At 42.3% G+C, this 288,358-nt stretch overlaps 3 protein-coding genes and 1 pseudogene across 4 annotated transcripts; 1 reads left to right on the top strand and 3 right to left on the bottom strand.

Moving 5' to 3' along the window:
- Nucleotides 1–16,918: 16,918 nt before the first annotated feature.
- LOC117724124 (CDKN2AIP N-terminal-like protein pseudogene) lies at nt 16,919–17,239 on the bottom strand (annotated as a pseudogene).
- A 49,718-nt stretch (nt 17,240–66,957) lies between these two features.
- Nucleotides 66,958–142,512, top strand: Edar (ectodysplasin A receptor). The gene is made up of 12 exons (XM_034524577.2): nt 66,958–67,123; nt 111,325–111,393; nt 112,193–112,315; nt 112,986–113,167; nt 120,498–120,583; nt 130,971–131,057; nt 132,587–132,712; nt 132,811–132,885; nt 133,139–133,211; nt 135,760–135,919; nt 137,190–137,250; nt 140,123–142,512. The coding sequence occupies exons 2-12, from the start codon at nt 111,343–111,345 to the stop codon at nt 140,443–140,445; spliced, it is 1,347 nt and encodes a 448-aa protein (XP_034380468.1). The 5' UTR covers nt 66,958–67,123; nt 111,325–111,342; the 3' UTR covers nt 140,446–142,512.
- A 17,409-nt stretch (nt 142,513–159,921) lies between these two features.
- Nucleotides 159,922–223,928, bottom strand: Ccdc138 (coiled-coil domain containing 138). The gene is made up of 16 exons (XM_034524504.2): nt 223,798–223,928; nt 222,651–222,695; nt 222,439–222,496; nt 218,791–218,902; nt 216,780–216,907; nt 214,143–214,324; nt 204,771–204,929; nt 201,868–201,987; nt 200,917–200,994; nt 200,100–200,207; nt 191,759–191,920; nt 188,723–188,839; nt 185,329–185,521; nt 167,906–168,082; nt 162,418–162,556; nt 159,922–160,494 (listed from the first exon to the last, which is right to left on the bottom strand). The coding sequence occupies exons 1-16, from the start codon at nt 223,888–223,890 to the stop codon at nt 160,329–160,331; spliced, it is 2,037 nt and encodes a 678-aa protein (XP_034380395.1). The 5' UTR covers nt 223,891–223,928; the 3' UTR covers nt 159,922–160,328.
- A 2,809-nt stretch (nt 223,929–226,737) lies between these two features.
- On the bottom strand, nt 226,738–275,049 carry LOC117724149 (E3 SUMO-protein ligase RanBP2). 2 transcript variants are annotated; one of them, XM_076916443.1, is made up of 30 exons: nt 274,871–275,049; nt 268,902–268,969; nt 267,551–267,662; nt 266,224–266,376; nt 265,500–265,730; nt 264,978–265,123; nt 262,959–263,151; nt 260,228–260,315; nt 258,825–259,034; nt 256,841–257,022; nt 256,582–256,757; nt 256,301–256,424; nt 255,598–255,759; nt 255,245–255,382; nt 255,022–255,168; nt 253,683–253,862; nt 253,504–253,587; nt 250,503–250,638; nt 247,419–247,513; nt 241,577–246,356; nt 240,962–241,039; nt 239,150–239,320; nt 238,381–238,467; nt 237,743–237,921; nt 233,859–234,057; nt 231,917–232,018; nt 229,952–230,097; nt 228,221–228,494; nt 227,757–228,091; nt 226,828–227,243 (listed from the first exon to the last, which is right to left on the bottom strand). In XM_076916443.1, the coding sequence occupies exons 1-30, from the start codon at nt 274,940–274,942 to the stop codon at nt 226,938–226,940; spliced, it is 9,354 nt and encodes a 3,117-aa protein (XP_076772558.1). In that variant the 5' UTR covers nt 274,943–275,049; the 3' UTR covers nt 226,828–226,937. The 2 variants fall into 2 exon arrangements, with proteins under 2 accessions (XP_034379650.1, XP_076772558.1); XM_034523759.2 differs by lacking the exon at nt 240,962–241,039 and having other exon boundaries at nt 226,738–227,243.
- Between the last annotated feature and the right edge of the window lie 13,309 nt (nt 275,050–288,358).

Below are 288,358 nucleotides of genomic sequence, written 5' to 3'. Positions count from 1 at the left end.
TGATATAGCTGTCTCTTGAGAGGCTCTGCCAGAGTCTTACATATACAGAGGCAGATGCTTGCAGGCAACCATTGACATGATCATGGGGTCCCCAATGGAGGAGTTATAGAGAGAACTGAAGGAGCTGAAGGGGTTTTTATCCCAATGGGAAGAGCAACAATACCAACCAACCAGAGTTCTCAGGGTATAAACAACCAGCCTGGGAAAACACATGGAGAGATCCATGGCTCCAGTCTTATATGTAGGGGAGGATGGCCTTGTTGGGCATCGGTGGGAGAGGAGGCCCTTGGTTCTGTGAATGCTGGATGCCCCAGTGTGGGGGAATGCCAGAGCAGGGAGGCAGAAGTAGGTTGGTAGGTAGGGGCACACTCTCATAGAAGCAGGAGGAGGGGGATGGGATGGGGGGTTTCAGGGGGAAAATGGGGAAAGGGGATAATGTATGAAATGTAAATAAATAAAATATCCAAGTTTTAGAAAAAGAAATGCTGAAAAATCAAGCTTTTAATGTGTATACTGATAGCCAATATACAGCTCATGTTCACAATTACTTGAAACTGTTCCTTTTTTAGATCCTGTTAATTCTCCAATTGTGCAATTACTTATGCGAATATAGCTCATTTAAGAGAATGTACTGCTTCTTAACTTTATAGGACATTTAAGAGCCCATACTGAATTGCTTGGACCCCTTAGAGCAATACCACAGCAGATTTGTATGCTGGGCAGATTATAGGCCTTACACAGGAACAGTTAGACAAACAATCTCATACTTCACATCATCAAAATAGTAGTAGCTTGAGACAACAATTTGGTATTTCTAGAGAATGTTCACATCAAATCGTAAAGACTTGTCCTGAGTGTCCTCAGTTTCTACCTGTACCACATGATGGTGTTAATCCTCGAGGACTCATACCTAATCAATTATAGTGAATGGATGTTACTCATATTTCCTATGTTGGACAATTAAAATATGTACATATGACTACTAACACCCTCTCAGGCTTTCTAGTTGCAACTGCTTTAACAGGAGAAGTTGTCAGGCACTGCTCTGCCAAATGTTGGAACCCTCACTGTCAAAAGCTTGGGGGCCAACATTGTTAGAGCCCGCACTGCCCCAAGCTTTGGGGGCTAGATTGTCCTGGCTCGTACTGCTGCTCTGGTCCTTGGGTCAGTGTTCAGCAAGAGAGAGAGTGAGGGCGGACTCAAAGAATGGAGACCAGACAGAGTGTGATTCAGTCCTGTTTATTCTCAAGTCTCTCTTCCTAGTTCAAGTCCCAAGTGTCAAGTTCCTAATCCCTAGTTTCTAGTCCCTAGTGCCTCCAAGTTCCAAGTTTCCAGTCCCTTCTGTCTGCCTCTCGCCTTTTATAAGTCTCTTAAGTCTTTTATAAGTTTCTTAAGTCACGCCTTTAAGTCATGCCTTTAAGTCTCATCTCTAAGTCACACCTTTAAGTCACACCTTTAAGTCACACCTTTAAATCTTGTCTCTAAGTTACACCTTTAAGTCACACACCTTTAAGTCTCACACACCCAAGGGAAAATTTTGGGTATATAAAACAAGATGTTATCAGAGTGTGCTCAGCTGTTGTAGGCTCAAAATGGCTGCAAGGATGATAGCCGCCTTCTGTCGGCTCCCCACAAGAAGCAACTAAAAATGAAATTAGTTATTGCCTGCATTGTTTTTCTATGTTGGCTGTTCTAAATCAGCTTAAAACAGATAATAGAACTCGATATTCCAGTCAAACATTTGAGACTTATCGTTGGCTATACAGAGAAACCCTGTCTCAAACAACAAACAAACAAACAAACAAAAAACAGAGAGCTATTGTACCTATTGTCAACAATGTAATATTACCCATATTACTGGGATTCCTTATAATCCTCAAGGACAAGGTATTGTGGAAGGGGCCCATGGAACTTTAAAACGATATCTTCATAAAATAAAAAAAGGGGGAGTATATCTCCATACACCACAGATTTATTTAAGTCATGTTCTTTTTATTTTAAAATTTAAAAAATGGATGCCAAGGAGCTTTCTGCTGAGTGTCTATGACACTCTACAACTAGGCATACTTATGCCTAGGTGAAAAAGAAGGATCCACTTACTGGCCTATGGCATGATCCTGATCAGGTATTTAATATGGGGAAGAGGGCATGTTTGCGTTTTTTTTTCTGCAGGATGCTGAAGAAGTATGGTGGCGGCCAGAGTGATTGGCGAGACATGCTGATGCTGGGACAAAGAATGATGCTGACCTGTGTGCTTGCTGAGTGCCCTGACAATGGTGACTAGGAAGCAGCATTGGACATATGTTCCTGACCCACCTTTGCTTGCCTATACCTCAGATGAGACAAGCTGCCTTGACTCAAGTTTTTAGACCTTGTGGGTCTAGAAGTCAATCCAATATTGGAAATAACAGTCTTCATTTGGAAGACTGGTTCTAGTCATTTTCAGAGACATATTTGGGAGTTAGCTGCAGTTTTCTATGATGTTATGAAAGCAAAAGATAAAGTTGGGACAGGATCTGGATTTCAAACAAGTGTTAGTGTGTGGGGAACCGACAGAAGGCAGCTATCATCCTTGCAGCCATCTTGAGCCATGTACCCTGACAAGAGATTTGATTACATTAGCCTACAACCACTGAGCACACTCTGATAACATCTTGTTTTTAGATACCTAGGATCTTCCCTTGGGTATGTGAGGAGGTTGGGGAGGAAAGGGTTTATTCAGCTTATACTTCCACAGTGCTGTTCATCACCAAAGGAAGTCAGGACTGGAACTCAAGCAGGGCAGGAAGCAGGAGCTGATGCAGAGGCCATGGAAAGATATTACTTACTGGCTTGCTTCCCCTGGCTTGTTCAGTTTGCTTCCTTATAGAACCCAGGACTACCAGCCCAGGGATGGCACCACCCACAATGGGCCCTCACACCATTGATCACTAATTGAGAAAATGCCTTACGGCTGGATCTCATGGAGGCATTTCCTCAAGGGAGGCTCCTTTCTCTGTGATAACTCCAGCTTGTGTCAAGTTGACACACAACCAGCCAGCACACTGAGCAACTACTAGATCCTTGGACTTCCATTCACAGTTGACCATTGTTGGGGTAGTTCTACTACAGACTGTAAGCCATTACAACAAATTCCCTTAATATAGAGAGACATTCTGTAAGTTCTATGACTCTAGAGAACCCTGACTAACACATTGTGTGTCTGTTTGTGTATCTGTATGTCTTTGTATCTGTGTGTGTCATGTCTCTGTGTGTGTATCTGTGTTTGTATGTCTGTGTGTGTATCTGTGTTTTATGTCAATATGTGTGTGTGTCTGTGTGTCTGTGTGTCTGCATGCTCAGGCACACATGAAAGTTCAAGCTGATTGTTCTTAAGCCAATTTTGTAACTAGCTATTGGGCAAGATCTCTCAGGATTTTTCTTCTTTGCACATAAGGAGGTAGAGTGCAGCAGGTGTTTCTGACTGCCTAGCTGTGATGTGGGGGCCTCTGCCATCATGCCACACCTTCTGTGAACTAGTTTCCTAAGCTGAAGAAGACGTCTTGCTGGTTGGAGTAGCAGCCACAGCAAAAGCAGGCACCACTGGTGTGACCCATCTTGTTAAGAGGTCTGGGGGACTCTGAGAAGGGAAAGGAAAACCCAGGAACAGTGCAAGTGGTGAGGGCTAAAGTCAGGAAATACTCAAAGTCTGACCTGTAATCTGAAGCCAGATCAAAAGCTCTGGAGTGGGTGGCTCACACCAGTCTTCCCAGCCCCTGGGGACATACAAGCCCAGTTGGAAGACCTCCAGGTCTCCCTCGGAGCCTGAGGACCTGCAGGCACAAGTCAGAGGGGAGAATTGTGGGAGCCCAGCCTCAAGAGAAATGGTTGGCATAAGGCGGGGGCAACACACTCCAGCAGGTGGACACAGGGAGGAGAGGCTGCCAGGAAGGGAGAGGATGAGAGGAAAGGGGCGGGTCTCCCCCCTCCAGGCCACTCAGCAGTCTCCCTGTGCCCAGTGTGTGCCCTGGCACCCAAGCAGTGTGGGTGGGTGGGCTGTCTGCGGTTGGCAGCAGCTACGCCTGCACAGGTGGTCGCCCTGAGGCACACAAAGGCAGGAGGCTGCCAACAGCCTCCACCCCCGCGCCACCCCGGTTCCTTCTAGAGAGAAGTTTTTACTCCCTTTGTATGAGAGGGGGCGATGTAAGGAAAGCTTTGCTGTGAGAGAGCAGGAGGTTAGAGAGGAGCGCAACTTTTTCTCCAAGCTTCGGCCTCCTCATCTACACCTGGGAAAATCCTTCCAGTCGAACAGAGGTTGTGGATGCAGAAGTTGGGGTGTCAGGAGCTCCCTAGGATAGGGAAACCTTTGGTTTTGATCTAAGTGATAAGGGGTACACGCATGAGCAAACTGCACCAACTGTTATGTGAGGCTAAGTACTTTATCATATGTGGACAAGGCCAATCAGAGAAATGGCTGATCCCATTCCCCAGGCCCATCCAGTGGGGACTGGCTGACAGACTCAGGGCTGGTTACTTACTAAACACATCAGTTGCACCCTGTTTCTTCTCTTGTCAATACTGGAGGTTGGATTGGGGTTCTAGCTCAGACTCCAATTGGGATAAAAGGAGTAATTCTTTCCCTGTCTACTATGAACCCCAAAGTCTCATTGGAGAAAGAGCTAGACAGAGACAGAGAGACAGAGAGACAGAGACAGAGAGACAGAAAAGACAGAGAGAGAGAGAAACACATTCCCTGATAATAAACTCCCTATCAGACAGTGAGCAGGAGGCACTCTGTGACTAACACAGAGATGAAATATAGACAAGGCTCCCCACCTGGACTTGATCGTTCCACCTCCCTGATAATCCAGGCATCCTGGCCATGAGAGTGGCAGCAGAGCTGAATATTCAGGGTGCTTGAGGAAAGAGAAGCAGGCTCAGCGATGGTGGGCATTGACCCTGACAGTCTGCAATCAGCTGCCCCCTAATGCTAGGACTGTATCCAGCTGTAATTTGGTTCTACCCAGGGAGAACAAAACCTCTGTCAGCATCAATAAGAGGAAAAGTAAGTCTGTATATCCCACAAACCTGCTTGTAATTAGATCCCCACAAGATCCCCACAATCAGAATTTGTAGAAGCACCTTGGGAGAAAATTCATAACGCTCTAATCCCATGAACGAACTGAGAGATGTTTGAAAGTCACTGCACTGTGTTGCATTGAGCCCCGAGAAGCTCCACACTTTGTGTGAGTGCAAGCAGGGGTTTCTAGCCAAGGCTTATAGAAAATGCTAGAGTCCTCAGCCTGAACCTCCCACACCACCACCCCCGACCCCAGTGTCCTGCAGGACCAGGAGCTCACTGTACAATTAGGTTGCCCATAAGCCCAGCAAACAAGCAAACCCTGTAGAAGTGAGCAAGGCCCTTAGTAGGCAAAATCAAGCAACAGAATAGGACTATAAGGTAACTGGCCCATGTTTGAAAGTCACTTGGCTTTCCTTGCACTTATACCCATGAATGAATTGAAAATTTCCCAGACATGTTGGTTCAAAGGGAATGCACCTTATAACTTGGAATTGGGGTGTGTGTGAGTGTGAATATACACACTCACAAAAAAATAAAAAATAAAAAAATAAAAAAATAAAAAAACTTGCATTGCATATCTCCAAGCTGGGATATATACATAGCCTAGACTACCACCTCACTAGGCCTTTGTGTCCTTATCTTGGCCATGAAACCATAGCTCACTGTCTCTAAGATCACCAGTGACAGTGCTCTGCTGTGACTGCCTTACAATAAAGAGAACTTCAGTGAAACCACCAAAGCTACAAGAAAACTACAAAAGGATGTTTTCACAAAGCATGTGAAAACATCCGACAATGCCCTGCGTCCAGTTCCATCCTCTTAGTTTAGGTTCCAAGGCTATGACTGACTGAGGCTGCTAAGACTTTGGGATAACCAACAAAGAACTGAGCCCGGGGAGGCTGATGGAGCAAACAGGCTTCCAGATGTCTGTGAGGGCCTGATTGTGTAATGATTGTGTAATCAATCACCATCTATGCCACAGCAAGACACGATGATTGCCTTGAAACCGGGAAGATATCTCTCTCTCTCTCTCTCTCTCTCTCTCTCTCTCTCTCTCTCTCTCTGTGTGTGTGTGTGTGTGTGTGTGTGTGTGTGTGTGCGCACGCACCCATACATGTATGTGATTTCCTCCCATAGAAACCTTCAGGATATTAAACAGAGATAAGAAAGACAACAGGATATCTTAAGACAGGATGCTAAAGAGGAGATGAAATAGCAGGATGTTCTAAGGGGAGGTGACGGGTGCCTGTCCTGCAGGGATGTTCTCTAAAGACAGGATGTAAACAACTCAACAGCTTCAGGAAGTTCCCCAAACTGACCAGATTCACTACCTACCTGCGGTGGATTAAGTGACAATGGCCCCATAGTCTGCTGAGGAGGACCATGGCCTGGTTGGAGTAGGAGTATATCCTTTGGAGGAGATGAGTCACTGGAGGCAGGTTTGGAGGTTTCAGAAGCTCAAGCCGGGTCTGGTGGCTCACTGTCTCTTCCTGCTGCCTGTGGGTCCCAGTGTAGAACTCTCAGCTTCTCCTCTAGCACTGTGTTGGCCTGGACGCTGCCATGCTTCTCACCATGTGATAATGCACTAAGCTTCTGAACTGTAAGCCAGCCCCAATTAAATGGAAAGAACTTTTTTCAACCTTTTGAGCTACCCATAGCATGTGCAGCATGCCCTAGGTTTTCCAGCCATCATGAGCTGTCACTCATACTGAGGTGGGCTTTTGAGTGATGCAGCTTGGAGTCATTAACTCCAGTAAAACACACTGGCTCACCAGGATAACTTCTGTGGTATCCTTCCTTTGATGTCTTGTCGAGTCAATATCTGAAGTGCATAGACTAGTCAAAGTATCATATAACAGTGTGCATGTGTGTGTGTGTGTTTGTATATTTGCTTGTGTGTGTACATGTGTGTCTATGAGTGTGTGTGTGGTATGTATGCATTTGGTGTGCCCCTGTTTGGCGTATCTGTGTATTTGTATTGTGCGTTTATTTGTAATATGTGTGTGTATGTAGTATGTGTGTATTTCTCATGCATTTTGTATGTGTTTGTGCATGTGTGTGTATCTGCATGTAGCAGCTCCTATCTGAGCAGTAGGCAAGCTAGTTTTTTTAATTTAAATTATTTTATTTATTTACATTCCAGTCATTGCCTCCCCTCAGCCCCCCCTCCCACAGATCCTCATCCCATTCCTCCTCCACCTTGCCTCTGAAAAGGTGTCCCCACCCCCAGGCCTTTTCCTTCCCTGGTGCCTCAGGTCTCTCCAGAATTAAGTGCATCTTCTCCCACTGAGGCTAGACCAGGGAGACCTCTGCTACATATGTGCCAGGGGCCTTGGACCAACCCATGTATGCTCCTGGTTGGTGGCTCAGTGTTTGGGAGCTCCTAAGGGTCTAGGTTAGTTGCCACTGCTGGTCTTCCTATGGGATTGCCCACCTCTCCAGCTTCTTCAATCCTTCTCCTAATTCCTCAATAGAGGTCCTCAACTTCAGTCCAGTGGTTGGGTATAAGTATCTGAATCTGTCTCAGTCATCTGCTGGTAGGGCCTCTCAGAGGACAGCCTAGCATGGCTCCTCTCTGTAAGCACATCATAGCATCAGTAATAGTGTCCGGCCTTGGTGCCCCCCCCCCCCCAGTGAAATGGATTCCTAGTTGTCCAGTCTTTGGACCTCCTTTCCTTCAGTCTCTTCTCCATTTTCATCCCTGCATTTCTTTTAGACAGGAACAATTCTGGGATAGAAAATTTGACTGTGAGTTAGTAACCCTGTCCCTCCACTTGGGGCCTTGCCTATCTACTGGAGGTTGACTCTTTGAGTTCCCTCTCCCACACTGTTGGGCATTTTGGCTATGGTCACCCCAATGAGTCCTGAGAGTGTCTCACCTCCTGGGTCTCTGGCACTCTCTAGAGGGTCCCCCACCTCCCACTCCTGGAGGCTGCTTATTTCCATTCATTCTCTTGGCCTTCTCAGCTTCTCTCCCCCCACCCCCATATTTGACCTTGTTCCCCCTTTACCCTCCCCCTCCTCTCTCCCACCCAGGTCCCTCCCTCCCTCTGCCTCCTGTGATTATTTCCTGCTCCTTTCTAAATGGAATTGAAGCCTCCTCACGTGGGCCTTTCAGCTTGTTACACTTCTTGTGGTCTGAAGCTTGTATCCTAAGCATTCTGTACTTTTTGGCTAATATCCACGTATTAGTGATACCATGCATGTCCTTTAGGGTCTGAATTAACTCACTCAAAATGATTTTTTCTAGTTCCATCCATTTGCCTCCCAAATTCATGATGTCCTCATTTTTAGTAGCTAAGTAGTATTCCATTGTGTAAATGAACCACATTTTCTGTATCCATTCTTCAGTTGAGGGACAGCTGGGTTGTTTCCAGTTTCTGGCTATTACAAATAAAGCTACTAGGAACATGGTAGAGCACATGTTCTTGTGGTATGGTGGGGCATCTTTGGGGTATATGCCCACGAGTGGCATAGCTGGGTCTTCAGGTAGATCTATTTCCAATTTTCTGAGGAACCTCCAGATTGATTTCCAGAGTAGCTGCACCAGTTTGCAGTCCTACCAGCAATGGAGAAGTGTTCCTGTTTCTCCACATCCTCACCAGCATGTGCTGTCACTTGAGGTTTTTTTTTTTTTTTTTAATCTTAGCCTTTCTGATTGGTGACTCTCAGGGTCATTTTGATTGCATTTCTCTGATGATGAAGGACTTTGAACATTTCTTTAAGTGCTTCTCGGCCATTCAAGTGTGTTCTGTTGTGAATTCTCTGTTTAGTTCTGTACCCTATTTTTAAACTGAGTTATTTGGGTTTTTTTTTTTTTTCAGGTTAACTTCTTGAGTTCTTTATATATTTTAGATATTAGCCCTCTATCAGATGTAAGGTTAGTGAAGTTTTATTCCCAATCTGTAGGTTGCTTATTTGTCTTATTGACAGTATCTTTTGCCTTACAGAAGCTTTTCAGTTTCATGAGGTCCCATTTATCAATTGTTGATCTTAGAGCCTGAGCCATTGGAGTTCCATTCAGGAAATTTCTGCCTGTGCCAATGAGTTCGAGGCTCTTTCCCACTTTCTCTTCTATTAGATTCAGTGTTTCTGGCTTTATTTGAGGTCCTTGATCCACTTGGACTTGAGCTTTGTGCAAGGTGATAAATATAAATCTATTTTCATTTTTCTACAGACAGACTGCCAGTTAGACCAGCACCATTTATTGAAGATGCTTTCCTTTTTCCACTGTATGTTTTTGGCTTCTTTGTCAAAGATCAAGGTGGCCATAGGTGTATAGATTTACTTCTGGGTCTTCGATTCTATTTCATTGATTGACCTGGTCTGTTTCTGTACCAACATCATGCTGTTTTTTAACAGTATTGTTTGGTAGTACAGCTTGAGGTCAGGGATGGTAATTCCCCTGGAAGTTCTTCTATTATTGAGAATTGTTTTGGCTAACCTGGATTTTTTGTTTTTCCATATGAAGATGAGAATTGCTCTTTCCATGTCTGTGAAGAACTGTGTTGGAATCGTGATGGGGATTGCATTGGATCTGTAGGTTGCTTTTGGTATGGTGGCCATTTTCACTATGTGAATCCATAATCATGGGAAATCTTTTGATCTTCTGAAGTCTTCTTTGATTTCTTATATTCAGACTTGAAGTTCTTGTCATACAGATCTTTCACTTGCTTGGTAAGAGTTACAACAAGAGATTTTATACTATTTATGGCTATTGTGAAGGGTGTTGTTTCCCTAATTTCTTTCTCAGCCTACTTATCATTTACATAAAAGAAGGCTACTGGTTTGTTCCAGTTAATTTTATATCCAGCCATTTTGCTGAAGTTGTTTATCAGCTGTAGTAGTTCTCCGGTGGAAATTTGGGGGTCACATATATACTATCATATCATCTGCAAATAGTGATGCCTTGGCTTCTTCCTTTCCATTTTGTGTCTCCTTGATATTCTTTTGTTGTCTAATTGCCCTAGCTAGAACTTTGAGCACTTCCCTTAAAGCTTTTAATATTCTTTCTTTGTTCTGTGCATTTAGTGTTTTGATTATTATGTGATTCTCTGGTCAAATCTATTTGGTGTTCTGTAGGCTTCTTGTACCTTTGTGGCCATCTCTCTCTTTAGGTTAGGGATATTTTCTTCTATAATTTTGTTGAAGATGTTTACTGGACCGTTGAGCTGGGATTCTACACCTTCCTCTATTTCTATTATTCTTAGGTTTGATCATTTCATTGTGTCACAAATTTCCTGGATATTTTGAGTTAGTAGCTTTTTATACTTTGTAATTTCTTTAACTGATGTGTCAATATCTTCTATGGTATTTTCTACACCTGAGATTCTCTCTTCTAACTCTTGTAGTTTGTTGTTGATGCTCGCATCTGTAGCTCCTGATCTCTTTCCTAAGTTGTCCACCTTCAGGGTTGCCTCTCTTTGTGTGTTCTTTATTGTTTCTATTTCCATTTTTAGTTCTTGGAGTGTTTGTTTTTTCCACTCCTTTACCTGTCTGTTTGTATTTTTCTGTATTTCTTTAAGGGAATTGTTTATATCTTCTTTAAAGGCCTCTATCATCTTCATGAGACAGGATTTTAGGTCATTATTTTGCTTGTCAGGTGTGTTAGGGTATCCAGGGCTTGCTGTGGTGGGAGAACTAGGTTCTGATGGTGCTGAATTACATTAGATTCTGTCACTTATGATCTTGCGCTTGCCTCTGGCCATCTGGCTCTCTCTGGTGTTAACTGACCTGAGTATCTCTGACTGGAACTGGCCTTCTTGGAGGCAGGTAGAGCTCTGTTACCTGAGTTAGAGCTGGTCCCCTTAGAGGCAGGCAGTGTTATCTCTGGTTAGTGTGGGCCTCCTATGTCCCTGTTACTGAGGACCTCCTGTGCCCTTGTTTATTGCAGACCTCCTGGGAAGCATGCAGGCTGCAATATTTGGGCAGGTATCCACAAGCTGGTTTCTTTACATTTTTTTCTCCATTAAATGGAGAAAATTTGAATAACTGTTACTAGAAGAACACTATATATATATATATATATATATATATATATATATATATATATGCTAAAAGTAAATATCTATACTGATTTTGGGGGGCACATTGGGATTGAAAGTGATTTTTGTCTTTTTTTTCCTTTTTCTAGTTTTTTTGTTTTTTTGTTTTAATTGATGAGCATGTGAATTCTGGCCACAGAACATTGCATTTACTGATGTATATATTACATTTACAATACAATTTTAATCTTGGAGCTAGTCCCAAAATCTGAGATTGTTAAGGGTCCAAGGACAAAACCATCACTAGATGGACCTGGAGAAATCGAGGCCCAGGGTGACTGACTGAAGTCATTCTGGGTTGCACCCACCTCGTGCTGCACATTTACTCGGTGATGAGTCGTCCACTAAGAGAGCAGCCTACACTTCAGACAGGAAGTCAAGGCCAGTATGAAGGTGGAATCTGCTAGAACTTTACGGTGTACAGTATACACTTCAGACAGGAGGTCAAGGCCAGTATGAAGGTGGAATCTGCTAGAACTTTACAGTATAGAAAATTTCATATGATCTATTACAGGGTCTCAAAAGTCTGCAAAGGCATAAAAAGGGTGAGAGTTGGGGGAGAAAGGCCACTCCATGGCTTCCAATTCTCTCTCCTCGATTTGAGATAGAAAACTGCAGCTCACGGCCTAAGACCTGTCAACCTGCAGTTAGTTGCCTTGTTTGTTTATCCAAAAGTGTTTGAAGCCAGCCTTGGCTACATAGCAAGTTTAAGGCTGGCCTAGGCTATCTCTCTCAGATTGAGAGAGAGATAGACAGAGACAGAGAGAAAAGAAAGGCAGAGACAGAAAGAAAGACACAGAAAGATTGAAAAACAGAGACAGATGCAGAGAGACAGAGATAAAGAGAAAGACAGGGACAGAGAGAGACAAAGAGACAGACAGACAGAGAAGGGGGGAGAAATTCTATGGGGCTAGGCTATACCAAGGAGTAGCCAGACAGTCTCAGACAGGAAAGAACATACATGAAATACCAACCCAATGCTAGCATGTAGGCAAGTGTCCATTCCCCAGCCTAGGTTGGGTAAAGGAAGAATTGAAGTGGTTTTCTCCCCACACTGACTCGGGCTCCTCAGGGGCATCCCTCCCACTGAGAGCGATAACAGCTCATAGATGGCTCTAAAAGGAAAAGGTCTGATGTCAGCTCAATGCCTTCCACATCTGACTGGTTATATTGTCGCAGAAGGGCCCGGGCCCCACTCTCCATAGAAACAGCACCCCACAGGAATCTGAAGATGGCTTTGCCCTTCACCTCCACAATCTGCTCACTGCTCGTGAGTACATAATATTTATTAGATGGCGGTTATCCTACTGTAAATGTCAGAGTCAAGGACAGAGCTGCCATCCATCACGGAGACCCATTAGAAATAATTTGCGGTATTATACTATCATTTACATCACCGAGAATGTGGAATGTTAATGTCTCTTTACATTATTCACGTGGCACCAGAAATCAAATTAATCAACATGCTGATTCCTTTCCTGGCAAACCAATGGTGGTAGGTCATAGCATGAGACACTGGATTTATGAGAGGCACTGGAGAAGATTAATTAGCTATCGTTATCATAATGACGTTCTCTCAAGTGAGGTCTGTAGGAACAAAATGGACATCTGCAAATGCCTTGCCTCGAACCTCAGAAAACCCAAATAATAATTTTAAAAATCATTTTAATTGATAACTGGGCAAAATTAAACACGCTGGAGGAAGCAGTTGGTTTCTAACGGGAAGATAAGGAATAGATTCAACCCAGCAGATGGAAAAAGAGAAGCATGGCAGTTTTATTTCCTTTTCAGTCTTCCTCCCCCAGCAACTTCACGGTCAGTCCTGAGTTGTTAACCACGTTACAGACAGGGAAGAAGAACCAAGTCATCCTCTGCCCTTGGGAGGACACCACGAAGTACTCCAGCAACACTCACTGTCTCTCGTTTTACCAATGGGTGTCTATCCAGCCATGTGCTAGGCACCGGGCACAGCATGATGGGGGAGAGTAGAGGAGGTCACACATGGGTGTGTGATCTGTCTAAACTTGCCTCCCTTGATTCTTGATATCTGTGTGATTTATTATATGAGTTAGAAAACATACACAGGCCTAGGCTGCCCCGGGAAGGAGAGAGCTAGAGTCTCCCTGCTTTTGAGACCTAAGTTGGGCAAATTGTCTTAATTAGTCTCAGAGGCTGAAAAGAAGGAGAGGGTCTCCTTTAAGGTATTTGCCTATGGGGTCCTAGACACTCCAGACTCTGAGGGGAGAAGTTAGCTTGGGTTATCCCGCAGGTTTGATCATTGGGAACAAGGCTAAAATGAGGCCACTCAGGCTGGGGGTGCTGGGACTCTTACCCACAAACTTATGTTATAAAGCCACACAGGAAGTTGGCCTTGACTTTGGCCCAGCTACAAGGTCCTCTGACAGTTTCAAAGAACCAAGCTTTCTCCTGGAACTAGGCATGGAGCTTGAGTTGCCTCTGGACTGCACTGGCCATAAGGTTGGGACCTATGACTAGACTCAATGCAGATGGGCAATGCTACGAAAGGTGACCAGAGCAGGGAGAGGTAGGAGAGAATCACACTCTTCTGGCTGTAAGCTAAGAAAAGGAGCCCTCTGGGATGCTCTTCCATACCTTCTAAAGCAGCACCTGGTTATCTATCCAAGCTAGAAAGACAAAGTTCCTTGCCTGTGACAAGCTTCATAGAGAAGATTAACGCCAACAAGGCAGGTTAATGCTGACACAGAGTTGGTAAGGGAAACAGAATGAAAAACATTCTGTCCCTTAGGTCCTGTGACAGAGCTTAGGCTTTCCCTCTGTTGTTCTGTATGTTCCTTTTGCTGACATTTATTCTATTTATTCTATTTATTGTTGAGAATGACAAGGCAGAAGAGAGAAGAACTGGGTTCTTCCCAGACACTTGGGGAACTGTCTTCCACAAGTCTCCTGTGGTGGAATCCTGACGAGTTGCTCCTCCCATCCCCAAAGTTTCTCTTTCTTGATTCTGGAGGCTTTAATGTAATTGGAGAGGTTTTAGCACATACAAGGGGGAAACCACGAAAGACACTTATTGTGAAGGGGAAACAGCAAGGGATGACACCCGTGTGAGGTATGGTTTGAGGAGATGATGGGACTGGAATTCTTTTAACTTTTTAAAAATTTTCTATGGATGGGTGTTTTGCTTCCATGTACATTTGTACACCATATGTGCAGTTCCCACAAAGGCCAGAAGATAGCATCAGTTCCCCTGAAACTGGAGCTGTGAACTGTCATATGGATGCTTGAAATCAACCATGGGTCCTCTGAAAGAGCAAGCAGTGATTTGAGCAGCTGAGCCATCTCTCCAGCCCCCAAGGATGGTTGAAAAACATATTCTTTTACTTTCATCAAAATCCTAAGACAAAATCTTTGTTTGCGGACCTCATGAAGTGATAGTGAAACAAGTGTCTAGAGAAGGGGCCTCAAATTAGACGACACCAGTGAGGAGAGGAGTTGAAGTTCAGGGCTTGAGAGAGAGAGAGAGTCTGAAAAGGTCTCCTTTGAGCAGATCTAATAGAGCCATAGAGTGTCCCAAGGAGCGGAGCCAACCAAGCGGGGGAAATATAACTCTGAGTCTGAGGGTATAGTACTGCTCCACTTTGGGAAAGAACAAATCCTGGTGAGAAATACTGCATAGGAATGGGGAAAGAGACTAAAGAGGGGGAAGGAGGTCCCTAGTACTCCTTGGCTGTCAGTCAGACTAGGTATGGTAGATACCACTGGATGATTCTGACCCAAGAACTGACCAGAGCTGAGGGCCCTTGTGACAAGCTTCTACCCATCTTTACAGGTACCCATGGGAGGATCCTGGTTGTGTTACACCCTGGTCTGTCTACTTGTCTACTGTGTCCCAAATGTGACACGGGAGTAAAAGAACCATGACACCTACACTGCAGGAAAGCTGGCCAGAGCCTAAATCTGGGAGCTCAGAGTGAACCAGGCAGAGAAGTGCTGGCACCTGCCCATCACAGTCCTTACCAAGGTGAAGGCAGTGATGGAGGCCGTGACAGGAAAGGATATTGTGGTGTTTCCTTCCTATATGGTGTGTCTGCTGAGTGTGTTTGCTTTTATGGAAACAAAGAGTGACTGGAGAATTCTTGGGGACACCAAGGACACCAGTGCTAGTGATTGCTGTCAATCAAAAAGTGAGTCTTCTCTGGCCAGGAAGAAATAATCCACTTTAGAAGTGGATTGCATCAGTAAATTTCAGTCATGGATAAGAAAAATCACAGATGTTGTATTGAACAAATATAAGAAAAGCAAAGAACCATCTTATCTAGTTGGATGCCCTTTTTCTTTTCTTTTCTTTTCTTTTTCATTCAATGGAAAAGCTGTTTTATTGGGGGGGTTGTAGACAGAAAATAAAATCAACAATCTGTGGAAAGTGCATTTTGTTTTTAAGCCTCACAAATCTGCACAGATGATTAGAGTGGGCGAAGCCCTTCTGCATCTGGGAAGATGAGGCTTCAGCTCAGTGAGCACAGAGCTCCACCCTCCAACAGTCACCACCTTGACATTACCCTCTGTGACAGGCGGTCTTTCATTGCCCAGAGAAGCTTGTCCAAGGGATCAAATCAATGGTCACTGGGGACTGGAGCTGAAGCCACATAAAGATGTGGCCTTTATCTCAAGCCACAAACAAGAATGTGTCCCACTGCTCTGATGCCAAACACCAGTGGTCCCAGCTTCTGGGTGTCCAATTTCCTGTATCCAGTAGATGAAGCTAAGGCAGACCCCACTGTCTTTCTGGCCATCATGGGCCCGCCATTGATGAGTCCTGCTGTGGTACACTGCTCCACAGTGCCTGCAGCTCAGTTATCTAATGGTAACTAAATACAGGGAACTAGAATGGGGCTCAGAACACATACGTCAGCTGTCAGGTGGAATGTCAATGCCACCATCTCAGAGCAAAGCAGGGACTGCACTGCAATCCAGAGGTGACATGCAAGGCAGTTAGTTCTTCAAGTGTGAAAGCCTTCTAGAAACAAAAATGAAGGCACATAGGCATCTAGTGCCTAGAAATCATCTGGTTGGCTGAACAAAGCCATATATACTTCCAGCAATTTTAAACCTAACTAGCTATTTTTTTTTCTCTCTCTTTGAAATACTAGGGATCAAACCCAGGCCCTCAAGCATGCTACACAAGGACTCTACCAAGCTACGTCTCTAGTCCTCAGTGAGTTTTAAATTGAGGCTAGATGCTTTTTTGTTCAATGCCTCCTACCTGTGAGCTAGCGCTGCTACTTCAGGCCTGCAACATGATTCCCACTTTCTACACAAAGGTTCCTGAGCCTAGCGGTGAGGATGCTCCAGTGACACAGTTGGTTAGTGCACAGTCCTTTGGTGGCCATCAGCTGTGCGGTACAGAGTATTCAGGTAGTAATAAGGACACAGAGGATCTGCCTTGCCTCAGGACAAAAATGGGTGGGGGTACAGCAAAAACAAGAATCATATTTACAGACACTGGGCTAAAAAAAAAAATCAAATTATAAAATTTATCACCTGTCACTGTTATACCAACATAAAAGGCATTTCAAACAAAGTTTGGCTTTGATAATCCTGATGTAATTTCTGAAGGCCGGCCATGTATGAATACATAAATATGCGCGTCTATTTTTACAGCAGTCTCGGAAGAAGGAAGACTTCTTTGAAGCCCTTGGACCCCGGTCCCCTTCCGTTCCAGCTGCCTCTATGCTGCAAATACCAGGAATCCCAAGAGATGCCTATGTTCAGTCACCTTCACCCTGGCCCCCTTTCTAAGTTTGTCCCCAGGGTGAAAATGTGGAGATCTGTGTTAGCTTTGATGGTTTTTCATTAGTTCACTTCTGCTTGTAAACTGTGACAAGTCTTCCACTTCAGTCCCATCAGACATTTCCATCACCTGTCCAGAAGGTCTTTATTGTAACTGCAACCCAGGAAGCGGTGCAGCTGGTCCAGGCGGCCGCTGTCAGTGGGTCTCCGTAGCCAGGCAGATGTGGCAGGATGAATTCCATGCACACTTTCCATTGCTTCTCACTCTCGGAGCAGAAAATGCTCTGCGAAGTTGGCAGCCTGCTGCCTGCTGCACGCCGGAAACTAGCTTTTTCACTTCGGAGGTGGCATCACCACCCACCATGGCTCCTGCTGCTGTAGCCACTGCCGACACCAAGGTACCATTTTTCCTTTTTAACTTAAAAAATATACACATTTGATAGGGAGCTTGAAACAGGGTCTCACCGTGACTTTCTCCTCGCCCCCACTTTGACTTTTTGGAGATAAGAGTTCTACAGAGTCCAGGCTGTCCTTGAACTCACTATGTAACTGAGGCTAGCCTTGAACTCTTGATCCTCCTGCCTCTATATTCCATTGTTGTTGCCCTAGACCCAGTGCGGGGATGGGTGGGGGTGGGTGGGTGCTGGGGTTGCTCTTCCCTGGCTCTTACATTGGCTGTCTCTCTGTCCTTTACTTCTCAGGCGTGGCCGCTACTGCAGCTCCTCCTTCTGTGGCATGGTGGCTAACTCCTTTCTCCTTCTCAGTCCCTTCCCCAGGAATCCTAAAAGTCCCACCTCTCTCTCCCTGCACAGTCATTAGCCGATGGCAACTTTATTTACCAATCAAAACCAACTAGGGGCAGAGTCTCTCAACATCTTATGTGTGGATTCCCATGTAATTTGGGGGACTGAATTAACTTAAGTATCATTGAACCAAATCCACAACAGATTCTTTTAAAGGAAAATGGTAAATGGTCCAAAAAAAAAAAACAAAACAAAAAAGCAGAAAGACCTCATACCAATCTGCTCATGGGAATTGTAAGACTGAAGAAGCAGAAAGCTCATTTTTGTCAGGTTCATTACTCGTCTTGTAGCTCCATGGTCTAGCTGCAGAAATATATAATCATGAGATGCACCACTTTTTCCTGTTCTAAAAAATGTCAATTTCTTTATTCAGTCTCCAACCCAGTCAATGGAAAGGTTGAGGACTGGTGTTAACTGGTGGCCAGGAGTTGCAGGGTAACCGTAGCAAGCAGAACAGCGACCCCTAGAGACTAACATTCCAAAAATAAAAATGATTGATTTTGTTTTTACAATAATTAAAAAGAAATGGAAAGGGAAATATGAATGCTCTCAAAATCAGATACTGAAGAATAATTTTTGGAGGCTTCCTGTGAGTTTCTTACAATTCAATTATGATGGAGTGGCAGGCCAGGATGCATTAATATTGTGCCCGGGGGAGGGCCAGTTGGCTGCAGCAGGCCCGGGGCACCCACTTTGTCAGATACAATGTAGCTAAAGACTTTGGACTCTGTGTTCTCACAACTGTTGCAACTAATTTTCCAGGACAGTGCCAAATAATTGCCAAGGATGATTAAATTTAATATCCCCTTGGCATTCTAAGTTATGTCTTTGGGAAGAGAATCGATTTAATATTTAATACTCAAGATATGATTAAACCCTGGAAAGTAAATAAATAAATCATGACAGGAAAGAAAAAGCAGATATATTCCACTGTAGTTATTAGATTTTGGAAAATTAGATTATGAAGAACTTCCAAGTTTCTTCATCAAATTGTTTTTTTTTTTTCCCCATGCAAATTTTCCAACTCCGTTGCACTTCAATGGGTATTCACTGCTGACTTGGATGATGGTAATGTGTCCTTAGACATACTGGCAGGAGAGGTACGCACCATTGGCTCTCTCCAGCCCCCACCCGGACTAGATCTCAGGATTTGGGTTAGACAACCTCTGAGACCAGCATGGCTGGCTGAAAAGCCCTGGAAGAACCAGGATCCAGCTCCAGCCCTGCCAGGTCACTGCAAGGACTTTATTTGGTTCTTTCAGTTCTTGGAGCTGGTTGTTTGTATCCCAGAGATGGGTGGTCCATAGATCTCTTCTGCATGTGGGAGGCTTTTGCATCTAGGTTCTAGTGGCCCCCAAGGGCCTTGACTTAGGGCACATGGAGAGATCTGCTATAAGTTGGTTTTGTGCATCAGTCTGGCTTCAGAAGTGCAGGACCCAGGGCAGTGGTGGAGGCTGTTCAGGCAGGGTAGATGTCTGCATGATAGAGGCCCCTGGGAGTGTGGGGAGCCAACATAAAGCGGCTATCATCCTTGCAGCCATCTTGAGCCATATACCCTGACAAAAGACTTGATTACATCAGCCTATAACAGTCGAGCACACTCTGATAACATCTTGCTTTAGATACCCAGGATTTTCCCTTGGGTGTATGACTTAAAGGTGTGTGACTTAAGGGTGTGACTTAGAGATCAGATTTAGAGACAAGACCTAAGGGCATGATTAAAGGTGTGACTTAGAGGCGTGGCTTAGAAGTGAGACATATAAAAGGCAAGAGGCAGACAGGAGAGTTCAGAACAATTTGGAGTAACAGAGATTCAGACACTAGGAGTAGTTGGTAGACATTAGACACTCGGAAGAGAACAACTTAGAGAACAATTTGGATCAGAGAATCAGACACTTCAGAGAGTACAATTAGGAGTAGGAATTAGGCATTGAGGAAGAAAAATTATTAGGTATTAGGCACTTGGCACTTGGAGAAAAAACTTAGAATTAGTCATTAGGCACTTAGCACTTGGAAGAAATAACTTGGAATTTCGAGGCACTAGGGACTAGGAACTCAAGACTTGGGACTTGAAGAGAAGAAGAGAGACTGAAGAATAAACAGGATTGAATCACACTCTGTCTGGTCTCCATTCCTCTAGTCTGTCCTCACTCTCTCTCTCTTGCTGAACCCCGACCCGCAAACTGAGCAGCTTGGGGCAGTGCAGGCTCTAACAGTTTAGCCCCCAAGGCTTTTGGCAGTGCAGGTCCCAACATTGACAGAACGGTCCGAGACATTTCCGGCCCCCAAGTGTGGGGCAGCTCGGGCCGCAACATGGGAGGGCAGCTCACTCCCTGTGTCCCGAGGCTTCCGTTTGGCAAGTGGGAGCCCCATCACTTCCAGTAAGGGATATGCCTCACAGCTTGCTCTATTTTAAATAGTAGAAAGCTATTCTGCTCTTCATACAACACTTTCACCTAATTAAATACTAATTAAACAAAGAAAAAGAGCAAAGAACTCATCCATGAGCTCAACATCCAGAACAAAAGTCAGTTTGGTCTTTGTTTCCATATACATGGATTCAGAAACATCCTCTTGAGGTCCATGAGACACTGTTGCACTCCAAATAGTAGCATCTTGTCTGCTTTTCCAGGCCTGCTAAAGGAAGGTCAGAGCAGAATTTCCATTATAGGGAGCGTGCTTAATTTGGGTAAAGGGTCTGTGCTGGCTAGTCTCCATCAACGTGACACGCAAACTAGAGTCATCTGAAGGAAGGAATTCTTAATTGAGAAAATGTCTCCCTGGTTCGGCTGTAAGGCATTTTCTTAATTAGTGATTGATGGGGGAGGGCCCAGCCCATTGTGGGTGGTACCGTCCCTGGGTGGGTGGTCCTGGGTTCTATGAGAAAGCAGGCTGAGCTAACCAGGGGAAAGCAAGCCAGTAAGTAGTACCCCTCTGCAACCCTCCTCCAGGTTCCTGCCCTGTCTGAGTTCCTGTTCTGATTTTCTTCGATGACGAACAGTGTTTTAGAAGTATAAGCCAAATAAACCCTTTGCTCTCCGACTTGCTTTTTGGTCATAGTGTTTTTAACTAGCAATAGAAATCCAAACTAAGTTATGGTCCCTGTGTGGACAACTCGGCATCTTTATATATTGTAGTGTATCCACTGAAGGGTAAAACAGAACTTTAATGAGCACAGAAGACTGGTGGGGGCCACCCTGAGTTCCTGGTACAGCACTCCAGACTTGCATTAAGTACAGTCAGCAAAGGTGCTTGGCTCAAGAAGGAGCCCACGGTACCCACCTCACACCTGACCTGTCTCCTCATGCTCCCTTCTAGGGTGGCTCCTCCTGCCCTAACCCTCATAGACAGAGTTAAAGAGGGACACTAAGAAATGTGTGTTTACATATCTAACAGTATTACATTCATAATCAATTTGTAAAATTTATTACTTAATATTTATAAGAAAACAAATGTGTTAACCATGAAGACAAACTGGTAAGCTTTAGTTTGTTTTTTGTTTTGTTTTGTTTTGTTTTTATATAATATACAGTTGTCCCTAGGTCTTTCCAGCAGATGTTTCCAAAACTTCTCAAATACAAAACTTCCTGGAGGCTGTATAAATGTATAAATGTATAAACGGCGTTTGCATAACATCTATGACCATCTTTCAGAATAGCTTAATTAGCCTCCAGACTTCTTATACGATCGAGCACTACTTAAGTACTAGGTCAGTAATTGTTACACTCTATAGTTCAGGAAGCAATTACAAGAAAATGCCTCTGCACTCAGCACGGATGTATCTTTTTTTCTTCAAATTCAGAACCCTGGACCGGAAAGGTCAACTGTCCCCAGACTCATGCCTGGGACTGAGAACCACTGAGTTAGACAATCTCTTTGCAGGCCTCTGGCAGAGCCATTCGAGCAAACTGTCTACGAATTTACCTCTGTAGCGGCTGTCTAGCAGGGCACTGTGAGCCTTCAAAGCCTAAGAGAGATCTCTCAGTAGAAAAAGTCTTATATGGGTATGCATGGAGGTCCGAGAGAGAAAACTCAGGTCATCAGGTTCAATGGATAACAGATTTCTTCTGGACACTAGATCTGTTGGTGGAATTGTGAAAATATGGTTGGTTTTGTTGCTGGGTTTATTCATGATTATTGTTTCTCAGCCATACTTACTTGCGGACCAAAGACAGGGCAGTTCTGAGCCACTCCTGAGTCTGTTCCTGTCTCAAGCACTTGGATAAAAACTAATGTTGCCTCAGTCCTCAAGAGAATGAGATAGTAAGGTTTGAGTTCCAGGTTATCCTATGCTACATGGTAAAACACTGCTGATTTTTTAAAGCCGTCCTTCCTTTATAAAAACTACTTTATTATTTGAGAATTTCATACAATGTATTTTGTTCAAATTTACTCCCGACTCTTCCCCCTAATTCCTCCCAGGTCCAGCCCTACATCCTCCCCCCCCCCCCCCCAATTTTGTGTCTTTTTTCTTTTAATAACCCTTTGAGGCTAGCCTTGAACTGGTGCGCCTCTTCCTGACTCTTTAGCGTCTCCTGCTGGTAGGCACCAGCACAGCAGGCTTAACACTTCTTCCGTGTGTCTTAATTAGGGTTTGTATTACTGTGATAAAACACCATGACCACAAGCAACTTGCATGAGGAAAGGGGTTTATTTTATCTTATACTTCCACATCACTCTTCGAGAAGGATCAAAGGAAGTCAGAACAGGAACCTGGAGTCAAGAACTGAAGCAGGGGACGTGGAGAAACCTGGTTTGCTAGCTTGCTCTTCCTGTCATGATCACCTGCTCCCTTTTACGCCTCAGGACCCCCTGGCCCAGAAGTAGCACTGCACACAGTGCGCTGGGCCCTCCCATCATTAATGAGGACGATGTTCCACAGGCTTGCCTACTGGCTGGTCTTATAGAGGAAGCTCTCAAGTGTGCTTCCTTCTTCTCAGATATATCTACGTTTGTGTCAACTTGACAAAAATCAACCAGCATAATTGACCCCTATCAACTTGATACACAAATACATCATTTCTTTTCTTTTAATATTTCTCGTTTTTTCCTTATATTGAAAATAGATTTTTTTCCTCACATAAGATATCCAGATTATAGTTTCCCCTCCTACTTCTCTAAGTTCCTCGCACCTCCCTTCCCGTCTAGACCCACCTTTCTGTCTCTCATTAGAAAACAAACAGGCTTCTAAGGGATTGAAATAAAAACAAACCAAAACACTAACACATCAGAATAGGACAAAACAAACAGAAGGAAAAGATCTGACCTGAAAGCTTCCTTTCTGTGGTGGTTTCAATATGTTTGGCCCATGGGAAGTGGCACTATTAGGCGGTGTGGCATTGTTGGAGGAAGTGTGTCACTGTGTAGGTTGGCTCTGAGGTCTTCTATGCTCAGGCACCAGTGCAGAAGAGAGTCTCTCCTCCCAGCTGTCTTCAAATCAAGATATAGAATTCTTGGCTCCTCCAGCACCATGTCTGCCTGCATGCTGCCATACTTTCTGCCATGATGATAATAGACAGAACCTCTGAAACTGTAGTCCAGCTCAAATTAAATGTTCTCCTTTATGAGAGTTGCCTTGGTTATAGTGTCTCTTCACAGCAATGGAAACCATCATACCAGAAGGCACCATGCAAGCTTCCTAAGAGAGGAAGCAAACAACAATCCCACCCTTCTACAGTGACCATGAAACCACAAGAGTGACCAGCATGACACGATAACTCTAAGGGTGAAGTACATACCTTGATAGTAACCAACAGCTCTCTCCTTGGACTTAGACCTACTCAACAAGAGAAAAATCATGCTTGGTACTGGAAACCTAGCCAACTACCCAAGGCTAGTGAAGTCATGGATCTTGGCAGGGAATCTATAATAGCCACTTTACTAAGCCAATATAATCCCTAACTACATTCTAAATATTTTTTCTTATACCTACAGATAATGTTTGGCTGTGGGTCTGTGCATCTCTTTCCATTGGCTACTGAGTAGAGCCTCTCAGAGGACAGTTATGCTAGGTTCCTGACTGCAAGCATAACAGAGTGTCATTAATAGTGTTGGGTCAGGGGTTGGGTCTTGCCTATGAGATAAGTCTCAATTTTGGGCAGTCATTGATTGGCCATTCCCTCCGTCTCTGTTTTATCTTTGCCCCTGTGCATCTTGTAGGCAGGACATATATTGGGTCAAAGGCTCTGTAGGTGGGTAGACTGGGAGTCCTACAGGAAGTGGCAACTTTAGGATCCAATTACCATGGTGGGTTTTTTTTTTTTTAACACTACAGCTCTATAACACAACTTGAAACTGGGGATGTTGGATAATAAAAGTACCTTAGGCAGCTCTGTTATTATTCAGGAGTGTCTTAACTATGCTCAGTTTTTATGTTTCCATATGAAATTGAGGGTTATTTTATTCAACTTCTCTGAAGAGTTGTGTTGAAATTTTGGTGGGTATTGCATACTGGAGTTCAGAAATCATCTCACAAACCACATGAACACCGGAGTCAGATAGAGATAATTTATTGAGCACACAACCAAAATACTGATTGATCAGGGTCACAGCATAAACTTAGAAACTAAGACTGGACTTCAAACATTCCTCAGGGCCAGCTTATAAGGGAGAAGACCACAATGAGTTCATCCACATTGTGGCATCGTGGTTGGCCCTGACTCAAGTCTTTTAGTAGTTAGGACATAACAATTCAAGCCTCCCCACCCCACCCCCCATCTCAGCTCTGAGTGAAGGCTAGAGTTGGGGAATTTCAAAGAAGAATGAGGGAGAGGAGGAAAAGGAAGAGGAGGAGAAGGACAATGATAAGGAGGAAGAAAGAGGAGGAGGAGGAAGAACAAGAACTATTTTTCCTGTGTCTACAGCAAGATGCTTTTGTGTCATCAATATGAATTGGCTGACAGGCATGAAACAAGAGTTACAGCCAAGCTAGGGTTATTTTAAGTTAGGGAGCAGGCTTGACCATGGGACCAGGCTTCAACATTGCACAGAATCTATAGATTGCTTTTAATAAGAAGGGCATTTTCACAATATTAATCCTGCAGATTCATGATCGTGGGAGATATTTCCATTTGCTGATGTCTTCTTTAATGTCTTCACATTTTTATTACATGTCTCTCACCTGCTTGGTTAGAGTATCCCAAGATATGTTATTTTTGAGGCTACCCTGTTTCCCTGTGTTTTTCTAAATTGATTTGCCATTTTTATATTGGAAGGCTACTGGTGTTTGTGTGTGTGTTAATTTTGTATCCTGCTACTTTTCTAAAAAGTGTTTATAAAATGTATACATTTCCTGGCGGAATCTTCTTTTTCAGGGGTGGGGGTCCTGGTGGAATCTTAAGGGTCATTTGTGTATAAAATCATATTATCTACAAATAGATACTTTGACTTTTCTTTTTCCTATTTGTATCCCCTTGGATCCCCTTCAGTTGTCTAATTGCTCTAGCTAAGACTTCAAATACTATCATGAAAGTTATGTAGACAGTGGGATCCTTGTCTTGTTCCCAATGTTAGCAGAAATTATTTGAGTTTCTCTCTGCTTATGTTAATGTTGGTTATGGGCTTGTTATAAATCATCTTTATTATGTTGAATATGTCCTTGGTATCCATAGACTCTCCAGGACTTTTATGATGAAATGATGTTGGATTTTGTCAAAGGCCTTCTCTACGTCTAATGAGACGACCTTGTGGTTTTTGTCTTTCAGGCTGTAGATGTAGTGAGTTACATTTATCTATCTGCTTCAAACCATTCCTACATCTCTAAGATGATGCCAGCTTGATGGTGGTGGATAATCTTTTTTATGTGTTCTTAAATTTTGGGTTGCAAGTATTTCACTGATAATCTTTGCATCTATGTTCATACAGGGTATTGGCCAGCAATGTCTTGTTGTGTTTTTGTGGTTTTGACACCAGGGTAATAGTAGCTTCATGAAAAGAATTAGGAATTGTTTCTTCAGCTTTTATTTTCTACAATACCTTGAAGAGTATTGGTATTAATTCTTCTATGAAGGTCTTGTAGAATTGTGCACTGAATCCTTCTGTGCCCAGGCACTTTTTGGTTGGGAGGTTTTTTAGTATCTATCTCACTGGGCATATGACTTTGTTTAGATGGTTACTTGATCCTTATTTAACTTTAGTAGGTCATATGTAGTAAGAAATTCATCCACTTCTCTTAGCTTTTCCAGTTTGGTAGAATAGAGATTCTGAATGATTCTCTGAGTTGCCTCAGTATCCACTGAATTGTCTTTCTTTACATTTCTAATTTTATTACTTTGTGTCTTCTCTTCCCATCTTTTAGTTAATTTGGCTAAGGGTTCACCTTATTTTTCCTCTAGAAAACAAACCCTTAATTTTGTTGATTTGTTATATTTTGTTTCTGCTACTTTTATTTCAGCCATGAGTTCAACTATTTCTTCTCATACTCTTTTGAGGTTTCATTTTCTTCTTGTTTTTCAAGAGATTTCAAGTGTGACACTGTGTTATTAACATAGAATTTCTCTTGTGTTTTTTGTTTGTTTAGGCATTTAGTGCTATGTACTTGTCTTTTAAAATAGTCTTCATTATGAACCTTATGGATATGTTGTGTTTTCATTTACATTCCATTCTAAAAGGTCTTTATATGTAGGAAGCCGTGGTCAGCAGTGATACATTCGCCATTCCAAGATGGCTCGGACATCATGTCCTTCCCACTAGTAAACAATGGACTGCGCAGGTGCAAAAAGGCAAAAGCGCGCCAAAAGTCACTGCCCATCCCGGGGCGTATTATGGGTAATGAGTGAACAGCCAAATCAGAAGTGAATACGTCACTCTAGGGTGTATTTAAGCTGTGCCTCTTCCTGTCTTTGCCCCTTCCGAGGTCTTTCCACTTCTGCTGTTACAAGTAAAGCCTCGTTTGTAGTAATACCCGATCACTGCCTCCGTGTCCTTTTTCACGGGCGAAGGGGACACGAGAGGCGCGTGGAACATTTATATTTTTTTCTTTATTTAATCTCTGTCTTGTGGTGATTTGAATTAAATGTTGCCTGTAGGTTCCTACATTTGAATATTTAGTTCCCAGTTGGTGGAACTATTCAGAAAGGATTATGAGGTAAGTCACTGGGGGTGGGCTTTAAGGTTTCAAAAGCCCATTTTATTCCCTGTTATTTTCTGCTCTGCCTCATGCTTGTGGATTCAGATACAGACTCTCAGCTACTGCTCCAACATCATGCCTTCTGCCTGCCTGCCTGCCTGCCTGCTGCCTTCTGCCTGCTGCCTGCCTGCTGTCTGTCTGCTGCCTGTCTGCCTGCCTGCTGTCTGCCTGCTGCCTGCCCGCCTGCCTGCTGTCTGTCTGCTGCCTGTCTGCCTGCCTGCTGCCTGCCTGCCTGCCTGCCTGCCTGCCTGCCTGCCTGCTGTCTGTCTGCCTGCCTGCCTGCCTGCCTGCCTGCCTGCCTGCCTGCCTGCCTGCCTGCCTGCCTGTCTGTTGCCATGTTTCCAGTCATGGACTCTCATCCTCAGAAAATGTAAGCCTCTGACAAACTGTTTTTTCTTTGTCTTGGTCATAATTTCTTATCACAGAAATGGAAGCTTCCTTCAGTAGTGAGTTAATCAGCTTCCATGAGTGTGTATACTTTCTGCCATTTCTATTGTTGACACCCAACTTTATTGTGGTCAGATAAGATGCAGGACAAAAGGTGTTATTTCATTTGTCTTTTAATTTTTGAGACTTGCTTTAAGTCTAAATATGTGGTCAGTTTTGGAGAAAGTTCCATGGTCTGCTAAGATGAAAGTATATTCTTCAGTGTTTGAGTAAAATGTTCTGTAGACGTCTGCTAAGCCCATTTAAATTATGGTGTTATTTAATTCCAATGTTTCTCTGTTTAGTTTTTGTCTGGATAACTTGTCTATTGCCAGGAGTAGGGTATTTAGGTCACCCACTACCCCTGTATTAGGGTCAATATGATTTTAGCTGTAATAGTGTTTCTTTAATAAATTTGAGTGCCCTTGTGTTTGGTGCACAACTGTTTATAATTGTAACTGGATTTTCCCTTTAATGAGATTGTGGTCTCTTCCCATATCTCTTCTAATTAGTTTTGAAGTCTATTTTGTCAGACATTAAAATAGCTACCCTTGCTTTCTTCTTGATTCGATTTTATTGTAACATTTTTTTTTCCATCCTTTGCCCTAGGGTAATATCTATCCTTGGTGGTGAGGTGTGTTTCTTGTATGTAGAATAAAAATGGATCTTGTTTTCCAATTCAGTTCGGTAATCTATGTCTTTTTATGGGGAAATTTAGACCATTAGTATTGAGAGTTATTAGTGTTTATTACTTCTTACTATTTTGTTACTGTAGTGTGCCCCCACCCCTTGACTAGCTGTTTTGGAATTATTTATTCCTTATATCTTTTTAGATGTAGTTAATATTTTCCTTCTAGTGGGTTATGTAGAAATGGATCAATGAACAGAAACTACATAAATTTGTTTTCATCATGAAAAGTTTTTCTTTCTCTGTCAATTTTAATTGACAGTTTTGTTGGGTATAATAGTTGAGGTTGACATCTGTGATCTCTCAGAACTCCATGCATGCCCCTCTGACTTTTAGAATCTCCATTGAAAAGTCAGCTGTTATTCCAATGGGCTTGCCTTTATGTTTCTTGGTCTTTTCCCCTTACAGCTTTTAATACTCTTTCTTTGTACTGAATATTTAGTGTTTTAATTATTATATGTCATGGGGAATTTTTCTTCTGGTCCTATCTATTTGGTGTTCTGCATGCCTCTTATATCTTGATAGGCATCTTTCTTTTTGAAGGGACTCTGGCCAGCTCAAGTGTAGTGAGCATGGCTCTGACAGGTCTTGCCATTCTCTCAGATTCCCTCTGCCTTCCTAAAAAAACAACAAACAAACAAACAAAATTAAATTCATTCCTAAAGATAGCCACCAAGGTCTATTCCCTTATTTGGCCACTTCCTCCACCCAGAGCTGACCACCAAGGTCCAGCTATCAAAGTATTGAAGTACAGAAATTTTTGTGCGTGTGTGCGTCATGTTATCATATTTTTTCTTTTATTGGATATTTTTATTTATATTTCAAATGTTATCTCCTTTCCAGGTCTCCCCTCTAGAAACCCTCTATCCTATTCCCCTCCTCCTGCCTCTATGAGTGTGTTCTCCCACCCACCTATCTTCCTGCCCTGGCATTCCCCTACACTGGGGCATCGAACACACTCAGGCCCAAGGACTTCTCCCCCCACTGATGCCAACAAGGCCACCCTCTGCCACATACATGGCCAGAGCCATGGGTCCCTCCATGTGTACTCTTTGATTGGTGGTCCAGTTCCCAGGAGCTCCCGGGGATCTGGCCAGTTAACACTGTTGCTTCCTCCATGGGGCTGCAAACCCCCTCAGCTCCTTTAGTCCCATCTCCAACTCCTCCATTGGAGACCCCGTGCTGATTCCAGTGCTTGGCTGTGAGCATCTGCCTCTGTATTTGTCAGAGTCTGGCAGAGCCTCTCAGGAGACAGCCATATCAGGCTCTAGTCAGCACTTCCAGGCATCCACAGTAGCCTCTGGGTTTGGTATCTGTATATGGGATGGATCCCCAGGTGGGGCAGTCTCTGGATGGCCTTTACTTCAGTCTCTGCTCCACACATATTTCCTCCTGTGAGTATTTTGTTCTTCCTACTAAGAAGCACTGAAGCATCCACACTTTGGTATTCTTTCTTCTTGAGCTTCATATGGTCTGTGAATTGTATCTTGGGTATTCCGAACTTTTGGGCTAATATCCACTTATCAGTGAGTGCATGCCATGTGGGTTCTTTTGTGACTGGGTTACCTCACTCAAGATGATATTTTCTAGTTCCATCCATTTGCCTGAGAATTTCTTGAAGTCGTTTTTAAAAAGCTGAGTAGTACTTCATTGTGTAAATATACCACATTTTCTGTATCCATTCCTCTGTGGAGGGACATCTGGGTTGTTTCCAGCTTCTGGCTATTATAAACATGGCTGCTATGAACATAGTGGAGCACGTGCCCTTATTACATGAAATCCAGAAATTAAAAGTCCCCTGTGGCTCACTTAAGTAACATGTGCAATTAAAACACCTCATCCTAACACAGGAGTTCCCCCTGTACCTTTATAAACCACCATTTTCTTATGTACCACCTCTGTCTCCTCTATCCAGAGGCAATACTTTGTCCTCCTGGACAAATAATCCCCTCCTCCCTCTCCTTTGCCCCTTTTCTCCCCTCTCCTTTGTTCCTCTTCTCTACCTGTATCTCCTGTCTTTGTCCCTTATCCCAGCCCTCTGTCCCTCTGGAGCAAATAAATTTCCTTTGTGATGAGAGCTTGGTCTGAGAACTTGGTCTAGGTGGTCCTGAGCCAATACTTTCCCTTTTGCTTTTGATTGGAGAAACTTCCTTTTTGATTTTAATTTTCTGTGCCTTTGACCTGGGTTTCTTCTCCTTCCTCAACACTTATCATTCATAGGTTTGGTCTTTTCATGGTGTCCCAGATTTTCAGGATGATTCGTGCCTAGTTTTTGTTTGTTTATTTATTTGTTTGTTTGTTTTTAGATTTAATATTTCTTTGACCTAGCTGTTTTTTCTTCCTTGTCTTCAAGACTTGAAATTCTTTTTTTTTTTTTTTTTTTTTTTTTAAAATTGGTTTGGTTTGGTTTGGTTGGGTTTGGTTTTGTTTGGGTTTGGGTGAGGCTTACTTACTTCTGATGCTTTTGTTTGACATCCTGAGTTTTCCTTCCCAATTTTATTTCAATTGGGATTTTCTTTTAGTGATTCTATTTCTTTGTTAAAATCTACTTTTGTCTCTTTTTTTTTTTTTTTTTTCATTATTTCATTGAAAAGATGGTGATTTCACCATCTTTATTGAGGCGTTTTTCATATTCTCTTTATGGTCCTCAAACATATTCGGGATTACTATTTTGAAGCCCTTATCTTGTGTTTCGGCTGAATTGCTTTTCTCAAGGCTATTAGAGGAAGTCTGTTGACTTCGTTGTTCATATTTGTGTATTTGTGCTGGGATCCAGGCATCTGAAGTTATACTGTGTGAGGTGTTTGTTGGTATAGGCATAACTTCATCTTTGTTAGGTGGGTGTTCTGTTGTGGACCATTCTGGGTTCTAGCTAAGTGTTTCAGCTATGGAATCCCTGATAGCCAAGTGGTTCTCACAGACTACTCCATCAGGAAGCCTCTGCTTGGTACCTCATTGCAGAGCTGCTATACAGCAAAGAGAGATTCAGAAATCAGAAAAAATCAAAGCACTAGTGACATTCAAAATGAAAATGGACTGGTCCCACACCTAGCCTGGGGGATCATGTTCTTCCATCTTAGGGAAGCTGCGGCCCCTCCAGAAAGCATCTTCTTGATAATTTCCAAACATGTGAAGTCACATTTACTGTAGGAACTCTGAAACTTGATGATCAAAGGAAATATATTTCCTGGAGCCAATATCATAAGGCTCAGTCTCCAGAAGCAGGGAGTTGGGGGTGGGGTCTCACACTGCACCTTTCTGCTGCATGGGTTAAACCAGGAAGACTCCATGAGCATCCAGGGGAAAGAAGCTCCAGATCTCCTGTGGTGCAATTACTCCTCTGACACCTTTAAGCCCAAAGAATTAGCATGCCCTGCCAGGGAGTCTGCTGACTGCTCATTAGCGATTGCACTTGCAACTTTAGAGGAATTAATTTTCCATTTTGACCTGTGAGTTCCAATCAGTGTTAGCATTAATCAAATGCTGGGTGAATTACAGACACGCTATCATTTATGCCACCTGCCTGCCGCAGAGGTGAGAGGTGGCCCAAGTGTGATAGCCAAAAGACAGATTCCATTTGCCAAGACCTCTGGTCTCAGCTGGAGGAGCACCACACAGTAAAAGGAAACTTTGTTAATAACGTGGGCTGGGGAACCAAAAGAGATATAAAAGTCAGCAACCAGAGAAGCCTCACATACATTCCTCTGATTTCATCACAACAAAGCTTAACAAGACACTGGAGCCACCGAAGCAGCCGGTGTACAGGCAGGACTCTGGGAAGGATCAAGGTAGAGTTCAAGAGATTAATCCTTTCTTCTGTCCTGTTTCACCTCCCTGTAAACGGAAGGGGAGGTGGGGCGGAAACAGAGCTTCTTTGGCTGCAGAAGCTGCCTCCGGAAAATGCCTTGAAACAGAATCAACAAGATTGATGTGCCGGCAGGCAGGTAATAGCTTTGAAAGAGAAAGAAGTATCAGAAGATCTACACCGTTGTTGATTTTTTTTTTTTTTAACAAAATGGGGAAGGTGGGGAACAGTCAAAGAGGATCGGTGATAATTACTCAGAGAGGAAGTCCCCAATGATCCCAAAACAAAGCTCTGAAGCAAACGAAAGAAGAGAAATTCAAAGTACTGTTTATGTAACCTTAGGGGTTGAACACAGAGGACTCGCACAGCCTGAACCCAGGCAAGGAAGGAAGAGGGGGGCTGGCTGAACATGAAGAGGGTTTGGCAGAGGGTCAAAGAAAGTGAACGGATGTGGGGGAACGAGGGAGTGAACCAGAGTGGGCAAAGCTTTCAAGTTAAAAGAAATGTAACAAAACTAAAAGCCTGAAGAGACTCGGAGTGGGTGGAGGGCTGGGGGCAGAGGGTTGGCAAGGTAATACTGCCTTATCCTATCATGCGTCCCAGACAGAGTTTGTACTGCCAATCTGGGGCCCCGAGGTCTGCAGCCTAGGCATGAAGCCAGCATTACTGTGCCAATCCTATTGCCACTTACCTGATGCCACTAGGCTGAGGTAGAAGTGAGTCTACTACAGAAAACACCCCAAACCAGACTGTGTATCCCTTCCACGTGTTCTGAGTGCCACACTGCCAAAACTGCCAGGGAACCTTCCTGGAGTATTCCATGTGACTGAGGAAGGAGTCCTAGACTGCTCCGGTCTCCCCCAGAATCATTAGTTGAAACTCAATCCTTTGGACAGTAGCTACAGGGTCTTTAGCAAATGCTCAAGTAACAAGGGCACAAAAGAACCCATTTTCCACCTTTCACTTTCAGTAGGTGAAGCCTGGCATTCCTGTCTCCTGCCATAGGAAAGCTCTACAAAGAGCCACTACAAAGAGAAAGAACAACCCCCAGATGTGGAACAGTACTTTCTGAAGCATCGAGTCTAGGATGCCATGATGCGCCATTATAGGCATGAAATAAATGCTGGCTGAACAGATGAGGGGATACGCCAGTCATTCAAGAGAATAAGAGGCTATCCCAGAAGGCTGAGCCCACTCAGCTAGAGGGGACACCACATACCCACTGGAGCCAACAAAGCACCCCGCTGTGTGATGACTGGACCATTGGAGCCTAAACTGAAACTGAAAGGCCTGCGCTGATGACGAATGTGATCTGGCTGGAGCATCTCATAGTTGTCCATGTAGGAAAGGAGAAGCAACATGGAAGACGTTCCAGGTCAGGTGGTTGTAGTGCAGCTATGGTGGGGCTTGTTCAGGCATTACTTCCGGGGCCTGATGATGTCAAGTGGACCCTCAGGTCGGGCCCGTACAAACTTTCATCTACTGCTTAAAAAAAGTTTTACCCTTGACAGGGGTTGAGAGTCACCACTGGAAGGCTTGCTCCATGAGGTGCTCACAGCCATGTTAGTCACCCTTTGAGAAAGCAGGGACACACACTGAGAGGTTTTGGTGTTAGTCATATACAGGCATCTTCCTGCTCTGCATGAAACTGCTCCAGCAACTTGATAGAAGGCACTTTGAGGAGCAGAAAGGCAGAAAGCAGAAAGGTGGTTCACATAAGGTCCCTAGGACCCGTGTTTCTGGGATAGAGGACAGAATAAGAACCAAGGAGTTGGGGCTGAAGAGATGGCTCAGCTGTTACGAGCTCTAATTGCCCTTCCAGGGGACCTGAGTTCAATTCCCAGCAACCAGATTGTTAGCATTTTGTCTAAGCTCCACCCCACAGTTACCTGGCAACAGCCAGGATACCTGACTCACTAAGAAGGGGCAGGTTGCCCCCTCCTCTGTCTCTTGCTCTTGCCTTACTGATCAGGCCTTCCGCCTTCTCTCCCCATTCCCTTACCCCTTCTCTGAGTGCTCATGGCCAGCCTCTACCTCCCCTCCTCTCCTCTCCCCTCCCCTCCCCTCTCCTTCTCTCCCCTCTGCCTTTCTCTGCCTCTACTACCCTCTTAACTCCCTTCCCCATGCCTTTAATAAACTCTATTCTATACTATACCTTCATGTGGCTGGTCCCTCGGAGGGGGGTGGTGGTAAGGGATACCTCCGCATGGACCCGCTGAGGCACCCCCTTCCCCACACCTCATCACACATCCACCAAAACGTATTTCCTCTCTCTTTATCTTTTTATAAAGCACAACACACATGGTGGCTCATAACCATCTGATACCCTCTTCCGGTGTGTCTGAAGAGAGTGACAATGTACTCACATACATAAAATAAATAAATCTTTTTTAAGAAAGAGAAAGGAAAAAAAGAACACAATCACCTGCCTTAGCCACTCCACCTGGAAGGAGGGAAGGCCTAAACAAATCATTGTAATTAAAATCAAGGTAATCAAATTTATACACTTATTTTCTGCTAGCCATGACCCCCAAGGGCTAGATGTGGGTGCCATGTGTCTGGGAAGTAGAAGTGATGGCTAATGGATTCTTTTAATGGCTACCTGAATGCTTACATCATTTAGAGCATCATCCTTACCCCATCTTAGTCTGTTCTGAGATGCCATGCCAGAACTCCTAAGCTTGGTTTACAAAGAACAGCAATTCGTTCCTTACGGTATTGGAAGCTCAAGTAGAAGGCACTGGCATCTAGTGTCACTCCGTGACAGAAGGCAGAAAGGCAGGAGACTGGTTGAGAGCTAGAAGAGCTGATGTCACTTTGCAAACTAACCTATGCTTGCAAAATGGACACTGAGGACAGATTCCAGTCTGACCACCTCTTAACAGCCACTAGGAATGTCACCCCTCCATGGAAAAGGGGTATTGCCACTCAATATCACAGAGGGGTAAGTAAGCATCCAGGGCATAAACTTGGGGTGGGGCAGCACATTGAAATCACAGTACACTCCCCAACCTCAAGGATAGATGCTTAAGGGGCATTTAAAGTGGGGATAACTGAACTCAAAATGTATGAGGTGGGACTGGAGAGATTGCTCAGAGGTTATGAACAGCTTTTGGAGAGGAACTAGTTTATTCCCAATACCCACATCCAACCACCACAACTCCAATTCCAGGCAATCTGAAACCCTCTTCTGGACTCTATGTACATGAATGTGATGCACATATGTACATGAAAGCAAAACACCCATCACATAAACTTTTAAAAAAAATTAAAACAACAAAAATAGTGAAAACTACATACACCATAAAAAGTACATGAGAAGAACTGGCTACATGTTGTTTTCACGATATCATCCTGGGTGGAGTGGCAAGTGACTCTTTGCAGGAGGAGATGGTCAGCCCCCAGTGGGGAAAGCCAGAGGCAGGTGGACAGGAGCACAGCATTTCAGTGCAGTGATGAGTACCAAGCTACCTGCCAGGGCTCTGCTCTGGCCTTGTGCTTCCCATTAGCAAAGCAGCTCAGGTGTTAAACTGGGGCCTATCAATCAAAACCCAGCAGTACACTTTCAAACACTGTTGGGAAAGTCTTCAGCTCTCCCTCTCCTTGGTGCATAGGAATTTGATCTCGGGGCAGAGTCCAGTTATCCTATTGATGATGAGCCTACAAATGAAAAGCTCTGGAAAAGACAGGAGATGTGGAGCCAGGGAGTATGCAAATGTGTTCCTGCAGACATGAGTGCGCACAGAAGGGGCTAGCCACTCCTACTGCCTCCCTTGGAGTCCAACCCTCAGTACAGGGCTTATTTCTTAGTGCCCACAGCAATACCAACACTAGCAGATTCCACTCTCCTACCCATCCACATCAATGCCCTGTATCTTAGAAAGTGTATCACCACCAACAGTAAGGAAAACAAAACCCTGGGTGTCATAACCAGGAGCATATGGCAGGCTAGGCACCCCTATTTCTTGATTTGCGATCCCATAGGTTTCTTTAATATATGGTTCCATTAAGGAAGGAAATTACTTTTGTCTTCAAAATCCTTTCTTTCCTTGTGGCTTTATCGGTTTCTGCTTCCAGGCCCCTGCCGTGTATCTGGGCTCTGGTCTGAGACAGGAGTGCCTACCACACTTCCAGCGTGAGGAAACTTCACCTGTGGGCAGGCAACATGACTAAGACACTTTTGATACCCAGCATCTTACAGTGATATTCACAGTATAGTGATGGAACCGAACATTGTGCAGCCATGTAAACTTAAATCCTCGACGCGTGGAAAACCTACTCAAAAGCGGTTTCAAGTGTGGGAAGTACACACATTGGCATAGACACGGAAGCAGAAGTGGTGGGGGATGATGTTAGGGAGAGGTGGAGCCGCAGGCCTAAACTGTTTGCCCTCCCATCATGCTGGGAAATGCTTTAAAGTAGTTGGCAACCCCAAATGGACGAACTGCTAAAATACGATCCTGAGATGAGCTGAGTCCAGACAGATGAGTTGACTATCCCACCCCACCCAAGCCCCTCCCCAGAGATGCCAAGTGTAGGCATCTTAAGATTGTAGGGCCGGGCAGTGGTGGTGCATGCCTATAATCCCAGCACTTGGGAGGCAGAGGCAGGCAGATTTCTGAGTTCAAGGCCAGCCTGGTCTACAGAGTGAGTTCCAGGACAGCCAGGGCTACACAGAGAAACCCTGTCTCGAAAAACCAAAAAAAAAAAAAAAAAAAAAAAAAAAAAAAAAAAAGATTGTAGGAAGCAATCTTGAGGATGCTTTTTTAAAACAAATGTATCTGAGCCCTTGGCCTGGGGTCTCAACACATTTTCTTAAGATGTATTTATTTTACGCATGTGTGCTCTGTCTGCCTATACAGCTGCATGCCAGAAGAGGGCATCAGATCTCATTGTAGATGGTTGGGAGCTACCATGTGGTTGCTGGGGATTGAACTCAGGACCTCTGAAAGAACAGACAGTGCTCTTATCTGCTGAGCCATCTCTCCCACCCACAGGATGCTTTTTATTCTATAAAAACGTAAGCAAATTACGAACTCACAGTAACATCTGTCTTATCTTCTTGAAATCAACACCACCATTTTAGAAGTAAAAACCAGACTTGCAAAACAGAAACACATTACCTTGAAGACCAGAAGGGAAGCAGAAAGTAGAAATGAAATGACATTATTAACAACTGTTCCCAGTGACAATTATTGTGACAGTGTCAGCTCACAGCAGAACATCACTTGACACCTCAGTCCAGCAATTTCATTTTCTCCTTCTCCTTGGTACACACCAACCTTCCACAATTAACATGGATTGTAATGGGAAAGAAATACCTTTGTTATCTAAGGTTCTCTTTATTCATTTGTATTTCTGGAACTGCCACTTGGAACTCTTCCCCATGAGGACATCAGTTCCATAAGCTCCCAGGGTGCACTGTGTAAAGCAGCACAGTTATTGGGGTGAGAAGGACAGTCCCTGAGTCACCAGCAGTTAAACTGTGTTGTGTGGCATCTGCTCAGCAAAGTGCAGAAGCATTCCATTCATATACTAACAGTTATTTGGGAAACACTTGCTTATAATCAACAGGTCCTTGGGTTCTAATCACTGCACAACTCCAAATAAACAAAAGAAAACACACACACACACACACACACACACACACACACACACACACGTAGTATTTCAGGGTTTTTACAGTGAAAACGGAAAACCTTTCATGACCCAGAAAATTCCCTTTTTTTTTTAAGTCACTGTACTCTCCAGTGACTCCCAACAGCCTAGCATTACTGATCACATGAGTTTATTGATGCCTGAGTACATCTCCTGGGTAAAGGATGGTAGACAGACTTGCTACCAGCGCATACCGCAGAGAGGCACCCATGGGCGCGTCTGCTTTATGTTGGGCAAAAAAGCAGCTGCTGCCTTGGATGGCTAGGCCACCCAAACCCCGCCTGCCAGCCTTCCCCTCACTATGGGGCAAAGTTCCTGCCCTCTGCCGCTGCTGAGCCAAGCAGGACTGAACTGCCAGGCAGAGAGGCAATGGTACACAGAGCGCCCGCCATGAGAGCCTGGGTACCCTGAGGCACAGAGCCTTACAGAGTCCATTAGCTGCCAGACACAACAAACTAGCTTGGACTCACTCTGGGGCATATTTTCCAGAAATCTTTTGAATTGTGTAAGCTCCTGAGGAGGCCAAAGGGACTTTGTGTAAGAGCCCCATGCCAGGATGGTTGTCGAAAGCTGCCTCCCTCTTGGCCCCAGGGTCCATTTCAACAATCAGAGCACTGCTCCATCCTGGCTGAGGTTACGATCCTGTCATTACAGTCTCACCTTTGTAAGAAGGAAAGAGCCATTAAAGCGACTTTGAACTTCTATACATTTACTTGTCTGCTCCTGCCAGGTCCTGTTTAATGGACCTTGCTGATGTCCTAAGGTAACGGCAAGCTTGGGTCATGTGACCCAAGCAGTAGTAACATAAGAGGTTCCATAATATCCTCAGCAATAGTAACATAAGACGCTACATGATAGAACAGCCGCCCTCATCTCTGCTCTATCTGCCGTCTAACACAACCTGTCTCTCCACCCAGGTCTCCTCCACACTTTGTTTCAGCTCTTGCAAAGATCTATTCGGATCCAGGACCCATCCTGTAGGTAAAGTCCTCCTAACCACACAGAGATGCCCTGGAGACCTCCCAGCACCATCGTCTGAGGACATGTGTCCTAAGAGCTGTAACACTGCCAGGGAAGAGAACTGCTCTCTTTTGTACTCCAGCCAGCCTTCTGCCTCTCAGCCCAGCTCAGATCAGCACAACCCGCCATCTCACTATCTCGGAGGCCACAGAGGCAATTCCCCCTCCCCTGCTCACGTCTTTCCCCCTTCCCTTGAAACATCCTCCCAAGCCAGGTCAGAGATCTCCATGGGGATAGCTTCCGGTACACAGGCCTACACAGGGACACCTCAATGGCTGATAACAGATACACCAATTGTACGGTCTTCCTGGGGTTCAGATCCTCTGCATGGTTCCAATTCAAGGCAGAGTTTAGAGATAAGATTGTGGCCTAGGAGAAAGCCTTGTCAAAATGAGTGACTGGTTGTGATTAGGGATACAAAGGGAAAAGAAATAATTTACCACTCAGCTGCCTCTCTGGTCCCTAACAAGTCACTTGATTAGTGCCACACAAACCTGCTGCCATTGAATCCAGGAACTTCCTCTACCCTCTATGAGGACTTGTTACTGTGTCTGCAACCAACCCAATGTCTATTGCAGCTGCAGGATCCAGAAGATGCCAGCGGTTGACTATAAAGCAGGCTAACATTACTCTCCCAGGCAATCTATAAATGCCACACTGATGGGGACACTGTGGAAGGGGTGCCTAGCCACTGCAGCTGTTACTGCCATCATTGCCCAACTGGTAACAGCAAAACTGAAAACTAAGCATAAAATCTAAATAGTGCTTTGGGCACCTCTGCCGCTGGCTCTAAAGGACCATAACCATAACAGCTGGGAAGCTTATCTCCACTATGCCTAGTTCACAGAACAGAGCCAAACATCTTGAAGAGAGAAGCTCCACACAGGAATGAACATGGAGCCCACAAGAAACCAGAACTGATATAAAAATCAACATGGAATACAGCCAAGTGCAAAACCAGGAAGACAAAACCGCTGATCTGCAAAGGAGGAGAAAAACAACATCCAGGCCAGCAACACCATTGTGTGACATCTCCACCCACCTCTCATTCCCACCTACAGCTATTCTGCATCCATGTAAGCACCTGTCAACAGTGCAAGCCATAAGTCTGGGAGTGGTGGCTCACAACTTCGATCTTAGCACTCAGGATGAAGAGTTGGATTCAAGAGTTGGGTTCAAGGCCAGCATGGACTATAGAGTAAGTTTCAGGACAGCCAGCACTACACAGAGGAACCCTGTCTCAAAAAATCAAAACAAAACAAAAACAATAACAACATCAAAAATAAAAATAATGCAAGCTAGTGCTGTCCTCTACAACTCACACCTTTTACCATTCTCTCTCTTCCCCCTTTCCCTTTCTCTCTCTCCCTTCTCCCTCTCTCTCTCTCTATATATATATATAAAGATTTATTTATATACAAATGTATATAAATTATATAAATATAAATTATATATATAATTTATATAAAAATATATTATATATTATGTATTATATATTTATTATATATTATATAGTATATATAAATATATACTATATATTTATATATAAATTATAATATATATTCGATGAATGTATTTTAAAAAACAGGACACGTGTGTCTGTTGTCTACAAGAAACTCACCTCAGCTTTACAGATGGGCACAGCCTACCCTACCAACTGAATTCAGTAAAGAATAAAAACACTGAAGAGAACACAAGCTGAAATGAAGATGGATTTAAAAAACTCAAGAGAAAGCTAACAAGTAGAAGAGATCAAGCAGAAGACAGAAAAGGACCCAAAGATAAAAGTTGAAAATTTAGACAAAATAAGCAAAGAAAATGGAAACAAAATGTTATGCACAGGATAGGTATATTTAGAAAATGTGGGATATCACCAAAGACAAAAACTTCAAATTATAGGCATAGAAGAGGGAAAATAATTTTATGTTAATGGCATAGATCGAATCTTCAACAAGATCATAGAAAAATCTGCCCCCAACTAAGGAAAGACATACCCCTACAGATACACAAAAAAAGAATCACATAAAACCCCAACTAGACAAGACTAAATATGAAACACCACAGCATATCATAGGCAAAACAGTAAGAAATGATATGGAAAGCTGTAAGAGAAAACACAAGTCATGTATAAAGGAAAGCCAATCAGAATAATACTTGATTTCTTAATGGAAACTCTAAAAGTCAAGAAATCCTGGAGTAATATATGCCAAGTGCTAAAAGACCACAACCACCAACCTAGACTACTATACCCAACAAAACTATCCACCATAGTTGAAGGAGAAAGATTTTCCATGATTCAAATAACCTTTTTAAAAAATGATATCAAACAACAACAATAAAATCATTAAACATTAAATCATAGAAGCAGTACTATGAACTGTAGAGAAGAATATGCATAGATAGACTCTAGAAAGAAAACAAATTAATGTGTAATTGAATTTAAACCATAATTAAGACTACAAACCAGCAAAAAAACATAAAAATGAATAAAATCTACAGTCACTGAAAATAGATTTGCTGGTTTTCAAATGGCAGAGGGTTGAGGGAAAGAAGAAAGGAAACAGAAAATCACCTAAGAAAAGTGAAAAAATGAATTCAATAATAATTCAATGTTAATGGTCTACACTCTCCAAATCAAAAGACACAGAAGCTGAATAGATATAAAAAACCAGAACACATGTATCTGTTGTCTCTAAAAACTTCACCTCAGCTTTAAAGGTAGGCACAGCCCATCCTATTAAATCCAGCTAAACCACCTCTCAGAGCCACACACCCCACAGTTGTCCTTCTAGATGTATCATCTCAAGATTTCCTACTTCTTTTTTTTAAGATTTATTTATTTATTTCACGTATGTGACTATACTGTTGCTGTCTTCAGACACACCAGAAGAGGTGGATTAGATAAGTACATCAATCCAAGTTATGAAAATTAAATTCAGTTAAGAGAGAATCACTGAAGAAAAGACAAAGTGAAATGATTCTGAAAATTAAAAACCCAATACGCCAAATAGGAACTTCAGTGGAAAGCCTCTCCAACAGCATGGACCATTTGGAAAGCAAAGTCAGGGCTCCATGACAAGGTAAAGGAATTGGATTGCTCTGTAGAGCTCAATGAGAATTTTTTTTTAATATATGAAAAGAACACGGGGGAGCTTTGGAACACCGTGAAGACCTAACCTACAAATTATAGGCATAGTTGAGAAGAAGAATACTACAATGAAGGTATGGAGAAATTTTTCAACACAATCAAAAAAGAAAATTTCTCAAACCTAGAGAATAGAATGCCTATCTGGGTTCAAGTGGCCTACTGAACTCCAAATAGATGGGACCAGAAAAGAAACTCCCCACGACATATTATAGTTAAAACATTAAAACATAGAATAGAAAGGTCATTAAATGTTGTTAGAGAGAAAGGTCAAGTAACTTCTAAAGGCAGGTCTGTCAGAATAACACCTGACTTTTTTTGACAGAAACTTGAAAACCCAGAATGGCCTGAAAAAAAAAAAATGTTTTCTAACTTCTAAAAGACCACAGTGGTTGATGCAGTACAATACCATTAAAACTGAAGGAGAAATAAAATTTTTCTGTGATTAAAAACAAGTTAAAGTAATGCATGACCACTAAGCCATCTCAACAGAAGATATTGGTAGGAATACTTCAGTCTGAGGGAAAGGATAAACACACCTGAGAAATAAATAATTCATAAGAAATAAATAATCAATGCAGGCTAGTTAATCAAAGGAAGTCTAAAAACACAAAAGAACAAAATTATAGAAAGTAAACCATTTTTAATAATAATCCCTAATATTTTTGGATTTAATTCACATTTAAAAGATACAGACTAAGCTATGTTTGGTAGAAAACAACTTTAATTCCAGCACTCAGAGGTAGATCTCTGTGAGTCTGAAGCCAGCCTAATCTACAAAGAGAGTCCAGACCAGCCAGAGCTATATGAGATCTTGTCTCAAAATAAAGACACAGATTAGCAGATTGGATTTGCTGCTGCCAAACAACATATATCACTATCAGTGATAAAAACTATCAATGGTAAACAGATGAAAAAAGTATTCCAAGAAAATATAACTAACAAAGGCATAGCTATTCTAATTTCAGACAAAGTAGACTTCAAGCCGGAAGTAATCAGAAGAGATAAATACGTTTCATCAATGGTTTGAATAGGAATAGCCCACATAGACTCGTGTGTTTGAATGCATGGCCCTTAGGGAGTGGCATTATTAGAAGGTATGACCTTGCTGGAGTAGGTATGGCCTTGTTGGAAGAAGTGTGTCTGTAGGAGCGAGCTTTGAGGTCTTAGTTAGGGTTTTCATTGCTTCAACAAAACACTACGACCAAAAAGCAAGTTGAGGAAGAAAGGGTTTATTCAGCTTACATTTATACATTGCTGATCATCAGTGAAGTAAGTCAGGGCAGGAACTCAAATGGGGCAGGATCCTGGAGGCAGGGGTGATGCAGAGGCCACAGAGGAGTGCTGCTTACTGTCTTGCTCACATGGCTTGATCATCCTGCTTTCTTATAGAACCCTGAACCACTAGCCACCTACAATGGTCTGGTCCCTTCCCACTTATCACTAATTGAGAAAATTCCATTTATTCAACTGAGGCTCCTTTCTCTCTGATGACTCTAGCTTGTGTCAAGTTGACACACAAAAGCAGCCAGTACAAAGTCATATGTGTTTGAGCTATGTCCAGTGTGGTATACAGTCTCCTTCTTGCTACCAGTGGATCAAGATGTAGAACTCTCAGCTCCTCCAGAACCACGTCTGCTTGAATGCTGCCATGCTCCCACCATGATGAAAATGAACTAAAACTCAAAGTGTAAGCCAGCCCCAATTAACTGTTGTCCTTTATAAGAGTTACCTTGGTCAGGGTGTCTCTTCACAGCAATGAAACCCTAAGACAACTTCATACTTGAATACACAAATAAATCTTAACACAGTGATTGTAGATGACTTCAATATCTTTGGGAAGACCATCTAGACAAGAACTAAACAGAGAAACATGTTAAGTGGCATCATGAATCAAATCAACATATACAGAACCTCTAGCCCTAACACAAAGAACACACATTCTCAGAAACCCATGGAACTTTTTCCAAAATTGATCACATATTAGGACTTAAAGCAAATCTCAACACACACACACACACACACACAAACCAAAAATAAAAAACTGATATAACATCATCCATTCTATCAGACCTCAAAGGAATAAAGCTAGAGATCAAAACAAGAGAAACTCCAGAAAGCACACAAACTTAAGGAACTGAAACAACACCACTGAATGATAACTGGGTCACAGAAGAAATCAAGAAGTAAGTTTAAAAACTCTTAGAATTGAATGAAAATAAAAGATATATACCAAAAATCTGTGGAGTAAAGACAGTTCTAAGAGGAAAGTTTATAGTACTAAGTGCCTACATAAAAAAAAATTGAGATTTCTCAAATTAATAACTTAATGATGCACTTGAATGTCTTAGAAAACAAGAACAGTAAATAGGAAGAAATATAATCAGAGATGAAATGGAAGCAAAAAAATAATGGTGCAATGAATCAATGAACATCTGGTTCTTTGAAAAGATTAACAATACTGACAAAACTTTAACCAAATTAACCCAAAGTAAAGAAAGACAACCTAAATTAACAAAATTAGCCATAAAAGGGAAGACATCACAATGGGCAATGAAGAAGTGCATCAAATTATAAGGGCATACGTTCTATCAGACTGGAAAATCTAAAGAAAAAAAAAAAGGAGTGAATTTCTAGATACATATGACCTACCCATATAAAACCAAATGAAGTAAATAATTTAAACAGAAACATAGCAACCAATGAAGTAAAAATAGTAATTAAAAATCTTCAAATGAATAAAAGCCCAGGATCACATGAATTAGTGCAGAATACTAACAGGTTTACAAAAACAAAAAACAAAAAACAAACTAATCCTAATACTCCTCAAATTACTCCATAATTATAAAGAAAGAACACAACAAAGGCCAAGCAAACAAAAAGAGAATTTTGAGGCAATCTCTCTAATGAATGTGAGAAAATTCTCAATAAAACACTTGCAAATTGTATTTGAGTACATATCAAAAATATTATCCATCACAATCAATAAATGTAACCCATCACATAAGAACTCAGGACAGAAACTACATGATCACTTACTAAATACAGAAAAGACCTTTGACAAAATTCAATATTCCTTCATAATAATAGTTCTAGAGAATCTATGGGGTGTTGTAGTAATTATTTAAAAATGGCCACAGATCAGTCGACTGTCTAGGCTGCAGCATCTCTGCCTAGATCAGACGCCATGTTCCGAGGCCATGAGGCCACGTGCACACCACAGCTAGAAACGGCCAGCTAGAGACACCAGCCTTGCCACCCACAAGACGCCAGCGTGGGAGATGGCTCATGCTGTCTCTGCAAGGCTGGGCAAGGCTGGGCAAGGCTGGGCAGTGCCCAGACCATCCTGCCGCCAACCACACGGGCTCGGTACAGATGAGACTCTAATGCTTCGATTATCCAAAGGCTTATATATTTAGTAATGATCAATAACAAGATACCCTTACAATCAGAGGTGTAACCCAATACCCAACCTAGATATACCAACTACCTTTGACTGCTACAGACAAGAGAACATTAGCCTCCATGTCCCCTCTCTCGTTCTCCATCTCTCTTTAAGCTCCTCCTCTTCCTCTCCTTCCTCCTCCTCTTCCTCTTTTTACTCCTCCCACCTTAGCTCGTCCTACAATGGGGAACACATCAAATACAATGCAAATATAATAAAAGCAACATACAATAAACTCACAGCCAATACCATCCTAAATGGAGAAAAATTCAAAGTATTTCCACTAAGATCAGGAACAAAACAAGGATGTTCGCTTGCCTGAGTCTTGTTCAATAAAGTGTTTGAAGTCTTTTCAAGAGCAATAAGACAAGAGAAGTAGATAAAGGGCACACAGGTAGGAAAGGAAGACCAAGTTTAAAGATGATATAAAATTACAGCACAGAAATCTTTGCCCTTCCCACATCCCAACAACAAACATTGAAAATGTGGAAATGATTTCACTCACCATAGCCTCAGTAAAACACATACTCAATTCCACGTGGACTGAGGACCTCAAGAAAAGACCTGGTATCCTGAGTCTGAAAGAGGAAAACATTGGGAATACACTTATTGGCACAGTAAAAGACTTCCTGAAAAGGACTCTGGTAGTGTAAGCATTAAAACTTACAAATGGGATGTCGTGGACTAAGAAGCTTCTGTATAGCAAAGGACACCGTCATTATTTGAGTGCAGAAGCCCTGTAGAATGACAGCAGTCCTTCCTAGGGACTTTTACATCTGACATCTGACAGGGATTAGTGTCTGGAACATACAAAGAATTAAAAAAAAACACACAAATAAATACATGAAAGTAAACAGAATTCTCAAAAGAAATACAAATGGCAGAGAAATACTTTTTTTTTTAAATGTTCAATGTCCTTAGCCATCAGGGGAAGGAAGTGTGGTTGGGGGCAGGGAGATACAGACAGAGGAGAGAGTGACAAGAATGGCTCATCAGGAAAATATGAAAAGGCCCTGTGGAATCCTACTATTTTGTAAATCTATTGAAGAAAATGAGTTTTAAGTCTGAGTGGAAACACTCTGAGTGGATAATAGTCCTCCCAAAGCCAAATGTTATTAAATGAAAATCCCAGTTCCAAGTATGGAATATTTGTCTATGATCTATTATTGGTCAACAAGGCCCCAGAGGGCCCCAAAAAGTAGAGGCTATTGCCAATGTCCTTGGATGTCCACCTATCAGTAAGGCCCTGTTGCTGAAGAAGCCACACCCTCAAGGTGTATGACATTGAGGTGGGAGGCCTGACCTGAGCTGGAAATTTGCCCTCCTGCTGGGTGTATGGCTTGGTGCCATGCAGGCTGCTGGAGAACAGAATCATCAGCGGTCCGCAGTCATCTGAGAGGAAAGTGTCAGCTGAGAACCTGCCTTGATCATATTGTCCTCGTTGGTGGGGACTATCCTGATTATTAATTGATGGGGGAGGGGCCATGCCACTCTTGACGGTCTTGACATTCCTAGGCAGGTGACTCTGCATTTATAAAAGAGCTAAGTGTGAACCAGAGAGTGATCCAGGTAAGTGATGTGCTTCTGTGGTCTCTACTTCGGGCTCCTGCAGGGGTTCCTGGCTTGACTTCCCTCAAAGATGGAGTGTGACTTGGAAGTCTTACCAAATAAATCTTTTTGCTTTCAGTCATGGTGTTTTATTACAGTAACAGAAAGGAAACTGAAACAAAAGTGATATTAACTATCCTATGGCCAATAAGGTTCTAGGTAGACACTCTGGGAAAATAGTGTGTAATTAGGATACAGGGACAGTAAGAGCCAAGACCTTAAACCTAAACCTTAATGGGGTCGAGGAAAAATTTAGTTCCCTGGGCAACATAAAGCCTTTAAGGAAGTAAGTCAGGTAGGAAACGGGAAGAGAGTAGATCCCATCTGCCCTGGGGAAAGGCGCTTCTGGCTGCAGAATGGAGCAGGGACTGTGGATGAGGGTGGGGGCAGCAGCAACAGAGGTTGCTGAACAATTCAGTAAGACATCATTGAAGTGATTCTTTAGACGTCTCTGTTCCCGATTGCCTACATCCTGCACCTTAAGTAATGGGCTCTATTTGCAAATAAAAGTTGCCTTGGTGTTCAGAATAAGGCTAATACCCTATCAGCTGTCTCACAGAAAGCTCTACACAGCAACACTTTGATGCCAGCCATCATTGATAGATGAGAAGCATCTTGGCAACAGTAACTCTGAGACAGTGGACCAGCTGTAAGAAAACAGTTACTAGCACAAAGCCCTTTTCTGAACAGCATCCTGGCCATCGCTTTACTAGTGAGGTAGCTACACAATCTAGAGGCGAAGGTTTTCTATTTCCCGCACAAATTAAAAGGTTCTTTCCTTCAGCTGTCTCAGTGCCTCAGACAAAAACCCTGGTGTTTTATTTCCAAGGTAAAAACAAGAAACAGTGATAAGAGGAACCGCCATACTCACGCTAAGTGTCAACAGGGGCTTTAGACAAGGTAAGGATGGGGTGGGGGTGACGCTCGTGCAGGTCTGTTCCCTAGCCCACACAGAGGGAGGATGTGTGGCTGGGGTGCTGTCACTGAGTCTCTGAAGGACTCAATAGTCACAGATGGCACAAGGACGCACACAACTATCCACTGGCCTAACGTGCCAGCTCTGCCCAATGAAGTGAGTAAATCACCACAGAAAAGGGCCACGGGATGTTCAAGAGCAGCCTCACCCAAGCTGGGAAAGGTGGCTTTCCTTTTCAATGATTTCCTTTATTTCAAACAAGGCTTTACCTAAACCTGTCCTAAAGAAGCAGAAGAAATTGGCCAGATCTGATCCTGCCATCATGAGATTTCTTTCATGGTCCCCTGGTGTGCCCACACTCACTTACCCCCTGGTGTTCCTCTCTTATTTTGAAAGCTGCCAGTGGAGACAGAGCTGGTCATGTGACTCATAGCTGCAACATCCTCTAGAACTAAACATAGGGGCAATATTTCCAGGATCTGAATTTCAGTGTATCGTTGGCAGTCACGGCCTCTGACAACACAAGGAAAGCAGGAACAAGACCAGGATGCCCACTTCCAATGGAGACCCAAGGCTTAGCTTGAACAGCAAGACAGCTGAAGGAGATAAAATAGAGAGAGAGAATGTGAAAGTATCCTTATTTGTAGATGATATAATTTCATGTATAAAAGACCCTGAAGACTGTACTGCAAAACGTCTACAGCTGATAAACACTTTTATCAAAGTAGCAGGATACAAAATTAACACACAAAACTTAGTAGCCTTCCTAATCACAAATGACAAACATTGAAAAGGAAATCAGGGAAATAGTACCTTTTGCAATAGATAGATAGATAGATAGATAGATAGATATATGTATATATCCTATAAATATATATACATATAAATACATATATGTGTGTATATATCTTTTACATATACATATTTATGTATTTATAGGATATATCCATACATATATACACCCACATACACACAAATATATATATATATATATATATATATATATATATATATATATATATATATACCAAGCAACTGGGACTGTATAATAAAACCTTTAAGACATTAAGAAGCAAACTGAAGAAGATACTAGAAGATGAAAGCATCTCCCATGCTAATGAATCACTAAAGTTAATATTATAAAAATAACCATCCTAATTAAAATCAATCTACAGATTCAATATAATATCATCAATATTCTTCATAGAAATTTAAAAAAAAACAACATTTAATGTCGTGAAAATACAAAAAGCCTAGGATAGCTAAAAAGCAGTCCTGAATAATAAGAGCACTGTTGAAGGTGTTACCATCCATGACTCCAAGTTGTACTGCAAAACTATAGTGATGAAAAATAACAGCACAGTATTAGCATAGGATTAGTACTTAAAAGATTCACTGATTAGTGGAATCAAATTGGAGACCTATACATAATTCCACAAACACAATTTTTGGCAAAGAAGCCAGAAATATACAGTGGGGAAAAAAATACCATTGGTGCCAATCATGTAGAAACTGGATTGCTGCACATAGAAAAATGAAAATAGATCTATATCTATCACCCTGCACAAAATTCAATTGCAGGTGGATCAAGGCCAGATACTCTGAATCTGACAGAAGAGAAAATGGGGGGGGGGGGGGTAAGTTTGAACTCATTAACACAGGAAAGGACTTTCTGGGCAGGATGCCTTTAGCATAGGCATTATGACCTACAGTTAATGAATGGGACCTCATGAAGCTGAACAGCTTCTGCATAGCAAAGAACATCACCATTCAGGCAAAGCAGCAGCCCACCGAATGAAGAAATACCATTACCAATGGTACATCTGACTGAAGGTTATACCTACAAATATACAAAGAACTAAAAAACTGAACATCAAAACAAACAAACAAACAACATAATTTTAAAATGAGGTACAAAACGAAGCAGAGAGATCTTGAAAGATGAAACACAAATGGCCAAGAATTACTTTTAAAAATGGTCACCATGCTTAGCCATAAGGCAAATGCAAATTAGAACTACTCTGAGATTTCATTTTGCTCCAGTCAGAGTGGCAAAGATCACTAAAGCAAATTGCACAAGGATTGTGTAGTAAGAAGAACATTTTTCCTTTGCAGTCGAGAGTGCAAATTTGCACAGCCACTATGACATCAGTGTGGAGTTTCCACACAGAAAGCTGAAAATCAATCTACTTCAAGACCCAGCTATACCACTCTGGGATACATAGCAAAGAACTCTACACCCCACCGCTTGCTCATCCTTGTCCATCACTGCTCTATTCAGAATAGCCAGATTGGAAACAGCTCAGAGGCCATCAGTGATACATGCAGAATAAAAACGTGGTACATTTGCACGACGGAATATTGTTCAGCAGTTAAGAAAAATGAGATATGCAAGTAAATGGATAGAACTAGAAAAAAAAATCATCCTGAGTGAGGTAACCCAGACCTCAACAGACAAATGCTGTGTTTTCTCCTCTTACATGCAGACATTAGCTTTTGAGCTTTTGGCATGTGTCTTTCAATCTGAATAACCACAGAGGTTAGGCACCTAGGAAGGGGTCTGGGTCAGGTAAGAGGATCTCTCAAGGAAGAAAGAATAGAATAGAATGTTATGGCATGAACTGGGAAAAATGGAATAGAAGGGTTGAATGGGGAGGGTGTTGGAAGTTAAGGATAAAGGTGGAGATATAAGAAGGGACACTAAAGATCTTAAAACATACACATGCATGAAAAGACTTTAAATAAAGCTATAATACAATGGAGGAAACCAAGCCCCAACTAGACATCTTGGGCCACCAAGTAAAAGCCTCAATGCCAGAAATGGCTTACATCTTGCTGAGTCATTGGCCAAAGGGGTCCCATGGAAACCTTTCAAACTTGGCTGTTGCCAAGGTTATTGGTTACTCTACATAATCATGATATCAAGGCCTTATTTCTGAAAGTTACACTGGTACCTGACTAGAAGCTTCACCCCTACTGACTAGCATTCATGGTAGTGGAAGATACTTTTCATGCTTCTGAAGGAGAAACTATGTCATCCGTATCACCCAGCCACAAACCCTGTGACCTACAGCAGCCTACAAGATGGACTGATACAAATGATACAAATTCTATGGTAGTAACCAAGAACTTTACTGGATTTAAGGCCCACTCCATGGGCCTAGATACTTCATTGGCCTAGAGGAAAACCTAACGCTATTATTCAACTAAAGGAATCAAACAATAAAATGAATTCTAACGACAAACTGCTATATTTATAGATCAGTGCCTTGTTCATCCCTCATCAGAGAAATGTCTTCCTGCAATAGAGGTGGATGCACACAGAGTCCACAAGTGGACAACATTCAGAGAGTAAGATTTTGGAGCTCTCAATCCTGAATGTGATGTCTTCATCAAACCCCGCCCTCAGGACACAGGGATCCACGTGGAAGAGGAAGTAGGAAGAATGTAAGAGCCAGAGGTGGGGGAGGACTCCACTGAAAGCAGTATCTTCCAGATATAACTCATTGACGTACAGTTGATGCATATATGAACTCTCAGGTACTATGTCAGCACGCACAAGACCTGCACAGTTTCGAACTAGACTGGGTATCAGCGCTGAGAGGGGGAAGGGAAAACAGGATTCTACTCCTAGCCAATAAGCTATTTGTAGTTGATACCCATTGGAAAAGTGAAAATCAGTTTGTTCCAATAGAGTCCCTGGGTATATCAACCACACTCCAGGACAAGTGCCCCGCGTCCAAGTAATAACTGGCCAACTCCAAATGAAATCCATTAAACTTCTGTAGACTTCTTATTTCATTTTGACATTTTTTTGTCTTATTGATTTTTTTTTGTTTGTTTGTTGGATTTATTTTTTGTTTTGTTTCATTTTGTTTTTTGATTTTCATTTTTGGGGTTTTTTTGTGGGTTTTTATAGAAAAGGGGAGAGGGAAAATAGAGTTGAATGAGGAAGGAAATAAGGGAGACATTGGAGTAGTAAAAACATGATCAAATATATGGATAAATTTTAATAAAATTTTAATTAAAAGTATATATATATACATATATATGTAACATATAAATCAATTTTCTCTGGTGCTAGAGGCTCACCTGCCTATAAGCAATGCATATTAATTTCTTTCCCTTAAGACACCTGCATTCTAGCAAGCTTGTTAAGCTTTCCACGAAACTGGAATGTCTCTGGTATTCAAGAGTGGAAACAAAATAACTGTACCTTATTGTTTAACTTAAAACTTTAAGTTGGAATATGAATGAGCAAAAGCCACTGAGAATGATGGGAAGATTAACTTTCACTTTGCAGCATTAATATGTTGAAGTATTTCTTCACTTTTTGACTGCTCAAGAGCTCATGTTCCCTGCTGTTCTAATGAGTATCTGTACATTTTCCCAGCTGTCAGTAACCCAAGTGTCTTGAGATAGCCCATGAAATTCTCAGAGTGGAGAACTGTGCTATAACTGAATCTTTCATTTTTAGCTGATTGATGATAAAGTGCATTTTTGTAAAATTCACAGTCCTAGGGACTAACTTCCCCAAAACCATCTAACACCAGTTCACACTATTAAGGACTAACCTCCCGTTTTAGTTAGGGTTCCCATTGCTATGAACAGACACCATAACCACAGCAACTCTTATGAAAGCGAACATTTAATTGGGGTTGGCTTACAGGTTGAGAGGTTCAGTCCATTATCATCAAGGCGGGAGCATGGCAGCATCCAGGCAGGCATGATGCAGGAGGAGCTGAGAGCTCTACATCTTCATCTGAAGGCTGCTAGAAGAAGACTGTCTTCCAGGCAGCTAGGAGGGTCTCAAAACCCACCCTACCCAGTGACACACTTCCCACAACAAGGCCACACCTCCTAATAGTGCCACTCCCTGAGCCAAGCATATTCAGACCACCATACCACCTTAAAACCAACTAACTCCACTGTTCTTTAACTTTCTATAACAGGTCTCTGTATCGCTCTATGGGTCAGAGTCATGACTCCAGAACCAATTACCTCCAGGATAGAGCATATCTAACCTTCTCTTGTGTTCCTGGAGGGTTGTCACAGTATATTACATGCCCTAAGTACCTAGTAAATGCTTCCTTAATTATATAAGAGATCTTGAGTAGAGTCGAGGCCAGGGGCCTGAAAACACAGAACCACTACACTAGATTATATGAAAGCCAGTTGGTCCAACACAATGAAATCGAGAGTGGGTAGAGAATATTCATTCCCCTCTAGACATACATGAGATAGAATCAGGTTATTCTCTCAGCTGAAGACAGCTGCCACTCTTACAGATTTACTGCCAAAATGATTTTCCATACTTCTAGAAGACTGTGCTGAGTTCAGTGTCCCTTCAGAAGGACCTTGGTAAGGAAAGCTTACCTTTTTGTCTACGACCTGATCTACTGTCCCACAATGCCTGCCATCCAGATGTGACATGAGCAGCCTGGGTAGCTGTCCCAGTGCAGGCACATGGTTCTGCTATTGCCTCTTCTTATGCTGTTGAGATGTCCCTCGAAGAGCTGCTTCTAATATCATACAGAACAGAGTTGTTTGAGGCCCCATCCCCAGGAGACACACTGGTTCTTATGTAAAGCCTTTGCTCATCATCACAGCATTAAAGACGTCATCCATTCACTTAGCTGTTGGAGAATGCATTGAGAACCTGCTGTGTGCCATGCTCCCTCAGTCCTGAGCTACTGTGTAGCTGCTAAATCTATACGTCCCCTTCATTTCTGCCGAGGGTAATCTTATGGAGTGATTGATAGTTCACACTGCCTAGCACTTATGCCGAGGTGCAGCGGAGTCCTGTGTCTGACCCTGCACATCCACAGATTCCAGGCCCAGAGATTCAGCCAAATATTCTGACAAAAATCTGTGTGTGTCCTGAACATGAGCAGACCCTTTCTGGTTGGGCTCCTGCACACTAATAATATCTTAGTGCTATTTAGATAGCTTTCCCCAGTGCTGGTAGAGAAGGCAGGAGAGTGGATACTCACTCACCTGGCACCGGGAGGGCCTTCAGAACAGGAGTATTACAAAATGGAAGTTTCACGGGTAGAATGAATGAGGCGGTCAGAAAAGAAGGGCCCAGAGGAGGAGAATGGTACGACCTTCAACAGTCTGCTGAAGATATAAAGATATAAGTACAATGAAGGCAAGGCGAAGGCTTGTTATTTACTCTGAGAGCAAAAAACAAAACCCCCGCAGCTACCACAGCCACAGTCACAGGCTGCCACAGTTGCAGTGGGAGGTCCCTCTGCCTCTCTTCCTTGTCCTCCTCCTCCCCCTCCTCCATCCCTGCTCTCCCATCCACCAGCTCCTCACACACAGCTTCGGGACAGCCAAGGTTCTGAGTACCATTCCCCTTAAGGATCAGGCCTAAACTTGCCTAGCCTTGGCTTACCCCTCAGTGACCCTTACTGTGTCACAGACGAGCCTCTGCTCAGCTTTCTGTTCCCCATTCTCTACCAACAAGTCCAGTTCTTTCTGAGAATGTTCTATGGTGTCAAAGACCATGCCCTGGGGCTCTGTCTGGGAAGAGTGGTTCTTCTGCTTGCTTTTGTGTATTCAGAGCCCGTCACTGGTCACTTCCTATGTGGCATTTACTCACACAGGTGAGTCACGTCTGTAGCTGTGAAAGACCTGAACCTCTATGCAGATAAGGAGGCCAGTCATCAGAGCAAACACTGAAAGTGGACAGCAGGCAAAACCCTGGGATTTGATCCTTGCTCTTCCAGGTAAAGGGGTTTGTACTTACTCTCACCCCCATAACAACAAAACAAAGACACCAGAGCTCTGACCCAGCAGGCGGAGGTCTGGGGCTGAGTCCTGGCTCCAGTGATTTCAATGAAGCACCCTAATCAGAGACTCTGGGCATCAGTTTTTCTACCTGTGAAATAGGTTGAAATGACTAACCTATAGAGTGGTCATGAAGTTTGTTGAGGGTTGGACCATGAAAAACATTTAATGCTTGGCTCGTGGGGAGTGCTTGGTAATACCCAATGTTTCTATTACATATGAGACATTATTATATCCTCTGCCTTAAGGCCTGACTCCAATATGCATTCTCCAATACATTATCTCTGCTTTCCAAAATTTGGCCCACCTCATGTTTTTATGGTATTTTTTTTTCTGTTGTAATTTTTGTCTGTCTTAATTTATAATACATGAATAAGTTAAAATTGTGTAGTGATACTTATATAAAATATGTTTTCATTCCCCTCATGTAAGGTTAAATAACATTAAAAACAAGTATACTTGATGTATATAAGAATGTCCTTACATTGCTCCTGATCTAGTTACATGAACTCAGAAGTAAAAAATGACACCTCCCTGCAACAAGGGGATTCAGAGGGACTAACCACAATTCCATCAGTGACTGAAGGCTGTAATTTCAGCCTGATAGCTCATTTCAGGAAAAGGCATTAGATATGGAGTTATATTCTTTTTCTTCCTACATTTATTAACCCCACACAGAAAGAGGATCTCCTTGTCAATCATGCTCCCAGCTTCATAACTATAATCATTTCACGGGGGTTTTATTTGCATTTCCATTTTGGCTCCTGAGCCTTCTATATCCAAATATATTGGTTGCCTACTCCCATCTCAGATGCCATTTTCTGTCCTGACTCCAGTCTATCCACTAGGCAGCATTTTCCCAGAAAGACTCTCTGGATTTATTTCCTCACTGCACGGATATCCCACTGAACTTTTGAGACTGCTCTGCTCCTCCCAGAAGTTGGTTCTGTTCCCGGGTTTGATCATAGAGCCACAGACTTATCTAAGGCGTGCTTCACTGTACATCAACCATACATCAACACTAAACACTCACACGACCATTCTGTTTCTGAGCCTCGGCATAGCAGCCAACCAACTGCACAAGACAAAAGCTTCGTGTGTTAGGTGGCACTGCCCAAGCTTGGTTGACCTGTGTCCTGTTGGATGTTGCCTAGGTTAGGTAGTCAATGCATTTTTGTATTCAAGACAATTTCTGTGTTTGTCAGGATGTGCATCTTGAATCTTCATTTCTCCCAGTGCCATCATGTTTTTGCAAGGATATAATAGGAAGATTTGTGAGGGTTTTTTTTTTTTTAATTATTCAATGTTTGCTTTCTAGAGAGTCTAAAACCCTTAGTTACAATGACTTCAAAAATCTATGTGAAACCCCAGCCCTGGCAAGTGTCTAATACAACTGATGCTTGTCCTCTTCAGCCCACCCAAGGGTCTCTATATATCCTTGCCGAATCAAAAAACTCAGGCTACCCAATGCCACTAAAATCTTACATCTCTGATCAAGCTAAGGGTTCCATTCTTGTGAGAAAGAAACTCATCTCAGTAGTTCACCTAAGATAGGTTCATTCCTTTAGTTCTGAGCTACTACTATTCCTGTGTGGAATGAGTTTTGTATGTCAACTTGACACAGCTGGAGTTATTACAGAGAAAGGGGCCTCCCTTGAGGAAATGCCTTCATGAGATTTAGTTGTAAGGCATTTTCTCAATTAGTAATCAAGGGTAGGGGGAGCCCAGCTCATTGTGGGTGGTGCCATCCCTGGGCTGCTAGTCCTAGGTTCTATAAGAATGAAGGCTGAGCAAGCCAGGGGAAGCAATTCAGTAAGCAGTACCCCTCCATGGCTTCTGCATCAGCTCCTGACTCCAAGTTCCTACCTTGTATGAGTTCCTGTCCTGACTTCCTTTGGTGATGAACAGCAATGTGGAAGTGTAAGCTGAATAAAACTTTTCCTCCCCAACTTGCTTCTTGGTCATGATGTTTTGTGCAGGAGTAGAAACCCTGACTAAGACAGTTGTGTCTTCTCTTATATGAAATATCTTGATTTTACATAGATACATAATACATAGATACAGAAACCAGACGTCTCTGGAGTACGCATGCACATACACAGATCATGCTTAAGAGCAGCTCAGCCAAGTTCCAACCATAGCAATCCTGAGTTCTACATGGCCCATAGGCCACAGGTTAGAACTCATCTGGTAGAGTAATGGTTTTTAACTTGAGGGTCACAACCTCATTGGGGGCCAAATAACCCTTTCAATGGAGTCCCCTAAGACCATTGGAAAACACAGATAATATACATTATGATTCATAACAGTAGCACAATTATAGTTATGAAGTAGCAAAAAAAAAAAAAAAAAGTAATTCTATGGTTGGGGTCACAACAACATGAGGAACTGTACTAAAGGGTCGCAGCATTAGGAAGTTGAGAACCCCTGAGCTAGAGGAACAAGGGAGAGTAACAGGAAGAGGCAGGTTACAAAGAGAGAGGATGGAGCATGGGAAGGAAGATGATCAATGTGCAATATATACTTGAAGTACAGTATCCTCATGTTAAATAAATAAGATCTGCTCTCGGCTGCCCTGTAATTAAAAAAAAAAAAAAAGGCCGGGCGGTGGTGGCGCACACCTTTAATCCCAGCACTTGGGAGGCAGAGGCAGGTGGATTTCTGAGTTCGAGGCCAGCCTGGTCTACAGAGTGAGTTCCAGGACAGCCAGGACTACACAGAGAAACCCTGTCTCAAAAAACCAAAAAAAAAAGAGAGAAAGGATATAGGGAAATAAAGACCAAAAGGTGTCTGTTGGTTTTGGTAATTACGAGGTCCCTGGTGACTTAGGTACGAATAATTTCAGAATGTTCAGGGAAAGCCACAATCTGGCAGAGTGAAGACTAGATACAACCATCTCATTGTGAAATCCGGTTCAATCTTGCACAAGACAGTAGCCATTAGTCACACACAAACACACAGTGAGATGTGCTGAGTTGGCCAACGTGAACACAAAGAAAGTCAAAGAGAGGTCTCACAACTGGGTCTCTGGGCCCTGAAGGCATCCAGCCCAGCCTCTTTATACGTCTGTTAAATGAGCACCTTTGTTGAGAATTCAGTGTGTCCTCTGGACGTGCCTTAACTCTTTATACCATGATCCTTTGTGCTCGGGTTCGGCTTCTTTTATTTTCAGACCAGTGGTTAGAAGAATAGAACAGTAGCTCCTAAGACATCTGGCATTCCCAGGACACATTCATCCACTGTTCTCTGGGAAGGACTTCAAGATGGTGAGACCAGAGGATGGGAGTGAGGGATTAGGAGTCAGACATATCTTGGACAGACAGACAGACAGACAGACAGGCAGGCAGGCAGACAGACAGACAGACAGGCAGGCAGGCAGGCAAGCAGGCAGGGAAAGGGGCCACAGATAAACTTCTTCCTCACCCTCCTTACATGGGACAAAGGTCAGGTAGACATTTTTTCCTGCCATTTTTTCCTTCCTGCTCCTGGCTGGTCAGCTGTATTCAAAGCTGGCCTTGAACATGTTTATATGAAGCTGTGGGCCATGAGCTCCCTTTCTCTGTTTAAGCAGACTAAGCTAAAATTGGGGGAAGGAGCCCCATCTCAAGGTACGAAAAGGCACTTAAATCCCTCAATAGTCTAATGGGAAAAGAGACTCCTGTTTCTGAATTCCCTCCCTGCTCTACAGAGAGTCTGTCTCTTTGTGTGTGCCTTGCAGTGTGTGTGTTTTTTCATCGTTAAGGAAGTCTGTTTCTGCTGCTGTTTATGTTTATCTGAGGCTCTATTTCCAGCCTTTTAGGTCTTTATTTGGCAGATAATAGAAACACAGTCAAGATCATAGAAACCCCAAGAAGAGTGTGGAAGGCCTTGGATTCTGAGCTACTGTCCAGAGAACCAGCCGACCTATATCAGAATGTGACGTAAACAGGATGTGGGCCTTTCTCATGCCACCAAGATGAAGGATTATGTCACTACTGCAGAGCATGCCCCATACCACCAGATAAGGCTGGAAAGGACACTATTTGGTGACTGGGACACTATTCAGAACACTGAGGCCACAGACTGGGCATGCAAAGGTGATCATGAAACCATCCTGCAGAATCTGGATATACCTGCCTTAACGTACCCTGAAGTAACGCAGACTGGAGGATCCCTAGATTGAGTATGAGTATTATGCCAATCAATTCCCGCAGCTCAGATACTAGAAATCATCAGACACGGTTTTGTATGTGTGGGTATGCATGGGTTGTGTGCACATGCATGTTTGCGTGCGTATGTACAGAAGCCAGAAGAGACAACCTCTGGTGTAATTGTTCCTGGAGAAATAACTCCCTTGGATTTTAAGTTTGTTACTGATGCTGAGTTTAGTTTTGTTCTTTAAGACAGTCCCTCACTAGGGCGTGGGGCTTTCGGATAAAGCTAGCTAGCTGAGCAGTAATCCTCAGAGGCCTCTGCCTCCCTAGCATCTCAATTAGAAACACACATTCCACTCAGATTTCCACCTGAGCGCAACGCAGTGAACGTGGCTCCTCATGGCTGTATGGCAGGCACTTCACTGACTGAGCTACCTCCCCAGCCTGTCTAAGTAGAAGTTTTAATATTCTCTCTCCAAGTGAATTCCCTTGGCTCTCTCTAGGTGTCCTTCCCCACTTGGAAGAGCCCTCCCACCTGCTGAGGGAGTGTCCCGAACATCTGTAGCCTTTCTCAGAGCTTCTCTAAGGGACATGGTTGCAAACTTTTGTAGCATGAAGTCATGGACCAAGATAGCCTTGTTCCATCCTAACGTCTACCTCGCACTGTGAACAATGTGATATCTTTAGCCAATGACCCCATACTTGGAATGCAAGAATTTATGAACTGTATGGCATAGGTTGGAGCTGAGGCCACTGATTCACACACTATTGCATCTAGAGCCAAGAACTCAGGGTGCTTCATGGCTGGATACTCTGGCCTACTGAGAGCATCGGGAACTCCCACTCTACACTTTCCTTCCCAAATCTTTTCACACAACTAAATGCTTCAGTTTTCTGGGACATCATTCCATACTATGCATTTACCTCAGTGCAGCTGACAGGAACGTTAAGATCACTACGAAGCAAACATTCTTAAACCTGTTTGCCTAGAAAAACAAATACATTTCATGCCAGGGTCTGCATGCTTGTCTCCTCCAGAACCCATGTTGAAACTTAATCTCCCAAATGATGCACTCCTGGTATGTGCAGGTTACATCTGTGGGAGGTAATCAAGATCCAATGAGGCTGTGAGGGCAGCACCCTTGGTGGTGTTAGTGGTTTTGTTAGAGGAGGAGAAGAGGCCTGAGCTGCTACACTAACTCTAACCATGTGATGGCTGCATTAGAGAGGCCCTTACCAATACTGACCAGATGCCAAAGCCATGCTCTTGGAGTTCCCTCCTCTAGAACCATCTGCCAAAACCTCTTTTCTTAGTAAATTCCTAGTGTGTGATATTCAGTTATAGCAACAGAAAATAGAATGAAGCATTGTACATCCAGTTTTCATAATAAGGCCATGCGTATCAGACTCCTATTAGCGGAGACCTGGTGACAGTGCTGAAATGCAGGAGTGTTGGTTGGTCTCCATAAGCACTCCTGCTAGGGCTTATACGGAAGTCCGAGTGGAAGGGACAGAGCCCCGTCTGCTGCACCAACATTGAGCCTACATCGCCTTCACACTCCAAGAAGGGGCAGAGAGTGAACAGAAAGGACAGAAGAGTCTCCTTATCCCAGATGTGTCCCCTGGAATAGCCTTTATAGAACCCCTATGCATTTCTGCCATCGTTTACCAACCTGTTTGGAAGACTGTGTCTATCTGTTCTTAGCTGCAAGGGAAGCAGAGAAATGGAGTTATATCATTCCACCTAGGGCTGGGAAACTCTACTAAAAATGCTAGCTGACTTGATCTCCCATTAACTCCTTGCTGCTGGGACCAAATGCCTGACAAGAAGCAACTTCAGGGAAGAAATATTTATCTTGGCTTACAGTTTTATTGGAGACTCGTGGCAACTTGAGGCTCCATTTTCAGGAGGGCAGAACCTGTTTTATCTCCAGATCTCAGACTGCGACCAAGCTGTCCTATAACCATCTAGGTCTACACCTATGGCTGTAGGCCGGTCAGCTAGACCCATGTGTCCAAAGGGTTCTATGACTGTTCATTGCTCTTCATCACCAAAGGAAGTCAGGACTGGAACGCAAGCAGGGCAGGAAGCAGGAGCTGATGCAGAGGCCACGGAGGGATGTTACTTACTGGCTTGCTTCCCCTGGCTTGCTCAGCTTGCTTTCTTATAGAACCCAAGACTACCAGCCCAAGGATGGCACCACCCACAATGGGCCCTCCCACCCTTGATCACTAATTGAGAAAATACCTTGCAGCTGGATCTCATGGCGGAAGTACCTCAAGGGAGGCTCCTTTCTCTGTGATAACTTCAGCTTGTGTCAAGTTGTCACACAAAACCCAGCCAGTACAATGACCTTCCAAAATAGCACAACCATTTAAGGATCATATAGTCAAACACAAAACTTTCGCAAGCTGTAACACTGAGTTTTCTGTGCTGACCACAGATTTGGGGGGAGTTGGAAAATGATTTTCATATCTCTGGCAGACAGAGAATGAGGAATAATTACTGTCCAACAAGAACAAAGTAGCCTTTGTAGATGGATGAATTCTTCTACCTTGCAGATCATCCACAAAAAATGTTCTAATAAATGTGATGTTTAAACCCATCACCTAATTTTATCAAATATAACCCAGTAGTGACTTATTTTCTTTACCTCTTCCCACTGTGGATCTTCTTCTGGTTTAGGTCCATCAATAATCCTATACTAATTCCTGCAGCCTTCAGTCCCTTGCCTGAAAGCCCTGATTTATGTTAGGAATCTGCCTTCTCTATTAGAGAAGTGAGAATATTTGCTTCCAACAGAATATATCAATATTATATTTTTTAAACTCTGGCTTTGCCCATCTTAATTTTCCTGGTACAGTGCAAATAGAGTTTTAAATGGTTTTTTTGGATTTATTCATTTATTTTTATGAGTAGGCATGCATGTGTATTACTCCACATTTTGAGCGGCATGCATGTGTATTACATGTGTGTCAAGTGCCCACAGAGGTAGACCACAAGTAGATTTTATTACACACTTGTGGTTTTCTTTATTGGAAAAACTGATTTTCACTGTTGAGTGAAGTCAGTATCATAAAAGGGGGAGTTAATATTTCAACTTCTGCACTATCCAGGTTCCTGGTGTCACTCTCAGTGAAAACCAATTTTGATTATGCTTTGACTATGCACACAGTGGGGATGAACATGACTATGCACACAGTGGGGATGAACATGACCCAGGCCTGGCAGTAGAAAGGACCGAAGGCACTGGAGGAACTTTGTGACAAAAATTTTCCTGCCCAATCTTATTTTAAATATTAGTACAGCAGGAGGCCTGTAATTGGACAGAGAAAAAAGAGGCAGAGCTAAGAGTGGGGGGAGAGAGAGATGCAGGAGGGAGAGAAGAGAGCAAAAATGGATGTAAACCAGTGTGGCTTTAACCAGATATAGGTAGATATGAAACCAAAAGGTTAGGATAAAGGGGATAAATTGTCTAATATGTGTTGGCATATTACCATTATCAATTGGCTTTGAAATTATTGTGTGGGTATCTTGGGATTTGAGTATTTGATGATATATAAATCTGATTGGCTAACTATAAGCATTAAGAGTTTTTATTTACTGGGTTACTGGGTATTATGGTATCTAACCACGTGGATGGCGGCTATTGTATGGGGCTAAGCCTAGCGCCGTGAAGGTGGTGGTGTTGTCCTAGGGGCCAGGCCTAGAGCCATGGAGGAGGCTGAGGTTGGCGGCAGGCAGAGACAGCGACCATGCCAACATCTGGGGGGCGGGGTGGGCAGGTGCCACTGAGACTGCCAGCCCATGTTGGGCTAGTGTGGGAACTAGGATGGCAGTAGAGCCAGAAGCAAGCCAGTCGTCACCTTTTAATACCTCCCTCTGCAGAACTTGCCATAGCCATGGCTGGGTCACATATCCCAGCTTGGTGGCTTCTCACTCCACAAGGTAGAATAAATTATTACTCTTCCATTTCATTCTTTTCCCTTCTTTCATCTTTTTTCCTTCCTCAATCTCTCCTTCCCTTCCCCTCTTTTATGGCATCTTATATCCAACTCTGTCTCAAACCAGAATTCAAGCATTCATCCTGCCTCAGCCTCCTGGGTGCAAACCCCAGTGGCTCACTGGTACTTAAACAAAGTACCAGCCATTGTGGACATCCAGGTTCTGGATCCAAAATGATATGAAAAGTATATGGTAGGACTTCTAGACAAGTGAACAGTGCTGTTTTCTGCTCATTCATGTGCACACAAACTGCATGTGTTACAATTACAATATGCAAGGTAAGGGGTAGGAGGTTAGGCCTTTGGAGAGTGATTCAGTAATAAAGACAGAGCGGATAACACTTTAAAAAAGGAATCCCAGTCCACTGCCAAGCCCTTCTGTACTATAAGGCTACAGTGGAAAAGTAGCCATCTGTGGACGCAGGGCCTCTGTACAAGCTTTGTTCATACTGAAACAACAGTCTCTCCTTACAAGTACATATATACTGCCCAGTGCCTTCCTTCTGTCTCCTCAGAATAATGTTGTCCCTTGTCTGTAAACATGGCACAACCCCTGTGGTGCCTTCAGCCTCCACCTCTCTGGCTTGTCAGCTTCTTCATGCCTACTCAATTCTGGCATTTTCAGTATCCATTTACAAATCAAGGTCCTTGACCACGTGGTTCCTAAGATGGTCTTCTCCCACCTCTACCTACAGAACTACACCAAGGGCGGGGAGGCTGCTCTAAGTTGCCACTTTAAGATTAGCTAACCCTTTTGCTGAGAAGGGCAGAGCCTATATACATACCATGAACAGAGCTGATGTCAAATATGTCTTCTTGGGAGAGCAGAGGAACAGGACCCTGTCCTGAGAACCTGCTTTCCTCATTTCCCCAACCTCCAAGGACACAGACAAGGTCCCAGCTCTGGGAAAGATTGGAAGCTGCATGAGCTGTGCCACAGACAGCTCCCTGGACACGTAAACGGTTTATCAAGCTCCCCAGTATGACTGTATGATTTGAACAACTGCATTTTTAAAGAATGTTAAAATTATCTCTCTTTGTAGGTAACAAGAAGCTGGCTTTCTGAAGTGTGCAAGTAAAGCCAAGTAAGTGTCATGGGGCAGCATATGTGTTTTGCTGTATTTAATTGTAATTGATACTTCTTTTCAGACAGTGATTAAATAGTAGGAAACTAATATCTGTGGTCTAATACACACATGCACACACACACACACACGCGCGCGCACGCGTGCACCTGACCCGGATATCCTCGACCCCCACCTGCTACCAGCAGAAAGTGCATTTCATGTTTATTTGATAACCTGATTACTTTCTGCCTCCTAACCAATGTAAGTTCCGTGAGGGCTGACACATGTCGGCTGTCTTTTGCATGATGATACATTGAGCTCCTGGAATAGTGCCAGTGGCGGGTAGATGTATGCACCTGCTAAGTGAGTAGGCAGTGAGCATGCTGGTGTGGAAGGCTGGTTTGTGGAATTTTTCCTGTTTACTCAGGAAAAAAAAATGAGATTAGAAATTAAGACACAGAATTTACATACTGATGGACAGGAATGTGTCTTAGCTCTTGAGTGTGTATGTATGTTTGCATGTGTTTGGGATTGATATCTATATATATGTGTGTGTGTATATCACACACACACACTCACACACATGCACATATGTACGATAGCCCAGAAGTCAATGCTGAGTACGTTCCTATGGTGGTTTGGATATGCTTGGCCCAAAGGGGGTAGCATTATTAGGAGGCATGGCCTTTTTTGAGTAGGTATGGCCTTGTTGGAGAAAGTGTGTCACTGTGGGGTTGGGTTTTGAGACCCTCCTTCTAGCTGCCTGAGGACAGTCTGCTCCTGGCTTCCTTTGGATGAAGATGTAGAACTCTCAGCTCCTCCTGCATCATGCCTGCCTGGACGCTGCTGTGCTTCCCACCATGATGGTAACAGACTGAATCTCAGAACCTGTAAACCAGCTCTAATCAAGTGTTGTTCTTTATAAGAGTTGCCTTGGTCGTGGTGTCTCTTCACAGCAGTGGAAACCCTGAGTAAGACACTTTCTTGGCTGTCATCATTGTTTTACCTGATGTGTGTTTTCTAGTCATCATGTCAATCTCCATAGCCTCTGGCAATGTGGTGGTGGTGCAGTGGAGCTAAGCTCTGGGGTCCCTCCAACAGTGTACTCCCCACAGCCTGCCGTACATCTGCACGAATGTGTTGGGAGGGACAGGCCAACCTGGGCTAGGTTGTCCATATCACACATATGTTCTGAATTACACCACATTCTCCACAGCACCGTTTGACCAACTGTGGTCCACAGTCTTGACTCATGCCCTCATTTCTACATACGGTGAGGATCTATGTCTGTTTTTATATCACTCTTCCAGGAGATACTCACATAGAAAACAATGAATATTCCAAGTTTCTAAATGACTCAGACAAGCAATAACTTCTCTTGCCTCATTTTCTCAGTGTGTTGAATTGATTTGTTCATACATTCTGATTTGGGGAAAAGGACCGTGGGGACTTCATGTTGATCCATCTCCCGCCTGCCAAAGGCCAGCTCTGCTTTCTAGGTCTTATCATCTGTGCCTACTTTTCTCTCCCTTCACCTCTCCTGCCTTTTGGCAGTGGCAGTGTTGTCTGACTCACCTTGGTAACTTTAAAGGCATTACCTAGAGTCCAATACAAAATTAAAGTTACAGCTAAAACTAAATCTATGTCCTCAGATACACGTCTCAAAATCACACATACACCACAGGGAAGACTAAATCAGTATTTTGCATCTGATTCCCCAAGGTGATAAATTTTCATTTATCACAAACTTACTGTAGGTTCAGCCTGGGAAATGTAGCTAAGCAAACCTGAACATTCAGGGGTACCTGCACTGTCTACACGAGCTGTCCACACTGGTCAGCAAGCTAAGCAAAGCATTGTGCTTTCCCTCAGAAGTAGTCATTAAGTTCAGGATCCTTGGCCTAATCCTGCACACTGTCATCTGTCTCTCCACTGAGACCCTTGCTTTCTCCTGCACATCTAAGGCAGAGTGAACAGGAAGGGACAGGGTGTGTGGAGGTCTTCACCTCTAGGCTGGCTTGCCAGCAATCACCTTTAGTCCTAGTTCTTGGAAGGCAGAGGCAAGCAGATCTATATGAGTTAGAGAGCAGCCTGGTCTACAAAGCAAGTTCCAGGACAGCTAGGGCTACACAGAAAAACCCTGTCTCAAAAAACAAAGAGGTGGAGGAGAATGAGAAGGAAGATGGGGAAGAGAAGGAAGAAAGGAAAGAGGAGGAAGAGGAGGAGGAGGATGAAGAAGAAAAGAAAGAGAAGGAGGAGGAGGAAGAAGAAGAAAAGAAAGAGAAGGAGGAGGAAGGAGGAGGAGGAGGAGGAGGAGGAGGAGGAGGAGGAGGAGGAAAAAGAAAAGAAAGAGAAGGTGGAGGAGGAGAAAGAAGAAGAAGGAGAAGGAGAAGAAGGAGAAGAAGGAGAAGAAGGAGAAGAAGGAGAAGAAGGAGAAGAAGGAGAAGAAGGAGAAGAGAAGAAGGAGAAGAAGGAGAAGAAGGAGAAGAAGGAGAAGAAGGAGAAGAAGGAGAAGAAGGAGAAGTTGTTTCTACTCTTTACTGAGTTGAGAGACCATGGTGTTCAGGGAGAAAGGGATGAGGCTGTTACATTCTTTTAAGGCTGGGCATTTTCCAGATAATTTTTTTTTTTTTTTGAGAAAGAATCGATCAGTACTGAGAAATATGCATTTTACATGTCCCCTTGTTATCTAATCACATGGGTTATATGAGGTTATCCGAGCATATAGAGTTATCTGCAAATGCGGAGGATACATAGAGCTATCGAGAGTTCTGTGAGGTACGTACGCTTCCCTGGAGTGGCAGAGTCTGTATTTGTATGAGGCATGTACTGTAGTTACCAGAGGTAGACATGTTTACCTGAAGTTATCTGGAGCCTCTATCAAGTGATCTGCCATGACGTGGAGAGAAGGTGTTGAGGAGAAAATGGTAACTCAAATCTGTGGTGAGCAGGAGAGGGGTTGGAAATCTGCACAAGTGTCTTCCGGCTGCATGAAAGAGCATGAATGAATACGGCAGTATTCATCATACCTATAACCATCTTATGGAGAAGGGGGCTGTGTTCTGATTAATGATAACTTAATGCAAATTTCATCTTTCATCACTCTCGTGCCCAAAGGCCCAAGTTGTTTTGATAGAAGCAAGACCCCCACACACTCTATTTAAAAAAAAAAAAAAAAAATCAATGCTTTTTACACATTCCAGCTTGTCCCTTAAGGGGCAGGAAGTCCTGTGGAGCCAGGTGCGTTTGGCGGCAGAGCCTGAGGCTGTGCCCAGGCTCCTGCACTGCCGATCCCCGGCGCGGCCTCTAGGTGGCGCGGGTGGGTTTGCAGCGAGGGGCCGCCTCTCCGCCCGACTGTTTGTAAACTCGCAGTCCAGACTGGGAGCAGTCAAGAGAGTTCCCGGGAGCCCTTCAAAATAGAAAGTTGGTGGAGCTGGCGGCAGAGGTGTGCCTGGCCGCTGTCACCCGATTGTCCCCAGGATTGTGGAGCACTGCTTTTGAGAGAACGCCGACGGCCGCCTGTGAACCCTGCCCCACATCCCTTACCTGCTCGCCTTCTCGTGGACCCATCCTCTGCCGGGAAGAGCTGACCTCATTCGGGTACCAGGTAAACCTTGATCCTTCACTTCTGATTTTCCGTATTCTTCAACTGCGGACGAAACTGAGGTGTCCTTGGCTAGGAAGGATCCCGGGTACATTTTTTAAATGCATGTCGTTTTTGGTTTGCGTTTGGACAAGCGTTACCGATTACTTGTGTGTCTGTGCTACAAGTTCACAGACTTGAGGTTGCTTCTTTGTTTTGAAGAAAATATCGGAAAACTCATTCTGCTGTTGAGTGCGCTTTGGTTAGAGTGCCAGACTGTGTGTTTGCAGACAGTTTGTGCTACTAAAACACCCGCTCTGTCTGGGGAGAGGACCCGTGCTTCTCCAACTTGCTCTCAAGACTGGTTCACAGAAGAAGGCAAGTGGCATCTGGGACTTTAGTGACATTTGCCAACTGCCTCTACCCAGTGTAGCTCATTGTCCTAAGAGACCATTGAAGCAGGACTTCCAATCAAGTCCAAGACCCAATGTCATAGTCCTATGTTGTCGGAGAAGAGGAAGGGAGTGTGTTATAGGTTTTCATTTCTAGCCAACGGTTTCCTTAGTGTTCCAAGGCATCTGGGGTAGAAGGGCCTCACGCAAAGAGTAGAGTTTGATTCTCCAGCCTTTGCTGGAGAGGCAAGGCAAAATGTGTGATCTCAGGGCAGATAGGGCAGCAGGTGAGGTCTCTGTTAGAGTATCCACATCATCAGGTGACAGCTAAAGCAAGAGAAGTGACAAGGGCCTGACCAAGAAGCCCTGGTCAGGCAAGGTGCTAGACAGTTAGTGGGAAACATACCCCCTTCAAGACTGAAATTACAGCTGAGAGAGTCTGTGGAGTGTGGCAGGGATGACTTCTTCCCCCACTTCCTCAGGGGCCACGGCCCTGCTGTTCTGAAGTGGTATCTGGGGACATCTTCAAATGCAGAGTGAGACTGAGGTTTGTTCAAAGTATCAAAGAGTCAAGAGGACATAAAGAATGGGAAAAGAATATGATGTACCACAGACATTCTGGGTCAGGATCGCTTAAAACCTTCGAAGAGATGTTTTGAGAGAGTGGCTTAGGAGGACTTAACATTAGGAAATGTCCCAAGGACTGCCCCATGTAAAGACCCTCCGTGGAGATGACAACGGGGTGTGGGTGTCGCCTCTCCACTTTCATTCTTCTGTCCGTTAATGACGGTGTTGTTGGAGGGGGTCCTAGAAGGTAACATTCTTTGGGAGAAAAAAACTAAACAGAAATTTATGGAAGTAATATGCCTGCTCTCTGGCCACTCTCTGTCTTGTCTGTCTGTCTGTCTATCTGTCTGTTCCATTGGTTGGGGTTTGCTGTCCTCTCGTTTTGGTTTCTGCTGAAGAGATGTGTAGAAGATCCCACACAGATTCTTTATAGTACTGTACAAATGATTGGCACTCAATAGAAATTATACTTCGAGTTTTGAATTTGGATCCTACCCGTGGCTGGTGATTTGCTTGTCTCTGGTTGCAGACCAGCAGCGGGGACCAGCTGTAGTTCTCCAGAGTAGGTAGGGAAAGGTGACAGTTGACAGTCGGCAGTGTGCTGTGCTGCCTAACCATGAAACTCAGCAGGTTACATGAATGAGGGAGAGGAGTGTTAAATAATATTTTCTAATTTCTGTGAGTCTTTTGAGAGCCACTGTATTTGTGACGATCCATCAGAGATCTCCTGTCTTCATGCCCAGCTCAGTGCTGCCACTGTGAGGCCTCCCCACATTTGCTACCCACTGTCCACAGGATGTAAACCCATGTTGATTCTTTTAACTCAGGAGCATCTTCTAATGAAAAGGTCCCGTAGGTCCCAAGGGGTCATACAGAAGCCAGGTCACTCACATTCCTTTCTGGGACTATGAGAGTGTGTTTTGTGGTTTCTAAAGAATGGAATTTATTCTCAAGGAAAGGCCCCAGGGACCCAGCTTCAAAGACTTAAGCATTTCTGAAACTCAAATACAGGGAGCTGTAAACAGGATGGCTTTTTTTTTTTTTTGGTGGCCAGCCCTACTGCTTAAATGGCTCAGCCCTAGGCTGGCTTGGTTTTCCCTTACCACCCCTGGCCTGCCCAGCAGTTTGGTGAACAACCCTTAACAGCTCTACTCTGGCCTCTGTTCCCTCAATTATCCTAGATGGCACCTGCCTCCGTGTGTGCTTTGATGCTGTTTTAGGTTTTGCATTAGCTAATTCCACTCACCAATAGCATCATTAATTAGCCCACATTAAACTCACTTAGCAATTAGGAAACAAAAGCGCTAGCCATTCTCCTCCGTCATTCACCTACCAGGCAGCTCTTAAACCTGAACATTTTAGGCAAGACTTTTATTTGATCTATGGGATCATTATTATTATTTTTTTTTTAATGAAGCAAAGAGTTCTGGGGAAATGGCTTGAGTGCATAACTCACTTGCTACACAAGCACAAAGACCAGAATCCAAATCCCCAGAACACAGATAAAAGACTGGAGAAGTGGAGGCAGGGGAATCTCTGGGGCAATAGCTAGACTGCTTGAATGATGAGCTCTGAATTCAGCAAGGAGATGGGGGCTTTGTGAATAGAGAACCACAGGGGAAGATGCTGGGGACATCGGCCTCTGGCCTTCACGTACACGCACACACGTGTGTTCTCACACAATTAGCATTTTTCTGCATGTCTTCTGTGTTTTCTACAGGGCTGAGGCTCAGAGAAGTCCTTGGACTTGCCTGAAGCCACACAGCAAACAATGACAAGAACACTAATTACTGTGCTGGACTGAGCACTCAGCATGCAGAGACATCATGCTGAACACGGAACGTGTCATTGGGATTTGGGTTGGGACGAGAGCTTTAGTCCTTTGCCTGTGAGGAGACCAGCAATGCCAACCACCAGTGCTGGAGTGAGCAATTCCCAGCGTCATACATCTTTAGTTGCCGTAGTAATGACACCCCCCAGTTGCTTCCTCACATCCTGTCCTGATCACATGGAGGCTCCCAAAAAACCTTGAAGTTCTGATCTAGGTGAGCCATTGTGAAAACGGCTTGGTCACTGAAGGAAGATTAGAGAATGCTGAGCTTTTAATGGTTCAAGGAAAAACTGTCACATATAGGTAAATGCAGACTGTCCTAATATGATCAATAACTAAGAAAATTTCAAAATGGATTGGGGTTCAAGCATTCTAGTTCCTTGGCTTCTGTTAATACAAATAAATGAGACTCTGCTGTATTTAATTTTCAATACTTGTCTTAGGGTGTCACAGGGACTTACTCAGAGTGGTTAGCCCTGTACATTCAAAGCAAGGAGACAGCTTTGTCCTGGGGTTTGGCAGAGTGAGCCATTCATTCAGTGAGTATTTAGAGAAGGTCTTAGTTAGGGTTTCTAATACCGTGAAGACACACCATGACCACGGCAACTCTTTCAAAGGAAAGTATTTAATGGGGCTGGCTTACAGTTCAGAGGTTTAGTCCATTATAATTATGGCAGGAAGCATGGTGGCATGCAGGCAGACATGGCGCTGGAGAGGGAGCTAAGAGTTCTACATCCAGATCCCAAAAGCAGCTGGAAGACAGAGTGAACCATTAGGCCCTGCTTGAGCTTCTGGGCCATTTATATCAAACCTATCCTAATCACACAATAGGGCAAAGGGCTGTTCATGCATTGACACAACGTAAGTTACTGAGCAAACCAGATTCAACTGGCAAAGATGTCCCTTCCATGGGCCTAACAGTTCAGGAGGGATAGCGGGGTTCTCATAGTGTGAGACAAACTGGCTGTCCAGGTGAAATACAAACTCACTGAAAGAGCCTCCCTCCTTGATGGCTCTGAAAATTTCTTGTCGTTTTTATGTGCTCGGATTAGCCAAGAAGTCTTTCTTCTCCATTCTTAACAAAGGAGGCGACAAGCCTGGTGCAGGAAGACACACTTGTTGCTAATCCCCAGCCATGTAATCCGAAAGTTTTGTTCCCAGTCAGTAAACCCTCAGCTCCACAGGAGGAACCTTGGCTAGGGAGTTACCATCAGCAATCACATTAGTGTTACCTGTAGCACTGTAGCAAGAAGACAGGAAGCCAGGCTGTGCTGGGTGGTTCCAGATGCCTTAACATCCATACTGCTGGCTGAGGAGATGGCTCAGTTGGAAGAATGTTCTTAACATGTACAAAGCCTGAGGCTCAGTCCTCAGCACCACATAAAACTGTTCTTGGTGATGTATGCCATAGACAAGGAGGTGGAGGAAGGAGGGTCAGAAGTTCGAGGTCATCCTTGCTTACATAGTAAATTCAAGGTCAACCCAGATTACATGAAACACTGTCAAAAAAAAAAAAAAAAAAGAAAAAAGAAAAGAAAGGAAAGGAAAGGAAAAGGTACTATTAACAGATGTTATTTGGTATTTAGATACAAGCTACTAAAAGACATGACAAATTCTGAAATAAATATCCTGAAAATAACAGAGTTTTGCCAATTAACTTTAATCCTGGTATAAAACACTTTGCTAAAAGACACACAGACTATGATGACGAACGGAAAATGAGATGTCACCATCTTGATGACAACCAGACCATTACCAAATCTCTTCTCTTAAAAGCTCCATGGTGAACTGGGTAGTTGGCAGTTTTATTTCTAGCTTTGTGCGAAGCCCCCACCAGACTGTTCACAGTGGCTGTGCCGATTCAGACATGTGGCATGAAGGCAGAAGCTGGAACTATTAGGGAGAAGGATGGGACCCAGACAGAACAGAGAATGACATGTATGTATGTATGTATGTATGCATGCATGCATGCAAATGCCATGTGTTACCTTATGCTAACTTAAAATTAGGCTAAGTTAAAAATAACTTTAAAGAAATTGTATAGATCTCTCTCATGCTATAAAGCCTGACTATTGCTTCTCAAGCTCCTGAGCCCCACGTGTTCAGACAGTAAAGGGCCAAAGACATTGGAGGAATAATATAATGAATGTCATAGAATAAGCATAGGAATAAGCATAATGAGTATCAAGTTCACAGGCCCTGTTTCAAGACTGCATGAAACAGACAGAACAAAGACATGGACCTGGTGTTCCATTGACCTGACCTCTTTCAAAATGAGGATTGTGAACATTTTAAATCATTAGGAAATTGAACTGATGACCAGACAACCAAGTCAAAATTAAGAAATACAGAGTAAGGGGCTGGAGAGATGGCTCAGCAGTTAAGAGCACTGACTGCTCACCCAGAGGTTCTGAGTTCAATTCCCAGCAACCATATGGTCGCTCACAACCATCTGTAATGGGATCTGATGTCCTCTTCTGGTGTCTGAAGAGAACAACAGTGTACTCATATAAATAAAATAGATAAACCTTAAAAAAAGAAATACAGAGTAAAACATAGATTTGAAGAAATAAAAGTAGAGTTCATGAGGTGTGGTGGTGCACACTTTTAATCCCAACACTCAGGAAACAGAGGCAAGCTGATCTCTGTGTGTTCCAGGCCAGCCTGGTCTATATAGTGGGTTCCAGATTAGCCTGGTCTACATAGTAAGATTCTATCAAAACAACAACAGCAACAACAACAAGAAGTAGGGTCTAGGAGACAACTGCTGTTGATTTGGGAGAGACCAACACCACGGGGATCAGGACAGACTCTGCAGAGGACTGAGAAAGAGGAGCCATATATTTATCTCCACTCTGAATGTGTGCACCTAGAACCTGCCACACAGCATGTGATCAATACCTGACATAATCAAAGATCATGGTCTTTGGATTGGACCCAACAGAGGTATCAAAAAGAAAAATTTTCCCTACATTTTGAAATAAAAGATTTTGTAAAGATTTTTTTTGAATATTACCAAATTCCTTTTCTTTCTTTCTTTCTTTTTATTATTAGATATTTTATTTACACTTCAGATGGCATACCCTATCTCCATTCCCCCACCACCACCCTTAGGAAACCCCTATCCCATGCCCCCTTTTCCTTTTTGCATTTATACATTTTTTAAAAATAATGTTAATCATAGGCTTTATAAGTTTGGAATTGTTCAATCAGAGGTGTAACCCACTGACCAACCTAGATATAACGACTATCTTTGACTGGTGGAGATACATGAATATCTGCCTCCCTGTCTCCCCCCTCTTTCTCTCTTTCATCACCTAGCTTCTCCTCTCCTTCTTCTTCTCCTCTTTTTTTTTTCTAAAGATGTCCTTTAAAAGAGCCTGGGTGCTATTTCTAAAGCCCATTGGTAAGGGAAGTGAGTACACATGGCTCGTCATGCTCTCCTCGGCAGACAGTCTCTCTCCAGAGGAGGAGAAGCACACACTGGTGTCATCACTGACATGCTTCCTTAGCAGACAGCCTGACTCTCCAGAAGTCTGGCCAAGGACAGGACATCAGTGGCTGGCCTTTGGCCTCACTGTGCCTTGCTTGCTTTCTAGCTACTGGTGGGCATACTCTGAGGAAGTAAATTTTCCAAGAAGTATTGATTTCCACTCAGTGAAAACCCTTTTGAGTTTTAGCTCATTCTTACAGAACATTGGAGAGAGCCCCTTCCTAAAAAACAACTATGCACAAAGCACTTGTCTATTGGTCCCTATTGGCCACCAAAGCATCTTGGTCACCTCCTGGAGTCACTGAACGATTACTCCTCATTCAATAGGCAGAAGGAGAGCAGGCAGAGGAACCTCACTCAATTGAGAGGCCTTTGGTTCAAGTCAGCCCTAAGACCTCACTTTCACGACACCCTCACTTTCTCCAGAATGCCTGCCAGTTAGTTTCCAATTTGAGGTTTCCACGTGAAAACCATTATCCAAACAGACCACCCACAGCACGCTGCCTTACCTCCTGCACTTGGCGTGTGAGGAAACGGCGCTTTAGAATATTACCCTGATGCTATCGCAGTTGTTGCTTTTGAAGGCAAATATTTAATTTGTGAAGATTGCAAAACTAGGAGCAGTAGAGTGTTGGGCCCCTCCTTGTGTTTACAGAATAAGCAGAATCCAGAATCCAGACAGCGACGAAGGCTCTGCTCTCTGAGGACCAGTGCACGTTCCCTGGCAACTCTTAAACTGAAAAAAAGCAGAGGCCTCCAGAGACACGGGTTCAGTTATCAAATGTCCTCACACCCAGCAAGGATCTTAGGGTCCCACAGCCTTCTTAGGTTCTCATTAGAAAGGTCTCGGGATATGGCTCCAGAGTTGAGAGCTTAATGCTGTGTTTAGGTGGCCATCTTTCTTGTCCACCCTGGTGGCCTAGCAAAGACACAAGCCCAAGCTTTCTTGGGGGAACTGAGGCTCCTAGGGCTGCCAAAGAATGATGAGCTTTAAGATGGCTCAAAATTTGGTGAAAACTGCAAGAAATAAAAGACTTGACCGTACTTCTTATGGGAGAGGTAGGATTTGAAAACTAACAAAACTGCAAGCTCGTGAGAAGAAAGATGAGCATGTTGGCAATGTCACCCCTGTGTGACTGCCGTGGGAAACCCCATCTGCAGATCTCTAAGTCTCAGCTCCCCTTCTGCTCCTTCATACCCTACACAGAAAAGGAAGAGGTCTGGAAGTGAACCAATAGATCCACGAGTTCTCTGCCACTAAGGGACAGGATCTTAGTCCAGGGACACAGACTTCAGCTTGTTCCCCCGAGGGCTGAGAAATGGGATGCTCCAGGGTTTTGATTGAACTGAAATCTAGGTTTGTGCCATACCTACTTGGCTGTGGGGAAAATTTGTCCTTACACAGATGTCTACAGTCCTGGGTACCCCTGAGCTCCCAAGATGCATCAGCAACCACTCTATTGGCTGTCCAAACCTGCACAAGTATTGTTCAGAGCTGGAGGATACAGGTCACACAAGCAGAAGCCTTTATTTCAATGCCTTCCCAAGGCAGAAAGCAGATTCAGGTGGCCATGTCCTCAAACACCAGTATCAGAATCACACTAGATCCAGGACTGCCTAAGCCTCAGTACCTGTCTTCTCTCCAAAGTCAGACTGGGAATGTCCTGCTGTTGTTGGTATGGCCTCGGGAGGTATGCTTGGACAGAGATGTCAGAGGCAGGTCCCTAAGAGAGGATGCCAGGGCATTTATGTGAAATGAGGTGGGTCTGTTAGCCAGGTTCTGTTAAAATATCAAATGTCAGAGATAATTTATGAAAAGGAAAGGTGTATTTAGCTCATGGCTTTAAAGGTTCTAGTCCATAGTCACACAGAAGAATCAGCTTTGTTCGCTATCAGGGAGGCAACACACCAAGCTGGAGTCATGTGTTGGAGCAGAGCTGCTCACCTGCCAGAGGGGAAAGAGGAAGAGATCCGGGTCCCACACTGCCTGGAGACCTCCCACCTGGCCCACTCCCTAAGTGTTCTACCATCTCCCAATTATGCCAATCTGGGGGCCGTTGGAGGCATATAACAGATCTAAACTCTAGAAGAAGGCACACCTCTGAACAAGACACAACACGCTTCATGCCCTCCAAGACCACACAGACTCAGGCGGAGTTTAAGAGTCAAGAGGGCCCAGCAACTACATGCTGTGGTTTCTCCATGGTCAAATCTACTTGAGGCATCTAATTTCCTGGAAACAATAATCAATATGGCTGGAACCCAGAATGGCTCCCAGGATCCTGAAGTTAAGGGACAGCTTCACTGAGTGGCAACAGAGCATGTTGTTGGGTAAGCCACCTCCCCACTGGTGATACCCAGACCCATCTACCTGCCTGGTGCTCCTCCTGACAGTTACTCCTCGGGTAACTGTCCATCCTGTCTTGTTTTGCCCACACTGCTTCCGGTCTCTGTCAATACAACATCCTCTCTGGGAAGCTCTCCTCTTCTAGTTTGTTGCTGTGATTAAAACACTGAGCAAAACCAACTTGGGGAGGAAGGGGTAGTTCCAGAAATGGTTCATCACTGGGGAAGTCAGAGAAGGAACCCAGGCAAGAGCAGAGGCAGGAACCATGGAGGAGCGATGCAGTTTACTGAGGAAAGACCCTGATGCTTCCCTCCTGTGGCTCACTCAGCCTTCTTCCTTATACAACCCAAGATCACCAGGGTGGCACTGCCCACAGTGAGCTGGGCCCTCCAACACCAATTGTTAATTAAGAAAGTGTCCCTACAGACATGCCCACAGGCCAATCCAATAGAAGAAATTCTTCAGCTAAGGGTCCCTCTGTCCCAGGTGACTCTAGTTTGTGTCAAAGTGGCACAGACTAAACAGCCCTTCTCCCAGGCCTGGTCTGGGTAAAGTAGTAGGTCATTTTAACCCACAACATTGCTCATTTAATGACTTTTAACACACTCAAACACTGAAACACATACACACTCACAATCACACACTCACACTTATACACAATCACTCATATAAACTCTCATACATAGAGACCACTGTGTGTGTGTGTGTGTGTGTGTGTGTGTGTGTGTGTGTGTGTCCTAGAACTTGGTGAATATCCATTAATCCTCCACAGTTTGGTCCACTGAGGTGGAGGAGGAAGGTCTTCACTCCTCCCCCCTGCAGCGATCCCTCATGAGAGGCTCTGGTCATCCCTAGGATCCTCCCCCTATAGAACTATCTGGACTCAGTGAATGCAAATGAGAAGTGTCACTTTGTACTGAGGCAAAGGAACAGTGGGCTCCTGGAGTCACCAAGCACCATACTGACCTGCCACTGTCCTTGTGTACTGCAGAAGCTGACAAAGCATGTGGTTAGATAGATGTAGTTTGCGCTGTCCTGCTTCTGATGCTGGAATGGGAATGAGTGAGCATCCTTCCTTCTACGACCATATGCTCACCTGAGGCCCAGGAGCGCATGCCCTGTATAGAAGTCACAGGTCTTGCCACCGTGTGCTCATACTTTTCATATGTCCCTCAACCCGCTGTCCCCAAATTCTAAGCAGAGGAGACTAACCTATGAGGTAGGTCTCTTCTGGCTTCTAGTTGTATTCTGCAGATAGGTGTCTGTGGGAGCCAGAAGGTGGGAGAATGGTGGCCAGCAGAAACTTTCTCCCTACCTTTTTCTCTAATGTTTGACTCCTTCTCCATAATTCAGATCTACTCTCTCCCTGCTCCTCTGACATCCCTGACTCCACAAGTTCAGTGCTAGAAACAGCTCCCGTGAACCATCACTGGCTCCCTGTGGGCCCCTGGGCCTTGCTGTGCTTGCCCAGTTGGTACTCGGGGCACATGGTATAAAGACAACACTAAGGGGGCCAACAGAACTGCTGTCTGGATGGTACCAGGGAAAATCGGTCACCGCTTCTGGATCCTGACTCTCTTCCAGAGCCCAATGCCTCCCCACCACCCCCACCCCCACCCCCACCCCGCCTCCCGGCAATCCTCAGAGAGTGGGAAAGCATTGATACAGCCTAGTCAAGTCCTTCTTGGGGAAGCTAGTGCCTCCAATTGTAAACTAGGGATCTTATTTTCATGGTGGAAGAATTAAAGTAGCATTGGTAGAGGGTCCCACAGTCCCTGACACAGAAGCCTGTTTGGAAAATAGGTGACCAGGAGTGCAGTGTCCCCTAGAGGGAGAGTGTGACCAGGGACTCCGGGATCTGCTCTTCATGTTCCTAGTGGCTGAGAACTTGAGCTGAAAATGCCACGTATAACTGACCATGAGTCCCAGCACAAATTGTTATTTAGATAAAATCAAAGGCCAGTGTGATGGGGTGTTACAGGGTCTTTGAGAGTCTTCATAATACGTTCTTCTTATCAAGTCATAGAACCTGTAGCTTCAGACATAGCTAGGTGTAGACTCTCCATCACACTGTCCCCCAAAAGGACATCCTTCATTCTGTGCCCCTAGCACCAGGGAATAAAGCATGGTGAGTTCCGGGGAGTTATACTTGAAGCAAAGACTTCCCCAGTGCAACCTGGGTTCAGGCCTAGGATAAGCTGAGATATTCTGTTGAGGCTGCTGAGTGCTGGTGAAGCCCAGATCTCTGGGTCTGGGCTCAGCACCTCCCTCCTGTTCCTGACCACCTCTGGAGGGAATTGCTAGCTTCAATGGCCCATTTATACACGATGTAGAAGATAGTATCCTAAATATTTGCTGAGCTGGCTTTATAGATACTCAGATTGTGGGACCCAGATTGCCAAACCTAGGTCTGCACAGCTCGGAGTCTAAAGAAAAGTCAAAAAAGCAAATGGAGGAGTCTAGCCATCCAGGAGAAAGAAAGAGAGAAAAAAAGCATACATAGTAAAATATCCAGCAAGGATAGCAGCATAGACCTGCAACCCCAGCTGCACAGGAACTGAAACAGGAGGACAGGGAGTTCAAGGCCAGCGTGGGCTATAGCCTTGGCAACTTAACAAGACCCAGCATCAAAGTAAGAACTAGAAAAGGGGGCTAGGGACATAGCTCAGTGACAGAAAATTTGTTTACCATGCATAAGACATTAGTTTTTTTAGCATGTATAAGGCCTAGGGGAAAGGAGGGGAGAGGAGAGGAGAAAAGAGGGTACAAGGGCATGGGAGGGAACAGGAGAGGAGAGAAAGGGGGAAGAGGGGGAAGGGAAGAGAGGAGATCCTCAGTCCTTCATCCCAGAGTCCCATCTATTTTCTGGGCCATTGTTTGGTGACTAACATATCAGGTAAAAGTGGTTTGTTTTATGTTCAAATTAGTCAGATACATTCTCACTGCAGCACAAACGTAGCCAAGATAAGCAGAGTGGGGAACCCCCAGTGAACTTGGCCGGACACTGGTTTGTCAGTGCTTGGCAGCAGGCGAAGTATCCTGCCCAAGCCTAAGGATGCACCCAGTTCTGAGCCCACTCTGCCCCCAGGCTCTCACAGTTGGCAAGAAAAGAGAGTGCAGTGGCTGAATGTCTATACAAAAGCCAGCCAGAAGGACTGATTGGGGATGCCTGCGGGGCTGAGAAAGAGAAGTGGGGACCACAGCATGGCTGCCTGACGGTGCTAGGACCTACATTGTGCCAATGCCTGTCTGTTTTTATCCACAGTCACTGTCTTGGCTAAATCACTAACTTCTCCAGGATGGGGCCAGAATGCCAACTGAAGTTCTGTAGTGGGTTCCATGTGATGTCTCTCCCCCATGGGGTGTAGCTGAAATGACAGAGGACTAGAAGGTGTCTTAGTCATCTGTGGTTATGATAAATGATCCTAACATGTAGCAGCTTAGGGCAGCATTGTGACTTTCTCACAGGCCTTCGAGGGCCAGGAACTGGGAGTGGTCTGGATGGTGGTTCTGGCGCAGAGCCCTTCTGAGGTTGCAGCCAGCATCTGTAGCTGAAGACTGAGCTGGGACTAAAGATCCAAAGCCAGAAAGGTGGAGCCACATGACTATTATTGGCTGGTCACCCTGGGTCCTTGCCCATGAGTTTCCCCACAGGCTACCCAAAGTGTCAGTACAACGTGGATGTTGAGCCGTGGAAGCCTCTAACTATGAAGCGCGAGTGGTCTCCTGCTCTTTGTCTCCTTTATGAGAATCGTGCCACTAAAATCCAGAAGGAGGAGTTAGGCTCCATCTTTTTGAGGGCAGTGTCAAAGAATCTGAGTACTTAGTTTAAATCTTAACTTGCTTCTCCCCATCTGGCCCTTGACTTCTGTGTTTCCTTGAACAAATGTTTGAGGACTTGGGCCTCAGTTTCTTCTTTTATAAAATGAGTGTGCTGTTCAGATTGGTAGAGTGCCTCTGTGCCAGCAGCCAGGTACTATATTACATTCAATGGCTATGTTTGCTTATTAACCGCCTATTCAGTTCTTGATTTGTGTCCAGCTCTCTTCTACAACACCTGAGGATCCTTTAGAAATAGATTTTTTTTCCCTACAACCTGGAGAAATTCAGTTTTAATTGGTCCAAGTTAGATGTGCTAGATTTCATGTCAATATGACACGAGCTAGAGTCATCTGAAAGGAGGGACCTTCAACTGAGAAAATGCCTCCATAAGATCCAACTGTAAGGCATTTTCTGAATTAGTGATTGATGAAGGAGGGCCCAGCCCATTGTGGGTGGGGTCACCCCTGGGTTGGTGGTCCTAGGTTCTATAATAAAGCAGGCTGAGCAAGCCATGGGGAGCAAGTCAGTAAGCAGCACCCCTCCATGACCTCTGCATCAGCTCCTGCCTCCAGGTTCCTGCCCTGTTTGAGTTCCTGTCCTGACTTCCCTCAGTGAAGTGCCTATTCAGTTCTTGATTTGTGTCCAGCTCTCTTCTACAACACCTGAGGATCCTTTAGAAATAGATTTTTTTTTCCCTACAACCTGAACCAGGAGAAGTAACAGTGAAATCCAGCCTCCCATCCTGACATATCTCCCTCCAGGATATGTCTGCTAGTGAACTTGGCAGCCTAACCTCCCTACTTGAATGTGCTCACAGATAAGCCTGGACTCTTGGTACAGTGCAGATATTGGCACTGCAGGAGTGGGAGAAGTCTAAACTTTTCATTTCTGACCAAGTTCTCATTGAAGTGATGCTTCCAGGATGACAGTTTGAAGACTGAGTTTCTGTAGTGTACTGAATAAAGATGCCAGCAGCCAATAGCTGGGCAAAGAGAAATAGGTGGGGTTGAATTTTCACAGACTTGGAAAAGAGGGGAAAAGAAAAAGCAGCCATGGGATAGAAGAAGAACGAACAGGGGAGGAGAAAGGAGAGCCACCATAGGTTAGCTGAGCCTTAAAAATATGGTCGTGTGGGTTAAAAACAGCCCAGATGAAACATAATAAATAATAACTCGGGTTATGGGTAGGAAGGTAGGTTCTAACATATGGAGGGTAGACAACTGCCCAGCTCTTGTGCTGCCTAAGGCATATTTAAAAATATAAAGACTAGGTATGCCTTTCATCCAAGAACATAAATGGTCAAAGGTGAGAAGAAACTTGGAGCCAAGATTTTTAAATATTTTATTTACTACAAGCTTCTAGATGTTCACGGAGGGTGCAGCAATACAAAGATAACCTCCAGCTTTTCAGACCAAAAGTACTGAGCCATGAGGGAGATGCTGTAACCCCATCCCGGCCTGGCCCCTTAGCATCAGACAATCTCCATTCCCTGTAGCAGAAGCCACAGGAAGCCCAGATCAACTCTACCTCTCCGACACACTCCCAGGTTAGTTAGGTCTCTCGTGCCTGACTTTATTAACTTACAACAAATACCCAAAGTGCAAGATCCCTGAATCGTGGGAGATAGAGCTGTCTGTGTTCAGGCATGGACATAAAATTCCATAGGGAAAACACAACTGAGGAGAAATGAGCAATTCTCAAACAAGGGATGAGAAGGACAGAATCAAAGAGCTGACATCAAAATATGTTTGGGGAATAAGGCTGGGGCATCGAGGAAGGAAGAAATAGAAGCAATAACTGAGAACTAACGAGGCCCTTGTCTGGCCTGGGGGCACTGGGAAGCCATTAGCCACCTGATTTTGCTGTTGAAAACGTTTGTTTGTTTGTTTGTTTTGAGGGGTTCTTTTTTTCTTTATTTTGGTTTGGTTTCTATGTGGCCTTGGCTGTCCTGGAACTTACTCACTCTGTAGCTTGGGCTGGCCTCGAACTCAGACATCTGCCTGCTTCTGCCTCCCAAGTGTTGGAGTTAGAGGCTTGTGCCACCATTGTCCAGCTCAAAGCGGGTTTTTAATAAGCTAAAGCCAACAGTCGTATGTGAACCATGTGTGTGCTAGGACACTGGAGGGGTGCAGAGGACACTGGAGGGGTGTATAGACACTGGAGGGGTGCAGAGGACACTGGAGGGGTGCAGAGGACACTGGAGGGGTGTATAGACACTGGAGAGGGTGTATAACTTGGTCCTGCTCCTTACTCCAGGAGCACTGAGCACTTACAGGCGTTTCAAGAATGCTGCCTAAGGTCCTACAGGGCAGTGAAGTTACCATAGTCTTTTCTGTCTTTTTCACAAAACCGAGTCTTCATGCTAATATAATCCTATAGGGACTGGGCTTTGGCCAAATAAATAGCATATAGTAAAGGTAAGGCACACATTGGCCCTGAGGTTAGGTCATCTCAGGCAGATGCAGGTCCCGAGAGAACCGCTTTCCCTCCGGGTGGCTTATATACAAGTGCTGTTTTTCTGTTTGTTTGGGTTCAGGCTTGCGGGTTGGTTGGTTGGTTTGTTTCATTTTTTTGATAATTTCATAATTTATACAATGAAACATGACCATAAAGCCCACCCTCCATCTCAACAGTTTTCTCTGGATCCCCATGTACACACACGCGCACGCGCACACACACACACACGCACATGCACACACACACACACACATGCACACACACACACACACATGCACACACACACACACACTGGTAGTTTTCCTTTCTTCAATATCAAGCTCTCTGGGTGACCCCAAGTAAGGGATGAAATCAGTTCACACAGTGCTGTCTGTAGAAAGGGGAGCTTACTTCCTCCCTGGCAGCCATAAGGAGCTGCTCATCCCAGGCCTTGCTTCCCCACTGAGGAAGTCTGCTTGACCCTCTTGTTTCAACTCCTAAGCCAGGCCTCTTCCTGACCTTTGGGACAGCCCAGAAAGCTTCTCGTGGGGGGCTTCAGAGGACAGATGCCCTCACAGCACCTGAGTCTAACCCTGGTCTGCAAATCTGCAGCAAGGGAGAGGATTTGGAGTGATAAATAAGTATTATGACCGATTTCATCTCTGCTGCATGTGTTTCTCTGCTTATTCGTGTACACTTACAGTGTACATCAGCTGCTAAAAGAAGGGTCTATTAGTCCATCACGTAGTCAGAATGTTGATTCCAAAGGAATTTTAAGGTTTATTTTCATTACGTTTAATCATGTGTGTGCATCTGTGTCTGTATAAGGTATGTATGTGTGTGCATCTGTGTCTGGATGGGGTGTGTATGTCTGTACATCTGTGTCTGTGTGGAGTGTGTATGTGTGTGCATCTGTCTCCGGGTGGGGTGTGTATGTGTGTGCATCTGTGTCTGGATGGGGTATGAGTGCAGGTGCCCACAGAGGCATAGAAATTGGGTTTCGCCCCTCCTCCAGCTGGAGTCACTGATGCTTGTGATCTACCTGATATGGGTGCTGGGAATCAAACTCTAGTTGTATGCACACCATCTCTCCAGACTCTGGATGAATTATGTATGTGTGCACGTGTGCACACACACTCTCTGTTAGGGATGCATAATACAAAAAGAAAGGAGAGAAAGATAGAGGGAAAGAGGGGAGAAGTTAAAAACAGCAAAGTAGGAGGCTTTGAGATCTGTGCTCCACACCATTCTATCTCGGGGTTTATAGTGCGTCTGAGCCATCGGCAAATTTAGCTTAGAAGTAGATACAGATGGGGTGGTCTGGGGCCTGCCCAGACTCTGCACGACTAGCTCCCAGATGATGCTGCAGCGAGTCCCTGCACACTCCAAGTCTTCCCATCAGTCTCTGATGCTGCTGCTAAACTCAAGGTAACAATCAAGCAAGGGTTCAACCCCTCAGCAGGCAGGCACTGCCATGGTACTGCAGTGGGGGCTCTGGGGACAGCCTTCACTTAGTGCCTTGTTCACCCTCCATTATGTTGTTGCATCCCTGGAGACGGCAGGGGTCCCCTGCTCTGAGCAGCTCTGCTCCTGGATTGGCGGCTGGGTGGGACTCTCTGTCTCCACAAAGCTGGAGTTGGCAGGAGACTTAGACTTTCTAATCTCTAGGTTTTTCTATCTTTTGTCTCCGTGACGTCGAAGTGGCTGTTCTCAATAACATTGTTACATGAAGAGACATTTACCTTGCTGAATCCTTATTTTCCTTTTTGAAAAAAAAAAAAAATCCACCTATGAAACCTTCAAACAAACAGAAACACATTGTCTATGCTCCCCACCGCCCCACCACCCCACCACCCCACCACCCCACCCCGCCCCCACTCCATATTGTGTTATTGGAAGCTCTGTCGGGGGCTGGGGGTAGGCAACTGAACTATGAAGTAAGATTGAAGCAATAAAATTATCAAATTCTTACCAAATTGTTCTACAAAGACAAGACGCACTCTCTCATGCACAGATAAGCCTGTTCGTTTCAAGTTTTACAACCACCTCATCTGAGCAGAAAAATCAGGAAGTCACTTGAGGCACGCCTTGCTGTCGTAAACGTCTGATTATAAAAAGAAAAGAAAAAAAAGAAGAAGAAGAAGAAGAAGAAGGATGAAAGAGACTGGAGCAGGGAACCCTGACTTGAAAGATGCGCAGAGCAGCAGCCTCCCATCCTCAGCCCCTTTGCTCGGCCCACAGGCCCTCAAACCATCTCTTCCCCAATACTGCTCACAGCAGCCTCAGGGAAAACACAAACCATTGAAGTAAAAGAGAATTCTAGCCTTTGATATTCTCTCTCTCTCTTCTGTTTGTCTCTGAAATACAAACCCACAGTGGTTATCACAGAGACTTGATCTCAGATATGAGATTGGCTGGCCTTCTGGGGCAAATCCTTTTTCACCTCCCCCTTCTCTTTGATTTCTTGATTATGGAACTGCTTTCTTATTGGTCTGTTTTAGCTGAAGACAGTGGTCCACACGCACTCTCCCTGGGCACTGAGCTAACATCCATCACACAAGCGACATTTCCCAGGGAGCCCGAAGAGCTCCTGAAAACCAAATGCAGTGTTCAGGAACCAAGAGGGTTCCTCGTCATTTGCATAAGCTCTGGTGTCTTGGAACCCCATTATCCCTGGTGTTCAGAACAAAAAAATGTTTTTCTCCTTGGAGGCCTTCAGTCTCGTCTCCACATCTCCCTCCCGGAGAAGCTACGCTGCATGACTGAGACTCAGACTCCCGGCTCTGACCCCACTTAACTGCCCTGTGGCCCTTGGACACTTCATATTAAAGGGATTTTCTGTGTTCAAAGGGGCCATTCTGCAAAGGGCTCAGGCTATGTCCCTGTTAGGTCGAGATTGCTGGAGGAAAGGTGAAAAGAAAGACAGACAGATGCCAGTTCCGGAGCAGAAGCAATCTTTAATCGGAGCAATGAAAGGGCTGAAGTCTCTCCAGGGAGTGGAGACTGTAGGCACGTGGGGTGGAGGTCTGGGAGTTGTATTGGATAGAAGAGGGATAATTTCCATCTGCAGGTCAGTTGCTGTCTCAAAGTGGTAGACACCAGTGGGTTTGGTATGTGGATCTTACCAGAAGCTTCCATGGGTGTTATCAGTCAACTCAACTCTCCAGTCCAGAGCTACTCAGTCCACCTGAGGTACCAACCCTTCACTCCGTGCTCTGTGCTCCACACCCTGTGCTCCATGCTTGCCCAATGCACTGCACTTCCCAAAGACCTAGAGTAGCAGTAGTAAGTACTAAAATCTCCACCCAACCCCTATGCATTCATTGCAGATTATCTGATTCAAAAATACAGCTTTTTCTCAAATTACAGTGGGGTTATATCCTGCTAAGCCCTTCAGAAGCCAAAAATATCCAGTCAAAAATGCATTGAATAGAGGCTGGAGAGATGGAGGCTCAGCAGTTAAGAACACATACTCCCAACACCCACACTGGGCAGCTCACAGCCGCCCAGAACTGCAGCTCTAGTGGGTCCTACAGTTTCCTCCATGACACCTGCACACCCATGGCTGCGGCACCCACATGTATGTGGCATACATACATGTACACACATATGCATGACTAAAAATAAAAAATAACCTAAAAAAATACACTGACTGCGTCTATCCTCCATGCCCTCTGGCTAAGCAGGTCAGTAGTGCATTTGGGACTGGCTGGAAGCCAGGCCCACTGCCACGCCCATGCCCAGCATGAGAGGGGAATCCAGATCCAAAGTTTGAAGGCATTGCTACTGAATGCATATCTCAGGCTATCACAAGCTATCAAAGAGGAGTCTTCGTGTTAAAAGTAACAAAAAGAAAAAAAAATCAGAATCTGGCTAGTTAGTAAAATGCTATGTAAATAAATCTTTTGAGTTTTTTAAAAATGTCATCCTCCTCCTCGGCAGGACAAGGATGGGAGAGGCAAATAAAGATGAGAGCGGCGCTTCAAAGTTGCCCTGATCAAAACACCTGAATGTGCTAATAGCATCCTTATCAGAAAAGCTCTCCGGGGGCCAGAAACTGCAGGAGATCCGAGGCTATGATGATGTCAAATGTTTTCATGGTGCATATAAAGAGCCACCGTTAGAAGGTAGAAGATGTCACTCAAAGATAAGGAAATTGGACCTGAATTTTATAACTGAATTTAATTAGCACTGATTTAAGGTTGAGAAGACCTGGTTTTTCCAGTTTGCAGGAAATGCATCTTTGCCTGCAGGGTCTGTTTCTAGAAGCGAACCAGTGAGGCAAAGGAGTCTGAGGCAGGGGAGGGGTCTTTGGACATGAAAGGTCTCCATCTTGGGTTTCCTCTGTGATGTTATAAAACCCCTGCTTCCCTCTTTTCCTTTGCCAAATGCCACACCTCCCCAGCATCAAATGCCAACCTAACACCCATGGAGGCACAGACCTCCGAACCAGCACAGCAGTCCTCAGATAGAAACGGGAGAGGCACAGACCTCCCCCCCACCACAGCAGTCCCCAGATAGAAATGGGAAAAGCACACAAGTGTTCAAAGGCAAGGGGAAAGACCCATGGTCCCCTGAAGCCTATGGGACGGGATGCAGGAGGAAAAATTCACAACAAACTGAAACTCTCCTAAGAACTTCCTTGTTGGCAGTCTCCGTCTCGTAGTGAATCTGAAGACAAGAGGGATGTATGTTATCATTAGAAGACAAGAGGGATGTATGTTATCACTAGAAGAGACATCTGGAATGGTTCTTCATCCACACACCCAGATGCACATCTTCTGACTTGTTTATTAAACAACAGTCCTCTTTGTCCAAAACGTAAATTCCCTGGTTGCCAGGGGTTTTCTCCTCCAAAAGTACCACTTTCCTCTCAGCCCAAATACCTTTTATTTCCCCTATGTGTGTCTCTTCTCCAACACAGCCCCATGTCTGCTCCTCTCCATCCCTGCTTACCATAACAGGATTGCTTTGAGCATCATACAATGAGGATTGGTCTAGTAATGGGCAGCCTCGTTGGCTTCTGCCTCCAGCACAGTTTATCAGCAGGAACTCAGAAAATTCCAGGTCTCACTTCTGGAGCAGACTGAGAGCAGGCTTATAGAGACAACTAGATATTTTCAATTAGAGCTCTTGGTTATGGGGTGGGGCATCTAAAAGAGAGCCTTCTGAGATATTCATTGAGGTAGCCACCACCCACTATGCCTGCTTACATACAGTTAATTAAACTTCATATGTGACAAACTCAGTGTCTCAAGCTTGCTAGCCCGAGTGCAAACAGTTTTTAGTGACATCCCCAATAGGTCTCAACGAATGACTTGTTGAGGAAAACCACTTAGGAAATGATTGGCCTCAGCTGGAATTGGGTTGAGGCTGTGCTGAGGATGTGGATGGAGCTGGGGGTGTTGATGCAGGTGCTGATGTTGAGCCAGGGAAGGGTCTGTGTGTGTATCAGACACGGTGCTAGACTGGGCTGAGCCTCATGAGGTACACTAAGATGGACAGGGACTGGGCCTGAGGATGATGTGAGACTGAGCTACGGCGGGGATTAGCTGAGCTTGGCCTGAACTAGGGCTTAGCTCAGCTGAACTGGGCTCATTTCACCTCCATGTCCACGGCTGATCTTCATCTCCATGCCTGGGCTTCTTTACACCAGCCCTGTCTCTGACTACCCATCTCCTGTTCAGAATATCAGAGAAAAAGGACCTTCCCTTGCAGGCTTTAGATCACAGAGCCAGGTTTTCCCATGAGAACCTCTACCTCAGAGTCACCCAATTGGTCATAATGCACCGGGAGGTCCCCAGAGTTATTACGTGATGTGATCTCTCTTCTACATCATAGGTTTTGTAAAGCAAAGTCCTGAAATGTCCTATAGGAACTGTGCAGTGTCTTGGGATCTTGATTGTCTCATGCATGGGATTGTATGCTGTGGTGCTATCACACTCTGAGTTTACATGTAAACCCAGTGGGCAAACAGGGCAGTGGTAACAGGGACAAGCAAACCTACAGTGACCACAGATTAACAACTTAACTTTTAAAAAAGATTTTTTACAGTTTTTATAATTTGATTGTTACCAATTTTAGAAGACCAACTAAGTATCTTTAAAAGCAAATGGAATTTCTTTTTCCCATGGCTCCTGTGTGCTGCAGTTTTACCTGACTTGAGGATTACTTGTTGTGCTTTTTGCTCACAAATCTTTCACCTGCCACAAGATTTTCCATAAGATTTGATAATGTGAAATTGTATAACATACTTTGCAATACTAGAATAACATTATGTTTGACTTGTTTGTATGGTCAAATGATCTAAGTTATGAGAATGAGGGTCTCGCAGCATCCTGAGTATTCTAATGGGGGCCACGGAAGGGACAGTGAACAGCCTGCTCTGGCACAAAAAGCTCCGCAGGACTTTGTTACATTTGATTGATTGATTGCCATTTGGGAATTCCCTATCAGGACCAGCATCCACAGTAGGTAGCACCTCTCACCTTCCTGGGAAGTTCTTTGGTTAGCTTACAACATGTGTACTTTCCCTGGATCTCTTGTTTGTAGATTTTTAACAAAACCATTGAAGAGGGAGAATCTCTAGATTTGTGTTTTTAACCCAGCGTTACTCTGCGAAGTCCAGCCTGGTTCTACATATGGCCCTAAGAAGTGCGTGTGATATTGTGCCTAGGCAAACATGGGGATGCCATTCTGGCAAATGGTGGCTTTGGGTGGGGCCATATTTACTCACTAGTAGTTGAATGAATTTAGACAATTAATCCAGTTGTCTTTTGATTGCAGTTCAAGAGTTTGGATGTCAGAACCATGTACATGCCAAACCCTATGTTCAATCAATATCCAGTTGTCCTCAATCCTGGTTGTTAGCTGGGTGGGGACATCAGTGTGATGGGTGTGTCAACAGGCACCTCACACCTGTACCCTCAGTGGAGGACATTTGGACGAGTGGGTCAAGACTAGCATTTTCTTTACCAGCCCAGCATTGTAACATGGGATGGAATGGAGACAGACTCTCGTGTACTAAACATTGGTTTATAGGCCCTTACATTTCCTTCAGCTACATGTGTGCAAGTATGAATGTATGTTTCTGGTTACTATGGCAGCAGATTGGTTGAGCTGTCAGTGTTGAGGCAGACACAGCTTCCTCTTGTTGGCCAGTGCTGCCACCAAGCTACTGAATGCCCTGTACGTACTTGGTCTTAGAAAGCATTCCCTGTGAGAAAGGCTGATCAAATATGGAGCATCTGGAGCCATTGCCTGGGGTTACACCCAGTCATGGCAGCAGGCATGACGCTGGAAAATAAGAAGTTGAGAGATAACCTTCAGAGAGAGAGGGGGAGGAAGGGGGAGGAATGGAGAGAGAGAGAGAGAGAGAGAGAGAGAGAGAGAGAGAGATCCCAACCAGAAGAGAGGAAGAGAGACAGACAGACAGACAGACAGACAGACAGACAGACAGACAGAGACTAGGCCTGGCATGGGCTTTTGAAATCTCAAAGCCCACCCTCCACCACCAACCCCCAACCCCAGCCCCCACTCACCCAAATCCACTGTCTTACTTCCTCCAACAAAGCCACACCTCCTAATCCTTCTAATCCTATGAAAGAGTTACACTCCCAGGTGACTGGTGACTAAACATTCAAATAGATGAGCCTGGGGGTGTGGGGAGCATTCTTATTCAACCTACCACCTCCCCTTCCAGGTTGTCTTGGCCAGAGGCCCCATGGTATGTAGGTGCCACTGCCTGAGAACATTATGGTTTAGACTCCAGCAGAAGCTGGCTCCCTCCCGTCCCTCCCTCTTCTTGATACTCTCATGGTGCCAGCTAAGGGCACCCAGTGCTCCACCATGCCTTGTGTTTCCTACTTCTCACACTGGTAAGGTCGGATTCTCTCCTGTGACTCTCCAGGACCGAGGCCAGGGTGGTCCAGCAGCCAAGGTCTCAAGCTTGACCTTGCAGCAGCCTTGACAGCATCACTGACATTTGGCTTTCCCTGTATCACAAGCCCCTCCCCCATACACACACACACACACACACACACACACACACACACACCATTAGGCACTATTCCAGCATGTTCTTGAAGTCAGGAATTCATGGGAAGACACAGAGAGCTTGGATTGGCACTAATGTTTCCCTGGCTGCAGCCTATACCCCTAGTATGACCTTGGGAGCAAGCACAACCTCTCTTCTTCACAGCTGGTGACTCCAGTTACCTCTGCCACCAGCTATGGAGCCACTTCAAAAGGACTCATCAAAGGAGGATGATGTTGCATGATGCAGCCCAGATCGTGCTCTGACCCTGTGCCTTTTCCCAAGCAGCCTAAAGGCAAGACAACCCACACTCTCCATCCATCCTTTGGAGTAACTTAGGGCTTCAGTGACCCAAACAACCAGACTCTCACCCCTGGATTGCCAGGCCTCCTGGGCTGTGTATTCCCACAGAAGCAGTCATATAGGGACCTCAGGATAGAACCCAGCCTCCCAGCTGCAGCACTGGCTCTTGGCGTTGTGGTTTTACAAGGAGGTGTCATCCTAGCTTCCAGCAGTCCCCTGCCCCACCATCCTCCCTCTGCCCTCTGCCCCCAGCAAGCCCTCAGCCCATTTGTCTGTTTTAAGCTTTTCCACTGAAGGAGGGAATAGCTCACGGTTGCTAATGAAAGTGATCGCAATCCCCATGTATTTATCTTAGATTATGGTCGTTAGGAGCTGAAACAGCTCCAGCAGCAGTCTGCGGTTGATGTGAAAACAGGCGAGTCTCAACAATGAGCTTAAGGAAAGGTGTCAGGTATAAATCTCGTCTTCAAACACCAGGGTGCATTCCAAACTTCAGAGACACTTCTTTGAATAAAGCCACCTCCCCCCCTTTTTTTTTCAATCCCGCCTTTCTTGTCCTTGGGCCTGGAGCAGGATGAAAGTGCAGGGGTGTGTGCGTTCATTTAGTCTGATAATGAGGGCAAGGCTTGCGGGCATGGTAATTTGGCAGCTTCGGCACTTCCTGTAACTGTTTTAATTTTTTTTTTTTTTTTATCCAAAGGCTGCTTAAAGACAAACATTTTTTGTTAAACTGCTGGTGCTTCATTTTCTGCAGGAACCGTGCAATTAATCTTGTTTATATTAAAGAGGCAGGTTGCCTTTGTCAGCTTTCCTGAGCTATAATTAATGAAGATCAAAAACGTTACAAAGACATAATATTTAGCTTAATGCAGATGAGGCTGGGCAACAGCTGCATCAATTAGAGGCGTTGAGGGGAAAACAAATACCCTTTTGGAATAACTCAGATACACTAAAAGGCAAAGATATTCGGGATCATTCCCTCCCTCCTCCAGCCTTCCGTGGTAGTCTGGGTGACAGAGTTTGGACATCAAATGGTTTATAACACTCCAGCAATTACGTCTCAAATGCAGTTGGAAGTATCTGAGAAGTCGGCAGCTTTACGTTTATCCAGGTGTGTGGATGTAGATCAGAGGCTGAGATCCTACGTTTTAGAGAAGGGAGCCGGAAATGAATGGGCGGGACAGAGGAAGCCAAGGCGGTCTGTCTACCTACAACAATCTAGCCTGCTGGGGCACCAAGCAAGCCAGGCGGTGCCTTTTTTCGAGCCCTCTGAAGACAGTCATTAGAAATGAAAACAGTGAATCAGATGAACTCAGTAGATACCTGCCTCACTCTGGTGAGTTCCTAACCCCGTGACTAAGACCTGTGGCTTTCACGGGCAAGTTCAAAAGGGTTGGCTCTGCTTTCAAACAGCCGTGCAACGGCTTTGCCCTGTCACAGAGCTGATGGAAAACAGCCACCTAGAGGCCACCAAGGAATCCCAAGGAACGAAGTTTGCAAACTCCCAAGGAACTGTAGAGAATGTTCAGTTTGTTAGCAAGCTGTCCTCTCTGCAGGACAACTTTGAGATCCCAATTACAAAAGTTCAGGGTTTGGAAGAGAAAGGGAAAAAAAAGAAGTCAAAGGTTTTTTTGTTTGTTTGTTTTTCAGCATGTTTTGATAGCCCAGAAGATGAAGGTGGCTGAGCCCAATGAAGTAATACAGGGAAATTCTACTCAATCAAACAATTACAGAAGTATCTGGGCTCGTGTGTGGTTCTGGCTTCCCAGAACAGATAGAAATCAGAACCTGCCAATCCAGATGATGCAAATTCACTTCAGGTTTTAAATGACGCCCAAGGGTGTCATTCTCACATCTCACATTTTAATCGCGTGCCCTTTAGCTCCGTAATTCCTTCTTTCACAGGTTACAGGAAGGATCCCATCCTACAGACACGAAAGTTCATTGCAACAGTATAATAGCAAAAAGCAGAACCAATCTGAAGGTCAAATATGAGAAAATGAATTGATTTGTGATTCGCCAATCTAATGAAATTCTTTGAGCCATTTAAAAGAATGTCATTGAATGGTAACCAAGGCTCTAGGGCAGGGGTTCAACCTGTGAGTTGAGGCCCCTGGGGGAGGGGGGTGTCACATAGCAGATATTCTACACGGCAGATATTTACTTCATGATTCATAACAGCAGCAAAATGACAGTTATGAAGTAGCAATGAGAATAATGTTACAGTTTGGGGGGGGGGGTCACCACAATATGAGGAACTGTATTAAAGGGTCACAGCATTAGGAAGGTTGAGAACCGTTGCTCTAAGGAAGGAAACAGCAAACTATATGCTCTGCATATGACGCTACCTAACTTTCCTTAAAATGTGTTTGAACAAATAAAACACTGAAACAAAATGCACAATGGGGTTGCGATTCTATTTTCTTTTTGGATATTTATTCCCAGTTCCTCTAGAATAGGAAAATAAATAGTATGCTACTGCACATTTCTTGGCGCTCATATATGTCAGACACTCTGGGCTAGGCTTCAGACAGCGACGGTTACTGATGAGATAACTACATACAGATAGATTCGTTTTCAAGAATGCAGTTACCAAGTGACCAAACAAGGACTTTTGCTACTTATTTTCTTGTGGCACCAGGAAGCCAAGGATGTTTGTGCATTTGAACACTTAATTCCCAGTTGGTAGAACTGTTTGGGAAGGATTAGGAGGTGTGGCCTTGTTGGAGGAGTGTGTCAACTAGGGCCTCTGAAAGATCATGACTTAGGAAAGAAAATCAGCCAGGCAGTGGTGGTGCACGCCTTTAATCCCAGCTCCTGGGAGGCAGAGGCAGGCGGATTTCTCAGTTTGAGGCCAGCCTGTTCTACAGAATGAGTTCCAGGACATCCAGGGCTACACAGAGAAACCCTGTCTCGAAAAAAAAAAAAAAAAAAAAAAAAAAAAAAAAAAAAAAAAAAAAAAAAAAAGAAAGAAAAGAAAAGAAAGAAAGAAAGGAAGGAAATCAGTCCAATCCTTAGGGCTGAAGGCAGTGTGACTTCAACAATCCATACCTGATAAAGAAAATCAAGGGTCAACAGAACCTTCTAGTAACTTAATAACTGTCAGAATATAACTCTTGTCTCTAGATTCTCTATAGCATATCATTATAATGTTATATACAAGAAAACATTCCAGTTACATGAAGTAGAAAAATGTGACCCCCCCCCCCAAATAATACTTTGAAAAATAGTTCATAGGCACAGTTTAAAGGGAACCCTTGTTGGAAGTAACAAAAGACTTAGGAACAACTAATTTTTAATATGCTCAAGGATGTAAAGGAGAATTCGAGCACAGTCAGCGAGCTGGTGGAAAGCTTCAGCAAAGAAAGTGGGGTTCTTTTTAAAGGACACTCTAGAACTAAAAAGAAAAGGGGCTTAACCCTGTGGAGGTTGTAAAGGAGCAGTGAGCTGAAGTTAGATCAAATGAATTTATCTAAAATGAATTTATCTAAAAACACAGAGGATTAATACCATTTTTATCATGCCCTGCCATCGCTCAGAAACCCATTCTCCCGAGCCTTACCCACTCACTCGAGACAGAGTCTATGGACTCAAGGCCATTTGCAGCCGATCCTCAAGCCCCCTTCTACTTCTACCTCTGTCTCCTAACATCTTGTATGAGGTCCTACCTCATTCATGTTCTAGTGTCCTTTTCTGTTGCTGTGATGAACACTAAGGCCAAATCAAACTGTAAGAAGAAAAGATTTATGTCATTTTACATTTCCAGTTAACCATTGGTCAGAGGGAAGTCAAGACAGGAACTCAAGGCAAGCGCTGAACAGAAGCCATGAAGGAACACTGCCTGTGGATCGAAGCCCATGGCTTGCTCAGCCCATTTTCCTACACAGTCCAGGGCTGCCTTCCTGGAGGTAGCACTGCTACAGAGGGCTGGGCCTGCTCATATTAATTTTTAATCAACGAAATGCCTACAGACCAGTGTGACAAAGGGAATTCTTCAATTAAAGGTTCCCCTTCCCCGGTGACTCTAGTTTGTGACAAGCTGGCACATGAACAAACTATTGGTAAGCACCTGTTATCTTTCTGAGTATCTCAGCCATTGAAACCTTTTTTTTTTACTTTCTCTCCCAGTCAAATGAATGATAAAAACACATCAGCACCACAGGAAAGCAGCTAGCACACTTGCTTCTATGTGACAATGTCCTAGGTCCTCAGTCCTGCTCAATTTTCTATAGCCCAGCCCTTCCTTCTTCATCTCGGCTCTCCGTTCAGTCTCAGAGCACAGTAGCATCCGCTGAGTTAGTGATCACATAGCTATGCTATAACAGGGTGGTCCTTTGGCTATTTCTCTCAATAAAGTTTTGCAAAGATCTTCACTAAATGACATAGACCTCAGAGGCACTCATGGGGTGGTAAAATGCCAGAGCCTCTAGATATATTTAGCTTAATATACTCAGTGTGCATACAGATGAAGAACTTAAAGACCCGGGTGAAGCATCTTACCCAACCTGGTACAGAATTCTTTAAGACACACTGCTACCGCCCACATGCCCATATCCATGCAAGATCATAAAGAACCCATATAAAGGATTTGAAACAATTACTTTCAAATATACATTTAAAATTTAGTGGGACTAACCTCCTCTCCCCTCATTATTTATAGTCCGCTTTGAATTACTTTTAATCTTCTTGAAGTTCACTACTCACTAGTGCACTAATCGTGAATGGCAGACATCCTAGCCTTACCTGATCTTAGACATAGATGCTGAGGTACCAGAAATAAGTGTCAGTTCGGATCTTGCTAACAGTCTACTAAGTTTAGGGTCTTTCTTGACCCCCTACTGTAGGTTGGTCATTGAGTAAGATTCCACCAAGCTAGATAAAACAGGGTTAATTTGGCTGACACTTCCACATCATATTCTGTCATCTAAGGAAGTGAGACAGGGCAGAAACCTGGAGGCAGGAGCTGATCCAGAGGCTATGGAGGGTTGCTGCTTACTGGCTTTCTTCCCCATGGCTTGTTCAGCCTGTTTTCTTATAGAACTTGGGACCAGCAGCCCAGGGGTAGCCCTACCCACAATGGGCTGGGCCCTCCCCCATCAATCACTAATTTAAAAAAAATACATTATTGACTTGCCTACAGACCAATCTGACGGAGGCATTTTCTCAATTGAGAGTTCGTCTTTCCAATGGCTCTGGCTTATGTCAAATAGACATAAAACCCGGCACCACAGCCATGTACTTCTTGGTCAGAGAGGATGGCAAATGGTCAGTGTTATGTACACAGGACAGACTTGGTGCCTCTGTGGCATGAGGGAAAAACCATGCTCTGCTTCACCCCTCAGCCATGTAGCTGGAACAGGAAGGATTAAACAGTGCTTGTGATTCCCAAATTAATCTGACCCTATCCCCACATACTGCTATTCATATTTTTGGTCCTTGTAAGAAATAATGATGTCTCCCCCCCACCCCCGACATACAATAAGGTCCCATTGAAACATCCTAAATCCCAAACCGCTCTCAGGATACCTAGTCTACCCAGTGTTGGAGCTTGGCCTATCATGCCTCATGCAAACTCAGGACACTTACACCAGCCTGCTACTGGGTAAAGTCCCCTACCACAAGGCCTGCTTTGTGTGGGTGAGAACTCAGCATTTGGTATGGTTAGTGGTCATTAAAGTGTGGCTGCTACCAAATGTTTGTTGCTTCCTTCCCATTATTCTGTCTTAAGCTGTAAGTTGGGGGCTGTTGCACATGTAGAAAGAATATGTTTTAGAGGGCTGTGTCTTTCTCCACTGTAAAAGCTCTGATGTGCCCCTAAGTGTTACAGCCATTTCCAGAGGTCAGACATTTTCCAGGTGTCCTTGATCCAGCATACAGCTGGCAGAAACCAATGTTTGTGCAATGACTGCCTGGTGGGCCCCGGTGCCATGGCCTGTCTCCACGCTCTGGAGATGCAAGGGCTTCTAACCAGACACTGCTTGCTCCATAGCTTTGACAAAATGAGGATGCTGGCCACAGGGATCTCATGAGACTTTGAGCTGGAAGGGACGTGGCATCCTATGGTCAGCTGCCCATGACATCTGCCACTGAACACCATGGAGATCTGGGCACTGATAAGTCATGATCTTTTCATATTTGTGGGGTTTGGGAGAGAGCAGCTCTCTGGTAGGCAGAACTGGCTTCTGCTGCCCCGAACCTCACTTCCAACCTCAAGTGACCCATCTAATGAGCAAAAGAAGGAATCCCTGGGAAATTTCTAAGTTTAAAAAAAAGAAAGAAAGGTGTTTTTCATGGCCTTACAATCATGCCCTGGTTTGGACGTTGGTTGGCAGCAGAACATCATGGACCACAGCAATCAGAGGTACAGGCAAAGCATCTGAACCAGCTGGCCCAGGCCCTGCCAACATAGCCATACAATGAGCCATATAATGAACACAGGTTAGCCAGGCCACATTCTACCACTGACTGAAAAACCAAACTGTCACAATTATCTATCTATCTATCTATCTATCTATCTATCTATCTATCTATCTCTGTGAATAATATTCCTTTCTTCTTAAAAATCATTACTTTGTTGTTTTTTTAATTGAAAATAGTCTCTGCTAAAAGTTTATTTTAAAAAAAAACAGGGTAATAAAATATGAAGAAGAAAGCAGGGGTGAGCAACTCTAAATCTCCCACCCAGAAATAACTATTATTAACTTGCAGTAGACAATACAGGAATGGCTGTATATGTGAGCAAAGTCCTTGGAGTTTTTCCAGGAAAGCATTCTGTTGCTTCTTAAAGGAATGCAGCATCCTGAATGAAATGACAAGAACTCCAGGCTTAACACCCTTCTCTTCATAGAACAGTGACTGTCACTTGTGTGGTTAAGGATGCACGGCGGAGGCTGTGCTCTCAGTGGCAAACTCGATGGCTCCAGACAGATCCACGGGCTTCCCAGAGCCCCTGCTTCAGACAGGACGTGCGCTGATGCAGACATGCTCATGTTTCTGTTGTCCCAGGTGTGTCACCATCCCAAAGAACAGCCCTGACTGCAGGTGCTAGCAGGAATCTGGGTGATTCCGAGAGCCTCTCTCTCTGTGTGTGTGAAGCAAAGGAGGCTGGGAGTGCCAGGTGGTGCTGCCAGGGTGCACACTGAACACATCTTACCTGGAATGAAGGACTGCCAGGAGGAGGGCTGTGTGTCCTCAAAGACACCGAGCACTTGGCAGCACTTGGCAGCTCTCCCAGGTGGCTGATTCCTCATGCTTGAAGATTAGCGTTTCCAGCAGCAAGGCAGAGATGTGCAGTGTGACAGATCTCGGTTGGGAATCTCTAGTTTGGTTGAAATCTCTTTTACTTTAGGCAGTTTCAGAGGGAAGCCTAGGACAGAGCAGTTTCTGCCCCAGGCGTGGATGCTTCTGTTCTCTGTCCCCTTGAGTTTAGAGGCACTGTGCACCTTACTAGATGGAAGTAGACAACATGTGTCTTAAGCCACGAAGCCACGAAGCCACGAAGCCACGAAGCACATGACAGGTTTCCCTTCCATTCATTCCACTGTATTCGCAGGCCACCTTTTCTCTATCCGTTTGGGTGGACCCATGATCTTTGAAATAAGTATGTCTCAACTTATTTTTTAGCTGTATTATTTTCCAATCAATCATTTTTCCCCTGGAATTCTAGGTGGCTGATGTTTCTGATGCTCAAATAAAACACATTTTATTCATGCCATCAACCTTTCACCCGGCCCTCACGAGACACCCACAGCAACCCCTTTCCAAGATTTTAATGTTAGCAGGTTTCAAGCTTTTAAACTTTAATTTTACTGTCGTACCAGTATGGTTGAGTTCTAAACATTTTGGCATCGCTGGAGGGCTCTCGGTTAGGGCTAAATAAACCACTGCATTCCAACCATGACAGCATTGAAACGCATGTAGAACACCTAATAAACAGTTCTTTATGTATAGCCTGCTTCATTCCTTGGCAGAGCACCCATAGTTTCTCCCAGGGCCTCTGGAAGAGGGCTCAGCCACACACAGTGTGCTTGGTATGGTCCTTTGTCTCCAGATAAGATCCCGCCCTGTGCCATCAGAAGGTGAAGATTCCATGCAAACAAGCAATGCTACATGCCTACAGCCAGAATTCCCTATGGTTCGAGATTCCAGGTTGCACTAACAGAAAGCAGATTGTCTTAAATCACAAACTGGTGTAGCATGATAACCAGGGAGCCTCGTCACTTTCATCGTGCAACTGCCCAATTTCAGTTAAGCTGAGATGCTAGGGTTCCTGGAGGCTGCCATCCACACAGGCAGCAAGCCTGGGCAGGCTCTATGGTCAGTTGCTGCCTCTGCCTTTGTGCTGATTCAGTGACATCCAGAGCATCTGGAACTGGCCTTGCAGCTCAGCTCTTTTCTCTGTGTGTTAGGAACTATAGCCCATCTTTCCAAACCCTGAACCTGAGCTGCTCACAGCTCTGGACTGATGGCCTTTCCACCGTTAACACGGCAAGGCTAAGCAGACTAAGCAGGGAACTCGGGTCTACCATGGGCATGAGTGCCTCAGGTCCTTCCTAAAGAAAGAAAGAGTCCTAACATCCCTCCCACTGACATATGAATAACACTCCCATTAGGTTAGGGACAACAGAGGCAGTTTCCATGGACACCGTTGCAGTCGACCTATTTTGACTTTTGGAAGAAAACACCACTCTTCTGATTTTATGTACACACTGCTGATCCATCTTCTTAAGTCCCTCACCTTAAAATCCTTCCTCTTTTTACCCCACTTGAGAAGTAAGGTCACTAAGGCACAGGGAGCAGAAATGACTCCTGCAAGTCACTGCTCAGGGCTGTCTCTTGTCCCATCTCAACCCAGCCCAGTAGCATTCCTAAGGCAGCTGACGACTGGAGCTGTCTCTGCAGAGTGTGAAGATGCCAGCACACATCCCAGGCAGACCCAAGTGAACACTTGTGCTCATGTTATTCAACACACCAGGTCAATGAAAAGATGCTACAATCAAGTTCTAACTGGCACGTAGTAATTATACAGATTTGTGGAGTGCGGGATGGTATTTAAGTGTGTGTGCCATACAGCAGGATGGTTGGCATGTCTGCCAAGTGCATCATTTATCATTTCTTTCTTTGTATTGGGAACATTTAACTACTAGCTCTCTTTATGCTCAACTAATTGTCGTCAGCCATAGCTACGTTAGATGCTCTTCCTCCTGTCGCATGACTGCATTCAAGGCCAGTCTTTGCTCTGAAATTTCTGTGCAGAAGTTAGGGTGGCATTGGAAGCAAACTTACCCAAACCTGGGTGGCTGTCAGAACCGGTTCCAGGATCTTCCAGGTTAGTTACAGCCTGTATTGGCAAGGACAATCCTATTTGTCTTTTCTTAAATCAGTGCCTAGGCTACAGTCAGTGCCTCGTGCATACTGGGCACTCTCCCCTGAGCTCCAGCCACAACTTCTTCCATTCTTTTTGTAAAACGCACATTTAATATTTCAACAATGACTTCAGCTACTCCACCTTGAAGACAGGTCTGGGGTGGGAAAGAGGATAGGGGGTAATCCCTTCACAATCTCCCTCTGTTAGTGAGTGGTTTAGCTGTATGAGGAACCTCTGGAGGATGTGAGCAGTCCCAGTCTTGTGCTCTATCCTGCAGAGGCCCTGGGGATACAAAGCAGATCAATCTCAGAGGTCCTGGCTGAGCTTGCGAGGTATCATGGCCTCCCCAGGTCCTTCCTGTTTCTGTACTTGCAAAGAGCACACTCTTTCAAACCGGTGGAACAAGACTCTGATTTTGACAGGAAGGATCCAAATCTTCAAGTTCCTGGCTTCATGTTGGGACTCGAATTTAAAATAGAAAACGAAGTGCTCTCTGGAAGACGACACAAAGTGCTATTTATAGTCTGCCCCATTGGGGTCATCGGGGTGAACAAAGCAGCACCTGTGCTGGGTTATTTCTGTCAGTGGGGGAAGAGGGGGTGGCCTAGCCCCAGAATTGGCATCTATTTATGAAATACAAACAAACCAAATCCTGTCCACTCAAATTTAGAGAGCCTGGGCTCAGGTGGCTTTTTGTGGCTGCTCTGGGGTCATCGTAACACATTATTCTCCTTGATTACTAGAGTGTGGACCCTTCATAGGAAGAGTGGATGCTGTGAAGTGCCAGGAAGTTAGACTGCCGGATACTGAAAGGGTCCAGAAGAAAGCAGGGATGTACGGGAAGCGAAAAGCTTCAGAAATCTTCCTGGGTCACGGTGTAGGTGGGTGGTGAAGTAGGATCCGAGCCTCTCCAGCCTCACTCAGAACATGAGCACCAAAGCATTTCCCAGGAAAGGAGGGTGAGCACATTGATCCTTCTGATTTCCATGGTTTTCACACGGCTGCCGAAGATGGGAAAGTGATGAAGCCACGCCCACAGCTCTCTGAGCCCGCCCCTTGGCTAACTTGAACCTCTAGCCCTCTCGGAGCCCAGCCTTACTTAGCTGCCTTGCTCTCTGCTTCTGGGACTTCTACTTGGAAAATGAGAAACACTAAGCAGCTCTCGACTTGTGCTTCAACAGCCCCCACTGTGTGCAAGACCTGCAAGGCACCTTGGCTTCCCAAAGCATTCCTGATACTGTATGTGCAGAGAATGAGCCCCCTCCCCCCACCACACACACATCCCTGCTCCTCCATAGACTCTGCAGGGCGAGTAAGGAAAGGCAAGCACCTCTGTGGCAGTGCTGGGTGGTACAAAGAGAGGTTTGTATGTGATAGAGCATCTGCCAATAACAGGGCCTGTGTGCTCAACATCACACAGATGCCCCAGGATGCTCTGTGGACACTTCTCTGGTGTAGCAGTTTCGCCTAACTCCTTACTCTAAGTGACTTTGAGTTACTGGACCTCCTTGGATGCCCAGTTTGTTTTCTAAGCCTGAGGAGGTTATCAGAACCAATATCCCAGCACATAGGGACAAAGGCCACATACAAGCTGCTGCCGCTCTGAGTTGATGCATTAAACAACCTGGCGGATTCTATTGAGGGTGACTACATACAATAGCCAACGGGCAGTTATTTTCAACAGTTCCCTGAGGTGACTCTGAGAAGGTCACCGACTGTGATGACTCGGAGCAAACACTATTATGCTTTAGACCAGTGTTTCTCAGTCTTCCTACCCTGCGGCCTTGTGACACAGCTCTGCATGCTGTGGAGGCCCTGACCGTGAAGTTACTTCACTGCTACTTTGGAAGTGTGACTGTGCTACTGTTGTGAATTGTAATATAAATATCTGATATTTGGGATATCTGCCCACAACAGGGCAGTGAAAGCCACTGCTTTGAACTGGGCATGCTCACATCTGCCACATTCAAGGCTGACTGGGAATGTGTATATTTGTCTCCCTGGCCAGTGAGACAAGACAGCCACTTTTTTGTTCACCTTCAAAGTTTCCTTTAGAAACTTTGTGGGAGCAGTTTGGAAACCTGGTGTCTCCCAGCTGACTGGAAGGAAGGCTGCAACCTGTGTGTGTTGTGTCTTGGGGGAGTCCAAAAGGACACAGGCAAAAGCTCAGGGTTCGCCTTTTGAAACCTGCCGCCTACATCAAGCAGATAGCAGGAGATCCAGGAAACAACTGGAAACCATTAAAAAAAAAAAAAAAAAAATAGGGTTAACAAAAAGAAATCAGATAGGCAAATGAAAAACTGTTTTCCTTCATCAATATGACGAGTGTGGTGAGGGCCACCTGTGATCCCTGCACTTGGGTAGCAGAGTCAGGGGGATTGCAATTCAAGCCCATTTCCGTTTCTAATGACAAAAACCGATTCTCAACAGCTAGGGCATGGACAGGAGCCTGGAGATGGCAGAGAAAAAGGAGGGAGGGTGCTTTGTCTGGGACAATGAAAATCTACACACGAATGACCAGCTTTGCTGCCTGGATACAGAAATTGTATGGTTTTATCATGAGTGACTCCAAAAACAAATGAGCCTTTAAAACTAATTTAATCAACAATATGAGTGTAAAATCACAGGCCATTCATAAGAACAGTGAGACGTTTGGGTCTTCCAGAGCCCTGTGGGCTCCGAGAACAGCTACCACCGTGGTGCGCAGTTTTCCTAATGGCAGTGCTGGCCCCAATCCCAGCCCTTTCCTGGCTGGTGTGTCAAAGTATGGGATGGCATCTGGCTCTGTGCTGAACGAAGTTGACATTAGACTTTGGTGCCGAGGACCAGTAAGCTGACGACTGCTCTTGGGTCCCCTTTAAGGCTGAAATACTCCCACTGGACTGACCAGGCCACTCAAGAGCATCACAGCATCCGGTCTACAGTCCTGCTCTCATAGTGACCTCAGAGGGCAATGAGGAGGACAGGGATGCGGGACGCAGTGGGGATGGTGACACTGATCACTCTGCGCATCCTCAGCCTGCCTTCACCTTCCACAGACTAATTTACCCACTTGAACAGTCTCAGAGCCAAGAGCCCTCTGGTACACTTTAACATCACAACCCACTGCAGTCTGCCCTCTGTCCCCACTGTCAGGTCAAGGTCTTATTTGTCCGACATGCTTTCCAACTGTGGTCGTATGCCTACCAAACTGTGACAGGCAGGTCTTCTCTCTACACAGTATGACTAGCATCAGCTTCCTGCTCCCTAGTAGATCCCTCTGAGAGGGATAGCTGGTGCCATGGGGACAGGGCGGGCTGAGCGCATGGCTTTCCAAATACCTAAAGCCTGTGAGAGCAAAGAAATGAGGCAAGAGCGGAGGGGAACTTGGCATGGTGTTTGCAAAACATAAAACAAGATGCCCTAGATTCTGTGGGAACACGGTTAGGAAATAATGTATCTGCTGCTAGGAGAAGAAAACAGAGCGGTTGACCTTGAAGAGGACTGGTGGATGGGACACGCTAGCTGTGGGCCACACTGACTCAGCTAATGCCTAGCCACTCTCCTTTCAAAGGCTCCGGAACAGTCCACCTGCCCTCCTAAATGTGCCAGTCCCCCCCTCCCCCACCACCACCACCACCAATGTTCCCACTAAATCCATCACTGATTCCCTCAGGATTTATCTCTCTGACTTGTGTTGGCTTTTTGTGCTTTCCATGAAAATGTGAAATGCTCCCAGGACAAGGACAGGGTTGACTTGTTTGTTTGTTCGGTCTTGTCTAGAGTACATTGCTTTGTGACGGGCAAATGGGCTGGTGGATAGGCAGAGGTCGTGAGAGAAGTTCCGTGTGCCCACATACAGAAAGAGAGAGGAAAGGGAGGGAGAGAAGGAGGGAGGGAGGGAGGGAGAGGGGGTGGCTGGCCATCTAACAACACTAAAGTACAACAGCAAACTGCATATACAGCAGTTATTCTGTGAGATTAAAATGGATCTCAACAATTCCTGTGGCTTGGTAGCATTGCAGCCACGAGAGCCTTGTAGCATAACACATTCCTCGAGTGTTTGTGGTGACAGTGGCATAGATAAACATACTGTGGTGCCAACTGTGTAAGAGAAAACACGCAGTAAAATCATCTACGGCTCTTGACATTTGCTGATGATAATGAGCTACTGTGTTACTCGCGAACTTATTATATTAACTTTTAATTGTTGCTTCAGAGTTCACCCTCCCCACCCCACTTTGCTTGTTAAAGAACAAGTTAAGGGTTGGAGAGACGGCTCTGCTTTTAGGAGTGTCTCCTGCTCTTGCAGAGAACCCAAGTTCAGTTCCCAGCATCCATGCCTGGAGGCTTGTAACTGCCTGTAACTCTGGTTCCTGGAGAATCTGAGGCTCTTTGCAACTGATGGAAACATCCATGCTCATTTGCTCAAGCATGCTCGCGCACACGCATACACACACACACACACACTCACACTTGCTATTAAATAAAACAAGTATTTACATTAAAGCAATGCAGTGACTGTGAAATGCTGTTTTGTGTTCCACTGACATTAGGCTCGAACACCCCATGTTCACTGTGTCTCTTCACAACACAGTCTTGTGTACCACCTCCCCCCCCCCCCCCCGCGCCCAGTTCGTCTCTTCATTCACCATGGCCCCAGGAGCAGTGGGCTGCACCTCACGTACCAACAGCCTGCTGTGTGTTAGGCCACACCACTTAGGTTTGGACAAGAGCAGTCTGTGACACCCGTATCAGCACTTCTCCAGAACATACACATCATTATCTGTGTACATGTACTTGCATGTTTCCAAGTCCAAGTGTCCCCTGAGAGAATACATAGACTTGCCCCATGACCCTTGAGATGCAGCAGAAGGCTCTGGGATGATCAATGGTGCCTGGTTCTCTGCCCCCATGGGATGTGGTCTGGATTTCTCAGTGCTTCCATGTTCTCAGTGTTCAAACATCCTACCTCAGCTTCCTTCTCTGTCTCTCTAGGACCCTGCTTGCTGAGACTGCCAGGTTATTTTTTACTCCGGCCTGTCCCTAGCTATGTGGCCATGAGAGTCCTTTCCTAACAGAACCATGGGTCGACTCACTTGCCATGGGGCCCCATAGGAAACAGAAGAAGTGGAGGTTCAAAACAATCATAGAAGACCTATGCCAGAGGTGCACTGTCACACAAGCACGATATGAAACCCTTCCCCCGAGGGTCCAGGAGAGGAAATGAAGCAGGTTTTCCAAACACAAGAAGGGGAGGATGAATACACCCCTGTACCACTGAGCAATAATTAGTACTCCCCCGTGTCATCAATCATCAACAGGAAGTGCTTTGATTTGCTGTGATGATGAACCCCAGGTTCTGAGGGGAATGAGAGTATATCTTTGTTAGAGAGAACTGGGGCTGTTGGGAGATCAGAGAATCGTAAAGCACAGGGAGAAGGCCACCAGCAGCTTCCCCTCAGGCTCCTCCTGCAGGAGAGAGCTTGGGAGGTGGAGGAGGGTGGGAGGGTGGAGGGAGAGGACCTGGCCCTGCAGCTGCTTCCCACACACTGCTGGCTGCTAGCACCTGGCCTTGCTCCACACCCCCTGCAGGCCTCATTCATCTCTTTCCCATTAGACATGGCCCCATTAGACATGAGGGATGCAGGGATGGCCAGACCTCTGCTCCTGATCACTGCATGATCACTTCTGATCTTTGAGAACACGAAGAACCCCCTAATGCAGACACTCAAGTGGGCAGAGCAGAAAAGATGGCAGACAGAGGCAACCTTGACCCACACAGAGAGAAAAATGACTCTGTGGGATTGCCCATCCTGCAGGGCTACATTGTCTTAGTCTATAGATGTGGGATAGGATGTACCCAAGGTGGTACCTTCTTCATAATAAACCCATAGGTAGCCCCTCCTCATTCATAGGTGGTCCAGCTAGAAGAACATAGAGCCACAGAGACTGGGCTGTTTGGGTGATGGTGGGTAGGCAGCAGGAAGTGTAGCCACCCCAGAGAACAGAGGCAAGCTACCCAGGCAAGCAAAACACATGGTCTAAGGAACGAACTTGGGACACTGTGCCTAAACTCCTATGTGACTTAATGTTTGGTGCATTTCTTTTTAAGCGGGAACTCTGTCTTGTCCCCAGGGTCTGTAAGACAGCTGCATACACAATTTTATAGCAGCTCTACAGAAACATGAATGCATGTATTCATGCATGGATAAACAAAATTAAGGATACTGTAGAACACAGGTGACAGATGCTGTTGGCCAGCAGACCTAAGCAAAGAGAGACCTAGCTAAGTCTTTGTTTCGGTGTTCCTCAGAATTAGGTAAACATTAAGTTCTTCCTCCCACTCCACATTGTGCTCCTGGGAGACCATTGAGACAATGCTGCACACACCTCAGTGTGCTCAGAAGCAGCATATGCAGTGGAAATGCAGATCCCCAAACAGCCAGCATGGGTAGGCCCAGACTGCATCTCTTAAGAGATGCTGATGATACATGGCAGATGTGTGTATATGTTGGGTCACACTGTAACATTTATTTCCTCCCTGGGTTTCCTCCTGTTACATTACAGAGGAAACTCATCTTGCCCCCTCCTTGCTCTGTCAAAGGTGTGATGGGTGTGCTAACCTGAGCTAGAGTTATCTGAGAAGAGGGAATTACAATTGGGTGAACACTACCATAAGATTAGTTTCTAAGCAAGAGAGTAGAGTATTATCTTGATTAATGGTGAATATGGAATAATCATTAACAGATGTGGAAGGGTTCATCCCACTTCCCAGGGTGATGCATCCTATGTGCTGGTGATCCTGGGTTGTATCAGAAAACAGGCTAAACAAGCCATGAAGAGCAGGCCAGTAAGCAGCATCCCTCCTCTGTATCAGCATCCCTGGCCTCTGTATCAGCTCCTAACTCAGGTTCTCCTGCTGAATTCGTGTCCTGATTTCCCTCAGTGATGGAGTGTGACACGAGGATTGTAAGGTGACATAAACCCTTCCTCCTCATGTTGCTTGTGATCATGATGTTTGATCACAGCAATTGAAAGCTAAGACAATGGGTAATCTTGATCGTCAACTTGGCAGGGTTGAGAAGCACCCAGGAGATTAGTGAAGCATACCTCTGGCTATGTCGGAGGTCATCCCCAGAAAGCATTATCTACAAAAGAGACATCCTCTGCGTGTGGGCAGTATCACCCCATAGGCTAGGGGTAGGATAAAAGAGAAGAAAGAAAGCCAACGAGTACAGGCCCTGGTTCTCACAGAGCCTGTCTCCTCTCCCTAGGACTGGGATGTGGGCGTCTGAGGGTGAGCAGGGTATCAGCTGCTGAGAGCTAAGTGTGTGCCTTTGCTCAGCTCTGCCCCAGGCATCCATGGTCAGGATCAGGAATGGCTGGAAGGAGCAAGACACTGAAGCAACAGAGCCTCTCTACTGCGGCTTCATCATGGACCTCTAGTGCCCAAACTGTGGATGACCACCTGACCCCTGAAGTATTGCCAGGAGGGCAGAAATTGGTCCCATCCTGTAGCCCAGAACATGGTCAAGGTGGACTATTTCAGAAATATTTCCAATGTGTGAAACAACGCTCACAAAGACTTACCAATCTCTAACATGGACCTCCAGCTTGATGAACCACAAATGTCCCAAGGGTCACCCCTCATCCATGACCTACCTGAATCTTCCTGTCCCCTGCCAGGCACATAGCAGTTTTACCTACTGCTTGTAGATGGAATTCAGGTCTCAAGTGGAGAGAGTTCTTTGACAGAAGCCCAGATATTTGTTTGCGCTATGAGTTAGTTATGAGTTTTCATCCTTGGTTCCAGACATCTAGAGTGCACAGCCACAATGCCCTTCCCGGGTTTGGGCAGAGGGGTGGGTCTGTTTAGCATTTTTTTTTTTTTACCTCCAACTAGTGGGAAGAAAAGGCAGACACTTGAATCCCCAAAGGACCATGATGACTTTGTCCCAGACACATTTGTATGCGGAAGACCCTCTTCGACCCAAGTTCTCTGAGGTTAGGTCATCCAGTATTGGCCAGAGTGCATTAGAGGAAGGAAGCCATGTACAGAAATTACCAAGTCAGGCTGAAGGGGAGAACACCATGCTGAGTTCAAGGTCAGGATGCCTGACTTCTTCCCCACCCTTATGACACCTCCAACAGGGGCTCTGCAGAGCCAGCCCATGAGGTGCCACAGAGACAATCATGAAATGGGCCCCACTGTTTCAACCCAGTGTGTGTGTGTGTGTGTGTGTGTGTGTGTGTGTGTGTAATGGAAGGAATGGTCATATTTCAGACAGGTCATCTAGCCTTTTGGTAACTCTGTTTCCTGACCTATAGAACAAAGATGAGAATTGCTAAGGATATGATAAATAGTGAAGTCTGGGGTGTGTTGTACTGAGACATGAGCTACCACTACTACAGTTGGTCACATGAGCTAGGATCACTACAGTTGGTCACATGGAAATTGTGTAGAGGTGGGAATGGCAGAAAGACAGGTGAGATAGGAAAGTGAACAGTTAATGAGGCGGGAGCAGCCCCGCCTGCCCAGGACTGACAGCAGACATGGCTCATGTGGTCTGCATGGGCCCAGGGTCTCCACTGGACCATGAAAAATGTCCCAGACATCAGGTACCAGGCAAGTGCAGCTAAACTCCGGTGGGTTATGTTGACAGCCTAGTTGGGGGCTGGTAATTTACCAAGGGGATGCAGTTTGCAGGACTCTGGCCTGGGTCATTGAGCATCTGACCAGTTTTGCAAGTTTAAAAAAATCAGCATTGCAGGTCAATGGCTTAGGTGTTCCCATCTTCTGATGCGTGACCACGACAGTCATGGGGCTCCTGGATTGAAAGCAGCTTTCTCAGCTCCTAGACCTTGCACCTCTATCAGTGTGAGGAATGGGGGCTCCTCGGAGTAATGAGAGGTCACAGCTGGGAGCTCCAGCACATTTCCTCCAGGCAGGGCTGACCGCCATCTGTGCCCTTGCTGCTCAGGATAGTACTGGCCACAGGGCCATCCCATCCCATGCAGACTTTATGCCTTTGGGAAGAATTGGCAAAGTGCTGAAGATGCTGCTGGCTTTTTGATTACCTTTGTCTGCTTGTTTTCCTTTTGACCCTAGTGTTATTGGGCGCATCTTTAATGAGCCTTTCAAAACAGGCTGACACTAAAGTGCACAGGCCCAGCCCTTTCCAGTGTTTCAGGGTAGCTCCTAAGAATCTGCTATAATTAGAAGTCAATTAAATTAGAAACCATTAATATGCCTCTTGGAAGGCCTCCAGCACCCAGAGCCTCTGGCTCCTACCACAGTCATGGTGGAAACTCGTCCCTGCTAAACCTCATGTCCTGAAGCAAGGTCAGAACTGTGGACCTGAAGCAGGAGTGTGTGTGTGTGTGTGTGTGTGTGTGTGTGTGTGTGTGTGTGTGTTTGTAAGCAGACCCCTGTCTGACCTCCACTACCTTGTCCCCAGCCCACTCATTAGGTCTGTAGCCACCCTCTTGGCCTATAGGCTGAGTCTCCCTGCCTCCCCTGCTACCTGCCCTAGCTTGCTCCTTGCCAGAAGGAAAACACCCAACAAGTTCACAACTGAGGGCAACTTGAGCTTTCATCTTGTCTCACGGGACAGAGGTGCAAAAGTGTCTGGAAGCCTGGCCATTTCTGACAGGCCACCCAACAGACAGCAGTGATCTGTGAGGGTAACTTTGAGGTACCTGAACCATGTGGTTGAGCCCATACAAGACTCACACCCTGTCCCTCTAGGCCTTGCCAGTGACCCTGGCCAGGTCTCCTGAACACTTGCAGAATGCCCATCTCCAGACAGCTCTTAAAAACATACTTCTCCCCAGAGTGAAATAGCTCTGCGGTCTTTTTCTCTTTACAAAGTTCCCAGAGTGGAATTAAACCATCTGCTCTAATCCTTGGTCCATGAAAGCCTCTCCGCTCTTATACTTCCAGCCAATCTCTGCTTTAAGGACAAGATGTCTCTCAGAGCCCATCCCTGTGCACACAGGCAGGAAGGTCTTCCCTACAAAGTTTTGCTCACCCAACAGTGGACATTTGAGTCCTGGGTGGGGCTCCAGGGAACTGGTGCACCTACTTTCTTGTCCTTGTGTGGGAGGCCAGACCCAGGGCCTCACACATGCTGGGGTGTTGTGCAGGGGTGTGTGGAGGGGTATTACTTTACAACTGAGCTCCACCCCCAGCCCAGAATTTTGGATCCCATCCATCCCCTTTAAACAGGAGTATGGACACGTAACTGTTCCATGGGAGGAGGCAGGAGGCAGGACAGGTAGGAAACAGGTTCTGAAAGCTGTTAAGTTCCAAGCTCATCAGATATGGACCTCACCTGCCTCTCTGCCTGTTTAAATGCACACCCTCCTAAATACGCACTCTAACTCTAGAACCCAGACTAAGCAGACTTTTTCTTCTAGGATCAGAGAGTAAACAGATGCCAGTGCTCAAGGTCCCCCTGACCCTACCCAACTTGTGCTGCCCCTCTCTCCGACTCAAACTTATTTTCCTTATTTTCAATACACAATCCTTTGGCTACTTTGTTCGGGGTCTTTAGGATATTGTAGGGTCAAGTACCTACAAGGAGGAAAGACGAAAGACAGAGAAAGAGGAGGAAGTGGCTTCCAGGTGCCATGTCTGCTTTGTGCCTCCCTACCTTGCATTCTTGTGTGTGCTATTGGAAAACGCTGGCTCCTATGACCAACCATAAGGAAAGGGAATGTGGGATAAAGGATCTGGGGGGGGGGGGGGTTTCCTGAGGGCTCAGTTTGATTTGAGGCTTAAGTCATCAGTGGATTCTGGAAGGTTCCTAAGTATACTCTACCTCTCAAAGAGAATATGCTGTTTGTAATTAGGTTACACCCACTCCCACCCCCCAGTGCTAGCATCAAGCCAGAGTGCGGCATCTAGGGAATCCAGTTCATTGTCTCTTGTTAACATGAAATTAATACTCATACGCCAAAGTAAAACAGCTCGCCTTGGAAATACAAATTCTCGGTTCACAGTGAAAAGGTGAGCCGATAACACTGTGGCAGAGCCCTGTACTAGAGTAGTTGTGAAAGTAGTATGTGAATCCCTGCACTATGGCTGTCTATACATTAAATAGTTGTATGACCTTGGACACGTCACTTAAACTCTCTGGCCTTCAGTTAATTCAACTATAAAATTGGGTGGCTGAGCTGCATTCTCTGATTCATCCAATGGGCATCAAAGAGAGGGCAGACACTTCCAGTGGGCTATGAGAGCAAGGGGATGGACCAGACTCCAACGGCATCCTGGATCCCAACTAACAGGACGAGTCCAGGGCATCTCATACTTAAGGTTTATACAAGGCTACTCTTCCAGCTGAAAAACATAGTAAACACTGGCTCTGAGCTCCAGGCTTAGCAGCAGGCCCCATATGTTCAGCCATCCGTGTGTGTGTGTGTGTGTGTGTGTGTGTGTGTGTGTGTGTGTTTCTATGGCGTAGTGTGATGCTGGTGAGGGTGCCTGAGCTGCCTAAGGGTCGTCAGCCCGGAGCTTACCTTAGAGTCTTGTCTATTCTTTGGGATGTGCCAAAAGCATATGCTGTCGGATGGAAAGTTACTTTTACCCACATGATAAAGATAAAGGCAGCAGGACCACCTGGTACTGATGCAACTTGTCTTTCAGGTGCGCTTCCAAGAGACCATGGCCTACGTGGGGGACTGCAAGTGGATGTCCTGGCTCCCAGTGCTGGTGGTAAGTGTTTTGAGTGCCTGCACCCACTGTACAGGTATTTAGTACCTACAGGCCAGGGGCTATCCCTCGGGCCACAACCTTCACTAGCTGTACCACCTCAGACTGCCTTAGCCTCCTACACCTAGGCTTCCCCAGCAATCAAAAGGGCATGAGGACAACAGTACCCCCAGTTCTTTTTTTCTTTTTCTTTTCTTTTTTTTTTTTTTTTTTTTTGGTTTTTCGAGACATAGTTTCTCTGTGTAGTCCTGGCTGTCCTGGAACTCACTCTGTAGACCAGGCTGACCTCGAACTCAGAAATCCGCCTGCCTCTGCCTCCCAAGTGCTGGGATTAAAGGCGTGCGCCATCACAGCCCGGCAGTACCCCCAGTTCTAATTGGACCATTTTCCTGGCACTCCCTTTGTAGGGCTTGTAGCTAGAAATGCCCCTCAATGCTTGTCAGTGATGAGTTAGCCTGTGTGATGGACCCACAGCTGAAAAAAGACCAAAAATCTCTTGTCCTCCAGAGCTCCTCCTGGATGAGTGGGTTGGGAAAGCATGAGACTGAGGGCCGAGCGTCTGTAGCACCTAGCTGTCTGCAGACTCAAGAGAAGAGGTACCTCCTTCATGACCTTAAGAGAATCCAAGGCAGAATGGGCGTGGGTGAGGATAGGTTTGGACAGCTGTGTCAGGAGGAAGTGGGTGTAAGGATAGCTGAGGATGGGAGGCACGAGTGGTCAACCCCAGGCTCTATGGATAGTGTCCCCACCTAACAGCTGCATCTTCAGAAGGGGTGGAGGCCAAGCATCTTTTCTGTGGCAGGTGTCTCTGTTGTGCTCAGCTAAGGCAGAGGACTCCAACTGCGGCGAGAATGAATACCACAACCAGACTACCGGGCTGTGCCAGCAATGTCCTCCATGCAGACCAGGGGAGGAGCCCTACATGGTAAGGACCAGCCTGTGCCCAGGAGCTCTCGGGAGCAGGGGTGTGTACTCACAGCGCATTAAACTGGCACGGAGGAGGAAGAGATCACTAAGGTATATTGATGTACACCACCAGGGCTGGGTGGTACAAGCTGCAGAGCCCAGTGTGCTCTCCAGATGTGCGCTCTCCAGATGTGCACTCTCCAGATGTGCAGTCTCCAGCATATTTCTCAGGTGATCTGAATTCTTGAAAAATTGTCTTGTCCTGCCCTGTTGGGCTCATATCTGACTGGAAGTGTGGTGGAAATGCTCCCTGGGAACAAGCCATCAGTTCTGAGAGGTGGGCCCCCCTTCTGTGGAAAGGCTAAACACACATGCTCTTTGAAGCACCAGAAAAATGTCTGGGGTGACAGTATCTGGGATTTTTGCAGAGTTCTGAGAAAACTCCGGCTCCTAGTGAGACACTCCGAGAAGCCAGTGGACCTGTATTTAAAGAACCTCATGTGAGGCCAGAGGCTGTCACTCAGCATCCGTTGGTAGAGAGGAGGAAGCTTTGAGAAAGAGCTGAGGAAGTCAGGACTTAGCAACTACTATAGGACGGGCAGCTGAGACTGGGAACAGTCCGAATGCCACTGTGCAGGCCGCTGTAGTCACATGCTGTGTATTCTCGTGTCCCCTGCCTCCCCGGACAGTCCTGTGGATATGGCACCAAAGACGACGACTATGGCTGTGTGCCCTGCCCTGCAGAGAAGTTCTCCAAAGGAGGTTATCAGATATGCAGGCGCCACAAGGACTGTGAGGGCTTCTTCAGGGCCACCGTGCTGACACCAGGAGACATGGAAAATGACGCCGAGTGTGGCCCGTGTCTCCCTGGGTAAGTGTGCCACCAGGCTGACCCCTGAAGGGTGAGGAACACTGCCCCTCCGAGCAGAACCCCACAGGCACAACAGGCCTTCACAAAGTGACATGCACACCTTTGTCACCTTCTCCCGGGGATAACAACAGGAGGCTTGTCGCTGCCCATGGCCTGGCGGGCAGCCTTCGGGCCCTGCATTTGTGCCTGATAGGCGGTGTCATCAGAGTTTAGCTTGACTATGATATATAGTATAGCCTTTGTAAAAACAAGCCAGCAGAACACTTATGATGAAATCATACACGTGAAGCATTTTGAAGGGGAAGTAATCTAGTATTCTATAGAACTGTTTTATTTTTAGCATTCTGGGAAATGTGTGGGTAAAAGCTTGAGTCCTCTGATATCTATGCTTTCCACTCCGCTGTGTTATATGGTCCCCACCTCCACCCTCCACCCACCCCCCCACACACACACACACATCCCAGAAAGCAAAGTGAGAATGCAATTGGTCTGAGAGACAAAAAGACACAAATCTTTCTGTTTTCCTGATAGAATGCATTAGCAAAATCTGCCTGGAATCGGAAAATTTTCGGGACAGGACAGGCAATCAATACACACAGCTGTTGCTACTGCCTCCCTCTAGTGGCCAAAACAGAGCATGTTTTGCCAGATTCCAAGAGGAAGAGGGAAGCATGGTGGGAGGATAGGGAGGGGATAGAAGGCTGGCAGTGGTGGAGGTGGCAGAGGCAATGGGCGTGGTGGTGGTGGAGGTGGCGGTGATGGTGGCAGCAGAAGTGGTGTGATGGCACAGGTGTGGGTGGAGGTGGGGCAGAGATGGTGGTAGTTGACTGGACGGTGCTGATGGCCATGATGTGGTGGGCCTAGGGGGATGGGCAGAGCTAATTCTAGTGTCAAACATTACCTTTTGAGAAAGAAGTACAGAAAGGTCAGAAAGACAACCCCAATGTAAACATAATTGTACTGTAAGTTCACTATTCATCACACACACATGCATTTACATAGACACACAGACAGACACACATAAATGCACACAGACACACACCACACAGAGACACACATAAATGTACACAGACACACACCACACACGCATGCATGCACACAGACACCCACACAGACACACACCACACACACACCACACACACACATGCACACACAGAGGTCAGTTTCATTATAGAGAAGCATTGTATCTCTCAGCATCCATCATTGCCTGTGGCAATGGTGCCCCCCACCCCAGTTCCCAGTGCCTGTGACAATGGTGACCCCACCCCAGTTTCCAGAATTCTGTCCTCAGCTCAGGCCACCTCCAGAGCCACAGACTCAGGTATCCAAATATTTGCTAGGCAACCCCATGTTCAGGTCCCTGACATGATTCAAATGTATTTGCCTGGCGAATCTGTGAAATCATAGGCCCTCATCTTGTCACTGTATCCTTCAGTGTGCACAAAAGCAGAGAGGTATAAGTGGGGAGGGAGGTGGACTACTCCCTTTGAAAAGATGAGGGGAAAATATATGTTCAACCTGCATAGTTGTTGCAGGTACTGTGTTATAGGACTCCCCCAAAAAGAGTAGCAGCGTTAGCACCAGAACGGGTTCTAATATGGGTCCTCATCTAACTGTATAAGCACCACTGAGGGACCCTGGGCTTGCCTCTGATTTCAATGAATTCATTTATTCATTCCCTTCAGATTGTTTTTTTTTTTTTTCTTGGTTCAAACGTATGATACACAACAAAATGCAGTGCGCCTGGCAGTCACCTGTATAAGGCACACCCACTCCATCACGCTTCCTTTGGAGGGAAGGAACCCTCAGTGTAAACACGGTTTATAAGCCATGTGACAGCTGGATTATTTCTTTTCCCTGAAAGCAGCAAGCATCTTCAGGGCCTGGTCCTCTGGTTCCCGGTGGCCTCAATGAGGAGTTTACAGCAGGATGTGTGGAGATGCTAGAGGCAGGTGGAGGTAGACAGAAGCCTTCTAGCAACCAGCACCAAAGACTTACGCCTTCAGCTTGTAGACGATGCAGACCCCCCACTCAGAAGGCCAAGTCAGGAAAGGATGCAGCAGGGCTCAGTGCCACCAGGGTCCTTGTGACAACAGCAAGGGAAATTGCTGAGGAGTGAATGGCCTGAGACCTAGGGAGCAAGGACAACAATATGGACAGTGGAAGAGCTGGGACACAGGCCCTGGGGATGACAAGAGTCTCAGGGATGTCCAGCAGTTAGATGGGGGTGCAAGGTGAAGAAGAGGTGCAGAAGACTCTTTGGTGTCTGCCCTCCCTGTGCTGGTGTGGATAGTGGTGCCATATATTGAAAGGTAAAATACAGGAGGAAATATTTGATGGGGATAAGGAGCCAGATGTGATGAACATCTGTGGGACCCCACATGGATGGATGGATGGATGGATGGATGGATGGATGGACGGAGAGGTATAAGACTCACTGTGAGTGAAAAGTATTAGTCTCACTAGAGCCATTGGTCCAGATGAGATCCGAGAATCAGCATCACAGTGCAGGGAGTATGGCTAAGTGCATGGTGAAGCTCCCCAACCTACACGCCTAGGTCTCGTGACTGTGTCCAGCCCCTCCACTACCAGCTAGAGCCACAGAGACTTTTTAGCTAAAACAGACAAGCCTTGGACCATGCAGTGACTGTGTTGCTCAAGAGCAGATGCCAGCTAGCACTTGAGAGCTGACTCCGAGAGCCATGGAGACAATTTTCCTGGTCCCAATATTTACCAGAAAGCATCCAATCCCCAAAGACGTTTAACAACAGTAGTGAGCCTGCTTCCTCTGGAAACTTCAAGCAGATGTCATTTGCAGAATGAGTGTTGGGGCTGCATGGATTCCAAGAAGCATGTTTTCGGCCCTGAAGTCTTGAGTCCTCTCCCTGTTCTGTGCAATAGTAACTTTATCTTCAATGCTTGGGACAGATCGAGGTTTGGGAGTGAGAAAGGGAGCCCATGTTTATCCCTGTCTCAGCATGCATTACATCACTCTACAAATGTAGGATAGGTTTGTAGATAGTCAGTTCCCTATTTAGCTTGCAGAGAGATATATCTGCTACATCAGTCATTCCTGACTCTGAAACCACTTAAGAGAAAGCGCCCGCCTCCCTAGTCCCCAAGGCCCTCTTAGAACCACGACTTCTTCACTCATGTTCTCAGGCTCCACAGGGGCAGGATCCACTTCCTGCTGCATGCCCTAAACTTACAGAACAAAACAAGGCTCTCACACTGTCACTGAAGACTATGGGGGCATTTTGGCAGGCTGGACAGATCAGTTCCATGAACCCCTGTGGTTATGAGCCAGGATGTTTATCTGGTGTTCGTCTTTTTAAGGCCAAGGGCTGACCCTCTCCCCTCCTTGTGGTTTGGCGGGTGCTGGCTCCAGTTCTCAGCTCTGTACACACATGTGGCCCAGACAGTCACTGAACAATAGCAGCACACGGGGTTTTCCTGTTACGAAAGGTCTGTGTGGGAGACAACAGGAGGTACAGACAAGGCAGCAGGGAAGGGGTTAGATTTCGTAACCTCCCCCGCCTTGGCATCCTATGCCCTGGGTAGCTCTATACCTGCAGCCGTTCTATACCAGCCACTGCCTTTACAGAGGAGGCTTAGCAACTGCCCATGGGCTTGGCAGGGCTGTGGAAAGGAATCTGCAGGTCACAGGTTGAAGGGCATGGGCGCAGGCGACTCATGACTGACTGAGAGCATCCACTGTAATCTTAGATCCTACACAAAGAGAATCTGAAGAGAGAAAACATTTCCTACCATCTTCGAGGAAGTCAGTCCAATAGGAGATTCTTGGATTTTTGTTCAAACTGAATTTTGCCCTGACTAGATAATTTAGGAAGAACAGAAGAGAGGAGAGGATGCTTGAGGTAGTGCCCAGCTCACAGTGGCTCAGCTTAGCTTTCCCTAAATTATGTTGCCTCTACTCATTAAGGAGAAACATCACTTCAGCCTGGTGTAATCCAAAGTTAATAGTGAGTCCCCCAATGCAACCAATCTGCCTTTCATCTCCAGAGCCGAAGTAGGAGACAAGCTTTATTACAAAGTAGGCTTCTGTGTTAGCTGATGCAGCCTGACTGTAGGCAAAAAAAAAAAAAAAAAAAAAAAAAAAAAAAAAAAAAAAAAAAAAAAAAAAAAAAAGTGTGTTCTGAGCATGCTCCACCGGCTAAGTATAGAGCTGGGTGCACTGAACGCGTTTTCTATTTAACAATTTCTTTAGCTCACAATGATCTTATCGAAATGCAACCTCGTGGTAAATCCAGGAGCTTCTGTAGAGAAAATCAAATTAAGAATTAAAGAGTAAGGGATCACACCTTTACAGGAAGATAAATGGTCTTGACCCTAGGTGAGCCACAGGTGTTCAATGAACACTTCAGACTGAAGAAGCTCTGGGAGAGCAGAAGATAGGCCAGTGCTTTCCGATTTCGTCTAGCTGTGTACAGAACTAACTACAAGTGCCAACTTCAGTTAGTTTAGGTTAGTGCTGAAAGAAAAAGCTAACATTTTCAAATGTTCTCTGGGCTGGAGAGATGGCTCAGCCAGTGCCTGCTATACAGCATAAAGATCTGAATTAAAATTGCCAACATCCACATAAAAGCCAGAAGTGGCAGCCAGTGTTACAGAGACAGGAGGATCCACGCAGCTCACTAGCCAAGCAGTCTCATTGAATCTATGAGCTCCAGGCTCAATGAGAGACCCTGTCATTAACAATAAGGCAGAAAGCAAACCAACTAAGGAACCAGATGTTGACCTCTCTGGTTGCCATACATTTACACACACAAGTACATGCGCACACTTCGTGCGAATGTGTGTGCACACACAGGAACAGATGCATAACAAAACACACACATAAATTCTTGCAGCAATACATGCTAGAACACAGTTGTGTGTCTGGAGGCATTTGACACTTGTGCCAGGTAGAACATGTAACTTCTAAACAGATTCCTAGAGCCGTCCTATCTTTTTGAAATGTCTATAGCAGGGCTGGAGAGATGGCTCAGCAGTTAAGAGCACTGACCGCCTTTCCAAAGTTCTGGGTTTGATTCCCAGTGTCTACATGCCAAACTGTAACGCCAGCCTTAGGGGATCTGACACCTTCTTCGGACCTCAGATGGCAGAAGGCATGCATGTGGTACACAAACAAAACAGGCAAACCCAAGACCCACACACGTAAAATAAAAAGAAACAATAAAAGAAAATGTACAGCCGTTCAGCAGGGTTCCTTCATTAAATAACTTTACACAGCTTGGTCAAGTGTACAGTCAGGGCCAGGGCAAGCACATGGAGATGTAAACATTCAGAGCCCCTGGGGGAATCAGAAAGAGACACCCAGATGGGACTACTGGTCAACCTACAGCAGAAAGTACTTGCCTGCGTGCCAAGAGAAGGTTACCTCAGCACAGATGGCAACCCTCAACTGAGAAGCCAGCAGCCCCTACCCAGGTGCTAAATACCCAGGGCTTGAGTGTGTGCAGGTCCTCAAGCCCAGGTGGTCCACACCTCTCTTATGTGTGTGGCTTTGTAGCCTTACCTGTGACAGAGCCTGATATCCAGACATAACTGGGACATTCAAGTCTGTGCTTTTGCCGCCTTTAAAGGAATGTGTGGCCTACCATTAGAGCTTTCCTCAGCTCAGCACTCTGAACTGCGGAACAGATTACAGTGACATTCATTAAGTTGCCCAGCCAATATGAATAACTGTCCTTCTTTACTGCCTGGCAAGAGGTATGAGCAAGGTTTATCCTTCGTGGCCTCCAGCACCTGGTCTTAATGAGATGGGAGAAAAAAAAAAAAAAAAAAAAAAAAAAAAAAAAAAAAAAAAAAAAAAAAACCCTGTGTGGATTTGGGAGCTGTGGGAAAGCTGTAAGCAGAGCTGAATGGGAAACTGGAGGCTACCTGTCCCCTGCTGGGTAGATCCACCATTGTCTATGTGTAATTCATTGCTTCACTGACAAAGATGGCTTAGGAGGCCAGAGGGTGTGTTTGGGAGCTTTCTCCAGAAGGCTTAACAGTTAAACTGTTGTGGCTTCTCCTGGGGTGTTTTTGAGATTGGTTAATTAATGTTTGCAAGATGCTCAGGGATCTCAGGATAAAAGGCTTTGAGGGAGGGTAAGCAATTACAACCCTGATGTTACTGGTAATGGTCCAAGCTCAGGCGGGCTGGGACACTCAGGCAGGCTGGGGTCCAGAGTGTCCCAGCCCATCCTCCCACAATGAGGGTCTCATCTTACCACCCACAGCCAGCAGGAGGGCCTTCATGGTAAACAGCTAATGAGAAAGGAGTTAGGAATCGATTGCAGTTGGATCCACCAGAGACGGCTATTCATCTCTTGAGTTCTAATAACTGACACCAGCTTCCTTTATTTGATTAGACTTCTCATAATGTGATAAATGGCCTCACGGTCACCATACAATGTTTGTTTATGGAAAATGAGTCAAAATGTTAAAGAAAAACATGACAGGAGGGGCATGGCTGCTGCTGAGGGCTGGATCCTATAAGGGGCGGGTGTGAGGAGTGCAGGAGCCTTGCCTGGGTTTAAAGGACTGGATAAAGCTGCTACACTTTGAGTCATTCATTCTTTCCTCTGAGTGTAACTGCAAACAAACTCAATAGTTATACAAATGTCTTTAGCCCCGGGGCAATTCGTTGTATTAGTACCTGGTTTCTCTAGGGAGGGGGTCATCTCCAAGGCTACCTGCAGTGACCTGTGTGGCCAGTGTAGCTGTTTTGTCTCTGATGCTGTCATCCACTCAGGCAATTGTGGGGTCCCAAAGGCCCCAGGGCCAAATAGGCATTTTGCAAGCAAGCAACCTCACCAACCTATGGGCTCCAGGAAGGATGACAATGAGCAGGAGAGACACAGGGAGCTCACTGGTGCCCACATGTGGTGGTGCATAGGTACTTCCTCTGAAAGCCTTCACGAAAGTTGTAAACACACACACACACACACACACACACACACACACACACACGCATGCATGCAAGCACATATGTGTTAAACAAACCCTTTAAGAAAGAAAGAAAAAAGAAAGAGAGAGAGAGAGAGAGAGAGAGAGAGAGAGAGAGAGAGAGAAAGCAGACCATGTGACATCAGACCCCAAATTATCCCAGTCCTAGAAAAAAGAAGAGTCCACTTCAGTATATAGTAAACATCCCCCAAGGAACTAAGGGAATCCTGAGGGCTGATGGCCTCTCAGGTTCTCAGTCCCCACCAAGTTTTCTCATGCCTGGCTTCAGTCATGGCCTAGTGACATCTGGGGTGTACCTGTGTGGTATTTCGCACTCATTTGCCTTTCCTGTGTCTCATCTTGCCTCCTGTAGCTACTACATGCTGGAAAACAGACCCAGGAACATCTACGGCATGGTCTGCTACTCCTGCCTCTTGGCACCTCCCAACACCAAGGAATGTGAGTGTTCAGCCCTTCAACAGAAACACTGTCTCGCTTAAGTGCATTAATAATGACTGCACGATGCCCAAAATGTGTGCAGCGTTGCATTAAGGAAAAGAAATCAAAGTACTTCCCCTTGGAGTAGTCTTAACAAGAGCAAGCCCAGATCTGAATTCGCTCCTGTCTGTCTGTTGTATGAGTCTGAATCTATGCCTGCCTGAAGGCTGTCTTGTGAATCTGTCTGTCCCTGTGGCTGTGTGTGTCCCTAACGAAGGGCTTCGTTCTCTCTTGTACTGAGCAGCACAGAAAGCATCACACAGAGGAGGGATGAGGGAAACTTTACAGAAACCTTTAACAGAGTTTTACAAGGGATTCAGTCACCGCCTCCAACTGTGCCACATAACAAACTCGACTGCACGTGTCACTGCAGACAGACCTATCCATGTGGTAGCCAGTATTTATGGTGGACATGTTCCATAAGGTTGCTTCCAGCCTATTTGCTGATTTCGGCATTTATTACCGTAACACTCATAGTCACACACATAGACACATTGCTTCTGAGTCAGGGGCATGGAAGATTACAGCTATGTATTGTCTTTGGTTGTGAATGTTGACTACACAGGGACATCCAAGACATAGTAAGGTTGGTTGTCACGCTGTTCTCTTACAAGCAGGTTAAAATGAACAGGCTGGACTCACAGTAGGATAGCAGTTTTAGGTCCTAAGTGACTTCATGGTGTATTATTAATTCTGACTGTCAGGACCAACAAAAGTCCCAGACTTTTACTACTGGTGTAGAAGGAAGCCAGTTCCAACACCTAGGTAAGATTAGCACAAGTAGGGGCTGGAGATGGAGGCAACTCAGCCTTGGACAGCACTTGATTCTCTTGCAGAGGCCTGCAGTTCAGATCCAAGCACCCACCTCAGGGGACTAACAACCATCCAGCTCAAGGGGATCAGATGCCCTCTTCTGGCCTTTATGGGCAACACACACACACAATAAAAATGAAATCTTTTTTTAAAAGCGCAACGCAAAGGTATAAACAGGGGATTGGCTTTGCTGTGGGTCAGATTTTTGGAGTCAGAAGTTAAGGCTGTCATGCAGGTCACCCAGTAGTACCTCAGACAAGTCACTTAGCTGTACCATCTGTCAGAGAGAGAGAGAGAGAGAGAGAGAGAGAGAGAGAGAGAGAGAGAGAGAGAGAGAGAGAGACCTTAAGACTGGACCTACTCTCCTTCTGTGACCATTAAGAAAGCTAAGGGAACTGCAGATACAAAGATATTTTGCAAGTATTATAAAATGCTAAGTGATTTTAAGTTCTTGTGTATATGTATATGTAGCTCCACGCGAGGCCATGAGAAATATAGAAATATTCACAAGTTATCAAGAAATCGAATAGTTTCTATAAAGTCCATGTAAACTACCACCCTCCTGAGTTTATAAGCCTCAATGGGGCTGCTTCTTTTCCAGGCTTATGATCTTCCATGTGTGGGGAAGGGTTTCCTGTTGCAAAAGAGTTCCAATGTGTGGTTTCTTGGACTTTGTGGTCTAATAAAGGTTGAGGTGTTCTGAAGCTGGGGCCCTTAACCTGCATCCAAATGTCAAGCTCACTAAAGATGTATTAGTGGGCAACTCAGAGCTGCTGAAGGGAGGAGGTAGGATGAAGGAAGACTGCCAGCCTCATCATTTCCCCCCCCCCCCAACACACAGGAAAGGTAATCACGTGACTGGGCAGGATGCCTGGGCATGGTGTTAAGGGTTGGGGAATCAGAAGGCCAGGCCAGTCTCTGTCTTCTAGATAGTTTGGCAATTGGAATAGATTTGCATGTGTTTAAAATTGAACTTCTTACCTGTCATATGCTAATTAATTTACAAAGTGGAGGAGGCCCTGGGGCTCCTGGCTGCCAGCCTGACCTGTGGTAAAGTCAGCTGCCATTGCTAATGTATCTTCTGTCAGGGGATCTACATTAATTAAGTGCCTGATAATTCTGGGATGAGGCTCTCGCCTGTGTGGAAGATCTCAGGACCACACCACCCAGCAGGAAAGGTTCTTTGCCTGGCAGGAAAGCAGCCATCTTCAGGGGCTCTCACAGAGATACAGTCAGAAGAGCTAACCATTGCATCCTGTCTTGGGTAAACAAGCAGAGTCCCTGTCTCCTAGAGATTAAAAAATAATAATAACCAATGGATCCCTTACTTTCCTTCATTGCTTAACTGACAGCTAGATCCCAGGAAGGCTTCATTGTAGGTTTTTACAATCCAGCAAGACAACCTCCAGTCTTGGCTCTGGGACCTCTCAAGCCAGTCTCCAGGCATCTTGCCCAGCCCAGAAACTTGTCTGCAATAGATGTGTTAGGTGGAACACTTCTTCAGTGGGTCCGAGCCTCCTTCAGAACATTAAACACTTCCATCCTACCCTTCTCTACTGTTTCCCAGGGTGTATTGTGACTGGGAAGATTACCTAGAACCATAGCTAGGTGAAATTAGGAGACCCATATGTTCAGTGTTGTCCACAAGCCTGCTGTAGGAAAGCCAAGGACTGGGCCAAACCTCATGTTTGTCGGGATCTTGATATCCCTGGCTTGTGGCCTAGGCGCCACCTCTTCTTGAAGGGTGGATTTCCTGGGCTGTGTGGAACCAAGTTGTCATTCTTGGTACTCTGAGTCAAGGACCCTGGGGCACGTGGTATTGCAGCTACATGCCCAGTAGAGTTGGAGCAGGCAGATGGCCAGGTGCAGGACAGCCAGTCCAGCTACATGCCTGAATCCACATGAGGGTCTCCTCGGCAGGAAGGACAGGGGTCGGGGTCCCGAACGTTCTCCTCTTTCACATGACTGAGCCTGTGTTGGCATTCTCAAAGAATCTGCTGCCTCTCTGAGCAATGAGCAGAAGAGTAGGACTCTTGTCACCTTCCCATGAAATGCTTGAGATAACACACGTTTCTGGGCCTGCCTCTGATTCAGCAGGTCTGACATTGTGTGTAGGTTAAAGGTCCCAGCTTCAGAACTTTTCTGTCTTTGTTAGTGTTTAGCCTGCTTCGTGGAGCCCTGGCTCCATCCCTGCCACCACAGACTTGCATAGTCAATGTGAGTTCATGCTCTCCAAGCCCTTCCACACACATGCCATAAGACTGCTATCACATTGCCGTGACACAGGCCACAAAGGGACCCTCAGGAGGAATGAGAAAGTGACATGCATTTACCCCTAAAGTAGATAAAATGTTCTTGTTCCTGGGTGGCCGAGCTCTGGGTTGCAGGTCAGTCGGGCCTTCGGGCTGATCGTCATCTCCGTTAAAGCACGGAAGGAGTGCGGTTCTTGGAACCACTTCAGTTTCTGCTTTCCCTACCACATACTGAGAGATACCTGCACATACTGGGATTGGCAGTATGTGTACATTGAAACGAGGAGGCAGATACAACCGGCATCTTCCCTACCCTGAACTGGCCAGCAACTGAGCCTCGTACAGCCTCTGCCCAGAGCCCTGAAGCAAAGCCCCTCCCCCCCAGTCAGTACCATCCCCACTGGGAGAGCTTCAGGCCTTACTCTCCTTTGCCTTCTGCTGACATGGTGCATTGGTGAGTCCACATGAGACCAAAGGGACACACAAAGTCCTTTGGTTTGTTTTTTCAGTAAACCAGAGCAAGATGCATTTGAGCAGGACGATGTTCTCCCATGTTGTTCTAAGAACGTAGGTGCTGGGGCCGCTAAGTATACACGGGACCTGCGCTGTAGTAACAACGGGTGAGAGTTCTGTCTAGAGGGAGGCAGGAAGTCAGGAATGGAGAATGGGGTGCGTCCCACTTGGCTTCCACTGTGAGTTTCCACCCCTAAGAAAGTGATCTCCTTCTCTGGACCTCAGTTTCCTCTAAGATCTTGTGTCACAAGATCTCTATGAGGACAGATGACACTGTACGGGCAGTGTGTGGGAAATGCTCATGTTGGTGCTGGTGACATATGTCAGTGTGGTGGACAGCAGGCTCAGCCACACATCAGCAGCCCTGCATTCCCAACCTGGGACACAGTAGTTGGAGGGGACACGGACATAACACAATTGAAGTACTGTGTTATGGTGGTAACAGTCATGACGCCTATTCTTCTATTTTAAAAATCACTTGTCAGTGGTTAAGATCCATGAGCTAAATCAAGAACAGAGTGGTCTCTTAGGAAGGGACACCCAGTGAAATGACTGAACTGTAGTTTATAGTGAGCCAAGGACTGTTCATGTGGGCCCTAGGACATAAGTAGGAAACCCTGGCCTCCAAGAGCATGGACCCAGTTGTTTCTGTAAAGTACAACATGCCACTATTCATACCAGGCTATCCCATGTGTGTATTCACACCAGACCATGCCACACAGCACAATTCACACCAGACCATGCCATATAGCACCAAGGACCTGGTGAGGAGCAGATTCCTATCGAGCATGTCTGGGCAGAAGCAAAGGCTACCTTCTGCTCTCATTTCTAGCAGCTAGTGAGTATCTGACAACTCCACCCATCGCTCACAGATCGACTGCCAGGGTGTGTGGCCAATGCCAGGGTTGAGGGGCACCTCCTTGACAACTCTAATAGCCAAATTACTCTTAAAAATCCAAACTGTTTACACTGTGTGGAGAATGCCAGCCAGCCTCTAATACATACTGGCACATTTATAAATTGCATGGATTAACAACTTCAAAGGCCCCTTATATACCATCATCTCTTTGAACAGAGGTATAACTCCACTAAGCCTGGTGCTTACAGCTCGCTAAGTCCCCGAGGAAGGTGAGCTGAGCTGCAGCCAGACTGGGACTTCAGAGTGAAGTAGGCACATCTGTCCCTGCCGTCTTGTCTAGTAATGGACCTCAAGCAGAAACCTCTGCCCATTTTCTGGAAGGTCATTTTTTACTAACCGTTATCACTCAGGTCATCTGCAGCTGACTACCCAGAGAGACTGCTATGAAGGAGCAAATAACCGAGTGAGGACACAGGGTAGTGTGGGATATTCCTAGCTACCAGACACCTTGATAGTGAAGTGTCTGTCAGCATCAGACCAGAGTATAACCTGGTCCAGGAGAATATGTCTGCAGGGAGCCTAGCATGCTGCTCTTGGGAATATGCTCTATGGCGGTGCTTCCATGATGCACAATGTGGATTCCGACATGTCTTCTATGCCCACCCATGTTACTTGTAGGGTAGGATAGTTTGTAGACCCATGGCTTGTGGAAGGTGTGCAGTGAAGAGTAGTAGCAATAGCTGAGCTCTCTGGGTTGGCTTTCTCTCCCTCCCTCTCTCTCTCCAAGCTTTGCCCAAACATAGGTCACACACACTTTACTCAACATAATACAATGTGTTCAAATGATGGACTGGGTATTAGGACTATCTTGTACCTCACTGGTACAATTAGAAATAAGTATGCTCTAATTGTATTTTGAGAGAAAAGTTTTACTTTAACAGGAAGAGTGATATGTAGGAGGAGCTAAGTGGGAAGGAATACTGAGAGGAAGAGATGGAGTAAGGAGAGAAGATGAAGGAGAGGAGAAACTAGATGATGAGAGAGAGAAAGAGAGAGGGGGCATGGAGGCAGATGTTCACAGGTCTCCACCAGTCAAAGATAGTCTTTATATCTAGGTTGGGTATTGGATTACCCTTCTGATTGAGCATTACCAAACTTATAAATCCTTTGATTAACATTTAAAAAAAATTGTATAAAAGCAAAAAGGAAAGGGGGGCATGGGACAGGGGTGTTCTAGGGAGGGGAAATGTGGAAAGGGGATGGCATCTTAAATGTAAATAAAATAAAATGAAAAAAAAACAAAAAAAATACAATGTGTTCATAAGCTTAGCATGCATGCATCTGTGATTCTGGTGCATGTTTCAAGGGTTTGGGATAATGGCAAGCAGGTGTCTGTCTTCTCTGGGGAATTTCCCAAGCATTCTGTGGAATAACAGAAGCATCCTGAAGTCATTATCAGGAGCCTGACTCTGTCTACCAAGGCCTGCAGGTGCCCTGTTGAGCAGTCTCATACCACACTGCTTCTTCTAAGTGGTCTTTTGGGGGTTCTCTGTGGTGTGTAATGTTGGTTAGGCAGTTGAGCATACCTGTCTGAAGTCAGTTGAGGGACGGGCAGGACTGGGGCTTGCTCTGTTCATATCACACCTCCCTTGTGTGGAAGCAGAGGACACTGAATTGGGGACAAGAAAGACCAAATAACATACAGAGGTTTGTTTGTTGTTTTGGTGGTGGTGGTGTTTTGTTTGTTTGGTTTTGTTTTTTGATTACTGTACTCAGAGCAGTCCTATTGAATTAAACAATTCAAATAATTTTTAATTGTTTAATTAATTGTTAATTGTTAATTGTGTTCCATAAAGAACACTCCACCTACCTGAAACAGAACTGTCGCTGAGAACATCCAGTCAGGCACCCATGTGTTTATTTGCTCTGAGTTGCCTCAGCTCTGTCTTTGCTGAAACAGCAGCTCCATTCTCTCTTGCCAGCTCTGATTCTGAGAAACCTATTGTCAGTTCACGGGTTGCTTGCTGCCCTTTAGGACCTGTATGGCCTGCAGGCCTGGCTGGATCTCTGTAATTCTCCTTCTGCACATGACATAGGTCTCAGCATCTGCTGCAGGATCCCTGAGGGAAATGTCTGCCTCCCTGCAGATTCTGGAAGGACCCTGTGGTCGACCACAGGGAAAGATGGGATGGAGGTCATGGGGACCTGAAGGGTTTGGTTGCAGGGTACCGGCAGGTGTTCGGCACTAGCCTCTGGCTTAGAGAGGTCTACTTTTCCCCTATACCTCATCCCCACTCCCCATTTCTCATGTACTCAGCAGAGCATCCTTGGCTGGAGAGTACCTGGCAACTCCTTGAGCTTGTGCAGCCTGTGCTCCATCAATGCCAGCTGAAGTTCAGTTTGGGGAATGTCCAGTATATCAGAGCAAGACATAGCTGGTCCAAACAGGTAGCATCTGCGCCTCAGGAAGATGTCCTTAGCAAGTAGCAGCCTGCACCAGTGTTTGGCGATGTCATATAACCAGTCCTCCTAGGTACAGGGCCATTTCATAAGTCTGTACTCACCAAGCTACCTTCATTGTTTTTTTTCTAGACCATAGGCCTGGGTGTGTTTGCGCCCCAGCCCCAACCCTGTCACTGCCTTGATCTGCATGTCCTAGCAAGAAGGGACAAGAAAAGACAGAGATTGCTGGCATCCACAGACACAGCCTTTGGCTTTCTCTTTTCTCCCTCTGCCCACATAGCTTAAGCTCACTTGAGCCCCTTACCAAACCAACAGATCCGTTTCTTTGCAATGCCCTATTTGCTTTAGAGAAAGGAAATTAGATTCTATTTAAAGCTGGGTTGGGACAGTCCACCTGATGACATGTGATGGCTAGTTTCCCAACAAAGTACAGGTGGCAGGACCCTGGATCTTGCCTTAGCTGGCTGAAGCAGCTGCCAACCTGTGGAGGACTTGGTGGGGTCTTTGAGCAGGGGTGGACACAGCCTAAATGTCAGGTTAGCATAGCTATGTAGACAGGACCCCACTGGGGACTACCTCAGCAGTTCCTCCCGGAGAGTTACCCTGAAATATAAGCTTTAAAAGCTGAACATAAGGTTGGCGCCTACAGGCCACAAGAAAGCTTCTAGTCTTCCCCCAGAAAGAGGAGAGATCTTATCTTCCTTGGGCAAGTGACTATTCTGGCTACACCATAGTTCTATTTCTGTCTTATGTTGAGGGACAAGCTAGTCTCTGAGTACCGAGGCACCCCACCGACGTACAGAAATCCACCTCCAGCCTGCCCTGAGCTTGTGATTGTCTCTTGTACCTCCACATTCTTTATCTGTCCATCTCTCTATGTGTTGAACTAGATATAAGGATGGAAGCAGAGGCATCTGGCCTCTCTCCACAGGGTATCGTGGGCATATATTGTTTTGTAACCTACTTTTAATAAGGGTTCAACCTCTCCTCTAGCCCACCACCCAGCAGAGGTAGTGGAAGAGAAAAGTTAGGATGGGGGAAGTGGACCTATTCAACAATAGTTCTTTAGGGGTGAGCTGGACCTTCTTGGGCAGCAGTTCAGTCCTGTAGCAAACACCAAATATGACTCCGCAGCTGCAGACCAGTCCTCTGGGCAGTAATCAGGCATGAATCAGCAGTTACAGTCCAGTCCTTTCAGCAAGCAGTCACCAGGCAGCTGTAGTTCAATCCTGAAGAAACTGCCAGGCTCACCAACCGGCCTGAGGCAAGGGCACTGCAGCAGCAAGCTGCCACTGGAATATCATGGGCAGTTCTTGGGTGAGTTTCTTTTCTCAGTGGCGGCTGGTTTTAGCACAAGTTGAGCTCAACAACGTGAATCAATACGTATGTGTCTTTAGCAAAGGATAGCGAGTAAGAGCAAACCGAACCAAAGCTCAGTGCTCGTCTCCCGCTGTCTGTGGGGTTATACTCCTTCATCACGGGTTGTTTCACGTGTCTGCTATATCCAAACATCCTTTCACATGTGTCTGCTTCAGGAAAACAGTCTTCCATGTGTTTGCTTTAGCAAGACATCCTTTCAGCTGGTGTCCCAGCAAAACATCATTTGGTATAACTAACTTTCCAAAGAACTAGACGTTTCCACTTCAGGGTATGTATTTAGTGAGGTTGTCAGCTAATTAGGCAGCACACTCTGCTTCGGTGGAACTGGGCTCCTGCTCCTGGGGTGGCACAAGCCACACAGCAGGAGGCTTTCCACACAGCAGGCCTGTGTCTCTCCCAGAACCTCTGTTACTGCTTACTCCTCACTGAAGCCCTGTGGTGTTGGGGACTGACCCCTGTGTACTCTCCAGACTAATTCTCTTGGCTGGTTGGGGTGCGTGAGAAGGGCATGACTTGAGGGAGGTTGGTGACCCTATCTGGGCTTATAGCTGCTTTTCAGAAGTACAGGATTATTATATGAACCTCTCCAGAACTGGGAACCAGCAAGGACAAGAAAGAAAGAAAGAAAGAAAGAAAGAAAGAAAGAAAGAAAGAAAGAAAGAAAGAAAGAAAGAAGAAGGAAGGGAGAAAGGGAGGGAGGGGAGGAGGGGGAGTGAGAGAACGGGAAAGAAGGAAGAAAAAGAAAGAGAAAGAAAGAAGGAATAGGGAAAGAAAGGAAGGAAAGAAGGAAGGAAGAAAAAAATGCAAGACAGAAAGAAGGAACGAACTGCCCTACTCAAGGGCTGGGTCACATCTGCTTGCTCTGCCTCTACTGCTGAGCTATGGTCCAACCCTGATTGTTTTTATCAATTGAAAAACTCAAGTTTGACCTAAAGAAGGTTATTTATCAGAAAAAAAAAAAAAAAAACATGTACTGTGGTTTGTCTGATAGCAGATCGGCTATCCGTTTTCTTTTTTCTTTTCTTTCTGTTGTCTTTCTTTTTTCTTTTTGAAACAGAGTTTCTCTGTGTAGTTCTGACTGCCCTAGAATTCACTGTGTAGACCAGGCTGGCTTTGAACTCACAGAGCTCTGCCTACCTCTGCCTCCTACTGAGGCAAGCATTACAATATCTATCCTTTTGTTTTGTTGGTTTAGTGACACTTTTTTCCTATGGCGGGAATGAGCCATGGTTAAGGAAAGCAGGGCATATCCATTATTAAATGGGTTGGTTGAAATGATTTTAAAAACTCGCCTTAGGCTCAGAGTGCTGTGATGCCGTGTTTGCCTAGCACGCACAAGGCCAGCACCACTGAGCCACCACCATGGAATCTTGGAGGAAATCCTAGAGGGAAGGATGTCAGAGCTGAGAATGTTACGGTGAGGCTCGGCTGGCTCCTTCTGCTTCTTCTCATGGCTTTATCTTTTCAGATTTTTAGTAATTAAGTTATACTGCTTTTATGACTAGAAAAGACATTAAGAATATATTTCTGCTCTCCATAGTTGAAAAAAATTAATCAAATGTTAACCCCCCTAAAATGCTCTCATGTACATGTGCTATCCTTCATATAGAGTGCACAGAATCGGTCTCAGCTTATAGGGGAACTGAGTGGATGAGGCAGAGCTGTCTTTATTTATGGAACAAGAGTCCTATGGAGGGAGCAATGACTCATGGGTAAGAATGCTTGCTGCTCCTGCAGAAGACTGGTGTTCAGTTCCCAGCTCCCTTACTGGGTAGATCATGCCCACTGGTAAATCCAGCTCCAGGGAGTCCAATGCCCTTGTCTAGCCTTGGCAGGCACCTGCACACATGTGGTGTGCATAAGATGACATATGCACACATACATTTAATAAAAGAATGTCTAAGATGTCAGAATACTCACTGGGGAACATTAAACATTTCCTCTCTGCCCCACTCCCTGCAATACAGTCTAGAACTCCAGATTGGTTCATTTCACTGCGGTGCCTTATTTTCCTGTCTTTGAAGGTGATGCTTTGCCAGATCTCTGAGTTTATCTCCTCTCCTCGCAGGTGTGGGAGCCACTTCCGGGGTTTCAGCTCACTCCTCCAGCACTTCCGGTGGCAGCACCTTGTCCCCCTTCCAGCATGCTCACAAAGGTGAGGAAGGCCCCCAGCTGTGGGTCTTCTGGAACTCAGAGATCTGAGGGTGAGGAGGGAGAGGGGACTGCTGTCAGCAATGAAGATAGACTCCCCCTAATATGACGGAATCCCATGGTCGCCACCTGATCAGCTGCAGGACCTTGGTATAAAATTACTACTCCATGGGTATCCTGGCACTCCAGTCACCTTGGCAGGGTGGGAGGTAACAGCCAGGAGCCAGTGTCAACAGTTTACACTTTACACTTTTAATACTCATTCCCAATGACTTCTATTCTCCTTGTTCATTAGAAATGGAAATGATGCTTGAGGGGCACTCTCCCCACCCCACCCCACCCCATCCCCACCCCATCCCCACCCCATCCCCACCCCACCCCACCCCCACCCCACCCCATCCCCACCCCACCCCACCCCACCCCACCCCCACCCCCACCCCATCCCCACCCCACTCCCACCCCACCCCCACCCCATCCCCACCCTCACCCCTTCTATATTTCTCTCAGCACAAGCCCTTGAGCTGGCTTGTCCCTCCTCATAGACTCATATAACTCATAGAGGAGTTTATTTATAGTTTTAATGCCATCTGATTCTTAAGCATGTTTGGGGTTGGGTCTCCATGAGGCTTGTGGTACCTTCAAGGACCCTCAAAGCATCAGTATGCAGCCTGCTACATCCTGACCCAAGGTATGAGGACAATATGCAGACATGCCCACTTCACTTCCCCCAGCACCTGGGAATAGCATGCAACCGAGAATAGTAAGACGTATATCACCCATCTCCCACCCCCCACAGTACCAGATAACATCAAGGAACCCAAGTATCCTCAATGGGCTCCCAGCTCTGCACATCCTTCCAATGGCCCAGAGCGCCACATGCCTGCCACTGTGCTTTGGGTGGCAGGACATTTGGATCCCGCTTCATGGGGACCAGGTGTCCTGTTTAGTTATTTTGGAGAACTACAGGGAAGTTTCAGAGAGTCCACACATCCAAAGCTCCATCGAGGAACCAAGCAAACAGCTCCAGGAGTAAGCAGCAGCCCAGCAGAAGTGGAAACAGTAGGAGATGCTGGGTCAGTTCAGCCCTCTTTAGCCTGGGGCTCTTGTTAATACTCTGGAGATGAGATGCCAAGTAAAACCAAACCAGGAATGTAACCTCTAGCCAGAGGGGTGGCCTCTTGCTTGGAAGTACCTGAACTCCCAAGACAGACACTTGTTCATGGGCCTCTTTAGTCCTCATCTCTACCTTTCTCTCAGGATCTCAGGGTAGTGACACTCAGAGTGAGAACCCCAGGAATGACTTTTCGTTTTGCATCCTGATCGTCCAAGTATAATGCGCATATGCCCAGTTGGCAGTGTGGGGGAAGCTGATGAGTGGTCCTGACCCAGCAGCCAACACGCACTTGGAGGGCCAGGTCCTTGGGCCAAGTATGATCCATGGAAGCATTCCTGTGATTGGGTCTCTTGGTGGGTGCTGTAGCTTGGAGACATGACCTACAAACCCATTTCTCCTCCTCTCCTTGATGCCAGCAGAGCTCTCAGGCCAAGGACACCTGGCCACTGCCCTGATCATTGCCATGTCCACCATCTTCATCATGGCCGTTGCCATCGTCCTCATCATCATGTTCTACATCATGAAGACTAAGCCTTCAGCTCCAGGTGACATCCCTGCACCCATGTCCCTAATCCAGCACTCTGTCACCTTCTCAGAGAGAGCCGGGGAGCTCATGCCAACCTTCTTCTCTTTCTTCAAACAGCCTGCTGTAGCAGTCCCCCAGGAAAGAGCACAGAAGCCCCAGCTAACACACACGAGGAGAAAAAAGAGGCCCCAGGTCTGTACACATAGCCTACACTGCCCATGCATAGTATCTAGCATAAAGGTGGGGTATGTTCACCTTGTCCTCAAACCTGGCAGCCCAGCCTCCTGACCACCTCTGATTCCAGGGCCTTTAAGGGGGGTGGTATACCACTTGTCCTGTCCCAAAGTGGTCATCAAGGATGTCTACTGAAAAGGAAACAGGAAGGGAGATCCCAGCTCAGAACCACAAGCTAACTCCCACCAACGCCCAACTTCCATTCCTACAGACTGTGTGGTGACTTTCCCTGAGAATGGTGAATTCCAGAAGTTGACAGCAACACCCACAAAGACCCCCAAAAGGTATGTGGAACAGGGACTCACCTACACTCATTACTAGGTTGAATAGTCCCAATCCCAAGGACAGAGTTAGCAGCTGGGTCCTTGTAGGTCCTTGAGCAGGCAGGTAGGTTGTATCATTGAGTGTACTGGGTGCTGGTGTCTGGCCTAAGGATGCTCCAAGAATATTAGAGAGTAGCTTCCCACCAAAAGGGGCAATGTAAACTAGCACTGAATTTCTGTTTCCTTGTTGACTACAGGAGCCTGCCTACTACCCACCACTTGTCCATTCCCCCTGCTCCCAATCTCCCAGATGCCCTGAGCCTGCCACCATTCTCTTCAAACTGAGTAGCCAACATGAATCACAGGATACACACACACACACACACACACACACACACACACACACACACACACGCTGATCAGGTTCCCACAGCTCAGCTACCAGTAGTGCTTACACTGCTTTAAAGCCAACAGCCCCAGCCCCAGGCCTAAGACTTGTCTTGCCACACCCCTAAGAGTAGTAACAGGTTGATGCCATCCCCACTTCCATAACTGGACCAAGATCACACACCAGTGATCAACAGAACTGGAACCAAAGCCCAGACTGTCAACCATCTATTAAGGGCTGGTGTAATAAGCCTCTGGGGAAAGAGATTTACTTGACCGTATTTTAGCACGTTTTCCAAGCATTGGGTCATAGAACTTGCCCCTGCTTTAAAATCTACTGAGAAGGGAAGTCATTTCCTATTGTCCCCGTTGGGTAGTCAGTCATATTGACTTAGTCCTTGCACTGGTACCCAGACAGGAAGCATGCAAACCCCTTTCTGCTGAACCCTGCACTGTGGCCTTCAGACAAGTATGGGAAGGGCCCCGTCTACCCAATGCTGATCTTTGCAACTGGGTTGCAGAGTTCCCAAATGTTGCTAAGACAATTTACAGACGAGCAGAGTGCCAAACTCTCCTTCCTGACCAAGACAGGATCTTCCCACAATGACTCACAAATTCCTGCCACGTCTTTCCTACTTGAGAATAAGAACTCCAGTTACCTGGATCAGGTCCAGGCACTGAGGAAGGCCAGCCTAGTGCATTAACCCATTTGGAAAATTCTAGTGCTCTCAATACTCCCAACACAGGCATCTCTGCATGGTAGAGGTGTGAGACTATTCAAGGCCTTGGAAAGGACTTAAGTTCCCACAGCCCCGTAATTCTAATTGATCATTGTTCAGACTCTGGAAGCTGTGGTCTGAGCCCTGTCATACAAGGTGCCATGGCTGAGGCAGGGCTCTAAGTATGGTGTGATCCCATTTGGTCCCAGCTTGGTCCTTCCATCTTTCAGGACTTTTTGTTCCTAAAAGTAGCAAAAAGGAGATATGAACAGGCAAGGATGTGTCCATGGCTTGAGTTTCTCCTGAAGGGAAAATTTTCGGGACTAGACTTGGGGAAATACCTACTCCTTGCATATACAAGTATTATGCTTTTTCTCTAAAGACAAGGTCGTGAGCCTTTGTCTTGGGTCTTGGAAATGAGACTTGGGAGCTATATGGTGATCTATGGAAATGTCATGAGGTATTCTATAAAGACACCAGTATGTATTTCCATTTGCCTGTCAGAGTTAGTGATGGGGGTGGGCCTGCCACCTCCCTCTTAGGCCCTCAAGCATGATGACAAAGTGGCTCTGTTAGATGGTTTCATAACTTCTTTTTTCTTTATTCTGGCTCCAGGGCTATGTTTGCATATGCCCTTCACTGCTAACGCAGTAACACTCAAATATAATGTGTGGCAAATCCTCTTTTCTAAAGTTCTTTAGCCAAAGCAAGAAAGTAAGCAGAATGCTTTGAAAAAGAAATACCGTTTTGCTTTTATTTTGAATGGTTTAAGGGCATAAGCTCTAACTTATGGGTGCTAGGTCTTGTGTGACCTGAGCTATGATCAGGGGAAACACATGAGGCTAGGTGCACATGATCACCCAGCCTGCCCACCCTTAGGAGCTCTCTATAGCTTCCACAAGGCTCATTCTAACACCAGGGACTAGTCAAGAGTGCACCTTTCTTTTTTTTTTTTTTTTCTTTTTTTCTTTTTTTCTTTTGTTTTTTTTTTTTTTTTTTTTTTGCATGTTCTTGGTTACTCTAGAAACCTGGCATGGATTAAGTTCCAGCCATGTAATCTTAATGACTTAACATGAAGACCCATGGTTGTACTTGTCATGCTGGGGTTAAGTGCACAAATCTAGAACATACTTTGTGAATCTTTACCAAGCATCCATGGTGTCAGACAGTGTGGAGAGACGTTCAGGTGCAGCCCTTGGTGGTATCCCCAGCCTCTCAGAACCCAGAGCTTCTTGGGAACCCCATGCAGACATCTATAGGGCACTCAGTACCAGAACTGCTTGTTTATCAGGAAACAGAACATACATTTCTTACCTCATGTCTCCTTACCTAGAGCTCATAATGTAGTAGGTGCTTAAGGAACAAGACATTGTACCGCGCTGCCCATCCCTGGGTAAGATCAGTGCCGGGTCAGCTCATCTGGTTTGGAGTTTCACTAATAGGTGCCCCGGTTGTTTCCACAGTGAAAACGATGCCTCCTCTGAGAACGAGCAGTTGCTGAGTCGCAGTGTGGACAGTGATGAAGAGCCAGCCCCCGACAAGCAGGGGTCCCCAGAGCTATGCCTGCTGTCACTAGTTCATCTGGCCAGGGAGAAGTCTGTAACCAGTAACAAGTCTGCTGGGGTGAGGCTCTGGCAACACCACCCTTGGTGCACTGGTGCAATGACTTCCAGCCATCAGACAAGACACCTTATGTTGAATAAGCTCCTTAGGGCGCTGTTTCTCTCAAAGGTCCCAGCTAGGATACTGGGCAAAGCAACAAGTCAAAAACGAAAAGGGGGGGGGGAGGGGTTGAGGAAACTTGTCTTAAATATACTGCTTATAGACAAAAGAGAAAAGGGTTTCAAAAAAAATCATTGTAAACAGAGAACAGGAAAAAAAAAAAAAACTTCAGACGCATACCATGCATATCCAAGCAGTTACACACACACACATACACACACACACACACACACACACACACACACACACACAAACAAACACATGCATACATGCCTGTGCATTTGTGTATATCTGTGGGCTCTATGAGTCAGTTAAACATACATAAAAAAAGAAAACAGTGCTAAAGATGCATTCTTCTTATTGCAATTAATCCATAAACCATGCAATGCAATAGCTATTTGCATAATGGCTCATGTGTTAATTGAAATGTACTTGGATGTTAAAGTACATGGGATAATGTGAATGGGTTCTATGCAAATAGTCATTTTACATAATAGTCTTGAGTAACCACAGGCTTAGATATCCTAAATGTAAACACATGTGCATACACATATACATGTCTCTTACACAGCGACAGACTCGCGTGTACAAATTGTCCGGAGGGTTTTATCACTAAAGCACGCTATGTCTGTGGCACAGGGCGTGCTCTGAGGCCCCGGCATACATTCCTTCTTTAGTCTGTACCTTGGGCAACCCAGCCAAACCTTGTGGCAACGTTGTTGGTAGTAAAGAAAATTCCCACTGAGATCCTGGATCTGGCTTGGTCCTGTACTCTAGGTGCAGTGAGCTAGAAGAACCTGGAATCTATGCTGCCTGCCATAGGCATGGGGTTCTTTCACCCAGAACCACTCATTGCCTAGCTTAGCCCTGTGCTTTCTGCCCTGGAAAAGAGAGGCTTCCGTAGTTCTGCATGCATGGCTGCCCTGGTGGCTATATGGTGACCATTCTCCTACACATACCAAGGACAATTCTAACACTGGTGTCCCCTTTAACACAAATGGCACCCCTGGTGCCATTTTTCCTCTTGATAACTTCGAATTGCTTCTACCTAAGGCCTTGGCACAGCAAGTCTGCCTAGCCATCAGGACCAAGCCAGCACAAAGGGGAAGATTTGGAGTTTTGCTACCATCTTTCCTCTTTCTAAAGACATTCTCTTACTTGTTCTTTATAGATCCAAAGCCGAAGGAAAAAGATATTGGATGTGTATGCCAACGTGTGTGGTGTTGTTGAAGGTAAGGACTAGAGAACCATTTAGAGCTGGAGGTGGTGGTGTATACCTTTAATCCTAGAGCGGATGTGGTGGTGCAGACCTTTAAGTGTACATCCAAGCACATGAGAGGCGGAGACAGGCAGATCTCTGTAAGTTTGAGGCCAGCCTCATCTACATAGTGAGTTCTAGGCCTGCCAGGGGCTACATAATGAGACAAACAAACAAAAACAAAAAAAGAGTCATTCAGAGATCACTTCCCTGGTAACCCCCCCCCCCAACCCCACTGACCCAAAGCCAGGCATGGAAAGGGGCTCCTGAGTGAAGAATCGAGGACACTCATCCGTATCTGATGGGGGTTGTCAGGCCCCCATCAGAATGGCTGAGTAAACTGACTTCTGATGTGGATGGAAAGGGAATTTGGTTCCTGGTTTAGGCTGAAGCACGCCATAGTGCTTTCCTCGCAGGACAAGAGACAGCCCAGAGTGTGTGTTGATGGGGATACAATGATAGGGCCCCATAGTTCTTGTGCTGTGCCTACATCAGTATTGTCATCATGGAAACATCTGATGGCACCCAGTAGTCAGTGCCAATGGGTACACGTTCTAAGAAGCACATAGGTATGAGACTTTGTCTTTGTGTCAATATTAGGTGTACAAACACAAACAAAGATGCTTACTGGCATCTACAGTCTTGTAGAGCCAGAGTTTTCTGTCACTGACAGAAACGTTGTCAGGTAGGGCATGGCTGTGCCTAGAAGCTGTTGTCTTCCCTCTTGAGCTTCACAAGGCACACTGAACTGGCTTTGGAGGGCTCTCCCCTCCTTCCAGAGCAGCCACACGAGCAGCAAGTTCAGGCTGCCTTAAGCAGGTAGGTAAGAAGCAACTGAGTAAGAAGCATAAACATTCCAGTCAGTAATCCTACATGCTACAAAATCCAGGCCCTCAATTAACTTCTATTCACCCTGGAAATACACTCCTCACTGCTGAGGTCAGGGGACTTTCCTGCCTCATGCCTTGCTGGCATCTCTCCATGTACCTCTTGTCTGATTGAACCTTGGGACTGAAGAGAGTCACATGCTGCCACTCATGTCCCCTGTGGGAGAAGTGCAGGCCCTAAGCCAGAGCAGACTGGTTAGATGCTCTGCTTGGCCTGAAATAACCACTGATAGGAATTCCAGCGCCAAGAATTACTCTTGGCTGCCTTCAGGAACATGGAATGGCTCCAGAAGTGCATGCCTGGTCAGCCTGCTTGATCAAGCTTGGCATGGCGGATGTTATAGGTTGCCCAGAAGAATAAGGTCTGGGAAGTTACATTCCAGTAACCCCAAAACCGTTTCTCTGTTCCAAAGAATGTCTTGGCTTTGAACAATCAAACCCACAGGACTGTGGCTTTCAAATTAATTTAAAACCTCAACCATAAGAAGAGCCCTCCAGTGGGTCCTGTAGGGTGGAAGCTTCAAGCCGGTGCCCTCAGGTGCTCCTTGGCAGCCCAGGCATGTGTGCTTCCTAATGCCAGAGTAGTCAGACACAGCCAAGGCTGAGTCTCTAAAGCCAGTATGGCTTGGTTCCCAAGACCACTAGAATCACATGAAGACCTTAATACTCACATCTCTGCCTACCTGACCTGCTCCACCTTCTTCAAGATCCTAATGTGGTTATTATGACACCAAAGTCCTCCAGCTATTTTAAAAAAAAGTTTTTTATTGCAATATTCTTCCCACCCACCCCATGACAAGGTAACAGTCCTGTTTGTCCTGGATCTTGTTCTGTAGACAAGGCTGGCCTTAAACTCAGAGATCCACCCGCATCTGCTTCCCAAGTGCTGGAATTAAAGGTGTGTGCCACCATCTGGCTTGTGATGCTCTTACCACTTGGTAAGATAATAGAGCAAAGCCTGGGTGTGCTTCTCCCAGCTTCTCCTCATAGTAAGAGCTCACAAAGCCCATAAAAATCACAACCAAGATGTTGATGTCAACACAGTAGACAGAGACCCCTTCTACCACTACAGAGGAATCTCCTGTGCTCCAGCCCCTCCCCCCCCCCCAGTGCAGCCCTATCAACCACTAATCTGTTCTTTATTGCTATAATTTTGTCATTTCAAGATTATTAAAGTCAAATGGAGCTGGAGAGAGGGCTCAGAGTACTAGTTGTTCTGCAGAGAACCTGGATTCAATTCCCAACACCCGCATAGCAGCTTACAACAATCTGTTAACTCTAGTTCCAGAGGGTCTGACACCCTCTTCTGGCCTCTGTAGACACTGCATGTACATGGTGCACAAACATGCTTGTAGGCAAACACCCATACGTCTAAGATACACATTTTAAAAATACTTTTGAAAGTTGAATTATACAGTATACACTCAGCAATAAGCTGATCTCACATACCATAATTCAGTAGAGATCCCTTTGGGTTGCTATCTATGTACATCAGTGTCATGGCAGTCTTTGAGTAGATTTTTTGAAATTTCTACATAGATGATCCGTCTATTCACACAAGGGCAGTTTTATTCCTTTCTCTGCTTTGGCATGATGTCACTTACGAGCTCTGTGAGGGTCCTGACCCTCAGATTTTAGCAATGTACTAGCTCTGGACTTAACATAAAAGTCATATTGACTTTTGAATACAGAACCAAAACTATACATCCCTAGGATAAATGACATTTAATATTATCATAGTAAATAAATCTCTGCTCAATTGTTGAATTCTATTTGTTAATATTTTGTTAAGACTATTGGTCTTGCTCTAGTTTTAATAACAGATTGGGAAATATTTTCTTCTTTTCTATTGCCTTGGACTTACATTAATTCTTTTTAAAATACTTGCTAGATGTTTAGTATTGAGTTCCCACTGAGCTTCCATTTGTGACCTGCAACTCTGAGCAATTCCTCTCTTAGGTCTCAGCCCCACGGAGTTGCCATTTGATTGCCTTGAGAAGACAAGCCGAATGCTCAGTTCTACATACAACTCTGAGAAGGCGGTCGTGAAAACATGGCGCCACCTTGCAGAGAGCTTTGGACTGAAGAGGGATGAGATTGGGGGCATGTCTGATGGCATGCAGCTCTTTGACCGCATCAGCACCGCGGGCTACAGCATCCCAGAGCTGCTCACAAAGCTGGTGCAGATCGAGCGGCTGGATGCTGTGGAATCCTTATGTGCAGACATATTGGAGTGGGCTGGGGTGGTACCACCTGCCTCCCCACCTCCAGCTGCATCCTGAAGAGTTTGCCGTGGACTGTCGTCCCTAGGACTAGCTGGGGATCCAATGAAGCCACTACAGCTGTGAGTGATGCCATCGGACTGCCAAAACTCAAGGCATTTCCTGGTGTATTCCTTAGGCTGTACTCCTTAGGCTGTCCTAAGGAGCTCACTGAGCCCTCAAATGAACCAAACCATGTGGGGATGACACAGGTGGAGAATCTGATCCTGTCATTTAAGGAGGCACTTAGTGAGAGACAGGGAGCATAGTATAGACCATATTACTAAAACATCACATAGGCAAATGAAGGGATGCTAAAAAAAATGTAGCAAAAGCTGTAAGAAGGGTGATGGCATCTCAAGGAGTTGAAAACGGGAGAATCCCAATGAAGAGAATAGCTTGGAGGTTTTAGGAAAACGAAGGACAGACATCCCACTTCCTGCATGGCTTCAGAGCGAGCACAGTTTGTTAGCATGCCCTATGGTTACAGGGGTAACTTGACCTGTGTTTACAGTCACCCACAATGGTACAAGCCTTGCAGTCACTAGTGGAGGAACTCACCGTTGTGTCACTGACACACAAAGCGTGTCCGTCCAGCCTAAAGTGTGGGCAAATTTGGTCTCCAGTACCACTCCTGCGCACAGCACTTACAATGTGTCAGGCTGGTTTTACTTCAAAGGGGTGTGTGTTCTCTCCAGAAAGGGAAATGGCGACTTGCTAAGAATTTAACCATGCCTGACTCCTGGATGAGGCTTGAGCGAGTTCAGACAGCATCCTGAGCCAGTGAGAGATGGCGCAGCCTGAGGTGCAGTGCAGAGGTGGGGCCTGGAGGCCTGGGCCCTGGTGGGGTCATCCAAAGTGGCTGTCCCCTCCCCTAGACTAAACTTCTCTTCTGCAAATGAGAGGTTGTGTCTATAGTCAGGACAGTTGAGGCTCGGTTGAGCAAAAAGGTGAGCGAAAGAAAATGAAGGCAGAAAAGGAGAGGCCCAGGGAGCCTCCATAGGGTAAATACAGTGTGGGTGGCCACACAAAATGGAAGTCAAGGGAAACTCAGAGCCCATTCTGTAAGGGCAAGTGTAGGACAGAGTGCTTACAGAGCTCATAAACAGGCATTGCTCTTGGCAGATTTTCTTATTACACCTGTAACTGGCAGGAAATGGGAAGCCAAGGAAGCTTTCCCGGTAGGGGGTTAATGCCAAGCTGACTGCTGGGCTCCCTCCTGGAGTGCTGACTGTAACGAATGTTTCCTTTCAATAAAGCCTCTGGTGTAGAGGCTGTTGTTGTTGTATTTTTTTTATTATTATTACAAGTCGTATGACTGAACAAAAGCTTTGGAGGGGAGATCAGTTGTGTGTTTAAACCATTGAGCAGTTTTCCCACCACTGAATACAGAACATACTGTGAGAGGGCCATAATTAGGTCCTGAATATTTAATATGATCATTTTCCTGTGTCTGTCTGTGCTGGTTTTTAAGAAGGCATTTACTATATCCTGCAAGTTAAATAGTCTGCTTAATTGTCCTTTTAATTCCTCTTTGAGATTCCTGCAGTGTCCCTTACCCCTGGTCTTCCATAATGAACTTCCCCTTATTTAGACTTGTAAATGTCACCTGTGATGAGTGAGCAGGTTTAGGACAGCAGGCTTGGCTCCTCCAACTGTCATTCTGCTGAAGAATGGGCAGCTGCAGCCAGCAGTGTGGGCTGGCCTCCATTCACCCTATGACTGTTCAAGGCTTGAGCCAGCCAGCATCCCTGTTGTTTAATTGACTCCCAGCTTGCTGCTTTAGGAGAGCTGGTCCCTTGTCATTTACTTTATTTGGCAATTAAGTCCAGGAAGGGTTTGCTTCAGCGAGCTTTGCCGATGATGCCGTAGCAACAAGACCACAGTGGTTCTTACTGACCAATGCTGGAGCTCCAAGCTGCCATTTTTGTCTGGAAACTCATTATTTTTCAGTACTTAAAGGTATTTGGTAAACACCAGAGCTAGGTCTGAAGGCCTTAGCCAGTGAAGTCTTAATTGTGAATATTTTATATAATTCTGTTTATGTAACTTATTATATTTTTATAAGCTCAATAAACATGTTGATAAAAAGGAGACCTATAGAGTGGCACCCTGTGAACTCTTGTGAGTGGGGCGGTATGAGTGGAAGTGAGTGAATGTTACTGGTTGTTGTACTATATATAATGAGACTATGGGGTTGTGGCCATCCATAAACGAGGTACAGAACATGTTAGAGCAGGGAGGTATTCAAACTAACGAGGCAGGCATATATGGGGAACATGTAAAGGCAACATGGGACATTCTTTTCCATGTTGCCACCATCAGTTACAAACAAACTCTGTCACCGTCCCAAATCAGTGTCTTGGAGCACAGTCATTTTTCAGTCTAGCTTTGGGGTCAGGATGGGCCAGTGGGGTCAGCTTGCCAGACTGTGCTCAGGTCTCTGCCTGCTGGACAACCTTGACAAGGGCAGCTCTGCTCCATCCTCCTTCATCCTCTTCCACACACTAGCTGGAGAGCCTGAGCTGCCGTGATGCTCATCATAGCAAGGCCAGAAGAAGCCAAGAGCAGGATGGAGGCCATCTGAAGGCTTGGGCTCAGGACTGGCTCCCTGTCATTTCTGGCTTATCCTATTGGCAAAGCAAATCAATTGTCCAGACCCAGAGACAAGAGTAAGAAAGGAGACTACCCCAGAGCACAAGAAGGGGATGAATAACAAGGAGCGTGGAAAATAAGACTGTGTTAACTGGCTGCCAGCGCTGAACAGCAACAGGTGAGTTGTAGGCAGCCTCTTGGTATCCAGAGAGTTGGAGAATTGCTCAGTGTAAGGTACAAAACTCTCTGGTGTTGGAATGCTCCAAAATATCAGAAATTTTTGTTTCCCTTAATGGCGTTAACTCTTAAAATCCTAGTGTGGAGATAAAAAGGTGAGAATAGGAAGAGATGGTTAAATCTATTTGCCTGGTGGTCACCCTGAAAATATTACATGTCCTATAAACACCTCAAGGTTCTAAGGATGCAGGTTGCTGGTGCCTCTGCGTGCTGGTGCTCCCACGTACTGGTGCTCTCTCGAGCTGGTGCTGCTGTGTGCATCTTGTTGACTGACATATGGCAAGGCTTATCTTTAATTAGGGACCATGTTCCTCTTTTGACAGTAATGGCAAGCTTTTTCTTTATGCCTCAGTTTTTTTCTCTGTACACAGGACACTAGTAATACAGTTCTTTGGAGATTATTGTATGAATTAAGTAATCAATACGAAGCACTTCCTCTGGCATGTAATGTTCAATAAATGTTCACTATAATCAAAGCACTGTTATCTGCTCTTTCAGGCTATGTAAACTAGTAAGTTCATTGCAAAGTTTTCTAAGTAGTATTTGGTTAACAAAGATTATCATAAGACTTGCTATGATCATTACCAGGAGAATTAGTCTTGGTATAGAAGGAAAGAGGAAGTTGGCTGGAACTTACAAATAAGTTGCAGCTCGTTCATAGAAGACTCTGTCTCTAGGCCCTTTGGGCTGAGATCATGGCATCCACTGCATGGTAGTGGCTCCTACTTTGGTCTTTAAATTCATTTTCCAAATACCAGAGGCAGATGCTGTGAACTAATATGACCTCTAAGAACAAACCAAACATTCATTTGCAATTCAAAGTTCAATGTACAACATGAATAAGAGAGTCCTTCAAAGTGGCAGTACACCAAACAAATATAGTTACATATTCCAGAATTCAAGTCTAAGCTGCCATTGGCTTATAAACCTAGAGCTTTGATATCAGGAGGGGCTTGAGACAATCCCTTACAGTGTTGTGTGGCCTTGGGCTGCACAACTGTAGAGATATCATCTTCAGTGGCACTATGTGCCAAATGTATCTTTATCAGTGTGGTTCTTCTTCAGGAAGGGAACTTCACACAATCAAGACATGCCTGTGCCTACACTGGCAGGGTAGCTCATTGGATAGAGATGAGTCTAAGGAGACCTAGTCCTCATATATAAAGTCTGATGATACCTGGAGGAAACACAGTGGCCCAGGGATGAAGGAGGTAGGTGTTGGCTCCACTCCCTCCTTAACTTCAAGGTGACTATGGTCTTGATGTTCCCACCCCATTGTTACTGCTCTGCACTTTTTAAAAAAAAAAAAATTAAATGAGCAAATTCATCAATATAATGGAATGTGGACCAGTTCTGACCCCTGGATAATTGTAGTTGCAGGCATGGCTGTAGGGCCATGTAGTCTTAAGCACTGCAGCTGTGTAGACCTGAAATTGGTATACACAGTGTCAGACCTCACTACCTGGCTACCCTCAGGAAAACTGTGTTCTCAGAAGCCCATACCGCTCCTGGCTCCGACCCTTTTTCAGAGTGCATACCTTAGAGATGTTCGGATCTACAACAGAACAAAGTTAAACTTAACTTCTGCCAAGTGCCCATGAATGAAAGCTCTCAGACTCATCGTGAGTGACCAGATTTGCAGTTTTGCCCCAATCCCCGCTAAGTGGGAAGCCAGCCTCAAATGGTGCCAGTTCACTAACTGATACTCAGTTCCTGCACATGGCACCTTTTGTATGAAGGCCCTAACTAATCAGGATGCTTTATCAAAAAGTTTCTACTGGTGGCCTCTTCTCTTAAGTAACTACTGGATTCCAAGTAAGTGTATAATATTGCACGTTTGTTTATATTCATTTAATAGTTTCAGCCTGCTTTCTCCATGTAGCCAGATGATTGTCATTTTACTATGCTAAAGTTCATATAATATGTTAAGTAGATTATTAAACTTTGGATATGTACAAGTACCAGCACTTTTAACATATATTCCTTATTTGAAATATTAGGACAAGTCATCCAAACCTAGAGGACTAGTTAATAATTATATATACTCCATTACATTTCCATGATAAATGGAACTTATAGGGCCTTATTTTAAGGGAAATGACTAAAAGGTCACAATTAGCACTTATCACTTCTGGATAATATGGTAGATTACTATCTGCTTCTGTACCACCATATGAAAGACAAGAGTTAGAATTTTAAAAAGCAACAGACCCCATTCCTATAAAGAAGAGCTAAAGAGAAATGTGCACAGGTGAGGTTTTGCTCTACAAAGCAGCGGGAAGGCCAGCATCCAGCTGTACCAAGATGCTCCAACCCCTACCAGGCTAAGGACAGCTTGTCACCTCGGCAGGCAGAGAGACAGTCTGTGCCCCTGGCATGCTAACAGGGCTGGGGTGAATACCAAGTGCGTGGAGAAGAGACTGATGTAGAGACAGAGCTGAGATCCACAGCCAGACAAGGTCATACTTCAGCCATCACCCAGACAAGCTACAGGGATCCTGACACGTGCCATGCCAAGTTTGGTGCAATCCCCTGAAGGCTGACCAGGAGGAGGCCTCCAGTGACAGAGGCAAACACAGGTAAGTAGGGGGTGGCTTGTAAACCCCTCAGAGACTCAGTCACAGAAAGCTTCAGATGTGAGCTCCAAAACATCACAGACAAGGTATAATTGAGGGCAAGGGACTGAGACTGGGACATCCGGGCAGAAGGTGGACCTAACTGGCTTGAGTTACTAGAACTGGCAGCCATCATGGCCATCTACAGATGATGAAAAGATAACTGAATGTCAGGGGAACCACATCATCCCAACAAGGAAGCAGTACTAGCGGACAGCATGCTTTCAGTTTCATCTTATTGCATACTGTAATTTTCTGTATAATGCTTGGAAGGTTTTGTATCTCACACAAACAGACTTGTATGATGACTGGCCCGCTCTCTGTACCTGCTCTACAGCATTCCTGCCTCTTCCATCCTTCTAACACTCACGCTTCCCATTTCACCTCTTAAATAGTCATACTTTTATCTCTTGTTGTTTATTTTTGAGACAAGGTCTTATTATGTAGCCATAGCTCGCCTACAACTCAATACTGGAGACCAGGCTGGCTGCAGACTCAGAGACATCTGCCCGCCTCTGCTTCCCAAGTGTTGGGATTAAAGGTGCGCACCACCACACTAGGCTGACTTTACATTTTCTCATCTAGTCAATTAGTAACACGATTTCTTACCCTGCTGGGGACAGACATCAAGCACACAGGCTCCTTCTACCGGAACTGATGTGAATCATGGTGACTCCCCCAGGAATAGTGGAGAGGGACAAAGCGGGAAAAGTACATATCCACCTTATAGCTGGACAAAACAGCATCACACACACACACACACACACAATGGGAAGGGTGGATGGGGAAAGCTTCTCAAACACAAAGAGGAAACTGCCAAAGTGAGCTCAGAGCAACAGTCATGATAATCCTCGCTTAGATTTTAGAGCAAAATAGATGTTGAGGGAGAAGGGACTCTGGCAAGCCCTGCTCTGTGACCCGGCGAAAGGAGGAGGCTGCTGGAACGGAGTGAGGCTACACTAAATCTATCACTGTCTTACAGAACATAAGCAGCACAGCCAGACAGGACCAGGTTCAGACCTCTGGTGTGGACAGGGTTCAGAACCACAGGCTGCAGGAGGTGCTATAGCTCCTTAAGGAGCGAAGTGAGCAGAAAGAAGGCCTGTGCAGAGACTGCTCTCCTCTGAGGACTGTGTCAGTCACCTTTATCATTGCTAAAGTAGCCGACATAGTTTGGCTCAGTGTTTCAAAGGGTTCCACAAATAGCTGCTTATGTGCCATGAGCAGAGCGTCATAAGCCAGGAATGTAGTAGGGCAGAAGCCGCTGTCCTTATGGTAGACTAGAAACATCATGAGTCAGAGACAGAGGCCAGGGATAACTTTAAGGACAGCTGACCTCTCTTGGTGACCTACTTCCCCAGGCTGGACCCCAGCTTCTAAAGCTCTGCCACCTCCCAAAATGATACTACCCGTTGAAAACCAATCACCAGGGAACAATTCTTACTCAAACCACAGCAGAGATGCCGGTGAAGGGACTCAGCTACTGAACCAGATCCAATTTTGCCTTAGTATGCCAATCACTAAAAGCAGTTTCACAAGAGAGAAAGTTTATTGTTAAGACATTCAAGTGTGAGACCAAAGTCTCAAGTCTGAGGAGAAGGGATATTTTTGGTTGAGGCGCGAGGGAAAATTATTGTAGGTTAACTGAGAGAGGGGTCAGGTTTACAGGGCTGACTTACAGTCAACCCTTCACTTATCTCAAGTCCATAGTGGGAAGCAGGGACTTAAGAAACCCATTGCATTGCTCCTCCTCCACTCTCTTGCTAGGGCTATCACTGGAAAAACCCAAGGGTCCCAGGCCATGTAAAGCAGACATGAAAATGAGCGGTGAGGCTAGACTTAGTGAGAGGTGGACCAACACACTACATGGGTAGCTTGCCCTGAGAAGAATGGCTAATGGAACTTCAGATGCTTTCTTAGCTGGTTCCACTCCTGATGCTACTGTACTACTGAGCTATCTCTTCAGATCCAGGTCACTTGATCTTGAATTTGCTCCAGTACTTAGGCTAGAAGGCCGAGACTTTGAAGAATGTTGCTCTACTCCCAGAATGGTCCTTCGCAGCAGGCCCAGTTCACTGGCAGGACTCAAAATCGTATTTTCTCTGTTATCAGAAGTTACAGGGCCATGACTAGAAGGAACTCGACATGTATACACATAGCCACCTGAAATGTACAGCTTGCCCTAATGGGCTGAGGAAGGATGGCTGACCACTGCAGCTGATAATCTGAGAATTCTTCTGGAAGTCATATGTGCTTTAGCACAGAGTGTACTTTGTCACTACCCACTGAGCACACATAAGCTACTTCGTGAGTGATCTCAGGGCTCTGCTGTATGCGGGGTGAGTGAGCATTACAAGTGCTAATGCTGGCTGTGCTGGCTGTCAGCCCTTCCTACAGGAAAGCAAGATAGTCATATATACAAATGCCCCGGACAGTTGTTTAGACTTCCTGAAGGCAGAAGTTCGCTTTAATTAAGTTGGTAGACAGAACACATCCAAACAAGGAAAACTTCTTGACACACTCCATCCAGTGTTTAGGTCTTTTCTTTTCATAGGTAATGTTTATATGAGAGCCAAAGCCTGTTTGTTTAAAACAAATGAAACACTTTCCGGAGTGACTTTTAAATGATAATCTAAATGTGTTGGCTTGACTCCCCCACAATAAGCTGGCCCTTGATGGTCTTTTGTTCCCACACAGTGGACCTTCAGGAGTCTGGCACTGTGGCCCAAACTGAGGGAAAGACTTCCCTTCCACTTTCCCTGGGAGAGAAACATTCATCAATAAGTCCTATGAACAACGTGGTACCTGAGCACCTCCCAGCCCCTGTCCTCTGGAGAAGTCTGTACTAACAATACTGGAGACCAGCAACTCAGAAAGGAGTATGTGTTCTTCTGATGGATGGGGAGACTGCAGTGGCACCCTGGCTTCTCTTGACAAGCAAGACAGGTTAGGCCCCAAGAACTGAGGACAGTTTGGGGTTCACACTAAAGCTAATGGCCAGGCTGGTTCCCAGCAGAAAAGGTTGAGTACTCAGATGGGTGCCGAGTTCCTTTTTATTACTGTGATTCAATACCATAATCAAGGGAACTTGTAGACAGGAGAGTTAATTTGGAGTTATAGAGTAAGATTCTATAATGATGGAGATGAGCAGAGCATGGCAGCAGGCGAAAAAAACAGGAATCTGAGAGCTCACATTACTGTCCATGTACAGGGAGAGGAGAGGAGAGGAGAGGAGAGGAGAGGAGAGGAGAGGAGAGAGAGAGAGAGAGAGAGAGAGAGAGAGAGAGAGAGAGAGAGAGAGACAGAGACAGAGACAGAGACAGAGAGAGACAGAGACAGAGAGAGACAGAGAGAGACAGAGAGAGACGGGAGGGAAGGGGAGGGGAGGGGAGGGGAGGGGAGGGGAGGAGAGGAGAGGGAGAAAGGGGGGGGGAGAGAACAGGAAGTAAGACAAAGCTACAAACCTCCAAAGCCTGTCCCCTGTGATATACATCCTCCAGCAAGGCTATACCTCCCAAATATTCCATAACAAACCTAAACAGTGCCAACAACTGGGGACCAAGTGTTCAAATATGTGAACTTATGGAAGACATTTCTCATTGAAACCACTGGAGTTGGGATTCACGAAAACCTGTTTATTAGGAGAGGAACAGGCTCTGGGCAAATCATGAGGGATGGGGCATCAGTTGTCAATCTCTGGATTGTCCCTCTTTTCTTAAAGTCAAGGGCCTATCAGGGGCTCAGGGTTCCAGGAAGGCAGCTACTGGTACAACTCTCAGAGGTTGCAAAAGGCAGCTGATTCCAAGCGCAGACACCCAGCATCTGTAGAACCAGACAGAAGACCTCCCCTTCTTCTGTAGTTCCAAATTACAGCTTACCTAGACATGACAGTTCATCTACAGCTTACTTCCCAGGTCTGCCCCCGTGAGACTCTGCTGCCCATTCCTTACCCTTAGCTGCAAACCCCATTCAAATCATGCAGCCCTGGCTACGGTGCCAATGGGTCTTGAGATGCCCCTCTTGCTGTTGAGGCTGGTCTAAATTTTCAATCTTTGTTTTCTTTTGTGAACTCTAACACTTCTGGTGTTAAAATCCAGGAAAGGCTCTCTGGAAGGGTGCCATCCCATATGGCTCCTCTTTGCCAGGTTTCTCTGTCTCCTGTATCGTCTTTTTCCTTTGTCTTTCTGAGAGTCACTCTGCCCTCTGGATAGCAGCAGATACAATACTCAGAGACTTCACCCCATCTGGAGCCACGGTTTCCAGCTGCCTCACTCTACCTCAGTGAAGAAAGGGTCTTGCCTCAACTCTTTATTGGCATGGGTGCCAATCTCACATTTTTTCTTATTCTTCAACCTGGACTCTGGCAGGCAAGAGGCCCATCATTGATGTTTTCTCCCAACACTGGCCATTCTCCATGTTGAACACAGAGAAGTAGGTAAGAGCCCAGTGGTGCCCTGGGACTTCATTTCAGACCTAGCGGTAGGGAGGTCTCCCATTCTCCTTCATAATTCCCTTAGGGTCACCTATGACACTCTTGAGAACTTTGTCCCAGTCACATTTCTGACCATGGGTGATGCTTTAAGTATAGAACTATCCCTGGTCCATGTAGGCCCATTTAGGCCTACATAATGGGCAATAGCCCCTTTGTTCCATGCAGTTACTATAGAAATCACTGTAGAGAATACTCAAGAAGATATAAATAAATCTAGCATATGACTCAGCTATACCACTCCTTGACATATGACTAAGGGATTTGACATCATATTCCAGACTTTTGTTCAACCATGTTCACTGTTGCTTTATTCACAATATCTAGGAAACAGAAACAAACTTAATGTCCTACGTACAACCCACAAATGGATAATAAAAATGTGGTAAATATGGAGCACTATTTAGCTGTAAAGAAAAATGAAATCATGAGCTTTGTAGATAGATGGATGGACCCATACAAGATCATATTGAGTGACCAACCCAGATTCAGAAAGACAAACATCACATGTCCTCTCTCATTATAGACTCCTAGCTCCAAATCTTTAAGTGTGAGTACATAGCCTATAGTAACTACAGAAACCAGGAAATTAAAATGAAACCATTACCAGGATAGGGAAATTAGGGAGCAATAGAGAGGAATATCAGGGTACTGGTGATCTGATCAGAGAAACGAGAAGAGGAGAGCAGGGTCTTCAGGGGAGGGAAGGGGGTAAATGCAGAAGATGGGAGGAAAGTAAAAGGGAGCCAACTGGGTATAAGTGACATGACAGGGAGTCACAGAAAGGGAGCAAGGGAGAAAGAGAGAGAAAGACATAAGAAAGAGGGCTTCAGGTAGAATAACATTAAGGATGTCTAAAAAAGCCACAGTAAATCATACTATTAACTGTTTACCAACACACACACACACACACACACACACACACACACACCTGCACTCACACAGGGACAGGAACACAAACACAAAACAAAAACAAAACCAGAAAAGCTCCAACCTACTCATACCTCTATGTATAAATACACACATACAGTTTTAATGATTTCTTTTTTCTCATCTGGGTTGATGATGCTCCCTCCAAGGGCCAAAAACCGGCTAAACAAAAAACCCTCCACACCAGACATAAGGAGCCTTCTTTTGAGTTGTTGGCCAGGGCTGTCCAAGAGACTCCCAAGACATACAACCTCTTGCTGTCGCTCTTGGTTGCACACCCCCTCCCCAGAGGTGTAAGGTAAATCCTGATTGGTGAAGATACCATGTACTTCATAAACAGGGACCAGAGACCCCTGACTTAAAAGCCTATCCCTAAGGATTAGCTTTTATAATATCAGCAGGTGCCATGTAAGTGTCCAAAGGAGAGAAGGAACCAACAGTCCTGCCCAGCTATGACACCCAGGAACTACATCAACAACCAGCATGACACAACAATGCAAATGATGCAGTAGTGGCACGAATACCTTGGCAGTAACCAACAGCTTTCTCCTTGGACTTAAGATCCACTCAGCAAAAGAAAGACCATGTCTGGTAATGGAAACCTAGCTAATTACTCAGTGCTAGTTGAAATTATGGTTACTGGAGGAGAATCTACAACCAATAATTTAAGCCAGCATCCTCCCTAATGACACTCTAAACATTTGTCTTTATATCCATAGATAAGTATAGTCTTCACCCTTCATCAAGGAAGATTCTCTTTGCAACAGTCAGAGACTACTACAGAAACCACAGTTGCCCAAGTCTTTATCACAGACATAAGACCAAGACTTGGCCTCCCTTCTCATCAATCAGACTACCTCCTAAATCTCACAATTTCTGACCATGTTCTTCAACATCAGAAAGAACCTACATATCCCATACCATCTCCAAATTCTCTGGCAAAGTACAACACATGACCTGTGTAGTAAGAATCCCTAGCCAAACTATCCAGACTTGTACTTAGATCAAACTTCTCCCATTGGTCCTTCTAAGGATCCCTTCCACGTAAGCCCTTAAACTTAAATACCATTGAACTTTTATATGGCAGATCCCTCATAACCCTGCGAATGTCAGCTCTTTTCTTTCAACACTTAACCCCATGCCCACTCCACCTTCCTCTTCTCCAGTACCTCCAACAATACCTCTAACAAACAAATCTTCTTGACCTAGGTAGACCAAAAGCCCCAATACCCTCTACCTAACCCAAAACCTCCATCTTAAGACTAGAAAATCAGTATATCTCAATGTTCCACACATCAGATACCTACAATAAAAATGGAAAGGGCCATTTAAAGTCATACTCACTACCCAGACAGCAGCAAAACCCCAAGGGTGTCTAAACTCAAACTGCCCACACACCTGTATAACTGTATTCTACAATTCCAAATTCTGAATCTCTAGGCTTTCTCCAGTCCAGAGGAAACATCTTTGGTAGCCTCTAATCCTCCAATGATTGATCTTGATCCAATACAACTGGATCTCTGGCTTATACCCTGACCAGTCATAACATCTGACAAACTTCTGGATGCCATTGACATCCTCTAGTTACAGGGCAGCTTCCTCTCCTTCACCCCTGATCAAACAGAGTTTGTCACACTGACTCTTCATTTTCTTTTAGTCACTCTTTCACTCCCCCTCCCTCCTCACTAAACCCTAAAGGGTCAAATAAATCTAGTGGCTAATGGGCCTGCAGACAACACAAATTCAGTGGCTGACATTTGGAGATGGGGTCACAATGCTGGACTCTCACAGACTCTCATACTAACAATAAGCCTGATGCTTTCTATGTTAGCCAAAGCAATTCCCAGAAAATGGATGTGACTAAAAATATCCCCTTAGCTGCCCTCCATCGAGAAAGCTGTTACCTGCTGTTAGAAACCTATTTTTTTTCTCTATTTACCCTTGCATTGCTCACAAGTGCTGGGTCACCTGAGAGACCTTACTCCTCTCCCAGAGCACCTACATCTTCAGACTCATACTTTCCCAAACTATCTAAGTGAAATTATCTCTGACAGCACCACTTTAGTTTGCTATTTGTTAGTTAGTTTGTTTGTGGGCAGGATTTCTCTGTGTAGCCCTGGCTGTCCTGGAATTCACCTTATAGACCTGACTAACATCTAATTTAAATATATACATGTCAGGTCCAAAGGTTACCCCACCCTACTCCCCAAAAAGGGCAGGCCCACTGATTTGGTTCAAAGTTGAGTTTAGGCCCAACTTGAACTAGACTATAGAAGGATTTCAAAGTCCATGCTGGCCTCCAGACTCTTATGTTCTCTATTCACAACACTCTTTATATACTTCAAACCCATGCTAGCCTCGTGGCCCTGCTGCCCTCACCCATTACTCCAGCACCATGCTAGCACCAAGGCTGTTCCAGATTCCTATTCTCTTTAGAACAACAAGGTTGTTCTCCTTGCCCTCCCTATTCTCAATATCCTCCCTTCTGGGGTTCTGGTCATATCCTTCTTCTGGGTGCCTCTATTGTGAGTTGTGTTCTCTCTCTCCTCTCTCTCTCTCTCTCTCTCTCTCTCTCTCTCTCTCTCTCTCTCTCTCTCTCACTCAATAAAACCCTCCCCCAACCAAGGAGCCATTTCACTCATTTATTTTAAATAAAAAGTGCAGTGGATTGGTTTTAAATCCAGAAACATAGAGATTTCTGGACTGGTCTAGAGGACTCGAAAAAATGAATCATGATCTATCTATCGAGTTTCTACAGCATAAAAAACTAGCCTCCTCCCATGGTGCCTGCTTTAAGGACCTCACTAAGCCCAGGTAACCCTAGCTTATCAGGCCCCCTTATGTGTCCACAGGCCTTGCTTCCCTTCATCCCTCCTGTCAGTTTCCTGCTGTGTCAAAGCAACCTCATCTTTACTATATTTCCTCCCAAAAGGAACAGTAAGACTCCCCATAACACAAAGTTCTTACTGGTCTTCCGACCTTCAGTTTGAATCTATCAAAAGTTCCCAATATCACTGAAGGCAAGAGAAGAGACCCAGTTTCCCAGGGCTAGTTAAGTCTTCCCCCAAACCCAAATCCCCAAACCATTCACATCATATCCCACTCCCAGTTGTTGGTTCCTAACACCTCCACACCTTATCAGCTTTCCTTCACACTAGTACCTTTCACCTAATTCAGGAAACCCCACACAATTAACTAACCTCACCTAATCAGGTTACAAGCGGTCACCACCTTGTCCCTAGGGCACTCCTTTTCCTTATGGCACAACTGGAAAGTTAAACTGTGCCCAGTAACCTGTTTCAACCTTATCCTGTTAGCTCTCCCACAGCACAGGGCTGCCTTGGATCTGCCTGGTAACTGGACAGGGGTTTGTATACCCTGGCCTGCTCTTGCCTACCATATCTCACATCTCTCCAGACAGTCCACTCCCCATGCTTGCCCCTCTACTTCAATAAAAAACAAAACCAGTTATCTGATTCAACCCCTTACTAACAACTCTCGGCATCCTCTGTAGGCTTGGAACTGGGTGGCAGGCCTAAGAATCTTTACTTCAGTTAACTTCTGGCTCTCCAGCCCTGAGAAAGCCTTGAGAAAATTTCTGATCAGCCTGACACCCTTCAGAATCTACTTGGTTCTTTGGCTATTGAGAAGTGACAAAGCTACAGAGAGCAGACCTCCCGCCTATAGTCCGCAGAGGGATGGGAAATCACCTATAGGAATAATACTGCTTCTGCACCAACAAATCAGAACTAGTTTAGGGCCCAAAGACTTAGAAACCAGGCACAAAAATCTCAACAAGTTTCACTCCAGACAGGCCCTCCACTCCCTCCTATCCAGGCCCCTCCCCTTCCTCCAGATAGTACATGTTTACCTTGTTTAAACTCTATACGGAGATTCTGCCTGGAGTGCTTTCTGCTATCATCCAGTCTACCACCCTAGACAAGATAAAGTCAATGCTCCTCTCAGCTATATAGATAGAGATACAAACACACGTATACACATATACACATATATACATATATCTTAGTTAGGGTTTTATTGATGTGAAGAGACACTAAGACCAAGGCAACTCTTATATATAAAAGACAAACTTTCATTGGGGCTGGCACACTGTTTCAGGGGTTTAGTGCATTATCAGGTGAGAAACATGGCAGCATCCATATATATGTGGGGCACTATTTTTTTTTTTTTTTTGGATGTAACTACTCCCTGATCAGGGGGAGGGGGGATTTTTATTTTGGGATTCTTGGCTCTGGAGTGACTCTGATCTTTGGAAAAAGGGAAATTTCCGCCTCTCCTTAAAACCAAAGGCCCTAAACTGTGTTCAAAGTTCCAGGAAGCCAGCTATTTGTATAATTCTCAAAGATTGAAAAAGAAAAGCAGCTGACTCCAACCCCAGTGGCTGCAGAAACAGAGAGCAGACCTTTGTCCTCCTGTAGTTAAAATGCAAACTTAACTAGAAAGAAAAAAACCAAACAGCTTATTTCCCCCATGTTGTCCCCAATGAAACCCTGTCCTTCCCTTCCCTTACCCTCAACTATAAAAACCCCACCCCCATCATGTGCTATGCATGCTTACATTATAATCACAGTGCTTCATGGGCTTGGGATACCCCTTGTAGGCTAAATAGGTCTGCCTCTTGCTAGTGAGGTCGATCTGAATTTTCATTGTTTCCTTTCTCAGTTTCAGTTCTTACAGAGATAGACCAGGTAGGGCTTGGACCTGAGCAAACAGTGGGAAAATTAAAAGTCTGATGTCCTTTGAGGTTTGCCAAGTCCAGTAGGAAGTTCAGGTTGGCCTCCTGCCAGAAGAGAGTGCAGAGTGAGTCCAGAGGGGCCCCACATAACACTATAGCATAGCCAAGCAGACTAGCAGCAGACAGCCCAAATCCTCTCTCTTTACCAGGACCTGGCTCTGCAGAGGCTTTGCATCTGCAGCAAGGGTGACAAGTGACAGAAGGCTACAACAGCTCTGTCTGTAGCCCCAGCTCCTTGACACTAAGGTCCACATTGGCTCACTCTCCTGCCCCACCTGCTTATATCTAATGTGTGTGAAAGCACACGGGTGTAGCTCTGGTGTTATGCTGATGTCTGAAAGAAATGAGAAGTCAGACGCCAGACAATGCTCAAAACACACTGGGCCACTTTGCATGTGATCCTATATTTATCTCACAGGACAAACAGCAACAGCAACCACAGATATTCCTCTGGTTCGGCCTCCTCTCAACCAGTTCCTATAGACTGATCCAGAAGTGCTTTTAGACTTTTGTGTAAACAGCTATAAACCTTAAGACATAAAGTATTGCTTTTTAAGTCTTAAATAAGTTAACTCCTTTGATGTTTACATTTCTACTGGAACTGACCAGTCTAACTAGAATTATGTAAGAAAAACAAATCTTTAAGTAGGCTTTGGATTCCATAACAGAAGGTTTCTGTTAATGTTTCAATTTTAAGACAGGAAAAGTTATAGCAATGGGTTTCAACTAACTTGGAAATTATTCAGATTTTTAAAAGAAATTATGTGTTTGAGTGTTTTCTCTGTGTAGGAGAAGCTAAGGTAGGAAGAGTAAGGAAAGGAAGAGGAGGAGAAGGAAGAGGAGGAGCTAAGGGAGAGATGGAGGAGGAGAGAAGACATGGAGGCTGATATTCACTTGTCTGTAGCAGTCAAAGGTAGTTGGTATATCTAGGTTGGGTATTGGGTTATACCTCTGATTGTATGGTCATCTTGTTATTGATCATTACTAAATACATAAGCCTTTGGATAATCTAAGCATTAGAGTCTTATCTGTATTGAGCCTGCATGGTTGGTGGGATGGTCTGGGCACTGCCCAGCCTTGCAGAGACAGTGTGGAAGACTGGCAGAGCCATCTCCCACACTGGTGTCTCGTGGGTGGCGGGGCTGGCCGTTTCTAGCTGCAGTGCACACGTGGCAGGCTGCTGCAGCTTAGAGAGTTGGCTTGACTGGCGGCCGCTTTTTAAAATAATTACTACAACATCTCTGCATGTATGTCTATATACCACATGCATGTCTGGTGCCTGGAGAATCAAGAAGAGGACAGTGGATGCCCTGGGACTGTGGTTACAGACTGCTGTGAACCACATGTGAATGCTGAGAATTGAACCACGTTTCTCTGTAAGAGCAGCCAGTGTTCTCTTAACTAGGCAGCCATCTTTCCAGCCCCACCAATTCAGATATTTTTAATAAATAAATTATTACTTAATTTTAAGGTTTTGAGTTATCGAGATTTTTTTTAAAGCTAATTTTTAGGGAGAGACACATTTATTCAACATCATTATTCTGAATTATCAGTCTGCCATTTGAAATTAATGCTACACTAAGCTTTTGTCAGAGATGCAATGATTATTGCAATAGGAGGCAGAACACACAACTTGCCAAAGTGTCAAGGATAAGGATAAGGGATGGAGTGTTCTACCCTGTATGGACATCTGCACCATGAAGAAAGTCAGGGAACATTACAGAAGAGGGTGAGGGAAGGCTCTAAGCCCACACTTTTAACTTCTGAGCGAATTCTAAGATGCTTCTGCTCCTGCTCCTGCTCCTTCCTTCTCCTTCTCCTCCTTCAACTTCTCCTTCTTCTTCCTTTTCTTTTTCTTTAATAATTAATGGCATTGGAATTTTGATGATTATATTGAATCTGTAGACTGCTTCTATTAAGATAGTTACCTTTACAACAGTGAACTTTCTAATCCATGAGGAGGTCTTTCCATCTTCTAGTGCCTTCCTCCATTTCTTTCTTCATTATAGAAGTCTTTCATTTCCTTGGTTAGAAGAATATATGCTTTTCATGACAATTGTGAGATTCTACTCCTGATTCTTCCTTGAAATGTTATTGGTATACGATATAGCCACTGGTTTTGTGTGCTGATTTTGCATCCTGCTTCTTTGCTGAAAGTGTTTATCAGTCTAAGAGTTTTCTGATAGAGTCTTTAGGTTCTCTTTTATATACAACAAATCATAGAATCTATAAATTAGGAAACTTTAATGCCTTCTTTTTTTATTTGTATTCCTTTTATTTACACCTTGTTCTACTGATCTGGCTGAGACTCCTAGTACTGTACTGAACAAGAATGGAGAAAGATGGCACACATATCATATTCCTAGTTTGATTGGAAATGCTTTGATTTTTCATCTCATCTATTATAATTTTATCTATAAATGTGCCACATATAACCTTCATTATAGTGAGAAATGTTCCTTTTATTCCTGCTTTCTTCAGGACTTTTATCCTGAAGGTCTGTTGGATTTTGTCAAAAGCCCTTTTTGCACCTACTGAGATGATCTTGTGAGTTTTGTTTTGAGCCCATTTATGTAATATTTCCCATTATTGCATGTTCATTTATGCATATTGAACTGTTTCTGTATCTCTGGAATGAAGCCAACTTGATCATGATGAATGAACTTTTTCATGTGTTCTTGAATCTCCTGACTGAGAAGATAAACCACCTTATTTTTCTTAATAAAATAAGAAAGCTGATGCAAGACATGAAAGAGGAATTTTAAAAAGACTCAGAAATTCTGAAGAAAAAAAATAATCTGGACTGTTGGAAATGACAAACATACTAATTCATGGAAGAAGCTCTGTGGAGAGTCTTAGAAACAGAATGGACCAAGTAGAAGACAGACTATCTGAGCCTGAAGATAAAGTACACAACTGAAATAATTAGGCAAGGACAAAGATAAAAATCAGAAGATGTCAGTGGGACATCTAAGATATATGTGACACTCTGCAAAGATCAAACCTATGGGTAGGAGGCATAGAATGGGAATCTAGTTCTAAAGGCATAGAAAACATTAAGGAAAAAAAGACAGTTTTCTAAAGTTAGGGAAAGAGATGCTTTCCCAGACTATACTGGTTAGTAGGCAAGTGTGTGGGGCATTTTCTTGAGTGATGTTGGGGGTCCAGCCCACTATGGGTGGAGTAACTCCTGGACAGGCATTCCAGGGTTGTATAAAAAAGCAAGATGAGTGAGCCATGGAGAGCAAGGCAGCAAGCAGCATTCCTCCATGGTCTCTGCTTCAGCTCCTGCCTCCAGGTTCCTGCTTCAGTCCCAGCCTTAACTGTCCTCAGGCTGTAATGTGCAAGTGTGAGTAAAAGTCCTTTTTCCCCAAGTAGCTTTTGGTCAGTGTGCTAGCACAGCAATAGAAACCTAAGTAGGACAGATACCAAGAGATGTTCCAAATACATGGACCTAAGAGGTAAGTGCCAGGGTTTTAATGTCTGACAAAACAGGCTCAACCCAGTGATAAAGGATAAAGATGGTTGCTTCATGTTGTTTAAGAGAACATCAAGAGGTCATAATGACTGTTAATACGTATGCACCCAATTTCATAAAACAATACTGTATAAACCATATACACTCTTAGGCTCGAGTGATCACTCAGCACAGTACCTGCCCAACAACCACAATGCAAGTAAAGGTAAGAGGAAAGTAGAATGAACAAATACAAGAGAAGTACTCACCTGGTGTCGTGGTGCACACCTTTAGTCCAGCACTTGGGAGGCAGAGGTTGAAGGCTGTGAGTTCCAGGACACCTAGCACTACATAAAAACCCTGTCTTTTTTTTTTTTTTTTTTTTTTTAATGTTATCAAAAGAAGGGATTCTACTATATTAATGGAAAAATGATAACATAGTTTATTTCCACATAAGGACAAATTATATTCCAAATAACCACATAATTTCAAGAAAGACTTTTCCTAAAATATATATATTTTTTTTTTACAAAGTGTAACCCTGTTGCTTTGAATTCTGACCCTGATGCCTTGAATTCTGGAAAAGCCACCTTGTACATTAGTATTACCTTAAACTAAAATATTCTAAAACATCCATACCATGTATGGGTCTCATTTACATAGCTGAAAAATCTTTCTAGATATCTTTCATGATAAATGATGCTGTTGATAATTTTACTCTGTAGAGTAATTTAGTGATTTTTCCACTTTTACAAATAAAGAACACATATACATACATATACCAAACACACACACACACACACACACACACACACACGCACTTTTCTAATGGCTTGTACCGGCGACCAGGGAGTTACATTTTGTCAAACCCAGATTGAACAGAGTTGAATTGAGATTAATACAGAGAAAGGCGTGCTCTGGATGTGTTGTCCTTTGTAGTTCCTGAAGCATTAGGTGAATGGTAAAAACTTCAAAAAGCTTCTTGTTACTCCTGTAAAAGAATGGGCATATTACTTAATTACTTATAAACTTGAGAGAACTTATGCAAATGTGAGAAAATAGCACTTGCTTCTTAAAACAAAGGAGAAAATGGTTGGCTATAGGATTAAGATGCTAAGAAAACTAGGTTTTATGAGCCAAGCCCAGAGTGAAAAAAACATTAAAGGCAAAAAAGAATATAGTTTATATTCTGAAAACTGTTCCCTACTCACTAACAGAAGAACTCCTAGGAACAAGGAAGCCCTGTTTCCCACAGTCAGACAAACCCAACAGTTACCTCAAGGGTCTAAAATGGCAGTGTACTACTCATTCCTCTCACAGACATTCAAGCTTAGTGCAGTGGTGCGCACCTTTAACCCCAGCACTCTGAGGCAGAGGTAGGCAGATTTGAGTTCCAGGACAGCCTGGTCTACACACCAAGTTCTAAGATAGTCAGAGCTACATAGAGATCTTTTGTCTTACATAATAAAAGAAGAAAAAAGAGGAGGAGAAACAAAGAAGACAGAAGAAGAAGGAGGAGGAAGAAGAGGAAGAAGAAGACAAGGAGCAGGAAGAGAGAAGAGGAGAAGGCATTTGGTAATTTCATTTTAGTTAGAATCCTATCTTAAATATAAACAGAACTACACCATATTTTATTTTCTTATCTGAGTGTATCTGCCTCTTGAGAGAAATTATCAAAAAGCCCAGCATTACATGAGGTAGAGACAGGTGGTTTCCCAGAGCTCACTGGTCATGTAGCCTAGCTAATCAGTAAGCTCCAAGTTCAGTGAGAGACCGTGTCTCAAAAAAAAAGAGGAAGACACTTAATATCAACCTTGAGCTTCCACATGTACACACACACACACACACACACATATACATATACACACACAGATATACATACATAGAGACATACACACACATACATATATACACACACACACACAAGAGACATACAGACACACAGACATACACATACACAGAGACAGACACACAGACATGCACCAAAATGCAAATTTACTATCACTTTGATTTTCTCATCTGTCTTATATAAAATACCAGTGTGCAGTGACTTGTTCTGATGTTATCACTTGATTGATAAACTTGTTCTTAGTGGAAGAGTCATGCAGTTAGTCCTGGGTTACCATTACCATAAAAACCAAAAGCAACCCCCAATATATAAATAGTTTCCTTCTCAACATCTTAGGTAAGAAACCCTTTTTCTTGGATTTGCATGCTGTCTCTGATATTTAAAGTTTTCTTAGATGAACTGAACCAATTGAGAAGCAACTATATATTCAAACACTAATGTCCATTATTAAATCTGTGTGTGTCTTTAAAGTGTGTGTGTATGAGAAATAATGTGTGAGAGAGTGAGCATGTTTGAGTGTGTGTATGGTTATGTAAGTGTGCATAGGTGTGTGTGTGTGTGTGTGTTTTGGTACAGGCATGTGCAGGTGGGTGTATGCGTAAAGGACAAGGGAAGGTGTCTGGCATACTACTATCTACCACTCTCTGATTTATTCCTTAGAAACAAGGTCTCTCACTGAATCTGGAGTTATGCTGGTACCCACCAAGGCCTGGTGCTCCTCCTGTCTCTCTTCCCCTAGTGCACCCACACACAGTGCTGGGCTCAAAGGTGCACACGGCCACACATGGCCTTTTATGTGAGTCCTGAGGGTTGAACTCAAGGTCCTCATACTTATAAAGTACCTGCTTTTACCTGCTGAGCCTTTCTTAGCCCCAAGTATGTGGTCTTTGATATAATTCATATTCATGATTCTTAAATCTTTACATCTATAGATTGGAAATCATAATCAAATTAGAATTAATAATTGAAGTAAAACTAGCTTGAGATTGAGACTGAAAAGGCAGCCCCAATAATGATCAGAATATAATTATCAATTAAAAATGTTACAAAAAAGGACTTCCTTACTTGATTTTGGAAAGCTTCTGTAGGATAATGCTGAGCTTTTCCAGGATGTGAAGATCAAGTTTAGGGGTTCGCAGCAGCACAGAACAAGTGCGAAAAAACAAAGAGTTGCTACAGGCTTCTAGGAAAGGCTGCAGGGACTCTGCAAAACAAGTAGTCATGCGTTACTGTAAGGAGTGTTAAAAGGAAATTACAAAAGCAAAGCCAGAACTAAGTGAGTCATGCATCAACACTGGCTTGGACCGTCATGCTTTCATCCTTAAACTTTAGGAGAAAATTATCATTTGAAAAGCAAAAGCAAACTCTTGTTGGGCATCACACGGAGCCGGTTATTATCTGATACAAAGCATGCTTGAAAGAAAAGGAGAACATGTTTCTTCAATAAACTTCTAACTGGAAGCCCAGTTGAGGTGATTGTAAATAAGAAATTCTGTTAAGTATAAATTATTTTTCTTTAAAGCCCCTATAACAACTCTGTATTAGATAGGAAAGAACATTTTGAGCATAAGAGCTGATGAATGAAAGATTGAAAACCTAAGAATAAAGACTTTAAGGAATCACTGTGGAAAAGCAGGCAGAAACTTGAGGATCAAGGAGTCTGCTGTCTCCTAGAATGTCAGAAGCTACAACTATGAAGTCTCATCAACATGACTGCTTAAACATGAGCTGAACACGGACAACAAAAGTCATACCAACATGGATGGGGGTGGGGGGAAACCCACAAGGCCTTAGGCTTACACAAAGAACCACAGGTAGCTAAGGATGCAGGGGAAGGGGGTCTTCTCCAGGGAAGAGCACAGCTATCTACTGCCTACCCTATACCAAGTGCTCAGCCTTGAGACATAAGCATGCCTGTAACATTCTACAGACTGAGCAGCTTGGATGCATGTATTTAGGCATGTGTGTGTGTGTGTTTATTTATGCACATATGTGTTTAACAACAACTAATGAAAAAAGAGGTGTCAAGTTTGAAAGAAAACAAGGAAGGACATATGGGAGGGTTTGAAGGAGAAAAGGGTCATGATGTAATTATATAATAATCTCAAAACAGAATAAACGAAAACTTGAAAGTTCACATAAAAATAAATTTATCTGAAAAATTAAAATCAAAATAAAAACTAAAATAATCAAAACAAAAAAGAAATTACAAACTTAAAAGAGAGGAAGTGAGAGATGACTTTGCTTATATTTGCCTTAAGTTGAAATCACGAATGAGGTCTTATAAATCAATTAGAAAAGATGTACCTATTTTTTTTAATGAGCACAACTGACCCAACTATAAGAGAACAAAATATACTCAATCTCATTAAGAATAAAGTAATAAGCTGGGTGATGGCGGTGCACGCCTTTAATCCCAGCATTCAGGACGCAAAGGCAGGTGGATATCCAAGTTCAAGGCCAGCCTGGTCTACAGAGTGAGTTTCAGGACAGCTAGAGTTACACAGAGAAACCCTGTCTTGAAACCTCCTGTCTCCCAAGAAAAAAATAAAATAGTAGAAATTTCTCAAATTTGTTACCAAACACCTTAAATGCACATATCCTGTTACTGAGGAACTCTGTCTTGGGGCTGGAGATAATGGCTCGGCAGTTAAGAGCACTGAATGCTCTTCCAGACAACCTGGGTTCAATTCCCAGCAACCACATGGAATCTTCACAACTGTCTATAACTCCAAGATCTGACACTCTCACATAGACATACATACAGGCCAAATGCCAATGCACATAAAATAAAAGTAAATGATTTCAAAGAAAGAAAGAGATAAAGAGACTAAAGAAAGAAAGAAAGAAAGAAAGAAAGAACTACAGAAAGAAAGAAAGGAAGAAAGGAAGGAAGGAAGGAAGAAAAAAAAACTGTGCCTGTAAGAACCATCCAATAAAGATGCATGCAAAGGTTTCAGAAGTCCTACTTCATTCACTGTGTTTATTACAAGATAATGTATGAAAATACTTTGGAAACATGGGTAAGGGCTAGCTAGGAGAGGCTGAAAAACAATACCACCAACAAAAATCACCCAAGGTCAAATTGGACCCTTTAAAGCCGGCCATTTCTGTAGTAAAAAGTCTCCACAAAAGGCTTTTCTAAAAAAAATGAATACAAGTTAAGTTATTTCCCATAAAAGATATAAGCCCACAATAGCTTTGCATTCACCTTGCTTTTTATATGTAGAAACACAACTTGGACGGCTTGTATGTTACTATCTTGAGACAGTATTGATTAAAATACACCATTGAAGCAACAAAATCTAAACTGTAAGGAAAGCCAGGGAAACAGAAATCAGCTGGAGGAAAAAGAAAGGCATCTATGAGAGCCACACCGGTCACTGTCATTGGGCTGAGAGCTCATGGCTGAACAGGACTTAGGCCTTGGGGAAGCCTCCCTACTATTATTATTTTGCTAAACAGACAATAATGTTCAACTGTTTTTGTTTTCCAAAGCAGTGTTTCTTTGCACAGGCCTGGCTGTCCTGGAAGACCAGGCCTGTCTCTGCCTCCTGAGTGCTGGGATTAAAGGCACGCACCACCACTGACCAGCTTACCATACACTTTTATTTGTACTAGATTTTGATAAACACGCAGACCCACAACTGGCCAAAGTACAGAAAATTCAAATGCTTGGCCCTAAGTGGAACACATACACTGTAGTCCTCCTCTCGAGGGTCAGGGATCACTGAGGAAGCGAAGGCAATAGTGAAGTGCTATAAGCAGTGGATGATACAAGGAAACAGTGTCCTCTGGACACAGCAGGGTGGCTGCACATATAACTCGTGGCATTTGTGACAGCACGCACAAGACCTGCACAAGCCCGAACTGGACCAAATCTCAACATGAAGTGGGGAGTTAGGTATAAAACCCCACCCCACCCATGAGCGATCAGCAACTGTTAGCTGCTGAGAGCGAGTAGTCAGTCTCCTCTAAGAGGGTAGCCCCAGCTAAGCCACACAAGCGCCAGGGGAGGTGCACACATCCAAGAACAGCTGGGCAGCACCAACTGGTCTTGGTGGGAGGAGAACAAGCAAACAGGTGGACAGGAGAGAGAGTAGATCTGAGAAGAGCTGGGGAAGGGAATGTGTATGATCAACACAAAACACACTGTACTAGTAAAAATAAAAGAAAAATAAAACCTGAAAGTTCTAGATAAAAACACAGGGAATTCTGTTCAAGACACTAAGGTGGGCAATAACTTTCTGGACACAACTTCAAGAGTACAAAACTAGCCCTCAAAATCAGCAGATGGGGCTATATGACAATAAGCTTCTGCACAGCAGAGGAAGCCATCAGCAGAGCCCACAGACAGCCCAGAGAACGGGAGAGAACCTTTCCAGCTACACTTCAGACATGGGGCAAACAACCAGAATTTACAGAGAACTGCAGAAAATAGATATCTAGGAAGAAAAACTGCAAATCAATAAGCAGGGTAATGAATTACAGCAAGTGAGAAAGAAAGGAAGGAAAGAAGGGAGGGAGGAAGGGAGAGGGGGAAGGAAGGAGGCAGACAGAAAGACAAATGGCCAATAAGCATTTTATTTATTTTTTATTTTTTTATTATTTATTTATTTATTTATTTATTTATTTATTTATTTATTTATTGGTTTTTCGAGACAGGGTTTCTCTGTGTAGTCCTGGCTGTCCTGGAACTCACTCTGTAGACCAGGCTGGCCTCGAACTCAGAAATCCGCCTGCCTCTGCCTCCCAAGTGCTGGGATGAAAGGCGTGCCAATAAGCATTTTAAAATGTTCAATATCCCTAGTCATCAGGGAAATGCTTCTAGGTCACGCCTCAGCCCAGTTAGAGTGGCTGTCATCAAGAAAGTTGACAAATATTTGAGGATGCAGAGAAAGAAGAACTGCTGGGGGGAGTCCACACGGCCATGATGGGAATCAGCCTGGCGGAGCCTCAGAAAACTGGAAACAGACTTGCCATATGCTGCAGTTACTGTCCTCCTGGGCATATGCACACAGAACTCCTCGTGCTACAGTGGAGAGATCTGCATGCCATGTCCAGTGCTGCCATACTCAATACAGCAGGGAAACGCAAGCAACTTAGGTGCTCTTCAAAAAGTGAATGAGTAATAAAAATTTAAACATATATAAAACAGAGTACTATTCAGCTCTAACGAAAAACAAAATTACAAAACTTGCAGGAAAATGGATGAACTTATACTGCATAATATTAAGCAATTTCACCTAATCTCAGGGGGGAAAAATTAATCAATCAAATATTCTCCTTCATATGTGGATCCTAGCCCACAGAGTTATATGTGTACAATGCATATATAAAAAACAAATATACACGTGAATATAGCATTCAGAAAGAGGAACAAGAAGGACAATGAGACAGAGAAATGCACACTAGTGAGTTCCCATATATATTCTATGCACTTAAGTCCTTTGAATACTCTCTCAAGGCATAACACATTTTCTGTGCACAGTGCATGCTTCACTGAGCCTTGGCCACTTTGTGATTCCAAGAGGGGCTGTTACCTGACTGGGAGATATAAATTTTAAATTATGATTTTTGCTATTTAAATATTCCTGTAGGATGTACTTCTTTGTAAATATGCCTCAATTTAGTGTATTTTATTTTTTGAATATGAATTTTAGCTATCCAGTTAACACAGAATGAAGTAGGAAATGTGTACAAAGTCACCATAATTTTGAAATTCCTGAGAATTCCTGAGATACTGATTTATTGTCCCTGAATCTCAAAGCGCAACATGCCAGAGATTTGAAAATACTGGGAAGCCACTGTGGAAATCAGTATGGAGATCCCCAAAAAAACTAAATCTAGCACCGCCCTATCAGCAATCTGCACTACGAAGTCAGCACACCACAGAGCTTGGTGCGTCCGCATTTACAGCTGCATCGTTCACAACAGCTGGGAAGCGGACGGACCATTCGATGTCCATCAACAAGTGAGGTAATAAAGAAAACATGGCACATACACATTCCCGAGGGAATTCTATATGGCATAAAGAAAAACAAGATCATGACATTTTCTGAAAACAGATGCAAATGGAATTATGAAAAACGAAATAAATCAGACTCAGAGACAAAGTTCACATTATTTCTCAAAGAGCTTACGTTTTAGATTATACATAGCTATGAGCTATGTCAATGTTTGTGTTTGCAGGATACTGAAGTAGAGAAAGAACCATGAGAGGAGAGGAGGAGGTTGCAGGGGATGTGGGAAATAGGAATGACAATGGGAGCTGTGTTGGGAAGGGACAAAGGAGGACTAACTGGAAGAAGAATGGAGCCAGCTGGTGAAGGGGCACAGAGGAGGGAAGGGGCGTACAACGAAGTATGACACATACATATCAAGATGCCATGATGAAATCGCATTCTGTGTGCTGACCTAAACAATAACTTTTGAAAACAGCCACCATTTATAGCACTATGCAGGAGTGCCTGGAGTGTGCGGTTAACACATTTCCCTCTAATCACAGAACAAAGGTATCATCTCTTCACAGACATAAAAGATAAGCACTTACTTGACTCTACTGTCATCTGAAGCAGGCTGTCGATGGCGTTGGATAAGAGCCCTTTACTGGACATTCTCAGGTGTTTTAGGATTACTGGAACTGCTTGGTACTCCAAAAATAAGGATTTTCCTTCGTCTGTCTTCAAGTCCAAACAAAGGGAGTCAAATGCTTGAGCTAGGTAGTCAGCTAGAAACATAAACAACCAACCGTCTGTGCATCAGTTACTCAATCAGAAACAGAAGGTTAAACAAAAAAACAGCTATCACTTTAATAAAATAAAAATATTTTATAAATTAAATAACAAGAGATCACAAGTTTAGATTCAGCCCCCTCACTGGTTTATTAGAACTCATGGGGAAGGAGAGAGAAAAGTCAGTCCAATTACAATGGCAGAAACTCGTTTAGCACATTCATATTTCAAAATATGAATTAAAATAATAAGCCCCACTGAGCAATGGTGCCACATGCCTTTAATCCCAGCACTCAGGAGGAAGAGCCAGGAAGATCTCTGTGAGTTCAAGGCCAGCCTGGTCTACAGAGTGAGTTCTAGAACAGTCAAGGCTACACCGAGAAACCCTGTCTAAAAATCAAAATATTAATAATAACCCAATTTTGTTTTTATACTAAAAAAGAAAAATAATGATTAACATTAAGTAGTACAATAGTATGTATTTCTGTATTTGGTTGTAATCACCACACACTTCTATGAACTTAAACAACATCAGTATTTATATCTTTAAAATAGCTTCTAAGATCCCCAGAAAGGAGGTCCACTTAAGTCACAGGATAGCACGCACCCAAAGGACACACGAGAGACCGTCTTGCTGTAAAGCACATGAGGTGGTTTATTAAATCAGAGCTCTGGGCCAGCCCATATCCCCATATCTCACATAGGGGATAGAGGGACTGACCTCGTGGCTCAGGGGCATAGTGCTTATATATGGGCGGGGTAGGGAAAAAGTGCGGGTGCACAGGATTGGTTGTTTTACCTTTTTTGAACACTAGTAGGCCGTACCATGGGGGCAGGGTGTAGTTCTTCCCTTGGCCAGTCAGTTTCTGGGATGTTCTTAACAGGCCTTTGTCCTGTAACTCCCCCTCCTCTGTAACTAATTAGATGGACCCAAACCTGCTGGCAGGTGCCTCTCTGCCCAAGGTCTAAGGCGAAAAATCCATACATATTTCATAAAATGGCCTTTATAATTTTTCACTCTACACTACGTCTTGTTACTGATTTCCAAATGTCTCCTCATTTAAAACTGTAACTAAACACAAACTTGCTCAATGAGTTTTAAACATGGACTTCTATCACACCATTCAAAAACAACTTCCAAAAGACTGGGCTATCCTCTGGCCCACTACATTCTGTAACCTACCCATTATTATGAAGATTTTACCAAGACCAGCACTAGAATGGCACTTTGAGAATGGATTCCTTAACACCCTACCTTGAAATCTTTCACAGGTGACTGGCAAACCACTAAATCAAGAGAAGCGCTGGTTTGATTAGAGTCAATGCAAAAGAGAAAAAATTCAGAGACTTGTATCATTACACTTTGATTCAGCAGTAATGATACCCCCATTCGTCACATACAATAGTTTTACACTGCTTTCAGTTGTGTACAATTTATTTTCCAAAACATTCCTTCTGTATATGATTTCAAGAAAGAAACAAACAAAAAATCCATGCTGGTCACGTAACATTAAGTTACCTTTTTTAAAATTAATATTTCTGTTTAACAGAGAAAGCTTAACAGAGTGTCTTGGGCCCGGTGTGGTGACATAATCCTTTCACAAAGCAGGCAGAAGCAGGCAGAACTTTGTGAGTTCCAGGCCAGCTGGGACTACATAGCCAGACCCTATCTTCAAAAGAAAAAAAAGTAAGTCTTGGCTCCAATGTACTAAGCCGAATCTCCTAGTGGTAGCAGGTGAGCGATGCCTCCCTGTGAGCTGTCGGTTGGGGGAGGGGAGGGGCTGGAGACCACCAGGACAGGATAGGGCCATTGCTTAGTTGCCCCTCAGAGCTAGATGACAAGACCTTTGGTTGTAGAACACAGAGAACTCAGGTGGCCCTAGGCAGCTTCCCTGCCTGCTTTCTCAGTCCTGGAAGGTGCCACTCAGGCTGCTGGAGGAAAGGGTCAGTGTAACAACAGCCTTGTGCAGCCAGGAACCTTACAAGCTACCAAAACAATCTGTCGGGCAACCATGGCCTGACTGCTGTGTTCTGGTGAAGTGCCTGAGTTCAGTTCCCAGCTGCCGGGTTGGGTGGCTCACAACCCTCTCTAACTCCACTTCCATAGGGGCTGACACCTCTGGCTTTCACTAATAAAAACTAATGAAGAACTTTAATATGCCACTTGACTTAATCTTTGACTTAAAAATGAACTCTGCAAACAAATGCATATTAAGCCAAATCCCTAGGTTCTGTTCAGATTTGTCTGGTTTGTGCATGTTTGCCTCTTCATGTCCGTGCAGAGGACAGACACCGGTGTTTTTCCTTCCTTTTTTTTTTAAATTAAAATATAATTACATCATTTTCCTTTCTTCATTCTTCCCCCCACCCCCATGTATATTCCCACTCCCAAATTCATGGCCTCCAGCCTTTTTTCTTTGTTTTGAGTTGGGGGTCTCTCACTGAACTTGAATCTCGTTTTGGCTACACAGGCTGGCCAGTGAGCCCAAGCCATACACCTGTCTACAGCCCTCACTGCTGGGATTAGAGATCCACACTGCTGTGCTCGGCTTTCATATGGATGGTAGGGACCTAACCTCAGGTCCTTATGCTTGCTCAGCAGACACCCAAGTTACCAAATCATCTGCCAGGCCCAAACTTTAAAAAAAAAAAAAAAAAAAAAAAAAAAAAAAAAAAAAAAAAAAAAGCAACAATATGGATATACTAGACAAGCCCGCTGTCTTCACAGAAACAAGCTTCACAGCAGTGCCCTCTGCTGTATTTGAGATGACCTGCAACAGCTAGCATGATTAAGTGGACCAGGGCTGTTTGGTAATAAAGAGTCTTACTGCATAGCTCTGCCCAGTCTGGAACATCATATGTAGATCAGGCTAGCCTTAAATGTGCCTGAGATCCCTTGCCTTGGCTTCTCTAGTGCTGATTGTACATGTTCATAACCGCATCCAGCTTCGTGGTACTTTTTTTGTTAAATATTTAACCTACAAGCTTAAAAGTTCGTCCGTCTTTCTTCTTTCATTCTTTTTTCCTTCTGTGTAATCCTTTGGTCTGGTCTTTTGCTTGTATATTACAGTTTCTTATATATTACAGTTTCTTATTTTTGTGTTTTTATGGTGTTTTTTATGGTGTTGTGTTTCTATGTGTGTTTCTTGTGCTAATTCGTTTTATTTAAAAATTTTGTTTGTTTTGGCTGTTTGTTTTCTGAAGAGAAACAGGAGTGGAGTTAGGTTGATGAGGAGGATCTTGGAGAAAATGAGGGAGAAAAGAATCATGATCAGAATATAGTGAATGAAAAAATAAAATTTTAAAAACGGGGGGAAAAATTGTCCCTTAACAGTTTTCACAGAGGAAAGGCCATTCAGAGTCTGCCCCACCTGGGGAATCTATCCCATATACTGACACCAAACCCAGACACTATTGTGGATCCAAGAAGTGTATGCTGACAGGAGCCTGAGATAGCTGTCTCCTGAGAGGCATTGCCAGAGCCTGACAAATACAGAGGCAGATGTTAGCAACCAACCATTGGACTGAGGACGGGGTCCCCAATGGAGGAGGTTAGAGAAAGGACTGAAGGAGCTGAAGGGGTTTGCAACCCCATAGGAAGAACAACAATATCAACCAACCAGATCCCTCAGAGCTCCCAGGGACTAAACCACCAACCACAGAGTACATATGGAGGGACCCATGGCTCCAGCTGCATATGTAGCAGAGGATGGCCTTATCTGGCATCAATGGGAGGGAAGGCCCTTGGTCCTGTGGAGGCTTCATGCCCCAGTATAGGGGAATGCCAGGGCAGTGAGATGGGAGTGGGTGAGTGGGTAAAGGAGCACCCTCATAGAAGCAGGGGGATGAGGGATGGGATGGGGGGGTTCCAGAGGGGAAACCAGGAAAGGGGATAACATTTGAAATGTAAATACATAAAATATTCAATTTAAAAAAAAGTTTTCACAGAAAATAGTATTTGGTTATTTTTTCTAAAGTGGTCTTATCTTTTAAAAATATTTATTTTACTTGTAATTATACATGTACATGTGGGGAGTAGAGGGAGTGTGTCCATGGATGTGGGCGCCTGAAGAGACCATTAGAGGGTGTGGGATCTTCTGGAACTGGTTACAGGTGCTGTGCACTGCTCAACAAAAGCCAATCTGTTTCTCTCAATCATGGTAGATTATTTTTAAAAAGGTGAGAAATTCTCTGCAGCGACTCTCATGAGAAAGCAGCTCTGCTGCCAGCTCTGACCCTTGCCGAACCTGGTGACGTGGCCAAAGCACAGTAAAAGTGATGCCTTGTGGACAAGCACCCAGCCACATGGGCTCCTGAGTCTTCTGGAAGATTCAAAATAGATCCCATGATGAGAGGAAGATCAGTGCAGAAAAGACCAGGGAGCTAAGCCCAGGCCAAATTTCCAATGCAAGGATCTGTAAGCCAGTTATCTAAATTTTAAAAGATTTCATCTTGTTTTCTGTGTATGTGTGCGCCACGTGCATGCCTAGTGCCCACAGAGGAAATGATAAGGCATTGGATCCTCTGGAGCTAAAGTTAGAGGCGAGTGTGAGCTATCTCACATGGGTGCTGGGAACCAAACCCAGGCTTTCTGTAAGAGCAGCAAGTACTCTTAAATGCTCAGCCACCTCTCAGCCCCATGTATGTTTAAGTCACTTGCTTGGTATTTTATTATATCAAAAGGCAGCTAATGTAGTCTTTAAAAATGTAGTCTTAATTATGATCTCAAGTAAAACCAATTCTTAAACATTACTAAGCAATGTTTATTGATAATAACAATCAGCTAGTTAAGAATTTACTATATGACAACCTTTGCTGAACTTTTACATTGATTCTTTCATTTAAGCTTTTAAAAAGTAAACTAGGCCAGTGCTATATACATGTGTAACTTCCAGGACTTGGGACAATGATGATGGAGAATCTGGAGTTCCAGGTGAGCCTTGACACATAATGTCTTATGCTCACCTGTCCAAAATATCATGATGGAAACTGAAAAAGACATGATTTGCCATGTCAAAAAGTAGTGGGGCTCAGATTAAGTTACCCGTGGTGCTGGAGGGCTGGCTCCACAGCTGAGAGCACTTGCAAAGGACCCAGGTTTGGTTCTCAGCACCCACATGGCAGCTCATGACCACTTGCAACCCCAGTTCCAGGAGATCTAGGTCAGATCTTCTGACCTCCATGGGTACCAGTCATGTACCAGCACACATATATGCATACAGGCACAGCATTCATACACCCAATAAAAAGAAATCTTTTTAAAACCATGAAAGATAAAGGGTTGATATCATTTTAAAACAGTAAAAGAGAAATCATCTAGCAGAAAATAGATCAAGGCTATCAACAGAAAATCTATAGAAAAGAAACTGTAAATTACACACATGCAAAAGGTTAAGCTTGAAGTGGTACCACACATCATTAAGTTCCAGCACTCATAAGGCAGAGACAAGAAAATCTCTGTGAGTTCCAGGCTAGTCTGGTCTACATAGTTAGACCCTATCTCAAAGACAAACCCAAACAAAATCATTATATGAAGCCATATTTGCATTAAATAAGACTGGAAAATACTTAAAAAAAAAAAAAAAAAAAAAAACAGTAACCCTAAATGCTGGAATAAATGGTTCAAGAAATGGCAGCACACACAGACAGACAAACACATGTACATGTGGGTGTACACACACACACACAGCCACTCTCCAGACACCAATACATAAAAACACATCCCAAACATATCCACACACGGACACATCCACACATATACAAAACAGACACACACACACTAGCTGAAAGGATATAATAATCTCATTCTTTTTGAGAAAGGTGGCAATGTCCGCTAAAATTAGGACAGCATATCCTTTCATACATCAGTGTCATATTGATTCGTTTATTACACATTTTAAAAGTGCTAAGGCATTTATAAGTCTATGTTAATATTTGCAGTGGCAAATATAAGTAATGAGTGAAACATCCCATTGGTATCATGTTGAAGTGATGACTGGCTAAAAAGGTTTTTTCTTTTTAAAGCTACACAGAATACTTTAAAAATAACAGATTCAGTCTATACATATGGATCTGGAAGTTAAATAAAATACACTTGTGATTAAAAGACACAGGCTCAGCATGAATGGGAAAGAGGCAGGCTACGGAGTCCCATATCTATGAATGGGAAAGAGGCAGGCTACGGAGTCCATATCTAGGTAACTACTGGCAACTGAAGGAGAGGGTGTGGCCTGGGAAATCACTCCCAGGCGAGTTTTCAAAAAAAAAAAAAAAAAAAAAAGAATTCATAAAGTTGATGGGAAGCGTGGTAAAGTATAGAGGGAAAGTCAAGAATGAGGAAATGTGGTACAGATTTGATGAAAGTACATAAAAATAATAGAAGATACAATATATGGGTATATGGGGAGAGGCTACGGAGGTACTGGCAGGTGACAGCTGCTGGCAGAGGGACAGTCACTTTTTTTTGAGGAGTGGCCACTGGTAGGTTGCCCATGCCTCAGTGGACAACTCCACACCCATGCACATCTGGGCATTTCTATTCTGATTCAGTGCGTTATTTTGTAGACGCTCATGACCACTCAGTGGCCTGTATGTGAGGCTGCAGACCTGTCCTTGGAGGACAGCCGAGCACACGAGTCCTCAGTAGTGATGTCCTGTGGAGGCACAGAGAGGACCTGCACTCCTTCACACTAGTCTGTCATCGCTGGTCGAGGAGCAACGAGCTCAGGAGCTGGCACAGTCCGCTCAGCCCGGCTGCTCCACAGCAGGCTTCTCAGCAGTGGCTTGCTTTTTGTCCTCCATCTCTTCAGGGTCTCTGCCGAGGAAGAGATTGGGAATGACTTCCCACGGGTGCCCAGAGAAGATGGTGCATGCACAGAACTTCCCAAGTCAGGATCCACCACATCAGACCCACTGAGGGAGCTCCCTTTTGTAGTTGCTAGGGGTAGCACTGCCCACATAGTGCAGAGCAGAATTTGTGTTACCCAGAGCGTGGTAGGCAGGCTGGCATAAGATGCCTTTATGAGGGGCTGGTGGCCAGCCCTAGGATCAGTGGCCACCAAAAGGGAGGCTCCCTAAAGGCTGCCTGGATCTGGCTGGTGAAAGTCCCAAGAATGAAGAAGGCAGCAATTGGAGTGGCCCTAGTGACAGCAACAAACAACAGCATGGTTTGCTGGGCAGTGTTCCCAGAGAGAATGATGAAGGCATCAGTGTGCAGTGTTCCCAGAGAGAATGATGAAGGCATCAGCGTGCAATGATAGCTCGAGCAGCAAACCACAACTTCTCCAGGCCCCTTGGGATTTATGATGGAAACAGCAACACTTTTTCCTTCTGCAGATGCACCATTTGGAATTCACAGTTGGTTCCATGTAAGTTGGGTTCCAGTGGCAAGGAATTTGAGGACATCCTCTTCCTTCATCTACTGAACATCAAGAACTCTGTACATTGTGTGTGTGTGTTCTCTAAGTTACAAATGAGAATCAAAACCAACACTGGTATGAACCTGGCCTTGGCAGTGTGACTATGGGGTTAGAAGTGTTGTAAAAGGAGGACATCATCATCTCAAAGGGAGGGGTTAGGAGAGGTGAGGGTAGACGGAATGGAGGAGGAGAATGGGTGTGAGGAGAGGTGAGGGTAGACGGAATGGAGGAGGAGAATGGGGGGGGGACATAAGCAAGATGCATTCTATACATGTATGAAGTCTTCAACAAATGTCTAAGTTCAAGAAAAAAGATAAGCATATAGACGTGTTTGAGAACAGAGGACGGTGCTGACGACGTAACTGAGGCGGTCAGTTAGTTATATACACCTCCTGGAGAGTAGTACACTCCCTTCATTCATGACCAAGAGCTTTAAAAATCACTAGATGACTCAAATAGGAGCCCATGTCGCTACAGCCACTTGAATGCTGGCAAAGATGCCCAAGTATATAATAAAGGCAGCCTCTCCAGCAAATGTGCCGCAAAATCTGGCGGATTTCTTCCAAATACCCATATAAAAGAATGAGAGTAGACCCTTCCTTCTCATCCTGTAACAAAAAGCAACTCCACATGGATCAGAAACCTTAGTGCAAGACCTCAAACTCAAACTGTGAGAGGAAAAGGCAGGGCAGACACTCTGAGATGTAGGCATGAGCAACAACTTTCTGGAGAGGACTCCAACTGCTCAGAAAATAATGCCAACAATTGACAAGTGGGTTTCATTACTTCAAAGGCGTCTGCATAATAAAACCAGAAAGATGCATTCTGAATGGGCAAAGTCTTCATTCAACTATACACATTACAGAGGATATATACTCAAAAGTGGAACAAAAAGAGACTTAAACAATTCCAATCAATAAATGGGCCAAAGAAAGGAACAGTCAGTTCTCAAAAAAATGATGAAACACACATGGCCAAAAGCATTTTTAAAAATGCTTAATTTTACTAGCCATCAGAGAAATACAAACTAGAATTAAAAGGAGATTCCCTCTCACCCTAGTCAGGATGGCAGTCCCTAAGAAAAGAAGTAGCAGGCTGCAGAGATGGCTCAGAGGTTAAGAGCACTAATTGCTCTCCCAGAGGGTCTGAGTTCAATTCCCAGCAACCACATGGTGGCTCACAACCATCTGTAATGGGATCTGGTGCCCTCTTCTGGTGTGCCTGAAGGCAGTGGCAGTGTACTCACATACATTAAGTAAGTCCTAAAAAGAAAAGTATCAATAAATGCTGGCAAGACATTCAGGACACACACACACACACACCTCAGGGCTAGATCATTATATACACTGCTTGGGGGAATGTAAACCTGGCCAGCTTCTATAAAAACCAGTTTGGAAGTATCTCAAAAAATTAAAAGCAGATGTAGTCTGTGGCCCAGCTACCCATGAACTTCTCCAGGGGATTCAAGTATCCATCATGAAGACACTTGCACAGCAATGTTAACTGTGGTACTGTTCACAAAAGCTGAGTTATAAAGCCAACCTCGGCATGTGTAGGAGTGGAGAGAGAAGACGGAATTATGAAATTATGGAATTTCATTCAGTCATGAAGAACAACAAAACTGTCATTTGTAGGAAAACCGAGGCAAATGGAAATTACCATATTAAGTCAGTTCTGTCTCAGAAAGACAGCTTGTTTTCTTTTACTTGTGGGTCCTAGACTTTATACAGACATAAAATCATGTTATGTACATAAGGCATGAAAGTAAATGCAGAACTGTCTGGGCGAGCACAGGGGACTAATGGGAAGGGGCAAGAGAAAAGGAAGAGAATGGAGTATAGGGGAAGGCATGCTCAGAGGATGTTATGGACCTGCTTACAGTGTCTTTATGAAGCTGAGTTCTATGCACCATGAAAACGTGTCAGTAAGCGTGTAAATGAGCCTCTCTGGTGGCAACGCCTGCAATCTGGGCGGGAACTTCAGGATTCAGCTTTCCTGCATTACCACCCAAGGGTAGGGTTTTCGATGAGGCCTTTGTGTTTCTTTCTTTTCTTTTCTTCTTTCTTTCTTTCTTTCTTTCTTTCTTTCTTTCTTTCTTTCTTTCTTTCTTTCTTTCTTTCTTTCTTTTTAGATTTATTTATTATATAAACAGTGTTCTGCCTGAATATATGCCTGCATGCCAGAAGAGGGCATCAGATCTCATTATAGATGGTTATGAGCCATCATGTGGTTGCTGGGAATTGAACTAGGGACCTTTGGAAGAACAGTCAGTGCTATCAACCTCTGAGCCATCTCTCCAGCCCGTCTCTCATGTTTCTTTAAATAACCATCACCCATACCCCTGTGTGTAACCCAAGCTAACAGTAAATAATCATTACTGTGCGTGCAATGCTCTTAGATTATGTTTTCATACCTCTGAACTTATCCCAGTTGTGATTGTTACTACATCTGTCACTCCAGAAAGCTTCTTTATGCCTTTCATAATTTCTCCTTCTATCACCAACTCTAAACCTAAGCAATCATTAAAGGTTTGTGTCAACAGGAAGGGGAGAAATGATATATATTTAATTTAAAAAAAAAATAAGGTTTCTGCCACAGGATGGCACTTTCTGTCCTTCAGTATTTGTCTATTTTACAATAAATTGAAGTAATCATCTTCAGTGTCTTTTAGCTTCTTTCACTTGTCATAATTATTTTTGTGCCACTGCATATATCAACAGCCTGCTCTTTTTCACTGCTGAGCAGTATTCCATTGTGTGGCTGTAACAGCACTTCTTTCTTCATTCAGTCTCTGATGGACATCTGGATTGTATCATTTTCAGGCTGGGCAGTGCATGTGAGTCTGATATGGAGAAATCACACAAGACCTGTGTACAAAAGTATGCTCGTTTCTCTTGGGAAAATGCATTGATGGGACAGAATTGAAGAGCCATGCTACATTTTACATGTTACAGTAAGAACATGTGAGATTTTCAATAGACTACCCAACTATTTCATGAGGAAGCCACATCAGTCCACACTGTTCCAGGCGAGGTGACTCACACCATCAGACATTTAGAGCCATGGTCTATGAAAGGGTCTTTGAAAGCTGCTTTGAGCTCCTGCTGCCTGCATTCTTCACCAGCATGGATGAGGACTGTGCTCTTGAGTGATATGCTGAGACCAGCCCCTTTCCCTTAGGTTGCTTCTGTCAGGACATTTCATCGCAGCACCACCTAATTTCTATCCTGATCACATCAGCTTAAGCTGGAAGCTTCCTAAAGGAGACTGTCCACCATCTTTACATGTGCATCTTTGTCATTCAGGTCTTCTTTGATGAGCTTTGTGTCTAATTGTTCTCACCATTTTAATGGGGCTGTCTTCTTATGTATCAACTCCTTTTTCTTGGACATGCAATTTGCAAGTAATTCCAGTCTGTAACTCAGATTTTCATAAACACCGTGTTTTTAAAACACACACTTTAGGGTGAGGGAGATGGCTCAATTGGTAAAGTACTTGCTGTTCAAGTATGAGGACTTTAATCTGAATGCCCAGCACCCATGTAAAAAGCAAGGAACAGCAGCACATGCCTATAATCCCATCTCCAGGAAACTGTATACAGGAGGATCCCTAGGGTTTGAGGGCCAGCAAGTCTAGGCAAAACAGTAAGTTCCCAGTTCGACTGGAAACCCCATCTCAAACACTAAGGTAGAAAGTGACTGAGGAGGACATTCAATGTTGAACACTGGCCTTCATATACCTGATGTGAACACACACACACACACACACACACACTGAAAAAATCAAAATTTTGAATATTTAAAAACGTATGTATTTTGTATGTGTTGTGTATAACAGGTATACCAGGTACGTGCAGTGCCCATGGAAGCCAAGATAAAGCAACAAATCTCCTGGAATTAGAGTTACAGACAGGGATGAGCCACCCGATATGAGTGCTGGGAACTGAACCCAGGTCCTCTGCAAAAGTAGATAAGTGCTCTTAATGGCTGAGCCATCTCTCCAGCCTCCCAGATTTTTTCATGTTGATAAAGTCAAATTATCATTTCCTAAATCAGGATAATTATGATCTGTTTAAAATAATTTTTCCTGGTGGGGCGACACACACCTATAATCTCAGTATTACAGGTGTAGAGGCCAAGTTGGGAGACTTGCCACAATTACAAGGTTGCCCCGAATTATAGAGCAAGTTCAAGGCCAGCCTGGGCTACATAGCAAATCTAGAGCTAGTCTGAGTTTTATGGCACACCATATTAAAAATGGGGAAAAAATTCTGTGCCAAACCGAAGTTTAGTAACATAAACTCTTGTGTCTTCTTCTTGAGGTTTTATAGTTCTAGCTTTTTAATTTTGGTTTGCATTCTAAGTTTCTTTTTTGTTGTATGTGAGGGTACAAGCCACCCGCAACCCACCCCACGTATGATATACTATTTCTCTAGCATCATTTTCAGAAAGGACTGTCCATGTCCATGTTGAACTGACTGGACACATTGCTGAAAATAAGCTGGCCATACGTGTAGGTCTGTTTTGGATTATCCATCCTACCCCACTCATGTCTGGCTTTACACCAATAGCATCCTCTTTGGAAGTCAGGTAGAATAAAAGAAACTGTGTTGAGAACTCTAAACCTCTGGGTTTCTGTGTGAACTTTAACACTGGCTTATTGATTGCTGCCTAAAAGTTTATCATCATTTTGGTCACTGTGAGGTTACAGCAACTAATTTAGAAAGAATGGCACCAAATAGTAAACTTCCTGGCCCATGAATAAGTGTGTCTAAATGTATCTACCTATTTGACCTTCAGCTTCTCAACTTAATTTTAGTTTTTAGTGTACAATCTATATTATTTTATGTATTTGTCTCCCACATGTTTGTAGACAGTTCACATGTTTATTCTAGAAGAGTTTCCACTGAATGCGTGGTATAACTGCCAAGGAAAACCATCTGTGCCTATAATTTTCCTAAAGGACAATTTAGCAACTGCACATTCGACTTCCACACAGACAGAGAAACATCTACGGTAAGAGATGAGGTGTTTCTATCATTGAAATTATATGCCGTTTCCTCGGAAGTGTTAACATGTTGCTTTACTCTGTCCAGAACACTCCTTCACTTCTTTTTGACTCCTGATCACCTCAACTCTGCTGGCTGTAGTCAGCACCTTCTCTTTCTTTCTTCAGTTTCGCTAGAGACCTATCAGTCTATTAGCTCTCTCAATGAAAAAGTTTTGGCCTTCACTGATTTTTCTCCATTACTTTTTGTATTTCCAGATTCCTTCTGCTGATTATAACCTTAACATTTATTTTTTATTTGCTTTACTGCCCTGCCCTTGGTCTTAAAGGAATTTGGTGCCTTGAAATAGCATGTTCCGCCACATTCCACAAACTTTGTAATGTTCTGATTTCATTTCTTTTCATCTTCTGTGATCTATGGGTTACAAAGAAGTACTTTACTTTTCAAACACTTGAAGGTTTTCTGAGTATCAACTGAAATCCTTAAAGTTTGTTTTATGACCTATGACCAGTGTCCTAACTGTGAGCATTTAGAGTGTTTTCTTCTGATGTTCTATTTCTATAAACAGATCAAGTTGGTTGATAGCATTGCTCAAACCCACTTTACTTTTTAAAAAGATTTATTTTTAAAATTACTTTAATTATTTTGTGTGAATGGATATTTTGCCTTCATGTATGTCTGTCTGCCACAGTGCATTGCCCAAGGAAGCCAGAAAGGGGCACTGAATGCTCTGGGACTAGACTTATAGAGTGAGCTTCCATGTAGGTGCTGGGCCTCAAATCTGGGTCCTCTCAGAGCTCTAACTGCTGAGCCACTGCTCTTTCCCCATGGTTCTCAATCTTCCTAACGCTGCGACGCTTTAATGCAGCTCCTCATGTGGTGACACAACCCCCAACCATACAATTATTTCATTGCTACTTCATAACTGTAATCTTGCTGCTGTTGTGAATCATAGTGTAAATATCTGTCTGATATGCAGAATAAATGATATGTGACTTCCCCCAAAGGGGTCACAATCCACAGATTGAGATCTGCAATAGTCCCTTATTTTTGCTGAAGTGTGTGGCTATGTGCCCATAAGTGCAGTGTCTACAGAGGCCAGAAGAGGGCGTCATGCCTCCTGGAACTAGAGTTAAAATCAGTTGACAGGCATTCAGTATGGGTTCTGGGAAGCAAACTCCTGGTTTGACAAGAGCAATATGCACTTTCTCCAGCCTCTAAATCCTTACTCTCTACTAATATTTTATTAGCTACTTAGCAATGTTGTCTTAACTGGCCATACTTGTGAACTTATGGTTTCTTCTTGCAGTTCTGTCAAGTTTTGCTGTTTCTAGGTACATAAGAGATCATGAGGTTCTCTTGATAGACTGACTACTTAATTACTATGAGATAGTCTGCTTTATCTCCAGAAATTCTGTCCTCCAAAACTTGTCGTATCTAGTATTAATGTTGTGTCTTATCTTTTTCTTTTGTTTTGAGACAGGATCTTACTGTGTAGCCCTTGGCTGACCTGCAACTTGCTATATAGATCAGGCTGGTCTCAAAACTCAAACAATTCACTTGCCTCTGCCTCCCAAATGCTGGGATTAAAGATGTGCACAACCATGTCCAGCTACTGTGTTGTTTCTCCTTTCTTAGTGCTTCACTTACTTAGTTTATTTGTATATAAAATGTGTTTCTTATAAGAAGAATATAGTTATATTATTCAATCAGACAAGTTTTATTTTTTAATTATGGTATTTGATCTCTTTGGCATGTTTCCTACACTTCTCCTTTACTGATTTTTTTTAGATTTTTAAAAAATAAAACTCCTATAATTTCCTCTATTACTTTCCAATATTCACACAGCAGCATGTTCAATACTGTACTGTTAAATGTACTACACAAGAGGTGGGACAAAGAGCATCTTATTCAGTTTTATTTTTCCACACCAAATGAATAGACCTTATTGAATGTTTGACGTTTTCAGAGTTTAACAAGAATGGATGCCGTGGGCTGGCAAGAGGGTTCAGTAAGTAAGGTGCTTGCCACCAAACCTGATAGCCTGAGTTTGATCTGCAGAATACATATGCTGAGAGGAGAAAAACTAATTCCCACAGACTGTCTTCTGACCTCCACATGTGTGACAGGCATACCCCCGATAAATAAATAATTTTAAAAATGTAATAAAAATAAATTTTAAAAACCATTACATTTCATTAGATGATGTTGTGATATTTGTTAACATATGACTCTGAATACTCTCCTTGATTGACAGAGTGGTTTTGAGTTCCTCATCTTGACCTTACTTACCTCTGGAGAATATACATGGTTTGTTTTAGTTGATTTTGTTTTTGTTTTTGTTTTGGTTTGGTTTGGTTTTTTGAGACAAGAGTTTTTCTGTGTAACAGCTCTTGCTGTCCTGGAAATCTCTCTGTAGACTCAGCTGGCCTGAACTCATGGAGATCCACCAGCCTCGATCTCCAGAGTTCTGGGATTAAAGGTGTGAACCACCACTGCCTGGCAAACATACATGTTTTTATGTGTGACTATGAACTGCCTGCTAAAATATGTGCATATGTGCAAGAAAGTTTCCAAGATAGGTCTGTGGTGAATTTTACTTCGGGCTAATAGTGTCTTTTCATGAGAGATCTTTCAAAGTTATCAGCAGTTTACTACTACAAATTTGAGAATTATTACCATGAAGTAACCAAATCATAAACTAGAATTAGAATTTTGGTTTCAAGTGATTTAGCAGAATACACTGCAAAGGAAGCAGTCAAACCACTGTCACACCCAGGGAGAAAACTCACTGCTCTGATTGCAATAAATCAGCACACAGGGAGAGACAGAAGGGTGGTTTACTTTGCTGGCATTCCTCCCTTCTATAAAAAGTCTCTTTTGACACAAATCAGAAAGAGATAACTGGTTATAGTGACATTACAAATAGGCATTAACTATGTCTGACTCTGGCTATAGTGATGCGCTTGATCATGCACTGCCTTAGTTACTCTTGTGCACGTGCTAAGCACTGAGTGAGCCACACACAATGAGTCCGCCTAGTGAATCCACAGCTGTGCAAGGCTGCTATTTCTTTAAGAGTCACGAACTGCTGTGCAGGCTCTGGAGCCATGTAGTCTCTCATGCCAAATAATCACCTGTGTTCTGGGGCAAAACAGCCTTACATGGCCCATAATGAATCAGTGTGGTTATGGGGGAAATTTTATTTACAAATCGGTATGAGCCTATAGGCAATAGTTTCCTATCCTGTTCTCTACTGGAAACAAAACAATTTCAACTTGTGTGACAAATACAAAGGTAGCAATGGACACATGAAAATATGATTTAAGAAAACCAGCAAAAGCAGGGCATGGCAGCACATGCCATTAGTCCCAGCACTCGGGAAGCAGGGGAGAGGATCTCCCTGAGTGCTGTTGGGACCTAGGTAAACTATCACCTAGATAGAATGTTAAGGCCTGGGTAAAATGTTAAGGCCTAGGTAATTGTTACCTGGCTATCCTGCCATTACAAGGAAACTTTCTCATGTTTCTGCTGCTACTAGGATACCTTCTAATGCCAAGTTTGATTACATATGTTCTGTGCCCTTGGAAACCAATCATGATAGAAGTCAGTAGAACTGTTTTGTATACTTACCCGTAAAAAGCTTAGACCCAAGCTAACCATCCAACAGAACCTCCTGCATCTATGTATAAGCTTTATGGTATTTGCCTTTATAAGATGTCTCTGGGATGGATCCCAACATAAGAGAGAAACACCCAAACCAATATAAGAAACTATTTGGAATAAGGTTTCCATTTTGTGTAATCGTCCAGTAAAGTTTAAGTTTCCAAGACCTCTCTGGGAACTGACATCCTACTTGGCAGAAAGAGACATGTACATGGGTAACTGATATCCTGGTTGGCAAATTAACACATAAATGTTAGACAAGTTAAGTCTCCTGCCACCGTTGAATATCCCAACCAATAGGAGCAGGATAAGTCTACGACAGAGACACGTTCCTAAGGAAATCCCCCATCCCTAAATCCTCATTGGGGAAATAACTTGAAACAGATGTTTGTGGATTTTTGGGCTTAAAAACCTGTGGGATCTTAACTCAGGGTCATGGTTCAGTTCCCAAGTCTGGACCATGGCCCTGGTCAACCAGTCCTGGGGCATGTGCTCAATAAATTATCCCTGTCTGAGTGAGACTGGTTTTCTTGTGGCTTGTGAGGCAATTCCTGAACCCCAACAAGTTTGAAACAAGCCTGTTTTATATAATGACTTGCCAAAATAGCCAGAGCTATACATTGAGAGACCTTCTCTCAAAACAACACCAAATCAACAAAGGCTCTGAAAGAAAATAGCAATCTGAAGACTATCTAAAGAGTTCCTTTTCTTTTTTTCCTTATGTTTTTCTTTTTATTTTTTTGAACCCTGGCTGTCCTGGTATTCTCTCTATAGACCAGGCTGACCTCCAACTCACAGAGATCTGTCTCTGCCTCTCTGCGCCTCTGCCTCTCTGCACCCCTCCCTGCCCCCTGCGCCCCTCCCTGCCCCCTACCCCCTGCCCCCTGCCCCCTGTGCCCCTCCCTGGCCCCTGCCCCCTGCCCCCCCGCCCCCTGCCCCCTGAGTGCTGGGATTAAAAGCATGCCTCACACCATCTGGCTGACTTTATTTTCTTAAATTCAGCAATTACAAGTAATTGTTTTCAGAATGTGTCACTATTACAAAATAACTCAATCTCATTCTGAAAATGTTGAACAGAGTTTATAATAAAAGAAATGCTTTCATACATAACATTTGCTCATAACTTTACTCAGTGAATGATCAAGCTTACCTTGAGTGACTGTCTTGAGGACAATTAAGGTTGATAAGAATCTCAGTGACAAGCTGGAGCTCTTGAAGAACATTGCTGTCTTTGCTTTGTTCTCTACAGAATGCTCTAAAGAATTATCCTGAGTTCCTTTCATTGTAACTCCTTTAAATATGTCTTCTCCCAATCTCCTCAAAGTTGACGTCATAGTTGAATGCTATTAAAAATATATGCAATCATCTATTTTAAATAGTTTGAACAAATGTATGCACTAAAGCAAACATTAATGAAAAATAGAATTGAAAATAAGCAAAATTACAACTATATAATTAAAACTATAATTATAAAATTAAATAAAACAAAATTAAAACTATATAATTAACTTTTAAAAACCAAGTATGGACTTCTCTTCTTGAAATGTTTTCTGAAGAAATTATGATCAGGTTAAATCTGGTATAATGAAATATCAAAAAGGGGGAGTTGGAGTTGTCTGCAGTCTTCTGTGATCACCACTTTCTCTCTTGGGAGCCAGGCCATTCCAAGGTTTTCTTAGAGGACCAGATGAAAGGGTAGAGTCAGCAGGAAGCTCGGCAAGTGCCCCTTTGCCCTTTTTGCCCTTTGCCCTTTGCCCCTTTTGCCTCTTTTGCCCCTTTTGCCCCTTTTTTGCCCCTTTTGCCCCTTTTACCCCTTTTGCCCCAGACCAGAGCTTGCAAAGTCTGTCCTGGGCAAGGACACAGAAGGTTTTGCTTGTCAAACAACTGACTTCATGTTTTCAGATCAGTCTCACTTATAGATACCCCCACTGACTCTGAAAACATAGTAATTACAAAAGAAGAAAATATTGTGTCAGAATCATGGAAAGTTTTCATGGAATAAATTGCAACAAGAAAATGAACAAAACAGAAACAATGGTATTGTTATTCTACAATGGTAGAATAACATGGAATCTGGTGGTCTCCACAGACTTTTTATGACACAAACATGAGAAAACCACTTCAAAGTACTAGAAATGAGACTGCGTACGCTAGACTTAGAAATAACTTAAAGGTTTCCGTGTTGTGACTTAATTCTTCTGGCCCTTGTCACTGATTTTCATAATTTTCTACATCTTCATGAGGATTTGTAAACTGATTCTAAGCTCAGCACTGATCCTGCAATGTGAACAGCACATGTCAAATACATACACCAAAAACTAGGAACAAACAAATATTCTGACTTTTGGGGATTTGGGGGATACCAAGTGATTGGGCAGTGTTTGGCATTAACAGTGTGATCTGACTTAAATGTACTGTAAGAAAGATTTTAGTATCCCTGAGGAAAGTATATAATTTTTGTAACATTCAGAATGTTTCTATTCTTAAAAGTCTGAAACAATTAAAACTTGCACCATTCAAAAAAATTTAAAGAAAATGATTACAATAAAATGAAAATTACATAATGGAAGCAGGGTCAATATTCAAGAAGATGTAATAATCCTGAGTGTATATCCACCAGCCAGCAATGCTGTAAGATGTGGAACAGGCTGGAGAGTTGGCAAGGTGCTAAGAGCATCTCCTGTTCTTGCATAGGACCCAGTTTTGGTTTCCAGCACAGCGTGGCAGTTCACAACTCTAACTTCAACTCCTGCGAATCAGAGGCCCTCTTCTGACATCTGCATAAGTACTGCATACATGTGGTGGTACACGTGCAGACAAAATAGACATGCACATAATCTGATTGTTTGGTTGGTTGGTTTTTTTGAGACAGGGTTTCTCTGTGTAGCCCCAGCCAAACTGGAACTTGCTGTGTAGACTAGACTGGCTTCAAACTCAGAGATCCACATGCCTCTGCTTCCTGAGTGCTGGATTAAAGGCATGTGCCAACACCACCCAGCTCACATGAAAAAAAATAATTAAATAATTATTTAGTGTGAGAGAAAATAGGTAGTCCAAGAGAAACCCAAATGCACAGGCTGTGACCTAACTCCAGCACTCTCCTCTATTGACAGGAGAACTAAAGTATCAGTGAGGATGTAAATACCACCAGTTAACATTTATAAAACACTCTACAACAGAAGAGTAATAACTTCAACAATACAGACACACAGCAAAACAAAACAAAAAGATCTACAGTGAACTTCTAAGTAACACATACAACCGAGAAGAAGTCCTAAGGGAGAGATGGCACGGCAGACATGAGTGTTCGCTGCTCTTGCAGATGACTGGAGTTCACATCCCAGCACCCAGGCCAGGCAGCTCACAATTTCTAACTCCAGATCTAAGAGATCTTACACCCTCTTCTGGTACAAACCCATACAGACACATACACATACATACACATAAATAAAAATAAAATAAGTATTTTTAAAAATGTAAATGAAAATGTGACTATCAAAATATGTAGGATAAGGGAGATGCCTCAGGTGGCTAAGTAGCTGCTGTACAAACAAGCATGAAACCTGAATGGTGAGGGGAAGGAGGCGAGAGGAAGGGAGGGAGGGAGGGAGGGGAGGAAGGAAGGAGGAAGGAAGAGGAAGGAGGAGAGTAGAAGGAGGGGGAAGGGGAAAAGGAAGGAAAAGAGGAGCTGGCATGGTAACATACACTGTAATCCCAGAATTAACTGTGTAAGCACAAGGATCTGGGGCTGGGGAGCTAGTTCAGCAGGGAAAGGCCCCTGCTGCCTAACCTGCCAACCTAACTTTAGTCTTTGAGACCCACATGGTAGAATTTGTCCCCTGACCTCAAGGGTCTATGGGTACATACTGCATGTGCATGGTGCGTGCACACATGCACACACACACATGTGCGCGCGCACAAACAATTTGAGAAATGTAATGAAAATTCAATTCATAATTTAAAACTTTCCCCCAAAATATCTCAGGCCTAGATGGATAGCTTAGTGCTTAAGAACACTTACTGGTCCTGCAGAAGACCTGGGTTCAGTTCCCAGAACTCACATAATTCACAGCCCTCTGTAATTCCAGTTCCAGATTAACCAGTGCTCTTGTTTTTGCCTCTGTGGACACTGCATGTACATGGTACATTTACATACATGTAGGCAAACATGCTATCACCATAAACATAGAAACTACAAAGTTTAACAGATAAAAATCACTTAAAAACTTAAATAGTTGAAGATCTGAAGGAGCATACACATGAATGTCATGCAAAAATTATGCAATACTAATGCACGGACATGATGTTGTGCGAGAGAAGATGGTTACATTCCTATGCTGAAAAGATGAGCACATGGAATTGGTCAACAAGCTGAATACAGTTCCTATGAGAACCTTAGGACAATGTTGTACAGAGAAAATTGATCTCAAACAGAAAAAGGACAGAGTACACACACACGTGCTATTTCTCTGTCTGTGAAACATAACCGAGAGAACTGATGGTAACTCAAGTCTGCCGGAAGACAGATTCCAGTGAGTCAGTACCTGTGCGCTGGCATCCAGCTGCCTCAGACACCAATAGATGAACCTCACAAAAGGCTGGTGCAGTTTGGCGTTTACCAGCGGCATCCACTGGAGTTGCTCTGTCATCATAGGCAAAAGCTGCAGTGGGGACAGAAGCACAGCCTACTTAGAGATCTGAAACTCACTGCCACCATGTCCCAAACATGAGCAGAACAACTTTAGAACTGGTCTATGGAAGTCAGTTGAAATTTGGATAATGCATTGAGTATACAATTCATTTGGGGTAGGGAGCTGACATATTTAAAAAATATTAGGTCTTCTGGACTATTTAAGGTCATTATTTAGATATTTTAAATTTCTCTCAAAAAGATTTTATGGCTTTCATATTGTCTGTTTTATATAAAAATTACTACATTGCTACTTACTTATGTATCTATTCTTGCATATGGCCTATGTGAGCTTTCATTCCATTCAGGATTCCCTTTAGCACCTCCAGCCAGACAGCGGTTAGGGAACCCCCTCAGCTTTTGTTTATCTGTGCCTTTGTTTCTCCATTTTTGAAAGTTACACTGGACAAGAGCGCATCTGACAGTTTTTACTTTCAGTACTTTGTGCCACCCCCAGTGGCTCACAAGGATCTGCTGCAAGAGCTGCTAACATGTTCACAGAGGGTTGTTTGTTTGTTTGTTTGTTTGTCTGTGGCAACTTGTTTTTCTCTGGGGGCTTTCAAGATCTTTTTGTCTTTGACTTTTGAACATGTAATAATGTATCTTGGGGTTAATCTCTTTGGAGCTTATCTTAGGAGTTCCTTTGGCTTCTTAGATTTCTGTGTCTATTTCCTTGATAAAAACATTTGGGCTGTGCTTGTCCACTATCCTACCAAACAAGCTCGCCTCCTCTCTTCCTCCCCAGGCTTCTAATACATGCAGTTAATAACGCGATCGATGCTGGCAGGCACTGCCCTGTGAGTCCATCTCTCGACACTTACGTACTCTCACTTTTGTGGCGTACTTAGCAGATCCCACTTCATGTTGTACTACTTTGTTGCTATTACTGTTGTTTTTCTCAAGTTCTGTAAAAATATCTCACCCATCTGTTTTTAATCCCAAAAGAAAATCAGTCTTATAAAGTATGTCCAGTCTTGTCATAACAAATGTATTAGATCTACTCTAAATATTGAACATATCAATATTTATGACCCTTAAGTGATCATGGGTCCTAAGTGTGATTAAACACACACACAACAAAATGTCTCAAAAGGTCCCATGGGTCATGTCTAAAAACACTGTTTTTCAAAACTATCTCAGCAATCCTACTGTCTTAGAATAAATACAGTATCAACCTGCCTTGGTCACCCTTAACTGTTAACTTGGCATCACCTAGAGTCAATTAATGATGAATATCATTTACTCAAAATCTACAATATACTTAATAATCATGAAATTATTGTTAAAAAACAAAGTCTGTGCTTTCTTCAAAGTTTTTATATTTAAGTGTCAATCTCTAAAGACCTTTCATACTTGTTATAAATCATGAGCACTGATTCCTTTGATATTTCCTTTTGATAATGAGAACCACTGAAAGCAGAACCTCCAAACAGATCTAACAAAATAGAATTATCCCAATAGGTCTCAATGTAGAAGAACTATTCACACCACTGAATAGACAACCATTTTCTGACACTTTTGGGCATATTATTAAGTCATGTCTCTACTTAAAAAAAACAATTCCCATTATATTAAGAAAACTACAAATACAGTGGAAGTGGAAGTACCTGTTTAGGCCCCGGGTTTAATCCCCACACCCAAAATAAAAACAATAATATAAAAATAAAAATAAAAATAAAAATGTAAGTACAGGGGCTAGAGAGATGGCTCAGTGGTTAAGAGTAGTTTCTGCTCTTAGAGAAGACCAGGGTTTAGTACCCCACAGAGGCACACAACACTCTAGCTCCAGTTCCAAAGGACCCATCACCCTCTTCTAGTTTTTCAATTAGCGCCTGCATTCGGTACACATACATGAATGTAGGCAAAACATCCATACACATAAAATAAACCTTTTAAATTTAGTATGAATTAATATTGAGGTTTGAAATGAATCATGTTAAAAAACTGTTGGTATAGACAATTTTCAGGCCAAACTGCATCTAGTCCAGATATAGAAGCACACGTTTATAATCCCAGAACCTTGGAGACAGTGATGAGAGAATCCTAGGTTTAACACCATCCTCAAGTAGCCAGTGAGTTTAAGGACAGCCTAGGCTGTGTATCTAAACCTTATCTCACAAAACAAAAATACTGTCAACATTTCCCACTTATAAACATGTCAGAAGTTGGGACTGGGGCGATGGCTCAGTGGTTAAAAGTGCTTGTTGCTCTTGCAGAGCACTGGGGTTCAGTTCCCAGATGGTTTACAGCCATCTGTAACTAGTCCTAGAGGATCCAAAGCAGGCCTTTGAACTCTCAGGCATCATACATGCATGTGGTACACATACATACATGCAGGCAAAACACTCACATAAAATATATGAATCTCATTTAAAACATAAGAATCGTGGCCAGTGGGATGACTTGGTGGGAAAAGGTGCTTGCCACCAAGCCTGGGGACCTGAGTTCCACTCATGCAAGCCACACAGTGGAAGGAGAACTCATTCCAGAAAGTTGTCCTGTGACCTCCATACATGTGTGGTGGCGTACACGTGTTCCCAGATACACTTAATTAAATAAATACATGTAATTTTTAAAACTACAATAAAATGAATAAATAAAAATGCCAGAAGCATTCCCTTAATCATCGTGTATTTCAAATTAACAAAACAAAGAACTAAAACCTTAGGGGCTGCTGACATGGCTCAGAGGTTAAAAGCACCTACTGCTTTTACAAAGGACCCAGATTAGGATGGAAGCAGTAACAGCTCACAACCTTCTGTAAGTCCAGTTCCAGGATCCAACACCGACTCTGGCCTCCACAGGCACCAGACCACATGTGGCCCTTACATGTACACAAGCAGAACACTTACACGGATAAAATAAAAATAAGTCAATCTTAAAAACCAACCTTTATGCATTTCTCTTGAATGTCATTTCTCTGGGAAGGCTTGACTGGTGGCTTTTCTCCGTCTACACCAGGTTCCTCAGGCTCCACTTTGCTAAGATGGCAGTCTGATATCCAATCCATGAAAACAGTTAACAGCTCATACACTTGTCCATTGAGTGCTACCTGGCAATCAAACAGTAAATCAAACGTGTACTTCAGTTGAAAACCCCGTAAAAACTAAAAAGAAAACCTTACTCAGTGGCTATAGAATAATTTACCTAAAGTACGTTTAGACAAGTATTTAGGTGTTTACCTAAGCAAAATTAAATCCCAAATGAGATATTGTTAATTAATATTAAAACATTAAATGCATGCTTAGATAAGCAGTAAATTCATCACAATAAGAAAAATAAAAGTAGACCTTATTTCTATAATAAAGAATTTTCAGTGGTTATATATACTGGTCCTAGACTATAATCCCATCCCAGCACCAGAGGAGCTGAAGCAAGAAGACAATGAGTTTAAGGCCAAACTGGGTTACACAGTGAGATCCTGTCTCCAAACCAACAAAATTATTTTTTAAATAACTGTCATTAAAATTATTTAAGCTTGATAACACAAAACTGTAACAACTGGCTTTAATTTAGCAGCATGGATTACCTGTCCAGAAAAGCCTAACAACACAGACTTAACGATTCCCAAACTAAATAATTTCATTGTGGGATTTCATATTTTCTTCCCACAAAACTTTTACTTTCTTTGTAAAAATAACTTGCTATAAACATGATGTGTAATTTTTTCCTGGAAATTTTATTCTCTGGGAGCCTACTGAAACAGGAGAGAAAAAGAGTATGGCAGAAGTCTGGGGCTATAACTCAACTGTAGAACATTTGCCTAGCATTTGTGAGACCTATGCTTGGTCCCACAAAAAAATAAAAACTACATTAAAACCCAAAAAAATAAAAACCTATTAAAACATTATATACACACACATACATACATACATACATACATACATACACATCCTATCAGTTTTGTTGCTTTAGAGAACCCTGTCTCAGTTTACAGACAAAGTTCAAGGTTTGCCTAGGCTATATGAGATCCTACCTCAAAAAACAAAAACAAAAAACCCAGAATCCTTCCTACCATATCCCAGGGACATACACAGATCTTATTCCAAGAACTGTTTCAGAGTCAGCTAACAAAATGGTCTGCCCTACCTTTGGCTATTTTTATGTAACAACTGTCAACTGAGAGCCTCAGCTTTACATAGAAACTTGCTGACCAGAGCTTACAGCACTCCTACAAGCAACAAAAGTTCCAATAAACTTTGTTTCAGAATAACTTTATAGATGTAATGTCCTAATAAAATTCCCAAACTTTTCTTCAATCTCCAGTTATACTAGTTCCTGTCATGCTGGGGATTTGTTCTAATGCTTTGAAATAATCTCGCCCCCAAAATCGGAAATCTGCATGTCCAAATGCTGAAGGTCCTTGTCCCCAATTGGTTTCTGATCAATCGATAAAAAGCCAACAGCCAATGGCTGGACAGCCAATGGCTGGACAGCCAATAGACTGAGGCAGGACCTTTAGATGTGCACAGGCTAACAGATTGATGTTCTTTATCCTATTCAAATTACTGGAAGGAGGTTTAGAATTTAAGGGTAAGGAGCCATCTTCAGTGTCATGTCAAATACCATTGGATTCATGTTAGTTCTACAATTTACAGTGGTAGTCATTATAATTAGGAAGAAGTTTAATGACACATGCACTGTATTTGGCATAATTCTAACACTTCTCAGGATGTTTTAACAATACATAGGGTGCTTATAAATTTCAAAAATGCTGCTTTGCTGAGCGTTGATGCAGTAGATACTGCAGATAAAATTACCCGTGGCCTGAGGTTAGTATTTCTATTTTGGTCAAGCTTCAAGAATGAATATATAGCTGGGCAGTGGTGGCGCACGCCTTTAATCCCAGCATTTGGGAGGCAGAGGCAGGTGGATTTCTGAGTTCGAGGCCAGCCTGGTCTACAGAGTGAGTTCCAGGATAGCCAGGACTACACAGAGAAACCCTGTCTCAAAAAACAAAAAACAAACAAAACAAAAAAAGAATGGCATATATAGCTTGATCATGCTAGCCCTTTTTGTCCTGGGAATACTTTTATTCCTGCCCATTGTGTTAAAGCTTTTTTTCAACAACATCAACATGTTGGCACTGAAAATGGACCCCCCGAACAGAGTTATTAAATTAACAGGCTGGCAAACCAAGGACAGGTAAGATTCAGCACAGAGCCTTACCAACCTAAGACAAAAGTGCATTGTTTTTGATAATGCATATACCATAATGAGTAAGAAAGGCATTCTTGTCAGAATGACCTAAGACAGGCTCAGTCTTGTTAATTAAATAAAAAAGGGGGAGAGGCGAAAAGCCTTTGGGGCTGCTTGGCAAGAATCTGACATGGGCAAAGGACAAGGAAATGGGGCTGCTTGGCAGAAATATGACATTGTCCAAGGACAAGAAAATGGGCTTCAGGCAGGAATCTGACATTAGGCTAGAACAAAGAAGTAATTTCAGGTAGGAATCTAAATGTTAGGCTACCACAAAGAAGCACATTGTTCCATTCTCAGGCAGGAATCTAAATCTTAGGCTAGAACAAAGAAGTAATTTCAGACAGGAATCTAAATTTTAGGCTAGAACAAGAAAGTAGGCTTCAGACATGAAAATGACCTTGGGCTAGGACAGGGAAGTAGGCTCAGATACTTTGGTCATTCTGATAAGCCCTTAGAAACAGTGATCATGGGAGTGTTCACGTAATTGGGTTTAATGCCTTGCTTTTTCGTTGACTACTTGTGTTTATTGTATTGCTTGTTCCTTGACTATTTGCATCTATTGTATTGCTAGACCCTCAACCTAGATCTGACCTGATTCATGTAATCAGAATGGTATAAAAGTATAAAGGAGGGGGGATAGGATAGGGGGCCCTAAGGGGGGGAAATGGGGAAAGGGGATGACATCTGTATTGTAAATAAATAAAATATCTAATAAAAAAGAGCAAAAAGGAAAAAAAATTTTGCACTGGGAGAGAGAAAGGGGGGAATCACCATGATTTAAAGGGAGAAAAATCAGATTTAGAGCTGCAAAAGGAAAATCATCCGAAATGTAGGTGAGAAGAAATGTGGCCCCCAGAAAGGTTGCCCAGAAGTGGCTTGGGCAGCAAAGACTAGGAGGCCACCCAGGAGCCAGGGCAACAATAGAATTAAAGGGTGTTAAGCCGGAGAGAAATGTGTGCTAGCAACAGGGAGGACTAGAACTGCCCAGCCTTTGAGCTAATCAAGGTATATCAAAAATTAACTGGTGCAAGAGAGAGAGAGAGCGAGTGAGAGAGAGCATGTGCGAGCTAATACTTTTTACATAGTGTGGATTCATATGGTTGTTGTGATGATCATTCATTCTAGATCGCTCTTACACAATATTCATTGTTTAAGGGTCTCTCATCAAACTAAGAACTTACAAACATGCTGGTCTCCTTAGACATGTTTTAAAAACAAGAATAATTTTAATATATTTATTTACTTATGTATATATGACAGATACATGTGTGAGAGTGTGCTTGTGTAGAGGGAAGTCAGTTTGCTCCTTCTACAGTAGGTACTGGGAATCACTCAGGATGTCAGCCTCAATTGTCAAGAAGATTTGCCCACTGAGCCATCTTGCTGGCCTGCAAGAATAGTTTTAATCCTCATTTTTTTTCTTCAAATAGAAACTACTACTTTTAGATGAAATTAATCCTGAGTATACTTTTTTCTAATATTTATTTAAAAAAATATATATGTGTGTATGTGTGTGTGTGTGTGTGTGTGTGTGTGTTTCACCTGCATGTATATCTGCAAACCATGTGCGTGCAATGTCTGCAAGAGGCTAGAAGAAGGCATTGGATTCCCTGGAACTGAAGTTACAGACAGTTGTGAGGCACCACGTGGATGCTGAGAATTGAACCCAAGTCCTCTGAAAGAGTAGCTAGTGCTCTTTAACCATTTACCCATCTCTCCAAGCCAGTACCTGGCTATAAAATTTCCACCTTTTTCCAACTTACATAAAGAACTACAAAATGTATCAAAGTGATTAAAATCCATGATAAATACTACTACACAGGTATAATAAGGTTCAAACTTTGAAAAAAAGATTGCCAGATACTGGCAAGTTTGTTAAGTAAATAGAACTTTAATACAATGCTAGAATTATAAAATGCTACAATTGGAAAATAGACATTTTCAAAAATACACATCTACCTTATAACTCAAAAATTCTGGTTCTAGTAAGAATGAAAACATGTCCAAAAAGTTCTCATATGTGAATATCTATAGCACTTTTATTTGCAAAATATAAAAACTAGCTGGCCCCGAGCACTGAGCAGATCCCAGGCGGTAGCTCTGCCCCCAATCTCACAGAACCCAGAGGAAGCAGGCCTCCTAGGAGCTCTAACCCAGGCAGTATCTTAGGTAAGAAGACAGCAATACCTGCCCCATACAGGGACTAACTGGGACCCACTAGGACCCAGGAAGTCACTCCTGGCCCGAAGCACTGGTTCTTTCCTGTCTGCGCCTGAGCACTGAGCAGATCTTGGGCCCCAGCTCTAACCCCAGTAGTAACACCCACCCCACACAGTTCTGATACAACCAAGATAATAGGAAAGACAGGCTCCAGTCAGAGACAGGGCAGGTAGCACTAAGAAGATCCAGATGGTGAAAGGCAAATGCAAGAAAATAAGAATCAGCAACCCAGGGTACTTGGCATCATTAGAACCTAGTTCTCCCACACAAGAAAGTCCTGAATTCCCCATATCACTAGGAAAGCAAGGTTCAGATTTAAAATCACTTCTAATGATGATGATAAAAGACTTTAAGAAGGACATAAATAACACTCTAAAAGAATTTGAGGAGAACACAGGTAAACAGGTAGAAGCCCTTAAAGAGGAAACACAAAAATCCCTTAAAGAATTACAAGAGAACACAACCAAACAGGTGAAGGAATTGAACAAAACCATTCAGGACATAAAAATGGAAGTAGAAACAATAAAGAAATCACAAAGGGAGACTACCCTGGAGATAGAAAACATAGGAAAAAGATCAGGAGTCATAGACACAAGCATCACCAACAGAATATAAGAGATAAGAGAGAATCTCAGGTGCAGAAGATACCATAGAAAATATCAACACAACTGTCAAAGAAAATACAAAATGCAAAAAGTTCTTAACACAAAACATCCAGGAAATCCATGACACGATGAGAAGACCAAACCTAAGGATAATAGGTATAGATGAGAGTGAAGATTCCCAACTTAAAGGGCCAATAAGTATCTTCAACAAAATTATAGAAGAAAACTTCCCTAATCTAAAGAACGAGGTGCCCATAAACATTCAAGAAGCCTATAGAACGCCAAATAGACTAGACCAGAAAAGAAACCCCTCCCATCACATAATAATCAAAACACCAAGTGCACAAAACAAAGAAAGAATATTAAATGCAGTAAGGGAAAAAGGCCAAGTAACATATAAAGGCAGACCTATCAGAATTACACCAGACTTCTCACCAGATACTATAAAAGCTAGAAGATGCTGGACAGATGTCATACAGACCCTAAGAGAACACAAATGCCAGCCCAGGCTACTATACCCAGCAAAATTCTCAATTACCATAGATGGAGAAACCAAGATATTCCACGACAAAATCAAATTCACACAATATCTTTCCACAAACCCAGCATTACAAAGGATAATAGCAGGAAAGCTCCAATACAAGGAGGGAAATTATACCCCAGAAAAAGCAAGAAAGTAATCCTCCTCCAACAAATCCAAAAGAAGATAGCCACACAAAGAGAACTTCACCTCTAATAACAAAAATAACAGGAAGCAACAATCCCTGGTCCTTAATATCTCTTAACATCAATGGACTCAATTCCCCAATTAAAAGACATAGGCTAACAGACTGGATACATAAACAGGACCCAGCATTTTGCTGCATACAGAAAACCCACCTCAGTGACAATGACAGATTCTACCTTAGAGTAAAAGGATGGAAAACAATTTTTCAAGCAAATGGTCCTAAGAAACAAGCTGGAGTAGCCATTCTAAAATCTCCAGCCCGAGAACACAAAGGGGGTGGAGGGGACTCATGGCTCCACCTGTATAGGTAGTTAAGGGTGACCTTGCCAGGCATTAGTGGAAGTAGAGGGCCTGGTGCCTGAAAGTTTGGATTCCCTAGTGTTGGGGAATTTCGAGAGCAGGAAGGTGGGAATGGGAGGATGGTGGGAGCACACCCTCACAGAAACTCCCAGAATTATATGGATTAGACATGACAGAGGCAGGTCGCCAGAAGACTAGATTCCAGAATTCAAACAAAAAATTATCTTGATACTAAAATTTGTTTTGAGAATTGTATATTGCAGAATACACAGCCTTGGTGTATCTACTCATCAAGCAAGCTGAGCAAACCTGCTTGAACCTCTGATGTCCTGGAATTCCAGCTGGATGCAGTGAAGACACGGTGTCAGAGGCTTATCAATTTACTCTTCTCCCTGCCCCTTTTCTAATATCTCAATGCCCATAGTCAGCTTGAAGAAGTTAATGAAGAGTTGGTGCCCCTATTCTCTGGGCTTGGGGACTAAGGTGGTTAATATTGGGCTGTCTTTCTAGGGAAAAGTAGTGGTTTTGTTGGAACAGGGAGGATTATCTAGGATTTATTGCATAGCCATAACCTATTGGTAGAAATATATATAATTGTTATTAAAATAAAGTTATAATATCTTAAAGGGTACAAAATTTACTTTGATTTCAAATTTAAGGTTTTCATTGGTATGAGCGTCTTATTGATATAAAAGTGAGATGAATATTGATACTCTCATAGGCATTGTGCCTATATAACACATTTAGGAATACAAGGCTTAGACCCAGTCCTTCTTTAACTTTTCTAACTGATTTGAGATAGCCTGTGAGTTAAAGGCCTACAGCAAATTCATGGCTCTGAGTTTATTGTCAGGGTATTTTCTATATTTTAAGTAGAAATAGATGAGAGGAGTTAACAGACAACAGTCCAGATTGCCTTACATGGATAGTTGGTTTTCAAAGCATCAGAAGTCCACAGAATTGACGTTACAAACATTTCTGTATTAATGTTCATTTTGATTAGAGACCTATCTGCTCCTGACAGCTTCCTGTCATGGATTCTAAGAAGAAATTGAGCATCTTTGGAGTTACTCCAGTTGTGGTGAGACAGCCACTAGGCAAGAATTGCCTCTTTCCATCTACAGACAAATTACTGTCCAGAAAAGGACACACTTACAGAATAGTTGACTGATTATATCTGTCAAGAGAGAATAATCAGCCGTTAATTATTCTGCATCACTAGGTCTGTCAGATGATCCTGGGCCAGAAGGCTGAAGATCAGATGCTCCAATGTTTTTATAGTATAGGGACTGTCCAGGTGTTCAGCGGTCTCTATAAATTGGCTAAGTTTTAGAAGCTATGCTTTGTGCTTCCCATAATTTCAGTTAACTCAGTCATTCTGGATTTCTGATGGGGTTGAAGACTTATAGTCTCATAGCCAATCCGGGCTATTTACTTTGGGAGAAAAGATTTGAGAGGATGGTTTTCAGCTGACATTCATTCTAAAGCCCAGAAAAAAGCCAGGTTCAAAACTAAGTCTTTTAGTTAGTAGAGATGACAGAGGTTCTGGTTAGCCAACAAAATGATGGACTGGGTATTAGGTCTATCTTGTACCTTACTGACACAAATTGGTATAGTTATGCTCTAATTGTATTTTGAGAGAAAAGTTTTAGTTTAATCAATCAGCAATTAAAGAAAACACCACAGTCTTGCCTACAAGTAATCTGACAAGGGAAATCCCCCTATTAAGATTTCCTTTTCCCAGATGACTCTAATTTATGTAACACTAACAAAAAAAACCTAACAGGCCACCGAAACCACTCAAACTGTGAACTAAAATAAAAAAATCTGTTGTGCAAATCACAACACAGTCAGGGTGTGGTTTCTAATAAGAAAATAACTTTACTAACAACAAGTAACCTAGAAGGACCTGTGACACGTCACTGCCAGTAAGACAGTGCTGAATGCTATTTTGTTTCTGGGAAGAAAGGGGAAAAAATGTGTGTGTGTGTGTGTGTGTGTGTGTGTGTGTGTGTGTGTGTGTATGTATCTATTTTATACAGATAAGTCTCTATAAAATAATTAAAATAAATTCTTTCAAAACAAAATTATATTTTACTTAAATAGGAAGAAAAATGATCAAAAGTTTTAAGAAAATGTCTTCGCTATCCACTGGAGGGATTGTCATCACACCATACCTTGGGAGGTTTTGAAGTTGGTACCTTCTCTTGTTTTGAACTTTTCACTTCATGAGCAGCATGGGAATCTCCTTTCAGTCTCTGTACTGTCATAAATTCATACTTCCTCTGCAACAGCACATAGTTGGAAATTAAGGAGCAATCTTACAAAACACAAGCACATCATTTAAAAATGCAAGACAGGGGCTGGAGAGATGGTTCAACGGTTAAGATCACTGGCTGCTCTTCCAAAGGTCCTGAGTTCAATTCCCAGCAACCACAAAGTGGTTCACAACCATCTATAATGGGGTATGATGCCCTCTTCTGGTATGTCTGAAGACAGCTACAATGGACTCATATAAAATAAATAAATAAATCTTTTAAAAAAATGCAAGACAGGGCTGAACAGATATACAGCTGTTCCTCCAAAGGACCTTTAGTGCAATGTCCAGCACCACATAGTGGCTCACAGCCATCTGTAACTCCAGTTCCAGGAACTCCATCGCCCTCTTTGGCCTCCATGGGCATAGGACATGCACATGGTGTACACAGACATACATGCCACAAACACTCATATGCATAAAACAGTTCATTTAAAAATTATGACAAGGATTAGAAAGATGCCTCTACAATTAAGAAAAGGTACTGCCTTCCAGAGGACCGGACATTAGTTGGGTAGCTCACAGCTGCCTATAATTCCAGTCTCGGGGGCTCCAATGCCCTTTTTTGGCCTCTGTAGGCAACTGCACATACATAACATATGCTCACCCAAACACACACATATGCACTTAAAAAATTATAAAAACAAAAAGTCATAAGAGCAAAGCAAGCAACTTACCTGCAAGTTATCTAAACGAGCTTGGACCCTTTTGGCCTGAATCTCCATCTTCTTGTTTTCCTCACTTACTTCATTTAGCTAAGGAAGAGAAAAATTACATACTTCAACTATTTTGATACTATTTCTCAATGTACTGTCTAATCTTACCAGATATGTAAGCAAGCAGTGTAACAAATCAGCATTCCCCAATTCCCATTTCGTTCTAAAACAGTAACAGTATTTAGGAAACTTTACATCTTATGAAAAATTTTCAAAACTCTTATGATGGTTGGTGCTGACTATCAACAAGACAGAGTCTGTAACCATTCACAAGGCAGGTGCCCATCTATACAGAATTAAATTGGGTTAGCCTTCTGGCACGCCTCTGAGGGATTATCTTGATTAGGTGAAGTGAGGTTGGAAGACCTACTCTAAAACAGGGTGAAACTGAGAGCTTGGGTCCTAAGATTGCATAAAAAGAAAAAGTTGATCCATTTTCAAATTACTAAGTTTTTCTTATGCTTGCTTTAAAAATAAAAGAATGTACTTATGGGTGTTTTGATTGCATGCATCTCTGTGCATACGTGTATGCAGTACATGTGGAGGCCAGAAGAGGGAATCAGGTCCCCTAGAACTGGAGGTAGAGACAGTTGTGAGCTACTACCATGTGGGTGCTAGAAGCTGAACCCAGTCCTCTGGAAGAGCAGTCAGGCTTCATAACCACTAAGACATCTCTTCAGTCCCTGTGCTTGCTGCTAATCTAGTAAAGCTCTCTTATTTTTATTGTTTTCAAATTGCCAAATATATGCTAGATGAGAAAGAGGAAGCAAGAATTTAAATATTTATGTTTACAAGAATGTTATAATAAAGCTAACAGATTTATTGAATTCTTTCTAGCTAAAATGTTTTTTAAGACTGACTTAAATTTCTTAAATATAATCTTAACATCTAATACATATGGAATAGGTATACCTGTTTTCTTAAGTTATCATTCAGTTCTCTCAGGGTATCAAAGGAGGACTTCATTCTCTTGTTCTCTTTAGTCTTTTCTTTAAGAGCTTCCGTTAAGTGTTCAACTTCCTTACTGTGTTGCTAGAAGAGAGGGAAGTCTAATTGAAATAACAGCTAAGAATCTTGTATCAGTAGGGCCTAACATGCCCAAGGCCCCAAGTCAAATTCCCACCAAAAAAAAAAATGCTATTAAACATAAATTAATTAAAGCTGAAATTATTCCATCACAAAAACTCTAATCAATGTATTTAAGCATATATACATATATAAACCTTTCATAAATAAATCTGTGTATATGTATATGTGTATGTACATTCATGCGCACGCGCGCACACACACACACACTCACACACACACACAAGTAACTCTAACCAAGAAAGTGTAAGGCTTGAATAATAAATACTTAAGGCACAAAAGAAATAAATTAAAGAAGATATCAGAGTATAGAAAGACTTCCCATACTCATGAATCAGTAGGTTTTATATTGTGAAAATGAACATAATTTTCTTTTAAAGATGTATTTATTCGTTTTATGTATATGAGTGCTCTCTACATGGACACCCATGCACCAGAAGAGAACATCAAATCCCATTATAGATGGTCATGAGCCACCATGTAGGTGCTGGGAATTGAACTCAGGACCTCTGGAAGAGCAGCTGGTGCTCTTAACCACTGAGCCATCCTCCAGACCCAGCACCTGATTTCTTAACAAAAATATATAGTGGAAAAAAGGTAGTATCTTCAACAGATGTTGTTGGTCAAATTGTACAGCTGCATGTAGAAGAATGCAAATAGATCCACATCTTCCTGAACAAAACTCAAGTCTTAATGGATCACAGACCTCAAGATATAGCCAGATACCCTGAATCTGACAGAAGAGAAACTAGGGAATAATCTTGAACTCATAGGCACCAGAAAAGACTTCCTGAACAGAACAATAATAACACAGGCACTAAGAACAACAATTAATCAATGGGATCTCATAAAACTGCAAAGCTTTTATGAGCAAAAGACAAAGCAAAATATAACATCATTAGGACCAATTGGCAGGCTACAGAATGGGAAAATTAATAATTAATTAATTAATCATCTGATAGAGGGCCAATATTTTTTTAAACCAGACACCAAGAAAATAAATAACCCAATTAAAAATGGGGTACAGAACTAACAGTATTCTCAAAAGATGAAACACAAATGGCTGAGAAACAAAGTAATAATGTTTAACATTTTTCGTCATCAAGGAAATGCAAACAAAAACTACTCTGCGATTTCATCTTGCCAGAGTTAGATCAATAGAACTGATAGCTGGTTAGGATGTGGGGGAAGGGAAACAGTTACCCACTACTGGTAGGAGCACAAACTTGACAACAAATAAATAGCTAATGGAAATTTACATATTCCTGAGTATGTCTCAGCCTTAAAGAAAAATGAAATTCACAGGTAAATGGATAGGGCTAAAAAAATCATCTTGAGTGAGGTAACCCAGACCTAAAAAAAGATAAAAAAGATAAAAAGTACGTGTTCTCTTACACGTGGGTGTTAGCTTCTAAGCCTTGGACGGGCATGTTGCAATCTGTATAACTACAGAGGTTAAGGGACTAGGTGAAAAGAAAGGACTCCTAAGGAAGGAGAAACAGACAGCTACAAATCTCATTAAACACAGAGAAGCTGTGCTGGTGCCTAACTAGAGCCTGCAACCCTACTGACTACTGTTCGTGGTACCCAGCACACTACCAGTGGAGAAAGGTGAACAGGAATCCAGCTACAAACCCTTCAGTCCACAATGGTGAACTGCCTGTATACGCTGACTCAACAGTGGTGGGAGTAACCAACCACTATATGACTGAATTTAAGGTCTATACCAAGAGATGAAATTCATGCTCAACACTGCTCAGATGGCCAAAAAACAGGGACAAGAATGGCCATGGACCTAGAGGAAAACTAAAGGACCAAAGGACTGTAGTAAGAAAATGACTCCTAATGACATTCTGCTATGCTCACAGATCAGCCATCATTAGGGAACCTTGCTGCTGCAGGGGATAGGAACTAATGAGAGCCACAACTGGACAGTGTTCAGAGCGAGGGACCTTGGAACACCCTAAATAGGATGCCTATCATTTCTCTCCCCTTAGGGCCTGGGACACTAGGTGGAAGATGAGGCAGAAAGACTGTAAGAGCCGGTGGCGATGGAAAACAGGAAGGAAATAGTGCCTTGCAGACACAAGACTAATGCACATATGAACTTACAGTCTGTGGCAGAATGTACAAGGCCTTCCTGGTCCAAACCAGATGGGATCCCAATACAAGTCCAAATCTTTAACCCAGAAGCTATCTCCAACTGTCAACTGGTCTCAAAGAAAAATTGGTTTTCTCCAATGGAATCTCACTGGATATGCAAACCATACTTAAGGGCAGGCCCCAGGCTCAGTGATGGTCAACAGAAAATAAACTCAATGGTATTTTTAGAGTGGTTTGTTGGTCTTATGATGCTTTGTTTGTGCATTTTTTGTATATGTTTCCCATGCTTTTTCTTTGTTTTTTCTTTGTTTTCTTTTTTGTTTTTGTTTGCCTGTTTCCTAAAGAAAGAAGAAAAGACATGAAGTTGGATGGGTGGGGAGATATGAAGGATCTAGGAGATGAGGGAGGATAAGCTTTGATCAAAATATACTGTATGGAAAAATATTTCCAATAAAAAAGAAAGAAAATAATGTGAGTGAGTGAGTGAGTGTGTGTGTGTGTGTGTGTGTGTGTGTGTGTGCAAAGAGGAGGAAAAGAGGTGAAATAAGCAAATATGGCAAGATGGTAATAACAAAAAAGCTAAAAGAAAAAAAGAATTACTTTATAATCAAACACTGTAGAATTACCTCCTTTAAAATTTGAAATCTTGTCAGAACCTCTTCTTTAACACCTTTAATTTTGCTCAAGGCGGTTTCATGTCTGAAAAGCAGCTGTTCTCGTTCGGCTAAAAACTGTTCTCGTTTTTGAAGTTCTTCAGCGAATTTCTGCTGTGCTGTAGCTTCATACTACCAAAATACACAATTTAAGTGGTTTTTATTAATTAGTTGACAAATTCTGCAAATAATGTTTTAATCCACTGACACGGTTTTAATCAAAAGGTTTTGCCAAAGTAAGATGGTGTGGTCCCTTTTGGAACAGTCTGGTAGCTTCTCAAAAATGTTAAACATAATTAGCATCTGAGTCCAGCATTCCAAGAGAAATGAAAGCATATATTCATACAAAACTTAAACACAAATGTTTACAGAAACATCATGACAATAGCCTAAATTGTAAACAATCTATAACTAGTTAGTTTTAACTGTCAACTTGACACGACCTAGAATTACCTGGGAATAGTGTTTTAATAAGGAATTACGTAGATCAGGTTGACCTGTGAGTATGTCTATGGGGGACTGTCAAGCCCAGCCCATTGTGGGAAGTACCACTCTCTCAGTAGGGGGTCCTGAGCAATGTAAGACAGAACAAAATGCTAGACAAGTAATATATATTCATCTGCTCTTGACAGTGAGTATGATATAACTACCTGCTTTTAAGGTGTTGCTGCCTTGACTTCCCTGCTACTATGGTGTGGTGGTTTGAATATGCTTGGCCCATGGGAAGTGGCACTAGTAGGAGGTATGGTCTTTTTGAAGTAGGTGTAGCTTTGTTGGAGGAAGTGTGTCACTGTGTTGAAGGGAAGGTTTTAAGGTCACATGCTCAAGCTCTGCCCAGTGCTGAAGAGAATTTCCTCCTAGCCACCTGTTTCCTGGTTGCTTTTGGATCAGGATGTATAACTCTCAGCTCCTTTTCCAACACCAAGTCAGCCTGGATGATACCATGCTTCCCACCTTGATGATAATGGACTAAAACTCTGAACCTGTAAGCCAGCCCCAATTAAATGCTGTCCTTTAAAAGAGTTGCACCTCTTCACAGCAATAAAAACCCTAAGACAAAAGTTGGTACCAAGGACTAGGATACTGGTGTGATAGGGCCTGATTATGTTTTGTTTGGGAAAATGTAGATTTTGGGACTTTGGATTTGGAAAGCACTGGAATGTTTTAAGTGGGGCTTAATGGGCCATTCTAGTAGTAGGAACATGGAAGACAGTGGTGCTGAGGGTGATTTGAACTGTGGGGGCCTGTCTCAAGATGTTTCAGAGGAAAATTTTAGTATGTTGTCTAGAAATCGTTCATGTGATATTTCAGTGAAGACTGTGGCTACTTTTTGCCCTTGTCCAAATGGTCTGCCTGAGGCTAACGTAAAGAGATGTAGATTAATTGCACCAATAAAGGAAGTCCCAAAAAAAAAAAAAAAAAGAAAAGAAAAGAAAAACTAGCATAGACTCTGCCCTGTGGTTCATTCTTATAAAGAGCATTTCAGTCAAGTTTAGCAAGCTTAGAAAGAAAAAATACAAAACATATGGTTCAAAGAATAAAGGGTCACCAGGAAGTGGAATGGAACTAAATCCTGTGTTCAAGAAAATAAAATGGAACTAAGGGAGTAGTGACTACAGAGCAGGATCCCACCCAGCTAAGCTAATTGTTTATGCATTTTCAGTTGAACAAAGGATAGTTATATCATGTTAGGCATTATTATGCCCTGGTTATTGTTTTCATTTAGACATAAGGAAATATGATTGTGTGTTAAATTGACAAGAGATGGATTGTGATGGCTATTCTTGGTTCTCAACTTGACTCTATCTAGAATAAACTACAATCTAGAACTTATAAAGAGCTTGTGAAAAGGAATTAAATAAAAGCTTAGGTCTGGGCATGGTAGTATACACTTTTAATCCCAGGAGGTGTTAGGAGCCGACTTTTAGCAGAAAGCGGCTATCAGCTTTGCAGCCATCTCAAGCCATATACCCTGACGTGAGACTTGTTTTTCAACAGCCTACAACAGCTGAAGCACACTCTGATATCCCACATATTTTGTTTTGCTGTTTACTGCCCCCAGCTGCAAGGCGCATGTGGTATCCACGCCTGCAAGGCATGCGGTTCACATGCTGTCCCCGTGCTATCCACACCATACATGTCTGTAAGGCGCACGTGGTATCCAAGCCTACAAGGCACACGGTGCACGTGCTATCCACGCTGTAGACGCCTGTAAGGCTTACGTCATATCCACACCTGCAAGGCACATGGCAAAAGCCTACAAATACCCCAGATTTCCCTTCAATAGAGATAAACAATAAGAGAGAAAGGAGAATATGGGAGACAATGAGAGAGACAATAAGAGAGAGAGAGACAATAAACGAGACTTGAGACTTGACCACACACCCTGTCTTGTCTCCATTCTTCGAGTTGCTTGCCCACACTCTATCTCACTAGACCCAGACCTGTGACACAGAGCGGGTCGTTACAGTTTGGCCGCCCAACGTGGGGCAGCTCGGCCGTTACAAGAGGTAGAGGCATAGAGATCTCTTGAGTTCAAGATAAGTTTACAGAGTAAGTTCCAGGACAGACAAGCTTAGGCAGTGAAGGATGTAATAGAAAAAAGGCCCATGTTCCAGCCCCGGCGAGCAACAGAACTTGGCAGCTTTAGCACCATGATGAGTCTGTAAGAGGACATTGGTGAAGCTTAATTGCAGTAGAAGACCTCAGTGTATTAGAAATGCCAGTGGGGTGACCTCCAAGAACAGCAGCAGCAATGAAGTGGAGTCAACCAGAGCCTAGAGTGCTACAGAGGGCAGAGCTGGAAAAGTGACCCCAACCCTTTGGAGGAACTGAGAAGATCATGTGTGGATCCCAGACATTGGAACAAGAAGCTGTGAAGTTGCCTTGGAGACCCCAAGATGTTAAAGATGTTGGAGCCATGGGATACTTGCTGAGGACAGCTGCTAACAGGGAGTGGAACCAGTCCAAGAGAAAGAAGTGTGTTGCAATCAATAAAGATAGGAATTGGAAATCTGAAGAGCATCAGACATGGAAATGCAGAGTTTGGAGTTTGCCCAACTAGTTTTCGGTTTTGCTTTGGTCTGGTATCTCCTCACTGTGTTCTCTTTCCTATATTTTGGAATGATAATGTATATATGAAGGAAGAATGTGATCTGCTTTTTTATTTTGATCTTATCAGGGACTATGGCTAAAAGATTGCATGAATCTCCTAAGATACTTTGAACTTTAATCTTAAACATTGTTGAGACTGTTATATAGACTATGGAGACTTTTGAAGTTAGACTAAATGTATTTTGTATTATGCTATGGCTAGGTATGGCCCCCATAGACTCATGTGTTTGAACAAACCTATGGGGGCCAGGGAATGGAATATGGTGGTTTGAATATGCTTGGCCCATAAAAAGTGGCACTAATAGAAAGCGTGGCCTTGTTGAAGTAGGTGTGGTTTTGTTGAAGGACATGTGTCACAGTGGGGGAGGGTTTGAGGTCCTATGTTCAAATTCTACCTAGTGCTAAAGAGGTCCTCCTCCTGGCTGCCTGCAAAAGACATTCTCTTCTGTAGAACTCTCAGTTCCTTCTTCAGCACCAAGTCTGCCTGGATGATGCTATGCTTCCCCCCATGATGATAATGGACTAAACCTCTAAAACTGTAAGCAAGCCCCAATTAAATGTTGTCCTTTTTAAGAGTTGCTTTGATCATTGTGCTTCTTCACAGCAATGGAAACCCTAAGACACATGGACTGTAATGTGGGATTGCAAGTCAATAAACCATTCCCTCTCCTGTGATGATTTTTGCCAGAGTATTTTATCACAGCAATAGAAATGAAACTAGGACACTACCCAATGTCCAATTAATGAATAAAGCAAGAAAATGTGGTATATAACTGTTGGGAGCCGACTTTAGTAGAAAGCGGCTAGATCAACTTTGCAGCCATCTGGAACCATATACCCTGATGAAAGACTTGGTTGTCAAAAGCCTATAACAGCTGAAGCCCACTCTGATAAATATATTGTTTATCCCACATAGCTTGTTTTGCTGTTTAGTGACCTCAGCTGTATGGTGCACGTGGTAAAGTGTTTTCACCTGTGTTCTCCTGTTTGTGTATATAAATAACTTAGAATTCCCTTCAATAGGAGAGACTTGAGAAAATAGAAGAGAATCAATCACACCCATGTCTTGTCTCCATTCTTCAAGTCGCTTGCCCCAAGAGCCCCACACTCTCTCTTGACCAGAGCATTTAGCCCCAAAGCGTTGAGGCAAAAGCGTTGAGGCAGAGTAAAGGCCACAACATATAACAGAGTAATACTTAGCAATAAAAAGCATACACTGATACATGATGCAACAAGGAATGAACTTAAAAATATGCTAAGTAAAAGGATCCAGTCACAAATTACTACATACTATAGGATATCATGTGTAAAATATCCACAGAGACAGAAATTAGAATAATGGTTGCCTTTTGGAGATGATGAAATATTTTAAATTTGGTTGGGATGGTGTACGACTCCATGAGTATATTAAAAATAATAACATTATAAAATTAATGAGTTATAAATTTAAATGCAGTTTTCTAGCTCAGCAAAAAGCTATAGCATTTACCCAACTACCTCACCCCTAAAAATCCATGAATTTTTTTCCTTGACTAAACTTTACTGCACACTCAAATAATCTCAGTATTAGAACCCATCATTTAAATATCTCTACAGTTCATCCATTTCTCTATATCCTTGACCATTATCCTAATCCAAGACATCATCAGACTGCCACCATCACTATGCATTCTATCACCTCTCTAGCTCTTAACTACTGATGACAGCTTAAGATAGTAACCCATATGTAGATACTGTAGTTGAGAATTAGGCATGCCCAACTCACAGCCCATAGTGGAATGCAGTCTGGAATAGCTATGAATAGGCTCCAATACAAAACTGTAGAGTTATAAAACATGAAGTGTTTCTGTTTGTTTTGTCTTAAAACTCAATTGCACAGTTCTCAAGCCTAAGTTTCACAAATGACAACATCATGTGTCAGGCAAAATAATTGCATGTATGCTTTTGCAATCTGTGGTCTGTGAGTTGGATACATCTCAAAGTCCCATGTATCTTTGGTCCCCACACTAGTACTAAGGGTAGGTGCTGGAACCTTTTAGAGGTACCTGTTCATGGAAAGTCCTTAGGTCACTGGAGTTTGCCCTTGAGGACCCTGGTATTATGGGACCCTGGTACTTCCTGCTTTGGTTGATGGCCATAAAGTGAGTTTTGCTGTGTCAATGCTTTTACCATATGCTGTTGTACCACAGACCCAAACTGCTTTAGTTAGTTTTCGTCAATTTTATATGAGCTAGAGTCATCTGGGAAGAGAGAACCTCAACTGAGGGAAAAAAACTCTGCATCAACTGATCTTTAGGCAGGTCTGTGGAGCATTTTCTTGATTAATGACTGATGTGGGAAGACCCAGCCCACTAAGAGCAGTGCCACTTTGGAGTAGTTGATCCTGGGTTGTATAAGAAAGCAGGCTGAGGGCTGGAGAGATGAATCAGCAGTTAAGAGCATCAACTGCTCTTCCAAAGAGCCTGAGTTCAATTCCCAGTAACCACATGGTGGCGCATAACCATCTGTAATGGGGTCTGATGCACTCTTCTGGTGTATCTGAAGAGAGTAATGGTGTACTTATATACATAAAATAAATAATTTTTTAAAAAGAAAGGAAGGAAGGAAAAAGAAAGTAAGAAAAGAAAGTAGGAAGAAAAGAAAGAAAGAAGGAAGGAAAGAAAGAAAGAAGAAAAGAAAGCAAGCAAGCAGATGGAGCGAGCAATGGAGCCCAAGCTACTAAACTGTGTTACTCTCTTGCCTCTCTTTAGTTCCTGTCTCGAGTTTCTGCTCTGATTCCTCTTCATGATGGACTGTGTCCTGGATGCCGCCAAGTTGGTTTAGGTCACAGTGCTTTATCACGGTAACAGAAAGCAAACTAGGACAATCATAGATCAGAACCTGCAAAGCTACAAATCAAAGCAAACTGTTTCTAATTATTTTAAATTGAAATCAGATCTTCCTAGCCTACCTGGCTTACTCTCAGTCAGGGGCTCCAGTGAACCTCAACCTTCCAAGCAGCTAGGACTCCAAGTGTAAACTACCACATGGGGCACACACTTGGCTTAAGTTGATTATTTCAAGTACTTTGTTACAGAGACACAATACTTAGCTGATTAAATATTCTGATCCCCAAATTAGGTTATTTATCCAAGTTCAATGATATGACAGTCAGGTTGGTATGCTTACCTGTCAAAGCAACCCAAACCCACCCTTCCAACTCAATCCTTCTCTTTTCTGAAATCCACTTTCCTTGCACAGACCAGAAAGGTAAGGATTACATTAGGCCCCTCACACCTGCTGTATGTTTCATCTAAATCAGCACACCAAGTCCAGACAGCTTTAAATCCACACTAAAGTCTCTACTCTCTTCAGCTGTTCCTCTGCCACCAACCTGCTCCATGTCGCCACTGTCTCTCATCCAGCGACCTTCAGTGGTATCCTATCCGCTCTCCCAAGTTCTACACCTACACTCACCTCCAATCAATTCACATAAGCAGGGTAGCTTATGCACCTGTCTTGCTTTAAAAACCATCAGGTGATTCTATTTTTCTTAAACCAAGAGCTTCTCATGCAATCTAGAATGTATTCCTCTCACTGATTAGATTTAAATGGGATTTAACTCAAATGTCAGAAAAACCTTACCTGACTTCTCATTCTCCCTTAATCAGATATCCAGGATATATCTCTGTTATTCTTTTGTTTAAAGTAATAAAATTAGCCTGGCTTGGTAATACAAGTTTGTGCCTCAGTTCTCTAGCACAACAATTAAGGCAGGAAAACAGAGAATTCAAGGATGGGCTAAACTACATAGTGAGTTCAAGGTCAGCCTGGGCTAGCTAATGAGATACTGTCTAAATTTTATGTATATATTACATGCATAATATAAAATATATATATTTAACATGGGTAATTCACTATTTGCTTCAAATAAGCTACATGTAGCAGGACCCTAGATATTTTACTTACTTGCATAGATACACAGCATTGAATATATGAATGCATATTAATAGGTACTAAAATATTTGTTGAATGGTGTTACCCAATAAATTTTTTTTAAGATTTTATTTTATATATATATATATATATGAATACACCATTAATCTCTTCGGACACACCAGAAGAGGACATCAGATCCCATTACAGATGGTTGTGAGCCACCATGTGGGTGCTGGGAATTGAACTCAGGACCTCAGGAAGAAGAGTAAGTGCTCTTAACCACTAAGCCATCTCTCCAGCCTCCACCCAATAAATTTCTTTCTTTTTTTTTTTTTTTTTTGGTTTTTCGAGACAGGGTTTCTCTATATAGCCTTGGCTGTCCTGGAACTCACTCTGTAGACCAGGCTGGCCTCGAACTCAGAAATCCGCCTGCCTCTGCCTCCCAAGTGCTGGGATTAAAGGCGTGCGCCACCACCGCCCGGCTACACCCAATAAATTTTAAAAGCAAATTAAACTGGCAGTTAATAAAGCCATGTTAATCACACTCACTTCACTGGTTTTACTTATAGTTTGCCGATACACCTTTGCCAGTTTGCTTTTTTTTTTTTTTTTTTACCCTACAAAGCACTTCCTAAAACTCCATTTGTTAGTTTCACTCCTTAGATTAAAATTCTGTAAGAGAGCCAGCATGAGTTTTCACTACTTTGTTTCACTACAGGGTCTGCTTAATTCACAACCTAACAATCTCCCCTCCTAAGCACCTCCTTCATTCTTCCTTCCTTCCTTCCTTTCTTCTTCAACACAGTATTTTTACGAATTATTTGGGAATTTCACATCATACACCTCAATCACACCTCCCCGCCATCCCAGGTCTTGACACCCACCCTTTTGATCTCCTCACCCCAAAAGAAGAAGAGAAAGAAAAGGAAGAAGCAAAAGAAGAAGGAGGAGGAAGAAGAGCAGGAGGAGGAAGAGAAAGAGGAGGAAGAAGAGAAAGAGAAAGAAGAGGAAGAGAAAGTACGGGAGAAAGAGGAGGAAGAGGAAGAAGAGGAGGTCGTTGTTCAACCTGTGTTATCTATATACTCACTGAAGCATGGTCAAACTCCCAGTGGCCATCCCCTTTTAGAAAACTGAGTCCTTCCCCACCTGCATCCCCACCAGAAGCCATCAGTTGTACAGAGCTACACTTCAGCATCCTCATCATAATTTTTAAGTTCTCTTCAATGGCTTTCTGTGTAGGCTGTTACTTTTTATGGAGGGTGAGGTAGGTGGGGTTGGAGGTTGTCACAGAAACCTGTGACATGGCATGGATGCCATTCTTTCTCAACCGTGAATCTCCGGCCTCAGCATGGGCCATGGACTTCAGCATGGTGTCTGGTGTCAGTATAGACCACAGACATCAACATGGCCCCTTTGCTGCAGCATAGACCATGGACACCACCATAGTTCTTTTTGAGGTCGGGTCCCACTATATGGTTCTAACTGGCCTGAAACTCACTGAGTAGACAAGTCTTGAACTCACAGAAATCCACCTGCCTCTACCTCCCAATGGCTGAGCCTAAGGTGTGTATCACCACATCTGGTCAATGCCATTTGTACCCAGAATGTCATTCTCACTGCTCTCCTATCTAAATTCTACCTCCAGTCAAGAACCAAGCTTGGTCCTTCCCAGAATACTTTTGGGTGATTTAGGATAAAAATCATCTTGTTCTTAAATACCACAGTAATCAAAGTTTCAATTATTTTGACAAGATAGGCACTGTTATTTAAAACCACTTAACTAAATAAAATGCTTTAACTACTTCAGAGTTGTATATGATTGCTTCCAATAAAAAGAGTCATACAGATTGCACAAGATAAACTCATGCTTCCTTCTCTGACTAGACACTTGATAAACACATGCATATATACCCTTTAGATATAAACCCCAAAGATAACATAAATGTCTACTTTCAGAGCTGAATTTTGACAAATGGCTTCTATACATAGGTACTTTACAACAATGAATTTATAATGTCTTCAAATAATACACTTTGTATCAGCACATTCTGTTTGATATCTTAAGAATGGGCTGGGTTGAAAATAAATGTAAGACAGTCTAAAATCTAAGACACACCTACCAGCAAACTACCATTTCTGTGACTTTTCTCTCAACTACTACATTTTCCATTCAACAGTTCCTAACAATTAAATCTGCCCCTTCTGAACTGCTTTGAGCTGTTTATGTATAATTCAAATCAAAGTCCTTATATTGAAGTTTTGCAAATAGAACACAAATATTTCTGAACCTTCAATTCAGCATTTAGTTTTTACCTGCAGTTTCATATGTATATGATATAATTCATCATATATTTGATTTATTTGATGTGGAAGCAAACCCTGCTTCTTTGACACTGTGTGTCTTGGGTAAATGTCATGCTTCAGAGGCGTGTCAACAGAACCACTGCAGCATTCAGTCTGAAGTCTTGAGGAGGCCATGCTAGTCAGCAGGGTATCTGCAAAAATTGAAAATTTTTTCAGACAGAGAATCTTCAGAAAGAGTTGCTTTAAATAAAAATTATAGAATTATTAGAAAATCTGAAACAAATGATATAGCAAAAAATGGTAAAATGTAACAAAAGATTTGGATAAAGTGTACAAATTTTGTGTACAGATTTGCACTTTATGCAACATTTCTTGTAAATCTGAAATCATTTCAGACTTAATTGTAATATGGATGAAAACACTCATGAATTAACTAGCCTAGTCCAAGACATGGAATGTTACCTCACAAACTCCTAATCCTGTTTCCCTCTGCGCCCGCAAACCAAATTCCAACTAATTTACCAATTAATTTACAGTGCTAACCACTGCCGTTATTTTTCAAGTCCTTCTACCTACATTTTAAAAGTCCCTGTTTTGTCTATTTTAGACTTTATATGTCTGACTTCTATAACCTCTCCCTTTAAATACTAACATGTTCTCTGAAATCTGCCCAAGATTACTGCTTACAAGTCTTTACTACTTATCCTATTTTATAAATATACAACAACATTCTCAGAGACATGTATTTAAGGTGCTTTGCTCAAGTACAGTTTACACACTCACACATCTGGCTCCTGCCACACATGGTCAGAAATTTATTTGGGGGTATATACATAACTAATAGCAAAACTGCTGGCTTTTAGGATCTATGTGCAGGTTTAACTTTAAACTGAAAAGTGCTCAGGCTGCCTTCTCCCTGCTCAGTAGCAGGGCTTTCTGTCTGCTCGAATGGATCCATGGTTTCCTCTGGATCTCAGGGAAAGTGAAGACCAGAAGTGGTGTCTATTCCTTCCCCTTTGGCTACAAGGTGTGGAGCACACCTGCCCTGTGGAAGCCCTGGGCACATGCAGTCTCCAGTTCTTTTGTCTTCTTTGCCCTCCTTCATCCTCTTTGTTCCTTTGGTCTCAGCACTTGAAGATGATATAACTTGATTCAGCCTGCACATGTGTCATAGTATTATTATTATTATTATTATTATATTTTAGTTTTGCTAGACAGGATTTCATTATGTAGCCATGGCTATCCTGGAACTCACTCTGTAGACCAGGCTGGCCTCCAACTCAGAAATCCGCCTGTCTCTGTCTCCCAAGTGCTGGAACTAAAGCCGTTTGCCACCATGGACTGGTGTGCCTAATTTTTTTTGAGAGGTGGTGAGGAGCACACATGTAAACTTGTGTGTGAATGCCATCAGAGGTCAGAGCTGGCGTTATATAGGTGTTTGTGAAGAGGGTACCATGTGGGTGCTGAGAACCAAACTCTGGTCTTCTGAAAGAGCATCAAGAACTCTCAACTTTTGAGATATCCTTCTAGCCCTTAGCTTATGCATCTATACAAAAATCTATAATATATAAATAAAACATGCCACATTTGTATTTGAGATTGACTCAATTCACTTAATATTATAATCTCCAGTTGAATCTGTTTTTCTTACAAATGACAGAGTTTTGTTCTTTATAATTGAATGAAATTGTGTGTGTGTGTTCATGTGTGTAGTGCATCACATTTTCTTTGGTTACTCTGTTGTTGAAGGATCACTAGGTTGGTCTATCACTTGGATTGTGAATAGTACTGTAGCAAACATGGATGCACAAATATCTGTGTGGTACATTGACTTTGAGCCCTGCACCAGAAGTGATATGGTGACTGTTGTATGGTAGATATATTTTTAGTCTATTCAAGAGCCTAAACTGGATTTTCTTAGAGGCTGGACTAGTTTGTATTTTACAAGCAGTATATATAAAGGTTTACTTTTTTCTTTTTTAAAAAAGTATTTATGTGTATGTATGTTTTACCTGTGTGGATATATGTGTATCATGTGTGTGTGCCTGGTATCTGTGGAAGTCAGAAGAGGGCACTGGATCTCTGGAACTGGAATTATGGATGCTTGTAGCTTACAATCATCTGAACCTGGATCCTCTGGCAAGAGCAACAGTGCTCTTGGCTGAGCCATCTCCTAGCCCCAAGGGTTTACTTTTTGTAAGAGAGTGTTTACTCTATTAGCAGAAAGAAGGTTCTGATATATACAATATTAGTAGGGATTGGACGTAAGTGAAACTTATCTACTACTGTTTAGATTGTTTAATCACTTTGGAAAACAAAACAATTTGTCATCAACCCAAAGCCTCAGGGTTGGTCAGATTCTTGGAGGCCCTTCCCACAAAGAAAAACATGAAAAGGAATAAAAGGCATCACAGAAGTTCAGTTAATCATGAACTTATTGGGATAGGTTTTGAGAATGGAAGATCACAACCAGAAAACAGTACGCTTATTTCTCTTCTCCTTCAACTTAATGATAAGTACAGAAAGTATATGGTTTATAAAAACTCAGAACACAGAAATATACAGAGTCCTGGAGCAGCTCCTACTATGAGGTCAGGCATGGCTTTCTCTACTAACAGATTACCATTACCTTACAACTTCTCTTACCGTTTTCCGTGTCCTCAAAGGACTGCTTTGTTACTTTGGAGGCACTGTCTCTATAATCATCTTCAATTAATTCTTTTTCTGTTTCCCATTTCTTTAAATCACGAAAAGAATCCAGGTCATCATCTAGGCTTTAACAACATATATATCAGAAATCCGGAAGCTCACTATAACAACTGACAAAACAAACAAACAAAACTGCTTTTCAGATAGCAACACCACAAGTGATGAAAATGTAAAGATCATTTTTAAATACAAAAAAATATGAGTGTAAAATGTACAAACTAAGTTAAAATTTTTGAAAGCCCATTGCAAGTGCTTTTCAATCTTTCTGCATGTTTAAAACAGTTTAAGACTTTTAGAATGATCTGTGGCTACCAACCTTTTCCAAAACCCAGTAACTCAGATAAGATGTGCATTGTTATCTATAATTTGATTAAGATAATTAACAGCTACCCTACAAACTAGAAGGCCATGTTCTGGGGTTACCTCAGGGCAGCATTACTCACCTGCTTATAAACACAATTGATCATTCTTCTAGAAGTGCATTAAAAACAAAAAGAGCCAAGACTTCCACAGTGTTTCTTACTTATCACAGTACATATAAGATATCACTGCACCACAGAATGAACGTTAAGATATGAAAGTTGTTATGGTCATGTGTAAAGTACTCCTTAGGGCTCCAATGTTGCTATCTCAGAGTCCCCGGGTGACTGGTTTACAAGTGAGCTAGTTTCATTAATGGATTAACCCACTAATTATTTATCATACTAAATGAGCTGTTAGGAAATTGGGCCACTGGAAAAAGCTGGTCACTAAGAACATGTTTTCCTCCACCCCTTCATTACTTAATTTAGTTATTTTATATCCCAATAGGAGCTTCCCCTGCCTTCTGTCCTCCCAGTCCCTCCCTCTCATCTCCCCTTCCTCTACTCCTCTATCTCCTCAGAGAAGGGGAGACCTCCCATGAATATCAACCTGCCTTGGCATATCACCTTGTAGTAGGACTGGGCACATCTTCTTCTATTAAGGTTAGATAAGACCCTCCATCCAGTTAGGGAAAAGGGATTCAAAGGCAGGCAACAGATCAGAGACAGGCCCTGCTCCTGCTGTTAGAGGTCCAACATGAAGAGCAAGCTGTCCATCTGTTACATATGTGTAAGGGGACTGACTAGGTCCATCCCTGCATGCTCTGTGGTTGGCGGTTCAGTCTCTGTGAGTCCCAATGGGCCCATGTTAGTTGATTCTGAAGATTTTCCTGTGGTGTCCTTGACTTCTCTGGCTTTAAATCCTTCCTCCCCCTCTTCCACAAAACTCCCTAAGCTCTGTCTAATGTTTGGCTGTGGGTCTGTGCATCTGTTTTCATCAGTTTCTGGGTGAAGCCACTCACATGACTGTTGTGCTAGGCTTCTGTCTGTAAGCAGAGTATCATTAATAGTGTCAGGGTGGGCTCTCCTCATGGCATGGGACCAAAGTTGGGTCAGTCACTGATCCTTCACTTTCTGCTCCTGCTTTATGCCTGCACGTCTTGTAGGCAGACATGTTGTCTCTGTCTCCCAGGAGCCATAAATTGTAGTGCTCTGCTCTACCACATGTTCATCCCATTATGACACTCTGCATCACCACAGAAATATGGCAGCCAGCAACAGTGGACTATAGTTCTGAAACTATGGACCAAAATAAACCCCCCTCTTTTGTTTATGTCACAGACTTTGTCACAGTGACAAAACCAGACTAACATAAAAGGGTTTTACATTATCTGGAAGTACCCCAGTGTATATTATTATATTTATAGCATATTTCTTTTCAGACCAGACACATTCAAGTAATAACTATTTGTGACCCATATCTACTGGCAGGATAGCATACTAGTTGTAGACTATTATGACTAAGGATTCACACACACACACACACACACACACACACACACACACACACACACACACACTTTTTCTCCACTACTGTTTCTTGAGCTGCTAATAGAACAGTTATAGTATTATTCTAAATGCCTTACCAGTTCACATTTAAATGTCTGAAGGAACTGCAGAGAGGATGCTTCCTTTCATCAGAGTAATATCTCGGTGGTGAACCAACTTTATCTCCAGAGCTGTAAGTATCTAAGCCATCTGTCAGTAAAAAACATTAGTCAAATACTAACGGTCTCACTCTGGCCTCCTAAAAGTAAGACCAAAATCACTAACTGATTTATCTGTCTCTGTAATGTGAGCTTCGAGAATAAACACTGAATTTCATATTCATATTGTACTTTACTGATTACATAATGCTCTCCTATTTTTTTTTTAAAAAAGATTTATTTATTTTATTTATATTAGTACACTGTAGCTGTCTTCAGACACACCGGAAGAGGGCAACAGATCCCATCACACATGGTTGTAAGAAACCATGTGGTTGCTGGGAATTGAACTCAGGACTTCTGGAAGGGTAGTCAGTGTTTTTAACTGCTGAGCCATCTCTCCAGCCTCCTCCTCTTCCATTCTTATTTGACCCAGGCAATGACTCTGAAATAAGACTAGGTGCCTTAAATTTAAGTCTCTTGTACATGTTAAGACCAGAGAACCGATGTGAACCAGATGTATTACCTGGAAATCAGAATATAGCCTTCTTGCTTCCTATATAGGAAGTCCTGGAGCATTTGTTTTTAACCACTGAGCCAACTCTCTAGTATGTTTGTTTGTTTGTTTGTTTGATACAGGGTCTCTCTGTGTAGTGTTAGCTACTCTGATACTCACTCTGTAGACCAGGCTGGCCTTGAACTCACAGAGATCTGCCTGCCTCTGCTTCCCAAGTGCTGGGATTAAAGATATGAGCCACCACTGCCCAAATCTTTTTTGTCTTTTAACTTTGATTTTAACTTTTATTTCTTTAAAAAATGATTTTACTTTACATGTATGGGTACTTTGCCTGCATGTGCTATGTACCCCTATGGAGCACTTGTGCACACCTATTCCCTGAGAAGGGATCTGAAAGTGCAACACCTCGAACTGGAGTTACAGACAGTTGTGAGCCACTACGTGGATGCTGGGAACTGAACCTGGGTCCTCTGGAAAAGCAGCCAGTACTCTTAAGAGCTGCATCGCCTCTTTAATCCACTAAATTATTTTTTCACTTCACACCTTTCTCTACTATACTTTTGCATTGCCTTTTATATGTTTATTGGCAGTATAGTTGAGTTTTAAATGTATCTTTATATATGGTATAGTTTGATGTCTGTGACTTGGTGACATAGTGACATAGTAAGCTGTTCAATAAGACTGCTGAATGCACAGGCTAAGGGGATTAAACAAATCCAGTGGGGGGAAAAACACTCACTTTCGATAAAAATAAAATAGATTACTGTCTTACTTAGGGCTTCTATTACTGTAAAGAGACACCATGACCAAGACAATTCTTATAAAGGAAAGCATTTCATTGGTGCTGGCTTACGGTTCAGAGGCTTACTCCTTTACAGTCATGGTGGTGGCATGCAGGCAGACACGGTGCTGGAGAGGTAGCTAAGAGTTCTATATCTGGATTCATTGGCAACAGGAAGAGACAATGAGCCACTTGGCCAGGCTTGAGTTTCTAAGACCTCAAAGCCCACCCCAGTGACACATTTCCTCCAACAAAACCATATGTCCTAATAGTGCCACTCCCTATGAGCCTATGGGGGCCCCATCTTGAATACCACAATTACTGACTCAGTTATCTGGTATAATCTTTTACAGGAAGCATCCATAAATTATTTACATTTCAAAAATGCAAAATAGTTGGGCATTGTGTGCATAACATAATTACAGCACTTGGGAAACTGGGACAGGAAGACTAACAGGAAGTTGGAGGACAGCCTGGGTCTCTCAGCTTGCTTCAGCGGTCAATTTCACACATAGCTATCTAAAGGAGTCTCTGAGAGGACTGTCTTTAACAGATGTGGGCATGTCGTTGGATATTTGATGAACTTTTAATAAAAAAAAATATGTTAAATAATAAAAAAATATGTTTTTTAAAGATCTGTTTATTTATTTTACAATTATACTGTAGCTGTCTTCAGACACACCAGAAGAGGGCATCAGATCCTACCTATTACAGATGGTTGTGAGTCACCATGTGGGTGCTGGGAATTGAACTCAGAACCTCTGGAAAAGCAGACAGTGCTCTTAACGGCTGAGCCATCTATCCAGCCCAATATTTAATGTTTTAATACAAAGAGTTAAACCCCTTCAGAAGCTGTAGTTCAGAAGGTTGGAGACAAGTCAGATACACGGCAGGTCATACAGATTCCTATTCTCAGTGCTAGTCAGAAACAACCCTACATCTGATGCAAAAATTTTAAAAATGACTTATTAACTGCCCTATATATAATTGCTCTTACAATCTTTCTGCCTCCTCTTCCACATAGATGACTGAGCTTGGAGGGAGAATCTTGATGAAGACATCCCTTAAGGGTTGAGTGCTCTAAAATCTCCCTCTCTGCACACTGTCCAGTTGTGGTTGTCTGTGTTCATTTCCATCTACTGCAAGAAGTTTCTCTGATGTGGGTTGATCAAATCAATGATCCTTTTACACTGGAGATGTTGAGGTGTTTTTCTTGGAAGCTACAAAAAGAACCTGTTTTCCAATCCAATGTTAGTCTGTCTTTCTACTAGACAATTGACATGATTAAGAATTATTAATGAAAGCCAGCAGTGATAGTGCACATCTTTAACTCTAGCACTCAGGAGGCAGAGGCAGGTGGATCTCCTTGAGTATGAGGCAAGCTTAGTCTACAGAGTGAGTTCCAGGATAACCAAGGCCACACAGAGAAACTCTCCCTTGAAAACCAAACAGGCAAACAAAACAAAACCAGTGTTTGTTGATTGGTTATTTCATTATCATAGTGTGAATGTCCACCCCCTGTTTTCATTTACTATTCTGGGATTATTTATTAACTGTCTTCTTGTGTGAAATTAACCTCTGCAGACTAAAGTTTTCCTTCAAGTATCTTCTGTAGAGCTGAACTGGTAAGATAGAAATTGTTTAAATTTGGTTTTATGGTGTAATATATTTCTTTTTCCATTGTCCCTGTTAAGTTTTGCTGGGTATAGCAGTCTGGGCTGGCATCTGTGATCTTTCAGAATAAGCTCCCAGAGTCTCCACTGAGATGTTATTCTAATGGGCCTGCCTTAATAAGTGACTTGGTCCTTTTCCCTTGTAGCTTTTAATATCTTTTCTTTGTTCTGTACATTTAGTGTTTTGATTATTATTACGTCTTGGGAAATTTTTTTTCTGTCTATTTGGTGTCCTGAAAGCTTGTTATATGCTAATAAGTACCTCTTTCTTTAGCTTGGGGAAATGTTCTTCTATGATTTTATTAGAAATATTTTCTTGCCGGGCAGTAGTGGCGCACGCCTTTAATCCCAGCACTTGGGAGGCAGAGGCAGGTGAATTTCTGAGTTCGAGGCCAGCCTGGTCTACAGAGTGAGTTTCAGGACAGCCAGGGCTACACAGAGAAACCCTGTCTTGAAAAAAACAAAACAAAAATATTTTCTCTACCTTTGACCTGGTTTCTTCTACTTCCTCTAAATTTATTATATATAGGTTTGGTATTTTCATAATGTCCCAGATTTCCTGGGTGTTTTGTGCCTGAATTTTTTTTTTTAATTTACAAAATATTCTTTTGGCTTACCTGGGGAGGTCATAATTCTTCTTTTATATTTAGTCTGATCAAAATTCGAAGGCTCAGGCTGTGGTCAGGGGGAGGAAGATACACTTAAGTTAAACTAAGACATATTCTCTTAAAATACTTTTCCACAATTACAAAGGTTAGCATAGACAAACCTTGGGGCACCACCCAAACCAACATCAGCAGCACTAACTAGACAGGCAAACAGCATGTACCTGTTGATTCATCAAAGCAGACCACACACCAGTCATGTCATTTTCCTGCCAAAAAATACAAAACCAAAATCAAATCAGAAGACAAATTCAAACTGAGAGACATTCTAATACACATGTCTTCCACCTTGTGCAAGCACCAATGTTACAAGAAACTAGGTGTGAACATCTGTTGTAAATTAAAGGCAACAGCAGACAAATGTAATGTTCAGATCCCAGGTAGTATCTGCACCAGGGTATGCTTTCCACAAAAGGTTATGACTGGGGTAATCTTGTATACAAACTATACATTATCCTGTATTATTGCCCCAATACTAAATTTCTTGGAAAAATATCAATAAGGCTTTAAAAGAGAATGTGCTTCACAGGAAAAGCAAACTAGGTTTAAGGTTATCCGAGGATAGAATGAATTTGAATCATGGTCACAGGAACATTGAGAAATAATATTTCTCAAGAAGGGGTTTTGGAATGCCAGCAAATGTGCGAAGAAACTGAGGAACACCTGCGACCTTCCTCAACTTCTGGAGAAATTAGGGTAAATGATGTTCCCATATCTCAGATTTTTTTTTTTTTTTTTTTTTGAAGACAGCATTGTTGTGCTTTATATAACTTTGAACATGCTGGGCTGTCAAGTAGGCTTCTCGGGTGAACTGTAAGCGCCTGTTATCAAAGGAGGGTGATGAAAAAAGAAAAAAAAAAAAAAAAAAGAGCCCCGTCGAGCAAATTGAGGTCTGGAATTGGTTTCCCCGCTTCTGTTCTTCCAGGATTCATCAAAGATGTGACCTGGCCAACCTCTCACAGGATATTAGCAAATGACCTCAGTGGGAATCCCAGCCTCAAAAAATGGCAAGGCTCTCCTGGTGAATGGCGCCCTCAAGGGAGGACTACAAGAATGCACATCGCCACAACTTTTCTCTTAGTTTGCAATTGCTTCGGAGTAAGATGCCTTCCCGAAGGAACTACAGGGTCTTCTGCTCGTGCTGCACTCCGGTCACCGCCAGCACTGGTTACTAGGACCAAAGCCACGCCCCGTCCGTCTAGGCGGTTTCTCTGAGGGAGGGCGCTCTCTGGTGAGCCGCCCGGAGGAAGGCAGGGCGGGAGCCCTCCCGAGCCGCCCAGCAGAGCCCACCGCGGCTTCCACCCATCTCACCTCCACGAAGCACCTTCCCGCCAGGCCGTAGCGGCTTTTGAGACGCTCCACTACCATGTCCTGTCCCGGTGGCTTGACCACCCTGCGCTCCATGGTTGGGTTGCGGACCGCGGTCGCCTGGGAAACCGCGCTCACAGCAGCGTCAGGGCATGCAGAACGTCATGACGCCTGGCCCCGCCCCCAGGGATGCCGGAAGCTGATACAAAGACAAACTACAACCCAGTTCTCTGTTGCCCCTTCTAGAGTCTCAGTTCCAAGTCTTTCCCGCCATAAAATGTTTAGCGTGAAAAGGGGGAGTTCCACCTTCCCTTGAGAGCGCTGGCTCGGCCAGCAGGAAGGCGAATAACTTCTGCACACCGGAGGGCCAGATTGCTCCCCAGGGCCGGGGGGGCCACTGGGACCACAGGGTAAGAATATTTACTGTGCACCTAGAACTTGCCTAAACACCGGTCTCATCAAAAGTGATTTGCAATCACAGAAAAATCAGGCCATGTCTGAACGCTAAGCATGTGAACTGCAGATTACCTTTATACTCCTTTTTATACTCCTTTGCCTGTTTCCACAGGTGGTACACAAATAAACGAGTTATAGGGAGGGAAGGTGGAGGCAGGAGGCCAGCATGGGCTACATGGTCATAAGCAGTTGGACAACTGTCTCAACTACATAGGGAAATCTGCCTCATACACGAATAAATGAAAAAAACACCTTTTCCAGCTATACAACAGCACACAGTGCTTAGTGTTCAACTGTATGTATCATACAAGCACGTACCTGTTGTTTTTCTGAGATACATTTACACTGAGAAATACTATAGGCGTGTTGTAGCAGCCCCTAAATCTCTAGATTACTTTTAACTTACAGAAGTTGATATTTTAGCAATAGACAGAAAAATTCAGTATCAACAAAATTGCTTAAAGAATACTTTGTGCTAGGAGCTACCATCTAAACTGAGTAATTGTTTTATTTTTGGCTCTTTGGGGGTAGATTTTAATGAGCATAAAACCTATCAATGTGAGTTATCAGTGAATAAACAGATTACATTGTTCTTAAATATCAAGCATCTTATGAAATCCCACAGGCTTCTTTTTTACTTCTTTGTTGGAGCTGGACAGCTCAGCCATTAAGAACATTGTCTACTCTTCCCAGGGGAGCCGAGTTCCATTCCTAGAACCCAGATGGTGGCTCACAACCTTTGGTAACTCATCAAGTTGTAAACATCTCCACTATAAATAAACAGCAACAGTTAGTTTAACATGCCATTTTGTCACGTTTTCGAAAAGTCTTTAATAACCTTAATGGTCTGAAGTGTCTCTTAAAAAGCACTTGAAACCATGGCACATGCCTGTTACCACAGTGGACATCAATAATTCAAGTCCAACCTCAGCTACAAGTTCAAGGCAATCCTGGAATACAGGAGAATTAAAAAATTAAAAACATTCCATTTACTTAGATTAAAAATATGGCATCAACTTCTCATCTGAAAAGCTTCAATACTTCTACATGAATGTGTATTACACAGGTTTCCAAAGAAGCCACTAAAGGTTCATGGTTCTTTTTACAAGGCCAACTTGAGGTAGCTTTATTGTATGTACCTGGTTGCAGGTTTAAATACTTTTATAGTGATGCTATTGCATAAATTCATTAAGTAAGCCATAACCTGCCTTGCCTAATCTAATGGTTGGACACAAGAAAACAGCAATTATAGAGAATTTTATGGTCTAACTAGATTCCTTTTAGTTCTATATTGAGTAAGTAAGCCCGTAAGAACATTCCCTTCTGTTTGCCTAACTTAACACAAACCATATCCAAGTATATTTTCATTGTTTATCAGACTCTTGATGTCTAAGTCCGAGCTCAGACAGTGTGGGCCTTTAACTGATCTCATTTGCTACACTAGAGTCAAGCTCAACAGAGTCTTCTTTCCCAGCTGGTTCCACCAAGCCCATTGCCTCGGCTGTGGTTTCGCTGGATAGTAGATAGGGACAGTGGGGGTCTTGTTCATCCATTCATGTGCATCACTAATTAGATGACGAGGCATTTGGCTACCTTACAAGAGTCATAGTTACTCCCGCCGTTTACCCGCTTCACTGAATTTCTTCAATTTGACATTCAGAGCACTGGGCAGAAATCAAATCTAGTCACAGAAGGAACAGACAACTTAGATGCACAAGTAATGTTTTAAATGTCATGGCTGTTATCAATTATCACTTTATTTCTGCTACAAAATTCACCAGAAAAAGGTACTGCAACAATCTAATATAAAGCAAATCTTTAACCAAAGAACATGGTATAGATCTTTTAAAAATATTGATACTTTATCACAAGAACTAGAGAAAATTTCAATTCTATCATCAGGACCAAGCTGAAGTTTCTGAGGTAGTAGAGATAGGTAACAGAAAAGTGAATGGGAAGAAGGAAGGAAGGAAGGAAGGAAGGAAGGAAGGAAGGAAGGAAGGAAGGAAGGAAGGAAGGAAGGGGGAAGAGGAAGAAGAGAAAGCTAGCTAAAGAAATGATCAACTTATTTAAAATGTAAAAATTAATGTCTTTGAAAGAGCACGGTATATCTTAAGAAAAGACAATATCCTACTTTAAAGTTAATTTTTAACTATATAGGAGCATAAAAATGACAGAAGAGCACTTTGGTTACCTCCTATCTTCTGTGGCTCTATCCATTCATAACTGAGCACAGGAATAGCTAAGATTACTATATATATATATATATATATTTCAGATCTAAAATAAAATTATCTGCATTGTGGTCCCCTTATTCAATAATAAGTACCATGCAGGAAGTCCAGAAATCTTAACAGGAATTAAAATAAGATTGCATATATCATATTCCTTCAATAGTACGGGAAATTCTATTGCTTTTAACAAAATTAGTATTAGCCATTCTAATACAGATATGTCAGGAGTACATAAGAATAAGTACACCTGAAGTACACCAGTGTTTAAACTTTTATTTCACACCATGCAAGATCAATTATTACACACTAAAAAGTGACAACAGCTATAAGCTACAATTTTACATTTATACATCGGAAACGTGTTTTCAAAAGGTGAACATAATTACTATACTGTCTGCAACAATTAAGCATCAATTCAACTGCTTATATAGATAAAACTCATTGTGAAAAATTTTATAGCTGTCCACATTCTGTGATACAAATTCTTCTACTAACAGACCCTTTAGGAGAACCAAATGATTCAATCTTTCTCACAGTATCCATGCCATCCTTAACAAACCCAAATACTACATGCTTAAAGTCCAAATGTTCTGCTTTCTTCAGTGTTATAAAAAATTGAGAACTGTTGGTATCCTGACCACAATTGGCCATGGATAGAAGGCCAGGACCAGTGTGTTTCAAATCAAAGTTTTCATCATCAAATTTATCCCCATAAATGGACCGTCCGCCTGTTCCATTGTATTTGGTAATATCTCCTCCCTGAAAACAAACAAACAAAAATTCCATTAATACTAAACATTAAAACACACAGAAATCAGCTAGAGTAAATCACAAATGCTCTATTTCTTTAGTACATTTTGACAGCCAGGCAGTGGTGGTGTATGCCTTTAATCCTAGCACCCAGAAGACAGAGAAAGGTAGAAAGTTTGAAGCCAGCCTAGTCTACAGAGTGAGCTTCAGGACAGTTAGGAGTACACAACATAGAGAAACCCTGTCTCAAAAGAAAATTTAAGAAATTTGAAAACTAACACGTTTTGTTGTTTTGAGTGAGGAGGTCAGGGTTGGGGTCCCTCGTGTCTCTAGCAGGTACAAAGCATTGGAAATTTGGAGCCTTTCAGACTGAACTTTTCAAAGGCAGTAGAGTGTCCAGTCATGGTGTGGGAAAACAGAAAATTCCCAAGATAAGGATGAGGGGAAGAAGAAATACCTTCCCAAGTTGGTGTGGTCTAGTTTTAGCAGATATAACCATGATGTGTGTACAGTGACACTTACTTGGCAAATAAAATCTGGAACTACTCGGTGAAAAATGGAGTTCTTAAAACCAAAGCCCTTCTCTCCAGTGCATAATGCTCTGAAGTTCTCAGCAGTTTGAGGAACGATATTTGAAAACAATTCCATGATGATCCGTCCTAAAGGTTCACCATCCGCACAAACATCAAAGAACACCACAGGATTGGTCTCCTTTGATAATTCTGCTGCAAGGGAAGTTTGTCCATTCTGGAGTTTCATTATATTTTGTTGACATTCTTCAAATTTTTTCTTAAAACTATCAGTCATTTCCTTTGTCTTAAATCTCACTGCAAGCTGTTCTACTTTTGCTTCTCCATCTGTTAAAAAAGGGTGGGAGTGGAAAGACCTTAATATTAAAGTTACTTATAAAGCATGTGTATGTTATAGATTTCAGAAAAGTCAAAAAAAAAAAAAAAATTAAAAGGCATTTGAAGGTAGAAACTCACCAGCATAATCTGAGGCAGTCCAAACTAAAGCATTGTTTGAAACATTTAAAGGTTTTAATTCCATGGCTTTGGTAATAACATGGTTAGCACACACTTTAAAAACCTGGTCTCTTCTCATTAGAATCCGATAATAATTCTTCATTGTATGCCAGAGAATCTTTATATCTCCAATACCTCTCTCCTTCCACTGACTGACATCTCTATCCCATCTATAAAGTTTGGCTCTCTCTTTGAACAAAACTTCTTCATCTTCCTCTCCAGATTTCACCTCTACCTATAACAAAAGATGAGAATAATTTATATAAACAGAAAGTTATAACAAATTCCATTTAACTAGTGCCAACAAGTTTTACTGTATCATGGCATCTAATTAATATTCTACACTAGTAATAGATCTGGTTTGGTTAAGCAGTAAAGATGTGATTTATCATTAAGTATTTTATTTATCTCTGTGAAAGAAAATAACTTTAAAGGTCAAAAGAGGTTTCAAAAATGCTGGTTCTTGCTAAGCATGGCAGTTCATCCCAGTAATCCCAACATTTGGAGTGTGGAAGCAAGAGGATCAGTTCAAGGTTAGCCTGGGCTATATGAGACCAGAAGGAATGTGGTTCTTTGCCTGGATGTGCAGTACTCCCAGCACTCCAGAGCCTAGGAGGCCAGAAGATAACTAGTTTTGAGGCCACTCTGGGCTAGTAACAATAAAAGTGTTCTGGTTTTGTAACATTTTATGTATGTGGCTGTTTTGCTTGCATATGTATCTATGCACTGAATTCCTCCACTGCCCCTGATACCAAAAGAGGGTATCAGATCCCCTGGAAGCATAGTTACCGGCAGTTATTAGCTACCATGTGGGTACTGGGAATTAGCCACTGAGCTATTATTCCAACCCTTTTTATTTTTTAAAGATGTACTTTATTTTTAATTTTATGTATATGTTGGTCTATATGTGAGTATGTGCATATGAATGAAGATAACTACAGAAGCCAAAGGCATTGGATCTCCCTGGAGCCAGAGTTACAGGTAGCTGTGAGCTGGCTGATGTGGATGCTGGGAACTATCAAGAACAATACAAACATCAACTCTTAGCAGAGTTCAAGCCCTGGAAAGCTGTCCTCTGTCCTCCATAGAATATCATGGCATATACATAGCTGCTGTGTTCTCGTACTCTCTGTGGTATGAGCATATCCACTTCTTTCCTCCCTCTCACCCCACTCTCTAAACGCACACAAAAACACAGGGAAAAGTTGAGTAGGCACAGAGTAGCAATGTGCTTGTTAACATGAGATTTTATTCCCAGCACTACATCCAAAAAAAAAAAAAAAAAAAAAAAAAAAACCTCAAAAAAATGCCTACAAAAAGGCTAGAAATCTGGGCTGGAAATATGGTTCAGCAGTTAAAGGCACTGGCTGCTCTTCCAGAGGACCTGGGTTTAATTCTCGGCATCCACATGGCAGCTCATAACCATCTGTGACTCCATTTGTATGTAACTCCAGTCCAAAGGGAAATGACAGCCTCAGAGAATATAACCATGATACACAGACATGCACATAGGCAAAAGACTCATACACATAAAATATATAATTTTTTAAAAGTTTGGAAATATAATAAATAGCATATAATTTTTAACTGTTCTGGGGGAAAATGTAGGTAGCACTGTTTTTTAAAAAAAATCAATTCAGGGCATATTTTTGCATATCATCACTAGCAAACTGTTTACTTCCTGGCACTTACCTCTGGTAAGGAGACTATAGGTTCAAAGTGGATGTCCTCATTATGAACTACGTCTTCATCACTGCCATCTTCATCCTCGCCACCTTTACTTGTTGACTGTGTTCCAAACACAGCTGCTCCAGTGTTTGCCCACTGGAAATTTTTATCTGATAAATAAATTAGGCTATTTAAACAGTGAACTCTCAAATTTTTATAAAAGAGAACTTGCATTTTGTAGATTACTTTTCAATGATGAAATATATCAGTACATGTAATTTTCAACAATGTCATAAACATATCTATTTGAGGTGTTTAAAGTAATATTATCCTGGCTATTTCAACAACTATGGAATACAACTGATTGTAGTGTAAATACTATTTTAAGGAAGAAAAGTGCCAGACTGAGTGGCCCATTCCTTTAAATACTAACACCCAAGAAGCAAAGGCAGGTGGATATCTGTGACTTTAAGGCTAGCCTAGTCTATACAGTGAGTTCCTCCAACGAGAACTACTATAGTGAGACCCTGTCTCAAAACACCAAAAAAGAAGAAAACAAATAAAGTGCAAACTAATGTAAGGATTCAACACAAAAGAAAACAAATACATTGACGAAAATAAAATAAAATATAAGCAAAACGGAGAACTAATAAAGCCAAAATCTACTTTTGGCTTCATACTTCCTACGTTAACAAAACAAACAGGCCAAGAAAAAGTGAAGAGAGGGTGCAGTGATAATATTCACTGAGTCAGGGCTTACCTGATACTTAAGTTCTATCTCTTATTTAGTGTACAATACTGATAGTAAGCAATCACTATCAATTTCATTTTGCTTTTTCGGGGGGATAAGTATACCTACTGAACTGGTAGATTTACTCACTACCCATCTTTTAATTCTAATCTATTAAAAACATTAAAACTAAAGTTTAAAAGCTTGGTATCATCTTTAATTCCAGCATTCAGGAGGCAGAAAGAGATAGATCTTTGTCAGTTGAAGGCCAGTCTACTCATACTAAGAGTTCTAGCCTGGTAAGTACACATAGTAAGACCCTGTCTCAAAAAAACAGTAACTTGGCATAAGTAAAACTATGAATTCTTATCAATCATTTCTTGTTGTGGTTTGGTGGGTTTTTTTGGGGGGGTGGGGGTGGAGGGATAAGGTCTCACTGTATAGCGCTACCTATCCTGGAACTTACTCTTAGACCAGGCTAGACTTGAACTCAGAGAGCTGTGCCTGCCTCTGCTTCAAGAGTACAGGGACTGAAGGTGTGCACCACCACTGTCTAGCCCTATCATTTCTAAAAGTTTAATGTGTTTCTGTAAGTAGCAAGAACTTTAAAATGTATACAGTTCTAAGTAGGACTAAATGGGCTAAAATCTTAAATTGGATTATTTCACCATTCTAAAATTTCTCCAAACATCTTAGAGAATCATTTAAATTGTGCTATATTCGCAATATGAAAGATCTTATGAGTACATATGAAGCCTAATGATGATAAAACGTAAAACAAACAGCATCTGCATGGCAGCTCATCACCATCTATAACTCCAATTCCAGAGGCTTTGCCCTCTAAGGGCACTGCATACATGTGGTAGAAACACATACATATAAATCAATACATCTTAAAACTATAACCACCACTGTATAAAAATATAAACACCACTGATAAATGAGAAAGAACACTAATTTGTACATTTCCACAGCCCTTATGCAGAGATCAAATTTGTCTTCAAACCAAGTCAGGGTCATTCCAAAACTGAAAAACATACATGTATATGAGGAAAGGAAGGGCTATCAGTATTGATTTAAATTAAGTTAAAAGAAAATTCTTATAGCTATTATAATCAATGATACAATCTGCAATCCTAATTACTAATAAGCAAACCAAGGACAGGGCCATTCCACTTAAGTCATGACATGGAAAAAACTGCTTTTTTTCAGTTACACTTGACTGACATTGATATTAATCTCTTTCTTCTTAATCTTACCTTTAGGACCAAAAGCAAAATCTCCAGAATTACTTGAAGCCAAGTCTGCAAATGACAGGCCTGTACCACTTCCAAATCCAAACAAAACAGTCTTGCTTTCCCCTGACAAAAGAAAAGAAAAACACAATTTCCTGTTTGAGATAAGACTATATATCAAAACTTAGCCAGGACCCAGAAGGAACAGGACTCTCTGTACTCCAGGTGAGGCAAGGTATAAAATATATTTATTAAATTTAGTATTTACTCTTCTAAAATGCCTTCAAAAGTTCAAGCCTAATTTTTTTTTTGTTTTTTTTTACAGACTATAAATTTATGTATGTATACATACATATATATACATATGTATACATGTATATATGTATGTGTATTATTTTATGTATGTATATATGATATATGCGTACACAAATATACATAAATGTATATATATGTATATGTGTGTGTGTGTGTGTGTGTGTGTATTATTTATTTTATGTATGTGAGTACACTGTCGCTGTCTTCAGATACACTAGAAGAGGGCACCGGATCCCATTACAGATGGTTGTGAGCCACCATGTGGTTGCTGGGAATCGAACTCAAGACCTCTGGAAGAGCAATTAGTGCTCTTAACCACTGAGTAATCTCTCCAACCCCCTACAAACTATATTCAATTTCAAGCTTACTCAGTAATATTAAGTTTACAGGTAAATATGCCCAATGAACATCAATCCAAAACCTAAACCAAATTCACTTTAAAATTCACTGAGCTACACACTAATCTACGTCATGAGTCTACATAGTTTCTCTTTATCAAGGTTCTTACACACTTGATCAAGCAGTCAAAGGTATGATCTTAGAAAAAAATCTGTACTGAACATTTTTTAAAAGACGCATCATTTTTAATTGTGTTTCTGCATGTCTGTATGTAAGTAAATAAACATGTATAAGTGCAGGCTCCAGAAAGGAGAAAAAAGACTGAAGGTATGGGTTAGCTACCTGCCGTGGGTGCGAGCAACTCAACTCTGCAAAAGCAGTGGGCTTATACTAAAGTTTTCTGTGTTCTTTACATTTAGACTCCTTGTCTAAATTCTACTAGTTTCATGATCTCTGAAATTGCTTTGGCCTACTTAATTTTCTTTGAAAACAGAGCTTCTGGTTGTGAAGTTCCTTTTTTGTCCCAGTACATTAAGATAAAGTACCATAAATGTGCTATTTGTGACCTATGTTGGGACTACTTCTGGAAAGGAAAAAAAATGGTACTATAAATAATATCTATGTATAAAAAAACGCAATTCACAAAGACACTTCTTCCAACTTAGAAAAACTGAGACACATAGTAACAGTAATTACTGTAAATGACAAGTGAGTTTTGTAGCTTGTACAAATTTTAGTATCATGAAAATGTTAAGCTTCTACAGTAATAATCCTTAACTAAAGCAATATGAGTATGTTTGGGTAATACTAATAACTAATAACTCAAGTATAGTCAAGTAAAAATATTATATAACACCAAAAAAATTACCATGCAAGCAAATTATTCTCTTTTATGCAGACAGATCAATCATAATGCTCTCTATTCTCTAATAGAGAATCGAATGATAGGTCAGGTGTGTTAGTGCACATCTTTAATCCCAGCACTTAGGAGGCTAAGGCAGCCAGATCTCTGTGAGTGTGAGGTTAAGTCTGATCTATACAGAGTGAGTTCCAGGACAGCCAAGGTTACATAGAGAGACCCTGTGTCTAAAAAATAAAATAAAATATACCAGATGATAAAATGTCACTACTTACTGTTTCATTTATCAAGAAAGCAATGACTTGTTTAATTACTGTGACAAATACATTAAGCATTTATCTTAAGTATCAAGATATTCTAAGATAGCAAGTATCTTAGAATATACTCTATTTTCTCAAACACACAGGCAGTATCTTATATATTGCATAATATAAACACATGATCAACTTTTACCTTGGCTTGGGAACTCCACGTCAGTTTCTTTTCTAGTGGACAAATCTACAGGCTTGTCAATAGTCCCAGAAACAGGGGATGAGCTATGTTTGGTATCAGAATCAGGTTCTTCAGACTTAAAGCAAACAGGGTTTGTTACTTCAGTTTCACCTATATGCTCAATATCAACTGTATCAGTCACTTTCTCATTCTGGGATTTCTGCAAAGAGAAAAGAATAAAACATACTATTAAATCATTCTCTACAGCCACCAAAAGAAACAGGAAATAGTAAGTAGTTTCTATAAAGTTTGATGTGTGTTTTAAAGATTTATTTATTTATTTTGAGTACACTGTAGCTATCTTCAGACACATTGGAAGAAGGCATCAGATCCCATTACAGATGACTGTGAGCCACTATGTGATTGCTGGGAATTGAACTCAAGACTTCTAGAAGAACAGCCAGTGCTCTTAATCACTGAGCTATCTCTCCAGCCCCCGGTATGTATTTTTATGTCTTTACAGTAACCACCAAAAAGGCAGGAAAATTAACAGAAATAAAAACTAGGGACAGGCAAAATTAAAAATGAACAATAAACTTAGAACCAACCTACCTCTCTAATTAAATGAATGTCAAATGGTCTAAGCACTAGTAAAAGATCATTCTATCAGGTTTATTTGGTTTTACTACAGAAAATACCACGGTTGCAGAGTTATCTTAGTAGCCATGTTTGTACATCAACTGCAAGGCCTTGGGTTTGGTTCCATGGAAACACACACACAGGACATTAACAGGTTTAGGAGGAGAATGAGAAGTTAGAGGGATGGGGGCATAATGATGACAAAGATTAATATCTCACACAGATACAAAAAGACAGAATTATTACCAAACAAAGCAGATTTAAGAAATATTATAAGTGATAAAGAAGTGTGTGATCAAGATGAAAGATTAATTTACTCTCCTAGAATGGCAAAATAAGAACCACTTTAAATATTTTTCTCCATAAACAATGAAAACACAAAGAATGATGACCAAAATAAAGTATTTCGTCTAACTCTGGTAATTAACCAAAACCCACAATAACCTAAGGAGGTTTTTTGTTTTGTTTGGTTTGGTTTGGTTTGGTTTTGGTTTTTTTTTGTTTTTGTTTTTATTTTTTTAAGAAATAAAACTATGAACTGAAATTAGGGTAGGGTCGGGGGAGGACTGGTTTTGTAACACTAAGCTACTCTAAGTCCTTTTTCTGTCTTCCCTGCCCCCAATCTCAGTAGTAGTTTATAAACCAAACAGCCAGACAACTATGGCAAAAAGATGAATGTCTGCCAGACATCTGGGCATGAAAGAGCAAAGGGGATGACTGACAGAGCATAGTGTATTTTTCATAGCAATTAAATCATTCTACAGGATACTATTCACTACAGCTTTGTAATAATTCATAAAACAACACATGGAACAATGTAAACTATATAAACTAATATGAACTATAAATATACTCATAGACTGTAATTAAACCTCAAATCACTAACAAAACATTATGTACAAAGTCATCATTTTAAATGGCATAACAACTGTCTAATGCACAGGTTAAAAAAAAAAAAAGCATAGCAAGGAAGTACTCTGACCTGAACAGAAATGACAATAGCACACATTAAAACACATGTGCCAAAGTAAAGTTTAAGAGACAGTATTATTTGTATAAACAAAGCATGTGCTCTTAAAACTGTACTCATGGTTCAACATTACAGAAATAGAAAAACAGCAAAGTAAACCCAAGGCAAGAAAGAGATAACAAAGAACAGAAATCAAAAAAATTTAACAAAGAAGGGGATGAAACCAAAATCTGTTTATAGCATGGAGGGAGGGGCCAGGATCCATAAGAAAGGCAAAGGACAGAAATGGGGATAGAGGAGCAACATAAGGCAACAGTAAGAAGACAAATTCATGAAATGGACACACCCTCTACTAGATCAAAACAACAGCAAACGAGGGTAAGGGACTTCAATAACCCAAGCATTAAGAGACTGAAAATGGAAGCCAGACATAGTAGCAACCAACTGCAATCCAGCACTCTGAAGATGAGATGAGAAGGTCCCAGGAAGGTCAAAGCCAGCCTGTACTTACAGTGAGGTCCTGTCTCCAATATCAAACTTGATTCATGAAAGTTTATTCTACAATTCTACAAATTTAAAGTTGAGAATTCCTTCAAAGATACAACTAAAACTCACTCAGTAACAAAGAGATTAAATAACTTCAACAGATGTTCTGAATAGTGCCTTCCATTTAATTGTTTTCACGGTCTTAAGAAAACCCAATCCTGGTATGGTTCCTTTAGTTAAAACTATCAAACACTTATGGGGAAACAAGATTAACCAGACAAAATCTCTTTTAGAAAATAGCCTAGTGGTGTAGCAGAGATAGGTGAATCACTGATTAGCCCAGCCTGGTCTACAGAGTGAGTTCCAGGATAGCCAGGCCTACACAGAGAACACCCACCCACCCACCCCCACAAAGAATATAGTAGCACAGAAAAGTATTTCCCAATTTATTTACTATAGTACTATTAACCTTTTTTTTTTTTTTAAATGGTGGGGTTTCACTATATTGCCATGACTGGCCTAGTATTCAGAGATCCACCAAAACTAAAGATGTGGGTCACTACTTCCAACTCAGACTTAAGTTTTAATTTTTATTTGTATATATGTGAGAGATTATGCGCAAGTGAGTTCAGGTACCCAAACAGGCCAGAAGGAAGAAAGGCATTTGGAGCCTGGTGGTGGTGGTGTCAGCTGACTGACATGGGTGCTATAAACTGAACTGCAGTCCTCTACAAGCAGTATACATTTAACTGCTAAGCTATCCCTCCAACTCCCGTACTGGCTTTTATGTGGAACCAAAGAACATCCATTTTTAAAAATAGCAACAAATTTACCAAGTTGAAGTCTTTCCTAGCAATGCCAGAACCATCCACAAACTGCAAAAATCTGTATCACTTCAGCAAAGACGGACAGTAAGATGAAACACCATTCAATATTCACTTAGGATTAAAAACTCTTACTCATCAGAGAGCTTAGAACACTCAGCCCTAAACATGATGTCTCTATAAAAATTCATTCTCTTAGGGCTCAGGGAACCCCATGGAAGAGGAAGCAGAAAAAGTATAAAAACCAGAGGGGATGAAGGACACCAAGAAGACAAGGCCTTCTAAATCAACATAATCAAGACACATGTAAAGTCACAGAGACTGAGGCAGCACATGCAGAGCCTGCACTACCATCCCTTAGCACTGTTTATTTTCTAATCAGAGACAAAGTAGATCCAGAGAGAAGGAGAGGTATGGAGAAACAGGGAGGAGCTGAAGGAGGAAAAATAGAAAATGGTAATCAAGGATCTATTGTGTAAGAAAAAAGTATATTTTCAATCAAACTTACTCATATTAGCTATAATTTAACAGTTAAGAAAAGAAATTGTAGCCGGGCGGTGGCACACACCTTTAATCCCAGCACTTGGGAGGCAGAGGCAGGTGGATTTCTGAGTTCGAGGCCAGCCTGGTCTACAGAGTGAGGTCCAGGACAGCCAGGGCTATACAGAGAAACCCTGTCTCAAAAAACCAAAAAAAGAAAAGAAAAGAAAAAGAAAAAGAAAAGAAATTGTAAAGCCAATTTGTTTATATCTACAAAGAATCCTGGTGATGTTTCAACTGACATGATATTAAGCCTGTAGTTTAGCCTCAGACTTAATACCCTAATCACTCTGAGTGTTCTCATTCATCAACAGTAACATGGCTCTCTATTTATATACTCTAACATATGTGCTTGCTAAGGCCAAGTACTACATTTGACAGTAAGACTTTAAAACATACCAACAGAGGCAAGAGAACTGACAGGCAAACAATGGAGACAGTCTAACCTGAGCCTCACGGACTTTTTGAAGCTCTGACTGAAAATCCTCTCCATTTCCATTGTCCTCATCAGTATCACTGCAGACTCCGCAGAAAAATGTAGGTGGAAGCTTTAAAGTATCTGCTTTTGCTCTCTCTTCAACTGTTGGTGTCTTTTCCCAAACAATAACACATTCCTTGTCATTATCTGAAAAACCCATACAACATGAGCAAAGACACAATCAGAAACCCAACCACTCCATAATTGTCAGTCTGCAGGGTTTTCAGTACAATTTAAAGAACTCCATAAGGAGGACTATGAATGCTCACGAAGCCAGCCCATGGCTACTAAAATTAATCAGTGTTTTCCAACTAGCATTACTTTTTTAATATTTCAAATGAGCATGGATGTATCCCGTAAATAAAACTGAACATTACAGATACTATCAGAGTAAAAGGTACCTTTAAATAGTAAGTCTTTACCCAGGTATTATGGCACATGCTTTTAATCCCAGCAGCGGTGAAGGAGGGAGATCTCTAAATTCAAGGCCAACCTGGTCTATAAAGTGAGTCCAGGATAGTTACGGCTCTGTCACACAGAGAAATACTCTCTCCAAAACAACAACAAAAAGATAACACTTAAAATATTAAAATTGTATAAACATACCTGCTAGATTTTCTTCCAGTGGTTTTTCTGAGTCATCCAGATAGAGTTTTCCATTAAGTTTCTTGACAGCCATTTCAAAATCTTCATCTTCAAATGCAATTGATTATAAGTAAAATAATTTTAGTAGGTATACAAACCTAGATGATCTTCACACTCTTTCCCTCTCTCTATCACATGGTCCTCAGCTCTGACAATCTGGCCTTTTACCTCCTACTGCTGTTACTAGTTCCCACTTGTGCTCCCCTCACACTTAACCATTCTGTCATTTCAACACAGCTCCTAACACGGGGTCCCACCCCATCCCACAAATGACATTCTATACCACTGCCCAAAGGATCTTACTGGACCTTGAGGACGTTATCCTTCTCCCTCTTTTATTTTGAATACTTTTGGAATTATGATTATTTCCAGTTTCCTCAAAACATCTGCCTGGCAACCATATCATAACCATCTTTTTTTAAAAGTTTCTTTAATGAATGCCATTCTTCTGATCATTTCATCCACTGACTATTTTATATACAAAGGCTAAGGATATTAAGTCTGTTTCAATTTTGTTTTTTTTTTTGTTTTGTTTTGAGATGAAGTCTCACTCTCTAACCCAAGCTAGCCTGAAACTCCCCATGAATATGAATTATTCATAAGCACCCTACCTCAGCATATCAGGTGCTAGGATTACAGGACTGAGCCATCATGTCTAGCAAAAAGTCAGGCTTTAAATAAGTAAACTATACTCCCAATTACCAAGATTACCAATTACAAATAAACTTACCATCCTCCTCTTCTTCACTAACATAACCTGGCCTATTCTTATAACAAAAGAAAGTTGAAGGAAGTAGAAGTTTGTCTGCAAGGGCTTTCTGCTCAGGAGTGGGAGTGAGTTCATACACAATGAGAATATCAGTATCTGAGGGAGGATCTTCAGGTTTATTCTTCTCTTGTTCTGTAACCAAATCAAAACAACTGATAAGTCAATATAACCAGCCTAACTAAAAACACAAAGAACATGAAACTTATCTATGAGTTAAAACAGCACAGTGATAAAATAAAAACACATACTTTAGAACAAACCAAGTTCTATAATGATCATAAATCTGAATTAGAAGCCTGGTTTAGTGTTCTATTAAAACTCTGAAGAGAATATAAAGCTTTTAAAAACTAGTCATTGGAAATTACTAATTTCTTTAATCTAAACAGTTTTTATTGCTATAATCACACACCATACACTAAACAGTATTCATGCATTTACTACTAAGAAATACCTCTGGTATTATCCAACAAAATATTAGTACACCCAGAGCCTTTATTAGTTCTTATATAGAAAGCAAACAACTTTTTTAACTCCAAAGAGTGGCAGGTGAGAGCAACTGTATCCATTTTTTGCATACCTCTAAGTATGAAACTAGATAAAATTAAACAACCATTCTATGATGATACTTTACGTATCAAGACAATTTCTGTGGCTAAAAACACATCCACTCCCACCTGATAAAAGGACAAAGATTTAGAGAAAAAGGAACCCTATACATAAAGTCTGTTCTGATATATTAAGAATTTCTAACTTGTAGGTGCTGATAAACCAGTGCCTTAAACCAGTCATGAAATATGTATTTGCCAGCCACTACAAGGGAAACATCCTCTAAAGCTTCCCTATCCAATATGACAGCCTACCTATATGTGACTTCCTAACACGTAAAAGATGGCTAAGTCAAACTAAGATGTACTAAAAGTATGAGCACACACACTGGATTCAAATGGTTGGCATTAAAAAAAATGTAAATACTGTTTATCTTAATTGAGTAAAAGTTGAAATATTTTATATACATACATTATATTGAATAATTACTAAACTGATTTTCTTTTATGCTACCTATTTCTTTTTGTGTTTTACTTTCTATGTTGCTCTCAGATTACTTTAGACACACAGATCATACTATATTTCTACTGAATGGCATTACTAAAGAGAACTGGTACCCATTTTTCTGCAAGGTCAAGGTGAATTACTGGACATATTTCCCTCATTTGCTCTTAATGGGCTTCTACAAATTCTGTATACTTATTATCCCAGTCAAGAAGCAACACTTACTTCTATAAATGACCTGCATTACATAAGGAATATAAGTTATAGAATGATAGCTGTTAAAAATGAGGTCTAATTTCAAATATAGTCTCTAAACCCTCAATAGACACTATTATATACATTCTGCTGACATCATATCTGAATACTGGCAAGCAGTAATAGCTAAAGTCAACAGTTAGAAAAAAAAAACAGATCTTTATTAAACAGAGTTAAAATGAATAAAGAAAAGTTCAATGAAGCAGTAAGACAAAGACAGACATTAATTGAGCAGAGTTTAAAATGAAGCAAAGATAGCATAATAATAACACATAGATAGCATCCAGATACAAATTTAAAAGTAATATTAAAGGCTATTACATCACCACTCAAAAAAGTATATTTTGTAAAATGTCATTCTCTAACATGCACATTGCGTGTTAAGTACTCCAATTCATACAGCCACAATGACTTGGCTAAGGACTACCAGCTAGTGGTCACCTCACACTGAGAATGCTAGCTCTATACCTTTGCTCTCAGGTTGTGAGGTAGGGATGCTGGTCCAAAAGGCCATTGGATTAGACTTAAAAAGGCTAAAGTTAAATCCTAGGAAAATAAAGAATATTTCATTTTTTTTAATATCTTGTAAAACAATGAATGACTTCAAAAAATTCAGACCTCTCATTTTATACCAATCTGGTTGTCTTACATGTTCATTTTATGCACAAGGTCTCTTTCTTTGCTAATTGAATAAATGGTGGCAATACTAACTCATATAACATACATGCAACTTCTTAATAACTCGTGCTTCAAGTGATTTTTAAAACAACACAACACTGAAGAATCAACATTTAAAAGACTCAATATTTATGATTCAAGTATCTGAGTTTTACTATACTAGGTTCTTTTGCAGTGCTTTATGATACTGTCTCTCCGGTTGCTGAAATGAATCTCTGATAATCTGCTCGTTTGAATACTCACAAGTAGGCTTATTTAGGGATTAAACTTGTCTGTTCAAATACTTTTCAATGTTTATAAACTAGTGTTTACAATACAACTTTGACTAAAATATGAGTTTCCTATAAAGAGTCAAAGGTAAACAATATAAAAAGATCTACTTAACTATAAAGTCTAAGTACTTACCCTTTTCTGGTGTTTTAAATGTATAATTGGTTGAAGAGTTCTCTTTTGCAAAGGCAATGAGATTTTTGACTTTACCCTCAGAAGATTGCTTGGTGTCAGAGTTCTGTGGCAGCTCACATTTGTCAGGTTCCACTTTTCCTTCAGAGCCACTCTGGACTGTTGAAGTAATTTCACTATTGCTATTTTTCAAAGGTGCATTAAAACTAAATCCAAACAAAGAACCGGTGGCTGAACTGTTGCCAAATGCAAATGGCTTTGATTTTTCACTACTAAAAATGCTTTTAACAGATTCTGAGCCAAATACAAATTTAGGAGGAGAAACTACCGCTTTTGGTGTTGTTTCAGAAGTGCTAGATGTCTCTCCAGCTTCGGAAGTTGTATCTATTACCTCATCTCCCTGAGTTAAGTCTGTCCTTTCTCTTGTGGTTTCTTCTAAAACAGCAATAGCAATTTTGCCACATGGTGACTCTCTTGGGGTGCTCAGATGAGAAACATGAGGTATTATTAAGGAATCTTTTTCTTGGGCCATTTTTGCTTCATCAAAAATTTTCTTAAATGAGTCTGCAACATCCTGTAGTTTAAAACGAACAGCCAAATGTTCTATTTTTCTTTCTCCATCTGCAAAATCACACGCAGTCCACACCCACACTCTTTCAGTCCCTTTCATAGTTTGCAAAGTCATATCTGGAGTTATTCTGTGATTGGCACAAAGTTTTAATACCTGGTCTCTTCTCATCACTATTCGAACTTGTTTATTATCATAATTCTGTAAGATCTTTATATCTCCAATGCCTCTTTCTTTCCATTGACCAACATCTTTATCATATCTGTAGAGTTTTGCTCTATGACTAAAAACAACTTGTTCATTTTCCTCACCACTGGATACTTCAACTAGATCAGGTAAGGGAACAACAGGTTCAAAGTACTGTCCATCTCTCTCTTCTTCTTGAGTAACATCAGATTCTTCATCAGTGCCAACTGAAGTTCCACTCTGGTTCAGTTTGGCAGGAGACTTAGATGGACTCAGAGCAGATTTAAAACTGAAGTTAAATCCTGTAGTTGACTCACCAAAGCGGAAGAGGTTTTTCCTCACAGGGCTGCTTGCCAATGGAGAAGCATGAACCGAGCTGCTGCTGACACTGTCATCCAAGGCGTCCTCCCGTAAGTCATAGTTATCCCATTCTAAGGCAGGCCCAGTGTTATCAGGATTTTGCTTGACTATAGTGTCTGAAGCACTGGAAGCATCTGCACCTGAACTTGTGTTCTCTTCATCAGTGACCTTTACTTGATCATTTGTCAAAAATGTTTTGAAATCTTTCAGTCCGCTCTTCATTTCCTCAGCTCTCTGTATTAATTTAGCAGCCCTGCCAGTATCTACAAGTTTATGGGGTGTCTGAAGTGGAATGTCTAAGAGAAGTCGTTGACACTCCTCAAATTTCTGCTTGAATTCTTCGGCTAGCTCTGGCGTTTTAAACTTTGCAGCTAGCTGTTCCAGTTTGGCATCACCATCTGAGAAATCACTAGCTAGCCACATCCATGCTCTGTCTGACCCCGAGAGAGGCTTCAGGTTCATCGTAGTGGTTATCCAATGATTGGCACAGACTTTTAGCACTTGTTCTCTTCGCATCAGCATTCTTAGTTTACCATTGACTTCATTTTTGAGAATTTTTAAGTTTCCCAAACCCCTTTCTTTCCACTGACTTATCTCAGCATCAAATCTAAATAATTTCACCCTTTGTGAATACAAAACTTTTTCATCTTCTTCTCCTGTTACTAGTTCCACCTTTTCTGGCATCTGCACCACTGGTTCAAAATGGATGTCGTCACTGTCCTCAGTCTTATAGGCATCATCATCTTTCTCATGATCCGATGTATTTGCTTTCTCAGCCACTTTGCCAGTTTGTGATGAGAATAATTTTTCTCCTGCACCTGAAAATCCCTTGAAATTAGGATCTTTCTTGCCAAATTGAAATCCTTCTCCTGAAGTTGACTTTGCAAGATCCGCAAAGGTAAAGGTGCTGCTTGCCTGACCAAAGACCACACCACTATCATTCTTCTGGCCACTAATATCATGAGCTTGGAAACTAGGATCATTTTCAAGATGTTTTTCACTCTTCTTCTCTTGATTTCCCTTTTCCTGAATCCCAAATTTAAACCCATCAGCAGATACAGGAATGCAAAAACTAAATCCATCCTTGATTGACTTAAATTCTGTATTAGAAGAACCCTGAAAGGCAAAGGAAGGTGTTTTTTCTTGATCCACATGCCCAAATTTAAATTTCTGCTCTGAAACGCCAACTTTAAAATTCTTTTCTGGGAAATTACTTTTGAATTCTGTTCCCACTTGACTTCCTGCAGATTCATTTAACTGTGACTTTGAGCCCATTGTGAACGCTGAAGCAGCTTCTACAATAGGCTTATGAGTTGGCTTGGAGGCATCACAAGCCACACATTTTAGGGAAGAGCTCTCATTTTGTACAGAACAAATAGCACACTCCCACTCTCCTTCCTTTTTGGTGAACAAGCCTTCAAATCCACTCTTGGGAGATTTGCTTGTCTCCGAAGAGACAGCAGCCGATACAGCAGATGTAGGCTGATTCTGCTTATTTGGACTCTGACAAGCAATACATTGAGTAGCACTGGCTTCATTTCGGACAAAACACAAGCTACAATCCCATTGTCCTTCCTTCTTGGTGAACATACCCTCAAATCCACTCCTGGGAGGCTTACTCATCTCTGAAGTACCAAACTTGAAAGAGGGAAGTGCTGGAACACCAGTAGATGAACTTGGTTTAACAGGATTCTGACAAGCAACACATTTTATAGCATTTGCTTCATTTCTCACTGAGCATAAACTACAATCCCATTGTCCTTCTTTCTTAGCAAACATGTCGTCAAATCCACTCTTTGAAGTTTTACTTGTATCTGACGTGCCAACCTTAAAAGCAGCAGATGATGAGACGGAAGATGGAGCCTGTTTGCCTGGGTTCTGACAAGCAACACAGTTTGTAGCACTTCCTTCATTTCGGACAAGGCATATACTGCAATCCCACTGGCCTTCTTTTTTAGAAAAAACAGATCTGAAGTCACTGTCAACAGACTTAGGAAGATCTCCTTGGCCAAATTTGAAAGAAGTTTGAACAAAGGAAGACCCATTTTTGTTAGCAGACTTTGTATTCTGACATGCAATGCACCTAGATACAGTGGGTTCATTTCTTACTAAACAGACACTGCAATCCCAATGACCTTCTTTATTTGGAGTCAATGCAAATCGATCTTGAGCATTTTCTGGGCCAGTTTTAGAAGCAAAGCCATTTTCAACTAATGGAGGACCTAGGAGCTCTTTGTTACTGGTTGGGTTTGTATTCTGGCATGATACACATTTCTTAGCAGATGCAGCATTCTTAAACGAGCAGCTGTAACAATTCCAGCAAGGCCCTTCCTTCTTTACAATCTGGAATTCAAAATTCAAGTTTCCACCATCAGATTTGCAAATATCCTTGTTATCCTGAGTTGCAGGTTCTTTTACAATTCTGAGAGTATGATTTGGTGCTGTAGATGCATTTGTTCCTAAGGCTTTTAAAATGTTCTGGGCCTCTTCAAATTTACACTTAAATAGTGCTGCTTCCTCCGGAGTTTTGAATCTAATTGCAAGCTGTTCTGGTTTTGGCAATTCATCTGCATAATCAAGGGCATGCCATACAAAAGATCTGTCTGAGCCAGCATTTGGTGTCAGTTTCATATCTGGGCTTATGTAATGATTAGCACAGATCTTTAATACTTGCTCTCGTCTCATCAGAAGGCGAATTTTACCAGATGTTTTATGCCTTAGTATTTTTACATTGCCTATCCCACGTTCTTTCCACTCTTTGGATTCACCATCAAAACGGAACAATTTTGCACGATTGCAAAAGAATTCTTCTTCATCTTCCTCACCAGTTTTTACTTCTATCTTGTCAGGAAGAGGTACCACAGGTTCAAAGTGAGGACCATCATCCTCCTCATCCCCATGAGCACTTCCTCCATCTGTTTCATGACTTTTATTTGCCAGCTCTGAAGCAGGTGTTGTAAATATGGACTTCCCTGGACCGTGAAAAGTAAACATATCATCACTTCGACGAAAACCATAATTCTTCTGCTGATTTGGGCCCATGTTTTCTGTAAGTGCATTTTTGCTTCCAAAACTGAATGTATTCCGAGACCCACTAGCTTGACCAGATATTGGTTTTAGTCCACTATAGCCATCGCCTTGTAAAGGTTTATCTGAAGTCAGAAGACCTAAAAGACTTTCACTATTACTATAAGCTGTTGAAGGCGGCTGTGTCACTACCTGTGGTGATGAAAATGTAAAGTCACCATCATTTGATTTGAAATTTGAGTTAAATTTAAAGGGAGTTGGCTGTGTTGTATGTGCTGGTGTTGTCAAAGGTGGCCTTATTACTTCACCCTGCATGGGCTGAACGAAATTGGATTTTCCAAATTCTATAACCTTAGATTCTGCTGACCTTGAAGCATGAGCTACAAGTGGAGGCTTTGTGAAATACCCTGGTTCTGGCAAAGGTGGATTTGTGCTTGTCTGTTGAACATTATAATTAAAATAATCATCACCCCTGGGTGATAGAATTCCTGTTGCAGGAGACTCAAAACGCAAGGGAGGGCCATACATTTCCTGAGAGAACATACAAGCAGATGAACTTTGCACTGGTGGTGTGTGCATCTGTTGTGAATATGCATAAATATGTTGTTGGGGTGGAAGCCTATTCATGCCATAAACTGGACCCTAAAAGGAAAAAAAAACAAAAACAAAATACTTTATGGATTATTCATAAAACTATAGAAATATACAAACAAATCAACTCTCACAAACCTCAAATTAGAGTATTATTTACCAGAGAGCATCAATGTACACAGCACATTAACAGACACCAATGGTGCTACAAACACACTTGTATATGTATATATATATATATATTTGATAAGACGGTACCTTAAAAATCTGTACTTATGGGGCTAGAGAGATGCCTCAGTGGTTAAGGGCACTGACTGCTCTTCCAGAGGTCCTGAGTTCAATTCCCAGCAACCACATGGTGGCTCACAACCATTTGTAATGGGAACTGATGCCTTCTTCTGGTGTGCAGTGTACTCATATACATACAACAAATAAAATTTTTTAAAAACAAAAAAACTGCCTTCTCTTAAAAAAAAAATCTGTACTTACAATGACTAGAAAAATATTTTCTTCAGTCACTAAACAATTACTAAATGATGTTAACAATGATGATTAGAACTAAAATTCATTAAGCATTTATTAATGTATCAACTAGGCACTGCTCTAAACATTTTAACTTACTTTAGAAGCCTCAAAAATGATATTAACTATAGCATTATTCTCAGTTAAAAAGAAGTGGCCTAAGAGGTACATAGGTTAAAAAAAAAAAAAAAAAAAATTTGCCTAAGTTCACAATAAGGAGAAGAATGGAGATCTAATGGCCCAATGCATCCCCAGCTCTCTGTCCTGGAAGTCATAATTTTCAGTTACTGTCACAATATCCGGTTTGAGTCAATAGGATGGCAATAAATCAGCCAAGCAAAGCAAGAACATACTAGCCTTATTCCTATCAAAATAGAATAACACAAGGACCAAAACCACCCAATTCTACTATATTTAAAATATTCTAAATGTTTCAACTTACTGTTAACACAAAAATAAAATGACTAAAAAATGCCTATATCAAAGGTCACATATCTTCCAATACTCAACTACTCCGTTCAATTCCTTTAACAGAAACCTAAACACTTAAAATGTAAATAGTTATAATTGTATACACTTTTTCTTTGTTACCTTTGTGGGAGTTACATTAGCTGCTGGTCTGAGAAGATACTGGGAATTATATGCAGGTGACTGACTATAATATACTGATGGGCCAGTAGTTGCAACTAAAGAAAAAGAAACAAAAAGAAAAAAGAAAAGAAAAGAAAGAAAGAAAGAAAACAATGTTAAAAGTCTATTCTACATTTTAAAATACTAGACAAGAATTACAAATATATAAAAATCAAAGGAAGTTTTAATTATTCTGATCTTCACATTTCTATATATAAAAGTATACTATAAAGCAATTAATAAATGAAGAACTCAAAAAAAAAAAAAAAAGGAAAGAAAAACCAGTTAAATGACACGAAGAATAAAAAAATAACACTGCTATTGTCAACATGAACAAGTACTTAACAAATATGCCAGAGCAAGGCATAGTGGCACATGCCATTTGATCTCCCACACTCAAAAATGCAGGCGGATTTCTGTAAGTTTCAGCTTAAACTATATAGTGAGAGATCTTCTCTCAAAAGAAAACAAAGCAAGTAAATGGTCCATCTAATCCATCTAAGATCAGCAGAATGTAAAAGCACAAAACTGCTCAACATTAGGAAAAAAGTAATCACAAAGGATTTAGTAACCAAAATGCATCTGATAGCCTAAATGTTTAAAAGAGGACTTGAAAATCTACAGAATGACAGGGTTGCAGAGTATGATCTCAAATTACTGAGATTTTAGCTTAAATTGACCTAGTACAATTTTGAAAGGGGTCTCACAATAAGCATAAGGCCCAATAGATGGCTCAGCATGTAAAGATGGCTAACATATAAACCTAGCAATATGACTTTAATTGCTAGAACATGTGTAAAGGTAGAAGGTTGTCTTCTGACCTCTACAGATGCTGTGGAATGTACATACATACACACACACACACACACACACAAATATTTTAAATTAAAATTTAAAAACAAATTAACATACAATTTGTTCTTTGGCTTAAAGTGTGCACACATACATATATACATACAAATACAGATACACAAACTATATGCTCCATCTGTTCTGTGAGGTTTATCGGGAAATAAAATTACTAAAAGGCACTTATACTAATGGCAAATGTATAGTGGTATGCTTAATCTGTTTTATGACAGTTTTACCAGAACTAAAAGCCAAAAAACCTTTCATACTGTACATGAAGTGGAAAACTGGAATTGTGAACAAGTAATTCTGAAAAAAAAAAAAAAAAAAAAAAAAAAAAAAAGCAATGGAAAGTAAGTACTTCTCCAAGTTTGAATCTGAAAACCTAATGGAATATTGTTTTCAAACTCCCCTGAGAAGGAAACAGGCATGGAAACTACAAGTTGATTAAAATGAGACAAGAATCTGGAAAATCTATAGATAAGGGGCTGGAGACAAGGCTTAACAGTTACCCACACTCTTACGTTCTTACTGTTACCACACTCTTACTGTTCTTACAGCACTCTTACTGTTCTTAACAGTTACCCACACTCTTACTGTTCTTACAGCACAGTATCTACATGGCAACTTACAACTGTCTGCCACAAGCATTGTATGCCTACAGAACACATACATACATACAGCCAAACATATATTTATATATACTTTAGGAAATAATTGTTTTTTTAGTCTACAATTAAAATTGGCAACTCTAGCAGTGACTAGTAACTCAGTAGGACAAGAAATTAGAAGTTCTTATAAACTTACTGTCCCCTATAAGCCAACAAACAGTGCAGAGAAATTTTAAGGAGGCAAATACATTTGAGTTTATTGTATCTATACACATACATTTGAGTTTAACTTCACAAAACTTTGCTGACATTTAGAAATCACTGTGAGAAGGCTCTATGAACCAAACACAAATGTGCTTATTTAAACTGGATTTCACTCTAACCTTCCTGGTTTGAAAGCAATTAGAAAACAACATGTACTCAAGGAAACAGTGGCTCAACCCTTCAATCCCACTCCTCAAGCAGAGATAGGAGAATCACTGTTAAGTCTGAAGTCAGTTTTGAGCTATATCATGGGTTCTAGACCAGCCACATCTATCCGTAACTAGCTGTATAGTAAGTAATAATAGATAACCCTTCTAAAGCTATTTTCTTGTCTATAAAACCAAGCTTACCAATAGTATTTACAACCTGTTACTGTGATAAAGTTACCTATAAAATGTACTCTTACCCACAATAAGCACTATTAATAACCTTGGCTCATTAGTGCTCACTACATAGTGAAAAATATTCCATACCTACTTGCACATACACAAATACTCATAGTAATTATGTAAAGCAAGTATCAAGAAAAACTTATTACAGAGCCAGCTGTGGGAGTGCATGTCTAGAAGTAGGTAGGAAGAGGTAAGAAAACGAATTTCTGAGTTTGAGGCCAGCCTGGTTTACACAGTGAGTTCTAGACCATCCAGAGCTACATAGACCCTAAATAGATACACAGACAGACAGACAAGACAGATGATATAAATAAATATGATAGACAGACAGAGACAGGCAGGGTAAATCGTAAATAAATGGCAAGAGAACAACTCATCATGGGTTTTCCTGTGAATAATCATAATGTTCGAAAATAAGGGCTGGAGGGATAACTCAACAATTAAATGCTAGCCTCACAATCAAAATAAATGAATTAAAAACCATCAAAATAACTCAAGAGGTTTAAATTCTTATTAGGCACCTCTTAGTATATAATTCTATTAGTTAACATGTTTCAATTTATGAAACATTTCACAGGTTAGCTACAATGTACATAAAAGATTTAGTTTTAATATATTTAAGAGTATAAGACTTGTTTATTCTGTTTCTGGTTGGATTTATAAAATTTCAGTATACTAAATATAGTGTTTTGGTAAACAAGTACATAGACATATTCTAGAATGTACAAAACCACAAACAAGTTAAATTCACAAGTTACCTATTTAATTGGGGTAAGAGGCCTGAGCTGGGGTACAGATTAGAGGTAGAGCACCTATCTACCAAGGCCGAGGCTCCAAGTTTAAGTCTTAGTACTACAAAAAAGAAAAAGAACTTAAAAAGAGGGGTATTATTTTATTGGAATATGGGGTTTGTTTAGCTGCCAGCTCACCTGTTAGTGGAGCCCCATGGAAAGTTTGTGACCCCTGATACCCATCAGGAGCTGGGTCTTGTCCATAATGTTCTGCAGGCCAGCGATGAGGGGATGCAGAATTATTGCTATTTAGCTTCAATTCCTGCATTTCTTTCTATTTAAAATAAAAAAAGAAGCAAGGAATGTTAAATGTTTAATTATATAATGCTGGAAACAGTTTCAACAAATACTGTCAACATAAGTGCTTGGTATCATTTAGATTATACTTTCCACTGGAAAAAGTGTACTGAAAACATGATTCCTTAATTTGTTAACATCTGGCTACTCATTCACTTTAACTCTACTCCAAAGAACTAACTCCCTAAATCTCATTCCATTTCCATTCCATTTTCACTTACATTTATCTTCATAAAATTTAATCCATGCAAAATATTTACCTACTCAAAAATTAAGAACTACAAATGAGACATCTTTTTCTGACAAGCACTTTGAGCTCCCTACTCAGCTTCAAAGTTCTCATACTGCTATATTCTTTTGATTATCTGGACTATTCAACACTGAAAATCATTTCTTAATACTTAGCCACATGGAAGGTAACCAACAAATTTCCAAGGTAATAACAAACACTCAGCAGCAACTGAAAGCAGTATATACTCAGAACTTATCACATATACATTCTTAGTCATACCATGTTGTTAGTAAATGATTTAACCCATACTTTAAATAGATAGAGATAGATGAAGGAAAGGACAGAAGGGATACCTGATCCAGATCAGACTCCAAAATGGTTTCCTAACTCCCTCCTGCCAGACAAAATGGCAGAAACACTATTGCCTTCTACAAGGCTATCTTATCTCTGTTACTGTACTAAACGGTCAACATCCCAACACAAGAACTTTCTCTTGTAATATGGGACTTACCAATGAATTGTTTTCTTTTTTGTTTCTTGAAACAGGGTTTCTCAATAAAGCCTGGCTGTCCCAGAACACACTATGTTGTGTACCAGGCTGACCTCAAACTGGAGATCCTGACTCTACCTGCCACGCATTGGAATTAAAACTATGTGCCGCCACCACCACCTGGTTTTCTATTTTGCTTTTCTCAAAAAAAAAAAAAAAAAAAAAAAAAGTATCAAATGTATCTGGGTATAAAATGACAGGTCAATTTTGAAAACAGCTTCAAAACTTTGAACACAGCATCCAACCAATTTATAACAAATGAGATCAGAAAAAAAACTACTGTCTTTGCTTTCTTGATCTAGAAATGCTGCATTGGGAATGGTAGCTCACATATACAGTCCCATTATGAGGGAAAGTGAGGTGAGAAAACTGACAAGTTTCAATCAGACCTTCCATACTATAAACAATGACTCAAAAACAAAAACAAACAAACAAATACAAGTGTTTCAAATATGTCCTTACCTCAAGTTTCAAATTAAAAATAGTCCCCACTCAGCTACCTACTCAACTCTGTCTAGACACTGCACATCCGCAAATAAAAAAAACTATAAGAAATGATGGCCCATAGTTCTAAACTTGATATACAATATAATCATAACTGTTAACAGTAAAAGAATAGGGAGCCTGGGGAGATAACAGTCTGTAAAGTGCCTGTTACCCAAGCATAAAGACCTGCATTCAGACTCCAGTGCCCATGTAAAAGCTGGGCTTAGTGATGTGAACCAAAATTCCTAGCACTACAAGGTGGAGAGAGGTAATTCCCCAGAACTCACTGGCCAGTCAATCTAGCCAACTGGTGAACTTCACATTCTATGAGAATAAAATAAGATGGAAATTAATAGAAGACAACCAGAGGTCAACATCTGTGACCTCCACATGTATGTACACATTAAAAAAAAAAAAAAAAAATGTGAGCCCGGCAACATTGGCGTACGCCTTTAATCCCTGCATTTGGGAGGCGGAGGCAGGTGGATTTCTGAGTTCGAGGACAGCCTGGTCTACAGGACAGCCAGGGCTACACAGAGAAACCCTGTCTTGAAAAACAAAAAAAAAAAAAAAAAAAATTAGTAACAACTGGTTTCAAAAATTCTAAAACTTTACAATATATAAACCAGACAAAAGAAAAAAAAACAAATTTTCCAAGAGCATTAACTAGAGTCAAGAGTTCTGTGTAGCAACCAGTTTTCCAGGCTCACAGACAAGGTCTCCATTACATTTCCACAGAATAATGCTGAATGACTGAAACCTATATATTGAAAGAAACTCTAATGTGTTATCATGGTTTATATAACACAAAAAAAATAATTGTACAAATTCAAACCTTTGTTATTTAACCAGTTTTCAAAGCCATACACTGTTGATTATACCTACCATAAAAATCACTACATAGCAAAATGTACTTAGTATAACATTAGGTGTAGGAATAATTTAGCTCTTAGCCAATGCTACACTATAATTTAAGCCATTCATATAAAAAGTATCTAAACATGAAAATAAAATTAAGTTCAGACAACTTTTCAATTTCCAATGATAAATTTGACACACCTTATCAACAGATACACTGAGAAATCAATCAACACAAAATGGTATGATAGTACTTAGTAGTGTAAGTTACTCATTTGGGGATAACAGGAATCAAATTATGTTTTAGATAAAAAGTTTTTATCTTAAAAGACTCACATCTCATGTGGAGATAGACTTAATAAGTAATTTAGAAAATATGGTTAAGAGTCAAGAGAAATTGATTCTATAAACTATACTAAGGGCACACTTTGATCATCTGTAAGAAAGGAAAGAAATAATCAGAACGGGGGTTTAGGGGAAGAGTGCCCGTGCGCACAAAAAAGAGAGGGAGGGGGAGCCCACATGAACTTGAAGCCTGGTGTGGTGGTGAAAGCCTTTAATCCCGGCACTCAGGAGGCAGAGGCCAGCCTGGTGAGCAGAGTGAATTCCAGGGCAGCCAGGGAAAAACAATGTCTCAAAAAAACAAAGAAAGTAAGAAACTGATTAGAGAAAAAAATCTTAGCATGAGAGTTACATTGACCCAAACAAAATGTTACCTTAATGGCCTCTACTTGCTGGCAGATCATTTTCAGTAAAGAATTTTGATCTTCTGCCCATCGAGGTGGTGTTTTTGGAGAATACTAAACATACAAACATACACACAAATATATTAACAGTGTTTACAACATGTAGAAAATAATCTCATAGTACAATGATTCATTTCTTTCCTACTTGCCTTGTAACTTTTACTTGGTGACAGAGAATATTTGGTAGGAGATGGTGTTGAATGCTTTAACTCTGAATCAGCACTTCGCAAGCAACCATTTTTATAAAGAGCACCTCCTTCACTGTAGTCGTCAAGTTCCTGCATAACTGAGTTCAGCATCTCTTTGACAGACTCAAGGGGAACAGGTAACTGGAGGAAAAAAAAAAAAAAAAAAAGCCTTAGTTTGCAAAAATAATGCTAAAATACCTTAGAAATAAAGAATCAATTTTATTAAGCTGTTCAACATTTTTATTTTGTTCATTTGAATTAGGAACTCACTTTGTAGCACAGGGGTACCCTAGACTTTTCAGTCCTTAGCCTTCCAAGTGTAAAAACTATATGTGTGTATCATTGCACATTTTAACAAGCATCTTATTACATGTTAAGTTACACATATAAGAGCACTGCAGAATCTAAAGTCTAAGTTGTTCCTATCACATCTGTAAGTCATAGTAACAAAGAAAAGTGAACTTAGGAAGCTTTTCCATATGGTAGTTACACATTCTTCTCAGATACTTTGAACAGAGTCAAATACAGATGCTGAAATACACCAGAAGGAGAGCTAAACAGAAAACCACTATGAGTGTGAAACTGCTGAGAGCTAGTCCACAGGAAATAAGGGGAAAAAAATGCTGATTTCACATAACCAAAATTCATTAAGAACTAGTCCTCAAGTTATCATATTCATTTTGCTTACATGCAAAAATGACAAAACTACTGTCTATCTTAGAAATCGGTATGTACTTAGATACCAAAGTTGTTGTGTAGGTGTGTGTGCGTGCATGTGCAAACAAGTGTGCAGACAAGCTAGATATTTACACATGTATGGCAGGAATGTGCACATGTGTGCATGTGGAAGCCAGAGGTTGATATCAAGTATTTTCCTTGATCACTTGAACTCCACCTTATACTCGATCTTTACCTCATATATGGAGGCATGGACTCTGTCTGAACCTGGAGCTTCATCTAGTCTAACTAGTAAGCTTACTCAAGGGATGCCCTATCATGGCTTCCTGAGTACTAGAATTATAGGTGGGTGATCATGACCACCTGGAATTTACTTGAGTGCTGAGTGGCCAATCTTGGACCCTCATACTTGTGGAATCTTCCTAATCCCAACTGCCAATTTTTTGTTGTTTCAAGATATACCAAACCTAAAAGAAAACTAAACATTCATACACATTTATACTACACACACACCCCAATACATCTATCCTAAGTGATCCTTAGAGACTTTAAGAGATGCCTAAATATAAAACCTGAGCAATTATCAATAATACTAGATGTCAGACAACAACCAGCAACTTACTTTCTGAACCACAGAAATATTTGAATCACTATCATCTAAAATCTTTATCAGGTAGTCCCTAGTCTTTCTCAGATAATTTTTGCATTCTTCTTGTTCTTCAGGAGACAAGGCATCATTTTCAATGTCTTCTGCTTTCCTGTGAAAAATCTACACAAAATACAATTAGATTTTCAAAGCAAGAAGACAAACAAACAAAACTCAATTCAATTCTCACATCACTTACCAGCGCAAGATTCCAATAAGAAACTACATTTTTAATAGACTCAAAAGCAGTCATAGCATCTTCTATATTTCCATTAACAGCATCCAATATAGCAAAAGTTATGTGTGCATCTTCTTCATATTCACCAATTTCTGATGCCTAAACACATTTATTTAATAATTGTTAGTTAAACTGCTTCAAATCCAATTTTCCAAAGATTATATTTTATCTGAAGAAAATTAACATATCATTAGTCATAATTTTTGTCAGCTACAAGCTTTAGAAATCAACACTATCATAAAATAGCAACATAATTTGCTTACTTTCTGTATATAAACTACATATGCAATCAGTTCATTAGCATTCATTATTACCTGAATATCCACACTATGGAAATGTTTAAACAGGGGATCAATAGGTTCAGGAATACTATTCTTCTTTCTGATCATCTTCAACAATGGTAAAACTTTCCTCCAATAATGAACACTTCTGCCTATGTATTCCCGTTGATCATAAAAAGAATTAAGACTGCTGCCCTAAAATAGAAAGTCAGAAGTCCACAACATTATAAATGGTTTTAAGAAACTGGGAAAACTTTCAAATCAAAAGTAAGTGGAACATCAAAAGAAAAAGTTATTAACTGCCTCTGCCAGAGGCAGCCCAATCTATTTTTAAGAGTTGCCATTTTTAAGGTGGGCATGGTGGCACACAATTGGCTTGCAACCTTGTACTCGGGATGTAAAAGCAAGCAGACTGGAAGTTCAAAGTCATCCCTTGCCACATTTCAAGTTCAAGTTCACCCTAGGCTATATGAGACTTTGTATCACATTTCCTCTGTAACAACTCCCTGCAATAAAACCTGACACTTTTAGATAACCAAAATCTGCCCCTAAAAGTAACACTTAGTCAAAAAGCTAAATAACCACATCTACTCTGATATACAATGCATGCTACTAGTATTATTACTAGTCAACATTTTACTAATTGCTTATGTGTAAGTAATTAACTTTATTACAGAAAAACACTTTTATTTAAGCCAATGTTCTTTTTTAAAAGTTCACACTTCAATGAACTCACTGTTTTCTGCAGACTCTGTGCCCAATGCACAAGCAGAGCAGGTTGAAGGCCGTGCTTTTCCTGGCCTCTCAGACTGTGTATCTCACGTTGAACTAGAAGTCGCAACTTTGCTGAGGTTCCAGGTCTAAAAAAAATTTAATTGAACTATTTTTAAAAAATGCAGTTCAACACTTACATGTGTGTTAAGTGGCACATGACAAATTAAACCTTCACATGACAAATTAAACCCCTAGTAAAACCCGGGCCATAATCTAAAAAATGATTACTGTTTTACTACTTACAATGCCTTTCTGTGAATCAGAGTACAAACTGCATCCCACCAGGTCTTCTGTCTTTCTGTACAAAGTTGTCTGCACACAGGAAGTGGCAAACACAATGGCTGATAGGAAGTATGGTGAGAATTACACTTCTCCTTTAATTGTAAGTGACTGGTATATATAACTCCGAGTAAGAATACCTGTTTTATTTTTTAAAAATAGTAAGTTAGAAAAACAAATTATAAACACTCAAAATATTTAATTAATTATTATCATTGCTTACTTCAAGATCTAAAATACATATTGATTCAGGTGCATTTGTTTCAAGCCTTGACGTCTCCTGAGGCAAATGGTGAAAAAGCTGTTTTAACCATTTTCGAATTGCTGGTAAAGTAGGCAGTGAATTCCATTGTAACCCAAGCCAGGTAAGGTGTTGAAGACTACCATTATGTGCTCGAACGGCACCTGAAACAGAGAAGAAAAAAACTGCCAGGCATGATACATTTTCTTTGGGTCTAGATTACAAAAATAAACAATTTAGCAAAAAATTTAATTACAAACTGTTTTTTTCTGTTTCAAAACTGAGGAACAGAATAGCAAAATTTTCACATTTTTATCGAATATATTCATACTTTAAAAAAATTTGTTTTTTCAAGACAGAATTTCTCTATGTAGCCAGTCTATCCTGAAACTCACACCCTGTGGCCTTGAACTCAAGAGACCTATCTGCTGCTAGCCCCTGAATGTTGGAACTGAAGGAGTATGCCTCCATACCCAGCTACATATTATAAATTTAGTAAGAAAAGGTGTAAATGAAAAAGGGTTTTCTAGGCCATCTGAGGAAATAAGGCTCATCAAGAAAGTTAAAAATTAAACTTAAAAAACTTAAAAATTAAAAAAACTAATTTGACAAAGAATAATGTACACTTTATATTATCATAATTGTAAAAACGTTTCAAAAGATTTTCCTTTCAATAAGGAGTTATTAACAATAGAATACCATTGTATTAACTTATTATAAGCATAATAAAAAGGATGTTTTCTTCTACTATAAATCTAATATTGAAAAAGCTTATAAAATTCTGAAGGTAAAAAAAGTCCAACTTTCCTAGAAATTGCACTTCTAGAAATTTGCAAAAAAAAAAAAATCTGTCTCAGTAGTTTCATATTTAGGAATCTCCAAGGAATTAATTTCAAAATACATACTATGTATTACTGAAGTTCTCTAACACACTGCCTTTTTGTGATCATCACTGCCTATCTGAAAGGATAAAGATGCTAAAACTGGAAAAGTGGTCCAGATTTATAGGAATAGGTCATCTACATTGAATACATATAGCAAGAAAAGGCTAATGGCACTCCTGTCCAAATGGGCATTCACCCCAACAAGGTGGTTGCCACTGGGCTAAAGCTAAACAATAAAGATCACAAAACAAAAATCCTAGAACTTAAAGCTAAATCTCACCAAGCAGGGAAAAAAAGGACAAATACAAGGAAAAAAACAATGGAGAAGATGCAAAGATAGAAGAACCTTAAATACAACTTTTATTAAAACCTAGTTAAATGAGGCCTTTAGAGTATACCTTTAATACCAATACTTGAGAGGTCTGAGTTCAAGGCCATCATCTACATAGCTAATTCCAGGCCAGGCAAGGCTATATATAGTGAGACCCTGTTTCAAAACTAGAAAAAGATCTTGTTTCAAGTTCTTAGTGTTGCATATTATTTTAACAGTACCAAAAAAACTGTAAACAAATTAAATGCTGAATAATACAAAGTACCTACCAAATAACATACACATACAGATATATACTTACACACTATAGGATAGAAAATTCACAAAAGACATAACTATTTTCCCAGGCAGTGGTGGCACACACCTTTAATCCCAGAACTCATGAGGCAAAAAACAGACAGATCTCTTAATTCAAGGACAGCCTGGTCCACAGAGCAAATTCTAGGAAAGCCAGGAATACAAAAAAAAAAAAAAAAAAAAAAAAAAAAAAAAAAAAAAAAAAAAAAAATCCTGTCTTATAGATAGCTAGCTAGGTAGGTGGGTTGGTGGGTAGGTGGGTAGATAGGGAGGGAGAGAGAGAGAGACACATAGAAACAAACATTTCAAAGAAAATGTGTCATCTACACACATACTCTTTAACATCTACCTCCTGCCAAAATAAACCTAGAAAGAATCCAAAATATGATTGTTGAGCTTTCCTGGTAAAAATGGGTTATGATGAAGAACATTTCTTTTGAAAGCTGCAGCTTACCAGTATCGTGTCTAGCCAAGTCATCAGGGTCTGGTACTTGTCCATCAAGGTTTCCAATATCATCATTACCAAGAAAAGATCTCTCCTTGTATGACTGACTAGAAAACAGAGCATCACATAGAGCAGCCTGGCCACTTTTGTTAGCAAAAGATTCCACAACTTCCTTTAGAAAGTCTTGCTTGCCACGACTTAAGTTTAACAACATGTGCCCTAAAAAACAATTTCCATGATTATATAATGAAACACCAATTATTCACTCCTGTCTCTTAATCAGTTCATTGAGACATCCAAGCAGAAAATAACAAGGTTATCTCAGACCCCATTTTCCAACCTCCAAATCACAGCTGGTCAACAAAAATAGTACTTTATCAAAAATAAACAAAATACAGGTTTCACAGTATCTGTGTCTACATAAAGTAAAACAAACAGAAGGGGAAACAAAAATGAATTTAAAATGTCAAAGGTATTATCGTTTTAGATATTAAGTATAGGAGCTAAGTGGACTTCTGATAACAGCCAAGACCAAGCCCTAATGCTCTGATCTGACACCCTGATGGCTAAAACTGGGTTCTCATATTCTTGCTGTTTTTAAACAACTTTAAGGAAATACCTGTATGTAGGTTCTACTGAAATTTTTTATTCTACAAGTTAAGGATAAGAATTTGTTTTAACCACTACTTGGATTAAATACTATTACATATTACACAGTGGATGGACCACAAAACATATTTATATCATTCCATTTAGGCTGCCCCTGCACAGCAGTGTCTCCAAGCAGTAGTGTTAAACAACATTTGGCTACAGAAGTGTTCTGCACACTCAAGAAGGATGCTCTAGCACCTAGATAGAGCAGTTATCTCCACTGGGAAGCAAATAAAATTAAGTAGGTTCTTATTTTAAAGGATGCAATGAGGATTTAGCTTAATCCTAGCCTAGCAAGTACAAAGTCCTAGGTTCAATCCTCAGCCCACACCCTCTGGGGGGGAAAAAGGGGGCAGATATAATGTGTTTTGGGTTTTTTTTTTTTTCTCTAATCTCTGCCATGCCCACCACCTTTGGAAAAGTATGAACAAAATATAGCAAAATGTGGCAAAAATAAAAACCAAGTAATTATGAAGGATTATCTGAGGACACTATAAAGACTTTAACCTTTAACTAAAGAAGCCTAAAGAAAGTTTTGATATTGGGATGGCAAGATGGCTCAACTTTAAGGGCACTTGCCACTAAGTCTGAGGACCTGAGTTCAATCCCAGAGTCCACATGGTAAAGAGAGAATCAACTCCTAAGTGATATACAGTATGAATGAGTACACATATATCTCAAACATACAAATAAATGAATGTAAGAAAAAAATTGAAGTTTTTTACCATTTCAGAATTTAATCAGTTAAAATATTATGTTACCTGACTGGCTAAGGCGATCATGGGCCATTATTTCCAGTAGATTTTGTCCAGCTTCTCCTTTTATTAATTTAACCTTTGGTCTTGGAACCTGACAATTTTAGAATAAAAAAAAAAAAAATCTAATTCAATGATACCCACATTTCCAACAGTTAGATGTTCTTTTCCATACTATTTTTAAAATAATGTACAGTTAATAATTACAGTTAATTAGAAAATAGCTGACAAAGAAAAAATTTATGTACTCTATTTAAAAAAAAAAAAAAAAAACAGTACAGGGAGTACTTTAACTCAGGTGTAGTAGATAGCAGAAGAATCTATTGTGCATTCAAGGCCTGCCTGTGCTACACATGAACTTTCAAGCAAATCAGGACTATGAAAAATCTTGTCAAACACCTTAACCATGGAGAAGTGGAGCATGTGCCTACCTAGAGTCTTCATAGTATTGGAGATACTCTTCGCACTACCAAAGGAGAATGACAAACACCAACTGTCATGGTTTGTATATGCTTGGCCCAGGGAGTGGCACTATTAGAAGGCGTGGCCTTGTTGGAGTGGGTGTGTCACTAAGGGTGTGTGGTTTAAGACCCTTCTCCTAGCTGCTTGGAAGCCAGTATTCTGCTAGCAGCCTTCAGATGAAGATGTACAACTCTCCTCCTGCACCATGCCTGCCTAGATGCTGCCATGTTCCTGCCCTGATGATAAATGGACTGAACCTCTGAACCTATAAGCCAGCCCCAATTAAATGTTGTCCTTATATGAAGAGTTCTTGGTCATGGTGTCTGTGCATAAATATGAAAACCCTAACTAAGACACCAACCTAGCCACACAACCTTCATTCTACAATAGTGACCTGCCTGCAAGATACACTGAGAGTGCACAAAGGTTAGAGGAATAGTCCACCAAATAACTGATCTGACTTAAGGCCCACGCCATTAGATGAAACCTATGTCCAATGACGCCTGGGTGACTGAGACTAAATAGGCCAATGATCTAAGGAAAAACCAAATACTACTGTTCTGCTAAAGGAATGTTGCAATAAAATGACTCCTAACAACTTTTTGCTATACCCATAGATCGTTGCATGGCTCAACTAACATCAGTGAAACTGTCTCCTGTACCAGATAGAAACAAATATAGAGACCCATAGCCAGACAATATGCAGAGAATGAAAGACCTAGGAACACTCAGCCCTAAAAAAGAAATGTTTGGATCAAATCCCTCCCCACTCAGGGCTCAGGGAACATTACAGAAGAGGCAACAGAAAGCATATAAGAGCCTGGATACAATAAGGAAACTAAGGAATCAAGGCCTTCTAGATACAACAGGGCTGTTGCACATATGAACTCAGAGACTGTGACACCTGCACAGGGCTTGCATGGGTCTGCACCACATAAGGTCCTGGAGCTCAAAGTGAAGAAATATCCCATTCCTAACCCAGAAGTTATCTCCAATTGACTGCCACTTGCAAATGACAAAGTTCTCTACAAGACAGTCTCACTGGAAAAACAAACCACTCTTAAGGGTATGGCTAGCAATAGGCACAAAATGAACGGTATCTTTGAAGGTTCTTTCTCTCATGTCAGGCAAGTTTTTTGTTTGTTTCTTTTTTCTACCTTACAGGTGCTTTGCACTTAATTATGGCTTTCGGTTTGGAATTTTTATGAGAATCCTAAGTGTGCAAATGTGAGTGTCACTACATCTATAACCTTTCTTGTGCTTTTTCTTTGGCTCTTCTTCATCTTGCTTTATCATATTCCAATTTGTTTTTATTTTACTATTTTTGTCTTACTATTATTCCTTAGATGTCTATCTGTTTTTCTATTAAAGACAGAAAGTGTGTGGATCAAGATGAAAAGGAAGATAGGAAGGAACTGGGAGCAGTAGGGGAAGGGAAAATCAGAATATACTGTATAAAAGTATTTTCCATTAAAAAATCTTGTCAAAAGAAACAGAGACAGAGAGGATAGGAACAGAAAGAGAAAAGGGAGAGAGAGAAAGAAGACAGGAGCAAAAGAAGGAGAGTGGGAAGAAAGAGAAGAAATATGTGAAGGGAAAGTGGGAAGGGGAGAGAAAGGTAGAAAGGGAAAGAGAGAAGGGAAAGAAAGGAAGGAAGGAAGGGAGGGAGGGAGGGAGGGAGGGAGGGAGGGAGGGGAAAGACTGAGGGGAGGCTATGTGGCCCATATATAACTTTTTGAATCAAGCTTAACCCATATTTACGATTTCATCTTTAGAGGCTGGAGATGGTTCAGTAGTTAAGAGCAGGAGCTGTTCTTATAGAGAACCTGGGTTCAGTTCCCACTAGCCACATGGTAGCTCACAACTGTAATTCTAGTTCCAAGAGATTCAATACCCTCATACAGACATACATGTAAGCAAGACGCCAGTGCACATGAAATAAAAATAAATCATTAATAATAAAATAAATAAAATTTCATCTTTAGTATTAAGTTCACAGATATGGCAAAGTTGAAAGATCAAATGTTTCAAAATGCTCTGCACATAAATAAGCCCAATACAGACTGTCCACAAGAATGCATTAACCCCTGCTTCACCTGTCTAAACAATGCATTCACCTTATTATAGTTAGTCGTCAAACTAACTTTTATCTTAATTTTAACACAAAATTTATTCACATATTTTTATACACTATGACATACCTCTATGAGAAACACAAGAGTCTTTCTGAAAGGATAACTACACCTAAAACTAAACTACAACTAAAAAGGCTTACCTGAAATGCTACAAGATAGCACAATGCAGCCAGCTCAGAAAGAGCTCGCCACTGGATGTCACTCTGCTGACCCATCTTCAAAAGCAGAGAGCCAACATGCATGTAAAAATGTCCTTTCGTTTCTAGGAAAGTAGCTGATAGCTCATCATTTCCACCCACAGAAGATTTCACAGACTGAAGAGCACTGTCAAAACTGTAAAATTAAAAGAATAAACAGGTACTCCACACCTACAACAATGTGACTAATCAGTTTCATTACTTAATTCAAAATAAAATGACTTAAGACCCATGTCTTCCTCATTCACAGTTCACAGATGAAGCACCCTAGTGGAGAATCAAACATCAAAGAGCTAGGGGGTAATTTTCATCCAGCAGTTAATACTTCACCCTTAAAAGCACTCTACAAAGATAGCCTACACCAAAATAGCTATTAGTCACACAAAAAGATACAAATCAAGTTATTGATAAAATGTGAATATCCAATATTAGATGAGGATAAGACATAGTTCAGAAATTTTTTATTTTATATTTTAATTTGCATTTTTTAAATCTAGTGATCAATCACTACAAGTCTCACACTGTGTGAAGAATTATTTTAAAGCAATTTATCTCAAGAAATGACAATGACAAACCAATAAGGTCTGAGAATTTCTATGGGTTTTCAAAGACCTCTTAGGGAATTCCCTGAGGTTAAATCTATTTTTGTAGTAATACTAAGAAACAAGAAATGTTTTGTCCTTTATACTCATTTTCCCATACATGTATAAATGAATTTCCAGAGATTTAAAAACATACAGAATGACACAGTTGAGAATCTATTTCTGTTCAATTAAGAGAGATGTTACATAACCAAAATGTATCACAACGTCCTATTTTCTCACAACTTTGTTTAAGAAATCTTTTAACTTTTAGGATCTTTCTCTGTATATCCCTGGCTGTCCTGGAACTCACTCTGTGGACCAGGCTGGCCTCGAACTCAAGAGATCTGCCTGTCTCTGCCTCCTGAGTGCTGGGATTGAAGGCAAACAAATTTTAATACCACGGCCAGCCAATACTTTATTTTCAAAGTCAAATAGTTGCCCATAAACTCCTATCAGGCCCTGTCCTTATACAAACACAAAGTGATGTTTTTGTGATATGAAATTTGGTTAAAAAAAAAAAAAAGAGGTAGGTTAGGGGAACATAAAAACTTATTCGTTATATTTGAATTATTTTGTTCCTAAGCCAAAACAGTGTTTTCCAAAATAATAGTGATGCTAAATGCTTATACTAGCAAATCTGAACCTGGCCAATAAATGACAAAGAACTTTCTTACATGGTTTTTACTCAAAATTACATTAAAAAATAAAAAGTGATAGCCAGAACATTCATTTTGATGTGCATGCCAAAACTGAATATTAAACTGTGAGACTAATTTTAAAAGACGAACTGTAATAATCTTCTGGAGATGGCAGTACAGTTTAGAACGTAAAGGTATTTACAGGCAAGACTGATGAACTCATTCCCTGGGATGCACAAAATGGAAGAACAGAACTAACTCCTCTAAGTTGTCCTCTGACCTCCACACCTGCACCATGGCATGTGCATACACCACATACATAAAAGCATGTAACTTAAAAATTACAAAAAAAAAGAATTCTCTAAAAATAAGTTGTATATAATTAGATAAAATTCCCGTAACAGCCGGGGAGTGGTGGCGCACGCCTTTAGTCCCAGCACTTGGGAGGCAGAGGCAGGCGGATTTCTGAGTTCGAGGCCACCCTGGTCTACAGAGTGAGTTCTAAGACAGCCAGGGCTACACAGAGAAACCCTGTCTCAAAAAACAAAAAAACAAAGAAACAAACAAACAAACAAAAATTCCTGTAACAGCAAAAGTAACTTTCCTCCGAGTGATTTTTTTTGTATAAACTGTAGGTAAATTAGAGAAATGCTAAAGAAACCTAAACCAATTATTGCAAAAAAGAAAATCTGTAATTTGTTAAGTATGTGCCCGTGCAAACTCTCTCAACGTCAACATACCTTTCCAGTAGTTCTCTACCCTCCTGCACATCTCTGGTGGAGAGTGTAAGTAGCATGAGGTTAGCATAGGCTAGAAGTAAGTCTTTATTGGTTGCTCTCCAAGTACTTTTATCAGAATCCAAACATTGCAGAGACTCCAGATATTCCTATTTTTTAAGGAAAACACAGTTAAGTTACAAAACTTCATAGATTTTTGAAAACTTGACCATTGTATGCCTACAAACTCCTTGGCCCATTCTTATTAGAACTGTGCAAAATTGAGTGTTTTTACACTAGACTTATAATTAAAAATACCAAATACACATACACAAAGCAAATTATAGATGTGTGAAAATGAGTTTTTACAACATTAGCCTTATAAATAAAAATGCGAAATACACACAGACCAAAACGCACACCAAACTTATTTTCCCAATTTATCCATTTAAATTGAGCTTGGCTAAAGTTTCATTTTACAGTTGTGCTATATCGATGAAAGAAATTTAAGTGTTAGGACACCGTGGAGAAGCAGCTTTCACCTACCTTAAGCGTCTGTACGACACATGAATTCCACTCTAAACTTGACCGTAAGGCTGTGCTCCTGTCTGCCTCGTGGCAGTGGGCCACAGCATCCTTCAGTCTTTGATGTGAACGATAAAGCTCTACTAGTCGGATATTTACATGAACATCATCAGGTCTTGCATAAAGTTCTGACTGAATCAAGTCAAAAAGTTTATTCCATCCATCTTCACCTTTACAATCTAAAAGTTGTTCCTATTGGGGAGAAGAGTCATTCAATGTTGAGTAATACCTGAGTTTCCTCTGCTTCCCAAGTGCTGGGACTAAAGGCATGCACTATCATGACAGGCTAGAACACATTTCTTTATAAGACTTCTAAGCTTTTGACCTGTAGATGATTAGCTAATGGACAAGGCTTCATTTATACTTGAGCTGCAAGAATGCACGTGCGCACGCACATTACTTCCACCGACTACAAAACGACACAATCTACCACAGTATTATACAACTACACTGTACAAACTATGAAGCTGTATAATCGCTAAAACATGATTCCAGAAGAATAACTGAGATACCATCTGTAAAATTTTATGTTGCCAAGTAAGACGACACTCAGAAATGTTTTAAAGGAATTACATGAACATGATCTTCTGTTAAGTTTGCTACTAAGAAGTATTTAAGCTTCAAAATATTAAAACGATAGTAACTTAGTTTTCTTATTCATACATTTCTTGGTTTGAGGCTTTACCTTTAACTTATATATGGCAGGACTTCCTGGAAAAAGTTTGGCTGCTCTTTCAACCCAGTATTTTGCTCTTCCATCAGTCACATCATTTTTACAAAGCAATTCTGCAATCTTCAACACAAGATCTTTTTGTGTTGGGTTTAATTCCACTGAACGCTGATGTCAGAAAAGAATACATAAAATAGAAAATTTAAATTGCATACAGGTATAAGTACGTAAAGTCATCAAAAAGCTGTCCATATTAAATATTATCTACTTTTCAGAGATGTTTAAATGTTTTAAAATTGTATGTATTTGCACATGAGCACCCACATGAATGTAGGGTCACAAAGAGGCCTAAAGAGGGTGTCAGATCCCCTAAACTAGAATTACAGGTAGCTGAGCAGTCTCATATGGGTGCTAAGACCCTAACTAAGTACAACAGTAGAAGCAGTCTTCTACTGAGCCACTGCAAAATCCTATTCCTAAACAATGTTATTTTAAAGCTGCTAAAGCATCTGTGTCTTTTTGTTTGTTTTTTTCTGCTGGTTTTTTTTTGTTTTGTTTTGTTTTGTTTTTTTTGTTTTTTTTGTGGAGTGCTGTGGTACCCACATATCCCACACCTTTCAGTTTAGCACGCAGGAGGATCTGTGAGTTCAAAGACAGCTTGGCCTACATCGCAAATTCTAGTTCAGCCAGCACTATATAAGATGCCTTCAAAAAACAAAGCAAAAACAAATTTTTGCAAAAACAAATCAAATACATTTTGCATTACTTGGGAAAACTTTAAAAGAATAAATGAAATCATTATCTCTCACCTTTTTTGGCTTTTTTCAAGTTACATTTTTATTTATTCTGTATTCCAGGGCAAACCAGTCAAGGTCACAGGACAATTCCCTCCTTTTACCTTGCAGGTTGCAGGAATCAAACTCAAATGGTCAGGCTTAGCAGCTGGGCCATCTTACCAGTCTGGACTTAAAATTTTGCATTTTAAATATTCAAAACCTCAAGTATGTTCCAAGCTAAGTCATTTAATAATACTGATGTTTGTTTTTACTACGTGGATAAAATTTGTATAAATTATGTATTATATACCATGGGTTATTTATTACGACCCCTGTAAGGTTGCGTTTTTTTCTTTTAAATGTGTACTGGTTTTTAGCCTGCATGTATGTCTGTGCACTAAGTATGTGTCAGAGAGACCAGAAGATGTCTGATGCCTTTGAACTGGAATTACAAAAGGCTGTGAACCATGTGGGTGCTGTGAATGAAACCCAGCTCCTCTGGAAGAGCAGCCTGTGCTCTTAATTGTTCCAGCTTCACATAACCTGTACTTTAATCTTATAATTACCTTATAACATTCTATAGCTTTGTCTGTATTTTCTTCAACTTCATAAAGAAGACCCAAAAATCTGTGGGCTTTAGGGTCTCTCTCTTGAACATTAATATAGGTAGAAATGTATCTGTTTTAAAATAGAAAAATAACAAATTAAACATATATTGTACCTAGTATGTACAGTAAAATAATTTAAAATACAAATATTTACACTAGACTAAAATACTGACAGTAGAGTACAGCAAAACCAAGCAACCATCCAATTATGTTATTGTAGTTCAATTACTAGCTACCATTACTTACTTAACATAGAGTTCAAAAATATTCATTTCAAAGTAGCTAATAACCATACAGAGCTAATAACATGTTTATACGTTTTACTATTTTAATAAGATTTAGACACTATTATTTTATGTGTATCTAAGTGCCAGCAAGTATTTGTGCCACAATGGTGCCTGGTGCCCATGGAGACCAGAAGGTGGCACCAGATCTCCTGGAGCTCAAGTTACAGGTGTTTGTAAGTCACCACTTCCTCTGCAAGAATAGCATCTGAGTACTCCTAACCACTAAGCCATCTCTCCTGGCCCTCATTTTACTACAAAGTGCTACATTTGCCAAATAATTTTTCCACTGCTACCTACCAGAAATGAACACATAAATTGTTTTTTCTTCCTGATCACATTTAGTAAAGCATTGAAGAATTTTGCATAAAATAAGCAAAATGATAATCTACAAACAATAAAATTTTAAAGTGAGAATATGAAAAACACTAAAGAACAGTTTCCCAAGCTAAGATAATAGTGTCTAAACAAAAATACATTATGTCATATATAAAATTCATCAGAGATCAGTAACTAAGTGTGACATTAAAGAACTAACCTTGTAAAACTAAGGTTACAGCCTTTCTCACTACCAATTCCCCTCTTCCTATCACTGCTTTATAATCTGTCTCCCTTTTAACTTCCACCTCTATGCTACACTGAGTAAGGAAATTAGAATCAGCCAGTCTCTTGCCTTATTGATAAGACAGCAACTACTGAACTGTTAGGTTAGCTATTCTCTGCTAGCATTAAGTCTGTGTCTGTTACTTAGCTCCAGCTACCTGAAGCACCAGCTAGCTAACCAAGAAGAAATTTACAATCAAAAACGATCTCTTTCATCCTACCCAAGGGCAATTTTAGAAAAAGTGTTTTAAGCCAAGTAATTTCTGGACTAGATATAAACAGAAGCCAGTAAGAAATACTTGTTAGAGGCTCAATCTAACAAATGTCTGAGAGCAATATCCCTGATTCCAGAATACACTTGAAAGGAAATTTCCTATTAATACAAAGATGAAAAATTAAAACATTTCCAGTCTGACACTTACTTTTTAGCAAGATCATATTCTTTAGCTTCATAGTACAGCTTTGCAAAATAGAATCCTTTCATTGACTTCTAAAAAGAAGAATTAAGTGGTTTTACTGTTCACATTTTGAAATATTGTACAACTTTTTCAAAATACAAAAAAAAAATGCCCTAACAAGTTTAATACTAATTTTTTATATAAAAGGTAAAAAATGCTGCCTCATGTTCTAAAAGCTAATGGTTCCAAATATTGTAATTTCTGTCATAAAAAATAAATTCAAAAATAGTTAAAAGAGACATCAGAAGCTACATTTCAAGGCATGTAAAGTAGTTCATATCTGTAGTCCTAAGCACTCAGGAGGTAGAAGCAAAAAAAGATCATGAGTTCAAAGCCATCCTAAACTCAATACCATCCCGAGCTAACAGACAGACAGACAGAAGGACACACACACACACACACTCACTCATGTTTTGTACTGCTTTACTGGCATCACTAACAGAGAAATACAGAGAAGTACACGGAAACCAACTATTCTGGGAAAACAGACATATACTAGAAACCATTCCTTTCCTACATGTGGAAGCAGCCTCCTTGGGAAAGCATTTCAGAACCATTAGGTACTGGGAATTCCCTGGTCCGTGTACTATTTTCTTTACAGACAAATATTTACACAAGGATTTTGTTTTGGTTTGGTTTGTTTTTTTTGAGACAGGGTTTCTCTGTGTAGCCCTGGCTGCCTTGGAACTCACTCTGTAGACCAGGTTGGCCTTCAACTCAGAAATCCGCCTGCCTCTGCCTCCCAAGTGCTGGGATTAAAGGTGTGTGCTCCTACTGCCTGGCTTATACAAGGATTTTAAAAGGCTAAAATAAAATTTGGTATTTTGGGGGTTTTTGTTGTTGTTGTTTTTAAGAAAGGGTCTCACTATGCAGCCTAGGTAAGTAGTAGAACCAGCATAGTCCCAAACTGAGAAATCAACCTGCCTATGCCTCCCAAGTGATGCAATTAGCCATATATCACATATATAACGCCTGGCTTTGAGATTTCATACCCTTGATCTTTATTACCATAAACTGGCAAGTCGAAATACAGCTACACACAAGATTATGGTCTAGGGGTGGAAAAATGGTGGCTAAGAGTAGAACCCACATGGCAGCTCACAACTGTCTGTTAACTCCAGTTTCAAGGATCCAATGCCCTCTTCTAATCTCCATGGGCACCAAGCTTGCAAGTGGTACATAGAGTTACATGCAGGCAAATCTCTTGTACACATGAAATTAAAAACTAAAAGTTGACAGTGGCTTTGGATACACAAGTATTTGTAGGGAAATTTTGTTTTCAAAGGGGGAGGCAATCTTTTTTGTATGTTCTTATTTACGCAAAAGATAATTTACTTATCTCTGGACTGTTGCTAAGAGAACTGGTTTAGACATTAATGACAGCTAGTTGCTTTAGTCTGCTACCAACAAGCTGTTTCAGCAATTATCCTTCAGAAGGAGATGGGGGGTTAGGAAGTAAGGTAGATAGCTTGTGTCTGAATTAATGAACCTAAACATTATCAAAACATTCTAGCTGAATGCATCAAGGAAAAACAGCACTGTTTCAGCTAGTCTCCCAGTGTCCTCTCTGACTCAGTCATGGCACTGCCACTGTATATCCTTAATAGCAGCAATCAAAGCCCTGATCATTTGTAGGTGTTTATCCTTCCCTTCAACTATAGGGTCCACTGAGGTAGGAAGACCCTGGTGGCTAGATTACAACCTCAGTGGTAGGCACTCAACATACATTGAAATACACATAACTCTTCATAGGCATAACTTTCTTGGGATGAATTTCATAGTTCCAACAAAATAAAAATTTACTTTTCTTTCTATTACCTACTTTCCTCTATAAAGTTTGTATCCATTTGTTCTATTCAGTATTAGAATGTCTAAGAACAGCTGTCTTTTTTTTCATTTCTTTAATGTCTGATAACTTAGTAGGCAGAAGAAGGGTCACAAAAACAAGATTGATTCCTTAAGCAATGAAACTGTTTTCTTTGCTGTTTACTCTTTAGTGGTAATATGCTAAGAAAAGCTATTCTCACGAGATTCATAAAATTTTCGCCCCTATCATCTTTCAGTTTCTCTAAAATTACTTTGAAATATAACACTTATTTTTCTGAGTAGTATACACTGGAGTCTTTGTTTCTAAATGGATATTAACCAATCATCAACTTTCAAGCAATACCTACTAAATAACCCATCCATTAAACAAACAAATCCTTTTCTTATATTTTGGAAAGAACCAAATTTTCATGTGTAACAGAATCTGGTTCTGTTTTGAAGCCATCTTCTCGCTCTAGCATAAACTGGCCTGAAATGCTACTGTAGCCCAGGCTGCAAATGAACTGGGATTACAGGTAGGAGCTACTATGCCCAGCTTTTATGTACTGCAGTCTTAATTTATTAATACCTCTTTCTGCTACCCAACTTTACAAATGATTTACAAGATTATATTTGAAAATTGAGCATGACATGACAATATCAAGTTATAGTTTACTTTCAATTTTTTTTTACAGTTTATTCATTTTACATGTCTGAATATAGGCTATGTACACCACATAAACGTCTGATGCTGGAGGAGGTCAGAAATCAGTGTTGTATCCCTTAGAACTCAAATTATGAGCCACCATGTGGGTACTGAGAACTAAACCGGCATCTTCTGCAAGAGCAGTAAGTGCTCTTAACTTCTAAGCCATCTCTCCAGCGCCTTAAATTTTTAGCTAAGTCAGACTAACTTAAATTCAGTATTATCTTTAGTTATTCAAAACCCGTATTAAACTATACAATGTGTATGCGTGACTGGAGGTGCTTTTCCTCCAGTAGAGGAAATATATTGCTACTATAAATCTGTAAACTATATGAACCTAATATTTAAGATAACTGGGGCTGAAGAGATTGCTCAGTGGTTAAGAGCACTCACTGCCTTCTCTTTCAGAGGATCTCAGTTTGATTCCCAGCATATACATGGAGGCTCACAACCATCTGCAACTCGAGTGCCAGGGATCTGATGCATTCTTCTGGCCTCCTTGGGCACAAGCACATACAGAATACATAGACATACATGTAAGCAGTACACCTATACACATAAAAATAAATTTAAATTTTTTTTAAAGACTAAAAATAATTAGGACTGGCAACATGGCTTCAGTGAGTAAAGGTACATTTAGCCTAAAGACCTAAATTCCATCCCTAAACATCACATGGCAGAAGAGAATCAACTCCAGCAAACTTACCTTTAACTTCTACAAGCATGAACATACACACACACAGACACACAGACACACACACACACATGCTCCCTCCACCAAAAAAAAAAAAAAAAAAAATGTAGTAAGATAATAAACTTAAGTATCAAGCAGAGCATTGGCAAGAACACGGAGAAATTAAAGCCTCATAAATTGACAGCAGGAATATAAGAAAGTACAGTCACTATAGAAGAGTCTGAGGGTTCCCAAGAAAACACCAATTAATATACAGCCCAATAATTATTTTGGTATAACTCAAGGGAATTAAGAGCAAGCACACAAATGTTTTTATGTCAATGTTTGTTGCATTATATGTATTAGGCAAAAGATATAAACAACCCAAGTGTCAATCAACAGTGAATGAATATGTGGCATACCTAAAATAATACATTATGTTATAATATTAACATAATTATCTTATAAATATCTTTTATAAATACATATAAATTTCTTATATATAAACTTATATAAATATAATTTCTTATATAAATATAAGTTATCTTATAATATTAAAATATTCAGCCATTAAAAAAAGAATAAGACCACCATTCTCCTCAAAAAAGCTGGGCAGTGGTAGCACATGCCTTTGATCCCAGCACTTGGGAGACAGAGGCAGATGGCTCTCTTGAGTTCAAACCAGCCAGGTCTACAAAGTTAGTTCCAGGATAGCCAGGGCTACAGAGAAACCCCGTCTGAAAAACTAATTAAAAGAAAATAATAAAAGGATTAAGATTCTCAACACCTGCTACAAAATGGTGACCTTGAAAGTATACTAAAAGGACAAATATAAGATCCTATAAAGCTTAAAAATTAAAAATAATCAAACTCATAAATAGAAAAAGAGGTCACCAGGGGCACAGAAAAGAAGGGCCTGTGTCATTATTTCTTAGTGGTTACAGAACTTGTTTGACATAATTTTTAAAAAAAAAATACAAAATATTTGGAAATAAGGGTTATGACTAAACAACTCAATCTGAAGGTAAATGCCACAAAAGTGAACAATGAAACTAGTTAAAACAACAAATTTCTTATAGTTGTCCTATCCAAATCAATAATAAGCAACCCAACCAACCTTAGATAAAGTAATATTTTTTAAAAATATTTTGGTAGCAGGATGTGGTGGCACAATCCCAGAACTCAGGAAGAGGCAGGTGGATCTCTGTGAATTTGAAGCCAGCCTGATCTACACAGTGAGTTCCAGAACTCTGTCTTAAAACAAAGAAAAACAACTCAAAAGTTGGATTTGAATAGGTAGAGACTTTGATATGGTTCCTAACATAATTTAACAAATATTCACACATTTACATAGTATTAGATACTATTAGTTGAGTATGCTTTATCAGAAATGTTTGGCATTTTTAGATTAGGTTTTGTTTTTTAGTGTTTGTTTTTTAGATTTTTAAATATCTTCAAGTGTTAGATATCCTGATGACAAGACCCAAATCTAAATATAAACACATTTGTCTAATGTACATCTTATAGACAGAAACCTGAAAGCATTTCATATGATAATTTTTGTACTCTGGCATTTTGATTTTGGATCAGCGGAAACCAGGTGTAAAATTTCCCACTTTTGGCATACCAGCACTAAATGAACTTGAGACTTTTTAAATCGCTTTGGATTTGATTGGGGGAGAAGGTTGTAAACTTACTAGACTAGATTATTTAGCCTGTAGAAGCCATAAAAAGAGGAAACTTTAAGTAACAAAAGAGTTATGTCATTTTACAAAAGGGACTTGTAAATTCATGAACTTTGGTATATATAGATGACCATAAAACCCTCAGAGACAGAATTTAAAAAATAATATACAACTGATTTGTGCGTTTGTATCCATAAATTGAAGCCCTGGCTCATTGTATCTCTAGGTCTGCTCTAAATGTTTAACATGAATCATCCTTGGTAACACTAACAAGGTCAAAATGCCGCTTTATTGATGAAGAGTCTATACTGTATCAAATTAGTTTACAAATGGCAGAATTTGAGTGTTCAACCTCACCCCACCCCCTTCTCCCAAAAATACTGACTCTAGATCCTCTGTACATCTCTCTCCACTGGCAAACACTCCTGAAGAACCCAAAATAAATACAACACATTAATGATCTTAAAAAACAACAACAGTAAAAAAAAAAAAAAACCACGGAACATGTTACGAAATAACGTTAGAAATGTTAAAGCATTACAACTACCGCCTAGAAGGAATCCCTGACCTTTCGCCTTTAAATAAAAATCTTAGAAAAAACAAAGACTAGCAGCTTCCAAAGGTTTGGGGAAGGGAGATGTAAGAGGCGGGGCACAGCCAATAGAAGGCTCAAATTATGAGCCTTCCGTGTCATTTGTGCTGACGCGCCCTTACTTCGCGCCCTGCCTCGTCCGCGGAGCCACCCACACAACCGTAAAAGTCCACCGCCGTGCGGCATCAGGGAGACACGGCCGCCGTGACAGGGCCTAGCCATCCCGGAGACCGAAGACGCCTGCTGGACGAACCCCGCAGAGCGCCCCACGCCGGCCTACGGAGCCGAGGCCGAGGAGGCCAGGCCCGAGTGGGCCCGCGGACCGCCATGAAGAGGAAACGTTGGCGGCCGCAGTCCCCACGCCTCCGGTGCTCACCAGCGCCACGCCGCCTGCGACCGCCTCCGCTCAAGCGGGAGCCGAGGCCGCCGGGAGCCATGACCGCCGCCGCCGGCCTGGCCAGACCTACTTACCTCTCGGGGCGACGGGGCGGAGCCCTGCACCGAGGCGATGTACCGCTCCACCTCGGCCTTGCTGCGCCTCATCGCGCCGCCGACCAGGCTCCCCGGGAGCGGCAGGCCGGCTCTGGGGCCTACAGCGGCTGCGGTCTCCAGGAGGTGAGCGCCGAACACCCGTGACGCAGCTCCGTCGCGAGCGGATGGGGACGGTGCGTGCGGTGTGCGTCATCACTGTGCGCCACGCTGCAGCCTGACGCGCCTGCTCGCTGTCACCCCACTCCGCCCGCCTTTCAGACCACGTAACCGTTTCGCAACTGATTGAGAATAACTCCCTTTCCCCGAAAAGTATTTATTTCACTAGTGCTACGTCACAAAGTGGTCCCAAAATGGCAGTGCTGCTAACAGTGCCCTAAGAAATCCGACCTTTTTCGGTGCTGCAACTAGTCAACAGTCGATTTCCTTTTAAAGAGACAAACTTCATCATTGCCTTTGGTTTCAGTAGCATAAAGGTTAATATTGGACAGTGTCTTTCTTAGATAAACCAGAGGAGAAGACGTATTAGTGTTACATGGTGAGATGCACCTTCCCGGGGTAGTTGACGGTTAGGGGCAGAGAAAGGAAGTGTCAGGCTTCACGAGGTTTTGAGAAATGATGACTTTAGGTTTCTGTTTGGGTAAGAATCGAGGCGACCATTAGGACATTGTCAGCAACATTGCCTTCTGGGGCCTCTTTTGTGACTTAACAATGAGCAGAATAGATTATATTAGAATATTAAAAGTAATGATCTCTTTGTGCTAGAGAGATGTCTCCGCAGTTAACAGAGCTTGCTGCTCCTCTGAAGGACCAACGTTCAGTTCTCAGCCCCCGGTTCCAGGTCATCTATCTAAATCCGGGTTCTGACTCCCGGAGCACCCACGCACATACGTCCTCATGTACACACAATTTTTTTTTTTTTTTTTTTAAGTAATAGGCTCAAGATTGTGAATAAACTGTTGCAAATGACAACTGCTGAAAAGAATCTGTGTCTGCAAAGACTGATTAAAACCGCAGTGGAGGGGTTAGAGTGGTGCAGTTCCAGATGTTAAATACCTTATTGTCAGTCCCAAAACCAGTGAACAGGGGAGGAACCCAAGGTTTGGAAGAAAAACTTTTTCTTAGGTGCACATTTGAACCTTAAGTCTTGGTGGTTGGGGTAAGGGGAGTCCCAAAACCAGGGAACAGGGGAGGAATCCCATCCTCTGGAATACTCAGCAGTGGCAACTTAGGCTATTGATTGGCAGGGATACTTACCCAGATGGAGTCTGTGTGGTCCATGAAAGGTAGGTCCAAGTGGGTTTCCTGAAGCTTATAAGAATCTTTTTAAATGCTGGACAGTGGTGGTGTTCGCCTTTAATCCCAGCACTTGGGAGGCAGAGACAGGCGGATTTCTGGGTTCGAGGCCAGCCTGGTCTACAAAGTGAGTTCCAGGACAGCCAGAGCTACACAGAGAAACCCTGTCTCGAAAAACCAAAATAAATAAATAAATAAATAAAATTAATTAATTAATTAAAAATAAAAAATAAAAAATAAAATTTATAGTAGAGATAAATTTGTTAACAGCATAAACAATCTTTAAGGTGAGCTCAAGGAAGACAAAATTTTTATGAAACAGAAAGAGCAAGAGGGGCTTTTTTTCCTCTATCTAGAAGACTGAATGTACATACATTTAACATAATTTAACATTTTTAAGTTTATTTTTAAAAGACAAAGAAAACTTAAAATTTTGACATTGTGAATATGATAGTTGATCACACAGATTTAGCATGAGAACTATCTTTAATCTATAATCTAAAAGATAAAGGAAAACTAAAATTTTAAATTTGGGATTATGGAAGTGGATCATATAGTGGAATGTTTTATTAGAGTTAGGCTAACTTATCCGAATTCTATTGATTAATATTAGGATTTCGAATTTTTGAAGTCCTAGCATAACATGGGAGAGAAATTTGAAGTATTTTTGTATCTTAAATTATTTTTTAATCACCACCAAAGTTTTCTATATCCTCTAACCTTTATATCTTGTCATTACAGACCTCAAAACACCTTCCTAGACCCTTGAATATTTATATATATATATATATGTATATGTATATATACATATATATATATATTTAGATCCTCATAACAAGCTTTTATATCCTCAGAACTTGCATAAAGTTTACACCTTTTTTTAAATCCAATTGTTTTTCATGAGATGTAGATGGTTGATCATTAGGAAACAGAAGAACAAAGGGAAGGTTTGGTGTAAAGGTAAGAAAAAACTTCCATTTTCTGGATTACTGGCAATAATTGTTCAGGTTCCTTATAATCACAGGATCAAAAATGCCATTAGGCACCATTTATTCTTGTTATCTAGTGGATATTGGGGCCAAGTCTGACTGCAAAGGTATACTAGTCTAGAAGCCTTTAAATCAGGCATTAGTTTTAGGGGTTTTAGGCCTCCAGGAGGCTTCCCATTGGCGATCCTGGAGGTACTAACAAAGATATAATGCCCATGGATGCAGAAAAAGGTTATGTTTACCATTTGCAAAAATGGTGTTATTAACTGGCTACAGGTCATCACATGACAGCCAGAGACCAGGGTAGATGCTCTGAAGACACAGGCCACCCAGTACCCGGATGTGGGGGAGAAAAGTAAGGGGCTCTCCCTCAGAAAAAGAGAAATCTTGAGGCTGGGCAGTGGTGGCGCACACCTTTAGTCCCAGCACTTGGGAGGCAGAGGCAGGCAGATTTCTGAGTTCGAGGCCAGCTTGGTCTACAGAGTGAGTTCCAGGACAGCCAGGGCTACACAGAGAAACCCTGTCTTGGAAAACCAAATATATATATATATATATATATATATCTCAAAGTCCTTAGTCATAGTCATCAGGGAAATGCAAATCAAAACAAATCTGAGATTCCATCTTACACAGGTCAGAATGGCTAAGATCAAAACCTCAAGTGACAGCTCATGCTGGTGAGGATTTGGAGCAAGGGGAATACTCATCATTGCTGATGGGAGTGCAAACTTGCAGAACATCTTTGAAAATCAATTTTGTGGTTTCTCAGAAGACTTGGAATAGTTCTAACTCAAGACCCAGGTATAACATTTCTGGGCATATACCCAAAAGATGCTCCACCACCCCACAAAGACACTTGCTCAGCTATGGTCATAGCAGCTTTATTCATAATAGCCAGGAACTGAAAACAACCTAGATGTCCCACATCTGAAGAATAGACAAAGAAAATGTGGTACATCTACACAATGGAATATTATTAGGCTATTTAAAACAAAGACATCATCAATTTTGCAAGCAATTGAATGGATCTTGAGACTATCATCCTGAGTGAGGCAACCCAGTCCTGAAAGGACATGCACAGTATGTACTCACTTATAAGTGGACATTAGCCATAAAATACAGGACACCCATGATCTACTCCACAGACCCAAAGAAGCTAAACAAGAACAAAGCCCCCTTCTCCACTTAGAAGGAGGAATAAACTAGTCATAAAAAGGCAGATGGAGGGAGGGAGCTGGGTGGGACAAAGATTGGGGATGGGAATGGGGGATTCAGGATCAGATGTGGGAAGAGACAAGAAGGATGACCAGATGGCCATGATAATGAATGGAAATCCACAACTGACAGGGATGGGGAGGTAGGTGGCATCTCCAGGAACAGAGACCTGGCATAAAAAAGGCACCCAAGAATCAATGAGGGTGACCTTGCTGTAACTTGGAGTATTGGTGACATGGAACCTGAAGAGGCTACTTCCTGTAGCTAGGCAGGAACCCCAATGGAATGACAGGGACAACAACCCACCCACAAAACTTTCAACCCAAAATTTATTCTGTCTACAAAAAATGCTGGCACAGGAGATGGAGCAAAAACTGAGGGAATGGCCTCCCCACACATATGTAGCAGATGTGCAGCTTGGTCTTCATGTGGGTTCTAAATAACTAAGAGTAGGAGCTATCCCAAAAGCTGTTGACTGTACATGGGATATATTCTTGTAGCTGGGCTGCCTTGTCTGGCCTCAGTGGGAGAGGGTGTGCCTAGTCTTACAGAGTCATGATATGCTAGGGTGGGGAGATGCCCAGGAGGTCCCACCCACTCAGAGGAGAAGGGGATGGGGCGTGGGGAAAAGATCATGGGAGGGATGACCAAGAGGCGGGTAGTAAGCTAGATGTAAAGTGATTAAGTATAATAATAATAATAATAATAATAATAATAATAATAATAATAATATAATCACAAATATATTTAACCAAAGAAAAGTAAAATGTGTAGATTAGAAACTATACATTGTGTTGGAAGACTACTCTAGCCAATGGCCAGATAACCTGGCTCAGAGGTTGGATGAAAGCATTTACCTACACAAACACTTGTACATGAATATTAACATCAACATCATTCACAATAGGCAAAAGTGTAGGCAAACTGAATGCATATTTACTAAAGAGTGATTTCAAGATGAGACATGGCCACTGTTGTGTGACTCTTCCTGAGGAGGTGTGAACAAACATAAATATTCACTGCCAATGGTATGAACAACAGACCAAAGAAAGGATTCCACACATCGGTTTGGAACTATTCTCTGGTTAACTGAAGTGGTATTTGAAGTGATCAAACTCTGGACCTAGTGCACAGAAACATTGACACTCTTGTTGAAGCAGACTGTCTACCCGGCCAGGTGCAAGCCACCATTATAACCCCTTTTCTGATGTTTGTGGAGCCAAAGTCAGTCCAGTTGGTAAACTGAAATCTCTCTCTCTCTCTCTCTCTCTCTCTCTCTCTCTCTCTCTCTCTCTCTCTCTCTCTCTCTTGTGGGGAGCCAACAGAAAGCGGCTATCATCCTTACAGCCATCTTGAGCCATATACCCTGGCAAGAGACTTGATTACACCAGCCTACAGCAGCTGAGCACACTCCGATAACATCTTGCTTTAGATACCCAGGATTTTCCCTTGGGTGAGTGAGACTTAAAGGTGTGTGACTTAAGGGCGTGACTTAGAAGTGAGACATATAAAAGGTGAGAGGCAGACAGAAGAAATTATTAAGTATTGGGCACGTGGAAGGGAGTTTGGAAAGAAGCTTGGAACTTGGAGGCACTAGGGACTAGGGACTCGAGACTTGGAGCTTGGACTAGGAACTAGGGACTTGGAGAGAAGAAGAGAGACTGAAGAATAAACGAATAAAAGAATAAAAATAAAGACCACACTGTTTGGTTTCCATTCGTCACGTTTATCCTCTCTCTCTCTCTCTCTCTCTGAACCCTGACCCTCGGACTGGAGCAGCTTGGGGCAGTGTGGGATCTAACAGTTTAGCCCCCAAGGCTTTTGGCAGTGCAGTTCCAACATTGACAGAGAGGTCCGGGACATTTTAGCCCCCAACGTGGGACGGCTCGGGCTGCAACAACTCTCTTTGTGTGTGTGTGTGTGTGTGTGTGTGTGTGTGTGTGTGTGTGTGTGCAAGTACAGGTGTGAGTGATGGCCCGTGAGTTCAACTCTGGGTTCTTTGCAGGGGTTGCTAAGGAGGGAATCATAGACTTGTAAACAATATGATTCTGCTTCCCCAAGAGCTCCCCTCACAATTTTCTTGGTGATTTTCTTTGCTGAGGGTTCTCTTTTTAGTCTGATCTTTACTCTTTCTGATCAGAAATTGAGACTAGCTATTCCTCAAGAAGCTGGAAAAAGAGTTGGCAGAAAAGCTTCATGGGTTGTTTGTGTCCTTCAGAGACCACAACTCTACCAACTGGAGAGGAATGCTTTCTCTGGAGTCTTGACTTCTGGGAGTCCTATTGCAGCTGGTGTATGAAAGACCCATAAGCCACAGGTAGGCAACACTGCTCAGTCTCTTCTTGACTACCAACATCACTCCTCTTAACTAGTATTATGTCAAACCAAAATCTCCCTCCACCTTGGCATTCAACCACCAGAGCAAGGTGTCAGGGGAATCTCGTTTTCACATGGTGCATGTAATGGTTTGAATATCCTTGGCCCAGGGAGTGGCACTATTAGGAAGTGTGGCCTTGTTGGAATAGGTGTGTCACTATGGGTGTGGGTTTTAAGACCCTCATACTAGCTGCTGGAAGTCAATATTCTCTTAGCAGCCTTCAGATGAAGATGTAAAACTCTCAGCTCTGCCTGCACCGTGCTTGCCTTGGACACTGCCATGCTCCCACCTTGATGATAATGGACTGAACCTCTGAACCTGTAAGCCAGCCCCAATTAGATGTTGTCCTTTATAAGACTTGCATTGGTCATGGTATCTGTTCATAGCAGTAAAACCTTAACTAAGACAGAAGTTGGTACCAGGAGTGGGATATGGCTGTGATAGGCCTGACCATGCTTTTGTTTGGAAGAATGTAGATTTTGGGACTTTGGATTTGGAAAGCAGTGGAATACTTTAAATGGGGATTAATGAGCTATCCTAGTAGTAATACGAAAGACTTTGTTACTGAGAGTGATTTGAATTGTGCATACCTGATCCAAGTAGTTTCAGTGGAGAAGAATTTCAGTATGTGGCCTAGAGGCTGTTTTTGTAGTATTTGGTAAAGAACATGGCTGCTTTTTGCCCTTGTCTGAAGAGTCTGCCTAAGGCTAAGGTGAAGAGACTCAGATTAATTGCATTGACAAAGAAAGTCTCAGAAACACCCATCATAGACTTTGTTTTCTGGTTAAATCTCATGAAGATCATTTTGAATAAGCATAGCAAGCTTAGAAAGGGAAAATATAAAATATATAGTTTGAGTATTAAAGGGGCACCACGAAGTGAAATGGAGCTGAATTCTGTATTCAATGATATTAAATTAAGGGAGGAGACTACTGAGACAACTGATGCTGATCAGCTGGAGTTAAAAAATTAGTGGTGATTAAGAAGAGACCAGCACCAATGAGGTAAAATCTTCTGGAAAGTGTTTTCCGAGCACACAAAGAAGCTGTATTCCAGAGATAGCCAAGGTTGTACCTTGCCTGGATCTAAATTTAGTTGGATAGAATCTTGCCACAAGGTCACCTCCCCTTTAAATGGGGCTTACTGGGCTATCCTAGAAGAAATGTGGAATACTTTGCTACTGAGAGTGATTTGAATTGTGCAGATCTGGCTCAAGAGTTTTCAGTGCAGGAGGACTTCAGTATGTTGCCTAGAGACTGTTTTTGTAGTATTTTGGTGAAGGACATGGCTGCTTTGTACCTTGTGCTGCAGCTACACTTGGCAATATATAAGAGTTACCTAAATGGTATTGGTTTTGAAAGTCTGAAGGGGTCATGAAGAGCGGATAAGACTTGGCACAGTGAGAGGTCAGGGAAGGCCATTAGTGAAGGTGCAGCTTCAGTTGCAGTTGAAGGCCCAGGACTGAAGTGGTCATACAAAGGATTTGAGACTTGACACCATGAAGAGAGCCTATGAGAGGCTATTGGTGAAGCCTAGTTGCAACGGAAGGCCCCTTGTATTGGAGATGCCAATGCCATGGGATGATCACCAAAAACAGCAGTGTCAGTGGAGTGGATCAACCTGAGCTTAGAGTGCTACAGAGAGCAGAGCTGGAGAAGAGACACCAGCCCTTTGGAGGAGCCCAGAAGATCATGTGTGGATCTCAGACATTGAAGCAAGAAGCTGTAACATTGAAGGTGCCTCAGAAACCCCTAGATTTTCAAGATGCCAGAGCCATAGGATATCTCCTGAGGACAGCTGCTAACAGGGAGTGGAACCAGCCCAGAAAAAGAAGTTTGTTGCAGTCAACAAAGATGAAAAAGGAGTTGAAGATCTGAAAACTGACTTGACATCAGACATGGAGATGCAGAGTTTGGAGTTTGCACAGCTGATTTCCTGTCTTGATTCAGGGATTACAATTAAGTGATTGGATGGATCTCAGAAGAGACTTTTGGACTTTTAACATTGTTGAAACTGCTATAGATTATGGAGAAATTCTGGTCTGAAAAATGTAGGGAGGTAGTTCTGATGCTTTGATCAGAAATCTGTGCTTACTGAAGCTGAAGGTTCTTGCCCCCAGTTGGTCTATCAAAAAGATGCCAGTGGGTAATCACTAGGCAGAAAGAAAGAGGCAGGACTTCCAGGTTCTCACAGGCTAGGACAGAAGAGAAACTAGAGATACTTGGGGAAGAGAGACTAACAGACTCAGAGCTGTAGGGGAGATCTTCCGGAATGTAGGCAAGAAAGGGAAAGAGGCTGGAAAGTGTCTTGAGCAGCAAGACCAATGTGCTTCACAGAAGGTAACTGGGCAACTAAGCTGAAGGAAGGTTCAGGGGTGTTGAGTTAGGAGTAAAGGTAAGGGCATGCTAGCCTTGGAAGGCCTAGAAGAGGCCAGCCACTGAGCCAGTTTAAGAATGAGCCAAGCCGGGCGGTGGTGGCGCACACCTTTAATCCCAGCACTTGGGAGGCAGAGACAGGCGGATTTCTGAGTTCGAGGCCAGCCTGGTCTACAGAGTGAGTTCCAGGACAGCCAGGGCTACACAGAAAAACCCTGTCTCGAAAAACCAGAAAAAAAAAAAAAAAAAAAAAAAAAAAAAAAAAAAAAGAATGAGCCAATGTGTGTGAATCTTTTATCCGAAGATCTGAGATAGCTCCTGGGCAGGTGTGTGAGTGTGACCAGCCGGGAACTCAAAGCAGTGGAGACAAAGCTACCCACTACAGGAAAAGTCAGAACTTCATGCACTGGTAGATGACAACCCCAAGGGCTGCACAGGAAATGATACTGTAGATGTAGTGTCCACAGTATCCCTGGGCCCTCAAACATTTCTGTCCTGGTGCCTTCTCCTAACCAAGCCACACCCAAATACTACAGCCTTGGGAAAACTTTTGTAACCACTCCAATTCAGACATTTTTCTGTTCTTTCCATTTCTATCATGCTACCATCTCATTCTTCAGGGCTTCAGCCATGTGGTATCTCACCATCCTGTCACTATACAAGGTTTCAGTTATTTAGTGTCAATAAGGTCTCAAATATTAAATAGAAGACTCCAAGTCAGGCACAGTGGTTGTGGTGGTTTGAATAGGAATGACCCCCCCATAGACTCATGTATTTGAATGCTCGGGCACCAGGGAGTGACACTATTAGGAGGTGTGACCTTGCTGAAGGAAGTGTGTCATTGAGGGTGGGCTTTGAGGTTTCAAATGCTCAAGCCAGGCCCATTCTCTCTCTCTCTCTCTCTCTCTCTCTCTCTCTCTCTCTCTCTCTCTCTCTCTCTCTCTCTCTCTTCCTGCTGCCTTCTGATCCAGATGTAGAACTCTCAACTTCTTTTACAGCACCATGTCTGCCTGCATGCCACCGTGCTTCTCACCATGTAGAGAACAGACTACACTTTTGAACCTGTTAGCCACCCTCAATTAAATATTTTTTATAAGAGTTGCCATGGTCATGGCGTCTCTTCACAGCAATAGAAACTAAGACAGTGTTGCATGTCTTTAATCTCAGCACTGAAGAGGACAGGCAGAGCTCTGTGAGTTCCAAGCCAGTTTCACATGGTGAAATTCAGTTTTAAAAAAGATCCATCTGTGTGTGGTAGCTCTCACCTGAATCTCAGCACTCAGGAGTTTGAGACAAGATGATTATTGAGTGTTTGCGGCCAGTCTGGACTACATAAGATAGGGGGGTTTGCATGAAAATGATCCCCATACTTTCATATATTCGCATGCTTAGTCCCCAGTTGGTAGACTATTGGGAAGGCTTAGAAGGAGTGGCTGCACTCACTCTGTAGACCAGGCTGGCCTCAAACTCTGCCTCCTGAGTGCTGGGGTTACATTTCTGTGCCACCACTGCCTGGATGGGCTTTGAGATTTCAAAAGCCCATGTCAGGCCCAGTGTCTCTCTTTCTTTGTGTGCTCCCTATGGATCAAGATGCAAAGCTCTTAGCTACTGCTCCCACACCAATTCTGCCTGCATGCTACCACACAATTGGACTAACATTCTGAAACTATAGCCAAGCCCCCAATTAAACATTTTCGTTTATAAGAGTTACCTTGATTGTGGTGTTTCTTTCACAACAATGGAACAGTATCTGATACATACGATGTAAAAAGAAGAAAGTTCCTGGCTGGGGTGGCCAGAAGAAAGACATCCAAGCATCTGCCATAGACACTACTACAGTAGATGAATGTGTAATGTGGAGATGGGAAAGGTGAACTACACGGTGGAGAGATGCAAGAGAAAGTAAAGCTGAGGAGTTTGTACACTGTGGAGAAAGGCAGAATTGGAGATTTGATGGCAATGAAGAACATGCTGAGGTCCTAACCCAGGGCTGCTGCCAAGGCCCCTATCTGGGTTCATGGCCCTGTTGCATCTGGGTCTGTGCCAATGTCTATGGCCTGATTTAACACCAAAGATCAAATGAATGTCCAGTGGTCTGGGCTGCCACTGGAGACCATGTGGATATCTGAAGATCATGCTGCTGAGGAGGGCATGCTGATCTGAGTGGCCTGCACTGTCACCTGAGGCCATGAGGTCATCTAGGTCCAGGCTACTACTGGAGGCCATGTCTGGGTCCATGGTCATATGGCAACTGGTGTATATTTTGATGTGCAAAACCTGTGGTACCATCAAAGGTCATGCAGGTCTGGACTATTGCAAAGGTACTCTGCTGAGTTGTCCCCGCTATTCATTGACGACTAAAGTTAGAAGCACTGTCCCTGACCCTGACCCTCACCTGGACAGCTGACCCTAATAGCAGGGGGAGTGGGTGAGCTGGCCAAGGGCATGAGCACAAGACAGCTGCCCCCTCCCCCAAGTCTGCCATGGGGTGATATGATAGTTTGTATATACTTGGCCCAGGGAGTGGCACTATTAGAAGTGTGGCCTTGTGGGTGTGGGTTTTAATACCCTTGTTCTAGCTGTCCGGGAGTGAGTATTCTGCTAGCAGCCTTCAGATGAAGATGTAAAACTCTCAGCTCCTCCTGCATCTTGCCTGCCTGGACTCTGCCATGCTCTAACCTTGATGATAATGGACTGAATCTCTGAACCCTTAATCCAGCACCAGTTAAATGTTGTTCTTTTTAAGACTTGCATTGGTCATGATGTCTCTCTCTCTCTCCTGGGAGTTAAGTCTGAACCATGAATTCAGTTGTGGCTAGAGAAGGAAGGTTGTTCCTTACTGAAGTCTTCCCCTGTACTTTCACTTTACAATGAAACACCAATTGTAAAAGACCTGGTTTTCTGGTTCTGGCTGAGTGAATGGCTGGTTGAGCAAAATTGCAAATGATTGGGCAAACTAGTTTGATTGCATCTGGACCACAGGATTCATGTTCTGGGCTTAGAATCTGGCAGAAGTTGCCGAGTCCAATTGGGCTCTAGATGAAAGTGACTTCGCAGGGCTCAGTGGTGGCAATTTTGAATCCACCTACTACTAAGAAACACCCGAGTCTTCTGAGATGGAGAGGCAACTTGCAGATGAAGTGAATTCTGCTCCGAGTAGTGCAAGAACTCCAGGGAGATCTTGATCCTTGTTCTCTGTGTATCTGCCTTGCCCTGTCCCTCTTATTGTCTTAAAAACAGAAGAGCCCAGATAGACCTGTTCCCCATGTGCCTTTGTTACAGGAGTGGTGTTAATCCCTTCCCTGGGACTATATTGAGAGTTCCAGTGAACTCTGTTTTTCTTGTCTTGGCTTTCATCCTCAGACCTACTCTCCTCCCTTCTTAGGACTAGAGCTCTCCTGTTCGTTCTCTCTCTCTCTCTCTCTCTCTCTCTCTCTCTCTCTCTCTCTCTCTCTGTGTGTGTGTGTGTGAACACCACTACAGCCAGCAAGTGTTGATCCATGAGAGATAAAAAGGCAGTTTATTTCAACATGATTCAGTAGCTGGTGTTGGTTCAAACTTTGAGAGTCTGACGTCAAGTAGTTTATTTCAAGTATATCAAAGTGCAGCACTAATTGGAAAAAAGTTTAATGATAATTAACTCAATCCCATGTTTACAACAAAGTTTAAGAGATGAGTACATCGGAACTCTTTGCAAAGTACAAGTGACATCTTCCATAAAGATAGGTTCTGTAGATTAACTGAGAAAACATGCTCAAGATAAAAGTCTGGGGGAGGATCTGGTGTGGTCTTGGCCACACAGATAGCATAGAAGGTCACTAGTCTATTAACTATGTTGCTTCTAGTCTTCTGGGCAGAAATCAGGGTGTACTTCTTCCCTACATAGACAATCCTGTGTGTTTAATATTCTTGGCTTTCCTAGTGTATATCTGCAATCACAAGGATTTTCTTGTCTCTTGCATTCCTGGACCTGCCTCCTCTTCCTTGACAGAAGCCATGTAGGAAGGGTTATGGCAAGCAGGTGAGTTTTCTGGAGATGGCCCACCATTTTGCATGGCTCCGATGGGTGTGCTCTGTGAGGCAAGGACCCCAGAGACTTCATCTCAGGATTGCTTCTCGCAGCTGATACGCCTTTCCTGACTATGACATAGCCTAAGGATTCCTGGGCAACAGCCCACCCTATTGGGCAAATTTCCCACAGATCAATATGAAGATGAGCTTTCATATCATATAACAATGCTGTTTAGGTGAATCAATGACTTTATAGAATTCTTGATTTGATTCAAATAATTTTAAGAAGAAAGTTTTTTTTTTTAAAAAAAATATTTATTTAATGTATGTGAGTACACTGTCACTCTTCAGACACACCAGAAGAGGGCATTGGATCCATTATAGATGGCTGTGAGCCACTATGTGGTTGCTGGGAATTGAACTCAGGAACTCTGGAAGAGCAGTCAATGCTCTTAACTGCTGAGCCATCTCTCCAGCCCCAAGAAGAAAGTTTTAAGGAGATTGTTTCAATTGTTTTGCCAAAAAGATGTAATAAAGTTAGAATCAAGAACAGACTGTATCCACTCCTTATAAAATAGTAAGTAAAGACTGCATAAAAAGAAAGACAATGAGCTTTCATAAAGTGCACTAAGAAGAGAAATAGGTTTGGAACAAATTAACAATCACAAAAAAAACCATTCATTCTAGGTCAGGTCCAAGGATGAGGCCACAGGTGTGCACTATGATAAAGCAAGGCCATGTGAAACTGTTATGTTGAACTTATAATGAGCTTATAGAATGAAACACTGCTTTGAACTTACTATTGACATCTTTCTGTAACTCCCTTTTGTGTAACATTTTATCTGTGAGGTAATTTTACAAAGATCTTTTGTCTAAGAAGGTATAAAAAAGCTGAGAGAAAAAAATAAAGTGTGGCTGTTGGGGCTCTGCTCAATCCACCAAATATATCTATCTGTCTGTCTGTACAATATGTATATATGCACGTGTCTGTCTATATGTATGTACACACATACATATATATGTGTATGTATATAAGTATGAATGTACACTTGTGAAACTGATGAAATAAGTGCTTGGGCCTGGCCAAATATGTGTGAGTGTGTGTGTGTATACTCTTGCTTTTGTTTTTGCTTTTCAGTTATAAAGATATAGACAAAGTAAAGGTGAAAAAAATTAACCTGATGCCTCTGTTTTCTGAGTTCCTTAG

This window comes from Arvicanthis niloticus, chromosome 20 (assembly GCF_011762505.2).
Source record: "Arvicanthis niloticus isolate mArvNil1 chromosome 20, mArvNil1.pat.X, whole genome shotgun sequence".
Taxonomy (NCBI): domain Eukaryota; kingdom Metazoa; phylum Chordata; class Mammalia; order Rodentia; family Muridae; genus Arvicanthis; species Arvicanthis niloticus.
This window is presented reverse-complemented; position numbering and strand designations above follow the sequence as displayed.

Excerpts from the sequence above, each read along its gene's own strand:
- LOC117724149 (XM_076916443.1), bottom strand. The coding sequence starts at position 274,942 with ATGAGGCGCAGCAAGGCCGAGGTGGAGCGGTACATCGCCTCGGTGCAG. Across the intron at positions 265,124-265,499 it reads GTGTCGTACAGACGCTTAAG|GAATATCTGGAGTCTCTGCA; the intron begins GTAGGTGAAAGC and ends CTTAAAAAATAG. Across the intron at positions 228,092-228,220 it reads GACTGCCTCAGATTATGCTG|ATGGAGAAGCAAAAGTAGAA; the intron begins GTGAGTTTCTAC and ends CTTTTTTAACAG.
- Edar (XM_034524577.2), top strand. The coding sequence starts at position 111,343 with ATGGCCTACGTGGGGGACTGCAAGTGGATGTCCTGGCTCCCAGTGCTG. Across the intron at positions 135,920-137,189 it reads CCAGTAACAAGTCTGCTGGG|ATCCAAAGCCGAAGGAAAAA; the intron begins GTGAGGCTCTGG and ends TGTTCTTTATAG. Across the intron at positions 137,251-140,122 it reads CGTGTGTGGTGTTGTTGAAG|GTCTCAGCCCCACGGAGTTG; the intron begins GTAAGGACTAGA and ends TTCCTCTCTTAG.
- Ccdc138 (XM_034524504.2), bottom strand. The coding sequence starts at position 223,890 with ATGGAGCGCAGGGTGGTCAAGCCACCGGGACAGGACATGGTAGTGGAG. Across the intron at positions 222,497-222,650 it reads CTGCTTTGATGAATCAACAG|CCTGAGCCTTCGAATTTTGA; the intron begins GTACATGCTGTT and ends CCCTGACCACAG. Across the intron at positions 191,921-200,099 it reads CAACTTCAAAACCTCCCAAG|GTAGCACTCAATGGACAAGT; the intron begins GTATGGTGTGAT and ends TTTGATTGCCAG.